This window comes from Salvelinus alpinus, chromosome 9 (genome assembly GCF_045679555.1).
Source record: "Salvelinus alpinus chromosome 9, SLU_Salpinus.1, whole genome shotgun sequence".
Taxonomy (NCBI): Eukaryota; Metazoa; Chordata; class Actinopteri; order Salmoniformes; family Salmonidae; genus Salvelinus; species Salvelinus alpinus.
Window position 1 is genome coordinate 83,026,150 of NC_092094.1, and position 263,386 is coordinate 83,289,535.

The 263,386-nt window shown below is 42.6% G+C and overlaps 8 protein-coding genes, 1 long non-coding RNA gene and 1 pseudogene across 20 annotated transcripts in view; 7 read left to right on the top strand and 3 right to left on the bottom strand.

The window, feature by feature from the left end:
* Window positions 1–42,241: 42,241 nt before the first annotated feature.
* Window positions 42,242–45,880, bottom strand: LOC139530775 (uncharacterized). The gene is made up of 2 exons (XR_011666118.1): window positions 45,691–45,880; window positions 42,242–45,618 (listed from the first exon to the last, which is right to left on the bottom strand). It is a non-coding gene; the product is annotated as an uncharacterized lncRNA (long non-coding RNA).
* Window positions 45,881–74,463: 28,583 nt separating this feature from the next.
* LOC139530776 (thrombospondin-1-like) lies at window positions 74,464–87,094 on the top strand. Its single transcript, XM_071327461.1, has 22 exons — window positions 74,464–74,685; window positions 74,829–74,909; window positions 75,049–75,608; window positions 75,896–75,971; window positions 76,180–76,272; window positions 76,386–76,495; window positions 76,819–76,944; window positions 77,565–77,661; window positions 80,971–81,144; window positions 81,250–81,426; window positions 81,520–81,693; window positions 81,793–82,073; window positions 82,190–82,408; window positions 82,502–82,609; window positions 83,005–83,164; window positions 83,283–83,401; window positions 83,870–84,104; window positions 84,270–84,497; window positions 84,622–84,893; window positions 85,008–85,105; window positions 85,213–85,352; window positions 85,454–87,094. The coding sequence occupies exons 2-22, from the start codon at window positions 74,846–74,848 to the stop codon at window positions 85,459–85,461; spliced, it is 3,519 nt and encodes a 1,172-aa protein (XP_071183562.1). The 5' UTR covers window positions 74,464–74,685; window positions 74,829–74,845; the 3' UTR covers window positions 85,462–87,094.
* Window positions 87,095–96,390: 9,296 nt separating this feature from the next.
* On the bottom strand, window positions 96,391–148,974 carry fsip1 (fibrous sheath interacting protein 1). Of its 2 annotated transcripts, none has more exons than XM_071327463.1 (11): window positions 148,692–148,974; window positions 148,398–148,575; window positions 141,425–141,482; window positions 141,151–141,320; window positions 140,978–141,056; window positions 140,582–140,677; window positions 136,838–136,974; window positions 136,526–136,639; window positions 132,467–132,634; window positions 116,841–116,975; window positions 96,391–98,514 (listed from the first exon to the last, which is right to left on the bottom strand). In XM_071327463.1, exons 2-11 carry the CDS (start codon window positions 148,566–148,568, stop codon window positions 98,272–98,274), a joined length of 1,371 nt encoding a protein of 456 aa, XP_071183564.1. In that variant the 5' UTR covers window positions 148,569–148,575; window positions 148,692–148,974; the 3' UTR covers window positions 96,391–98,271. The 2 variants fall into 2 exon arrangements, with proteins under 2 accessions (XP_071183564.1, XP_071183563.1); XM_071327462.1 differs by having other exon boundaries at window positions 140,978–141,059; window positions 148,692–148,973.
* On the top strand, window positions 142,784–146,506 carry LOC139530778 (myb/SANT-like DNA-binding domain-containing protein 4). Its single transcript, XM_071327464.1, has 11 exons — window positions 142,784–143,158; window positions 143,452–143,522; window positions 143,610–143,786; window positions 143,877–143,938; window positions 144,021–144,107; window positions 144,195–144,236; window positions 144,305–144,478; window positions 144,558–144,593; window positions 144,692–145,246; window positions 145,528–145,639; window positions 145,734–146,506. The coding sequence occupies exons 1-8, from the start codon at window positions 143,001–143,003 to the stop codon at window positions 144,591–144,593; spliced, it is 807 nt and encodes a 268-aa protein (XP_071183565.1). The 5' UTR covers window positions 142,784–143,000; the 3' UTR covers window positions 144,692–145,246; window positions 145,528–145,639; window positions 145,734–146,506.
* Window positions 148,975–157,025: 8,051 nt separating the features above from the next.
* LOC139530779 (zinc finger protein OZF-like) lies at window positions 157,026–165,122 on the top strand. The gene is made up of 2 exons (XM_071327465.1): window positions 157,026–157,453; window positions 163,429–165,122. The coding sequence occupies exons 1-2, from the start codon at window positions 157,288–157,290 to the stop codon at window positions 164,427–164,429; spliced, it is 1,167 nt and encodes a 388-aa protein (XP_071183566.1). The 5' UTR covers window positions 157,026–157,287; the 3' UTR covers window positions 164,430–165,122.
* A 23,681-nt stretch (window positions 165,123–188,803) lies between these two features.
* Window positions 188,804–200,959, top strand: LOC139530780 (uncharacterized). Its single transcript, XM_071327466.1, has 4 exons — window positions 188,804–189,070; window positions 190,081–190,533; window positions 196,718–198,958; window positions 199,098–200,959. Exons 1-4 carry the CDS (start codon window positions 188,905–188,907, stop codon window positions 199,415–199,417), a joined length of 3,180 nt encoding a protein of 1,059 aa, XP_071183567.1. The 5' UTR covers window positions 188,804–188,904; the 3' UTR covers window positions 199,418–200,959.
* Window positions 200,960–220,195: 19,236 nt separating this feature from the next.
* Window positions 220,196–226,724, top strand: LOC139530781 (sushi domain-containing protein 6-like). Of its 4 annotated transcripts, none has more exons than XM_071327471.1 (8): window positions 220,196–220,394; window positions 220,839–220,990; window positions 223,071–223,262; window positions 223,397–223,786; window positions 223,904–224,098; window positions 224,297–224,435; window positions 224,775–225,160; window positions 225,271–226,724. In XM_071327471.1, exons 2-8 carry the CDS (start codon window positions 220,873–220,875, stop codon window positions 225,294–225,296), a joined length of 1,446 nt encoding a protein of 481 aa, XP_071183572.1. In that variant the 5' UTR covers window positions 220,196–220,394; window positions 220,839–220,872; the 3' UTR covers window positions 225,297–226,724. The 4 variants fall into 4 exon arrangements, with proteins under 4 accessions (XP_071183572.1, XP_071183571.1, XP_071183568.1 ...); XM_071327470.1 differs by having other exon boundaries at window positions 220,207–220,398; XM_071327467.1 differs by having other exon boundaries at window positions 220,225–220,398; window positions 223,394–223,786.
* A 2,775-nt stretch (window positions 226,725–229,499) lies between these two features.
* Window positions 229,500–230,024, bottom strand: LOC139584080 (hepatic sodium/bile acid cotransporter-like; annotated as a pseudogene).
* Window positions 230,025–237,803: 7,779 nt separating this feature from the next.
* Window positions 237,804–253,599, top strand: LOC139530783 (protein max-like). 8 transcript variants are annotated; one of them, XM_071327477.1, is made up of 4 exons: window positions 237,804–238,025; window positions 250,453–250,569; window positions 250,895–251,033; window positions 251,251–251,719. In XM_071327477.1, the coding sequence occupies exons 1-4, from the start codon at window positions 237,990–237,992 to the stop codon at window positions 251,436–251,438; spliced, it is 480 nt and encodes a 159-aa protein (XP_071183578.1). In that variant the 5' UTR covers window positions 237,804–237,989; the 3' UTR covers window positions 251,439–251,719. The 8 variants fall into 8 exon arrangements, with proteins under 8 accessions (XP_071183578.1, XP_071183580.1, XP_071183575.1 ...); XM_071327479.1 differs by having other exon boundaries at window positions 237,822–238,025; window positions 250,453–250,560; XM_071327474.1 differs by having other exon boundaries at window positions 237,850–238,025; window positions 250,453–250,560; window positions 250,895–251,078; window positions 251,251–253,599.
* Window positions 253,600–261,288: 7,689 nt separating this feature from the next.
* The window catches only part of LOC139530782 (ras-related protein Rab-15-like), a 9,831-nt gene continuing 7,733 nt past the window's right edge, over window positions 261,289–263,386 (top strand). Inside the window, exon 1 of the mRNA XM_071327472.1 lies at window positions 261,289–261,508. Within this exon, the coding sequence (XP_071183573.1) occupies window positions 261,385–261,508 (124 nt within the window). The 5' untranslated portion in view covers window positions 261,289–261,384. The remainder of the gene's footprint in view (window positions 261,509–263,386) is intronic.

Here is a 263,386-nt window from a genome sequence, read left to right on the forward strand (position 1 = left end):
GTTTGATAACTGTCTGACTGTGGTTGTTGCAGGGTTACCATGGGGATGCCTGTCATGATTTAAGATCACTTCAGAAACTATTGAACTATCGCTCTTGGTATAGAAATGTAAAGGTCGAGAAACGTTCAAAGCATTCTATCTCTCAAAGTTGGAGCTAGAAGAATTGTGTTTTTCCACGAAACTCGCTACCCAGGCATGGAAGGCTGTTTATGTCTTTGATTATCTGCTGAATAAAGTTACTGAAATAGAAGTGAGTCAAAGCTTTTCAGATTAATACAAGTAAAAGGCTGATTTTGATTATACGTTATTGCTCAAATACTATTATTTAATAATTATTCAACTCTTGGCAGTTGACTGGGTGCACTCCCACTATCAGCATCTCTGCCCATTGAACAGTAAACTGATTTGTCATTTTATTGGTTCAAGAACAACAGTTCTCAAAATGAGGCAACTTCCTCTTGCATTTATGGAAACACTCATATGTTTATGGCTGCTTTGTACCAGTGAAAATAATGCATGTTCAAAAATGGAAAATGTTTGCCACGCCATGTGCCCGATTTGCTCACATCACAAGTTGTCATGCTAATACTTGAACATACATTACATGACCAGTCGTATGCGGGCAGCTGCTCGTCGAACATCTCATTCTAAAGTAATAGGCATTAATATGGAGTTGGTATCCCCTTTGCTGCTATAACAGCCTCCTCTCTTCTGGGAAGAACTTGCCACCATTGGACTCTGGAGCAGTGGAAACACGTTCTAGGCTGTCACCATGGTAACTCAATAGCGTATAATCGGTGTGGAAGAACTTGACTGGCCTTCACAGAGCCCTGACCTCAACCTTATCAAACACCTTTGGGATGAATTGGAACGCCGACTGCGAGCCATGCACCCCACCCCAAAACTACTTCCCGCGGCTATGAACCGGGAAATTCTAAATGACCTTGTAGATACTTCCTTTTATATTTTTGATGTCCTTACATCACTCGGTAGTGCACATGTTTGTTTTCCGGGAAACATCCCAGTAGAGTATTGTTACATGGAGCTGCTGGCTTACTAGAATCTCCATCTGAATTATAATCAAAGGCTGAAACTGATATTGCTATTTCAATACACAAAACTCTGTCTGCTGGGGCCAGAATCCTGTTGCCCCACAGTACTGTAATTGGGAGCCAATCTGAAACGTTGCGATTGAATTTGATGTACATCCAACTCCAATGAGCTAATTATGCCCACGGTCTTGTGTTTCCTCTCCACGTTATCTCTTTGTTTGTGTTTGTGTTTTCCCGACCCATGGAAACCAAAAGTCATAAAGGACAATAAATTGTGGTTCTACTGTAAACTCTCCATCTATTTCATAGCCAGGAAGAATAGCTGCTGCTTCAGCAACAGTTAATGGGGATCTGAAATAACCTAAACAAAAGCCAGAGATGAGAACTCCATCATTCTCATGTAATTTGAACAGTTGAGTTCCAAAGCATAACAGCAGACCCATTTAACACTTACAGTAGGAAAGTCTGATAGTGGACTGAATAAACAGCATCAATGGAATTTTAATAGCACTTTTATTGGAATGATTCTACTATGCCACCGACTCAACCCTTTGTCCGTCAACAAACTTCTCAATAATATTATAATATTTTTGCCTTTCGGATGTCAGTTAAAAAAAACGATAAATTAATCTTAAGCAAAGATCGTTTTTTCACATTCTATCTATATCAGTTATGGAAAATAGTTGTGTTGTCTTGCATCCATTGACGAAGCAGTTTTACCCAATAGTTCCAGTGTTTGAATACTTGTTTATTCTTTACAAGATAAGTCATTCTAGTGAAATTTGCCAAGAGAAGTTCAAGTGTTTGGCAATGGGGAGACTGAAGGGTGTCTTTTGCCATTCTTTGATGAATGGAACTGTTTCTCCACCAGCCACGTGATCATTGAGGGGTCCCTGTTTTCTTTTTATGTAATACTGGTTAAAGTTTCCAACTCTGATGACTGAGACGTGACCACTGTAGACATAAACATTGTATACAAAATCTTCCTTCTTCATTCAACTGTTCTATTAAATATGCAAGGAATCCAATATTTTTCTATATTCTATTATTTTTGGGGGGGAGGAAAGGGATACCATTACCACGGTGCTAATGGTTTGAACTCATTAAAGGCCCAGTGCAGTTAAAAACTAGATTTACCTGTGTTTTATGTATATATGTATATTTCCACACTGTGAAGTTGGAATAATACTGTGAAATTGTAAATATTATGATAGTGCCCTTTTGGTGTAAGAGCTGTTTGAAAGGACTGCGTGAAATCTCAGACTGTTTTAGTAGGATGGAGTTTTTCCCTTCCATGGTGACATCACCATGCAGTAAATAATTTAATAGACCAATAAGAAAGAGAGTTCCAAACCTCTATGCCAATTACAGCTAAATTTCAGTTTTCACTTCCCACTCAGACCGTCTTTGCTAAATTCTTGCTTGAAATTTTTGTTTATCCATATTAATTGGTAGGTACTTAATTGTTACCCAGAAATGATTTGATATTGAGATAAAAACGGCTACATTGGACCTTTAAAATTGGGAAATTGCTTAACCTCATGACAACTTTTAATATCAATGTAATATAGTTTGCCAGCCAGTCAACGCAGCAGAGTTAGTCTAGAAGAAAGAGGAGCATTATTCTCCTCTCCAGCTATGTGCTGCACATGCTGGTGAAACGTGTGGCCTTGAGAAGCTTTGCCACAATCTGCAAAGCCTCTCCTACAGCAGTAGAAACCAAAAAAAAGCCATAACTCACTGACTCCCTCAGCTTGAGATATAAAGTATTAGTTCAGAGTACTCTCACAGAAATATATGTATGGTGTGGACCAGTGGTTCACACACCATTATAGTCCCGTACCCCTTCAAACATTCAACCTCCAGCTGCGTACCCCCTCTAGCACCAGGGTCAGCGCACTCTCAAATGTTGTTTTTTGCCACCATTGTAAGCCTGCCACACGCACACTATACGATACATTTATTAAACATAAGAACGAGTGTCACAACCCGGCTCATGGGAAGTGACAAAGAGCTCTTATCGGACCAAGGCACAAATAATAATTTAATAATAATCAATAATTTTGCTCAATATTTAACCATCTTACAAATAAAACCTTATTTGTTCATCAAAAATTGTGATTAACTCACCACAGGTTAATGAGAAGGGTGTACTTGAAAGGATGCATTTAACTCTGCAATGTTGGCTGTAATGGAGAGAGTCTCAGTCTTAAATCATTTCCCACACAGAGTCTCTGCCTGTATTTAGTTTTCATGCTAGTGAGGGCCGAGAATCCACTCTCACATAGGTATGTGGTTGCAAAGGGCATCAGTGTCTTAACAACGCGATTTTCCAAGGCAGGATACTCTGAGCGCTGCCCTATCTAGAAATCTAGCAGTGGCTTTTGATTAAATTCAATTTTCACAGAACCGCTTTTTGCAATTTCGATGAGGCTCTGTTGTTCAGATATCAATAAGTGGACTGGAGGCAGGGCATGAAAGGGATAACGAATCCAGTTGTTTGTGCCATCCGTTTCGGGAAAATACCTGCGTAATTGCGCACCCAACTCACTCAGGTGCTTCACTATATCACATTTGACATTGTCAGTAAGCTTGAGTTCATTGCACACAAAAAATCATACAATGATGGAAAGACCTGTATGTTGTCCTTGTTAATGCAGACAGAGAAGAGCTCCAACTTCTTAATCATAGCCTCAGTTTTGTCCCGCACATTGAATATAGTTGCGGAGAGTCCCTGTAATCCTAGATTCAGATCATTCAGGCAAGAAAAAACATCACCCAGATAGGCCAGTCGTGTGAGAAACTTGTCATCATGCAAGCGGTAAAACAAGTGAAAATTATGGTCAGTAAAGAACACTTTAAACTCATCTCTCAATTTAAAAATATGTGTCAATGCATTGCCCCTTGATAACCAGCGCACTTCTGTATGTTGTAAAAGCGGTACATGGTCGCTGTCCATATCATTGCATAATGTAGAAAATACACGAGAGTTCAGGGGCCTTGCTTTAACAAAGTTAACCATTTTCACTGTAGTGTACAAAACATATTTCAAGCTGTCAGGCATTCCCTTGGCAGCAAGAGCCTCTCAGTGGATGCTGCAGTGTACCTAAGTGGCGTCGGGTGTAACTGCTTGCACGCGCGTTACCACTCCACCATGTCTCCCTGTCATGGCTTTTGCACCATCAGTACAGATACCAACATGAGCAGCAGCTATGTTTGGCTACATACGGACCGTTAGTGGAATTCCCGCGAGAGACTAACGGTTAATGTGATTGAATGTTAATTATTTGACTAGGCTACCTGTATTTTGACATTGTTTTGTTATTTCGCTGAACACTAGATGGTTTAATTTTATTTGTGGCAGTGAAATGAGGCTACTCAGATGAGAAAAAAACCTCACCCATATGTATAGCCCTGTTGGAAAATATAAATGGACTGTGAAAATGTGAAGGAAAAAAAAGTTAAATTAGTGTGAATCACATTTTTATTTGGCGTGCCCCGCCGACGGTATTGCGTGTACCCCTGGGAATACCCGGTGTGGACCATCACGCCTTCAGAGATGCTTAAAACGTGTGAAAAGGAATGGTTAGAAACATACAAATGTTATGGCATGGTGAAATCCCACAGTGTGTTAAATGGCATGTATTCCTTTGCAGACAAAGAAACTGCAGGCAATTGTTTCTGTGAATCAGCGGGGTGTTAGAGGTACTGTATAACCAGTACCAAGTGAAACGTGAAGGAGAATAACAGAACATTTTGACTACGCACTGGGCACTGACATCATTTCAACATCTAATTTTGATTTACATTTGGTTGAGTTGTCAACTAACGTGAATTCAACGTGAATTCAACCAAATTAACCATGTTATTGGACTTAGGTTAAAAGTTGGGTTAAAAAAGGACTAAATTCCCTGAAGTTTACTTTTTGTAAATCCAATCAGTTTCCCACGTTGATTCAATATCATCACATGGAATATTTTGTTGTTGAAATGACTTGGAAACAATGTTGATTCAACCAGTTTTTGCCCAGTGGGTAGTGACCCTACAAGCGGACTGTGACAAAAATGACTTAATAGATACTAAACCTGTGTCATTTAAAACTGAAGAGAGCTGAATTATGTCTGAAAGATTTGTTTATCTTCAGTCTCTCTCTCTCTCTCGCTCTCTCTCTCTCTCTCTCTCGCTCTCTTCTCATAGCTGTGGGTTACCACAGGGCCATTCTTGATGGAATTATGTGTACAGTCATACCTGCAGGAATGTAACAAACCCATTAACAGACATACAGACAATTTTCAATATGTGCAGATGTTTACCATACAGAAAACCTAAGACAGTAGATGTTGACGGTATGTTCCTGTTCAAAAGTTTTAAAAAACATTGCCATTTCATTCTAATATGTGTTTAAATGAGACATACACCGGATAGGTACAGTGAAAGGTGTTGTTTTACAGGGTCAGCCATAGTAGTATGGCACCCCTAGAGCACATTACATTTACATTTACGTCATTTAGCAGACGCTCTTATCCAGAGCGACTTACAAATTGGAAAGTTCATACATATTCATTAGTGTGAAGTGCCTTGCTCAAGGGCTCTTCTTCAGATTTTTCCCCTTGCCGGCCTGAGTATTCGGACCAGCAATCTTTAGAAAACAACTGTACTGTCTCTGCTTGAGCTTTGCCCATTAGAAAATAGAACAAAAACAACAACCTTCATTTTAGAGTCATTTTCCCACCAGAAATTACTCCACATGAGCTGATGAGAAACAGAAGTAATCAGTTGGCCTAGCTAATACAAAAATAGAACGTGACAAATGTATCAGATTTATAGATGAAACATGGACTGATACAGGCTATCAACAGTAATCCTCTGAGGCTAGAGCTTCACCACCTTTCCTTCAGCCCCATGGGTCTAATAGATTTATAGATGTGGAAGATATTATATTACGATTATGGATCCTAGGAGAGTTTATTAAAGGGGAATAAATCCCCTCTGTCAGATGTGTCTGCTGTAAAGATGATGCGGTATTAAAGGCCTGGTGTGTGGTGCACTCATTAATGTCAGGGTGGATATGCAATCCGAAGGCCAACATGCCATTACTGAGCAAATAAAATATATGTCCAAATACAGAAAAGACCAATAAACATTTAATTATTTCAAAAAGTCTCTCTCTCGCGCTCACTCTCTTTCAGACGATTCAGAATTACAGTAAGGGGGACATGTAGAATTACAGTAAGGGGGACATGTTGACAAGTGTTGACATCAACCTAAGTTGCTAAAGTCTGTTTAGACGTTAAGTTTATTTAGTATGCACCTTCTCAGTTACTTCAAACCCATGTCTCTTCTCTACTGTATATTTATTTACCTTTTGTCTGTGTCAGTGGAAAATCAACATTGACATTGAACCTTCTAGCCTATAATGTTTTATTGTTGTATGTAGGCCTAATGATTTTTACAGCACTTAAATCACCACCACAGAGCAGATAGCTCTGGTTTATGCCTTTTGGACTCTCAAACAAATATCTCCTGCAAACAGGAATCTGAATAACACATTCCTGTTAGTTGTTAAATCAATAGCATTAATAAACACTACATTTAATTTCCATGCCTCTGAGCATCTATGACAATCAATAACATTTGATATAGAAAGGACTGTTTTTTGTGTTGAATGGTGAATTGCCCCAAAAAGTATTTGTGACTTTCATTAGCCTTTAAAAGTAGGTATTCGAGGAAGAGTATTGAGTAACGTGTCTCTGAGGTATTTTTACACCCGTAATACAACACCATTATTTTATGTATGCATAATATTTTCTTAGGCTGTCATGATGACAGGTTACAAATTCAGAATTTAATACAACTTTTGAATATACAGTAGTATTTTACTATATATTTCACATGTGATTCAGGCATATATCGTTTCAAAATACAAACACTAGGGTTTATGATTTAAATGTATATTTATGCAAGGTGACAAAATGTTTTACTTTATTTGCTGCATGCAATAATTAAAACAAAAAATACAGCCATTCAATTTCACAGAAGGCAAATACAGAGACTGTTGTGCTTGTCGCTAGTCAATATAGAGAAACATATGGCACATTATTGAGTTCATGCACTCTATATTACTTGATATCTGTCTATTGGCTTTCTGAAAATATGACCACATTAGTATTTCTTCATTTGTGAAATGTATTGCTGATACTGGAAGTCCGAATGTTGAAAGAAATGTTTATTTGAAAAGATTTCAGTTTATCATTGATCAGAAATAAACATTTCTTTCAACATTCGCACCTCGATCTTCTGATATGGAAATACTAAACCTACTATATAATTAGACTTAAAAATGATGTAACTAATTATTATGTTATTACACTGAATCACCTTCATGATTTACAACAATATTGTCTACAGTGCTTTCAGAAAGTATTCATACCCCTTGACACATTTTGTTGTGTTACAGCCTGAATTCAAAATGCAATAAACATATTTTTCTTCACCCATCTACACACAACACCCCATAATTACAAAGTGAAAACATGTTTTTAGAAATGTGTGCCCATTTATTTAAATTTAAATACAGAAATATTTTATTTACATAAGTATTCACACCCCTGAGTCAATACTTTCTAGAAGCACTTATGGCATCAATTCTTATTTTGTATTTGTATTTGTTTTACTTTTATTTAACTAGATTACAGCTGTGAGTCTTCCTGGGTAAGTCTCTAAGAGCTTTCCACACCTGGATTGTGAAACATTTGCCCATTATTCTCTTTCAAATTCTTCAAGCTCTGCCAATTTGTTTGTTGATAATTGCTCGACAACCATTTTCAGGTTTTGCTATAGATTTTCAAGTAGATTTATCAAAGCTGTAACATTCAGGAACATTAACTGTCTTCTTGGTAAGCAACTCCAATGTAGATATGGCCATGTGTTTTAGGTTACTGTCCGACTGAACCAGATTTTCCTCTAGGATTTTGCCTGTGCTTAGCTCCATTCGGTTTCTTTCTTATCCTGAAAAACTCCCCAGTCCTTAACGATTACAAGCATACCCATAACATGATGTAGCCACTACTATGCTTGAAAATATGGAGAGTAACTTTACCATGCTCAAAGGAATTCAATGTCTGCTTTGTAAAAGTTTACCCATCTACCAATAGGTGCCCTTCTTTGCGAGGCATTGGAAAAACCTCCCTGGTCTTTGTGGTTGAATCTGTATTTGTAATTCCCTGCTCGACTGAGGGACCTTACAAATAATTCTATGAGTGGGGTACAGAGATGAGGTAGTCATTCAAAAATCATGTTAAACCCTATTATTTATTATTTATTATAGTCCATGCAACTTATTGGGCCGGTTTCACAGACAAGACTTAAGCCTAGTCCCAGACTAAAATGCCTGTTTGAGCTGTCCTAACTCAAAGCGACTTGCACAGACTTATCTTAAAATAGTCGTAGATTTAGCCTATTCTGGATTAAACAAAGCCGATTGTAAGAGGGAGGATTAGAGGTACTCTAGGACTAAATTGAAGCTTAAATTAATCCTTCAAATAGGCAGGTTTAACTTCTGCTTAGTACTGTTTGTGAGGGACCATGGACTATTTGGAATATCTAAATGAAGACAAACATGCACCACAGAGGCCAGCCAGACAAGTATTTGTGGATAGGAGTAATCCATTAAATTACTTTGATGAAATAGCTTTTCAAGACCGCTTTCATATGTACAAAGAAAATGCATTAGAGATAATATCTTTGCTACAGCCTAGACTTTCCTCTCTGTCTCAAAGAGGAAGGCCTTTACCCAATTCTCTCCAAGTTCTGATCACTTTGAGGTTTTTGGCATCTGGCATCTTTCATTGTGAAACTGTTGATTTGTGTGGTGCCAGTGAAGCAACTGTGTGTAGAATAGTTCACAAAGTCTGCAAGGCCATTTGTGAGCTGAGGAATCTTTACATCAAGTTTCCTGATGCTGCTGGCCAAGCCAACTATGAAGTGCAATTCTATGAATATGGGCACTTCCCAGGAGTGATAGGCTGTATAGAGAGGATGTCATGTGGGGGTGTCTTCCTAATTGCCTATAATTTCCACATTTGGTCTATTCCATTTGCACAACAGCATGTGAAATGTATTGTCAATCAGTGTTGCTTCCTAAGTGGACAGTTTGATTTCACAGAAGTGTGATTGACTTGGAGTTACATTGTGTTGTTTAAGTGTTCCCTTTATTTTTTTGAGCAGTGTACAACCAAGCTCATATCTGCACAAGATATGAGCTTCCGATGGAAGATCAGGATCAAGCAGATGTGCCCATAGCTGAGGCAGGCAATGACGAACGAGAACTTGCTTTCACATTGCAGCACTTTAACTAGGAGATGCATTTAAATATGGATTGTATTCATTATGGCTTATTTCTGCTTTGATCATGTTTGTTCTGTACAAAATTCAAATAGTGTGCAGCAAAATTAAATGAGTGACTAAACCAAGGCTGGTTTAAAATGTAGTTTGTGTTGATTAAAATACTCTCACTCATGAATATCCAAATGACAAATCATTTATTTTTTACATATCATATTGTTCACCAAGGCTGGTAATCACAATTGTCTCATTACTGTATCTTTTTTGGATCATACCTCTCTCTTCCAACTTCATATCCAATTCAACCTGTAGAATTCTCATTTTCATTTCATATTTTTCCTTCAGATATTTCATTTTATGCTCATGAAATTCTCCGGCTAACTTTTCATGCATGGTCATCTTTTGGTTCTCTGCTGAAAGGTGGTGGCAGCACCTTCTCTCAGGGATGCTATAGCAGATGTGGAGAGTACACACTCACTGTGCATTGGCTCTTCCAACCTGTTCTGATTCCTTTCCTCTGGAAAAAGAACACTGTTAGAAGCACAAATAAACTCATATGGTCCTTAGAATGAAAGAAGAATAAAGATTGACACAGACAGTGGAATATATTTACCAAAGGAAGTAACCAATTTACACTCTTTGGTATATGTACCATTTGTGCTCAAGTTATTGTACTCTTCTTGTGGTTACATTTTCATTGAATTCACTGCAAATTGCAGCCTAACCACTCTTTTTAAAAACCTTTAACTAGGCAAGCCAGTTAAGAACAAATTCTTATTTTCAATGATGGCCTGGGAACAGTGGGTTAACTGCCTTGTTCAGGGGCAGAATGACAGATTTTTACCTTGTCAGCTCGGGGATTTGATCTGGGAATCTTTTGGTTATTAAACCAACACTCTAACCACTAGGCTACCTGCCACCCCAGGTAGCCTTTTTCTTTTGCTCAGTAGCAGTAGTATGGTTTTTACTTTCAACAACTGGATGGTTTGACAAAATTTGTTTTAGTAGCGTTTTTTCATACTCACTGAAGTTTTTTGTTGTTTATGAGCACCATTAGACCAACAGCATGTGCTCATACTTAACCTAATCAGGTTTAACCCAGGTGTTCTCATTTAGGCTTACTTACCTTACTCCAGGACTCCATAGTCTCCCGACTAACTAAGCCAAATTGCAGCCACGTTCATGAAAGCTACTTAAATGTCCTAGTTTAACTAGTACACATTAAGGCCTACTCCTAGCTTAATCTAAGCCCTGTCTGTGAAACCGGCCCATTATGTGAATTTTTTCTCCTGAACGTATTTACTCTTTTGCATAACAAAGGATTTGAATATTTATTGACTCAAGACATTTCAGCTTTTTGATTTTTATTAATTTGAGAAAAACAATTGAAAAACATAATTCCACTTTGACATTGTGGGGTATTGTGTATAGGCCAGTGACAAGAAATCTAAATTTAATCCATTTTAAATTCAGGCAGTAACACAACAAAATGTGAGAAAAGTAAAGTGGTGTGATTCGTGTGAATACCTTCTGAAGGCACTGCCTTGCACTTGTAGGTTTATGTATCTGTAGGCTGTTAGGGCGTTATCATATGCTGTATCTTTTAGTGTCTAAATAAACCTAAAAGCATGGTAGTCCCTATAACAGCTGTTATTTTCATCTCCCACTGTCTTCCCATATAAATTTCAGCTCCTCACATGAGCAATGAAGTCCTTGCTATGGATGATTCATAGCTCCAGTCCAAACCAACCCAGGCATGCACATTTAGAGTTAGAGTCATTGTCTCCCAAAGCCACAGTGCTGAATTTCTGGTTCCAGTTGGTACTCGGGACAAGAGACACACAGGCAAGAGAGCAAATCAACTTTGCTGGCACTGCTTGGATACAGGCCAGAGGGATGTCTAAATCAAGGTGTAAATCAAAGAAAACTAGAAAGGGGCTCATCACAGGAAATTAGCATCAAATTAGTAGTGTATCTATCTCACTAATTGAGCAATTGATTTTGATGTTTTCTCCAGAGTTCCTGATCAGTGTAGAGATTTCTACAGCATAGTACAGATGGGCTTTTACTCTGCAATCACTAGCAACACAAAAAATGATTGAATGCAAGTAGGCCTACTGTGGGAGGCCACTATTAGTATGGAGATGTGTTACACATGTGCATACTGTGTTGTTGTTTCCTGTTTCTATGCCTGTGGATTTCCCTGTGTGCCTTATTCAGAAGGATAATGCCTCCTTTCATAGCTAACTGAAATGTTAGCAACAACCCTGTGTGCATGTGGCAGGTTGCCATTTAGATATTTACCAGCGTTACTGTTGTATCCAAGTTCATATGGTCATAATTCAGGAGGTATGGCTCCAGTACAATGGACAGCTGTTAAATGTTGGGTGACCTGGTTTGACTCCAGCCTGCAGCTAAAACAAACTGCTGCAACTTGTCAAGAGTAGGCCTATAACTGCAAGACTGTATACCAGCTAGTAACCTCGTCGAGAACCAGGCTCCAAGAGAGGAGTGACAACAATGTAATTTGGAGGTATGGCTACACGAGACTAACCAGCTAGTTATAGCGTTCGATCACTGTCTTGTCAACACGTGGACTGAACCACGATCATGGCACTTGAATTTCTGAATTGCCTTAAATCAAAGCAACCCAGAACCTCCACCAGTCACTCATCAGTAGAGAAAACAAAGCCAGTTAGCCTGAACATGTTGATTCTGGGAAAGCTGAGGTGATCTGTTTTATACATCCCACTATTCCTGTTCATTTCACATGACTTGTTTTATGAGAGAGTGGCATCAGTCTTTTTTTTAACAGGTGGTTGGTTAAGTGTGAAATATATTCATTCATCACAACCTTATTTGGTCAGCTTTTCCTAGCTCACGGCAGTCTATTAGCCTTGGCAGACAAGATTGTGTGTTCACGTATCTAATTAAGAAACGATTGCTATACTGTGGTGTTTTCAAGCTGTTGACTATTCCATAGCTAAATAAATGAGTGCCACTGTACAGTATAAATGGGTTTTTCAATTTAAATGTGTATATTTGATAGGCATAAATAAACTATCTGTAACGGCAGCCTTCCTCCTCTTCGTCTGAAGAGCCCAGTGTCCTTTACCCTCCAGAATTTCCTCCCATGTCCAGGAGTCCTGCTTGGTCTGAGATTGGTGGGTGGTTCTGTAACGGCAGCCTTCCTCCTCTTCGTCTGAAGAGGAGGTGTAACAGGGATCGGACCAAGATGCAGCGTAGCTCGTGTTCAACATGTTTAATTACAAACGAAACAGTGAACACTTACAACAATACAAAATAACAAAAAATGTGGCAAACCGATACAGCCCTATCCGGTGCAGAGAAAACACAGAGACAGGAAACAACCACCCACAATCCCCAACACAAAACAAGCCACCTATATATGATTCCCAATCAGAGACAACACAAAACATCTGCCTCTGATTGAGAACCATATTAGGCCAAACATAGAAACGGACAAACAAGACACACAACATAGAATGCCCACCCAGCTCACGTCCTGACCAACACTAAAACAAGCAAAACACACAAGAACTATGGTCAGAACGTGACAGTACCCCCCTCCTGAGGTGCGGACTCCGAACGCACCCCCTAAAACTCAAGGGGAGGGTCTAGGTGGGCATCTTTCCGCGGTGGCGGCTCCGGCGCAGGACGAGGCCACCACTCCACCATTGTCTTTGTCCCCCTCCTTAGCGTCCTTTGAGTGGCGACCCTCGCCCCCGAACTTGGCCTAGGAATCTTCACCAAGGTCCCCACTAGATTGAGGAGACAGCTCAGGACAGAGAGGTAGCTCAGGACAGAGAGGTAGCTCCGGACAGAGAGGTAGCTCCGGACTGAAGGGCAGCTCCGGACAGAGAGGCAGCTCTGGACTGAAGGGCAGCTCCGGACTAATGGCAGCTCCGGACTGAGGGGCAGCTCCGGACTGAGGGGCAGCTCCGGGCTGAGGGGCAGCTCCGGGCTGAGGGGCAGCTCCGGGCTGAAGGGCAGCTCATGACTGGAGGGCAGCTCATGACTGGAGGGCAGCTCATGACTGGAGGGCAGCTCATGACTGGAGGGCAGCTCATGACTGGAGGGCAGCTCATGACTGGAAGGCAGCTCATGACTGGAAGGCAGCTCATGACTGGAAGGCAGCTCATGACTGGAGGGCAGCTCATAACTGGCAGGCAGCTCTGGCGGCTCCTGACTGGCGGGCGGCTCTGGCAGCTCCTGACTGGCGGGCGGCTCTGGCAGCTCCTGACTGGCGGGCGGCTCTGGCGGCTCCTGACTGACGGACGGCTCTAGCGGCTCCTGACTGACGGACGGCTCTAATGGCTCGGGACAGACGGGCAGCTCTGACGGCTCGGGACAGACAGGCGGCTCAGATGGCGCTGGGCAGGCAGGCGGCTCAGATGGCGCTGGGCAGGCAGGCAGCTCAGACGGCGCTGGACAGGCAGGCAGCTCAGACGGCGCTGGACAGGGAGGCAGCTCAGATGGCGCTGGACAGGCAGGCAGCTCAGATGGCGCTGGGCAGGCAGGCAGTGCAGGCGGCGTTGGACAGATGGCCGACTCTGACCTGCTGAGGCGCACAGTAGGCCTGGTGCGTGGTGCCCGGAACTGGTGGTACCGGACTGGAGACACGCACCTCAAGGCTAGTGCGTGGAGCAGGAACAGGGCACACTGGACTCTCGAGGCGCACTATAGGCCTGGTGCGTGGTACCGGCACTGGTGGTACCGGGCTGAGGGCACGCACCTCAGGGCGAGTGCGGGGAGAAGGAACAGTGCGTACAGGGCTCTGGATACGCACAGTAGGCTTGGTGCGTGGTGCCGGAACTGGAGGTACTGGGCTGGAGACACGCACCACAGGGAGAGTGCGTGGAGGAGGAACAGGGCTCTGGAGACGCACTGGAAGCCTGGTGCGTGATGTAGGCACTGGTGGTACTGGGCTGGGGCGGGGAGGTGGCGCCGGATAGACCGGACCGTGAAGGCGTACAGGAGCTCTTAAGCACCGAGCCTGCCCAACCTTATCTGGTTTAATGCTCCCCATAGCCCGACCAATGCGGGGAGGTGGAATAACCCGCACTGGGCTGTGTTGGCGAACCGGGGACACCATACGTAAGGCTGGTGCCATGTACACCGGCCCGAGGAGACGCACTGGAGACCAGATGTGTTGAGCCGGCTTCATGGCACCTGGCTCGATGCCCACTCTAGCCCGGCCGATACGTGGAGCTGGAATGTACCGCACCGGGCTAAGCACACGTACAGGAGACGCTTTCCCGCATAACACGGTGTCTGCCCGTACTCTCGCTCTCCACGGTAAGCACAGGAAGTGGGCGCAGGTTTCCTACCTGACTTCGCCACACTCCTCTTTAGCCCCCCCAATACATTTTGGGGGTTTCTTCTCGGGCTTCCAGCCACGCTTCCGTGCTGCCTCCTCATACCACCGCTCCTGGGCTTTAGCTGCCTCCATCTCTACACGAGAGCGGCGATATTCTCCAATGTTAGCCCAGTGTCCTTTACCCTCCAGAATTTCCTCCCATGTCCAGGAGTCCTGTGTAGTGGGCCGCTGCTGCTGCTGTCGCTGCTGCCCGTTGCTACGCTGCTTGGTCTGAGATTGGTGGGTGGTTCTGTAACGGCAGCCTTCCTCCTCTTCGTCTGAAGAGGAGGTGTAACAGGGATCGGACCAAGATGCAGCGTAGCTCGTGTTCAACATGTTTAATTACAAACGAAACAGTGAACACTTACAACAATACAAAATAACAAAAAATGTGGCAAACCGATACAGCCCTATCTGGTGCAGAAAAAACACAGAGACAGGAAACAACCACCCACAATCCCCAACACAAAACAAGCCACCTATATATGATTCCACCTATATATGATTCCCAACACAAAACATCTGCCTCTGATTGAGAACCATATTAGGCCAAACATAGAAACGGACAAACAAGAAACACAACATAGAATGCCCACCCAGCTCACGTCCTGACCAACACTAAAACAAGCAAAACACACAAGAACTATGGTCAGAACGTGACACTATCCCTTATGGAGTCAGAACTAAAGAATAACGTATATTTAAAGTCCTCCAGCGATCTTCAAACTTTTACTGTTGAAAAGCGATATCCCAAGTATAAATACAGTAAAGTACACTAAAGCGTAAAAAAAATATATGTTTTGAGCAAAATTGTGTTTTTTTAGACACTACTGCCAACTTCAAGGAGTAGGGTATTCAAGGAGTTGGTCTGATGGGAGTCCATGATGTCATCGGCCTCCCCTCTTGCTTGAGGAGCAATAGAGGACAAAAAATTCAAAATTCTCTAAAACGACGTTGGATGCGACTTATGGTAGAGAAAGGAAAATGCAATTCTCTAGCAACAGCTCTGGTGGACATTCCTTCAGTCAGCATGCCAGTTGCATGCTCCCTCAAAACTTCAGATATCTGTGTCATTGCGTTGTGTGACAAAACTTTACATTTCAGAAGGGCCTTTTATTGTCCCCAGCACAAGGTGCACATGTGTAACGATCATGCTGTTTAATCAGCTTCTTGATATGCCACACCTGTCAGGTGGATGGATTACCTTGGCAAAGTTGAAATGCTCACTAACAGGGATGTAAATAAATGTGTGCACAACATTTGAGAGAAAATCTTTTGTGCATATGAAACATTTATGGGATCTTTTATTTCAGGTCATAAAACATGGGACCAACACCTTACATGTTGCATACATTTTTTTGTTCAGTATATATAAAACACAGAAAAACACATTTTTGACTGCACTGGGCCTTTAAGTAAATCAGGTGTTAAATGAGGTGAAAAGGAGACTGGAGTGCCACTTTAACTACCCTCTGTGAAATGAAAAAGGCAAATGTGTTTTGGTTGCAGGAGGGAAGTCAAGGAAGACTGCTGACTTTTGGGAAGTGACAAGCGAGTGCCTGGGAGTGCCAGTGTTGTGGGGCGGAATAGACATCATACATTATTATTATATATCATTACATTATTTCATCCTCATATAGGTCTCAGCTGATCCCCTCTGATGAGGACACCTTAATCCTACAGGAAACCCACTTCTGATGTGACAGTCGTCTCCAGACTTTATTGAATTTCCTCCGGAGAAGCTCATTATAAGTCTTCCTCCTACAGCGTGCCAAGGACTTTTGCTCGATAAAATGGGGTGCAATTTAAAAAAAATGCCTCTTTAAGCCATGGAAAATCTCCTGTAAAATGGGAGAGTTAACGGGCTTCTGTAGTTATCATCCTCCCATCTACTACTGTTACCCGTAGAGCCTTTCTGACAGAGAGCAAAGCATCTGGAACGTATTAATAACCAGGAGAGACTATACAGTCTGGGTGTTCAGGGTTGTCCTGTCCCCCCTGACTAAAGAACACACTGTTCCTCCACTTAGAGAAAGACATGAAGTTTACACCTTTACAGTTAACACTAACTGATATACAATAATACACACATTAATGCAGATAACTCTGGAGCATCATCCATTAATTTGTCATTATTAAATTGGTTTCTAAAGGTGTCAAATGTCCCAGAACATTCCTTTTAGGAACAAAGATTTTATAATGATTTATAATGATATTCTGCCTGGCATTTCCTGAACTGCGACACACCCATATCTTTTCTATTCTTATTAATAAACCACAAGCAATCAAGTCCTAAAACATAATCTGAACACAATTACAGTTTGTCATATAGACTTATAAATTAGTTTCAATTCCCTAATATCATTAAAACCAACCAGATTAATTAGTCGTTAACCATCTGCTACAAATAAAGAATTGGCAAATGGGCTAGGCCTATTTCAGGCCTAACCTGAATCTCCATTCATGTTCCATTGTTGGCCCATGTCTGAGCTAAAACACATTTTCTGATGTCTCTTAATCACAGAGTGTCAAGGCTCAGAAGACCCAGATGCAGACAGTTTCAAAGTAACAAAAGTGTATTACAAAGGTAAACGACAGGTCAAGGGCAGGCAGAGGTCAGTAATCCAGAGCAGAGTCCGAAAGGTACAGAACGGCAGGCAGGCTCAGGGTCAGGGCAGGCAGAGGTCAGTAATCCAGGGAGGTGTGACAAGGTACAGAACGGCAGGCAGGGTCAGGGCAGGCAGAATGGTCAAAACCGGGAAAACAGGAACTAGAGAAAAGACAGGAGCAAGGGAAAACCGCTGGTAGGCGGGTATAATGGGGAAGATGGGAAACACCTGGAGGGGGGTGGAGACAAGCACAAGGACAGGTGAAACAGATCAGGGTGTGACACAGAGGTGTTCTTTAAGAAATATGTACAATATTAAGGTATTGTTCTTTTCACATTACCACCTTTAAAATGTCCATATTCATTCCATATTTGATATTCCCCTATTCATTGCATAGTTGAACACCTCTCAACCAAACAGTGAACCAATCCAAATATGGTGTCCTTTATCCAGGCGGTGTTTATATAGAAACCACAAGATGGAAAATAGAGAAGCCAGACAGACCTGGTCTGAGCAGGGCTGATTTCCAGAGGGCTCACAAACAGCTACTATGAAATAGGCTCACTGCCTCAGACATGACGTGTTGTATAGAGAACCCGGCCATAGAGAAGACTTCCAATCTCCTTTGACGAGCTGCCTTGGCGGACTAGAGGAATTTGATGGATGATCGTGAAATGACATAACGTTATATGCTGATGTCTGTCAGGTCACAGGTTTATACTGTTTACACAGCACAGCCAGGAACTCACTTTTGTGAGATCAAACAAAATACTGTAGAGGTTGTGGACAACTTCTGGGATTGATAGGGGAGCAGTTGTCACTCTCACTAAGAGTTTGCTTTCGGTACATACAGTGTCTTCGGAAAGAATTCAGACCCCTTGACTTTTTCCACATTTTGTTAGGTTACATCCTTATTCTAAAATTGATTAAATTGTTATTTTATTTCTCAACAGTCTACACACAATACCCCATAATGACAAAGCAAAAACAGGATTTTACAAATGTTTGCAAAACTGAAATATCACATTTACATAAATATTCAGACCCAGTTTACTCAGTACTTTGTTGAAGCAACTTTTGCAGCGAGTACAGCCTCGAGTCTTCTTGGGTAAGACGCTACAAGCTTGGCACACCTATATTTGGGGAGTATCTCCCATTCTTCTCTGAAGATCCTCTCAAGCTCTGTCAGATTGGATGGGGAGCATTGCTCCACAGCTATTTTCAGGTCTCTCCAGAGATGTTTGATCGGGTTCAAGTCCGGGCTTCGGCTGGGCCACTCAAGGACATTTAGAGACTTGTCGAAGCTACTCCTGCGTTGTCTTGACTGTGTGTTTAGGGTCGTTGTCCTGTTGGAAGATGAACCTTCACCCAAGTCTGAAGTCCTGAGCACTCTGGAGCAGGTTTTCATCAAGGATCTCTCTGTACTTTGCGCCGTTCATCTTTCCCTCGATCCTCACTAGTCTCCCAGTTCCTGCCGCTGAAAAACATCCCCACAGCATGATGCTGCCACCACCATGCTTCACCGTAGGGATGGTGCCAGGTTTCTTCCAGAAGTGACGCTTTGCATTCAGGCCAAAGAGTTTAATCTTGGTTTCATCAGACCAGAGAATCTTGTTTATCATGGTCTGAGAGTCTTTAGGTGCCTTTTGGCAAACTCCAAGCGGGCTGTCATGTGCCTTTTACTGAGGAGTGGCTTCCGTCTTGCCAATCTACCATGAAGGCCTGATTGGTGGAGTGCGCAGAGATGGTTTTCCTTCTGGATGGTTCTCCAATTTCCACAGAGGAACTCTGGAGCTCTGTCAGAGCGACCATCGAGTTCTTGGTCACCTCCCTGACCAAGGCCCTTCTCCCTCGATTGCTCAGTTTGACCGGGCAGCCAGCTCTAGGAAGAGTCTGGGGTTCCAATCTTCCTCCATTTAAAAATGATTGAGCCCACTGTGTTCTTGGGGACTTTCAAAGACGCAAAAAAGTTTTGGTACCCTTCCCCAGATCTGTACACAATCCTGTCTTAGAGCTCTATGGACAATTCCTTCGACCTCATGGCTTGGTTTTTGCTCTGACATGCATTGTCAACTGTGAGACCTTATATAGACAGGTGTGCTCCTTTCCAAATTATGTCCAATCAATTGAATTTACCACAGGTGGACTCCAATCAAGTTGTAGAAACATCTCGAGGATGATCAATGGAAACAGGATGCACCTGAGCACAATTTCGAGTCTCATAGCAAATGGTCTGAATACTTATGTAAATACAGTATTTTTGTTTTATGTTTGTAATACATTTCCAAAAATATCTAAAAACCTGTTTTTGCTTAGTCATTATTGCGTATTGTGTTTAGATTGATGAGGGGGAAAAAATATTATTCTTCCAAGATGGCATAGCAGTCAGACATCCTTTTGTCCTCGTCTTGTCGTGTCCCGTATATATATATATTTACACCTTTCTTCGCGTATCTTTTATATATTTTTATTTTCCAAAAACTCAACTTCAAAACGCTTTCCTGCAACCCACCTCACCAATTACAAAAAAAAGTATTATTTACCTCAAATCTGAAATTCCACAATAGAAGCTAGCCAGAAGCTAACCAGAAGCTAACCAGAAGCTAGCCATAAGCTAACCTGAAGCTACCCAGAAGCTACCCAGAAGCTAGCCAGTTTACTGGCTAACGTTGGTATTTCAGCTAACCACGGTTTGTGGTCATCAGCTATTCCTTTAGCTCGATGATCTATCGCCACTTTTGTACAACGCGACTCGGACCAGAGCATACCGGACCTATTTTTCTCCATATCCCCGGATTTCAACCGCAAGCTCTGGACATTTATACCTTGATTTCACAGCTAGCTAGCTGCTACCTGTGTGACTACTGGCTTGCGTCGATCCCGGAGCAAGCATCAATTATTCCGGAGCTAGCCAGCTGAAGAGTTCCATCAGCCACTCCTGGGCTACAATCATCTATCCGGACCCGTTTTACTGCCAATGCGGAGCCCCGCCGGGCCTTCATGACTGACTACCAACTGGCACCTCCGTCGCGACGTTACCTGAACGCTCATCTGGGGCCCGCTAATCGTTAGCTGTCTTATCGGCTGCTATCTGAATAAGTCTATCGGACAATTTTTCTTGGGTCACTATAACTATATCTATTTTGCCAATTGGATTGATCTACCGACGGAAACGCACGAGGTGGCTAAAACAGACCATCCTATGCTAGCTTGCTACCGATAGACCGGCTAGCTGTCTGAATCGCCATGACCCCAGCCAACCTGGACCCTTATGATCACTCGACTGGGCATGCCTCTCCTTAATGTCAATATGCCTTGTCCATTGCTGTTCTGGTTAGTGTTTATTGGCTTATTTCACTGTAGAGCCTCTAGCCCTGCTCACTATACCTTATCCAACCTTTCAGTTCCACCACCCACATATGCGATGACATCACCTGATTTCAATGATGTTTCTAGAGACAGTGTCTCTCTCTTCATCACTCAATGCCTAGGTTTACCTCCACTGTATTCACATCCTACCATACCTTTGTCTGTACATTATTCCTTGAAGTTATTTTATCACCCCCAAAAACTTCCTTTAACGCTCTGTTCTAGACGTTCTAGACGACCAATTCTCATAGCTTTTAGCCGTACCCTTATCCTACTCCTCCTCTGTTCCTCTGGTGATGTAGAGGTGAATCCAGGCCCTGCAGTGCCTAGCTCCACTCCTATTCCCCAGGCACTCTCTTTTGATGACTTCTGTAACCGTAATAGCCTTGGTTTCATGCATGTTAACATTAGAAGCCTCCTCCCTAAGTATGTTTTATTCACTGCTTTAGCACACTCTGCCAGGATGTCCTAGCCGTGTCTGAATCCTGGCTTAGGAAGACTACCAAGAATTCTGACATTTTCATCCCTAACTACAACATTTTCAGACAAGATAGAACGGCCAAAGGGGGCGGTGTTGCAATCTACTGCAAAGATAGCCTGCAGAGTTCTGTCCTACTATCCAGGTCTGTTCCCAAACAATTTGAACTTTTTCTACTTTTAAAAATCCACCTCTCTAAAAACAAGTCTCTCACTGTTGCCGCCTGCTATAGACCACCCTCTGCCCCCAGCTGTGCTCTGGACACCATATGTGAACTGATTGCCTCCCATCTATCTTCAGAGCTCGTGCTGCTAGGCGACCTAAACAGGAACATGCTTAACACCCCAGCCATCCTACAATCTAAGCTTGATGCCCTCAATCTCACACAAATTATCAATGAACCTACCAGGTACCACCCCAAAGCCGTAAACACGGGCACCCTCATAGATATCATCCTAACCAACTTGCCCTCTAAATACACCTCTGCTGTTTTCAACCAAGATCTCAGCGATCACTGCCTCATTGCCTGCATCCGTAATGGGTCAGCGGTCAAACGACCTCCACTCATCACTGTCAAACGCTCCCTGAAACACTTCAGCGAGCAGGCCTTTCTAATCGACCTGGCCGGGGTATCCTGGAAGGATATTGATCTCATCCCGTCAGTAGAGGATGCCTGGTTATTTTTTTTAAATGCCTTCCTCACCATCTTAAATAAGCATGCCCCATTCAAGAAATTTAGAACCAGGAACAGATATAGCCCTTGGTTCTCTCCAGACCTGACTGCCCTTAACCAACACAAAAACATCCTATGGCGTTCTGCATTAGCATCGAACAGCCCCCGTGATATGCAACTTTTCAGGGAAGCTAGAAACCAATATACACAGGCAGTTAGAAAAGCCAAGGCTAGCTTTTTCAAGCAGAAATTTGCTTCCTGCAACACAAACTCAAAAAAGTTCTGGGACACTGTAAAGTCCATGGAGAATAAGAACATCTCCTCCCAGCTGCCCACTGCACTGAAGAGAGGAAACACTGTCACCACCGACAAATCCACTATAATTGAGAATTTCAATAAGCATTTTTCTACGGCTGGCAATGCTTTCCACCTGGCTACCTCTACCCCGGTCAACAGCACTGCACCCCCCACAGCTACTCGCCCAAGCCTTCCCCATTTCTCCTTCTCCCAAATCCAATCAGCTGATGTTCTGAAAGAGCGGCAAAATCTGGACCCCTACAAATCAGCCGGGCTAGATAATCTGGACCCTTTCTTTCTAGAATTATCTGCTGAAATTGTTGCCACCCCTATTACTAGCCTGTTCAACCTCTCTTTCGTGTCGTCTGAGATTCCCAAAGATTGGAAAGCAGCTGCGGTCATCCCCCTCTTCAAAGGGGGGGACACTCTTGACCCATATCTATCCTACCCTGCCTTTCTAAGGTCTTCGAAAGCCAAGTCAACAAACAGATTACCGACCATTTCGAATCCCACCATACCTTCTCCGCTATGCAATCTGGTTTCAGAGCTGGTCATGGGTGCACCTCAGCCACGCTCAAGGTCCTAAACAATATCTTAACCGCGATCGATAAGAGACAATACTGTGCAGCCGTTTTCATTGACCTGGCCAAGGCTTTCGACTCTGTCAATCACCACATCCTCATCGGCAGACTCGACAGCCTTGGTTTCTCAAATGATTGCCTTGCCTGGTTCACCAACTACTTCTCTGATAGAGTTCAGTGTGTCAAATCGGAGGGTCTGTTGTCCGGGCCTCTGGCAATCTCTATGGGAGTGCCACAGGGTTCAATTCTTGGACCGACTCTCTTCTCTGTATACATCAATGATGTCGCTCTTGCTGCTGGTGAGTCTCTGATCCACCTCTACGCAGACGACACCATTCTGTATACTTCTGGCCCTTCTTTGGACACTGTGTTAACAACCCTCCAGGCGAGCTTCAATGCCATACAACTCTCCTTCCGTGGCCTCCAATTGCTCTTAAATACAAGTAAAACTAAATGCATGCTCTTCAACCGATCGCTGCCTGCACCTGCCCGCCTGTCCAACATCACTACTCTGGACGGCTCTGACTTAGAATATGTTGACAACTACAAATACCTAGGTGTCTGGCTAGACTGTAAACTCTCCTTCCAGACTCACATCAAACATCTCCAAACCAAAGTTAAATCTAGAATTGGCTTCCTATTCTGCAACAAAGCAACCTTCACTCATGCTGCCAAACATACCCTCGTAAAACTGACCATCCTACCAATCCTCGACTTCGGTGATGTCATTTACAAAATAGCCTCCAATACCCTACTCAATAAATTGGATGCAGTCTATCACAGTGCCATCCGTTTTGTCACCAAAGCCCCATATACTACCCACCACTGCGACCTGTACACTCTCGTTGACTGGCCCTCGCTTCATACTCGTCGCAAAACCCACTGGCTCCAGGTCATCTACAAGACCCTGCTAGGTAAAGTCCCCCCTTATCTCAGCTCGCTGGTCACCATAGCAGCACCCACCTGTAGCACGCGCTCCAGCAGGTATATCTCTCTGGTCACCCCCAAAACCAATTCTTCCTTTGGCCGCTTCTCCTTCCAGTTCTCTGCTGCCATTGACTGGAACGAGCTACAAAAATCTTTGAAACTGGAAACACTTATCTCCCTCACTAGCTTTAAGCACCAGCTGTCAGAGCAGCTCATAGATTACTGCACCTGTACATAGCCCATCTATAATTTAGCCCAAACAACTACCTCTTACCCTACTGTATTTATTTATTTATTTTGCTCCTTTGCACCCCATTATTTATATCTCTACTTTGCACATTCTTCCACTGCAAATCAACCATTCCAGTGTTTTACTTGCTATATTGTATTTACTTCGCCACCATGGCCTTTTTTTTGTTGCCTTCACCTCCCTTATCTCACCTCACTTGCTCACATTGTATATAGACTTATTTTTCTACTGTATTATTGACTGTATGTTTGTTTTACTCCATGTGTAACTCTGTGTTGTTGTATGTGTCGAACCGCTTTGCTTTATCTTGGCCAGGTCGCAAATGTAAATGAGAATGTGTTCTCAACTTGCCTACCTGGTTAAATAAAGGTGAAATAAATAAATAAAAATGTCAATCCATTTTAGAATAAGGCTTTAACGTAACAAAATGTGGAAAAGGGAAAGGGGTCGGAATACTTTCTGAATACACTGAATGCCTAAGGAACTTGCCCTTAGGTGTTTGAAGTGTTTGAAATACAACTCAGTGTTCAGGCCAAGGACAAGTTAGAGAGTTAGTATATATGCACAGGACTTGTGGTTTACCTCCCTCTTCATCTTGCCTCTCCAGGGCTAGCTCAACTATCGTTGTACTAAGTGATTTAGCAGAAGGAAGCTGGTTGTCTACAGTGCTAGTCAGAGAGAGAGGTATGCCACTAAAGTTTTCGATCACATGTTCAAATCAAAGTCTCTGCATTGCCATATTTTTTCTACATTTGACACTTTAGTAATTTAGCAGACACTTTTGTCCAGAACAACATACAGTAGTGAGTAAATACATGTTCATACTTTTTATTTGTCCCCCATGGGAATTGAACCCACAACCCTGGCGTTGCAAGCTCCATGCTCTACCAAGTGATTGCCATTCTGTGGTTTTCTCTGGGGGGCTTAAGTGAAGAAATACTTGCAGTGATTTGTGACGAATGCTTGTACTCGTCTCAAGAGAGGATGTTCAGATTGGCCATGGTAGAAAAGTTGAAGAGTTCACTGGCTCCTATCATAACACGTAAGGCCCAGTACATCACTGGGGCCAAGCTTCCTTCCATCCAAGACCTATATACTAGGTGGTGTCAGAGGAAGGCACAAAAAATAGTCAAAGACTCCAGTCATCTAAGTCATAGACTGTTCTCTCTGCTACCGCACGGCAAGTGGTACTGGAGCGCCAAGTCTAGGACCAAAAAGCTCCTTAACAGCTTCTACCCCCAAGCTATAAAACTGCTGAACAAATAATCAAATGGTCATCCGGACTATTTACATTGACACCCCCCTTCGTTTTTACACTGCTGCTACTCGCTGTTTATTTTCTATGCATAGTCACTTTACCCCTACCTACATGTACAAATTACCTCGAATAACCTGTACCCCTGTACATTGTCTCGGTACCGGTACCCCCTGTATATAGCCTCGTTATCGTTATTGTTATTTTATTGTGTTACTCTTCATTCAACTTTAGTTTATTTTGTAAATATTTTCTTAACTCTATTTCTTGAACTGCATTGTTGGTTAAGGGATTGTAAGTAAGCATCTACGCCTGTTGTATTTGGCACATGTGACAAATAACATTTCATTTGATTTGACATGATCTAGAAAAAAACATCTTCTTTGAAGAGCACTGTTAAAGTTTGCTTAACAGTGCTCAGATCTAAAGTGCCCACTGTCCACCCTCCTCAGTTGCTTCCCCATCCAGCAATGTGTTTGGTGCTTCCTAAAGAGGACACATGCTCTTCATATGTGCAGTCCTGTCCACACAGACAGGTAAAGATATGTTCACTGAAGCAAGCCAGGAGTACTGTACACAAGGTTTGTGTGTGAATTTATAGCCACTGCTGTGTTGTGCTTCTGATGGTGAAAAACAGATTACATTCCCCCCAATAGAGAAAGAAAGGATGTCACGGGATTGTAAGTTAATGGAGCACATCCTTAGCGTTTGTCTAAATCAAGATGAATTAGTAGAAATCCTCAAGAAAGTTGTGTGAACTTTTGAGCAGGCTATAGATTTCTATGGCATGCATTCAATGCATTTAGAATGGAAACCTTTCAGAGAGTCAAAGCGTGTTCATCTCATGAAGATCAAAGCAATGAAAACTGTGAGAAAACTGTACAGAGCCTGAGCATTAATCAAACCTAAGATAACTTTCCAGGGGTGTTACCAGTGAATTCGTGTAGATGTAATGGCCAAAGCTGTTGGATCAATGTAGAGGTAGAGGCATGGGCACCATCAGGTTTTCCACGTGGAGAACATTCCAGACCACATCTGTTTGTGATATCTCTAAACAACCAGCTGTTTTAGGCCTTTACTACTGTACCAGTCTTTCACCAATCAATCAAATGTCAATCAAATGTATTTATAAAGCCCTTTTTTCATCAGCAGATGTCACAAAGTGCTTATACAGAAACCCAACCTAAAACCTCAAACAGCAAGCAATGCAGATGTAGAAGCACGGAGGCTAGGAAAAATTCCCTAGAAAGGCAGGAACCTAGGAAGAAATCTTAAGAGGATGACACTGTGGCCCCGTCCGACGATACCTCCGGTCAGAGCCAACCAGGTAGGATACAACCCCATCCACTTTGCTAAAGCACAGCCCCCATACCACTAGAGGGATAACAACAGACCATCAACTTATTACCCTGAGACAAGGCTGAATATATCCCATATATCCACCGAACAAGCCTGAGCTTGCCGAGCAAGCCGAGCAAGACCGGACAGGAAGATCACATCAGTGACTCAAAGTCGAGTATAGCGGAAAAAGCTTAGCACGACGTGCGCACCCCTCCTGGGGACGGCATGGAAGAGCACTAGTAAGCCAGTGACTCAGCCCCGTAATAGGGTTAAAAGCAGAGAATCCCAGTGGAGAGAGGGGAACCGGCCAGGCAGAGACTGCAAGGGCGGTTCGTTGCTCCAGAGCCTTTCCTTTCACCTTCACACTCCTGGGCCAGACTACACTCAATCATATGACCTACTGAAGAGATGAGTCTTCAATAAAGACTTAAAGGTTGAGACCGAGTCTGCGTCTCTCACATGGGTAGGCAGACCATTCCATAAAAATGGAGCTCAATAGAAGAAAGCCCTGCCTCCAGCTGTTTGCTTAGAAATTCGGAAAGAATCGGAAAGATAGGTAGGAGCAAGCCCATGTAATGCTTTGTAGGTTAGCAGTAAAACCTTGAAATCAGCCCTTGCCTTAACAGGAAGCCAGTGTAGGGAGGCTAGCACTGGAGTAATATGGTCAAATTTTTGGGTTCTAGTCAGAATTCTAGCAGCCATATTTAGCACTAACTGAAGTTTATTTAGTGCTTTATCCGGGTAGCCGGAAAGTAGAGCATTGCAGTAGTCTAACCTAGAAGTAACAAAAGCATGTATTAATTTTTCTGCATCATTGTTGGACAGAAAGTTTCAGATTTTTGCTATGTTACGTAGATGGAAAAAAGCTGTCCTTGAAACAGTCTTGATATGTTCGTCAAAAGAGAGATCAAGGTCCAGAGTGACGCCGAGGTCCCTTCACAGTTTTATTTGAGACGACTGTACAACCATCAAAATTAATTGTCAGATTCAACAGAAGATCTCTTTGTTTCTTGGGACCTAGAACAAGCATCTCTGTTTTGTCCGAGTTTAAAAATAGAAAGTTTGCAGCCATCCACTTCCTTATGTCTGAAACACAGGCTTCTAACGAGGGCAATTTTGGGGCTTCACCATGTTTCATTGAAATGTACAGCTGTGTATCATCCGCATAGCAGTGAAAGTTAACATGATGTTTTCGAATGACATCCCCAGGAGGTAAAATATATAGTGAAAACTATAGTGGTCCTAAAACGGAACCTTGAGGAACACCGAAATTTACAGTTGATTTGTCAGAGGACAAACCATTCACAGAGACAAACTGATATCTTTCCGACAGATAAGATCTAAACCAGGCCAGAACTTGTCCGTGTAGACCAATTTGTGTTTCCAATCTCTCCAAAAGAATGTGGCGATCGATGGTATCAAAAGCAGCACTAAGGTCTAGGAGCATGAGGACAGATGCAGAGCCTCGGTCTGACGCCATTAAAAGGTAATTTACCACCTTCACAAGTGCAGTCTCAGTGCTATGAAGGGGTCTAAAACCAGACTGAAGCATTTCGTATACATTGTTTTTTCTTCAGGAAGGCAGTGAGTTGCTGCGCAACAGTTTTTTCAAATTTTTTTGAGAGGAATGGAAGATTCGATATAGGGCGATAGTTTTTTATATTTTCTGGGTCAAGGTTTGGCTTTTTCAAGAAAGGCTTTATTACTGCCACTTTTAGTGAGTTTGGTAAACATCCGGTGGATAGAGAGCCGTTTATTATGTTCAACATAGGAGGGCCAAGCATAGGAAGCAGCTCTTTCAGTAGTTTAGTTGGAATAGGGTCCAGTATGCAGCTTGAAGGTTTAGAGGCCATGATTATTTTCATCATTGTGTCAAGAGATATAGTATTAAAACACTTGAGTGTCTCTCTTGATCCTAGGTCCTGGCAGAGTTGTGCAGACTCAGGACAACTGAGCTTGGAGGAATACGCAGATTTAAAGAGGAGTCCGTAATTTGCCTTCTAATGATCATGATCTTTTCCTCAAAGAAGTTCATGAATTTATCACTGCTGAAGTGAAAGCCATTATCTCTTGGGGATTGGAGCCCTCTGTTGCACAGAGCCCTCTCTCACCGGAGGTGACGCCAGAGTGCCCTGCCTGCTGCCTCGACTCCCAGAGGAACCAACCCGGCACCGAACGGCAGTGTGACCTCTGCGGCCACAGATGGTGCACGAGATGGAACCTCCTCCGGTCTCTCTGAGCGCAGCACCTCCCAGCTCCATGGGCATCGGAGAGGTGGTGCTGGGGGATGGAACCGACAGACCCCGATCTGGACGTCCGTGGGTAGCCAGCAGGTGATCCAGCCGAATGGACAGGTCCACCAGCTGATCGAAGGTAAGGGTGGTGTCCCTGCAGGCCAACTCTCGATGGACGTCCTCGCGCAAACTGCAGCGATAGTGGTCAATCAGGGCCCTGTCGATCCATCCCGCTCCAGAGGCCAGGGTCCGAAAGTCCAAAGCGACCTCCTGTGCTCTCCTCGTCCCCTGCCGCAGGTGGAAGAGACGTTCACCCACCGCTCTACCCTCGGGCGGGTGGTGGAAGACTGCCCGGACGCGGCGAGTGAACTCCTCGAAGTTGTCCAACGCCGTATCTCCTTCTCTCCACACGGCGTTAGCCAACTCCAGAGCTCCTTTCCCGAGGGAGCCGGGTAAACGGTGCCCAGGTATACGTCCAGCTGTAACAGGAAACCCTGGCACCGTGCCGCCGTCCCATCATACTCCCTGGGAAGGGCGAGACGCATCCCACTGGGACCGGGTACAGGAGGGACGAGTAGTGGTAACCCCTGTTGTGCTGGTGGAGGCGCTGGAGGAACTGTCTGTCTCTCCCAGCGGTCCATGGTCTGAATGACGCGGTCCATTGCGACGCCGAGATGGTGGATCATCGCCGCTTGCTCCTGGACGCGCTCCTCTACCCCTATACCAGGGGAATCTGTTCCTGCTGACTCCATTTGGTTGGTGTGGTATTCTGTAAGGGGTGCGTAACTGGTGGCAGGGAAGTCAGACGCAGGAGAGCAGAACTAGGTAATAGCCAAAGCAGTTTAATAGTAAAACCAACGGCATAAGAAATACAAAATATATGCACAATTACCCGACGCGCACCAGTCAAATAAATGTGCACAAGCACTTACAACAAACAATACCGCACAAAGACATGGGGGGAACAGAGGGTTAAATACACAACACTTAATGAGGGAATGAAAACCAGGTGTGTGGGAAAACAAGACAAAACAAATGGAAAATGGATCGGCGATGCCTAGAAGACCGGCGACGTCGACCGCCGGAACGAGAGGCACCGACTTCGGTAGAAGTCGTGACACTGCTACATCCGATGAGTGTCAGAGCCGGTGTAGTAGGATTTAACCTTAGTCCTGTATTGATGCTTTGCCTGTTTGATGGTTTGTCTGAGGGCGTAGCGGGATTTCTACTGTACACATAGTTATACTGTACATAAAATACACTGTCAAAAATATTTTCTGATTGCTTGACCAGCCATTATGGATACATTCTTAAGGTTATGATTTGACTAGCCATAATGGATACATTCTTAAGGTTATGATTTGTCTAGCCATAATAGATACTGTACATTCCTAAGGTGATAACTTGACTAGCCATAATAGATACATTCTTAAGGTTATGATTTGACTGGCCATTATAGATACTGTACATTCTTAAGGTTATGATTTGACTAGCCATAATAGATACATTATTAAGGTTATGATTTGACTGGCCATTATAGATACTGTACATTCCTAAGGTGATAACTTGACTAGCCATAATAGATACATTCTTAAGGTTATGATTTGACTGGCCATTATAGATACTGTACATTCCTAAGGTTATTTACATTTAAGTCATTTAGCAGACGCTCTTATCCAGAGCGACTTACAAATTGGTGCATTCACCTTATGATATCCAGTGGAACAGCCACTTTACAATAGTGCATCTAACTCTTTTAAGGGGGAGGGGGGGGTTAGAAGGATTACTTTATCCTATCCTAGGTATTCCTTAAAGAGGTGGGGTTTCAGGTGTCTCCGGAAGGTGGTGATTGACTCCGCTGACCTGGCGTCGTGAGGGAGTTTGTTCCACCATTGGGGTGCCAGAGCAGCGAACAGTTTTGACTGGGCTGAGCGGGAACTGTACTTCCTCAGAGGTAGGGAGGCGAGCAGGCCAGAGGTGGATGAACGCAGTGCCCTTGTTTGGGTGTAGGGCCTGATCAGAGCCTGAAGGTACGGAGGTGCCGTTCCCCTCACAGCTCCGTAGGCAAGCACCATGGTCTTGTAGCGGATGCGAGCTTCAACTGGAAGCCAGTGGAGAGAGCGGAGGAGCGGGGTGACGTGAGAGAACTTGGGAAGGTTGAACACCAGACGGGCTGCGGCGTTCTGGATGAGTTGTAGGGGTTTAATAGCACAGGCAGGGAGCCCAGCCAACAGCGAGTTGCAGTAGTCCAGACGGGAGATGACAAGTGCCTGGATTAGGACCTGCGCTGCTTCCTGTGTGAGGCAGGGTCGTACTCTGCGAATGTTGTAGAGCATGAACCTACAGGAACGGGTCACCGCCTTGATGTGAGTTGAGAACGACAGGGTGTTGTCCAGGATCACGCCAAGGTTCTTAGCACTGTGGGAGGAGGACACAATGGAGTTGTCAACCGTGATGGCGAGATCATGGAACGGGCAGTCCTTCCCCGGGAGGAAGAGCAGCTCCGTCTTGCCGAGGTTCAGCTTGAGGTGGTGATCCGTCATCCACACTGATATGTCTGCCAGACATGCAGAGATGCGATTCGCCACCTGGTTATCAGAGGGGGGAAAGGAGAAGATTAATTGTGTGTCGTCTGCATAGCAATGATAGGAGAGACCATGTGAGGATATGACAGAGCCAAGTGACTTGGTGTATAGCGAGAATAGGAGAGGACCTAGAACAGAGCCCTGGGGGACACCAGTGGTGAGAGCACGTGGTGCGGAGACAGATTCTCGCCACGCCACCTGGTAGGAGCGACCTGTCAGGTAGGACGCAATCCAAGCGTGGGCCGCGCCGGAGATGCCCAGCTCGGAGAGGGTGGAGAGGAGGATCTGATGGTTCACAGTATCAAAGGCAACCGATAGGTCTAGAAGGATGAGAGCAGAGGAGAGAGAGTTAGCTTTAGCAGTGCGGAGCGCCTCCGTGACACAGAGAAGAGCAGTCTCAGTTGAATGACTAGTCTTGAAACCTGACTGATTTGGATCAAGAAGGTCATTCTGAGAGAGATAGCAGGAGAGCTGGCCAAGGACGGCACGTTCAAGAGTTTTGGAGAGAAAAGAAAGAAGGGATACTGGTCTGTAGTTGTTGACATCGGAGGGATCGAGTGTAGGTTTTTTCAGAAGGGGTGCAACTCTCGCTCTCTTGAAGACGGAAGGGACGTAGCCAGCGGTCAAGGATGAGTTGATGAGCGAGGTGAGGTAAGGGAGAAGGTCTCCGGAAATGGTCTGGAGAAGAGAGGAGGGGATAGGGTCAAGCGGGCAGGTTGTTGGGCGGCCGGCCGTCACAAGACGCGAGATTTCATCTGGAGAGAGAGGGGAGAAAGAGGTCAAAGCACAGGGTAGGGCAGTGTGAGCAGAACCAGCGGTGTCGTTTGACTTAGCAAACGAGGATCGGATGTCGTCGACCTTCTTTTCAAAATGGTTGACGAAGTCATCCGCAGAGAGGGAGGAGGGGGGAGGAGGGGGAGGAGGATTCAGGAGGGAGGAGAAGGTGGCAAAGAGCTTCCTAGGGTTAGAGGCAGATGCTTGGAATTTAGAGTGGTAGAAAGTGGCTTTAGCAGCAGAGACAGAAGAGGAGAATGTAGAGAGGAGGGAGTGAAAGGATGCCAGGTCCGCAGGGAGGCGAGTTTTCCTCCATTTCCGCTCGGCTGCCCGGAGCCGAGCGGAAATGATTTGACTAGCCATAATAGATACATTCTTAAGGTTATGATTTGACTGGCCATTATAGATACTGTACATTCTTAAGGTTATGATTTGACTAGCCATAATAGATACATTCTTAAGGTCCTGTCTCAGCCTCCAGTATTTATGCTGCAGTAGTTTATGTGTCGGGGGGCTAGGGTCAGTCTGTTATATCTGGAGTATTTCTCCTGTCTTCTCCGGTGTCCTGTGTGAATTTAAGTATGCTCTCTCTAATTCTCTCTTTCTTTCTTTCTCTCTCTAGGAGAACCTGAGCCCTAGGACCATGCCTCAGGACTACCTGGCATGATGACTTCTTGCTGTCCCCAGTCCACCTGGCCGTGCTGCTGCTCCAGTTTCAACTGTTCTGCCTGCGGCTATGGAACCCTGACCTGTTCACAGGACGTGCTACCTGTCCCAGAACTGCTGTTTTCAACTCTCTAGAGACAGCAGGAGCGGTAGAGATACTCTCAATGATAGCTATGAAAAGCCAACTGACATTTACTCCTGAGGTGCTGACCTGTTGCACCCTCGACAACTACTGTGATTATTATTATTTGACCATGCTGGTCATTTATGAACATTTGAACATCTTGGCCATGTTCTGTTATAATCTCCACCTGGCACAGCCAGAAGAGGACTGGCCACCCCTCATAGCCTGGTTCCTCTCTAGGTTTCTTCCTAGGTTTTGGCCTTTCTAGGGAGTTTTTCCTAGCCACCGTGCTTCTATACCTGCATTGCTTGCTGTTTGGGGTTTTAGGCTAGGTTTCTCTACAGCACTTTGAGATATCAGCTGATCTAAGAAGGGCTATATAAATACATTTGATTTGATTTGACTTGGCTAGCCACAATAGATACATTCTTAATGTTATGTGCTAACATAAAGTATCCGGCAAAAACAAGCAGGTCTGAAAATGTTTCAAATAAAAGACTGTCCTTCTAACCTCAATTCCAGGTACTGTAAGTGATTTATAAACACATTTAATTTAGCTATTTACTTCCTGCTACAGCTGCTAGGGAAGGAGGCTTTGACATACCACTTGCTGACACAACTTGCCCTATCCATTCGTATTGTAATAAAGAACACATTGACTGTCTACATGTCTACATTCGTCAATAAGTGAAATGCTAGTTTTTTTATCATAGAAATAGACACAGTAAAATGTGCTATACAACACTAATTTATGATACATAAACACAGTGCATATTGAACATATACAAACACATTTCTCCTACTAATCGTGGGTAAAATTGTTTATCATGTTCCTATTATACAACCTGGAATTTAATCTACCCACTTCGCCACAGACAGCAGGTCCCTTCAGTATAGAGGGATTTCCTAACGTGCTCCAAGTGGATTGAGAGAAAGGAAGAACAATTAAGTCCCAACTTAAGGCCTTAGCTCTCTCTGTATCGATCTGTATGCAGTAATAAAGCCAGCACTAAATCAATGTCTACTCCACAGCACTATGCCACACTACTGTCTGTCTGTCTGTCTGTATAGGTGTATTCTGTTGTACAGGCAGTTGTCTGTTAGGCTACATACTAAGTATTTATTACCCAGTATTCATATCTCACAGTCTAGGCTGTACACATCTAGACTCCTCATATCCCCAAGGAGACTTTTCCATGCTAGATCTGCTTACCTCAGTCAATAGAAAAATGCAGTGAGATGAGTATGGGATCATCCACTAGATTCAGCCGCGGACCAATTATTTCTTGAGCTGATGGTCGGGGTGCCGGAACGTAATCACAAATCATTTGTAGACTGCAAATTGACCGCAAGAAGCCCAAATATATATAATATTTGACTAAAACGTAATTATTTCAAACCTTGCTTGCATTTGTATACGATCACATACACTCAGTGTTAAAAATATTAGGAACACGTGCTCTTTCCATGACATAGACTTACCAGGTGAATCCAGGTCAAAGCTATGATCCCTTATATGTCACCTGCTAAATCCACTTCAATCAATCTAGATGAAGGGAAGGAGACGGGTTAAAGAAGGATTTTGAAGCCTTGAGACAATTGAGACATGGATTGTGTATGTGTGACATTCAGAAGGGTGAATGGGTAAGACACAATATTTAAGTGCCTTTGAACGGGGTATGGTAGTAGGTGCCAGGCACACCGGTTTGAGTGTGCCAAAAATTGCAACGCTGCTGAGTTTTTCACGCTCAATAGTTTCCCGTGTGTATCAAGAATGGTCCACCACCCAAAGGACAACCAGCCAGCTAGACACAACTGTGGGAAGGAAGCATTGGAGTCAACATGGGCCAGCATCCCTGTGGAATGCTTTCGACACTGTGGAGTCCATGCCCCAACAAATTAATTCTGTTCTGAGGGCAAAAGGAGGTGCAACTCAATATTAGGAAAGTGTTCTTAATGTTTTGTGCACAGTGTATATCCCAAATAAATATATATATAAAGATCAAATCAATGCAAGTTGGGGAAGCCTGGTATATAGCCTATTTACCAAGTCAGTTAGTTAGAGTTACAGGTTAGCATTTACCACATAATCTCAAACTGTACTGAGCATTGCAGTATAGTCTCTGTCAACGTCATCTGTCAAAACAGAGCTGGTACTATGAAGCTGGCACTACAGTATGTGAAGCTGGTACAACAGTATGTAAAGCTGGTGCTACAGTATATCAAGCTGGTACTACGGTATGTGAAGCTGATACTACTGTATGTGAAGCTGGCGCTACAGTATATGAAGCTGGCGCTATAGTATATGAAGCTGGCGCTACAGTATGTGAAGCTGGTACTACAGTATGTGAAGCTGGCGCTACAGTATATGAAGCTGGTACTACAGTATGTGAAGCTGGTAAAACAGTATGTGAAACTGGTACTACAGTATGTGAAGCTGGCGCTACAGTATGTGAATCTGGTACTCCAGTATATGAAGCTGGTTCGATAGTATATGAAGCTTGTACTACAATAAATGAAGCTGTCACTACAGTATGTGAAGCTGGTGCTACAGTATATGAAGCTGGCACTACAGTATGTGAAGCTGGTACTACAGTATATGAAGCTGGTTCAATAACATATTAAGGTGGCACTACAGTATGTGAATCTGGTACTACAGTATATGAAGCTGGTTTGATAGTATATGAAGCTTGTACTACAGTATATGAAGCTGGCACACCAGTATAAGAAGCTGGCAATACAGTATATGAAGCTGGTACTAGAGTATATGCAGCTGGTACTACAATATATAAAGGTGGCACTACAGTATGTGAAGCTGGTACTACATTATGTGAAGCTGGTACTACAATATATGAAGATGGTACAACAATATATGAATCTGGCACTACAGTATGTCAAGCTGGTTCTACAGTATATGAAGCTGGTACTACAGTATATGAACCGGGCACTATATTATATGAAGCTGGCACTACAGTATGTGAATCTGGTACTACAGTATTTGAAGCTGGTATGATAGTATATAAAGCTGGCACTACAGTATATGAAGCTGGCGCACCAGTATAAGAAGCTGGCAATACAGTATATGAAGCTGGTAGTAGAGTATGTGAAGCTGGTTCTACACTATATGAAGCTGGTTCTACAGTATAAGCAGCTGGTACTACAGTATGTGAAGTTGGTACTACAATTTGTGAAGCTGGTACTACAGTATGTGAAGCTGGTACTACAGTATATGATGCAGGTACTACAGTATATGAAGCTGGTACTACAGTATGTGAAGCTGGTACTACAGTATGTGATGCTGGTACTACAATATATGAATTTGGCACTACAGTATACGATGCAGGTACTACAGTATATGACATCCAGGGCCAACCCTGAGTGGAGTCAAGCAGAGAGAAATTACGTGGAAGCTTAAGCTCACTCATTTCACCACTATCTCCCTTTAAGTTCACTAATTTCACCACATTTCCTTCCTCTTTGGCTAATGTGTCACTTTGTAAGATGTGCATTATCACCTTTATCTTTTCAAAGACTGTCACTGAACTATTTTCCCCCGCCAACCCCAAATAGACCTTGGCAGTCAACCTTGAGAATTTATTTGGAGATAGGATCTGGACTCGACTGACCCTGCTCTCATCTGGACCATGGAACCGTGTCAAGCTGTCAAACCTTTGTCCATTTGACAGTGTATTTTTTATCAAATCTATGACCTTTTCTTTTTTTATCATCTGTGAACAAATGTGACTGTATCGATGTAATGACGAAGTGAAACGTGCTCTGCTGATTATCAAACATTTCAACCTCACCGTGGATTCCTGGGTGCTAATTCACAGTATCAGTCTCGCTCTGCAGGTATATATCCAACTAGCTTTAAGTCAACAGTGCCTTGGATCTGCTTCCACCACTACTTCCAAGGCTAAACTGTTTTGCAGATGAGCAAGACAAAACTGCTTCTTTTGTCAGTAGATATATTTTGTCCGTTGGAGCAGTGTCAGCATTTTCCACTGACAGCCAATTCTCAGAGGTCAAGTTCTGTTGTGTGTTTAGACGTCCTCCAGCTGAATGGTTCAAGCCCCCTAAAGCCCATCAGGCCAACAGCGTGATGCAGCTCTGGCAGATCAGTGTGACGATGGTTAGTAGTCCAGCCATGGAATTTGCCTCTTCTCACTCAACTGTCTTAATTTACGACATAATGCATGCACATTTAAAACTACTTAGAGCTTGATAATAAAAACTCTATGGATAAAGCAGCACCGGGTAGGTCTGCAAGGCACTACGAGCCAGACAATCCTCTGTAAACCTGCCATAATACATTCCCAGCACAATAAATAAATTGATAAAATGCCTCATTGTCACCAAGTAAAACAACTGCACTGCCAATACTTGAACACAACACAAGATCTTTTCACATTGTCTCTTGAAGAAGTACAACATGTATCTAACAATTGTAGAAACAACACAACAATGTATTGGTGGAAGATGAGAAGAATATATTCCCTGCCATGCACTTCCCTTACAAAAAAAACACATGTCAAATGTATGGTTTCACATGTTAAAAACTTTCACATGTAAAAATTTGATTTGCAGTTACACATATGAAAAACTTTCTCATGTGAAAATCTTACGTTCACATGTGGAATTCAAAGTTCACATGTGAAAATCTAATTTGTAGTTTCACATGTAAGAAACATTCACATATGAAAATCTAACTTTCACATGTGGAATTGCAAGTTTAACATGTGGTGGTGAAATAGTGTTATTCTCCTCACATCTGAAAAGGTGGTGTTAACATGTTTACAGTAGTAGCAATGTGTCCACATATAAAATTGCAAATTCTGTAATGCCATTCTGTAAAAAGGTAATTTAGCCTACCTGAGTATAATAATTAAAGTGTGTTAAAAATTATAATTTCTTATATCTGATCTATCCATTCAGAGTGTTACTGCCCTTAAAAAATAAAACATACGTCAAATTTATATTTTCACATGTGAAATCACATTTTCACATATGAACTAGCGGTTTTCACATCTTGAGTTTAAATTTCACACGTAAAACTATATTTCACATGTATTACATTTTGAGTTCACATGTTAACACCACCTTGTCACATGTGAGGAGAATAATATGTTTTCACCTGACGTGAATTGCAGTTGAAAATCGAATATGCGGTTTCACATGTGAAGAACAAGTGAAAATCTCACTTTTATAAGTTCACATGTGAAAATCAATCACATGAATATCAATAACATGTGAAAATCTCACTTTCACATGTGAAAGTGAAAAAGTTTCATGTGTGAAAAACTTCCACATGTATTGTTTTTCACTTGTGAATTTGCAATTTGCAGTTTCACATATTGGAAAATACCAACTTTGAAAATCGAACACAGAGTTACAAATGGGAATAAACAAACGTACAGTCAATAACACAATAGAAAAATCTATATACAGTGTATGAAAATGTATTAAGATATGGAGGTAAGGCAAAAAAATAGGCCATAGTGGCGAAATAATTACATTTTAGCATTAACACTGGAGTGATAGATGTGCAGATGATGATGTGCAAGTAGATATACTGGGGTGCAAAAGAGCAAAAAGATAAATAACAAAAGGAGGATGGGGTAGTTGGATGGGCTATTTACAGATGGGCTGTGTACAGGTACAATGATCGGTAAGCTGCTCTGACAGCTGATGCTTAAAGTTAGTGAGGGAGATATAAGTCTCCAGCTTCAGTGATTTTTGCAATTCGTTCCAGTCATTGGCAGCAGAGAACTGTAAAAAGAGGAGTTGGCTTTGGGGATCACCAGTGAAATATACCTGCTGGAGCTGGTGCTAGGGATGGGTGTTGCTATGGTGACCAGTGAGCTGAGATAAGGCGGGGCTTTACCTATCAAAAACGTATAGATGACCTGGAGCCAGTGGGTTTGGCGACGAATATGAAGCGAGGGCCAGCCAACGAGAGCATACAGGTCGCAGTGGTGGGTAGTATATGGGGCTTTGGTGACAAACGGAAGGCACTGTGATAGACTACATCCAATTTGCTGAGTAAAGTGTTGGAGGCTATTTTTTAAAAGACATCGCCGAAGTCAAGGATCGGTAGGATAGTCAGTTTTACGAGGGTATGTTTGGCAGCATGAGTGAAGGATGCTTTGTTGCAAAATAGGAAGCCGATTCTAGATTTCATTTTGGATTGGAGATGCTTAATGTGAGTCTGGAAGGAGAGTTTGCAGTCTAACCAGCCACCTAGGTATGTGTAGTTGTCCACATATTCTAAGTTAGAGCCATCCAGAGTAGTGATGCTAGTCGGGCGGTCGGGTGCGGGCAGCGATCGGTTGAAGAGCGTGCATTTAGTTTTACTAGCATTTAAGAGCAGTTGGTGGCCACGGAAGGAGTGTTATATGGCATTGAAGCTTGTCTGGGGGTTTGTTAACACAGTGTCATACGAAGGGCCGGAAGTATACAGAATGGTGTTGTCTGCGTAGAGGTGGATCAGAGAATCACCAACAGCAAGAGCGACATCATTGATATGTACAAAGAAAAGAGTCGGCCAAAGAATTGAACCCTGTGGCACCCCCATAGAGACTGCCAGAGGTCCGGAAAACAGGCACTCCGATTTGACACACTGAACTCTGTCTGAGAAGTAGTTGGTGAAATAGGCGAGGCAATCATTTGAGAAATCATGGCTGTTGAGTCTGCCGATAAGAATGAGGTGATTGACAGAGTCGAAAGCCTTGGCCAGGTCAATGAAGATGGCTGCACAGTACTGTCTTTTATCGATGGCGGTTATCATATCGTTTAGGACCTTGAGCGTGGCTGAGGTGCACCCATGACCAGCTCAGAAACAAGATTGCATAGCGGAGAAGGTACGGTGGAATTCGAAATGGTCAGTGATCTGTTTGTTAACTTGGCTTTCGAAGACTTTAGGGGCAGGATAGATATAGGTCTGTAACAGTTTGGGTCTAGAGTGTCTCCCCCTTTGAAGAAGGGGATGACCGCGGCAGCTTTCCAATTTTTAGGGATCTCAGACGATACGAAAGAGAGGTTGAACAGGCTAGTAATAGGGGTTGCAACAATTGCGGCAGATAATTTTAGAAAGAGAGGGTCCAGATTGTCTAGCCCAGTTGATTTGTGGGGGTCCAGATTTTGCAGCTCTTTCAGAACATCAGCTGTCTGGATTTGGGTGAAGGAGAAGCGTGGGGGGCTTGGGCAAGTTGCTGCAGGGGGTGCAGAGCTGTTTGCCGGGGTAGAGGTAGCCAGATGAAAAGCATGGCTAGCCGTAGAAAAATGCTTATTAAAATTCTCGATTATCGTAGATTTATCGGTGGTGACAGTGTTTCCTAGCCTCAGTGCAGTGGGCAGCTAGGAGGAGGTGCTCTTATTCTCCATGGACTTTACAGTGTCCCAAAACCTTTTGGAATTATACATGATTTTTCTGGTGGTTTTTTGTAAGGGTAATGTTTAGAAAATCCATTTTCAATAACTAACCTTTCAACAGTGAGACCATTGTGTCTGCATATATTTAAAATTATGTACTGGAAGGGTCTCTTGAATGATCTCTTGAGCCTAGCTGGTCTAAGACTCGACTCCCCACTGCATCTGCAGTGCACAGCCATGAATACCTGAGCCAAATCACTTATATGTAACAAAGCAGGAAATAGATAAGGATGAAAAAGCCATTTATCTTGTGGACAGGGCAATTCATTTCCCTCAGTGTTTTGAAAGTTCAGCAGACTTCTTCAAACTGCTTGTCTCTAGCCCTATGAAATGATGGACTGTGGTTCAGTTTTCTCTCTGTACCCCAATATCATTAATCGTTATGAGGGTAAAACAACATTGAGAGAAGCACAGGTAGGTAGGTATGTTATTTAGGTCCATAGCAGGCAGTATCCGGTTTCCCTTATGCATACCTCAGATAAAAGCCTGCAGGTAATGAGAGTTAACTTGCCTTTTGACCTGCAGCACTCACAAGTGGGTAAACATGATCCTGAATGATTTTACAGGGCAGATTATGATTTTGTTACAGGTCACTGTTTATTCTTTTGACTCTGTTCCAGTGAATGACATTCCGGCAGGAGGTGATTCAGCTGTCTTAGCTGTGATCCCAAAGTCCAGAATGTCCAGCACGCAGGAAATTCCAGCTCTGTAAAATTCAGCCCGTAGTATCTAAAAGCCAAAACCACCAGGACAAGGAGACAAAAAAATGGCTTAACCAAATGTAAAAAATATCCTCACATATAATATTCAAAAGTGTAATCTTATCATACAAAAATTTGACCACAAACCTAGAAAGATCTTTTAAAAAAATGTATGACATATGTCCATATTTTTTGAGTACATTTTACCCAAAAAGTATGTTTCTGATACTTGTGATTTGCATTCCCTCCATATATACTGGTTCTCACGATGGTTCTTGTTAATACTGTCTGCTTTTGGCAGATAGCTCTGTTTATTTATCATGGCTTCTTAAACGTTTGTCTAGTTTAAACAAAATTCAGAATTCAGATACATCCATCAACTACGACAGTGGTCAGTGAGAGGATAGACCAACATGTTAGAGTAAGGTGAAAGCAAGCACTGTGTGAGGGTTCATCCTAGCAGCTGAGCAGATTTTGAAGCGATTCATAACACAGATTAAGGATGTAAGGTATGTAAAGGACATTCATGAGTCTGCTGTGGCTGGTCTTGATGCTGCTGCACTTCTGGCCTTCTGGCTAACCTGGATAGCTGAGATCCTGTCTGCCTGAAGTGGGATCAGTGGAGGGCTTTGTTCACCTCTTCATACACAGTTCAGTCTCTCTTAGGATCAATAAACTGTTTCTCATTGGTTACTTACTTCACACATAGTTTTCTGTATAGTTACTGTAAACTTGTCAAAGGAAGGATCTCCTTCCCAGGATTAACTTACTGTTCTACTGGAGTACCATCAGAGTGCCACCGTCCAGTTCAGAGGGATCTTCTTGAGAATACTGTTTATTATGTTAACTACTCCATCATGTCAAAAGAGTTAACAAACCACATGTCCAATGTAAGCCATATTTTGTTCAAATTGAGTGCACATTTCACCAAATAACCATACACAGACCCCTGTTTCTCAGACTGTTCAATGTCTCAGACAGACCAGAGCCATGGTGTTAACTCATTATGCTGTGAGCAGTGTGAATGTTATGTATGGAAAGTCCCTAATCATACTGTATGATGACCATTTATCAAGGTCTGGTGTGGTGTGGTACGGATTATTGCTCCGCAATCCTGCCGTCTCAGTTACACTCTGATATTCTGCTGCACATGGTCCTACTGTATACCCCCCCCCCCCCCCCCCACACACACACGCACGAACGTGCAGCTCTGTCTTTCTGTGGTGTTGAAGTGTACAGTAGCAGCAAATACGATCGTCCCTGAGGAGAAGGGGGGGGGTTCTCATAAATCCTTTAGCTGGGGAAAGAGAGGGGAGTTAGGAAGGTCTATCAAATCAATCAAATTAAAGTCTATAAAAACTCCTTTCCTTTAAAAACATACTGCTGTCATGACCCCCCTTTCTAGTTAGCAAAGTAATTGATTTCAAAGTCAGGCTTTTTAGTATTATTGCACTTTTTAGACCAAAGGTGTATGGGTAATTAAAAGGCAATCTAAAATCACTGCTTTTTATATGTCGAATGAATGCATCGTTTTTGATGAAGGCCATGTATGTAATTTCTTGATTGAAATAAACCAAGCAACCAAGCCAACCAATTCCTCTGACTGTAACGTCAGGAGAGAACTGAGGATCCATGGCTATGCCTTTCCTTGATTACACTTGTTGACACTGGAGAAAAAGAGCTGCCTGAAACAAAGGCTGTTATATAACGTTCAACACTCATTCAGCGCATCCTCCAAATTTGTTTATGTTAATAAGCAATCATGTGAGAATCCTGATTAGCCAAATACATTGGCATAAATCCGTTAATCACTTGGGAAGCCAGAGATTTGGTCCCCCAAAAATTCTACGTATATTAGCATTCTACTACTAGAGAATTTAACTGAATATCAATTAATTCACCTGGATAATTCTGTCACGACATGCTTGATCTCACTTAGTGGTTCCCAAACCTTTTTGCGCAGTGACCTGCCATTCAGTTGACTTCCTTCATCTCTGTTTTCATGCCTGTAATATTAGCGAAATGAAAGATGAGATATGGCCATGTCAATTATTTTTCAAAACAGTCAACTAATTTGATTAAACTAATCTCTACAGTGATCACACACAGGAGTGTGTGTCACTATGAAAACCAGTGGTGTAAAGTACTTAAGTGAAAATACTTTAAAGTACTTTTTTCAGTGTATCTGTACTTAACTTTACTGTTTCTATTTTTGACAACTTTTAATTTTACTAAAGAAAATAATGTACTTTTTACTGCATACATTTTCACTGGCACACAAAAGTATTCATTACATATTGAATGCTTAGCAGGACAGGAAAATGGTCCAATCCACGCACTTATCAAGACAACCTCCATGGTCATCCCTACTGCCTCTGATCTGGCGGACTCACTGAACACAAATGCTTCATTTGTAAATGATGTCTGAGTGTTGGAGTGTGCTCCTGGCTATCTGTAAATGATGTCTGAGTGTTGGAGTGTGCTCCTGGCTATCTGTAAATGATGTCTGAGTGTTGGAGCGTGCTCCTGGCTGTCTGTAAATGATGTCTGAGTGTTGGAGTGTGCTCCTGGCTGTCCGTAAAAAAAAGAAGAAAAAAAGAAAGAAAATTGTGCCGTCTGGTTTGCTCAATATAAGGAATTTGAAATTATTTATATTTTTACTTTTGATATTTAAGTATATCTTAGCAATTACATTTACTTTTGATACTTAAGTATATTTAAAACCAAATACTATTAGACTTTTACTCAAGTAGTATTTTATTTTACTGGGTGACTTTCACTTTTACGTTTACATTTTCAATTAAGGTATCTTTACTCTTACACAAGTATGACAATTGGGTACTTTTTCCACCACTGATGAAAACAAGGTAAATGAACTGTGACATGCTATTTATCATGTTGGTTAATTTAGCAACTACAGAAATGGAACCACAAGGATACCATTTAGTTTAGACCCGTATTTATATAATTAAAGTAACAACGCAAACCAGGCTGATTGAGATTATAGACAAAGCCTTTGGAGTTCCTGCTGACATCTCAAATAAACAGCCCTCTGATCTCTGGTTTAACTAGAACAACCAAAGCAAGATTGAGAGCTTTGGATTCTGTTTTGAGTTTGTCCAATATTTCAGATGTCAGCTCAATCTTTTGAAATGTTGAGCTCAGTTTACTTAGTCAGACCGTCTAATCCACAAATGAGTGATATTATTTTCCCTTTCCAATGGCTCTTCCCCACTGTCATGACACAACAGTACTGTCTCTGTTTGTCCGCACTCTTCCCCTGTCAATTTACTGGATTACTATGTCAATGGTTTGCCTCTTGCCAATCTCTCTCCATTGTCAGACTTGATTACATGTTCGTCTCTTTGATGAGGCATGCATTTGGTTAGTATTTATCATTCTTAAGATGACAGAGGCAAGACTGTATGACATGGTTCTCGTAACACATTTACTCATCAGTTTGAAATCTTTAATGGTTCTGCCTGCTAATGGTAGGCTGATGGTACAAATTGGGGAATTGACCACAAGCACCATTAGAAGCAACAGAGCCTTTTAAAAATGTGGACCACATTTCTGTTATATGGACACCAATTTGAGTCTGTTAGCGATCTTGTTTGGATAAACGGGACATCCTTTGGCTATTCATCTTGTCTACTTGACATCAGAGGGTAGTAGATCGTAAGCAGACCACCTCTTCCATCAATGGAGGTCACTAGGTTTGTATGTCAAATCCTTGAGTCTGGCTAGAGGACACCACATAACATTTTGAGATTCATAATGTGCAATAATATATTACTTAAGTTATCAACAGTGACTGGTGTAATTAAGTATTTCAGTTAACTTCTGGAAATGAGCTCGATTTAATTTTTAGCAATCTATTCTAATGAAGGCTTGCCGAGCTATTCGGAACTCGATCTGAAAGATGTAAATGAATGTCACCTGAACTACTATAATATTTTGTTGCAAGTGCTGTTAAAAGAGAAAACAATGATTTAGGAACACACTGGATCCTGAAACCAACTCATGAATGCAATAACGCATCTACCATTTTGTCTCCTTGTATACAGATGCATTTCACAGACTGGAGCTCATCTATTGGGATAGCAGATCAGTCAAAACTAAAACATTACCAATAATTTCTTCACCAGATTCAGCTTGTTTAGTCTCCAGTCCAGATTCCTTCAGGATTAGTAAAACATTCAAATGTTCTATAATGAACAGAATAGAAACTATTTCTTAGATGCTTTTATACTTTTCATACCACTGTCAATGAATGTCTGTTATTGTCGTTAATGTTAACAATCCCCATACAAGAGGTTTGTACTTATGTCCAATTTCCTGCAGGCCCCCTTAGGCCCGTTCACAGCTTCTTTTGGCTCTTCATGTCTCTGGGCTCTGATGAGATCTGGATAACAGATATCCAAGCGAGGGGTTCGAGTAGATGCTGCTGTTCATTGCTGTGGCTCAGCAGGTTACGCACCCCTGTATTATGCCTCCCAATGGGAAAACCACCGGAAAGTGTCACAAGAGTCAGCCATCAACAGAAACCTAGAAAACCAAAAACAGTCGATGTCTGTTTCTCCACTTTCACTGACACAGCACATCTCAGAAGGCACGTACCTGCTGCATGGGACCTCTAGTGTAGATTCAGTACGCTGTGTGAGTGTGCAGGGAGCAGTAGCTAACCCTGTGGGACATGGAAATTAATGGGCAGGTCATTATGTGACCGGCTCTCTCAATGGAACTGCTGTGGCGTTCACCACTTCTGCTATCAGCAGATTACAAAATGGCCTTCCAGGGCCAAGACTCACAAGCCCAGCACAGAACCAGCTACCTGTAAACAAACCAAGTGCAAATATATGGCAAATAGAAATCAAAATTGGATGGGGTTCAGAGATAGATGGGAGAGGTTGAGTGGAGCTGAAGGGTGGGACTAAAAACAAAAAAATAACTAATTTAAAATATGCTGTGTCCAGAAAATGTATATAGGTTCAGAACTTTTGTGAAACAGCACAGTTAAAAATATATGGCAAATAGAAATTAAACTGGATGGTCTTCAGAGATAGACGGGAGGGGTTGAGGGTAGCTGGTTGGGATTAAAGACAAACAAAAGATAACTATTGAAATCCGTGAAATGTATATAAACTCAGCAAAAACGTCATCTCACTGTCAACTGCGTTAACTTTCAGCAAACTTAACGTGTAAATATTTGTATGAACTTAACAAGATTCAACAACTGAAACATACACTGAACAAGGTCCACAGACATGTGACTAACAGAAATTGAATAATGTGTCCCTGAACAAAGAAGGGGGGGGGGGGGGGGGGTCAAAATCAAAAGTAACAGTCAGTGTCTGGTGTGGCCACCAACTGCATTAAAGGTACTGCAGTGCATCTCCTCCTCATGGACTGCACCAGATTTGCCAGTTCTTGCTGTGAGATGTTACCCCACTCTTCCACCAAGGCACCTGCAAGTTCTTGAACATTTCTGGGGGGAAGGGCCCTAGGCCTCACCCTCCGATCCAACAGGTCCCAGACGTGCTCAATGGGATTGAGATCCAGGCTCTTCCCTGACCATGGCAGAACACTGACATTTCTGTCTTGCAGGAAATCACACACAGAACGAGCAGTATGGCTGGTGGCATTGTCATGCTGGAGGGTCATGTCAGGATGAGCCTGTAGGAAGGGTACCACATGAGGGAGGAGGATGTTTTCCCCTTAACGCACAGCGTTGAAATTGCCTGCAATGACAACAAGTTCAGTCCGATGATGCTGTGACACACCGCCGCAGACCATAACGGACCCTCCACCTCCAAATCAATCCCGCTCCAGAGTACAAGCCTCGGTGTAACGCTCATTCCTTCGGCGATAAACGCGAATCCAACCATCAGGCTAAACTGCGACTCGTCAGTGAAGAGCACTTTTTGCCAGTCCTGTCTGGTCCAGTGACGGTGGGTTTGTGCCCATAGGCAACGTTGTTGCCGGTGATGTCTGGTGAGGACCTGCCTTACAACAGGCCTACAAGCCCTCAGTCCAGCCTCTCTCAGGCTATTGCGGACAGTCTGAGCACTGATGGAGGGATTGTGCGTTCCTGGTGTAACTCAGGCAGTTGTTGTTGCCATCCTGTACCTGTCCCACAGGTGTGATGTTCAGATGTGCCGATCCTGTGCAGGTGTTGTTACACGTGGTCTGCCACTGCGAGGACGATCAGATGTCCGTCCTGTCTCCCTGTAGCACTTTCTTAGGCGTCTCACAGTACGGACATTGCAATTTATTGCCCTGGCCACATCTGCAGTCCTCATGCCTCCTTGCAGCATGCCTAAGGCACGTTCACGCAGATGAGCAGGGACCCTGAGCATCTTTCTTTTGGTGTTTTCAGAGTCAGTAGAAAGGCCTCTTTAGTGTCCTAAGTTTTCATAACTGTGACCTTAATTGCCTACCGTCTGTAAGCTGTTAGCGTCTTAATGACCGTTCCACAGGTGCATGTTCATTAATTGTTTATGGTTCATTGAACAAGCATGGGAAACAGTGTATAAATACAATAATGGAAAATGTACAGTACCAGTCAAATGTTTGGACACACCTCATTCAAGGGTTTTTCTTTATTTTTACTATTTTCTACATTGTAGAATAAAAGTGAAGACATCAATACTATGAAATAACACAAAAAAGTGTTAAACAAATCAAAATATATTTTATTTTTGACATTTTTCAAAGTAGCCACCCTTTGCCTTGATGACAGCTTTGCACACTCTTGGCATTATCTCAACCATCTTCATGAGGTAGTCACCTGGAATGCAAATCAATTAACAGGTTTTCTTTTTAAAAGTTAATTTGTGGAATTTCTTTTGAGCCAATTAGTTGTGTTGTGACAAGGTAGGGGGGTAGAAGATAGCCCTATTTGGTAAAAGGCCAAGTCCATATTATGGCAAGAACAGCTCAAATAAGCAAAGAGAAACGACAGTCGATCATTACTTTAAGACATGAAGGTCAGTCAATCCGGAAAATGTCAAGAACTTTGAAAGTTTCTTCAAGTGCAGTCACAAAAACCATCAAGCGCTGTGATGAAACTGGCTCTCATGAGGACCGGCACAGGAAAGGAAGGGCCAGAGTTTCCTCTGCTGCAGAGGAAAAAATCCTTAGAGTTATCAGCCTCAGAAAATGCAGCCCAAATAAACAGACACATCTCAACATCAACTGTTCAGAGAAGACTGTGTAAATCAGGCCTTCATGGTCGAAATGCTGCAAAGAAACCACTACTAGGACACCAATAAGAAGAAGAGATTTGCTTGGGCCAAGAAACACGAGCAATGGACATTAGACCGGTGGAAAGCTATCCTTTGGGCTGATGAGTCTAAATTTGATATTTTTGGTTCCAACCACTGTGTCTTTGTGAGATGTAGAGTAGGTGAACGGATGATCTCTGCATGTGTGGTTCCCTCCGTGAAGCATGGAGGAGGATGTGTGATGGTGTGGGGGTGCTTTGCTGGTGACACTGTCTGTGATTTATTTATAATTCAAGGCACACTTAACCAGCATGGCTACCACAGCATTCTGCAGCGATACGCCATCCCATCTGGTTTGCGCTTAGTGGGACTATCATTTGTTTTTCACAGGACAATGACACAGCACACCTCCTGGCTGTGTAGGGGCTATTTAACTAAGGAGAGTGATGGAGTGTTGCGTCAGATGACCTGGCCTCCACAATCACCCAACCTCAACTCATTTTGGATGGTTTGGGATGAGTTGGACCGCAGAGTGAAGGAAAAGCAGCCAACAAGTGCTCAGCATATGTGGGAACTACTTCAAGACTGTTGGAAAATCATTCCAGGTGAAGCTGCTTGAGAGAATGCCAAGAGTGTGCAAAGCTGTCATCAAGGCAAAGGGTGGCTAATTTGAAGAATCTAAAATCTATTTCGATTTTTTTAACACTTTTTTGCTTACTACGTGATTCCACATGTTGTTTCATAGCTTTGAAGTCTTCACAATTTTTTTACAATGTAGAAAATAGTCAAAATAAAGAAAAACACTTGAATGAGTAGGTGTGTCCAAACTTTTGACTGGTACTGTAGATATTTACAAAAAAATATACACTGCTCAAAAAAATAAAGAGAACACTTAAACAACACAATGTAACTCCAAGTCAATCACACTTCTGTGAAATCAAACTGTCCACTTAGGAAGCAACACTGATTGACAATAAATATCACATGCTGTTGTGCAAATGGAATAGACAACAGGTGGAAATTATAGGCAATTAGCAAGACACCCCCAATAAAGGAGTGGTTCTGCAGGTGGTGACCACAGACCACTTCTCAGTTCCTATGCTTCCTGGCTGATGTTTTGGTCACTTTTGAATGCTGGCGGTGCTTTCACTCTAGTGGTAGCATGAGACTGAGTCTACAACCCACACAGGTGGCTCAGGTAGTGCAGCTCATCCAGGATGGCACATCAATGCGAGCTGTGGCAAGGTTTGCTGTGTCTGTCAGCATAGTGTCCAGAGCATGGAGGCGCTACCAGGAGACAGGCCAGTACATCAGGAGACGTGGAGGAGGCCGTAGGAGGGCAACAACCCAGCAGCAGGACCGCTACCTCCGCCTTTGTGCAAGGAGGAGTAAGAGGAGCACTGCCAGAGCCCTGCAAAATGACCTCCAGCAGGCCACAAATGTGCATGTGTCTGCTCAAACGGTCAGAAACAGACTCCATGAGGGTGGTATGAGGGCCCGACGTCCACAGGTGGGGGTTGTGCTTACAGCCCAACACCGTGCAGGACGTTTGGCATTTGCCAGAGAACACCAAGATTGGCAAATTCGCCACTGGCGCCCTGTGCTCTTCACAGATGAAAGCAGGTTCACACTGAGCACATGAGCACATGTGACAGACGTGCCAGAGTCTGGAGACGCCGTGGAGAACGTTCTGCTGCCTGCAACATCCTCCAGCATGACCGGTTTGGCGGTGGGTCAGTCATGGTGTGGGGTGGCACAGCCCTCCATGTGCTCGCCAGAGGTAGCCTGACTGCCATTAGGTACCGAGATGAGATCCTCAGACCCCTTGTGAGACCATATGCTGGTGCGGTTGGCCCTGGGTTCCTCCTAAAGCAAGACAATGCTAGACCTCATGTGGCTGGAGTGTGTCAGCAGTTCCTGCAAGAGGAAGGCATTGATGCTATGGACTGGCTCGCCCGTTCCCCAGACCTGAATCCAATTGAGCACATCTGGGACATCATGTCTCGGTCCATCCACCAACGCCACGTTGCACCACAGACTGTCCAGGAGTTGGCGGATGCTTTAGTCCAGGTCTGGGAGGAGATCCCTCAGGAGACCATCCGCCACCTCATCAGGAGCATGCCCAGGCGTTGTAGGGAGGCCATACAGGCACGTGGAGGCCACACACACTACTGAGCCTCATTTTGACTTGTTTTAAGGACATTACATCAAAGTTGGATCAGCCTGTAGTGTGGTTTTCCACTTTAATTTTGAGTGTGACTCCAAATCCAGACCTCCATGGGTTGATCAATTTGAATTCCATTGATAATTTTTGTGTGATTTTGTTGTCAGCACATTCAACTATATAAAGAAAAAAGTATTTAATAAGAATATTTCATTCATTCAGATCTAGGATGTGTTATTTTAGTGTTCCCTTTATTTTTTTGAGCAGTGTATATGTGGGATTGGAAATTATACAGACCATTACATTGATGGAAACTACAACCTATCTGCAATATTAAAGCTGATCTAGCCCCCTAAATATATATATATTTTTACAAATAAATACATGGGCACCAGTTACTGAACGACACTGTCAGTTACTTTGCCCCCCTGATCACAGGGTTGGTTCAATTCCCACATTAGAGCCTGTGATGATGAACCTCACGTTACCTCCTGAGCAGTGTAATGGGGACAGTGTATTATCAGTTTTGGGGAAATCTCATGAATAAGTGCTATAGCTGTTCAGGTATTCCATGGCAAATTCTGAGTGCAATCAGTGTAGAGGAAAAAATCTAGAGAAAAAAGGAGACGGATAATGACCGTACAGTATTATTGATTGATTCACCAGCTTGTCTTCATCAGGGATGTTCGTGAAACTTGATGAAAGAGGTTTTGACCTTTGAACACAGCTGATTTGGAACATTAGTCATTTGTTGACATTCGATGGACTCCTTGTTTTTCTACTGCCACGTATCATCTGCTAAAGAAATCCCACCGCAGATATATTGGTCCAAGAGGATGTACCACTGACCTGATTTCAGGAATAAAGCTTCCTGAACAAATGACTCCCCATCGACAGACAGTTAGGGGCCACATCCCTGAGTAGGAAAATGTAATGTTGGCCCATATGATGATTTAATGATCTCATGATCTAGGTCAAGTAACTAAAAGAAACTGGATGGAAGTTAACAGAAATATTCTTTAGGTAGTTCTTTCTTCAACATTGGCTTGAATACTTTTATGTAAAGGAGCAAGAGGTGTGTACTTTAGTATTATGAGCAAGTTGGGCTATGAGAGGACGTTGAGTTGTAGGAGAACTACAGTTGAGGATTACAACATTACGCCCAACATGGAAAGATAAGGCACATGCAACTGATCTAAAAACTCTAGCAGATGTTTGTGTTTCTCTGCACTGTGACATTTTACTTTCTGTTTTTGGATGAAAGAAAAGAGACGAGGTACAAATTTGTTAATTACCACCACATGGTCCTGGTTAATGTCAAGAAACTTCAAAGCAGATTCAACATAAACAAGACTCAAATCTCTAACGAGTGATAGTGTTTGACTACACATGATTTATATCCATATTCTATACATCAGCCCCAGCTACCAACTGGAAAATGTTGCAAGAATGTGTCTGGTGACTGACTGTGTTGTAAATACGCCAGAGAAGTCGCAGACTTTGCTTTGACTGTTAGCATTTTGCTCTTGGCTCGTTATAAGGCAACAAAATTAAGCATTGATTAATTTCTTTATTGGATATATTGCTGCTTTACTTTGGCAAACATGTACAACTTTAGTACAATCTCACACGTCTCTGTAAGTACCCCCAAACAGCAGTGTGAAGATACAGGAAACCTCCTTTAGAAAAGTACCTTACTATACAAACACTGTGGGTGTTTCTCAAAATGCATACTACCGCTCTCCGAGCACGCAAATTGGAGCACAGGAGGGTTGGAGTATGAGTCAAAATCAAAGTATGTGAAACTGTGCACGGAGGCCAGTTCGCAGATGCGTACTCCGTTGGTACATATTTTGAAGAATGCATCAACACAAGCTCCAATGGAAAGGATGCACAGAAATATGACGCAATCAAGTAAAGAAGGACGCAAAATGTATTGAAATCAATGGTGTCCCATATTTGAGCTGAAGCAAGAAACAATGTTGCCCATTCAATCTCATAAGTTGCCTGACTACAATATTATATCTTGATACATTAATAAATACATACTGTGTTAATTTTGGCATGTTTTGGCTGTAATGCGCATACATCCCATAGTAAGTCAATAGGGCTAACTAGCTAGCTACTACTGTCAGCTATCTAGATAGCCACGAAGAATTGGTAGCTAGCTACACACAAAGAATTGACATCTACCTTGCATAACATTCATTTCGGTCATTTTTGCCTGTTAAACTATCTCGTTATCTACAGTAGATTATTCCAATTTACATATAGCTAGCTGATTAGTTATGAAGTAAAACCTTTGATTTGTGTATGTTTAGTCTCTTTTGCCATTGTCCTGTCTGGAAGAAGGTTCAGTGAACGGGTAACGTAAACTCACTCACTTTTGTACATCGCCTTGGTCCGTACAATTGACCTTATTTTTGCACACAAAAAACGTAATACTTCCAGATCAACTGTAATATCAATACCAATGTAAAGCACAATTTCTCCCCTTTCCAACAAAATTAATGACGAGACCTTCATGATGCCCATCTCTGCATAATTCCACAAGGCAATGAGCTTCGTCGGGTCTTTTTAAAAATAGCGGGTGGGGAGCGAAGGCTACGAAGTGATCTTGAAAGGGGGAAATATGTTGTGTGAAGAAAACAGTTTTTTTCACCCGATTTGTCCAACTAATGAACTTTAAAATGTAAATAAAACATAAAGAGTTTATGTAATGTCTCATCACATACCTGTTTGAAGGTTTGTGTCGAATTTGAAGAGGGGTTTTGGGCTGCGCTAACGTTAGCCTCACAAGTGAACTGCAGCTGTTCAGGCTTTTGAGTGTCATGATGGCTCGCAGTAATGACGCGCAAAAAAAGGCAATTGTCACCCTAGTCATGAAATATTAGTTTAATATTAGCAATAATTATATTAATTTAGACAAAAATCATGAATAATGAAGTTTTCTTCCAAGTGTATATGGTTAAGCATGATTTTAATCTGCGAGAGAAGGGCTACCCCTGGTGGAAAGAGGCTGTATGGCACAAAATGAGTTGCAAATGCGCGCTGTACGTTACGTAGTGACACGTCACGATGTAACGTACAGCGTCGGAGGGGTCAGTTTTTTCATCTTTTCTCAAATACTGTTAGTCCATTACCACGTCAATCAACGCTGAATCGAAACGTAGTTTACACCCCGGATTTTGATGCCAACACAGTCACTACAGTCCCATTCGTTTTCATTGCAGCCTCGTTTGAATGTCGCGGTTACGCACATTTGTACGGAATGGGGTGAGTTTACGTTAAGTCCATAGTAAGTCAATAGGGCTAATTGGCTAGCTATCCACAAATAATTAACATCTACCTTCTACCTATTAGTTTTAGCATTTTTTTTCTTCTCAAATGTAATGTTTTCTGCATACTCCACACTCTCATCCTCACAAGAACGTACTCAAGAGAACATCCTCGGAGAATGCACTTGGAGCATGAGAGTGTGGAGCACGGTAGAATGCATATTGAGAAACACCCTGTGTGTGTGTGTGTGAGGGCACTGCAGTGGCACTATGGAGAGATCCCCCAGTTCTCCTCCCCTCATCTGAGAAAGCCTCTTAAGCCTTGGTCACACTGCCTTGGTCACACTCCGCCATTTCCTGGTTACTAAAATTCTAATAGTTAACCTAATTTCAGTTTATGTGACAAAATAAGCAAGTATAGTGTAGAAAATCATTGTACAGTCTAAACCGCTGTGAAATATATTTTCCATAACGCAAAAATATAGTATTTTCAACTGTTTAAAGCTTGTGTACAAAACCAAAAGTAAAAAATGCAAAAACCAAACTTAAGACCGGGAAGCATAGAAATAGCGAATAGTTTTTAATACTGACTGTCCAAACATCAAATTAGAAGTGACCAAATCGGATGTGTGTGGGTTCAGACAGCAGTCCTTTGCTGACATGGCTACACTAGTTGTCATAGTAACGATGGGTGTGCATGCTGTGGTGTACTATAGGCTGATTGGTGGTAGTGCTCCTGCTTCCTATCAATCAGAAGTTATGTAGCAAACTAAAGTGACAACAACGCCTGCCATGGATGTTTCCCATTTGCTTTGAATGTTCAGAATCATAGTGTAATAAAACTTTTAAAGCCTCAAAATATGATGATCCAACTTTCAAAACTAGTCTTTTTTGCTAACCACAGCAGTCACTTAGCTAGCTAGAAAGCTCAACAGCTTTCTAGCACATTCACTCATTTGTTTGTAAACAATTAAAGAAGTTGTTCACTATTTTACAACTTAAAACTAGATGGTAACTCACCCTGAACGTAGTGTATGGACGAGGAGAAGAAAAAAAAGTAATTTAAAAAAAATTAAACAGCCACTACAAAGTTCAGCTAACTTTATCAATCACAAGCTAACAATCAATGGAAGTGATTTTTATTTGTATTTTTTATTGCCAAATCACCTTTTAGTAACATTAAACCAAATATGGCGTTGATTTGAATAGATTTCAGGTGATTAGGACATTCTTTTTTTAAACATGCTCACATGCCCAAATCACTTCCATTGATTGTTAGCTTGTGGTGGCTAAGGTTAGCTGAAGTTTGTCGTGGCTGTTCAAAGAATTACAGTTTATCTTGTTCCATCGACTACTTTCAGGGTGAAGAACCATCTAACATCAAGTTGTAAAATAGTGAACTACTCCTTTGACAAGCTAGTTAGCTACCACATGTTCTTGTCAAACTGTCAACAGAGTAGCTAGCAAGCAACAAAATATGCCAACAGTCTAAAAACCACTTGAGGGCAAATCAGTCAGATTTGACCATTCAGACACAAGTCACATTGCCAGGAATCAGATTTCTATCTGAATTCAAACCACTTACGAAGGTGGTTTGAAATGTGGCTTAAAATATCTGATTCCATGTGCTTTTTGGCTGTTCAAATCTGCAGGAAAAAGAACAGATTCGAATCGGATATGCAGAAAAATTGGATTTGAGTCACCTCAAACTGCCAATGTGAACAAAGCTTTAGTTTGTCTAGCGGAGCCCAGACTGCCTTAAGGGCCCTGGGTTCCAGTCTAGAAGCACGCTTTCCACTGTACCAAGAGGACAGTTTCGGAATTGCAGTTTAACTGAAGTCCGGCTCAGAAAGACAATTCCCATTCGGCCCCATAGAGAAGTATAATGAGAAAATTCCTAATAAGACACTTTATTCATCACCTTTTAGCACAAACATCCATTTAATTATTTAAATAATTGTTTTTGAGGCAGATTGTTTTTCATCACTCTCAGCCGAAGATATAACATTTTTATATTCATCCATTGTCTGTCATGCTTCTGGATGATGTGATGACATACTCGATACTCGCGGAGGGTCCCAGTGCGCACTGAGTGCTAGTGTGCAGGTGTAGACGGCCCAGTAAAACCGGATCTAGAAACATGGCTGCAACCACGAAACGCGAACATGGGTAGATCACGTTGAAAACAATGGTCAGCCATCTTGGACGCAGTCTCCAGTTCTTTTATAGCTCAATGGACTGCCTCACTCAACCGCTTTCCTGCTTGTTCCAATAAATCTAGCGTATGTTCCAGTAAATCTAATGGATAGGCATACGTGTTCGACTGCAGGTTTGAGTTTCATGTGTTATCCTTGGGATCCTCCATGGGATGTGATTCTTACTCCAAATATGGGAAACTATATACAGTATGTGCAGAACACATGGTTTATGTCTTGTTTACATCCTTTGTAGCTTAGGAGTCTTAAGATTCTAATCGCTGCTAAATATGAACAAATACAGACAGACTATTTATGCAGACCAAATATTTATTTAATCTTCCACACACACAAGTGAATAATAGTCGTCATTCTTTTAGAATGGTGACTAAGAACACATACTGTAATCTAACGTCCAATGTGGGAGAGAACAGGGAGTTAATCTAGACATGAGCACATAGCAGGCACGTGTCACTAGATCTTGCAGATAACCTTCACTGTTTTTGTGGCCAACTGTCTGCATACCTACCTCCCATGTTTTGAAATGGTAGATTAGAGAAAAAAACATCTTACCTCGAATTTCAATGTTGACAAGAAAAGGTAGTAAATCACATTCAAGGGCTTCGCATGAAGGGACTAGAGACACAAAATAAGCCTAGTTGCTACGTTGGTCAACACCCCTAGTCTGTGGCTGAGGAGGGTTTTCTGCTCCTGACTATCATAAAACGATGACATTCATAGTCTGCTAATGTGTTCAAACATTCAGTATGAATAACCAGCAATAAATAGTGTGCTGAAATCCTAGTTAGGACCCATCAAATGAACATCTGCTTCTACTGGCCAATTCCCTGTAACAAATGACTGGAAATTATGCACAGTTAGTCTTGGAGAGTTCCATGGCGACCTTGAGCTTTGGCATGAATCACTGGGGAGAGCCTGCCTGTCCTCCAGTCTAATGCCAGGTCTTACTGAACTCTTAACTGGTGTATAAAGTATGACTATATTTTACACTAGAAACGGGCTTATTCTAGTTGAAACTTGAGGTACAATCCATCTACGTCAAGCTATGCCTGTCCATCGGGACATTATTAAAGGTGAATCAACAACATGTTGTTGGTTATAGTACGGAGAAAACGAGAAGCTGAAAAAATCTATTTAGACAGAATCATTGTCGAAATTAAAAAGAGGATGTAATACATACATGATCCAACATCAAAAATCAATCAATCGGGATCTGATGCAATCCAGCCAAGCCAATTCATTTCTCCCTTTCTTTGATGTGCAGGGTTTCAGTGACAGCAAATGTGGCTGTGGTGCTAAAATCTGTAAAATACCTTAAAGGTATAATTCAGTTGTGTAATTCCTCGTCTTTCTTATGAAAACACAGTGTTATTTCGGAATGTGTTCAATTCATGCCTATACCAGACGTCAGTGCTTAGTATCATTTTATTCTGAATGTGAGTGCTTGAGGACAGGTATTGCTTCATTGATCATGAGGTTAAGGTACATTTACTGAGAGGAGACCAAAAAATAAATAATTAAAAGCTGAGCCTGTCTTTAGTGTCCTCTTAGGTAATCAAATCAAAGTGTATTTGTCACGTGCGCTGAATACAACAGGTGTAGTAGACCTTACAGTGAAATGCTTACTAACAAGCCCTAACCAACAGTGCAATTTTTAAGTAAAAAATAGGTATTAGGTAAACAATAGATAAGTAAAGAAATACAAAAAACAGTAAAATGACAGTGAAAATAACAGTAGCGAGGCTGTATACAGGTGGTACCGGTACAGAGTCAATGTGCGGGGGCACTGGTTAGTCGGGCTAATTGAGGTAATATGTACATGAATGTATAGTTAAAGTGACTATGCATAGATGATAAACAGAGAGCAGCAGCAGCGTAAAAGAGAGGGTTGGTGGGTGGCGGGACACAATGCAAATAGTCTGGGTAGCCATTTGATTACCTGTTCAGGAGTCTTATGGCTTGGGGATAAAAGCTGTTGACAAGCCTTTTGGTCCTAGACTTGGCGCTCCGTTACCGCTTGCCATGCGGTATCAGAGAGAACAGCCTATGACAGTCTTTGACAATTTTTAGGGCCTTCCTCTGACATTGCCTGGTGTAGAGGTCCTGGTTGGCAGGCAGCTTAGCCCCAGCAATGTACGGGGCCGTACGCACTACCCTTTATAGTGCCTTGTGGTCAGAGGCCGAGCAGTTGCCCTACCAGGCAGTGACGCAACCAGTCAGGATGCTCTCAATGTTGCAGCTGTGGAACCTTTTGAGGATCTGAGGACCCTTGCCAAATATTTTCAGTCTCCTGAGGGGGAATATGTTTTGTCGTGCCCTCTTCACGACTGTCTTGGCGTGTTTGGACCATTCTAGTTTGTTGGTGGAACTTGAAGCTCTCACCCTGCTCCACTACAGCCCCGTCGATGAGAATGGCGGCATGCTTGGTCCTCCTTTTCCTGTAGTCCACAATCACCTCTTTTGTCTTGATTACGTTGAGAGATAGGTTGTTATTCTAGCACCAGCCGGCCAGGTCTCAGACCTCCTCCCTACAGGCTGTCTCGTCGTTGTCAGTGATCAGGCCTACCACTGTTGTGTCGTCTGCAAATTGAATGATGGTGTTGGAGTCGTGCCTGGCCATGCAGTCGTGGGTGAACAGGGATTACAGGAGGGGACTGAGATCGCACCCCTGAGGGGCTCCAGTGTTGAGGAACAGCGTGGCAGATGTGTTTCTATCTACCCTCACCACCTGCGGGCGGCCCATCAGGAAGTCCAGGATCCAGTTGCAGAGGGAGGTGTTTAGTCCCAGGATCCTTAGCTTAGTGATGAGCTTTGAAGGCACTATGGTGTTGAACGCTGAGCTGTAGTCAATGAATAGCATTCTCACGTAGGTGTTCCTTTTGTCCAGGTGGGAAAGGGCAGTGTGGAGTGCAATAGAGATTGCATCATCTGTGGATCTCTTTGAGCGGTATGCAGATTTGAATGGGTCTAGGGTTTCTGGGATAATGGCGTTAACGTGAGCCTTTTCCAGACTTTCAAAGCACTTCATGGCTGCAGACGAGTGCTATGGTTCTGTAGTCATTTAGGCAGGTTACCTTAGTGTTCTTGGGCACAGGGACTATCGATGCTTGAAACATGCTGGTATTATAGACTCAATCAGGGACATGTTGAAAATGTCAGTGAAGACACCTGCCAGTTGGTCGGCAAATGCCCGGAGCACACGTCCTGGTAATCCGTCTGGCCCAGCGGCCTTGTGAATGTTGACCTGTTTAAAAGGTCTTACTCACGTCGGCTACGGAGAGAGTGATCACACAGTCGTCCGGAACAGCTGATGCTCTCATGCATGCCTCAGTGTCACTTGCCTCGAAGCGAGCATAGAAGTGATTTAGCTCATCTGGTAGGCTCGTTTAACTGGGCAGCTCACAGCTGTGCTTCCCTTTGTAGTCTTTAATAGTTTGCAGGCCATGCAACATCCGACGAGCGTCAGAGCCTGTGTAGTACGATTCAATCTTAGTCCTGTACTGGCGCTTTGCCTGTGTGATGGTTCGTCGCAGGGCATAGCAGGATTTCTTATAAGCTTCCGGGTTAGAGTCCCGCACCTTGAAAGCGGCAGCTCTACCCTTTAGCTTAGTGAGAATGTTGCCTGTAATCCATGGCTTCTGGTTGGGGTATGTACGTACGGACGACGTCCTCGATGCTCTTATTGATAAAGCCAGTGACTGATGTGGTGTACTCCTCAATGCCATCGGAAGAATCCCGGAACATATTCCAGTCTGTGCTAGCAAAACAGTCCTGTAGTTTAGCATCTGCTTCATCTGACCACTTTTTTATAGACTGAGTCACTGGTACTTCCTGCTTTAATTTTAGCTTGTAAGCAGGAATCAGGAGGATAGAATTATGGTCAGATTTGCCAAATGGATGGCGAAGGAGAGCTTTGTACGCGTCTCTGTGTGAGGAGTAAAGGTGATATAGAATGTTATCCCCTCTGGTTGCGCATTTAACATGCTGATAGAAATTAGGTAAAACTGATTTAAGTTTCCCTGCATTAAAGTCCCCGGCCACTAGGAGTGCAGCCTTTGAGTGAGTGGTTTCCTGTTTGCTTATTTCCTTACACAGCTGAGTGCGGTCTTAGTGCCAGCATCCGTCTGTGGTGGTAAATAAACAGCCACGAAAAAAATAGATGAAATGTCTCTTGGCAAATAGTGTGGTCTACAGCTTATCGTGAGATACTCTACTTCAGGCAAGCAAAATCTAGAAACTTCCTTAGATTTCGTGCACCAGCTGTTGTTTACAAATATAGATCCTTACGAGGCACCCCGCCCTGTGTCCTCTATACCTGCGTCTCTTTCTCTTGCCAATGACGGGGATTTCGGCCTTGTCGGGTGTCTGAAGTACATCCTGTGCGTCCTGCTTGTTGAAGAAAAAATCTTTGTCTAATCCGAGGTGAGTGATCGCTGTCCTAATATCCAGAAGCTCTTTTTTGCCGTAAGATACGGTGGCAGAAACATTATGTACAAAATAAGTTACAAATAACACACAAAAACACAAAGTAGCACAATTGGTTGGGTGCCCGTAAAACTGCTGCCATTTCTTTCGGCGTCATCTGCCATGGAACCCAAAAGCCATGGAACCCCCTGCTTTTGGAACCCTTTTTTCTAAGAGTGTACTACCTACCTATCTGCATGGAAACCATATAAACAGTAGGAGATGGACCCAAGTGTAAGCCACAGACTGAAACCAAACAGAAACCCTATTTGGACGGGCGGTTACTTGCTGTTTATGACACCCAGTCAACTTAATCATGAATCAAGATGAAGATAATCAAACCTTCTTCTTACATTTCTGTATTTTTTGTGGCTGGAGCCTTATCCAAAGAGGCCTTACAAATCAAAGTACCTCATGGATACAGAGCTCATCTGCGAAAGAGACTGTGGTTAAATTGTTACAAATGCTCTTGTGGCTGAATGGAAGCAAGTCCCCGCAGCAATGTTCCAACATCTAGTGGAAAGCCTTCCCAGAAGAGTGGAGGCAGCAAAGGGGGGACCAACTCCATATTAATGCCCACGATTTTGGAATGAGATGTTTGACGAGCAGGTGTCCACATACTTTTGGTCATAATGGTGTGTATAGACAGTATGGACAGTATATGAATAGAAAAGGTGTGTACAGCAGTAGTCATATAGGATGACTCTATTTACATTGGGCAGCAATCTTTAAGGTGCAGGGTAGAGTAGTGGGTGGTAGGCGGCAATAACAGTGACTAAGGTTCAGGTCAGGGTATTTGGCGAAGGCTGGCTAGTGGTGACTGTTTAACAGTCTGATGGCCTGGAGACAGAAGCTGTTTTTCAGTCTCTAGGTCCCTGCTTTGATGCACCTGTATTGTCTCCGCCTCATCGATGGAAGCGGGATGAACATGCTGTGGATCGGGTGGCTGAGGACCTTGATGATCTTCTTGGCCTTCCTGTGAACACTGGGCGCTGTAGATGTCCTGGAGGGCAGGCAGTGTGCACCCGGGGATTCGTTGGGCTGACCACACCCCCCTCTGGAGAGCTCTGCGGTTGCAGACGGTGAAATTGCTGTACCAGGCGGTGATACAGCCCAACAGGATGCTCTCAATGGTGCATCTATAGAAGTGTGTGAGGGTCTTAGATGGCAAGCCTTCTTCACCACACTGTGAAGGGACCATTTCAGGTCGTCAGTGATGTGCACGCTGAGGAACTTGAAGTATTTGACCCTCTCCCCGTTGATGTGGATGGGGGCATGCTCTCGCTGCAGTCCACGATCAGCTCCTTAGTTTTGTTGACATTGAGGGAGAGGTGTACTGTGTAGCTCAGTAGGTAGAGCATGGCTGCTTGCAATGCCAGGGTTGTGGGTTCGATTCCCACAGGGACCAGTATGAAATTGTATGTAATCACTACTCTAAGTTTCTCTGGATAAGAGCATCCGCTAAATGATAAGTGTTTTTAAAAATGACTAAATGTACTTTTTCCTGGTACCATTCCGCCAGGGCTCTCACCTCCTCCATGTAGGCTGTCTCGTCGTTGTTGGTAATCAGGCCTACCACTGTTGTGTCATCAGTAAACGTGATTATTGAGTTGTAGATGTGCATGACCATGCAGCCATGGGTGTACAGCAGGGGTGTGCAACTCCAGTCCTCAGGGGCCTGATTGGTGTCACACTTTTTCTCCATCCCTAGCAAACACAGCTGATTAATCAAATTGCATTCTAAACTGAAGATCATGATTAGGTGATTATTGGAGTCAGGTGTGTTAGCTGGGGCTGGGGCAAAACTCTGACACCAATCAGGCCCCCGAGGACTGGAATTGCCCACCCCTGGGGTACAGGAAGGAGCTGAGCACACACCCCTGTGGGGACCCCGTGTTGAGAATCAGTGTGGTGGAGGTGTTGTTGCCTACCTTCACCACCTGGTGTTGGCCCATCAGGAAGTCCAGGACCCAGTAGCACAGGAAGGGGTTCAGACCCTGAGCTTGGAGGGAACTATGGAGATATGCGCCATAAAACTATTCCAATTAGTTACTTCTCTATACAAATAATAATATCTGACATGACACACCGAGAGCTCCCCACAAATAGGAAGGGAGGACAGTACGGCATGCTTTCACAGGTTTACGTGGTCGTTTTCATAGTCCAAAATGACAATACTTTCACAGAAGAAGGGGGTAGTTTTTTACTAGTCTTTTATAAATTGATCAGTCATGTGTCACAAATCACGATAGTAAAACATGGACAGCAGATCTCACTTCCCAGAGTACCTCAGCTATGCAAGAGGGGGAACTCCTAAAGCCCACAATGAGGGATCCCCTCTGATACTCTGACTTACATCGCAAAGAACATATACTTTCTGTAAATGAGCGATGATCTTGTTCTGTTGTTAATTTGCACACTCTTGAAACCTGGGATAAAAGGGATTCCCGAGCCATCAATGTCCGAGGAATTCCCCTTGGTTTTTTCCAGTTGTTTCTAATCAGAGATAGCTTATCCTACTGAACTGTCTGTGACTTGTGCATGGATGTTACTTGTCAACAGAGACTGCCTTGGCTACGTGATATGTATGGATGATGCATCGTAATGCAAGTGAACGTTGTTTTTATTTTCCAAATGATTAATGTTTCCATCGCGTGGCTTTCATTTCACACTTTTTCTCCTATTATGTGCCAGCGCACGGTGTGATATGATCAAGTGATTCGCAACAAGAGCTTTTGATCCAACAATCGAAAGCAGATGTTTTTACAGTATGAGTAGATCATACACGTGGATGGTGATAAGCCTACATTGTTTCATAACCCTACATTGTTAACTACACGTGGATGGTCATAATAACCTTATATTGTTCAGCTACGTAGATCAGTCATCATATTGTATTTATCCAAAGCCTAGTTCATAAGGTTTTTGTGGGATGCAGATAAAAATATTGACTGTAGTAAGACTCAGTTCTTGTGTGCAGTACCTTTGGTTTCCAAACCCACAGACAGAACTAGCCCAATGCCTAAAGCAGTTAAAAGATCAACCTGTGAGCTGTCTGTGCCCTTTTCTTTCCCCACAGAGCACTCTGGCTCTGTAAAGGGCCCAATAAAAAGCACTGGAAGTGTTTACACTCATACTGTAGGAGCATTGAGAGCCAGAGCTCCCCATGGACTCATATCCAGATCTGTTATGTGAACCTCTACATCAGCAGATTACTATGATGTCAGGGGGATGATGTATGCTTGCGCACTGTGGAGGGCTGTGGCCGACTGGCTGTTAATGGGTGCTCAGTGTCTGGGGGGTGGCACAAGGGAGAGGTTTGACTTCAATTCGTTGCCATTATTCAAAGCAGTTTCGATGCATGGGTCTCAACATCGTCCAGCGCCTGAGCAGCTAAAATTGCACAAACGCACATACTATCAGAATGGACAAAAGCAGAGTAGCCACAGCAAATAAAACTGGAAGTATATGTGGGAGGATCAAATGCCATTGTTGACCTTCGATTCATTCTGCAAACCCTCACTGAAGAATTTACTTTCATTCAAATCAGTGTTGGCTAGTGGGAAAGGCAGGCTATGCTGGTGTTCTGTACAGTGAAAGGGCTGTCTGTTTGTGTGTGCATATTTGTTCACTGTGTGCAACACTCTACTAATGCACTCTTACCAACCACTCAATTATTAAGTCATGAACAGCTATGACCAGTCCCTCAGATTACATTCATGCCATATTATTAAACTACGATAGTTTGGCAATGCTCTGAGGTACGGTACCCTGTCAATAAGATTTGAAATGACATAATATTGGTGGTACAGATGTGTTTACATACCGAAAGAGCAAACAAGCACAATAAGATCTTAACTTAATTAATTAAACTTAATTCCATATTCTGTAGTAACAACGATCATGGTATATTCTTGTGTTTTTGCTATTACCCAAAAATGCAATTTTCACTAAGCTTGAAAGGACGTCTCAGAACAATATCATTCGTCATCATATGAGTTACCTTTCCAATAACTTTTCTTCTAAACCTCATCAGTGTCAGCATGAGATTCTCAGAATCATTCTGTTCCACTGGTGCCAGACAGTCAACTGCAGCTTTTCAACCACTGGCGACAGTCTGAAGTAGTGAAATACAGTCGGCATGTCCATGGCACTCAGACAATGTCATCATTATCTACATGTGTGGTCGCCAGGAGGACCTCTAATGTAATGATGTGATGATACACCTTGTTGCTCTGCATATCGTAATGCTTTACGAATAATTTACAAACGGCACACTGTGTTTCAGGGTGACTTTCAAAATATTTTTACATTCCTGGATGCAATGGACTGAGAGTTGAGGGGCTTTATTCACCCATACATTTAGTACAGCACATGGCAAAACACAGTGGGACATACCTATACCCTGAAAGGCAGCTGATCGTCCATTATCACCAACTCTGAGCCAATTAGCTATAATGTTCTGGGCTTGCATCTTTGGCGCACAGGGAGCACTGCGGATGACTTGGCGTCTGTCTATAAACAAGGCCTTTGAGAGAAGTGCATCCAACATATTCACACTATGACCTCACTTACAGGAATCGGACAGAGTCACTGCAACCAATGAATCATCTTCTTCCAAGCATGGATCCAGGAGGACTCCAATGTTAACAATGCTAACACACTGCATTGGAAGTGCTTTCGCTAAGTTACCTCCAAACATGTTGCCTATACTTGTATACATACTTTATACAAGTATAGTGCACATGGATACGCAATGATAAGCTATATCCAGACCAGAACATGCTGTTTGCCAGGCTCTATGGTAGTTTTATGGTGAAAAGAGTGAATAGGCGATCATGACGTTATTTCATAGTACTTCATTTAGATCAAGCCGTGCTAGGCAGTTCCAATGCCATGGTAAAAGCCATACTTCCCTTGTTAGCATTTAGGGATGAAGTGTGGATTACCATCAATGATTTACGACGGCCAGCAGTTCAAGTTCATTTCAGGACATTGGCATGTTCTAGAGAACAAACAAAGAGAACAAACAAACTCCTTCATGTTCACTTGTAAAATATGGTTTGGTTCTTAGACTTCCATAGAAGAATCTGCCTGTTTGATGGAAAGGGGGCTAGAGACTTTTTTGCTTACAACCTTAATTTAATCTCTCCAGCTAGAGCCATGTCACGTGTCCCCCTGTAATTCTTCATTGTGGTCATCTGATGATGGTAACGTGCCATTCAAGGTTGCTTGATCCTCCTGTACATGATCTGCTTGTGTTCTCACAAATGTAAGCACTGGCACTGCTGTCTTTTATTTATTTTTCAGGAGATCGTTTACTGATGATTTACTGAAGCATTTACTCAGTAGATAACATTTGAGCACTCATGTGATAGACTACGCCATCAGAGGGAACCCAAATGTGCCTTAAGCTGAAATGTTAGCCAAAACAAATACATTGACTCCTTCATGGCAGACCTCTTTTCGTAAGGACTTCTCATGGTTGCTGCAGTAAAAACGCATGGCTGCAGGGCACAGAGTGGGAAAGTGTCCAGTCTGGTGGTGGTGGTGGTGAGTGCTAATGTACGTTAACTGTCTCATCATGAGTGGTTGTAGATTCCAGGCCTCAAGGAACAGGGATGAATTTCCTAATCTGCTAGTGTGCTAACGCTAGCCTGCTGGATCACACAGTCTAATAGACCAATGACAGTTTATGTGGTCAAAGAGGTGGGAGTCCTGCAGCTGCAATATCTTAACACTCATCTGTATGGGGTCAGTATATGGGTAGTTAAGAGTGAAACTCATTCAAGGATTTTTATTTATTTTCATTATTTTCTACTTTGTAGAATAGTGAAGACATCAGCACTATGAAATAATGCATATGGAATCATGTAGTAAGCAAAAACTGTTCAACAAATCAAAATATATTTTATATTTGAGGTTCTTCAAAGTAGTCACCCTTTGCCTTGATGACAGCTTTGCACACTCTTGGCATTCTCTCAGCCAGCTTTATGAGGAACGCTTTTCCAACAGTATTGAAGGAGGTCCCACATATGCTGAGCACTTGTTGGCTGCTTTTCCTTCACTCTGCGGTCCAACTCATCCCAAACCATCTCAATTGGGTTGAGGTTGGGTGATTGTGGAGGCCAGGTCATCTAATGCAGCAGTCGCCTGCACTCTCGGCTGCAATGTCGAACAATGACTCTGCACACTACATTTTGTGACTGAGTATGTGATAAACCCAGAACTCCCAAAAACAAATATTTTTTTGCTTGGATATCATAGTGTGGCCATCATTAAATGCATCAACATTATTTTCTCAAACTCTTTAGGGACTATTGTGATGAGTCCAAATACCAAATTTGGAGTGAATCTGACTTTTAGTCCATGAGAAGATTGTATTTGATTATTTTAGCGTTACATAGTCAAACAAAAAATGAATTGTGAGTTTCCTTAATTTTTAAGATATCAATGCCATATCAACTGAGCACGGTTCATCATGGTAATGTCTTTGATGACTCTAAAACGTTTCAAGTTGACATACCAGTGTGAAGTGGATTTACAAAGGATTTAAATGGACATGTAAATTTTCTGATTCATCATTAACTCAGCCACCTCTTAAAGGGGAATATAAAATAATTTTACAATCTCCAGCACCAGCCCAACATCAACATATGTGAAAATGGATTTTCTATGTTTTGTAGTAAAACAGATCGAGCAAGAAAAGTGTTTCCAATGACATCATCAATCAATTTGTAGACAATTAGTAGGCAATGCCTAATCATATTTTGCAAAAATCACACAATGCACACCGACGATGACATTGGAAACACTTATCTTCTATCTTTTTTATTACAAAACCTAGGGTGGTGATGGAGATGATTGTTATGTTTGTTCCTTATAATGACAAACCGGGGCGTAGGTTTAACTACTTTTAATGAACATATACTTCAGCTAGAAAACTCCATGTTTAACCATGCAAGGCATTCTTTTACCATCTCCCGCACCCGCATAGCCTGCTGGGTAACGTAGTCTAAATGTTATTAACACACAACAACACATCTTCTTTCCTTTAAAAGAAAACGACTTTTCTATGTAACTACACATGTCACATCACATTTGTTTACTCAACCTGCATTACATACAATTTTCAATAACACACATTTCTTTCCCTTAAAATTATCCCCCCCCCCCCCAACTAAATATAGTCTATTCAACAATACTCTATTGTGGCTCTATTTCTTTTCACATTAACAAAACATTCAGTCCAGGTAAGTGTCGTGCACTTTTGTCGTGTCGCTGTTTTTGTTTGTTTTTCTGTTTTTCCTTTGCGAGTTTGACTTTGTGAGCACCTCTGGGTGTTAGCAAGTCCTCATGGATGGGTAGGTTGGTTCTGATGCAATGTCCCATCAACATTTGTGCAGGTGAAAGTCTGTTCTGCAGTGGTGCGCTGCGGTAGATCAGAATTTTTAGGAAATCCTCCTTTCCATCGTGTGCCTTTTTCATCAGACCTTTGACAATTTTGTAGTAGGGTCTGTTGGGTACTGGATGAAGCATTAGCGGCTCTGCTTGCTGCTTTGGCCTGTAGGTCAAACACAGTTCACATGAAGCAGTGGTCTGGCTGATTTCCTGGTTCATTCTTGGCCAGTACATTACTTCTCATGCTCGTCGTTTGCATTTTTCCTCACCCAAGTGGCCCTCGTGTATTTTCTGTAGCATTTCTTTGCGTAGTGTCATGGGAATGACAATCTTGTTGCCTTTGAACACTATGTCATCCACAACAGTGAGCTCTGCTCTGCACATCCAGTAATCCTGTATTCTCCTTGGACAGTTGTTTTTCTGTGCAGGCCATCCTATCAGTGTTGTTTCTTTCAACTCTGTCATTGTTTGGTCAGCTGCGGTCTCTCTTTTGATCTGCTCCATTCTCGCAGAAGACACAGGAAGTGATGCTACGATCATGTCGACGTAGGCCTGAATCTCAGTGTTTTTCTGTGTGCCGAAGCTCTCCTTGTTGACTGCTCGAGAAAGTGTCGGCGGCGAACATGAACTTTTCCGGGGTATAGATCATCTTCACATCATACTTTTGCAGTCTGATCAACATTCTCTGGATTCTCATTGGACAATCATTCAGTGGCTTAGACATGATTGACACCAATGGTTTGTGGTCGGTTTCTACTTCGAAGTCTCGTCCGTAGACGTATTGGTGAAACCTTTTGCAAGCGTATGTGCTTGCCAGTAGTTCTTTCTCTATTTGTGCATACCTTGTCTCTGTGCCTGTCAAGGCTCTGGACGAATAAGCGACGGGTTGCCATGTGTCGTCATGCTGTTGCAGAAGAACTGCTCCCAGGCCAAACTGTGACGCGTCTGCAGAAATCCTTGTGCTTTTCTCTGGATCATAGAACCTGAGCACTGGCTCTTCTGTGATTGTCTTCTTTAACTTTTTGAAGCAGTTTTCCTGTTCATGGGACCATTCCCATTCGTTTTTCTGTTCCAGAAGACATCTGAGTGGAGCGGACTGTGCTGACAGTTGAGGTATGAACTTTGCAAGGTAGGTGATCATGCCCATGAAGCATCTCACATCGTCCTTGTTCTTTGGGCGCTCCATGTTGTTGATGGCTGATGTTTTCCTGGGTCTGGTTTGACTCCGTCCTCTGAAAGTACATCTCCCACGAAGGTAAGTGTTTTCACACCAAACTCGCATTTGTCCTTGTTTAGTTTTAGGTTGACTTTCCGTGTCAGGTCCAGCACTTGTCTCACTCTCGCATCGTGTTCTTCTTTTGTGGACCCCCAGACGATGATGTCATCCATCATAGTCTCCACTCCTGGAATGTGTTCGAAGATCATGTGGATTGTCTTGTGGTAGACCTCTGGCGCTGAGAGAATCCCATATGGTAGACGAAGAAATCTGTACCTGCCCTCAGGTGTGTTGAATGTGCATAGCCTTGAGCTTGCATCATCTAGCTTCATTTGCCAGAATCCTGATGAGGCATCAAGCTTACTGAACCACTTTGCTCCAGCAAACTGTGACATTATCTCTTCTCTGGTTGGCAACTTGAAATGCTCTCTCTTGATTGCTTTGTTGAGATCTCTCGGGTCTAGACATATCCTGAGATCACCGTTCTTTTTCAACACAATAACCAGTGAGCTTACCCAGTCTGTAGGTTCATCCATTTTTGTGATGACGTCCATCTTTTCCATGCGTCCGAGTTCCTCTTTGAGCTTTTTCCTCAGTGCAAATGGGACTTTTCTGCATGCATGCACAACTGGAGTCATTTTGTCATCAGTACATATTTTGTGTTCTCCTGGTAAACATCCAAGACCCTCAAACACATCCTCATACTCAGCCAGTAGTGATTATTGGTCATTTTCAGTCTGTGATGTCACTACATACACTCTTTTCAACAAATTGAGCTTTTCACATGCAATGATTCCTAGAATAGGCTGTACACTCTTTTCCACAATCAGCAGCTGTGCTCTGAACTGTTTTATTTTATGCTGTAAAGTTACTATGCAGTATAACCAGTAGCTTTAATTTTCACCGGGTGTATTTTGCTCTTCACCTTCAGTGTTTTGTAGTCATCCAGCGATAACAGGTTTACCTGTGCTCCAGTATCAAGCTTGAATAGTATTATAGTTTCATTCACAGTCAATGGCACAATCCATTCAGCATTTACTGCATTGCATATTTCCACAGAATCAACAAAGAATTCTTCCATCTCCTCGACTGTGTGAACCATTTTCTTTGTAGCCTCAGCTTTGCAGCATTTTGAGAAATGATTATTTTTCCCACAGTTGTCACATGATTTGCCATATGCAGGGCATTTTTTTGGCTTGTGGATAAATCCACATTTTCCACATGTAGTGTTTTGATTTCTCTCTTTTGCTTGTTTTTGTTTTGTAAGGCGTTGTGTGTATTGCTCCTCTCTTTAGCTCTTTAGCTTGTGCTCTGGTGGTTTCAGCTGCTCGACACATATTCACTGCTTTATCCAAAGTTAAATCTTGCTCACGCAGCAATCTCTCCTTGAGTCCATTATCAAGTATGCCACAGACTATCCTGTCTTTCACTAATGAGTCTTTCAGATTTTCAAATTCACACGTTTTGCTCAGTATGTTCAACTCAGCCAAATACTGGTCAAAACTTACACCCTGTTTCTGATCATGAGAGAAAAACTTGTATCTCTCAAACGTGACGTTCTGGCTTGGTACAAAGTACTCCTCAAATTTAGCCATTAGCACAGTCAATGTCAAGTTTGCCTCGTCTTGCTGAAAGCTATTGTAAATGTCCAATGCATCCTCTCCAATAACATGCAGAAATATGGAAGCTTTCAATTTGTCATCATCTCCCCCTGCACCACTGGCTGCTAGGTAGATATTGAATCTCTGCTTGAAACGTTTCCAATTGTCAGCTAAATTGCCTGTTAACTGCATAGGAGTAGGAGGACTAAGCCTATCCATGACGGAGAACAGGAACAAGTGTCAATTTCTCTTACTTCAGTATGTTGCTCATCAACTTGCTCGTCAACAGATTCCAATGCAGCCTCGCTCTCGCTGCTGTCACTCTCGCTACTGCGGCTCGTTGTCGTCGCTCTTGCAAGCTAGCATCTTCGACTACTCACGTCATTTGACTTGTGGTAGAATGTTCAATTTTCGTCGCGGAAATTTGCAGAGTTACTCATTTCTTTTCTCTGTCTCGTCATAGCGACTACCAATCTGACACCATGTTATGTTTGTTCCTTATATAATGACAAACCGGGGCGTAGGTTTAACTACTTTTACTGAACATATACTTCAGCTAGAAAACTCAATATTTAGCCATGCAAGGCATTCTTTAACCATCTCCCGCGCCCGCATAGCCTGCTGGGTAACGTAGTCTAAATGTTATTAACACATAACAACACAATGATGAACATGAAGTTGAACATTTTAGAAATGTCCCTTTAACCAATCCCTTAGTGAAGTTGGTGTTATTTGGATCATGAGATGGTTCATGAGAAGTTTTCAAAGGTTTTCCAAAATGTCCAAGATGGAGGAAAATCTATCTTGACGGACCTTATGGGACATTGAGGTAAATTTGTTCAGCACGAGGAAAGACACATACATACAAAGTTTGAAGTCTAGATCAAATGGGGCGGCGGATTTGAGGGTTTAAGTGAGACTGCTTATAACAGCGCCCCTATAGGCCAATTAGTGTCATTGTTTTTGACCAATTTACTCTTGGCCGCTAGTTTCTGTGTGCAATATGTTTTGTTGTTGTTGTTACCAATCTATGCTTTAGTTATTTGACATGGTAACTGAAGCATAGATTGGTAACGTAAGAAAAAAATACATAATTTTTTTTTTTTTATGACAATAGGTTTCACATTAACCGCTAATTAATATGTGGATTAAAATTCATGGACAATTTTGTAGGGGTTGAAGCCTTTTTAAACCTAAAAATAAACTACAGGTTTTAAATGTCCTGCATTGCAGGAAAGTTATCCTGAAACAGGGTGATCAAATTAAGATCCTACATCAATAAGTGATGATGCGTAGGCGGTAAGGTGCTGTGAGTCCCCTGCTGTTTGTCCAGAGTGTTTCCATCACTGTCATTGTCTCCTCCTAATCTGTGCTCCTCATCCACATCTGGAGGGAAGTTACTATTCCAAGAATTAGCTAACATTGATTTGGGCTAAAATACATAATCTCCTACCAAAAGTGAAATGTGGAACAAGTCTCAATCAGGAAGGGAGGAAGCTGTCATTACGTAGCATGGGTCTAGCGTCTGAGTTGACACCGAAAGAGAGGAGACAGATGCAGTGAAAGGGGCTTTAGAGAGTTTAGGAATGACTCAGAGGCTACTGCATGGCTTTACCTTTCACGTGATCTGTATTTTTTTTACTGTGTTTCTTTATGCAGATCTTAACTTTTTTTTGTACATAATGTCACCGCCATCACCTAACTATGACCGAAAACAGCTTCTGGACATTATAACAGCCATTGCTAACTTCGATTTGGACCAACATTTGCAGGTCTGGATGTTTTGCTTACTCCGGACGAGGCCTTAACCCCGGGACTCGAAAGAGGAAGCGGCGGTGAAAGAGTGCAGGCGAGCCGGCATCCTGATGAAAATACCAAGGCGGGCAAATAGACTCCCATTACACTCTGCTCTACTGGAGAATGTGCAATCACTGGAGAACAAACTGGATGAGTTCCGTTCGAGACTATCCTATCAACTTGACCTGAAAAACATATCCTATATTTCTCAGAGTCATGGGTGAACAAGGACATGGACATACATTTAAATTTTTTACATTTTAGTCATTTAGCAGACGCTCTTATCCAGAGCGACTTACAGTAGAGTGCATACATTTTATTACATTTTTACATACTGAGACAAGGATATCCCTACCGGCCAAGAGCAGACGCTCTTATCCAGAGCGACTTACAGTAGAGTGCATACATTTTATTACATTTTTTTTTACATACTGAGACAAGGATATCCCTACCGGCCAAACCCTCCCTACCGGCCAAACCCTCCCTAACCCGGACGACGCTATGCCAATTGTGCGTCGCCCCACGGATCTCCCGGTTGCGACAGAGCCTGGGCGCGAACCCAGCCCAGCCTGGGCGCGAACCCAGAGACTCTGGTGGCGCAGCTAGCACTGCGATGCAGTGCCCTAGACCACTGCGCCACCCGGGAGACTAACAATACATCTCGCTGTTTTTTATTATTGTTTTTTGTTTAAAGTTTCACAGTAATAAAGATGTGGAACTTCAATCACGTTGGTTTTGGTTGTTTCAGAATATTTTGTGCCCAATAGAAATTATTTGTAAATCATATAGTCTCCTTTTTAAGTCACTTTTATTGTAAATAAGAATATAATATGTTTCTAAACACTTGGTCCGTCTTTAATCACGAGCGTGACATTCTGTTGGTTTTGGTTGTTTCAGAATATTTTGTGCCCAATAGAAATTATTTGTAAATCATATAGTCTCCTTTTTAAGTCACTTTTATTGTAAATAAGAATATAATATGTTTCTAAACACTTCTACATGAATGTGGATGCTACCATGATTATGGATAATCCAGAATGAATCATGAATAAGGATGAGTGAGAAAGTTACAAATGCACAAATATCATACCCACCCCAAAATGGTAAGCTCCCCTGTTATTGTAATTGTGAGAGGATAGCATGTCTTGGGGGTATGATATTTGTGTGTCTATACTTTCTAACTCATCATTATTCAAGATAGGGTCACAAGCTTGATGTAGTCATTGCATGCTATGAATATGGCACCAAATACTTTTGCTCCCCTAAAGTAGGGGGGACTATGTACAAAAAGTTCAGTAATTTCTAAATGGTTCACCCGATATGGATGAAAATATCCTCAAATGAAAGCTGACAGTCTGCACTTTAACCTCATAGTCATTGTTTGATTTCAAGCCTTTTGGAGTATAGAGCCAAAAGAAGAAAGAAGTCTTCACTGTCCCAATAATTACAGAGGGCACTGTATACTGTCATGGAAAGAGCAGGTGTTCTTAATGTTTTGTATACTCTGTGTATGTGTTAGTGAAAAGTCTGACCAACACAAAGGTGTAGCCTAAACTCACAACGGCTCTCGGTGGAGGAACTGTGAATGGCAGGATGAATAGACCAGCAATACACATCCTCTCAAAAAGCAGACATAGGCCTATTCACATACATTGATATGATATATTTTCCATTATAGCTTATTAAAGTTAATGTTTTTCCATTTCTATATTATTCTCTCCATAACATAGGGCCTAACAACTTCACCCATATGTTTTTTTAAGGGGATCTACATGGTTTATTCTGATCCATTTTATATGAAATGTATTAAAAAGCGACAATGAAAATAAAGAGAGAAGCATATTTCACAAATAAGGTAGGCTCCTTTTTACAGGAAATGACGGGTTGCCCCACTTGGCCCCTGTCCATCTATAAAATATTTATCCGCTGATGGAAATCGGCTCTGAAAATATGTCTCGGATATTACGCTCAGCTTCTTGAGGTAATAAGCTCGTCCCTTTTTCCTTCTGCGCTCTGATTGGAGGAAGTGTTGTCTCAGGAATGTCACGAAACTATTTAAATAGCACTTATGTCCACAGTGTTAGTAGAATAGTCTGAGCATCGGAATAAAGACAGAACGAACTTGAGAGTTTTTAGCGAACATTAAGATTAAGACTATTTAACACATGGAATAAATTGGAGAATTAAAGAAGAAATAACGGGACAACGAAGCTCTTCAACTTATCCATCAGTGACTTATTTATTTTATTCAGGTCGGTAAATTCTAATCATAATATTTTCTTCGAATAATATATTATAAGCTTTTTATTACGTTTTTATAATTGGACTGGAATCTTTAGAAGTGTGTAAATGACAATACCTATTTAACTGTGTTTCTACCTTCTGGTTTAAACAGATTTCTGGGGTTTCAAGATGAAGCTGACAGGAGTCTTTCTCCTTTTGGTGCTTTGGAATTGTGAGGGCAGCAGGGTGGCAGGTGAGTTTTTGTAAATGTTTTATTAAATATAGAAATATTCAAATCAACAATGGAATTATTCTGTTAAAAGGTCTGGCAATAGTTTATCTGTGAACTTAAAGTTGCCCATAGAGACTCACTACAGTTTCTCCCTTCACAGAGAGTAGAGATGATAACAGTGTATACGACCTATTCGAGCTTGTGAAAGTGAACAAAAGGCACCAAGGAGTTACCTTGGTAAAAGGCGCAGATCCCTACAGCCCAGCCTATAAGATACTGAACGCAGACCTGATCCCCCCGGTTCCCGAGATCTCCTTCAGGGACCTCATTGATTCGATACAAGCTGAGAGGGGATTCCTTCTCCTGGTCAACTTCAAGCAGTTCAAGAAAACCAGGGGCAGTCTTTTGACTGTGGAGAAGGATGACGGATCAGGACCGATATTCGAAATCATTTCTAATGGCAAGGCGCAAACTCTGGATGTGGTATACTCTACCGGGAACAAGCAACAGGTAGTGTCCATAGAAGATGCGGATCTAGCGACTGGACACTGGAAGAATATCACGCTGTTCATTCAGGAGGATCGTGCCCAGCTGTTCGTCGGGTGTGAAGAGATCAATATATCAGAAATGGATGTGCCCATCCAAAAGGTCCTGACGCATGAGGTTGCCGACATTGCCCGTCTGAGGATCGGAAAAGGAGCTGTGAAAGATAGATTTATGGTAAATATGAATTAATTTATGACTTCATAAATACATTGCTAATAATGTTGTAATTGTATACAAATAAATGTTAGTTATAGCATAGTCTGAGTAAGTCTGTGAACTTACCTTGTCCTGAGGCTATTGCGAGCAGCGCAGCGTTTGGTGCGCGAGGATAGTCACACTCACAGACATGTAGCCTAATGTTTGAAATTAAAATACGCTATTATGATCCTTTAGGAAAAGTATTGAAAAGATGTAAATGTGTGGATATGGACTAACTCCAAATGCAATGTGTACGTCTGCAGGGAGTGCTTCAGAACGTGCGCTTCGTTTTTGGAACCACTTTGGAGGCGATTTTACGCAATAAGGGATGCCAAAACTGTAAGTGTATAAACGTTATTTTTGTATTTAAATGTTGGAATTACTATGTATGGTATATGTTATCCAATGCTTGTTAATTGTACACATCTAAATGCATTCCATTAACAAACATAATTAATAGTAACTCTATTGCTATGGTCATTAAAGCCAATTCACAGTGGGTGTTATTATGCTGTTTGTGGAAACTAATATGTCTGTTCTTCTCCAGCTGCAACTTTGACTGATGTCATGACACTGGACAACCCAGTAAATGGGTCCAGCCCAGCAATAAGGTCTGATTACACTGGCCACAAAACCAAAGGTGAGACCAGACTTCACACTCCATGGACAAAGTAATTTGCTTAATACTGGTCTGTGTACAACTGTTAATGTGAAGGAGGTAGGTAACTAACTGATTGCTTTTCTTCTCTCCAGATATTCAGCAAGTCTGTGGTTTTTCCTGTGAGGATATCACCAGCATGTTCAAGGAGCTCAAGGGCCTTGGTGTGATTGTTAAGCAGCTGTCAAATGAGCTCAACAGAGTGGTAAGCACCGGAAGCAGCTTGGTCTGCGCACTGTCATCCTTTCTCCCTCCCTCTCTAGTCTATCTGTTCCCAGTTAAAACCTCTCCACTGCACAGCCACTTGTCCCTGGAATGGCATTCCCTGCCAGATCCCTAATGACTCCCATATGAGTACACAAATATGTTTGACTGTCATTTAATTTGTATTTACTTCAGTTAAATCAAGCTATGTCTTAATCACAATGTTGGTAGGTGATTCATTTCTACTGGAACCTTGGCTATGTAAAAGTTTCCATCCTCGTGTCTGAAACCATGCTCCTCTCTCTACCTCCCCTCTCTGTGCAGAATAAGGAGAGCACTCTGCTCATGAACCAGATGAACATCCACAGTGGGATCTGTCTTCACAACGGCATTGTGCACAAGGACAAAGAAGAGTGGACTGTGGACGACTGCACAGAGTGTACCTGCCAGGTAGGTGTCATGACACTTGTTGGAATGCAGTTATCCAGTAATCCGGCCAGTAGTAAACTGTGTGAAAACCAGGCAGTAGCTCCTAAACCCCTTCTGTAATAAGGTGCTAATGGGCTCTTATGTTTATAGACTTAACCAAAGCCCCTGTGTGACCAGGCAGTGTCCGTCTGCTATCCATCACCTCACCTCTAATGAGATGTTAGAGAGAATGGCAATAAAGCAGTGTGGGGGGGGGTCTGCCCTGTCAAACCCCTCTCTTTCTCACCTACTCTCTCACTAAGGGTTATCTATTTGGATAGGTATCAAGAATGCGTCTTTAATTAGGACATTTGCTGAGACCCTCTGTTCTGCCTTTCCCACTGCCACTATCCTTCCCCCCAGCACCTTGCTTGCCTGAACCCAGTGCAGGTGCACAGAACTGGGGTGGTAGCATAGCGGTGAACCCCCTGCCCTAGCCAGAGATCATCCCAATGTTCCCAAACATAGCAATTAATCCTGGCAAAGCAGCAAGCGCTTTTGCGTAATGCAAAGTTAATGATCCAGATTATTTTCCTTTGCTGTTGCCGGACAGTCTGCTCTGGAGACAAACCCATTACTAATCCCAGCAATCTTCTCTACAGAACTCTGCCACTGTGTGTCGCAAAATCTCTTGCCCCCTGATGCCCTGTGCCAACGCCACCGTGCCTGATGGAGAGTGCTGCCCACGTTGTGGAAACCGTGAGTATTATTTTTTGTAGTACTTTTTTTTTGTGAGCTGGACTTTGAACTAGAAGTTGAACTTATATATATATATATATATATATATATATATACAGTACCCGTCAAAAGTTTGGACACAACTACTCATTCAAGGGTTTTTCGTTATGTTTACTATTTTCTACATTGTAGAATAATAGTGAAGACATCAAAACTATGAAATAACACATATGGAATCATGTAGTAACCAAAAAAGTGTCAACTTCTCTGGGATATGTGGGACGCTAACGTCCCACTTGACCAAAAGCCAGTAAAAATGCAGAGCGCCAAATTCAAATAAAATTACTATAAAAATCAAACTTTCATGAAATCACACATGAAAGACACCAAATTAAAGCTACACTTGTTGTGAATCCAGCCAACATGTCTGATTTCAAAAAGGATTTACGGCGAAAGCACACCTTGCGATTATGTTAGGTCAGTACATAGCCACAGAAAAACACAGCCATTTTTCCAGTCAAAGAGAGGAGTAACAAAAAGCAGAAATAGAGATAAAATGAATCACTAACCTTTGATGATCTTCATCAGATGACACTCATAGGACTTCATGTTACACAATACATGTATGTTTTGTTCGGTAAAGTTCATATTTATATCCAAAAATCTGAGTTTAGGCGGGACGCTACTGTCTCACTTGGCCAAAAGCCAGAGAAAATGCAGAGCGCCAAATTCAAATAAATTACTATAAAAATCAAACTTTCATTAAATCACACATGAAAGATACCAAATTAAAGCTACACTGGTTGTGAATCCAGCCAACATGTCAGAATTCAAATAGGCTTTTCGGCGAAAGCAAAAGATGCTAATATCTGAGTTAGCACCATAGTAAACAAAGAGAGAGAAGCATATTTCAACCCTGCAGGCGCGACACAAAACGCAGAAATAAAAATATAATTCATGCCTTACCTTTGACGAGCTTCTGTTGTTGGCACTCCAATATGTCCCATAAACATCACAAATGGTACTTTTGTTCGATTAATTCCGTTGATATATATCCAAAATGTCCATTAATTTGGCTCGTTTGATCCAGAAAAACACCGGTTCAAACTTGTGAAACATGACTACAAAATATCTCAAAAGTTACCTGTAAACTTTGCCAAAACATTTCAAACTACTTTTGTAATAGAACTTTAGGTATTTTTTTACGTAAATAATCGATCAAATTGAAGACGGGATGATCTGTGTTCAATACAGGATTAAAACAAACTGTAGCTAGCTTTCTGGTCATGCGCCTCTAACAAACAGGACACTTCGAGTGACCCTCGTTCAAGATGGCCGTACTTCTTCATTACACAAAGGAAAAACCCTCAACCAGTTTTTAAAGACTGTTGACATCCAGTGGAAGCGGTAGGAACTGCAAGAAGGTCAATTAGAAATCTGTATTCCCAATGAAAATCCATAGAAAAGAGAGTGACCTCAAAAAAAACATTCTGAATGGTTTGTCCTCGGGGTTTCGCCTGCTAAATAAGTTCTGTTATACTCACAGACATGATTCAAACAGTTTTAGAATCTTCAGAGTGTTTTCTATCCAAATATACTAATAATATGCATATCTTATCTTCTGGGGATGAGTAGCTGGCAGTTGAATTTGGGTATGCTTTTCATCCAAACGTGAAAATGCTGCCCCCTATCCTAGAGAAGTTAAACAAATCAAAATATATTTTAGATTCTTCAAAGTAGCCACCCTTTGCCTTATCTCCTATATCGACATAACCTGAAAGGCGGCTCAGCAAGGAAGAAGCCACTGCTCCAAAAACGCCATAAAAAAGCCAGACTACGGTTTGCAACTGCACATAGGGACAAAGATTGTACTTTTTGGAGAAATGTCCTCTGGTCTGATGAGACAAAAATAGAACTGTTTGGCCTTAAAGACCATCGTTATGTTTGGAGGAAAAAGGGGGATGCTTGCAAGATGAAGAACACCATCCCAACCGTGAAGCACGCGGGTGGCAGCATCATGTTGAGGGGGTGCTTTGCTGCAGTAGGGACTGGTGCACTTCACAAAATAGATGGCATCATGAGTCAGGAAAATTAGGTGGATATATTCAAGCAACATCTCAAGACATCAGTCAGGAAGTTAAAGCTTGGTTGCAAATGGGTCTTCCAAATGGACAATGACTCCAAGCATACTTCCAAAGTTGTGGACAACAAAGTCAAGGTATTGGAGTGGCCATCACAAAGCCCTGACCTCAATCCTATAGAAAATGTGTGGGCAGAACTGAAAAAGCGTGTGCAAGCAAGGAGGCCTACAAACCTGACTCAGTTACACCAGCTCTATCAGGAGGAATGGGCCAAAATTCACTTAACTTATTGTGGGAAGCTTGTGGAAAGCTACCGAAACGTTTGACCCAAGTCAAACAATTGAAAGGCAATGCTACCAAATACTAATTGAGTGTATGTAAACTTCTGACCCACTGGGAATGTGATGAAAGAAATAAAAGCTGAAATAAATCATTCTCTCTACTATTATTCTGACATTTCACATTCTTAAAATAAAGTGGTGATCCTAACTGACCTAAGACCATTTTTACTAGGATTAAATGTCAGGAATTGTGAAAAACTGAGTTTAAATGTATTTGACTAAGGTGTATGTAAACTTCCGATTTCAACTGTATATCCCCCCCAATTTCGTGATATCTAATTGCGATGCAATTACGATCTTGTCTCATCGCTGCAACTCCCCAACGGGCTCAGGACAGGCGAAGTTCGAGTCATGCATCCTCCGAAACATGACCCGCCTAACTGCGCTTCTAACACCAGCCCCCTTAAACCGGAAGCCAGCTGCACCAATGTGTAGGAGGAAACACAGACGACTGGAGTCAGCCTGCAGGCGCCCGGCTCACTACAAGGAGTCGCTAGAGTGCGATGAGCCAAGTAAAGCCCCCCGGCCAAACCCTCCCCTAACCCGGACGACGCTGGGCCAATTATGTGCCACCCTATGGGACTCCCGGTCACGACACAGCCTGGGATAGAACTCGGGTCTGTAGTGACGCCATGCAGTGCCTTAGACCGCTCCGCCACTTAGGAGGCCCTAGAAGTTAAACTTTTTTGACAACCTGCCTATGAGGTGTATTTTAACTTGCCAAATATCTTCCATTTTACTTTTCATTAACTTTTCTCAGTCCTTCACATTCCCTGACCTTGGAATGCCAAGTCTCAAATCTCCTGGGTTAAACTGATTCTAAAAAGGCACTGTTCTTCACAAATCCTTTGCCCCCCTGGCTGAGCTCTGCTGTGGTAATAGCTCTCTCATTATCTCTCTGCCCCCAGCGAGTGACTATGCTGAGGATGGCTGGTCCCCCTGGTCTGAATGGACCCATTGTTCTGTGTCTTGTGGACGGGGTATCCAGCAGCGAGGTCGCTCCTGCGACCGCATCAACAGCAACTGCGAAGGCACTTCTGTGCAGACCCGCGACTGCTACCCTCAGGAATGTGACAAGCGCTGTGAGTAAACCTACCATTTCTACTCTACAGTCTCTCTCAGTAACATCCTTCTCATATGTACTGTAATAGCACATTAATTAATTATGACATGTCTGTCCTCTACAGTTAAGCAGGATGGTGGCTGGAGCCACTGGTCTCCCTGGTCCTCCTGCTCTGTGACCTGTGGTGAGGGAGTCATCACCCGAATCCGCCTCTGCAACTCCCCCACTCCCCAGATGGGAGGCAGAGACTGCCAAGGACAGGGCCGAGAGACAGAGGTCTGCCAGGAATCACCTTGTCCAAGTATGCAGAAGAGCAGCATCTAAACACATGCACATATCTATCCATCTGTCTGGAGATACAGGTGTAACTCATCTCTCTCTCTCTGTCCTTTAGTTAACGGAGGCTGGGGACCCTGGTCTCTGTGGGACACCTGTTCTGTCACCTGTGGAGGTGGACTCCAGACTCGCCAGCGTCTCTGTAACAACCCCGCCCCCAAGTACAAAGGGAAGGAATGTCAGGGTGACACCAAAACATCCCAATTGTGTGGCAAAGAGGACTGCCCTATCAGTAAGCATTTTTATCAATAGATTATGGCATTTGTTATTTTTACCTAACAGTATACAAATCCAATATTGTTCAGTATTTAAAATATGCTTCTGTCTACAGATGGCTGTCTGTCCAACCCGTGCTTTGCTGGAGCTAAGTGTACCAGCTTTGATGATGGTTCCTGGAAGTGTGGCTCATGCCCAGTGGGCTACACCGGAGACGGCATCAACTGCAAGGACATCGACGAGTGCAAGGAGGTCCCTGATGCGTGCTTCACACTCAACGGAGTCCACCGCTGTGAGAACACTGAGCCTGGCTACAACTGCCTTGCCTGCCCCACTCGCTACTCAGGACCACAGCCCTTCGGGAGGGGAGTGGAGCAGGCCACAGCCAAGAAACAGGTGAGACAGTCTTTGACTACTGCGACAAAATACAAGAATGCGAGGATTCGTTTTTATTCTGATGCTAGGAGCTCAGAAGCACATCTTAACCCTACATATCTCTCCCTTCCCCCTAGGTGTGCACACCCCGTAACCCCTGCCAAGACGGCAGCCATGATTGCAACAAGAATGCTAACTGTATCTACCTGGGTCAGTTCAGCGACACCATGTTCCGCTGTGAGTGCAAACCTGGTTACGCTGGCAATGGCCACATCTGTGGAGATGACACCGACCTGGATGGATGGCCCAACAAAGACCTCCTGTGTGTGGAGAACGCCACCTACCACTGCAAGAAAGTAGGAAGGACCCCACTACACACAGTCTATTCCTAGATTCTAAACTGTGTTATTGTGGTTATGGCTCTCTAACCAACCCTTTTGTTTTTGCAGGACAACTGTCCAAACCTTCCCAACTCTGGGCAGGAGGACCATGACAAAGATGGGCTTGGTGACGCTTGCGATCACGATGATGACAACGATGGGATCCCTGATGATAGGGTGAGACATCAAAACATCCTCTCGCTCAGGACTTTGTTATCCACAGAGAAACTAAACATAGCAATCAGTAAACATTTCTCTTCTAGGCTAGAGAAAGTGGAGGAGTCAGGGAGAAATATGAGACATAATATCATTTTGGGCTTGTGGCCAAAAGTGCAAAACAGCATGGCCTTATGCCCATAATTCATAGTGTGCATACTGTAAATAGGCCAGGGAGAAATTATGTGGTAAGCAAACACTAGGTTTCTCAGAGTTAAATATCAGATTCCAGCACAATAACTTACACATTAGCCAGCTGTAAAGTCAGAGTTTTTCCCATTTCCAATACTATAGACTCTCTAATACTGTATTTTCAATGTACTAATGGTATTCTTTAACAAACATGTTAATAATAGGACAACTGCCCAATGGTCTACAACCCAGCTCAGTATGATGTGGACACAGATGACGTTGGTGATCGCTGTGATAACTGTGTGCATGAGAGCAACCCTGACCAAGTCGACACAGACAACAACGGAGAGGGAGATGCCTGTGCTATTGACATTGACGGTGATGGTAAGAGATCATCATTACTCCAGCACCAGACAATTACATTTCTCAGTGCTTTCAGTCATTATCAAAGTCCTTCTTGAAAGGTATCATAGACTGATGTAAGTGTGTGTTCACTTCACAGGTATTCTAAATGAGAGGGACAACTGCCCCTATGTCTACAATGTGGACCAGAGAGACACTGACGGGGACGGAGTGGGAGACCACTGTGACAACTGCCCTCTTGAGCACAACCCAGACCAGGTAACTGCAGCTTTCATCTTCTAATACATAAGAACCCAATCTTATCAAATATCTTCCTTAGAGGGATGTAGAACTTTCATAGGCCCCCCTGCCTTTTAGGACAGTAGCCACATAATGCATCAGTGGTCAGTTTCAATGAAAGACAGGAATGAGAAAGCTGTGAGAAAAATGAGTGCAATGCTCCTCCTCCCCTTATTCATTCACACTTTTTGAAGAAATGTGCATGTGTGTAGTCTTGCCAAGGTGAAAGGACACAGGATTCTTGTTTGAAGAGGCATTGCTAGAATACCTGAAGACAATGGGGTACATTTAAGATGAGGGAAATAATAGCGCTTCTCATGTTAAGGGAGATGAGTGGTGAAATACATTCATCATGTCTGAGTGCATTGAAGTAGAGAGCAGTTTCTCTTATACAAGTGTGTAAGAATGTGCTTTTGTGAAGACTAAATGAATTGTGTTGTCCTCCAGATTGACTCTGACTCAGATCGTGTGGGAGACAAGTGCGACAACAACCAGGACATTGATGAGGACGGTCATCAGAACAACTTGGACAACTGTCCCTATATCCCCAACGCCAACCAGGCCGACCACGACAAAGATGGCAAGGGTGACGCCTGCGACCACGATGACGACAACGACGGTATCCCTGACGACAAGGACAACTGCAGGCTGGCCTTTAACCCTGACCAGCTGGACTCTGATGGTGAGTCACACTCTCCAGTAGCTCAATTCAACTGACCTATAGAACGATTCATCTAGAAAGATACAGTACTCGCTACAGAAGTGCAGTGTCACAGAGATTAACATAGGCAGCCTGTTGTCTCCATGCCGGAGTGTCAAAGTGTTTGTCTCTGCCTCCTCCTGTCAGGTGATGGTCGTGGAGATGTTTGCAAAGATGACTTTGACCAAGACAACATACTTGATATCTACGATGTGTGCCCTGAGAACTTTGCCATCAGCGAGACGGACTTCCGCAGGTTCCAGATGGTACCGCTGGACCCCAAGGGCACCTCCCAGATCGACCCCAACTGGGTGGTCCGCCACCAGGGCAAAGAGCTGGTGCAGACTGTCAACTGTGACCCTGGCATCGCTGTTGGTATGTACTGCACCAATAATATAACACCTTTGGAACTAAGGAAAACAACTACAAAAAAAACTACCATTTGTAGATCATGGGTTCATTGAGAAAAGTCCTAACCATCGCTCTTTGTTGTCTTTAGGGTTCGATGAGTTTAACGCAGTGGACTTCAGTGGAACGTTCTTCATCAACACAGACAGGGATGATGACTACGCTGGCTTTGTGTTTGGCTACCAGTCCAGCTCCAGGTTCTATGTGGTGATGTGGAAGCAGATCACACAGACCTACTGGTCCCACACCCCGACCAGAGCTCAGGGCTACTCTGGAGTGTCCATTAAAGTAGTCAACTCCACCACAGGACCTGGGGAGCATCTGAGGAACGCCCTTTGGCACACCGGTGACACTGCTGGACAGGTACGCTTAGCATTCCCTTCACATTACGAGCACAGGCCATATCTAAGAGCAGTGAGAGAGAAAACCACTGGGTAGGAAACATTTCTCATGTATTTTTGTTATTCCTCCTCTTAGGTACGTACTCTGTGGCACGACCCCAAGAACATTGGCTGGAAAGACTACACCGCCTACAGATGGCACCTGGTCCACAGGCCCAAGTCTGGACTCATCAGGTGAGCTCAGATTACCTTTAGCTCTGAATGTCCTCCGCCTTTACCAAAGCCACACAAACTCCTGATTTCATGAGCTAATGATCTCATGTCATCTTCCCTCCTTTTAGAGTTGTGATGTATGAAGGCAAGAGAATCATGGCCGATTCTGGAAATATCTACGACAAGACTTATGCTGGTGGCAGACTAGGCATGTATGTCTTCTCTCAGGAGATGACATACTTCTCAGACCTCAAATACGAATGCAGAGGTAAGATGTTTTTTATTAATGTTTTGGCAAACAAAAAACATACTTTGAGTCTGAATTTTTACAGGGATTTAACATATTTTTTTCTTCTCTTTTTCCTCCAGATTCTTAAATTAGACCAGAGAGAGGCTCTTAGAAGAATGTATCTACCTGCTCAAATATACATGTAACGTATGACCTGGGACCATATCTTTATTACTCTTTACTTTGTGACGTGCACATTGGTGGAATGGAGAGCGAGTAGCATTGAGGCAGACTGACCTCAGGACATAGGCCAACTGACTGCCCTGTGATGACTAGACCCCTGCACTAACAGCAGGTTGAGCATAACTTTGCTCAGTGAAGAAATCGGTCTCTCTCCGTCTCTGAAGTTTCTGTTTCTCTAGCTGTACTCAGACCCATATCTCTGCACTTCTGAACTAGTTGGTATCCCTCTCTGGATGGAGGTCCAAAGGGAAGAGTATTTTCTTTATTTTTGAGCATTACTTCAGATCTGCTGTGGACTCAAAAGGACTTGAGTTGTTTCCAAATGAAGAAAGCAGTAGATGTTCTACAAATGGGCCAGAGATACCTGCTGAAGGAACTGTGGAGGCACCATGGACAGTATGGATTGACTGTTACCATCAAAGAGAGTGAATGCTACCCATGAAGAGCTTTGTGATAAAGGCACCTAAGCCAATTGTAGTCAATGCATTAGCAATTTCAAATTCTAGATAACTAGAGTCTAGAAATAGTTATATTCGGTAACTAATTGGCTTTTAGTAGACACTTGAAGTTCAGCTCAGTATGAAGTATGTCCTCAGGGTTTGACCAGGCTTGCCAAGTGGTTTTCAGGAAAGAACTCTAGATGATATATGGAAGGAGCATAGAACCAGGACTTGCACCAAAAGCCAATATAGACTACTAGCGAACAACAACAACACAATTGCTATTTCGCCAGAATTCCAGGAAGATATTTTTTGTTTTCTCTCATCTTAGTATAGACATAAGTGGAGGGACAAAAACCACATGGGTCAGTCTAACCTGCCTTAAAAGGACTATGGTTACTAAGGTTGTATATAACTTATTACATATTTTGTTTGTTACCATTTGAGAGTATTGACACATGATCCTAGAGTTAGGATATCTCTTGTCTTTTTTCATCTCTGTGTCTTATTTTCATAGAAACCTGTTCTAAATAATTGAAATCTTGAAACCGGGATAAATCCCTCTAAAAAGTCCTCTAATAACAGTGTTCAGTACTATCAGTATTATCCCTCACACCAACCTTCCAAAATAGACTAATTAGGTGTCGTTTAAATCTCATTGTTCTTTTGCACAGTATGTCTGACTTGTGTGCTTGAGAATGTGTGTACATTTCTGATGGTAAAAACAAAGGAAAACCTTTATGTACAAATATTACCTCATTCTTTTTTTATTGAAACCAACAAAACATGATAGTACCTTTTTAGCAGCAGAATTTGGTTGGCTGTTTTGTGTGTGTTTCACTGTAGTACAATCATTTGTATGCTGTAAGATATTTTTGTAGCAGAAAATTCCTCAACAAGAAAGCAATTGATAAAAACGTTTTCATAAATATGGTGTGCTTTATGTATGTCCTGTGCATTTGTAATGGATAAATTATTGTTAGGATTGTCTGTTCTATGTTAAGAGGTTATTTCATATGTGTAGATAAATGCTATTTAAATAATTTATCAAGAAACGTGACCTGTGTTTCTGTTTGTATAAACTTGTTTGCACACTGACATGAGGATATCTTTGAATATTGTTTTGTTTTGTATATTTCCTTTCTTTTTTTACTGTTAGTGATGCTCGTCTATAAAAAAAATTACCATAGTTTTACTCCCCAAATGTTGTTTCTACTTCTGTCAGTTATTTTGTAATCTCAACCAAACAATAAATACACAAGGGAAAAAAATTTTTGTTTGAGTGTCCTTTGCTTGCTTGTGGATATATTCTCAGTTTTAATAACTACAGTATTACAAAGTATTACAGGGAAAGATGCCATATTCTGTCAACTGCTGGAATCTATGACTTGATTCCTGGGAGCTCTCTGAGAAAGGGAGTATCCTTGAGAGTCAACAGCATGATAATTTAAATGAACTAAGGCCCAGTTTTAGAACATTAATCACATTCAACAATCACAGGAGCAATGTTCCCTTTAAGCTGCACATGGGCGCACAGCTTCCCTAGGACTACCACACAGAATAAATATGAGCCCCTGCAGAGGAGCACGAGATCAAACTTCCCTCAACTTGACAGTTTTCCCCTTTAGTTAACACTATAAACGTTTCGCTCTACTGTGGGAATTGTGATCGAATCAACACAATATTAGCCACTTTCAATGTAATATACTGAAACAAAACAAACTATGCAAGATTTAGTATGCAAAACTAACTGTGCAAGAGTTTTTCTTGTAGGCACAGCGCATTGGACTAAGATTTTATTGCATGGACAGGCAGTACTCTACACAGACCAGTGCACAATTACCAATCAGAGCTGAAGTACTTACACAAATTGTCCCCATTATGAGAGAGAGTGCAGAGAGAGAAAGAGAGACACAGCTGCATGCGAGCTCTCACATTTTTCAACATGTTTTTGACATGTAGAGATACTCTGAATGATCGGCTATGAAAAGCCAACTGACATTTACTCCTGAGGTGCTGACCTGTTGCACCCTCGACAGCCACTGTCATTATTATTATTTGACCCTGCTGGTAATATATGACCATTTGAACAGCTTGGGCATGTACTGTTATAATCTCCACCCGGCAGAGCCAGAAGAGGACTGGCCACCCCTCATAGCCTGGTTCCTCTCTAGGTTTCTTCCTAGGTTCTGGCCTTACTAGGGAGTTTTTCCTAGCCACCATGCTTCTAGACCTGCATTGCTTGCTGTTTGGGGTTTTTGGTTGGGTTTTTGTACAACACTTTGTGACATCAGCTGATGTAAGAAGGGCTTTATAAATACATTTGATTTATTGAAATTTGATTTTACAAAAGGATAGATTTGGAGTTAGATAAACTTGAATTTTTCGACAAGGACATATGCAGGATGCTACCCTCCACTGCATGGCCTTCGCTCCAGATAAAAACTCCAATCCTACAACCTAATTTTGGACAAAATTAACCAGATAGATTACTGCAACCAAGATTACCTGCTTCCAAGCAATATGGAGGGTGCTCTAGCAAACAAACAGCAGAGACCTGAGGACACCATCCAACCTGGAACTGAGTGAGTAGTGTTTGGTCTGGTGCTATTTTGAAAGAAAAGAAGAAAACATTTAAAATAAATAAATAAAGTACATGACAATGATAGATTTTATTTTATGGGGACTGAATGCTGAGTTAAGGCTGCCAGGCTTGCTAGGACAGACCAGATACAACTTCAATTAGCGCTGAGGTTTGAAGTGAAAGGTGTCGAGGCCTTTGGGCCCAACAAGTGGCAGGAGTCTTTGAAACCCACTCCTATTGTTCAAAGACCATCCACTGGAATTTTCCACAACAAATCTGCCTCCAGAAATAAAAGCTTCTCCCAAGTGGTTGTGACACCTACTCCAATTGCCTGCTGCACTGCTGCTTGGATTCCACCTGGCGATCTGTTCACCATCTGCCCTGTCTCCCTCTGTCTGGTACAGGTACCCCCACCACACTCCCCCCTCTCTCCCGAGCTTTCGCTCACTTCAAGCACACACACACTTTTTTGGCAAGTGACACTGAACTTACAATGGCTAGCCTCAAGTCATTATATATATTTTTTCTTGCGCATTTTGCTATTTTGCTATTTGCCTCATGACTCTTGCATAGTTTGTTGACTACAAACTTTTTTTACCCAACCGTGGGACAGACTATGTTTGTTCCCACACTTGGGACTCTGACGATCTATTGGTTACACAGACTTTTGGCCTCCCATCCTATTCTAACCACCTCTCACCGGCTTTGTATTCAAGTTACCTGATGAAATTGCTATACAATATGATCTTGTTGCCATCTGATGCACATTCAGATGTCATAAATCACCACTGCAGAGTTCTCCCTGTACTATGCCGTGCCTTGATTGTATTACTGTTGATGATATCTGGAAATGTGCAAGTACACCCTGGCTCATCTACTGTTGCTTGCTGCAATTCTGACTTGTGCTCTGATATCTGCTTCACTGATTTCTGCTCTTGTAAAAGCCTGGGTTTTCTGCACGTTAACACTAGAAGCTTATTACCTAAAACGGATCAATTGAAAGTGTGGGTTCACAGCTCCAATCCAGATGTGTTGGTCATTACTGAGACATGGTTAAGAAAAAGTGTTTTGAACACTGATGTTAACCTTTCTGGTTATAACCTTTTTTGGCAAGACAGATCTTCCAAAGGTGGGGGAGTGGCAATCTTTACCAAGGATCACCTTCAGTGCTCAGTTCCCCCCAAAAAATTATTTGCTGGTTTTAAGCATTAAACTTTCAAATAGCTCCTTGTTGACTGTTGCTGGGTGCTATTGTCCTCCATCAGCACCGGCCTGTACCCTACCTGCCTTAAGCGCTCTCCTGGCCCCTTACACTAAGTCTGAATTTGTCCTGCTAGGTGACCTAAATTTGGACATGCTTAAACCACCTGACCAAGTCCTAAAGCAAGATTATTACCAATCCCACAAGGTATGACTCCAGGCACCCAGAAAAGGTTACTCTCCTTGATGTTATCCTCACAAATAATCCTGATAGGTATCCGTCTGTTTTTTTTCTATAATGAATTTAGTGATCACTGTTTTACAGCCTGTGTTCGTAATGGCTGCTCAGTGAAACGACCTGTCCTGATTTGTCATAGACGCTTGCTAAAAAACTTTAATGGGCAAGCCTTCCTTCAAGATCTGGCCTCTGTAAATTGGTATAGAATCAGCTTGATCCTCTCTGTCAAAGACACTTGGACCTTCTTTTTAATATTTTCAGTGGTATTGTTAACAAACACGCCCCCATAAAGAAAATGAGAATTAAAACAGGTTCAGCCCCTGGTTCAACCAGAGTTACTCCACCTCAAGAATTGCATTTGGCGAAAGGCTTGGCACACGCATACTCAAGCTGACTGGCTCTCGTTCAGGCAAATGAGAAATACTTGCACTCAGGGTATCCGGAAGGCCAACGTTAGTTACTTTAAGGGGCAGTTCTCTCACAAGAAGTTCTGGAAACGGTTAAAGACCTGGATAATAAACCCTCATCACAGCTAACCATGTCCCTTCATGTTGATGATGTGGTTGTTACTGACAAGAAGCACATAGCTGAGCTCTTAAGTCATGATTCCTATTTGACTCAGCCATGCCTCCTTGCCCATCCCACATTTCCTCATCTCCCACTCCTTCTGATGCGACTATCCCCGATGCTTCTCCCTCTTTTTCCCCTAACCCGCTACAAAGTTTCTCCCTGCAGGCAGTCACGAGGTGCAAAAGGAGCTCATGAAACTTGACCCCCCCAAAAAACATCTGGGTCAGATATTTTAGACCCTTTCTTCTTTAAGGTTGCTGGCCCTATCATCGCCAAGCCTGTCTCTCCTTTCTGGGGAGGTTCCTATCGCTTGGAAGGCAGCCATGGTTCGTCCTTTATTTAAAGGGGAAGATCAAGCTGATCCTAACTGTTATAGACCTATTTCTATTTTGCCCTGTTCATCAAAAGTGTTGTTAATAATCAACTGACTGGCTTTCTTGATGTCTATTGTATTTTCTCTGGTATGCATTCTGGTTTCCACTCAGGTTATGGATGTGTCACTGCAACCTTAAAGGTCCTTAATGATGTCACCATTGCCATTGATTCTAAGCAATGTTGTGCTGCTATTTTTATTGACTTGGCCAAAGATTTTGATACGATAGACCACGTATTCCCAAACTAAGGTATACAAGCCCCCAGGGGTACGCGCAATGCCATCACCGGTACGCAAAATAAAAATGTGATTCACCATTTTTTTTTTTAAACACAACAGTTTTTTCTTGCCTGAGTAGCCTCGTTTCGCTGCCAAAAATAAAATTAAACCATCTAGTGTTCAGCGAAATAACAAAACAATGTCAAATACAGGTAGCCTAGTCAAATAATTAACATCCAGTCACATTAACCGTTACTCTCTTGCAGGAAACCTTCACTCTTGCGCAGACATTTAGAAACGAAACATGACAATTTGAAAAATAAGCCACGGGAGATTTCTGAGCGAGAATAAAGATGACTTTCGAGTAGTAAGAAGTTATAGCTCATTTCGGGTCAACAATGGGGGAGTGGTTGCTTCCAACAAGAGCACAAAACGTGTCTATTTCTATCCATCTTTGAAAGGCAAATCAGGTAAAGAGCTATTTTATGTCTTAGGGGAAGTGTTGTATTTTGAGACGGTCTTGAATAAGATAAGTAGCCAATAGGGAGTGCGTAGCATAATTTGTCTGATTCTCTGTAATAATGGTATGGGAATAATAATGCATTTATTTTGTAAAGTGGATTATTGCATCAAACATAACATTTTAAGTCACCTCCTAAACAGGTTTATGTCAAGCCCTGGATGTATTTAATTTTTTAAAGTCTCATGGAATGTAGTCATTGAACACCACACATTGGCTGCTACTGTAGGCTGAATGATATAACAGCTATTTCCATGTTAAAATGTTATGGGATGTGTTTTTCTCCATTGTTTTTGATGGTAGGCCACTCTGGTAGGCCTACATTATGATCAAATAGCCACAGCAGCCTACTTGACCACTGCTAAAACTTAAAGCGGGTACAGCCTCAGTGTACTATTACTAATGTAGAGCTATTACACAATATAACCCACATAGCACTGTGTCTATTTTTCTTGGAATTGACCAGTGAATGAAACCTCAAATAGCTTATAGAGTCACACCTATCTGAGGCATTCCACAGACCTACAGCCTTTGCTGTTTGGCTTCTGTAGAAGAGACACTGAGCTTGTACTTTCTACAAACAGAATGTTGATTCAGTCATTTTACAGGGCACATCTCTGACAGTCAATGGCAACACTGCAAGTTCATGCCAAATCCAAATCCAGACAGCCCCAGCTTGCTACTGCTCCCTTTACCTCAGAGTTGACCTCATTGTTATGCAATGAAGGTAAGCAGACCATACCTAGAGGACATCATTGGCTCCTCAAATCACTCTGATTGAACCGTATTATTCTGCCAATAACTGCAATAATAATTTGATAGATTGCAACATCTGTGTCCCTTCAGATACAGTTGAAGTCGGAAGTTTACATACACCTCAGCCAAATACATTAAAACTCAGTTTTTCACAATTCCTGACATTTAATCCTAGTAAATATTCCCTGTCAGTCAGTTAGGATCACCACTTTATTTTAAGAATGTGAAATGTCAGAAGAGTAGTGGAGAAAATGATTTATTTGAGCTTTTATTTCTTTCATCACATTCCCAGTGGGTCAGAAGTTTACATACACTCAATTTGTATTTGGTAGCATTGCCATTAAATTGTTTAACTTGGGTCAAACGTTTTGGGTAGCCTTCCACAACCTTCCCACAATAAGTTGGGTGAATTTTGGCCCACTCCTCCTGACAGAGCTGGTGTAACTGAGTCAGATTTAAAGGCCTCCTTTTTCAGTTCTAACCACAAATGTTCTATAGGATTGAGGTCAGGGCTTTGTGATGGCCACTCCAATAACTTGACTTTGTTGTCCTTAAAACCTCTTGACGCTAGGGATCAGATTATTATTATTTCTTTTATTTTTTTATTTTTTATTTTTTTACCGTTATTTTACCAGGTAAGTTGACTGAGAACACGTTCTCATTTGCAGCAACGACCTGGGGAATAGTTACAGGGGGGAGGAGGGGGATGAAAGAGCCAATTGTAAACTGGGGATTATTAGGTGACCGTGAAGGTTGAGGGCCAGATTGGGAATTTAGCCAGGACACCGGGGTTAACACCCCTACTCTTACGATAAGTGCCATGGGATCTTTAATGACCTCAGAGAGTCAGGACACCCGTTTAACGTCCCATCCGAAAGACGGCACCCTACACAGAGCAGTGTCCCCAATCACTGCCCTGGGGCATTGGGATCTTTGTTTAGACCAGAGGAAAGAGTGCCTCCTACTGGCCCTCCAACACCACTTCCAGCAGCACCTGGTCTCCCATCCAGGGACTGACCAGGACCAACCCTGCTTAGCTTCAGAAGCAAGCCAGCAGTGGTATGCAGGGTGGTATGCTGCTGGGTAAACGGCCCTTTTAAATAACGTTCCCAAGGTAAACGGACTATTTCTCAGGTCCAGATCGTAGAATATGCATATAATTTACAGATTAGGATAAAAAACACTCCAAAGTTTCCAAAACTGTCAAAATATTATCTGTGAGTATAACAAAACTGATTCTGCAGGCAAAAACCTGAGGAAATCTAACCCGGAAGTTATTTATTATATATTTTTTTAAATCTGTGTTTCCTGGCCCGTCTTTCTTCCATTTAAAGGGGTATCAACCAGATTCCTTTTCCAATGGCTTCCTCAGGCTGTGACCAGGCTTTAGACATAGTTTCAGACTTTTATTTTGAAAAATGAGCAAGATTTTTCAAAACTAGTCAGGTGTCCTCTGATTAGTTCCTGCGCGCGAGAGGGGTAGCTCTCCATTTTCTTTCTCTCTTTTATTGAATAGGTTACGGTCCGGTTGAAATATTATCGATTATGTTTGTTAAAAACAACCTGAGGATTGATTATAAAAAACATTTGATATGTTTCTTACGAACATTACGGATACTTTTTAGAATTTTCGTCGAACGGAACGAGGTTTTGGTTTTCTGAACATAACGCACAACCCAAATGGCGTTTTTTTGTTATAAAAGTCATATTTATCGAACAAAAAGAACATTTGTTGTGTAACTGGGAGTCTCGTGAGTGCAAACATCCGAAGATTATCAAGGTAAGCGATTAATTTTATTGCTTTTCTGACTTTCGTGACCATGCTAATTTGGGGCTAGCTGTTGTAGCATTGATGGATACACTCACAAAAGCTTGGATTGCTTTTGCTGCAAAGCATATTTTCAAAATCTGACACGATAGGTGGCTTAACAACAAGCTAAGCTGTGTTTTGGTATATTTCACTTGTGATTGCATGATTATAAATATTGTTAGTAATATTTTGCGCCCTGCAATTCAGCGGTTGTTTAGGAAAATGATCCCGCTAAAGGGATCCGTAGCGCAGAGAAGTTAAGCCATTTTGCCACAACTTTGGAAGTATTCTTGGGGTCATTGTCCATTTGGAAGACCCATTTGTGACCAAGCTTCAACTTCCTGACTGATGTCTTGAGATGTTGCTTCAATATATCCACATAATTTTCCTACCTCATGATGCCATCTATTTTGTGAGGTGCACCAGTCCCTCCTGCAGCAAAGCACCCCCGCAAAATGATGTTGCCACCCCCATCCTTCACGGTTGGGATGGTGTTCTTCGGCTTGCAAACATCCCCCTTTTTCCTCCAATCATAACGATGGTCATTATGGCCAAACAGTTCTACTTTTGTTTCATCAGACCAGAGGACATTTTTCAAAAAAGTACGATCTTTGTCCCTATGTGCAGTTGCAAACCGTAGTCTGGCTTTTTTATGGCGGTTTTGGAGCAGTGGATTCTTCCTTGCTGAGCGGCCTTTCAGGTTATGTCAATATAGAACTCGTTTCACTGTGGATATAGATACTCTTGTACCCGTTTCCTCCAGCATCTTCACAAGGTCCTTTGCTGTTGTTCTGGGATTGATTTGCACTTTTCACACCAAAATTCGTTAATCTCTAGGACACAGAACGCGTCTCCTTCCTGAGTGGTATGACGGCTGCGTGGTCCCATGGTGTTTATACTTGCGTACTATTGTTTGTACAGATGAACGTGGTACCTTCAGGCGTTTGGAAATTGCTCCCAAGGATGAACCAGACATGTGGAGGTCAACAATTTTTTTTCTGAGGTCTTGGCTGATTTCTTTTGATTTTCCCATGATGTCAAGCAAAGAGGCACTGAGTCTGAAGGTAGGCCTTGAAATACATCCACAGGTACACCTCCAATTGACTCAAATGATGTCAATTAGTCTATCAGAAGCTTCTAAAGCCATGACATCATTTTCTGGAACTTTCCAAGCTGTTTAAAAGGCACAGTCAACTTAGTGTATGTAAACTTCTGACCCACTGGAATTGTGATACAGTGAATTATTGTAACGATTCTCGTCTGGTGAAGGAGAAGAGGACCAAAATGCAGCGTGGTAAGTGTTCGTCATAATTTAATTGAAAACTACACAAAATAACAACGAGGAGAAAACGAAACAGTTCTGCAAGGTGAACAGACACTACACAGAAAATAAACACCCACAACCAAAATGGGGAAAACAGGCTACCTAAGTATGATTCTCAATCAGAGACAACGATCGACAGCTGCCTCTGATTGAGAACCATACCAGGCCAAACACAGAAATATAACAACATAGAAAAAGGAACATACCCGCCCCAACTCACACCCTGACCAACCTAACACAAAGACATAAAAAAGGAACTAAGGTCAGAACGTGACAATTATAAGTGAAATAATCTGTCTGTAAACAATTGTTGGAAAAATTACTTGTGTCATCCACAAAGTAGTCCTAACCGACTTGCCAAAACTATAGTTTGTTAACAAGAAATTTGTGGAGTGGTTGAAAAACGAGTTTTAATGACTCCAACCTAAGTGTATGTAAACTTCCGACTTCAACTGCACATATAGATTGACTAAGTGAATTGGAGTGAAACTGTTGTAGTGAAATCATTGGGCAGTTTGGTTCCTGGGGGTCTGTCTGTCCAACAGGCCCACACTCCCACTGCTCACAGCTAAATGATTATGCATGAGGTACATTGTGCGGTCAAATAAATCCGTTGTTAAGTTTAAAGAGACCAGAAACGGTCTGTTCTCATCTACATTAGCAGGGTTAATACAATGGGCTCTCCTACTGTTCTGACTCCTCATTTGGCGCTACAGGAAAGTGTAAATGAATGGAAATACTCAAGTAGAATATACAGACCGAGGGGAGCAATCATTGTAAAAAGGCACAATAGAGCGATAAAAAGATTAGTTACAGGTTTAATAGTTTCATAATGTATCACGCCATTTAGGAAATCAAAAGACATTCTATAAAGCCTTGACAAACATCAAAATTCTTGTATAATATAGTTATTCTTATGATTATACACTACACAGTTTAACAAGACTCAGTGATTCATACAGTCATTGTGTGTTAGTTGGTGTGGGAGAGTCTGTCTGGAAGAAATCCATATTGCTGCCCTTCTGGTGACATGACCGCAGGCCTGGTTGTTAGCACCATATAACCATATACAGCATAATAGGAAAGTATTCAAACCCCTTCCCTTTTTCCACATTTTGTTACGTTATTATTCCTTATTCTTAAATGAATTAAAATGTTGTTTTCCCCCTCGTCAATCTACACACAATAGCCCAATGACAAAGCGAAAACATGTTTTTAGAATAAAATAAAATAAAGAAATATCTTATTTACGTAGATATTCAGACCCTTTGCTATGAGACTCGAAATTGAGCACAGGTGCATCCTGTTTACATTGATCATCCTTCAGAAGTTTCTACAACTTGGAGTCCACCTGTGGTAAATTCAATTGATTGGATATGATTTAGAAAGGCACATACCTGTCTATATAAGGTCCCAAGGTTGACAGTGCAGGTCAGAACAAAGAACAAGCCATGAGGTCGAAGGAATTGTCCGTAGAGCTCCGAGACAGGATTGTGTCGAGGGACAGGTCTAGGGAAGGGTACCAAAATAGTTATGCAGCATTGAAGGTCCCCAAGAACACAGTGGCCTCCATCATTCTTAAATGGAAGACGTTTGGAACCACCAAGACTCTTCCTAGAGCTGTCCGCCCGGTAAAACTGAGCAATCGGGGAGAAGGGCCTTGGTCAGGGAGGTGACCAAGAACCCGATGGTCACTCTGACAGAGCTCCAGAGTTCCTCTGTGGATATGGAAGAACTTTCCATTAGGACAACCATCTCTGCAGCACTCAGGCCTTTATTGTAGAGCGGCCAGACGGAAGCCACGCCTCAGTAAAAGACACATGCCATGATTGGAGTTTGCCAAGAGGCACCTAAAGGACTCTCAGACCATGAGAAACAAGATTCTCTGGTCTGATGATTGAACTCTTTGGCCTGAATGCCAAGCGTCACGTCTGGAGGAAACCTGGCACCATTCCTACGGTGAAGCATGGTGGTGGCAGCATCATGCTGTGGGGATGTTTTTCAGCTGCAGGGACTGGGAGACTAGTCAGGATCGAGGGAAAGATGAAAGGACCAAAGTACAGAGAGATCTTTGATGAAAACCTGCTCCAGAGCACTCCGAACCTCAGACTGGGGCGAAGGTTCACCTTCCAACAGGACAACGACACTAAGCACACAGCCAAGACAACGCAGAAGAGGCTTCGGGACAAGTCTCTGAATGTCCTTAGGTGGTCCAGCCAGAGCCTGGACTTGAACCCGAGCGAACATCTGACCTGAAAATAGCTGTGCAGCAACGTTCCCCATCCAACCTGACAGAGCTTGAGAGGATGTGCAGAGAAGAATAGGATAAACTCCCCAAATACAGGTGTGCCAAACTTGTAGCGTCATACCCAAGAAGACTCAAGGCTGTAATTGCTGCCAAAGGTGCTTCAATAAAGTACTGAGTAAAGGGTCTGCATACTTGTGTTTATTTTTTTTATATATAAATATGGAAAAAAAATCTAAAAACCTGTTTTTGCTTTGTCATTATGGGGTATTGTATGAGATTGATGAGGTAAAACATGTATTTCATCCATTTTAGTATAAGGCAGTAACGTAATCAAATGTGGAAAAAGTCAAGGGGTCTGAATACTTTCTGAATGCACAGTAAATATACACATTTCTATATTTGTCACACCCAACATACAGTATGTGTTAATACTCTATGGTGAACACATAGTGGTGGCTTTGTCCAACTGGCTAAAGCTGGTGGTGTATGCATCTCTAAGCAACTCTGACAGGATATAGTCAGAGAGACGGGGGGTGCTGTCCGGCAGGCTCTCCGTATCAGAGTTGTCCCTGGGTGATGTGTCCCTTGTCCCCAGACCATGTCCCCAGCTCTGTGATATCTCATACTCCTCCAACAGAGTCATCAGCTGCTCCTCCAGTAGTATTGGTTTGTCAAACTAGAAAAAGAGAGGGCAAGAGAGAGAGATAGAGACAGTGACAAAGACAGAGAGACAAAATACTATACTGAACAAGAAACACTGAAGGTGTCTAAGATCACTTCCCAGCAGTATTCCTACTGTAGTCATTGTTCAGTAGGCCGATGATTTGGTTCCGATAAACTCTGATGAAAATGCTCTACCATTGATAGCAGTGGTATTTCAAGATGATTAATGAACCTGCCACAGACGTCCCTGTGCTTGGTGGGACTGCGTCCCACAAAATAGTTGGACAGCCCAACTAAACAAATTTCCAGTTGCCTAAAACACTTCTAGTTGGACGAGAGGTTGTTTTTCTACAGATAAGTAAGGGTCTTCACAGAGCCTTTTGGAAATGCAGGGAGTTCAAGGAGATAGCCAATGCACAGAAATGGCTTACACAAATGACAGAAATCAAATGTCAACTCTTTGGCAACTTCTGTATTATCAAGGCTCTTTTCTTTAACTTAACAATGAGGATTCATTTTCAAAGTGGGGTAAGTTGAGCAAAAGGGGAAAGTTGAGGCAACCTTGTTTCTAGGAAACCATCTTTAAAAATGCATAATTTGACCAAATATTTAGGAAGAGGTCATAATTTTCTGTGAAGGAAGAAAGCACATGGAAAAAGTGGTAAGCAAGTAAGGTCCCAAAAACTGATTTTCACCAGGTCGAATGAATGTATTGTGTTCGACGTATCATACGCATGTACAGTTGAAGTCGGAAGTTTACACTTAGGTTGGAGTCATTAAAACTCGCTTTTCAACCACTCCACACATTTCTTGTTAACAAACTATAGTTCTGAACATCTACTTTGTGCATGACACAAGTAATTTTTCCAACAATTGTTTACAGACAGATTATTTCACTTATAATTCACTGTATCACAATTCCAGTAGGTCAGAAGTTTACATACACTAAGTTGACTGTGCCTTTAAACCGCTTGGAAAATTCCAGAAAATTATGTCATGGCATTAGAAGCGTCTGATAGGCTAATTGACATCATTTGAGTCAATTGGAGGTGTACCTGTGGATGTATTTCAAGGCCTACCTTCAAACTCAGTGCCTCTTTGCTTGACATCATGGGAAAATCAAAAGAAATCAGCCAAGACCTCAAAAAAGAAATTGTAGACCTCCACATGTCTGGTTCATCCTTGGGAGCAATTTCCAAACCCCTGAAGGTACCACATTCATCTGTACAAACAATAGTACGCAAGTATAAACACCGTCATACCGCTCAGGAAAGAGACGCGTTCTGTCTCCTAGAGATGAACGTACTCTGGTGCGATAAGTGCAAATTAATCCCAGAACAACAGAAAGGACCTTGTGAAGATGCTGGAGGAAACAGGTACAAAAGTATCTATATCCACAGTAAAACGAGTCCTATATCGACATAACCTGAAAGGCCGCTCAGCAAGGAAGAAGCCTCTGCTCCAAAACCGTCATAAAAAAGCCAGACTACGGTTTGCAACTGCACATGGGGACAAAGATCATACTTTTTGGAGAAATGTCCTCTGGTCTGATGAAACAAAAATAGAACTGTTTGGCCATAATGACCATCTTTATGTTTGGAGGAAAAAGGGGGAGGCTTGCAAGCCGAAGAACACCATCCCAACCGTGAAGCACGGGGGTGGCAGCATCATGTTGTGGGGGTGCTTTGCTGCAGGAGGGACTGGTGCACTTCACAAAATAGATGGCATCATGAGGTAGGACAATTATGTGGATATATTGAAGCAACATCTCAAGACATCAGTCAGGAAGTTAAAGCTTGGTCGCGATTGGGTCTTCCAAATGGACAATGACCCCAAGCATACTTTCAAAGTTGTGGCAAAATGGCTTAAGGACAACAAAGTCAAGGTATTGGAGTGGCCATCACAAAGCCCTGACCTTAATCCCATAGAAAATTTGTGGGCAGAACTGAAAAAGCTTGTGCGAGCAAGGAGTCCTACAAACCTGACTCATTTACAACAGCTCTGTCAGGAGGGATGGGCCAAAATTCACCCAACTTATTGTGGGAAGCTTGTGGAAGGCTACCGAAACGTTTAACCCAAGTCAAACAATTGAAACCAAATAACCCAAGTCAAACAATTAGTACCAAATACTAATTGAGTGTATGTAAACTTCTGACCCACTGGGAATGTGATGAAAGAAATAAAAGCTGAAATAAATAATAATCTCTACTAATATTTTGACATTTCACATTCTTAAAATAAAGTGGTGATCCTAACGGACCTAAGACAGGGAATTTTTACTAGGATTAAATGTCAGGAATTGTGAAAAACTGTTTAAATGTATTTGGCTAAGGTGTATGTAAACTTCCGACTTCAACTGTACAGCTTGTGAATTGTTTGCATTATTCAAGAGTGTAATATGGTTTGGCTGCATTATTCAATATGTGATATGTTTTGGAAGAAAAGTTTTTGTCATTGTCGAACAGTTTGTGCTTATTGGCAATTCGCTACTGGGATATTTACGTTCAATTTGAGGTGCGGACCAAAAATGACACATTTCCAGCCACAACGATAGGTAAGGCAAGAATGTAATGCGAATTGAAAAGTAGAATTCTCTTTTGCTACCCCGCTCCTTAAACTCTCCTTGATATCTCGTAATGGGAACACGGCCTAATCGCTCATCAATGTCCCTTCTCTTTCCAGCCTTTGAAACTCACCAGCCCCTCATGACCCAGTTGCTTGCTAGATGTCTCTCCCTCAGCTTACCTGTGTATGTTGAAAGTCCTCTAAAATGTATTATAAACCAGGCGGTTAGAGTCCTGAATGCTCATTGGCTAAAAGCGTGGTATATCAGACTTTATAAACTGGGTGTTTCGAGTCCTGAATGCTGATTGGCTGACAGCCGTGGTATATCGTATACCACAGGTATGACAAAACATTTATTTTTAATTGCGTTGGTAACCAGTTGATAATAGCAATAAGGCACCTCAGGGGTTTGTGGTATATAGCCAATATACCATGGCCAAGGGCTGTATCCAGGCACTCCGTGTTTTGCTTTGTGCTTAAGAACAGCCCTTAGGATGTGGTATATTTGCCATATACCATACCTTTTCGTGCCTTAATGCTTAAGTATACCACGGGTATGACAAAAAATTACTATTTACTGATCCAATTACGTTGGTAACCAGTTTTTATAGCAATAAGGCACCTCAGGGGTTTGTGGTATATGGCCAACTCCGCATTGCGTCGTGCATAAGAACAGCCCTTAGCTGTGGTATATTGGCCATGTACCACACCTCCTCAGGCCTTATTGCTTAAATGACACCCTTTAGGCTAGTGGTATTCAAACTTTTTCAGCCAGAACCCCATTTGTTTTTTCACTAGAAATTCTGCCCACCCCACATCTAATGACACAACCTTACAAATCGCCAAATTAAAATTTTCACACCAACAAATAACCTTAAATTCCTTACATTTGAATCTCTCAGATAAAAATTAAGAGAACCAATAAATACATTTACTCAATAAAATATGATTCAAATTATCTTTCTCAAAACGTTTGTATATTGTCCCATAAAATAATCTGTACTCTTCATTTTTTTATTTGGCAACACCACTGCAATTCCCCCACGAGCCCAACTTTCAATACTACTGCTTTAGGCCATTACAGGGTGGGCGGTATTACTAATTTACGACCCCTGCAATTACCCGCACAGCATATCGTCTTTCCCTGCTGACAACGGCCAGAGGTGTACACTCCACGGACACATTCCTGCCCTACCCCATGCATTAAGCACCCCATGCTGCTCCGCCGCTTAACTGTGGACTTGACCTTCAACCCTAGCATGGCCAGGGGGCCCTAAGGAACCCCCTGCACTGAGGGGAGAAGACGCATGGGGCATGTCCTTGGCCCTGGCTTAGGGCCTCTTGATGGTGTGTACAGAATGGTGATAACACTAACCACTAAGTAAAACATTACACACTTAACCTTTCTCTCAACCTGTCTAAACTATAATTTTTTGACTGGTGTGTTTGACTCACACACTAAAAGATAAGGGCCATGAGGTAACGACAGTGACTAGAAATACATGTGCTGGACTGTAAATGAGCCATTACTTCAACTTGAAACCACTGTCATTAAAACACATCGCCATCGGTCAATTACAAGCATGTCAGCATTTGAGTGCTGATGGATGAGGCAATACAACACACTCCATGGTCAGCCTGCAGTAATGGGTACCTCTGGCTCTAGGCTTACCAATACCATGTGCGTTGGACATGGGAAGCACATGTGAGCTTCCCCTATGGAGAGAGAGAAGCCTTAATGGCTATAACAAAGCACTCTGATCAGACGGAGCGGCTGACCCTAGATGCCCCTCTGCAGTGCGTGCCGGGGGTGTTGCTGGGTGACTGATGTATGTTCCCCTGTCCGTCACTGCCCAGTCTCTTTGCCAAGTCTGTACCCAGTCTGTCTCTGCCCAGTGTGTCTCTACCCAGTCTGTCTCTGCCCAGTCTGCTCTCCACAGCACCCACTCGTTAAGGCCTGTGCTGCAGCCGGGGCTTCTGGGATGCTGTCCAGCAGCCCAGAGACCACATTCCAGCAAACAGAGAAAGTGCTGCGTTGACAGGAAAGTGAGGGACCCTATCCAAAAGAAATGAAAAGTGACTTGTTTCAATGAGGTGCTGTGTTTTGGGACTGTACTCTCTCACAGGGTTATCATTGAGTGTGGAATGAGGCCGTCAGGCCTGCTTGGGCACTTGTAATGCAGAGCAACGCGATCAAACGCTGGTGCCGTTGGGAAAAGGACAGCCTGGAGAATGCATGTCTTTGTGAGACAATCCGTTTGAACGCTCTGGGAAACATTTATGGCACAGTATTATGTATGTTGACCAGGCTGTTACAGCTGCAATGCAACTTTGTTGCCTTACAGAAAGCCCTGGTCGGTTTAAAACTTGTACTTAAGGCGGGCAAGACTAAATATATGTTGTTTTCTAATTTCTCACAAACATGTTTCAGATGAACTACATCTTTATTCATTAGATGGTTCTCCCATCAATCGGGTTCACGCCTAGAAATATCTGGGCATTTGGATTGATAAAGACAATGTTCACAAAAAACATATGGATAAGCTAGTTAAAAATCCAAGATTTGAAGGGGGCTTAAAAAAAAAAATAGATATTGTCCCCTCTCCCTAAATAGCAGGAAGCAGATTTTACAGTCAACTTTCCTGCCAGTTCTTGACTATGGTGACACCATGTACCAGAATACAACAGCCACTACTCTTAAACCTTTCGATGGCGTCTACCATAGCACCTTTCTCTTTATCACAGGTGACAGTTTTAATAATTACCACTACATCTTGTATCAAAAGGTTTGTTTAACTCTTGAGTTTCCTCTGGTCTCGACCAATTTAGGTAAATCCCCCTTTAGTTTTATTGCCCTCCATTTTTGGAATAACCTACAAAATTCCTTACATCATGATTCCCTGGTGCCGCTAGAGCAGTTTAGGACTCTGGTGTTGAGTGAGGATTGTAGTTGTTTTGATTGATTGTAATGGTTTCTTTGCTGACATTTTGTTGAGGTTGTGCCTTGTTATTTGTACTCTTCTTGTTTTTTTTTGTAATGCAGATGTTTCTTCCTGTTTGTAAAAAACTGGGCTCAATTGGGCTACCCTGAATAAATAAAAGTTAATAATACATGTTTGCTTTTGACCAACTCTGAGCCAGTCAGGAAGTCGGCAGTTGCGGACCCGTTGTGGTCAGCTTCCTCACAGCGATACAACCTCCACACGGACATGTGAAATATAAGGCAGAGGTGCCAGATTCCTTGATCTAATTTCTGACTGAAGCTGCCTATGGCACAATGAACACAAAGCATGAATTACAACTTTCTGATCAATTTGTAAGTAACACTATGGAAAGGAAATGGCCAAATTCTGATAGTGTATGGGCTATAAAGACATCAACTACAAAGAACAAAAATTATTCTACATAAATGTGATGCTGCCGAGGATCAACTAAATTCTAGAGAAGGGAAGACTTGGAGGTCTGAAGGATTAGAACGAGACAAGGTGTACCACCTCAAGCTGAACCTCGGCAAGACGGAGCTGCTCTTCCTCCCGGGGAAGGACTGCCCGTTCCATGATCTCGCCATCACGGTTGACAACTCCATTGTGTCCTCCTCCCAGAGTGCTAAGAACCTTGGCGTGATCCTGGACAACACCCTGTCGTTCTCAACTAACATCAAGGCGGTGACCCGTTCCCGTAGGTTCATGCTCTACAACATTCGCAGAGTACGACCCTGCCTCACGCAGGAAGCGGCGCAGGTCCTAATCCAGGCACTTGTCATCTCCCGTCTGGATTACTGCAACTCGCTGTTGGCTGGGCTCCCTGCCTGTGCCATTAAACCCCTACAACTCATCCAGAACGCCGCAGCCCGTCTGGTGTTCAACTTTCCCAAGTTCTCTCACGTCACCCCGCTCCTCCGCTCTCTCCACTGGCTTCCAGTTGAAGCTCGCATCCGCTACAAGACCATGGTGCTTGCCTACGGAGCTGTGAGGGGAACGGCACCTCCGTACCTTCAGGCTCTGATCAGGCCCTACACCCAAACAAGGGCACTGCGTTCATCCACCTCTGGCCTGCTCGCCTCCCTACCTCTGAGGAAGTACAGTTCCCGCTCAGCCCAGTCAAAACTGTTCGCTGCTCTGGCACCCCAATGGTGGAACAAACTCCCTCACGACGCCAGGTCAGCGGAGTCAATCACCACCTTCCGGAGACACCTGAAACCCCACCTCTTTAAGGAATACCTAGGATAGGATAAAGTAATCCTTCTAACCCCCCCGCCCCCTTAAAAGAGTTAGATGCACTATTGTAAAGTGGTTGTTCCACTGGATATCATAAGGTGAATGCACCAATTTGTAAGTCGCTCTGGATAAGAGCGTCTGCTAAATGACTTAAATGTGTATTGATCCAAGCCAAATGCCTGGCGGTTGTTACAGAATCCTAATGAGGCTGGGCCAGACAGAGAGACGGACAGACCGACCGACATCTCTCCATTCCCAAACCAGAAACCGTGGTTTGATGGCAGCATTCGCGTGAAACTGAAAGCGCGAACCACTGCTTTTAACCAGGGCAAGGTGACCGGAAACATGACCAAATACAAACAGTGTAGCTATTCCCTCCGCAAGGCAATCAAACAAGCTAAGTGCCAGTATAGAGACAAAGTAGAGTCGCAATTCAACAGCTCAGACACAAGAGGTATGTGGCACGGTCTACAGTCAATCACGGATTACAAAAAGAAAACCAGCCCCGTCGCGGACCAGGATGTCTTGCTCCCAGACAGACTAAATAACTTTTTTGCTCGCTTTGAGGACCATACATTTAAACGTGTTAACCCTCGCAAGGCTGCAGGCCCAGACGGCATTCCCAGCCGCGTCCTCAAAGCATGCGCAGACCAGCTGGCTGGTGTGTTTACGGACATATTCAATCAATCCTTATCCCAGTCTGCTGTTCCCACAAGCTTCAAGAGGGCCACCATTGTTCCTGTTCCCAAGAAAGCTAAGGTAACTGAGCTAAACGACTACCGCCCCGTAGCACTCACTTCCGTCATCATGAAGTGCTTTGAGAGACTAGTCAAGGACCATATCACCTCCACCCTACCTGACACCCTAGACCCACTCCAATTTGCTTACCGACCCAATAGGTCCACAGACGACGCAATCGCAACCACACTGCACACTGCCCTAACCCATCTGGACAAGAGGAATACCTATGTGAGAATGCTGTTCATCGACTACAGCTCAGCATTTAACACCATAGTACCCTCCAAACTCATCATCAAGCTCGAGACCCTGGGTCTCGACCCCGCCCTGTGCAACTGGGTCCTGGACTTCCTGGACCTGGGTAGGTAACAACATCTCCACCCCGCTGATCCTCAACACTGGGGCCCCACAAGGGTGCGTTCTGAGCCCTCTCCTGTACTCCCTGTTCACCCACGACTGCGTGGCCATGCACGCCTCCAACTCAATCATCAAGTTTGCGGACGACACTACAGTGGTAGGCTTGATTACCAACAACGACGAGACGGCCTACAGGGAGGAGGTGAGGGCCCTCGGAGTGTGGTGTCAGTAAAATAACCTCACACTCAACGTCAACAAAACAAAGGAGATGATTGTGGACTTCAGGAAACAGCAGAGGGAGCACCCCCCTATCCACATCGACGGGACAGTAGTGGAGAAGGTGGAAAGTTTTAAGTTCCTCGGTGTACACATCACAGACAAACTGAATTGGTCCACCCACACAGACAGCGTTGTGAAGAAGGCGCAGCAGTGCCTCTTCAACCTCAGGAGGCTGAAGGAATTCGGCTTGTCACCAAAAGCACTCACAAACTTCTACAGATGCACAATCGAGAGCATCCTGTCGGGCTGTATCACCGCCTGGTACGGCAACTGCCCCGCCCACAACCGTAAGGCTCTCCAGAGGGTAGTGAGGTCTGCACAACGCATCACCGGGGGCAAACTACCTGCCCTCCAGGACACCTACACCACCCGATGTCACAGGAAGGCCATAAAGATCATCAAGGACAACAACCACCCGAGCCACTGCCTGTTCACCCCGCTATCATCCAGAAGGCGAGGTCAGTACAGGTGCATCAAAGCAGGGACCGAGAGACTGAAAAACAGCTTCTATCTCAAGGCCATCAGACTGTTAAACAGCCACCACTAACATTTAGTGGCCGCTGCCAACATACTGACTCAACTCCAGCCACTTTAATAATGGGAACTGATGGAAATTATGTAAAAATGTATCACCAGCCACTTTAAACAATGCCACTTAATATAATGTTTACATACCCTACATTACTCATCTCATATGTATATGTATATACTGTACTCTATACCATCTACTGCATCTTGCCTATGCCGTTCTGTACCATCACTCATTCATATATCTTTATGTACATATTATTTATCCCTTTACACTTGTGTGTGTGTATAAGGTAGTAGTTGTGGAATTGTTAGGTTAGATTACTTGTTGGTTATTACTGCATTGTCGGAACTAGAAGCACAAGCATTTCGCTACACTCGCATTAACATCTGCTAACCATGTGTATGTGACAAATAAAATTTGATGTTCCCCACTCTGGTTGCACCACATGCACACCAGACAGACCCATATGGTTAATTTTAGACAGTCAAATATTCTAAACCTTTCAGAATTCATATAACAAAATCCATATAACACCAGCTGAACCTTGGCCATGCATATATTACACTTGCAGGGTAAATGAGGGAAGTGGTAAGTTTGTTTATTGTCAAATTTGAATTGCGGGTAAGAGGAGACCCTGGATTCAGATGATTAGTGACTGCCTCTGCTAATGATATAGGCATTATGATATCTATTTCTATCTCATTAAACATTGTCACAGTGAAATACCATCCGCAACTCTTTTTCTCACACTTTACAAAGCTCTACCTTACAGGGCTAGTTGATACACTGTAAAATCAGTCATCCCCATGTACTTGTATTGTATAGCATTGTAACTCAAAGATCATTGGACAAACAGGACAAATATAAGCACCCACCAATGTGTCATCCGCCATCCAGGTAAGTCAAATTCTTCCTTGAGTTCAAGTTTTTCAAACAAACAACAACGTCAGCTGTCAACAGATCATAGCTTCCCCTTCACACAGGTGGCCCACTGGAGTTGCATGTATCAACACCCTCAAACTCTCCAGCCACCCCCTACCTCCAACCTCACCTAGCCCAGGCCAGCCCACCCCATCCCGGACTACATCACCTCGGAGGGCTCACTGTTGAGATCCTGTACACGCAGGGTTCGGTGCTAGCTTCCCACATTGTGGTCTGCTCAAGTTACAAGGTCACAGGCTTCAGTCACAAACCTTCACTTTTTTTTCTTCAGCCAAAGTAACCTGTGGCCAATGCTACTCTAATAAAGGGAGGGATGTGTGACTCGCTAAAATTAAATGAGGACAAATACTTTACTCAATAAGTTCCCTCCCATATAATTATATGGTCACTCCCACTAAGGCCAACTTAGCCTGAGGATGAGGTTAGGTCTGGGAAATCCTAGCGGATAGCGTTGGGCCAGTAAACGAAAGGTCAACTGGTTAAAATCAAATCAACAAAAAAATTGTCACATGCGCCGAATACAACAGGTGTAGTAGACCTTACAGTGAAATGTTTATTTACAAGCCCTTAACCAACAATGCAGTTTTAAGAAAATACCTAAAAAGAAAAAAAATACAAATAATAATAAAGTAAGAGATAAGAAAAACAAATAATTAAAGAGCAGCAGTAAATAACAATAGCGGGGCTATATACAGGGGGTATCGGTACAGAGTCAATGTGTCAAAGTGCGGGGGCACCGGTGTCGAGGTAATTGAGGTAACTATGTACATGAGGGTAGGGTTATTAAAGTGGCTATGCATAGACAATAACAGAGAGTAGCAGCAGTGTGTGTGTGTGTGTGGGGGGGGGGTGAAAATAGTCTGGGTAGCCATTTGAATCCCCAAACCAACTAGGTGAAAAATCTGTTGATGTGCCCTTGAGCAAGGCACTTAACCCTACTTGCTCCTGTAAGTCCAACAGATAAGATACAACAGGGAGCCCTCTTCTGGTCTTCATCAGTAGAGGGCTGCTGAGGGATAGCAGCCCTCTAATGATGGGGATAGGGATCAAATTTTATTGGTCACATACACATGGTTAGCAGATGTTATTGCGAGTGTAGCGAAATGCTTCAAGTGGGTTTACACCTACAGGTATACATAATGACCAGAAGGACTGTAGAACTGTAGTATTTTGGGTGTGAATACAAGGGGGAGTAAGCCTTATTCACACTCCGGCAGGAGAGTCTTTATGGAAATATGTTTAATTTCTGCTAAATGGTAAAGTGCTCCATTAAATCTTTCATTAGATGTCTCGCCCAGTGGCAGGCAGTGGCCACTTGGCCAGAGCCCAAAACAAACCCACTCTGAGTTAGTCAGAATTAGATTCAGGGAGAATCCTCCCCTCCTACATTTTAGTAATTTAGCAGACGCTCCTATCCAGAGTAACTTACTGGAGCAATTAGGGTTAAGTGCCTTGCTCAAGGGAACATCAACAGAATTATATATATTTTCAGGACCCTGTCTTTCAAAGATAATTCGTAAAAATCCAAATAACTTCACAGATTTTCATTGTAAAGGGTTTAAAACACTGTTTCCCATGCTTGTTCAATGAACCATAAACAATTAATGAACATGCACCTGTGGAACGGTAGTTAAGACACTAACAGCTTACAGACGGTAGGCAATTAAGGTCACAGTTATGAAAACGTAGGACACTAAAGAGGCCTTTCTACTGACTCTGAAAACACCAAAAGAAAGATGCCCAGGGTCCCTGCTCATCTGCGTGAATGTGCCTTAGGCATGCTGCAAGGAGGCATGAGGACTGCAGATGTGGCCAGGGCAATAAATTGCAATGTCCGTACTGTGAGGCGCCTAAGATAGCGCTACAGGAAGACAGGAGGGACAGCTGATCGTCCTCACAGTGGCAGACCACGTGTAACAACACCTGCACAGGATCGGTACATCTGAACATCACACCTACGGAACAGGTACAGGATGGCAACAACTGCCTGAGTTACACCAGGAACGCACAATCCCTCCATCAGTGATCAGACTGTCCGTAATAGGCTGAGAGAGGCTGGAGTGAGGGATTGTAGGCATGTTGTAAGGCAGGTCCTCACCAGACATCACCGGCAACAACGTCGCCTATGGGCACAAACCCACCGTCACTGGACCAGACAGGACTGGCAAAAAGGTGGAGGGGGTGGAGGTGGAGGGTCCGTCATGGTCTGGGGCGGTGTGTCACAGCATCATCGGACTGAGCTTGTTGTCATTGCAGGCAATCTCAACACTGTGCATTAAAGGGAAGACATCCTCCTCCCTCATGCGGTACCCTTCCTGCAGGCTCATCCTGGCATGACCCTCCAGCATGACAATGCCACCAGCCATACTGCTCGTTCTGTGCGTGATTTCCTGCAAGACAGGAATGTCAGTGTTCTGCCATGGCCAGCGAAGAGCCTGGATCTCAATCCCATTGAGCACGTATGGAACCTGTTGGATCGGGGGGTGAGGGCTAGGGCCATTCCCCCCAGAAATGTCCAGGAACTTGCAGGTACCTTGGTGGAAGAGGGGGGTAACATCTCACAGCAAGAACTGGCAAATCTGGTGCAGTCCATGAGGAGGAGATGCACTGCAGTACTTAACGCAGCTGGTGGCCACACCAGATACTGACTGTTACTTTTGATTTTGACCCCCCCTTTGTTCAGGGACACATTATTCCATTTCTGTTAGTCACATGTCTGTGGAACTTGTTCAGTTTGTGTCTCAGTTGTTGAATCTTTTTATGTTCATACAAATATTTACACATGTTAAGTTTGCTGAAAATAAATGCAGTCGACGTTTCTTTTGTTGCTGAGTTTATATATATAAATACATATAATCATTTTTTTTATACTCATCCAGGGTGTGTAGCAGTGCAGTGTGCAGCAGCACCCGTCATTCACATTCCTGTGCTTTCCTCCCCACAGACACAGACAAACAGGCCTTTCTGGAAAGCTTGACCGCTCTTATGTGGAAAACTGTTATGAAACTACCAGATTGTCAGAACAAAGAGCCCATATACTACACCACCTGAATACTGAGCATAACAGGTCTCTGACAGCAGAGCCAGCCTTCCACCCACGATGTGTCAGAGCCATAGCCTCTAGCTACTCCCTCATACCTCCACCTGCCCAGAGCAAACACATTCCACATACGACAGGCTTATTTTCTCATCAGCACAGTCTGAGCCTGTACTAGTCTGTCAACAACTACTGTGTGAAAAATATATCAACTACAACAATACTTCACAGAGATCTAACATCTAATATTTTTGGTCAAAAGTGTAAGTGTGTGTATAAACATGGCCTTTGAATTGTCATTTATAAAATCTGAGACAATGGCTAATGACAGTATTAATGATGTATTAGTGATAAAATGAGGAGTGCCCCATTGGATGTATCCTGTCTTACTGTACATTCTGTGATTGTGCTCCTTCATACTGTTGATATTGGGACAGAGCCAGAAGAGGGTGTGGGAATAACATTTTATCCTGACCTGTTGCAGACAGCTGAAGAGCAGGGTTATCACGTCTCAACAAGTATACTTTTTATGTTTTTGTTACTGTCTAAACTTTTGACTGGTACTGTATATCCACACTATAGGTTGGAATAATACTGTGACATTGTTAAAATTATGATAATGCCCTTTTAGTGTAAGAGCTGAGTGAAAAGACAACCTGAAATTTCTGCCTATTTGGTTGGATGGAGTTTTGGCCTTCCATGGTGACATCACCATGCAATAAATTAGTTAATAGACCAATAAGAAAGAGAGTTCCAAACCTCTCTGCCAATAACAGCAAATTTTCCATTTTCCACTTCCCACTCAGACCACTCCAAGCAAAATTCTTGCTAGAGAAATTGCCCTTTGGTATGAAGCTATTTTTGTTTATTTTTGACCATTTTAATTGAAAACAATCACAGCAAGGTACTTAATTGTTACCCAGAAATGATTTGATATTGAGATAAAAATGGCTGCATTGGACCTTTAATTGTTTAGCATAATAGGGTCTACTGATGCTTTAATTAAGCATGGATAAGTTGAGTTGTGGTTCACCATGGCAAAGTGTACAACCAGTTGGTAAAGTGGAGCCCTAAATTAGATCAAGGCATATTTCATAGACTCCGAAAGTAACACCTACAATAAACATCCATACTACCAAATGGGGATGAGGCAGGTACCCCAGAAAGCCATATTGTGTGGGGTTGTAAAGAGCTGCCACTTTGAAAAATGATATGGCAAAATCACTGAATCGACGGCTGATGCCCTCTTTTGCTACACAATAAATTAAAGTCACAAACGTCAGTGGATGGAGGAAACAAATCCATCACCCTTTGTTGCAGGTACATTCCTGTGTTCACGCGTTTTTGTCCCTAGAAACCAGCATTTTTGCCATTTGTAATAGTTGTGATTGTAACTCTACAGAGTCTCAGAACAAGGCCATGCTCAATTGTTTCCAGGGGACATTGTGGGAATAGAATTTGAGGGAAGAATTGCAGTGAGCAATTAAACATTAAAAAGGAACCTTGGGCACAGACAATCAATTGAATTAACGAGTTCCCAAATGAAGAGTAAAATGTGTTCAGCATTCATAAATAAGGCCGTTAAAGACCTAAAAAGTGATACAGCATTAAAAATAAAGTCATTGGATTTACAGGTAACTGAAAAAATAAAGGAAACACCAACATAAAGTGTTTTAATAGGGTGTTGGGCCACCACGAGCCTCCAGGACAGCTTCAATGCACCTTGGCATAGATTCTACAAGTGTCTGGAACTCTATTGGAGGGCTGCGTCACCATTCTTCCACGAACAATTCCATAATTTTGTGTTTTGTTGATGGTGGTGGAAACCGCTTTCTCAGGCGGCGCTCCAGAATCTCACATAAGCGTTCAATTGGTTTGAAATCTGGTGACTGACACACCCTTTAAACCTCCTATGCTCCTTTGAGACCCCTCTTTCATAGTCACTGAGATGTCTTCTAGCCATGGTAGCCAAACTATTGGGAAAGTGGGCATTTTTATACATGACCCTAAGCATTACTGAGAAACTCAGAGGGGGGGGGGGGGGGGGTTCATCACACAATGGACCAAATAGATGGTCATAATAAATGAGATGATATTTAAAGGTTCATGTATATCAACATGATACAGAGGCATTCCAGCAAGATTGGGGAAAAAAGGTGGGAGAAATGAAAGACTTCGATGAGAGAGGAGTTGGGGGGGGTCAGGAGAATTTGGAACAGGGAAGCTTCACTGACGCCAATAAAGCTATCCTCAGATCTGATTCCAGAAAAATGTAGGAAGCAAAAATATGACATATACAAGTAAATGCCAAAATAATGGAAACACTTGAGTAAATGAGCGATACAAAGTATATTGAAAGCAGGTGCATCCACACAGGTGTGGTTCCTGAGTTAAATCAGCAATTAACATCCTATCATGCTTAGGGTTATCTATAAAAATGCTGGGCAGGGCATTAGTTTGGCCATTATTTTGGCTAACATGGCTATGCCCCAAAAGGATGGCAATGCCCCATCCACAGGGCACGAGTAGTCATTAAATAGTTTTATGAGCATAAAAACGATGTAAACCATATGCCCGTCTCAGTCACCAGATCTCAACCCAATTTAACACTTATGGGAGTAAAAATGGTATTGCTTGCATCCCTCCAATAAAGTTCTAGACACTTGTAGAATCTATGCCAATGTGCATGAAAGCTGTTCTGGCCCAACACCCCATTAAGATACTTTTTGTTGGCGTTTCCTTTATTTTGGCAGTTACCTGTACATAGATAGCACTGTATTGGAGTAAAATGGGTGAATGTGTTTCCATAATCCAAACAGATAAGACTAAATCACCTAAAATTCTGTCAACCACAATGAAATCCATCAAATGTGATGTGACGGGACACAGGTCGTCTCTGGTCATTAATCTGGGAGTTACATCAACAATTTAGTTCACCAAAGCTTTTAAGATTTTCCTCCTCTCCAAAAAGTGCTGAATTCCAGAGACTCGAGACTAAACAATATGAGAGAGCATACCTCTTTTCCTCCCTCTACAAAGTCTTGGGAGAGAAACCACTGCTACTGCTCCAGGTAGTTATAAGCTATTTATTTAGGATCTATTGATCTGGAAGGGAGATATTTTCCCGTTCATTGCAGCATACGCAGAATTATGTTTTTGATTTATCCCAGTTTTTACAGGATCCCTAGTCCCCTAGATTAAGCTTGTGTTGCCTCTCTTTACAGGCTTGTTACTGGCACATTAACCAGGGCAAAAACTGTGCAGAATGGATGGCAAAATAAAGACCTAAGTACAGACAGAATTGGCTGGTACCAAAAGAGCTGTAACCAGGCTGCAGGAACATCAACATGAAGCACTCAGCTGAGTTTGGACCAAGCAAACTCACCATGTCAATGCTGTGAACCTAGTCTCCCTATACGCTTGTTTCTATTTCTGACCAATACAATCAAACTCTAGAACCATACTCTTACAACACCTAAATGAGTGTGTTCTGATTAGTTTAGGGGTAGATCTAGAGGTAGAACACATAAATCTAGTCTGAGAACAGAATCATGTCGTTGTTTAGGTGGTGGTTTTCATAATGAGAGTATCCTCCGGATACTGGTTGAGAGAATACCAAGAGTGTGCAAAGCTGTCATCAAGGCAAAGGATGGCTACTTTGAAGAATCTCAAATATAAAATATATTTTGATTTGTTTAACACTTTGTTGGTTACTACATGATTCCATATGTGTTATTTCCTAGTTTTGATGTCTTCACTATTATTCTACAATGTAGAAAATAGTAAAAATAAAGAAAAACCATGGAATGAGTAGGTGCGTCTAAACTTTTGACTGGTACTGTATATCCACACTATAGGTTGGAATAATACTGTGACATTGTTAAAATTATGATAATGCCCTTTTAGTGTAAGAGCTGAGTGAAAAGACAACCTGAAATTTCTGCCTATTTGGTTGGATGGAGTTTTGGCCTTCCATGGTGACATCACCATGCAATAAATTAGTTAATAGACCAATAAGAAAGAGAGTTCCAAACCTCTCTGCCAATAACAGCAAATTTTCCGTTTTCCACTTCCCACTCAGACCACTCCAAGCAAAATTCTTGCTAGAGAAATTGCCCTTTGGTATGAAGCTATTTTTGTTTATTTTTGACCATTTTAATTGAAAACAATCACAGCAAGGTACTTAATTGTTACCCAGAAATGATTTGATATTGAGATAAAAATGGCTGCATTGGACCTTTAATTGTTTAGCATAATAGGGTCTACTGATGCTTTAATTAAGCATGGATAAGTTGAGTTGTGGTTCACCATGGCAAAGTGTACAACCAGTTGGTAAAGTGGAGCCCTAAATTAGATCAAGGCATATTTCATAGACTCCGAAAGTAACACCTACAATAAACATCCATACTACCAAATGGGGATGAGGCAGGTACCCCAGAAAGCCATATTGTGTGGGGTTGTAAAGAGCTGCCACTTTGAAAAATGATATGATAAAATCACTGAATCGACGGCTGATGCCCTCTTTTGCTACACAATAAATTAAAGTCACAAACGTCAGTGGATGGAGGAAACAAATCCATCACCCTTTGTTGCAGGTACATTCCTGTGTTCACGCGTTTTTGTCCCTAGAAACCAGCATTTTTGACATTTGTAATAGTTGTGATTGTAACTCTACAGAGTCTCAGAACAAGGCCATGCTCAATTGTTTCCAGGGGACATTGTGGGAATAGAATTTGAGGGAAGAATTGCAGTGAGCAATTAAACATTAAAAAGGAACCTTGGGCACAGACAATCAATTGAATTAACGAGTTCCCAAATGAAGAGTAAAATGTGTTCAGCATTCATAAATAAGGCCGTTAAAGACCTAAAAAGTGATACAGCATTAAAAATAAAGTCATTGGATTTACAGGTAACTGAAAAAATAAAGGAAACACCAACATAAAGTGTCTTAATAGGGTGTTGGGCCACCACGAGCCTCCAGGACAGCTTCAATGCACCTTGGCATAGATTCTACAAGTGTCTGGAACTCTATTGGAGGGCTGCGTCACCATTCTTCCACGAACAATTCCATAATTTTGTGTTTTGTTGATGGTGGTGGAAACCGCTTTCTCAGGCGGCGCTCCAGAATCTCACATAAGCGTTCAATTGGTTTGAAATCTGGTGACTGACACACCCTTTAAACCTCCTATGCTCCTTTGAGACCCCTCTTTCATAGTCACTGAGATGTCTTCTAGCCATGGTAGCCAAAATATTGGGAAACTGGGCATTTTTATACATGACCCTAAGCATGATGGGATGTTTTAATTGCTCAGGAGCCACACCTGTGTGGTATCCCTCATTGGCTCAAGTGTTTCCATCATTTTGGCAGCTACCTGTAATTCTAAGCACAGTGCAATAAAATAATGACTTGCTTACAGTATAATGTAATGCATAATCTGACCTAAGGTTAATTGCCCAATGCCCTGTGACATTTTTGCCAGCAGTGATAAGGCTCTTTTCAATTCCCCTACAAACTATATGAATTGTGTCAATGCATGTGCATGCATATCTGTGCATGTGGAATTCCCACTGTGGAGTCAATTGTTCACTTTGATCATATGTGTGTATTAGTGATTGTATATAAATGTGTGTGTGTGCGCTGTGGTGTGCGTGTGTGGCTGCTTTGAACTCACAGTCATTTCTTGGCCCTGGCCCAGCAGCTCTAGCTGCAGCTGGATCTCTTGGAGGCGCCTCTCCTGCCCTCTCTTCTCCCTTATATCCTGCAGGACCTTCTCTCCTGGCAACCTGTCCCAGCCAGCCTCCAGATCCTGACAGACACACAACAGAGAGTAATGTTCTCATGGGGAACACACCACTAATCATCACACATGTAGAAGGAGACATTCACTTGACCATAAAAGCAGAGGGGACTTCCATGAGGCAGAGTTGAAACTGTCACAGAAGAAACAGCCATCAAAAGACTTCCACTTAAACCAATAACTAACTACATTGTATAAAAATGCCATCGTCTAATTAGTCTGTCTGTAGAACATCACTGTAATGATGCACTGTCATCAATACAATACAATGCTATGAATCCCAATGGCAGATTTCTGTACTATGTTTTAGATTTATGGGAAAAAATCTGAGACATAGGAGAGTTGAAACCAAACCGTCGTAAGAGCTGAGGAAACTGAATAACCCCATTCCACTTCTCATGGGGTCCAACATAAATCTCATATTTATGGCATAGACTTGTAAGCTGGGGACACAGACTGCAGTATGCTACATCCAAAGCAAATGTTGAAAATGGGTCAGGAGGAAATGGATGAATCATGCCTGGAGGACTATCCAGGGCTGATGAATGAGAAGGCCTCGAGAGCTTGTCATTTCCATGGGATCTGTTTCATGGGTAGACCATAGGTCTAGGTAGGTCTTGGTTACAGAGGAGAGAAACTCTGAGCAGGCATCATCATGAGGTCTAGACTCCATAGAGACACAGATATCTACCCCAGAAATCCATAGATCACATATGTTTATAATGTTTACATTACGGTGCGTTCTTGTAAATTAAAATTAAGGTGATTCACAGCAATGGGTTCTGACACATTGTACCAAATATTTCAGAAAATACACTTGTACTTAGGTTCCAAAGGGCGTCCTGGAGAGGCCTTTCTTTCCTGCTTTGAGTGACCAATAGATGACCTGTAGTAAGGTCACAATCCAACCTCTAAAATATATGAGTGCACATTTAAGACCTAACTAAGTAAAATAATGGTTGGTTCTAAGAGGATGTAGCCAACCACAGGGTTCTTTTTGTGTGTCTAACCAGTGATATGTGGTTAAAGTCTCCATATCCTCTGGTCAGCTTGACATGCAGCACTATTTATGATCTAATAATGTCAAATTGATGGAAATATGATGAAAAATAGACATTTTGAGTGAGATTCGCTCATTGTGACATTGTAGGTTATGGGAGAGGCCTGTTCTTTGCAAAAAAAAAAAAAAAGTAAATAATTGTTATGACACATTTATGATTTCATATACAAGTTGAGTTCAGAGTTGAGAGCTCAGTAACGACGCATTACACAAATTTTGCAAATTTATGTCTGATATAAGACCTCATAACAACTTCCATAAGTAGTAAACTTAACAGAATAAGTGTCAATCACAATTCTATTGATATCCACGTTTCTGTCCACGAAATCATCAAGCACTATGAGATTATTCGATCAATTTTAGATTTTAACAAAGAAAGGCCCTCTTTAAAACACATGGCATGTGGAGTGTGTGTGGCTTCACCTATAAATGCCCTGTAGTCTCCCTGAGCCTGATGGAAACGATGACAACCTCCATGTGATGTCTCTTTTAAGTGGTTGTTATTAGAGCCCTTCAGACTCACTCACAATGGACTACCACTGTGGGATCAGGTTGCTCTCGTGCACTTGAGTGAGAAACACGCCGACCCAACAAGGCAAAACACAAATTAAAGTCTAGTTTTACTACCTTATTCACACCACTAACTACATGTTTCTGAAAAATGTTTTCTCAAAAATCGTTGGGAAAGACAGACCATTAATTTGGAAAAGACAGCTTATTCTGCCCTACTTTCAAGAAATCACAACCATCGTCAGAAGACTAGATGAGACATACATTTAGGCTTGAAATACCATTGACTTTTTATCACTTATAATAGCCACATAGGCTACATGGGTATCCTGTGCTATTTCTATTGAATGTACTGTAATTAAGGTTAGAGCTATCAATATATACACTATGGAGTCCACAGCAGTGCACATATTTTATCCATTCAACAGCATTTCTACACAGTGGAAAGACAACTTAGCATGTGTCTGATTAAGATATGCCTAACCTGAGCAAGAGATTCCATCTCTCATTTATTAAGTGTTTATATGATTAAGTCAAATTAAATCATTTGAATGATCAGTTTGACTATTTTCAGTTGCAACATAACTCACTGTAGCCCTGTACACTTGTACCCTCATAAGGGTTGAATGGCAGATTTGGGCACTGATAAGTGCCTACATTGGAATACAGTGGCTGTACAGTAACATGCTATACATGACGTCAGAGCTCAGGCTCTACGCTCCACAGCGCTGTATGGGTTTTGACTGTCAGCCGTTCAGAACTTGAGCAACGCAAGCAACAATAAGTTGCCCCCATCCCTCCCACTAATTGGACAACTTTTGCAAATGTTTTGTTGTCTGAGTGAGGGAAATGCTGTAAATTTAGAGGCCTCGATGTATTTTGAAAGATGCGACGTTGAGTATTATAATAAATACCGCTTTGATGTCCTACAAGCAAGCCAAACAACTGTGAGTCCAAATGTGCATATCATAAAACTCATGCCATATACAGTGTCAACGTTTATGACCACTATGTTTGATGTACAGTTAATAGATGACATGGCATTGTTCTGAACAGAATGAGCCTGTTTGTCTATTGTGAATGCACGCACCTGAATCATGACTCCTTTCTATGCGTAACACAATAACGATATGTTTCTCTAAATTGCCTTTTGAAAGCCTAACACTGTAAGATCATATTTTAGAACTTAGCTCGTTATGTTGGTAATAGAACAAGCTTCCAAATGATGCCCACCTGACCCAGATTGCGATTTAAAAATGGGCAATTTTTGAATTGCGTAAACTACAGTAATTGTGTGATGGCTGGGAGGCAGGGTTGTGCTCCAAACCAAACAAATGTTTTGCTCTAGTTCCTCAATGGCACAGCTAGGAGATTAAAAAAACACTTTATAGTTCAGAGCCATTCAACTATATTCTTACGGGGCCAGATATGAAAATGGTTATTTATAGGGGGGCAGACATTTTCTACATGGGATTACTATTCCTAAAACCAGTATAAAAAAAACATTCACAAACACAATTATAATCTTATGAAGCACTTTTATTAAAATGAAATGTTGCTAAAAGTTCATATTAAGTGCGTTAAGATTAGCTTAATTCAGTGCATCAAATTGTTTAAATAATGGAACACATTTGTAACACAGTTCATCTGCATCACATTCATTTTACATCCTGTCCATTTTACATACAGTTGAAGTCGGAAGTTTACATACACCTTAGCCAAATACATTTGAACTCAGTTTTTCACAATTCCTTATTCACATTTAATCCTAGTAAAAATTCCCTGTTTTAGGTCAGTTAGGATCACCACTTTATTTTAAAAACGTGAAATGTCAGAATAATAGTGGAGAGAATGATTTATTTCAGCTTTTATTTCTTTCATCACATTCCCAGTGGGTCAGAAGTTTACATACACTCAATTTGTATTTGGTAGCATTGCCTTTAAATTGTTTAACTTGGGTTAAACGTTTTGGGTAGCCTTCCCACAATAAGTTGGGTGAATTTTGGCCCATTCCTCCTGACAGAGCTGGTGTAACTGAGTCAGGTTTAAAGGCCTCCTTTTTCAGTTCAAACCACACATTTTCTATAGGATTGAGGTCAGAGCTTTGTGATGGCCACTCCAATACCTTGACTTTGTTGTCCTTAAGCCATTTTGTCACAACTTTGGAAGTATGCTTGGGGTCATTGTCCATTTGGAAGACCCATTTGTGACCAAGCTTTAACTTCCTGACTGATGTCTTGAGATGTTGTTTCAATATATCCACATAATTTTCCTGCCTCATGATGCCATCTATTTTGTGAAGTGCACCAGTCCCTCCTGCAGCAAAGCACCCCAAAAACATGATGCTGCCACCCGCGAGCTTCACGGTTGGGATGGTGTTCTTCGGCTTGCAAGCCTCCCCCTTTTTCCTCCAAACATAACGATGGTCATTATGGCCACACAACTATAATTTTGTTTCATCAGACCAGAGGACATTTCTCCAAAAAGTACGATCTTTGTCCCCATGTGCAGTTGCAAACCGTAGTCTGGCTTTTCTATGGCGGTTTTGGAGCAGAGGCTTCTTCCTTGCTGAGTGGCCTTTCAGGTCATGTCGATATAGGACTCGTTTTACTGAGGATATAGATACTTTTGTACCCGTTTCCTCCAGCATCTTCACAAGGTCCTTTGCGGTTGTTATGGGATTGATTTGCTATTTTCGCACGTCTCTAGGAGACAGAACGCGTCTCCTTACTGAGCGGTATGACGGCTGCGTGGTCCCATGGTGTTTATACTTGCGTACTATTGTTTGTACAGATGTACGTGGTACCTTCAGGCATTTGGAAATTGCTCCCAAGGACAAACCAGACTTACATCCACAGGTACACCTCCAATTGACTCAAATTGTGTCAATTAACCTATCAGAAGCTTCTAAAGCCATGACTTCATTTTCTAGAATTTTCCAAGCTGTTTAAAGCCACAGTCAACTTAGTGTATGTAAACTTCAGTGAATTATAAGTGAAAGAATCTGTCTGTAAACAATTGTTGGACAAATTACTTGTGTCATGCACAAAGTAGATGTCCTAACCGACTTGCCAAAACTATAGTTTGTTAACAAGAAAGTTGTGGAGTGGTTGAAAAACGAGTTTCAATAACTCCAACATAAGTGTATGTAAACTTCCGACTTCAACTGTATACAGTGGGGAGAACAAGTATTTGATACACTGCCGATTTTGCAGGTTTTCCTACTTACAAAGCATGTAGAGGTCTGTAATTTTTATCATAGGTACACTTCAACTGTGAGAGACGGAATCTAAAACAAAAATCCAGAAAATCACATTGTATGATTTTTAAATAATTAATTTGCATTTTATTGCATGACATAAGTATTTGATCACCTACCAACCAGTAAGAATTCCGGCTCTCACAGACCTGTTAGTTTTTCTTTAAGAAGCCCTCCTGTTCTCCACTCATTACCTGTATTAACTGCACCTGTTTGAACTCGTTACCTGTATAAAAGACACCTGTCCACACACTCAATCAAACAGATTCCAACCTCTCCACAATGGCCAAGACCAGAGAGCTGTGTAAGGACATCAGGGATAAAATTGTAGACCTGCACAAGGCCGGGATGGGCTACAGGACAATAGGCAAGCAGCTTGGTGAGAAGGAAACAACTGTTGGCGCAATTATTAGAAAATGGAAGAAGTTCAAGATGACGGTCAATCACCCTCGGTCTGGGGCTCCATGCAAGATTTCACCTCGTGGGGCATCAATGATCATGAGGAAGGTGAGGGATCAGCCCAGAACTACACGGCAGGACCTGGTCAATGACCTGAAGAGAGCTGGGACCACAGTCTCAAAGAAAACCATTAGTAACACACTACGCCGTCATGGATTAAAATCCTGCAGCGCACGCAAGGTCCCCCTGCTTAAGCCAGTGCATGTCCAGGCCTGTCTGAAGTTTGCCAATGACCATCTGGATGATCCAGAGGAGGAATGGGAGAAGGTCATGTGGTCTGATGAGACAAAAATAGAGCTTTTTGGTCTAACTCCACTCGCCGTGTTTGGAGGAAGAAGAAGTTTGAGTACAACCCCAAGAACACCATCCCAACCGTGAAGCATGGAGGTTGAAACATCATTCTTTGGGGATGCTTTTCTGCAAAGGGGACAGGACGACTGCACCGTATTGAGGGGAGGATGGATGGGGCCATGTATCGCGAGATCTTGGCCAACAACCTCCTTCCCTCAGTAAGAGCATTGAAGATGGGTCGTGGCTGGGTCTTCCAGCATGACAACGACACGAAACACACAGCCATGGCAACTAAGGAGTGGCTCCGTAAGAAGCATCTCAAGGTCCTGGAGTGGCCTAGCCAGTCTCCAGACCTGAACCCAATAGAAAATCTTTGGAGGGAGCTGAAAGTCCGTATTGCCCAGCGACAGCCCCGAAACCTGAAGGATCTGGAGAAGATCTGTAGGGAGGAGTGGGCCAAAATCCCTGCTGCAGTGTGTGCAAACCTAGTCAAGAACTACAGGAAACGTATGATCTCTGTAATTGCAAACAAAGGTTTCTGTACCAAATATTAAGTTCTGCTTTTCTGATGTATCAAATACTTATGTCATGCAATAAAATGCAAATTAATTACTTAAAAATCATACAATGTAATTTTCTGGATTTTTGTTTTAGATTCCGTCTCTCATAGTTGAAGTGTACCTATGATAAAAATTACAGACCTCTACATGCTTTGTAAGTAGGAAAACCTGCAAAATCGGCAGTGTATCAAATACTTGTTCTCCCCACTGTATGTCCGTTATGTTTATGGGGGGTCAATTAAGGAAGACATCCTTTTCTGCAAACCACTGGAAACCAGGACAACATGAGAGGATATTTTTTAAGTACTGGACAGCTTTGTGACATCAAATGGACTTTGGTGGTCAAGATGTGTTGGTGTCTGTACTGATGGCGCAAAAGCCATGACAGGGTGCCTCCCGGGTGGCGCAGTGGTCTAAGGCCACCAGAGAGGCCACCAGAGACTCTGGGTTCGAGCCCAGGCTCTGGTCGCAGCCGGCAGCGACCGGGAGGTCCATGGGGCGACTGTCAGAGTCGTGTGTATAGGTGGCAGGGAAGTCAGGCGCAGGAGAGTCAAACGGAGTGTAAATGGAGTCTTTTAATATATGTCCACTTAACATGCTCCAAACACGAAAATGTACATACATAAAATAAACATGGGTACGAGGACCCGTCGCGCACCTATACAGCAAGAAACAACACTGACATAAAACAAGGGGGTTAAATACACAAGAGGTAATGGATGGGATTGAAAACAGGTGTGTGGGAAGACAAGACAAAACCAATGGAAAAATGAAAAATGGATCGATGATGGCTAGAAGACCGGTGACGTCGACCGCCGAGCACCGCCCGAACAAGGAGAGGCAACGACTTCGGCAGAAGTCGAGACAGCGACGCACAATTGGCCTAGCGTCGTCCGGGTTAGGGAGGGTTTGGCCGGTAGGGATATCCTTGTCTCATCGCACACTAGCAACTCCTGTGGCGGGCCGGGCGCAGTGAACGCTGTCCAGGTCGCTAGGTGTATGGTGTTTCCTCCGACACATTGGTGCGGCTGGCTTCCGGGTTTTATGCGCGCTGTGCATGGAGCATAGCCAGATAACATAGGGTAGGTTAGGCCAACTCATTTTCTGTTCTTCTGAAACACATTTTCTTCATATCATAATGTTTCTTTAGCCCTGACTAAAATAAATAATGGATATTAAATTGCTGTTCCAAAGGCGTGCATCTGCGGCTTGTACGCATGGAGGCCTGGAGATGCTAAAGGTGTTTCAGTTAATTAACGGTCAATTACAATGAGACCGGCAGACTTTTTCATGACAATAACCGGCTGACAATTTCATGACTGCCACAGCCCTACTCAAGACAAAATTAAAATACACTCAATCAATCAGAGTGGTACGAGTAAAGATAACTCCTGGCATCATATCAGAGGTGAGAACATTTTTCAGGTCCTGTACCTGAACAAGTGACATGTCGTTGCGCAAATGTTTTATTTTTCAGGAGTGAAGAACAGCCACTGAGACTGATACCAATGTGGGTCCCATCTGTCCTGCTGCTTGCCAAGATAGATCAACAGCTGGATCCCTATTGATACAGACACCACTGCATAGCCCACCCACTGCAACAAGACAACTAATTAGGTCACATTTGCACTTACTATCTATCAGCACGTGTATTCTCATAGGAGCCATATATTTATTCTGACAGTCGATACATGGCAGCAGCTTGAAAGCATATTGATGCTAGATTTATTCTTGACTAGAGGAGTCCAGATTCAGGTAAGAATAACAAGAGCCACTGAAACTGCACCATTCCCTTGTCAACAGACTGAAGAGGAGCCAAACAGGGCCTGTGTTTTCCGAACATAGTAGAAAATGAGATAAACAAAGACCTGGCCCGCTGCCCAATAACCAATAGTGCAGCAATAATGCAGCAAGGACCACAGTGCATTCTGATCACTGATAATACTAAAAACAATACTCATGATGCACATTGACATAGGACTAATGCTCTTGCAGGGGCTTAAACTCTCATCCTAGTGCTAACCATGCTCGACCCTGTCTAGCTTGAAAAAGGTTATTCACTGTTTTGCATATCTAATAAATTAACAACATTTTGTTGTCTTGCCGGTGACCTTCTGGCAGGGCTCTTCATTGTAAGCAGTGAAAGATGAACGTGTACTAATGAAAACAGGAACTAGTCCATGACTCATTCAGAGCGGTTGTTTCTTAGAAAAGCATGCTCCCCTCTCAGGCTGGGCTACAGCGGAGCTTCGTATTTGGGCTGTGCCACGTGGACTCTGGCTATCTGCCAAGGCCTTTCCACATGCCTCGCCAAGAGCTCTGCGCTGCGAGAGCTCTGGGGTCTGCCGTGCGGAAGCACCGGCTGAGTTCCTCTCAGTCAGACAGACGCTTTGCCCAGCCATGACCCATAATCCTTCTCCCCGCCTCGCAGACAGAGGTGTGAAATGCAGATGTAGCCTGTCAGCACCACCTGCACAGTGATGCCTGGACATAGAGGTCAATCCAACAGCAACAACCCCTTAACCCCACACTAATCAACCTACAAAGACATACACTGCAGCCCACACTGATCTCTCTCAGAGTCCCTCTAGTTACTAGAGACCTGACTGACATAGAAAAACATATACACTTAATATTTTTTTTTTTTAAGAGGACAATGTCGTTTCATATACTGAGTGAACAAGAATATAAACGCAACATGCAACAATTTCAACGATCTGACTGAGTTAAAGTTCATATAAGGAAATCAGTCAATTGAAATACATTCATTAGGCCCTAATCTATGGATTTCACATGACTGGACAAGAGCCCACCCACTTGGGAGTCAGGCCAAGCCAATCAGAATGAGTTTTTCCCCACAAAAGGGCTTTATTACAAAACAGAAATACTCCTCAGCACCCACTCAAATGATCCCGCAAGTGAAGAAGCCGGATGTGGAGGTCCTGGGCTGGCATGGTTACACGTGGTCTGCGGTTGTGAGACCGGATGGACATACTGCCAAATTCTCTAAAACGACATTGGAGGCGGCTTATGGTAGAGAAATGAACATTACATTCTCTGGCAAAAGCTCTGGTGGACATTACTGCAGTGAGCATGACAATTGCATGCTTCATAAAAATTTGAGACATCTGTGGTATTGTGTTGTGTGACAAAACTTCACATTTTAGAGTGGCCATTTATTGTCCCCAACACAAGGTGCATCTGTGTAATGATAATGCTGTTTAATCAGCTTCTTGATATGCTATACCTATCAGGTGGATGGATTATCATGGCAAATTAGCTTTTTGTGCGTATGGAAAATTTCTGGGATCTTTTATTTCAGCTCATGAAACCAACACTTTACATGTTGCGTTTATATTTTTTGTTCAGTATATATTTACATCTTTCAAATGTCCTAGTTACAATATTAGCTTGTGTCGAAGTTGACCTTTTCCTTCCCTCACACAAGAGTTCAGCTTTTACAACAGCATGCTGGATCATCAGCAGATGACATTCTGATTGCTGGACATTCCTGAAGTATTAGAAGATGTACTCGTGGGTCATCTGGACTTTATAGTTCCTTCCTGGGGGAACTGAGGGTGGTCTGGAGCAATCATTGTTCCGTAGATCAAAACCTCATGGCTTATCTACTACCCAAAAAGAACATGGAATACAATATTGCACAAATATTATGTCTTATAACAGGCATGCAATACAATTAAACCATATGTAAAGCTTGGAGGAAATTATAGTGTGTAATCCTTTTGAAGTCTTGCATGGGTAAAATGTTCTAAACATTTCTCGGCAAAGGAGGACCTATACTAACGTCAGTTGTAATCTATTGCCTCTGTGTTTATGCTATTCTCTCACCAACACATCCCAACCCATCACTTCAGCTAAAGCATAGGGAGACATTGGAGACCACTAACCAACGACAACCCCCCTTTAGACCCTTCAACAATATGAAGTAGAGAACTTTAGCCAAAGAATGACGCACATGAATAAGTTGAGAAACTTATAAGGCACCTCGGAGGTTTGTGGTATATTGCTAATAGGGCTGTTCTTACACAGGACGCAACGAGTGTCTGGATACAGCCCTTTCCCGTCGTATATTGGCCATATACCACCAATCCCTGAGGTACCTTATTGCTATTATAAACTGTTTACCAAAGTAATTATAGCAGTAAAAATTTATATTTTGTCAGCCAATCAGCATTCAGGGCTTAAGAACAGCCCTTAGCAGTGGTATATTGGCCATATACCGCACCCAGTTAGGCCTCATTGCTTAATTATACAATGACGTTTATTAAAGGACACAGATTGCTGAACAGAGAGCAGTGTCAGTAGTTAATGTATAGCTGGCCAGGGCCATACATTCAGACAAGTAGTGACTGCAGGGGAATGTGATCATTTCCTGTCCTACTGCTGAACGAATGGCTATATCTATAATATTATTACAACTGTATCAGGCAAGGCAAGTAACTAGGGAATGGATTCCCATAAAGTATTGCCTGCTTTAGGCTATTAGAAGGCATATTTTAAATAGCTTACAGTGCCTTTGTTTCTTAAATCCATGTATCATTGTATCACTAGTATAGGCCCAGGCCTATATCAATCTTAACATCGGAATAAAAAAGAAAACAAAGTTAACCAAATAAATAAACACCAGTGTTCCTGTGGATAACACCAATGGGAAACTTGTTTATAAAGAGCCTATAAACCTGTTTGATGGTAATTACAGGCTAGGGAAGGGAAGGGTGTGGAGTACAGTCGCTTTACCCAGGCAAGAAACATTAAAGTGCCACCAGATGACATCTCACTGCTCCCAAGGCCAAGCTCTCTTTACCATCCTGTTTTATACTTTATCCTCAAATTAAGGTTGATACCAGACCATAGGTTGACCGCCTCATCTCTTGCCTTGGTCGTGCTAGTCTAAATGGCTTGGTGCTCAACTGTGTCAGATTGGTTTAACAATGTGCAATGTACTACAAGTTGGACTTTAAAACTAAAGCAGATGCCCAGAAACAGAACATACCTTTTGTATTGTTGCCTTTGGTAGTGTTTTTAATATATCAAGGAGGACATTATCTTCTAATATTAAGGCAAAGAATTCTACTCCCATCTTCCTATTGGCAAAGGATTAGAGGAACTGATATTGTTCTGTTGAAATCTCCACCGGCCCCATTTTGTCATATAATTTACTCTAGTCCTATTGAGGGCAAGGCACACAGTGGGTCTTGGGAAAGAAAAACAAACACAAGTGCTCAAAACGTGGAACAAAACACCTCCTCATACAATGTTCTAGGTCATTCTAGGACTAAGGAATATTGGTGATTGCTTGAGAGATGACACTATCTCCAAAGCCTCGGCGGGATTTGTTAGTCCTGTAGCGATGGCATAGCAAGACGGGCTAGTACACATTGCCAAAGCTGCTAATGAGTTTTAAGATATCAAATAAGCTGAGTTTGCAAAGTATAGGCCTAGTAAACACTCTGCTCATGTGGTGGTCAGCAGGGCGTTTTCTGTGTTGGTCTCTGACTCACCATTCAGTGCAGTGAAACCATAGGTTTCTTCAAAACCCACAAAGTGACCTCATAGCCTTATAGCAGAAATAGCCTGCCAGCACACAACAATAGCAATGCTGCAGTTACGAGGCAAACGTTAACAAGGCCTTGATATTCTTGGGGGAAAGATCAGGTGCAATCGCAACGGTCACTAAGGAAACTGTTCCATAGTCAAATCCCACTGCATCTGCTGCCATGGTGACCACCACTTTTGACCAGTACATTCTCTACCAGCCACCTCTTGCAGGAATATCATGTGCTATAAGGATATGTAAAAGCTGCACCACTCAACAGCTGATGCTCATAACTGAGTCCCCACCTCTAGATTTAACATGTGGGTGGTACACACATTCCCACACAAACACACTAAGGGGCGGGTGCATATACAGTAATGATAGACAGCCATGTCCACAGCTTCTTAGGACCACATCCTATTTGCAACAAGGTGAGGTTAACTATATGTTTATAACACAGGTATGAGATTGATATGAAACATGGCCACTTTCTAGAATAAAAAGCAAAAAATGGAAGGGGAAAGAGTTCAGGGCCTCTCTTATGTAAGCCCTCCACCTGAGACAGGAGACACCCCTGCCGTGAAAGGGCCATTTGACGGATGTTTCTTAGAGTCTGGTTCATGAGCCATTTAACAAAATGGATTTTCAGGAATCCATGCATCTTTCATTGAAATCAGTACAATATCCACCAAGGCCTGCATGCCAGTGTTTTACATTAGAGTGGAGGTATGTATAAAAGAGAACTTCAAAATCAAACGTCAGCCTCAAGTAACTCAACTTGGGCTAGGTGCACCACTAAACTAAAGGCTGCATGTCTGACTACAAACCAGGATGTAGATAAGACCACCCTAACTAAGATATGTGTGAGTGGTAGAAGAACAAAAAAAGGCATTTAAAATGTATTTTCTGCCTTGGTCTGAGACACCGGACTCCAAAATAGTAAAAAATATCATAATGATGAGATTAAGAATACAATTAAGGAGACACTATTCCACACCATCTGCATGTAGTATGTTGCAACTGTATGCCCAGATGCCTCTAAATGAAAGGGATAAGGTTGTGCCATGTGTGGGGCTGGCACTTCTCTATGTTGAGCAGCCCTGTCATTAAGCTCTGGGCATGATGGGGTGTAAACTCTTAAACAGTTGCCTCTTCCATGTCAAATGTAGAAGGTCATCGATCTGAAATGAGATTGTTCCAACAGCAATCTGTTCGTTGAAGGTTAACATGTGTTGTTCAAAAAGACACACTATGTTTCATTTTGTATAGTGTGAGCAAGGAAGAACTTTCCAATAAATAACTTTTCCCGATAACTTGGCGGTGTGTGTACAGCACGTAAGCAGGTTACTACAGTGCATCCAAACGGTTTCAATTAGGAGTCAGAATCGTGCAAGCTACTGCCGAGAAGAAAGGCAACCACAAAACAAAAGCATATAATTTTACGACCACCATTGGATTTACCGCCACTGAGGCAGAATGAAGGGCTGGTGTATATAGTGATTTAGAGAGCTTGGGACTATAACATTCTATCTGCCAAAAGATGATTCTGAGATAATTGGCTTTAAAGTTCCGAACCCTCATTAGTTTGAATGGTGTCAGCAATTTTTATATTGTATTCTTTTGAACTTAACATTAATTGGGGTTTTCAGAGTACTATATAGGTAGAGAACATTGAACAGAACATGTCAATAGCAAAAATTGGACAAAAATGCAGACAGAACCTTATAGTCCCAAGCTCTTGATTTATTGACACTGTAGTCCAGCTTTAATGCGCATGCCATAACTGTGACCATAGCTTCAAGTCCCTGCCCCCTCAGACATGGCAATCAAACTGCTAAAAACTATTTTATGGGCACAGCCGCTTGCAACATCACACCGCATATATTATTTTTACCTTTCGAAATCAAACTTTGCACGTCACATTTGGTAACTAATATTCTTTGAATGGTTGAAAAGATCTAGGCCTCTGGTGGGAGCATGATAAAAAGTCAAATCGGACAGGCAGAGATTCATCTACACCTCTCCAGCACAATAAATACTCAGGACATTACAAAATACAACGTGAACTTGACATTGAAAAGCTGGGATTCCATGGCCATTCTTTTTCCAAACTGTGATCCAATCAGTGACAGAATTAAATGATACCCTAGATGCTCAAAATTCTTATCCTAAAACACTTTATGACTTCAAAAACATCTTCCCCAGGAACACAGCCTCAACAGAAGACACTGATGAGGATGCCATTTGGCCTAGTGAATTTAGCAATAAGGTTCTGAGATAATTCTGAGTGAGCTCATGTCTGGGAGAAGTCACTAAAGTGAGGACAAAAGATAATCTGGTGCCAATACAATGAACTTAAATGTCCTCAAAAATTGTATTTACCGATGGGGTATCAATACTGATTATGACTATTGTTGTCTTTTATTGTGTTGATTCCTCTTCTGCAAAGACCCAGTAAACAAGGAGAGCCACATGAGTCATGCCTTGCTCCTCAACAAGCTCAGTCTCATCTACCTAACCTGAAGAAAAAGTACAGCTTCTACTTTCCTAATGTAGAAGCTGAATAAATTAGCCTTATTATTCTGTCATTGAAATTCAAATCTAAGATAAATGATATATTCAGTGATGAAATGGTAAACAGTTTGAGAGTTGACTTTAAAGTCGCTCTGGATAAGAGCGTCTGCTAAATGACTTAAATGTAAATGTAATGAGCAGATAAATGACCATGCCACTCCAGAACAGTACGTTCAAACAGCACACAAGGTGTCACGCCCTGGCCTTAGTTATCTTTGTTTTCTTTATTATTTTAGTTAGGTCAGGGTGTGACATGGGGGATGTAGGTGTTTTTGTCATGTCTAGGGCTTTTTTATGTTTATGGGGCGTTGTCTAGTCTAGGTGTTTGTATGTCTATGGCTGCCTAGATTGGTTCTCAATTAGAGGCAGCTGTTTATCATTGTCTCTGATTGGGAAGCATATTTAGGCAGCCATATTCATTGGGTAGGTCGTGGGTGATTGTCTATGTGTAAGTTGCCTGTGTATGCACTTGTCATTATATAGCTTCACGTTCGTTTGTTGTTTTTGTAAGTCTGTTTAAGTATTCTTTGTTTCGTTATAATAAATAGAAGAATGTATTTATATCACGCTGCGCCTTGGTCCTCCTCTCTTCATCCAAACGACGAACGTGACACAAGGAGATGTTGGAATCCTCATGTGAATCAATGGACACAATGTTCCTCTTCCATTGTGGTAGTTTTATGAAGGGAAATCGTTCCCATCATCCTTTGCCTCAAACCCAGATTTTTTTAGATTTGCATATACTTTGCTGTACTGCATTAGCATGGGTAAGAGCCAGATAGATTTGTGCATGCAACATATGAAAAGTGAATGAATATTTATTGGGCAATTCACAAGCTCAGTCTAGCAGAAACATAAAGTAGCCTACAATTTGCTGATGCTCAGACAAATGTTTTTTTTTTACACTTTACAAGGGGTAAACTATGCAATTCTGTTGCATTTAGCATGGGTGTTGAGGAAATATGACTCAACATGAGAGTACTAAAGTTAGGGTGCAAACTAACAACACAAAATCACAAATTTTCCCATTTTATGAAAGCGGGTCTGCCTGAGGTTCAATGAACAAAGCTTTTACAAGAGTCTGTAGTTGATGTCCCACTGTGTTGACCATGTTATGAGTCTTAATGACCTTGGCTCTTTGCAGGTAGAGATGGTGTTTTGAGTAGTTAATGGCACCTTTGTGAACCCAGACCTATTAGGAGGTAGACATTTGGGCTGTGCAGTACATACCTGGGCCTGGGGCAGACTGTGGTCAGGGTAGGGGCTTCGCACAGACAGGAAGTCTTCAACAGGAAGGAGAAGCTGCAGTCTGGAGTCAATGTGAATTAGCTGGTCTCGTTCTGTTGGTTCGGGGGTGTAACCCTCACCCGCTTGCACTGGAGCAGCCCACATGTCTCCCTAGGAAGAAGACAACATATAGACTGTAGTATATGACAAGCGGTCCCTCCCTCCAAGTAGCAAGGGCACAAAAATGTCCCCCAAATAACAGCAAAAGAAAAAAGGTTGAGCCCAAAAAACAGACTCTCAACAGAGAATTCTGTCAGAAATACTTGGCAAACCCTATATCTTCAAAACTGGACCGAAGCCATGTCCAAGTTAAATCTACCCTCCAGTTATTATTCAAATATAACATTGGACTATTTGACCTCCCATCCAAACTACTGTCACGAATGACACACTCTTTACGAAAGGTACTCTAAATACAACTCTTTCTTGCACCCGGAATTCGCTTTTGGAGAGAAGACAGAATACTGGTCACTGCCCCATGGGTCTTGCCAAGAACTCTCCAAAATGCCAAATATTTAACAATTGCCTCTGCCTCACAATGAGTGACTGTCTCGTAAGGCTTACATTATATCATATGAAACAGCAGGTGGATGGTGAGCTCATTTTGGGCCCAGTAATGAGCTAAGACTTGTCCAGCAGCCCTACTGCTAAGCTCAGAGATCTCAGTAGCGGCTCCACAGAGAGAGCCAAACCCTTTTACGCTATGATCTCAGTGCATGAAGATGAGTGAACAGGAGAATATTTTATCAACAAACAGAGCCATAAAGCTTCCACTACCAACTAGCACAAACAAAAGACTTCAAAATGACCCATCTGAATAACATTATAACCCATTAGTTATATGCCCAGTTACAGTTGTTTTTTGTGTGTGATGACTTCGTGATAAAAAGATGTAGTAATATAGTCGACCAATCGAATGTGAATACAGTAGAATGATAGAATGTGAATGTAAAAAGAGGACAGTCTAATTGCTAGGAGCACAAATTGACACATTAACAGACAAATCAGTCAGCTACTGGATGTGCGGCACAACAGGATTTATCTAGGAGGAGACATGATGAAACAGAGCTATCCAGGGTCCTGGACACACTATTCATTTATTTATACTGTTGAGGCATAGAGAAGTTGTTCTTCAATACCCTGTATCAAAAAGCCTATATACTGTATTACTGTACCTATGATATGTAAGATTAATTTAAGGAAAAACTACAGCCAAATCTGAGGAACATTGTGTCCTGTCCTACACTGAAAACACAGTGGGACCTGAGGTAGGCCTAAGCGATTCACTTTCTAAAGAGAGAAGTCTTCCTGTGTTTATGGAAAGGCAGCCTTTCAAAGAGCACTCAGTGTGATACCATGTTTATCACCCCAGGTTTCTAGTACAATATGCAGTTGAGGATTGTACTAGTAATGGAGGAAAGGCCATCATGAAAGTGTTTCAGGAGGAGAGACACAGACGCAGCGCTATGGCCTGTAACTGATTATGAGTCCTACTTGGCCCTGCCAAGTTCCCTGTCTGGGTGCACTTGCCCACATGGTCACTGTGGATTCCTGACTATCAACATGAAATATGTGCTCCCTATTCAACAGCCATTCATAACAGCACTCCACGCAATAACAGGAAGTCTAATTCTAACCAATAAAAGACCCCAGCATCTACATGTATGCTCCTCTCGGTTAGATATCCGCCACGTAATTACAGCAGTATTGTTCTAAAAAGTAAAGGAAACCATCATAAATACAGCAGCCAGACTTCAAAACGTTGGCAAGATGTTCCAGGGATGCATGGCAGTCCGGGTCAGACTAAATGGTACAGTATGTGAGAGAAGTGCAAGTCTAGGTCCTCTCATCAGACGGGCAACGGGCAAGGTTCATCATAACTGACCTGAAAATGCAGGCTTCGCAGCCACAGCTGCCAGCTAAGCCATTAGGGGAAAATTGCACCTGAAAATCAACCATTTGAAGTTTATAGGGTGTGGGTCAGTGGGTGGCTGCAGAACAGAAAACTGACTGCTCCAGGTGGCAAACACTCTCACAAATGATATTAAACATAGGAATACAGGGGGCTATTCAAATGCACCTGGCACTGCATAAGTACAGATTTTCTGCACATACGAATAAACCATAATACTGAATAAGATTACTGTCTGATATTCAGAAGATGTGGCAATCCCTGTGACCTTTGCATGGCACATGACATCTGGTAAATAACGACTATGGGGAGTCAAAATCAGCTACCGTTGCTGCCAAGTAGTCATTGTTTCAAAACATGCATATGGGCAATTTCATAGTAACAGAGTGATGCAGACTCAGATATTTTACTTTGGCTTGTTTAACTTTGCAACCATTGTGTTTAGTTTGACATACATTTTAAAGTGAAAAATCTGAGTCTCAGCATCACTCTGTTACTGTGGATTTGCCCAAATCTAAACTACACTACCGTTCAAAAGTTTGGGGTCACTTAGAAATGTCCTTGTTTTTGAAAAAAAAGCAATTTTTTTGCCAATTTTTTCAAATTGATCAGAAATACAGTGTAGACATTGTTAATGTTGTAAATGACTATTGTAGCTGGAAATGGAAGATTTTTTATGGAATATCTACATAGGCGTACAGTGGCCCATTATCAGCAACCATCACTCCTGTGTTCCAATGGCACAGTGTGTTAGCTAATCCCAGTTTATCACTTTAAAGGGCTAATTGATCATTAGAAAACAATTTTACAATTATGTTAGCACAGCTGAAAACTGTTGTCCTGATTAAACAAGCAATAAAACGGGCCTTCTTTAGACTAGTTGAGTATCTGGAGCATCAACATTTGTAGGTTCGATTACAGGCTCAAAATGGCCAGAAACAAAGGACTTTCTTCTGAAACTCGTCAGTCTATTCTTGTTCTGAGAAATGAAGGCTATTCGATGCGAGAAATTGCCAAGAAACTGAAGATCTCATACAATGCTGTGTACTACTCCATTCACAGAACAGCGCAAACTGGCACTAACCAGAATAGAAAGAGGAGTGGGAGGCCCCGGTGCACAACTGAGCAAGAGGACAAGTACATTTGAGTGTCTAGTTTGAGAAACAGAAGCCTCACAAATCCTCAACTGGCAGCTACCCTAAACATAGTACCCACAAAACAACAGTCTCAATGTCAACAGTGAAGAGGCGACTCCGGGATGCTGGCCTTCTAGGCAGAGTTCCTCTGTCCAGTGTCTGTGTTCTTTTGCCCATCTTAATCTTTTATTTTTATTGACCAGTCTGAGATATTGCTTTTTCTTTGCAACTCTGCCTACAAGGCCAGCATCCCGGAGACACCTCTTCACTGTTGATGTTGAGAGGTGTTTTACGGGTACTATTTCATGAAGCTGCCAGTGATCAACTTGGATTAGCGAACACAACATGCCATTGGAACACAGGAGTGATGGTTGCTGATAATGGGCCTCTGTACGCCTATGTAGATATTCCATAAAATATTCCAGCTACAATTGTCATTTACAACATTAACAATGTCTACACTGTATTTCTGATCAAATTTTCGTTATTTTAATTGACTTTTTTTTGTTGCTTTTCTTTCAAAAACAAGTGACCCCAAACTTTTGAACTGTAGTGTATATTACAACATATGCTGTAATTGTAAAGTAGGTCAGCGTTTAGGCCAGTTTAGTTAGGCCACTTCGATTTGATTAGCAAATGACTTCAAAACGGTAGATCACTTAAACAGTTTCTCTGTGTACTCATGAGTAATGGCCATAGCAACAACCATAACAGCTATGTGAGTAACACAGTGCTTGAAAGACGTTGCTCAATACATTACAAACTATTCACACCATGATAACTGGCTACTACTACCCTAAACATAATAAGTGAAATGTTTGTGTGTAGACCAAGTGCTGTGCGAGAGAGACAAATGGTGCAGTCTAGATGAACTCTGTTTGCCACATTTAGACACTTGAAAACATGAGTCCTCCTACACCACATGCTCACCATCAGGGCTGTATTTTGGCCTACCTCACAGCCTGCCTTCCCAGCATTGTCCCCTTCCTCCATGTCTCTGAGGAGCTCCTCGAGACGATACTTCTCCTCCTGTGTCATCTGCACTGGGCCTCCAACACCACTCGCCAACTGTCATGTTTGACAAAGTAGTGACAACAATCATTCATCAGATCAGATTGTAGTTACTTTCAAATCAGGCCCCTGAGTCTTTGAGTTGAAGAACTATATATATTTCCCATTGGGGAAAAAATAACATGAGTAATGTGAGACTCCAAAGTCATGTGAGAGTCTGACACTGCACTTTGCCCAACATGAACTTTGACATACCTCAATATTTTTCTTCACAAAGTCTTGTTTATTTTTGCCCCTGGGACCCCCACTCTGGCTGCCTTCTGACTCGTCTGCCCTCTCTTCGTGACCCACTTCAGCCAAGTCTGCTGCTGTGGTGTTGAGGTCCTTTTCACCTGTGTGGGAGTCAGTGGCGGTTGGTACAGTTTTAGGTGAAGGAGGATTTATTTTTTATTTTTTTTATGAGCATGGCCTTATTTCTATTACAACATATTGGATGACTGTCATTCATATTCCATTCACCCAGTGCAATGTAACATTGATAGGCTACTACATGAATGATACTCAAATTTTCCATATACCCATCATGAGGTTGCTACAACCTAGCCTATGAATGAAAGTTTACAATGTAGATGCACACAGGTCGAGAGAACATTTTGCCTGCATCTAGCTGATCTAGGGTGGACAAATTCAAATATGTTTATCCCCGTTTCGTTCCATTTGCATTCTGTTTTAGATTTTTTTTTTTACAGAATCAGCGGAATGAATAGACCCCTGACCACACGTAAACACAGTTCACTTTCATATCAGCCAGGTTGTATTCCTTCTCGCATCTATGCGCTCTCCTCCTCTCACCTTTTCCCTTCGCTTGCGGACTTCAATACACAACACATCAGCTGTATATGACCAGGCAAAAAAAACATTCCAAACCAAACCAAATAACAGCTACAAAGAGCCTACATTGTTGTCACCATATTAGCTAAAGTAACTTCATAGTCAATATAACTAATGCGTTAGTAAACCAGCTACAATCATGTAGTACAGTGTACAGTCAGTAAGCAGTTCTGCAGTTTCACAGTCAGTCCCCGGTGGCAATAAATTAGTAAAACCAAAAGCTTTCCTTGACTTGGAAGAGTTCCAGTGTTGTGTTGGATAGTTATAGCCAGCTAGCTAACATAGCATCCCTTGGTTTCAGCCGGGTGTTTGAGTAGGCTAAACTAGTTAGCTGCATTTGCTAGCTAAGTAAGTGAAAAAAAGAAAGAAATATATCTATGCCCCCTTTCTTTTGCTCCCTCTCGCTTCTCCTTCATTTTTTAAAGAAATTAATTTGTTTAAAACTGTTCAACTATTGTCTTTCTCTCTCTTTCAGTCAACTACGACCACATTTTATACACTGCAGTGCTTGCTAGCCGTAGCTTACGCTTTCAATACTAGATTCCTTCTCTGATCCTTTGATTGGGTGGACATGTCAGTTCATGCTGCAAGAGCTCTGATAGGTTGGAGGCCGTCCTCAGGATGTTGTCATAATTACTGTATAAGTCTATGGAAGGGGGTGAGAACCATGAGCCTACTAGGTTTTGTATTGAAGTCAATGTACCCAGAGGAGGACGGAAGTACACCATGGTGCTACCCTACATAGTGCTATTGAAGCTACTGTTGAACTTCATTGCAAAACAGTGTGCTTCAATCAATTATTTGGTGGTTTATAGTTTATATTAATTATTTGTGGTTATACAGTGCATTCGGAAAGTATTCAGACCCCTTCACTTTTTCCACATTGTTACATTACAGCCTAATTCTCAAACGGATTAAATAAATAAAAAGTCCTCATCAATATACACACAATACCCCATAATGAGAAAGCAAAAACTGTTTTTAATATAAAAAATAAATAAAAACGTATTTACATAAGTATTCAGACCCTTTGCTATGAGACTCGAAAATTGAGCTCAGGTGCATCCTGTTTCAATTGATCATCCTTGAGATGTTTCTACAACTTGATTGGAGTCCACCTGGGGAAAATTCAATTGATTGGACAGGATTTGGAAAGGCACACACCTGTGTATATATAAGGTCCCACAGTTGACAGTGCATGTCAGAGCAAAAACCAAGCCATGAGGTTGAAGGAATTGTCCGTACAGCTCCGAGACCTGATTGTGTCGAGGCACAGATCTGGGGAAGAGTACCAAAACATTTGTGCAGCATTGAATGTCCCCAATAACACAGTGGCCTCCATCATTCTTAAATGGAAGAAGTTTGGAACCACCAAAAATCTTTCTAGAGCTGGCTGCCTGGCCAAACTGAGAAATCAGGGGAGAAGGGCCTTGGTCAGGGAGGTGAGCAAGAACCCGATGGTCACGCTGACAGAGCTCCAGAGTTCCTCTGTGGAGATGGGAGAACCTTCCAGAAGGACAACTATCTCTGCAGCATTCCACCAATCAGGCCTTTATGGTAGAGGGGCCAGACCGAAGCCACTCCTCAGTAAAAGGCACATGACAGCCCGCTTGGAGTTTGCCAAAAGGCCCCTAAAGAACTCTGACCATGAGAAACAAGATTCTCTGGTCTGATGAAACCAAGATTGAACTCTTTGGCCTGGATGCCAAGCGTCACGTCTGGAGGAAATTTGGCACCATTCCTACGGTGAAGCATGGTGGTGGCAGCATCATGCTGTGGGGATGTTTTTCAGTGGCAGGGACTGGGAGACTAGTCAGGATTGAGGGAAAGATGAACGGAATAAAGTACAGAGAGATCCTTGTTGAAAACCTGCTCCAGAGCGCTCAGGACCTCAGACTGGGACAAATGTTCACCTTCCAACAGGAAAACGACACTAAGCGCACAGCCAAGACAACGCAGGAGTGGCTTCGGGACAAGTCTCTGAATGTCCTTGAGTGGCCCAGCCAGCGCCCTTGAACCCAATCAAGCATCTCTGGAGAGATCTGAAAATAGCTGTGCAGTGACGCTCCCCATCCAACCTGACAGAGCTTGAGAGGATCTGCAGAGAATAATGGGAGAAAATCCCCAAATACAGGTGTGCCAAGCTTGTAGCTTCATACCCAAGAAGACTTGAGGCTGTAATCGCTGCCAAAGGTGCTTCAACAAAGTAGTGAGTAAAGGGTCTGAATACTTATGTAAATGTGATATTTCAGTTTATTTTTAATACATTTGCAAACATTTCTAAAAACCTGTTTTTGCTTTGTCATTATGGGGTATTTTGTGTAGATTTACAAGGAGAAATAAACAATCAATTTTAGAATAAGGCTGTAACGTAACAAAATGTGGAAAAAGTCAAGGGGTCTGAATACATTGCGAATGCACTGTATTTCGTAGTTCATCTAAAAAGGATTACTTTTTCAAAATGTTTCACTATTTTTATTTTTATTAAATTTACTGAGGATGGTCCTCCCCTTCCTCCTCTGAGGATACTCCACTGCTGGGAGCCGTTCATGCATTTTTGGATTCCAGCAGGTAAACGTGTAAACTTGGGAGTTTAAGAACCTGCTGGCTCTGTCTAATATCATCCTGAGACGTTCTGGAGAGACATTGTCAACAATCTAAGGAAGTATTCCAAATGACCTTGTATCAATTAAACTTCATGCATGTTATGTTTCTGGACCACTGAAATACATGCAATTGAAAAGGGCCCACTCCACAATGTTCATGGCTCTCAAACTATGACTGAGTGACATGTCATCCAGCAAACAGCAAATTCAAAAGATGGGAAAAGTTGTTCATGGATAGTTTGGAGGGAAAGATGTAGTCTATGTGGTGTTTTCAGGAATGAAAGCACCAAGAAAACTGAATACACAGTGAAACTACAAAATAGTTACATTGTTTCCTAGGGTTATACTGCCATCTAGCGTAAAATAATAAAACTACATTGCAATATAGTCCTAACGTTGTTACAGGACTAGTTACAGTGTACATTGGCCTACATACACATATATGAGCAACTTAATGATGTAAAGTGTATAATTGTGTTCCAGCATATTTAAACAAACTCACTTTCCTCCACTTGTCTGTTGTGTCTTTCATACTCTTTGTCAGGCACTTGAGTCCCAAACACAGGAGCAAAGTCCAATTCTTCACTGGATCCGTGAGCTAGGGTGAATGAAAACTGATTATTACACATAGCCTGTATATTAATAGCAAATTACCATATTCAAATTCTGAGACTGAATCTAAATAACGTTATCAATTTGCTGTGACATATCCCATACAAAAAAAAAGCTGATCGAAAATGGTGATAAAAAAATTAAAAAAAACGTGATTTATACTGTATATCTTGGAATAGTAATTTGGCATATGTGTACATTGTCCTCAAAGCTCCAGTTAATGTGCATTGTAAACAGTATCCACACTGATCTGCGTTCTGGAATTACTGTTTAATATTTCACTTACCACTGGAAGGAGCCAGTGCCAAAAACATCCTTGTATTTTCTGCTTCATCTGCCCATTCTGAAGATCTGTTGGGCTTTATCTGCTGCACAGAAATAGGTAGGGAATACCCTTTAACAGATAGACATTCTTAAAATGTAATTTAATGTGTGTATTCTGCGTATCCCTGTGCTTACCAATAGTTCCTGCCATAGTTTCTGATGGAGCTCCTTTCCTTTTCTCTTGACCTCTTTTTCATTTGAGATCCTTGAAGCCAAGATTTTGTCAAGTATTTTCATTTTCTTGATGGCCTTCTGGAGTTCTGGATCTTCGTTCTCCTCATCAGATACATCTCCAATGGAGTGATCTGGAAATTCATTCAAAGAAATGCATGCATACAAATATGTTCATCCGTTTTCTTTTCAGTATTCTACTTCCTAAAATGTCATAGTGATATGTACTTATGCCTACCTTTCTCAGGAAGACTTTCATCTGGAGACTTGAGGTTTTCATGTGAGTTGCTGTGATCCTAGGAAAGTAATTGTAACATCTATTCAAACCACAGGTTCTAGGCCCATTGATGGGGAAAGTCAAGAGGCAGTCATGTTTACAGTTAAAAACAGTATAATTATTTTAACATTCCATCTTAAGGGCTTTCCAGACAAGAAGCGGAGTCAAAGTTTCCCATGAATTTCGCTTTTGCGCTTTCAACATTGCAGCCGGCTTTAAAGGCGAGTCGAAACTGACGAATCTACAAATCACCTTGCATCATAAATAACTACTCAATATTATTTAAATCTTTCTTGGGCACACCTTGGTGACGCAAATGACGACTTTTCAAATCAGAAAAGTCTACCGATTATGGATATACTGTACCTTCGGAGGTGGGAAAAGTGTTGCCAAACAGGCACGGATCAAGAAATAACCAGCAAGGTGGGTATATGTTACAATAAGAAACCTTAGAGGCAGATATATATACAGTACCAGTCAAAAGTTTGGACACACCTACTCATTCAAGGGTGTTTCTTTATTTTTACTATATTTCTACATTGTAGAATAATAGTGAAGGCATCAAAACTATGAAATAACACATATGGAATCATGTAGTAACCAAAAAAGTGTTAAACAAATCAAAATATATGTAATATTTGAGACTCTTCAAAGTAGCCACCCTTTGCCTTGATGACAGCTTTGCACACTCTTGGCATTCTCTCAACGTTTGAATGGTAGTATATTTAAAGCAACGTTTAGGATAAAGGTTAGGGTTGGCTTGCCTTGTAAGAACTGGGTAACAGTAAAAGACAAAAAGACAAGTTAAGAAAACACACCAAGATGCTCTTAATATTTCTGTATAGTTCAGAAAGGTATCAAAGTTTAGAGTTAGTTAACCGCCTTCTGCCACCATTCATGTTCTACTGGTTGAATATAGGCTACACTGCTCTCAAACTGCTCGGACCCTTGCCTAATAATAAGGGCGGCAGGTAGCCTAGCAGTTAAGAGCATTGGGCCAGTAACTGAAAGGTCGCCTGTTCGAATCCCTGAGCAGGGATTGTGCCCTTGAGCAAGGCACTTAAGCCTAATTGCTCCTGTAAGTTGATCTGGATAAGAGCATTGACTAAAATGTAATAAATCAGACTGTGATACCAATTATTGGTATACAGTCTGAAACAGAGCACTGCAAAAACTTGGAAAGTTTCCATACAAGCCAGAATGAAGAAATCAAATTACATTTGAACTAATCTTGTTCCCAGACACTTCCACCCAAATGTCTGGTGGACCAACGCATCAAACTTGGCCTTTGTTTGCCAAAACAGAAAGACCTGGGGCCTGTTGCACAAAAGTAGAATTAAGACATCCGGGATAAATGACTCAGCTGAGCTCAATGAAGCCAAAACATGTGCGTCCAGGCTTAATTGGTTGCACAAAGACCAAGCCAGGATGAGCAGACACGGATTCATTAAGCCAGGTGAAACCAATCCTGGATAGGTGCGCGCTCACGGCTCACTCAAATAGACCCCGCCACAGATCACAGATTAACTGATTTACCATGGCAACTAGAGCCGCGTACTTTTCCCCGTCGGAAGCACAAATCCTCATGGAGGCATACGAGGAGGTAAAATATATAATTAAGAAGAAAGGCAACACCGCCACAGTGATAAAGCAAAGAGAAAAATCGTGGCAAAGTATTGCAGACCGCCTGAATGCGTAAGTAGTGCACAATTACACACTCACCGCTCCGCTGAAACATCACAATTACAATTCAAATATTTAATTCACATCTCCAAAAATGCAGTTGTACTGTAATTATGAAACGGTTAAATTTTTAATTGAAATGCACTGCAGATATGAGTGAAATTGTGTAAAGTAACTCCATCACACTGTATAAAGCTATGATAAATTTTTTGATATTTTTACTGAAAACAAGACAAAAATACCAAGTAATTTTTTGCAGTGTGACTCCATTAAATGTGTGTGTGTGTGTGTGTGTGTGTGTGTAGATTAAACATGAACGGGCCAAAACGGACATGGCAGCAGGTCAAAATCAAATACAAGAACATTCTGCAGAATGGTATGGTCCCTGACTAATATTTAACAAAGCACAAGCATATATTGTACCCAGAAGGTGCCTGCTCACACATTGTCTGTACTGTTTTAGCAGTGAAAAAGAATACCCACAGACAAGGCACGGGTGGTGGGTCACCAAAGGCTGACCTTACCCCAGCAGAGGACATGGCCTTGGAGCTAAATAAAGGCAGGCCCGTCTTAGAGGGGATCCCTGGGGGGAAAGAGACGAGCATAGGTTCCTCCCAAGATGCCACCCGCTTCATTCAAGGTATGTCCTTCCATCTCTACATGGGATACAACCACATTCATATTGAATCAATTTGGACTGTCTGACTTTGGTTTACCTATTGTCTTGCAGTGTCTGGCAGCACTGTGTTCCTGTTAGAGCCACCAGCACAAGCACCAGACGATGCTGATCCAGTGAGTACTCCATCAAAGGCATACTGTAGGCCTGGCATGTCTTGTCTACTAGCTTCAATATGAATCCGATTAAATGTGATAGGGTGAAGGCCCCAGTGCAGCAGCAACAGCACATGATGGAGACGATGATGAGGAGGAGACCATCTCTCTGGATTCCAGAAGGCATGAGGTATCATGTTAAGACTGTGAAAGTACTATTTACTCTACAATGGTGAGGAGTCCTCATCAAAATCAAAAAATCTAATTTCTTTTACAGGACCCAGATGCTATACAGTGGGAAAACCAGCCTGGCAACATAGTGCGTATTAATAAAAGGACACCACATCCTGCCAAATTCCAGCTGCGCTAATTGTATTGTGTTCACAGAGCTCACAAGCTATCAGAAAGTTGTATGGCAACCACCTCCGGCGCCAAATAGAACTGGCAGACATAGACATTCAGTACAAGAAGAAAAAGATGGAAAATCTTGCACTGGAGTCCGAAATAAAAAAGAGGACAATTAGTAAACTGGACCTTGAAATAAAAAAACTTGAGAGGGAGGTAAGATATGCCTTCAATGTACACTGTATGCTAACTGTAACACAAATGTATTAATCATTATTTTTCTTTCCTCCCCCAGCTCCAAGAAGATGACACAGCTCAAAATAAAAATTAGGTATATTCTCGTAAAGTCAAGTGAGCCATGACATATGAGCTCTTATTGTGAGCACACAGGACGGTGGCATCTTTCTAAGGTTTTTTTTATTTTCCCAGCAATCAGTACAACCAAGTCATCGTTATAAGGCATCGCCCTCTTTTGCCCACCCCCCCAGCACCAGGTGTGGCCACTAGCCTATATGAAGGCCCAAAATTGTGTGTTCCTTTCTGCTCTGACAATGGCATGCCCATTCGTGCGAGATGTGGTGGATGAAGAAGCACTTGTGCTGAGGAGAGCCTTCAGGCGAGAAAGGGTCTTCAGGGACCGGTTGGACCCACTGGCCTTCCCTGATGACCATCTATATGAAAGATACAGGTTTTCTGCAGATGGCATCAGGTATCTATGCAGACTACTGGGTCCCAGGATTAAGCACCGCACTGCACGGAGCCATGCACTGAGTGTGGAGCAAATGGTTTGTGTGGCCTTGCGCTTTTTTGCTAGTGGAGCCTTCCTGTACTCAGTGGGGGATGCAGAACAGCTGAACAAGGCCACAATTTGCCGCACAATAAGGAGTGTGTGTCTGGCTATCAAAGCATTAGCAGATGTCTTCATCTCCTTCCCTGGCCACAGAAGACTCTGTGACATCAAAGAGGAGTTCTATAGGATTGCAGGTAAGAGGATCTACAAATTACAGGACAACTGTTAACACATAGTAGGATACTCATTACTTTGTGTGACAGGTTTCCCCAATGTCATTGGTGCAGTGGACTGCACACACATAAGGATAAAAGCCCCCTCAGGTGCCCATGAGGCCGATTTTGTGAATAGGAAATCCTTTCACAGCATTAATGTTCAGGTGAACATAACTTTTTGATATTGTCCATTGACGAACACTCTGCATTGCCAGTGATGTGCATTGATTGGTGTAATATTCCTCATCTTATGATTTCAGATGGTCTGCAATGCTGACTGTGTGATCAGCAATGTTGTGGCAAAATGGCCTGGCTCAGTCCATGACTCCAGAATCTTTCGGGCCTCTGAAATCTATCAGTGCCTATCACAAGGTAAGCCACACAACCCCTATTTATAACCATCATGGCTGTGTCAAGAATATCACTGTGTTTATGAGGTAGTAATGATGAGATTTTGTGTTGACAGGTGAATTCTCTGGTGTGTTGCTGGGAGACAGGGGGTATGGCTGCCAGCCTTTTCTCCTGACACCTTTCACAGACCCCCAGGAAGCACAGCAGGCCTACAACCATGCCCATGCCAGGACCAGGGCCAGAGTTGAAATGACCTTTGGCCTCCTGAAGGCACGCTTTCACTGCCTTCACAAATTAAGGGTCAGCCCTGTTAGGGCATGTGATATTACTGTGGCTTGTGCTGTCCTCCACAATGTGGCCTGCCTGAGGAAGGAGAGGGCCCCCAGAGTGCCACCAGCCATGGACTGGGACAATCCGGCAATCTTCCCTGATGACGACAGTGGTCGGCTGCTGAGGGACCAATATGTGTTGAATTATTTTAGTTAGTATGTGTGCTTTCAATTTTGGTTAAATATGTCCTGCGGTGGCAGAGGAATTTGGGTTTTTTTGGGTTCGTTTTTTGACGAATTTGGCCTCTTATGATGTTTGTGCGGTATACTGTGTGTAATACAAGGCTGCAGGGAGGCTACTGCATCCATTCATTTGTCTGTTCAGTTGATGTGTATGGATTTGTCCTGCATTTATTTTAGTGTGCAGACATGCAGGGTGTGTTATATACAGACCTTTGAATGTGTATGTATCATTTTGTATAATATGCTTGGATTCTGTGCTTTCCATCTTGTAGAGTCACTGTGACTTCAGTTTCGAAAGGAGCTGATGGTTTACCTGCTTTGTTTTGTCCTTATTCAATAAAGGAACATAATGTTACACATTGTGTTTTTATATTCATATGGAATGTGTATTTGTTTATATGACAGAGTACTAGGGCCACACTGAAGAAAAAGGATAAAGTCATAAATTTATGAGGCTGGTTCTTTCTGCAGAAAAGCTACATATTGTTTTTACAGTTTTGATACTTATGACAATGTGATACTTAATATTCTGGCACATCAGCATGTCTTTGTTTATGAAACCATACTGAAGTACAATTTCACGAAATGCCCCACATCTGTCATTTTAACAACTGTCCTCCTTTAAAACAACTGGTTACAATATTATGACTTGTGTTTTTTTCCCCTCTGTGGCCCTAATATTCTATCATTTTATATATAGCCTTATAGTCTATGGGAAACTGTAAATTATCTAATGATAGCAACATCATCTAAAAATCATTTTTTATCCCAAATCATTGAAATTAATGATCACAAACGTTTAAATAATAACAGTGGGTCTAGTTATATGTGATAACAATGTATAGTGAGCAGTGAAATAACTATTGGTTTCCATTTGTGGTGACTGCTGACTGACATTAGGGATGAGATTAAATAGATCCTGGAATTTAGCCTGGTCTGGAGCAGGCTAGCTCCACAGAATAAATCTCCATGGTAATTTATACCATAACATATCCTCCTGCCCCCTATCCATCTTTAGTGCAACCGGATTACGGATCAATTGAGCCAGGATCACCAAGATATCCTGGCTTAATCCCTTATCCTAGTTTTGTGCAACAGGCCCCTGGACATATTGGCTTTGGCTTAATCTGCCAACCAATCATCTACTACAACACACCTCGCAGCTGTGTGATTCAAATACTTTACTCAGCAGGTCACTTCCATAGACTTCTATGGTCACTCCCACTAAGGCCAACACTGAATCATTGATATACCAGGCTTATAGCCTGGGGATGAGGTTACATTTGAACTTACTCTACCGGTTGTCTGTGTGCGGTTAGTCCTTCAGTGGGTCAACATTTTTGCCAAAATATCCATAGGAAAGTATTATTTAAAGTACTGCTGTTTAAATTTCTATCACATGCGCAAAACCATGTAAAACAGCTGCAAGACTTCAGTTAATATGCATGAATTACATGCATGTGTCTTAGGTCTCGAGCAAACAAATATTCACCACACACTGAGACTTGTGTTGAAGTCGGTTTAATAATACTTTCCTGTGGATATTTTGTCTACCCAGACTCAAAAGCCACCATCAAAGCCTCCAAACACAGTACAAAAGTGTAAGAAACTCCATCACACCAAATTATTATAAGGTCCTCAAATGGTTCTTGAACAAACATGCACAGCAACCACACAACACAGCCTCTACATGGGACCTTCAGGTACAAAGCTCCAACCTGGACAGTTAGCTAACAGAACCAAATATGGTGGTGCTTTTATACACTGAGTATACAAAACATTAAGAATGCCTGCTCTTTCCATGACAAAGGCTGACCAGGTGAATCCAGGTGAAAGCTACAGTATGATCCCTTATTGATGTCACTTGTTACATCGACTTAAAATCAGTGTAGCTGAAGGGGAGGAGATGGCTTGAAAATCGTTCTTTAACCTTTGAGACATGAATTGTGTATGTGTGTCATTCAGAGGGTGAATGGGCAAGACAAAAACTTTAAGTGCCTTTGAACCGGGTATGGTAGTAGGTTTGTGTCAAGAACTGCAATGCTGCTGGGTTTTTCACGCACAACAGTTTCCTGTGTGTATCAAGAATGGTCCATCACCCAAAGGAAATTGTGAAACATTAACCAAATACTATCAGGTTCAAACTGTGTCCCCTTCTTGACACATTATTCCAAATGTGTTTTCTTGACTTGACCCTTGACTTCTTGAGGAGCATATGTTAGGTAATCTTGTTCTACACGCACAAAGTGTGCATGTAAGTACATTACCAGCTTATTGTTAGGGGCATCATCGCTCAGGACCACCAGGGACGTCGGGCTGGGATGAAAAACTCTCCCGACGTCAGGCAGTGACACAGTTGATACACGGCTACCCGGGCGAGAACGCTCGTTGGATGCCGGGCGGGAGATATCATCTAAACTGCCTCTCGTAATATCCATGGGTGCTCTGGTAACGTTAACGTAACCCAATATTAGAATAGAGCATTTTGCAATAATTATATAGGTAAATAAATCAAATGTTCTATTGTATTTTTCGTTAAATTATAAATATAGTCTAGATACCTGATAGCTGTGTAGGCAGGCGTGGTGATGTTTTTCTTTCGGGGTGGTATCTAAGGACGCAAAAGACCCGGAAGTGGTAACTACAAACTTTGAATACTAGCCATATGTATTATTAGTATCGCGGTTGGTGCAATCTGGAATCCTTGGGAAGATGACATTTAAAATGGTAGGGTTAGGTTATAGTTAGGGTATATGGGTTTAGAGTAGGGACGTCCCAAGGATCGCAGATTGCACTAACATTAGCTTCACAGAAGCAACCCGTAGAAGCATCTATCCACATGACTTCCCGTTTTCAGATGTTGCCTTCAAAATACAAGTCCGAGGTAAAACGCTATGTGTATGATACGATATCAATCTTTTTTTCAGCTTTGCATAGTGCGTAATGTAAAAATGTGCTTTTAAAAAAGTATAACCAAATCGGGGAAAATGTTTACGAGCATTTCTACTTCATATAAGATAAATAATATAATAAGGGCTCGAGTGGCGCAGCGGTCTAAGGTACTGCATCTCAGTGCAGTACCTTAGATCTTTTTGGCCTTCCTGTGACATCGGGTGCTGTAGGTGTCCTGGAAGGCAGGCAGTCTGCCCCCGGTGATGCGTTGGGCAGACCGCACCACCCTCTGGAGAGCCCTGCGGTTGCGGACGGTGCAGTTGCCATACCAGGCAGTGATGCAGCCCGACAGGATACTTTCAATTCTACCTTGTTGCGCATTCTTCACCACACTGTCTGTGTGGGTGGACCATTTCAGATTGTCATTTATGTGTACGCAGAGGAACTTGAAGCTTTTAACCTTCTCCACTGCGGTCCTGTCAATGTGAATAGGGCCATGCTCTCTCTGTTGTCTTCTGAAGTCGACACAACCTTCCTGGGACGGCAATTGCTCGGCCTCTGACTGCAAGGCACTACAGAGGGTAGTGCGTACGGCGCAGTACATCACTGGGGCTAAGCTGCCTGCCATCCAGGCCCTCTACACCAGGCGGTGTCAGAGGAAGGCCCTAAAAATTGTCAAAGACCCCAGCCACCCCAGTCATAGACTGTTCTCTCTACTACCGCATGGCAAGCGGTACCGGAGTGCCAAGTGCAGGACAAAAGGCTTCTCAACAGTTTTAACCCCCAAGCCATAAGAGTCCTGAACAGGTAATCAAATGGCTAACCGGACTATTTGCATTGTGTGCACCCCCAAACCCTCTTTTTACGCTGCTGCTACTCTCTGTTTATCATATATGCATAGTCACTTTAACTATACATTCATGTACATACTACCTCAATTGGGCCGACCAACCAGTGCTCCCGCACATTGGCTAACCGGGCTATCTGCATTGTGTCCCACCCACCACTTGCCAAACCCTATTTTACGCTACTGCTACTCTCTGTTCATCATATATGCATAGTCACTTTAACCATATCTACATGTACATACTACCTCAATCAGCCTGACTAAACGGTGTCTGTATGTAGCCTCACTACTTCTATAGCCTCGCTACTGTATATAGCCTGTCTTTTTTACTGTTATTTTATTTCTTTACCTACCTATTGTTCACCTAATACCTTTTTTGCACTATTGGTTAGAGCCTGTAAGTAAGCATTTCACTGTAAGGTCTACACCTGTTGTATTCAGCGCACGTGACAAATAAACTTTGATTTGAAATCCACGAAAAGCTCCTTCGTTTTGTTGAGGTTATTTTCCTGGCACCACTCCGCCAGGCCCCTCACCTCCTCCCTGTAATCTGTGTCGTCATTGTTGGTGATCAGGCCTACTACTGTTGTGTAATCTACAAACTTGATGATTGAGTTGGAGGCGTGCGTGGCCACACAGTCATGGGTGAACAGGAGGGGGATGAGCACGCACCCTTGTGGGGCCCCAGTGTTGAGGATCAGCGAAGTGGTGTTGTTTCCTACCTTCACCACCTGGGGGCAGCCCATCAGGAAGTCCAGCACCCAGTTGCACAGGGCGGGGTTCAGACCCAGGGCCCCAAGCATAATGATGAGCTTGGAGGGTACTATGGTGTTGAAGGCTGAGCTCTAGTCAATGAACAGCATTCTTACATAGGTATTCCTCTTGTCCAGATGGGATAGGGCTATTGCATCATCTGTGGATCTATTGGGGCGGTATACACATTGATGTGGGTCTAGGGTATCAGGTAAGGTGGAGGTGATATGATCCTTAACTAGCCTCTCAAAGCACTTCATGATGACAGAAGTGAGTGCTACGGGGTGATAGTCATTTAGATCAGTTACCTTTGCTTTCTTGGGTACAGGAACAATGGTGGACATCTTGAAGCAAGTGGGGACGGCAGACTGGGCTAGGGAGATATTGAATATGTCAGTAAACAAACAGCACAGGAATGAAATCATCAATATGCATTGATCACATCTTTACTAATGCTGCAGAAATGTGCTTGAAAGCAGTATCCAGATCCCTCGGATGTAGTGATCATAATATAGTAGCGACATCTAGGAAAACCAAAGTTCCAAAGGCTGGGCCTAATATAATGTATAAGAGGTCATACAATACGTTTTGTAGTGATGCTGTTGAATATCTTTTGGTCCGTGGTGTTTAATGAGGAGCAAACAGACACTACACTTGACACATTTATGAAATTGCTTATTCCAGTTGCTAATAAGCATGCACCCATTAATAAAATGACTGTAAAAACTGTTAAATCCCCATGGATTGATGTGGAATTGAACATTTTTATGGTTGAGAGGGATGAGGCAAAAGGAATGGCAAATATGTCTGGCTGCACAACCGATTGGAAAATGTATTGCAAATTGAGAAATCATGTGACTAAACTGAATAAACAGAAGGAAAAAAATCCTATGAAACCAAGATAAATGAAATAAAGAATGATAGTAAAAAGCTTTGGAGCACCTTAAAACTTCTTATGGCTGCAATCCCGTTAACGGGATAATATGACAACAGCCAGTGAAAGTGCAGGGCGCCAAATTCAAACAGAAATCTCATAATTCAAATTCCCCAAACATACATGTATCTTATACCATTTTAAAGGTAAAGGTACCTTGTTGTTAATCCCATCAAAGTGTCCGATTTCAAATAGGGTTTACAGCGAAAGCACACCAAACGATTATGTTAGGTCACCGCAAAATCACAGAAAAACACAGTCATTTTCCCTGCCAAAGACAGGAGTCACAAACAGCAGAAATAGAGATAAAATGAATCACTAACCTTTGATGATCTTCATCAGATGACACTCATAGGACTTCATGTTACACAATACATATATGTTTTGTTCGATAAAGTTCATATTTATATCCAAAAACCTGTTTACATTGGCGCCATGTTCAGAAATGGCTCCAAAATATCCGGAAAATTGCAGAGAACCATGTCAAATAACATAAATACTCATCATAAACTTTGATGAAAGATACATGTTTTCCATAGAATTAAAGATACACTTGTTCTTAATGCAACCGCTGTGTCAGATTTCAAAAAGCTTTACGGCAAAAGCACAATATTCAATAATCTGAGAACAGCGTTCAGCCACAAAAGGAAGCCATACAGTTACCCGCCAAATTGTGCAGTCAACAAAACTCATAAAAAGCATTATAAATCTTCACTTACCTTTGCTGATCTTCGTCGGAATGCACTCCCAGGACTCCCACTTCCACAAGAAATGTTTGTTTTGTTCGGTAATGTCCATCATTTATGTCCAAATAGCTATTTTTGTTAGCGTGTTTGGTAAACAAATCCAAAGTCAGGAAGCGCGTTCACTAAAAGCAGACGAAAAGTCAAAAAGTTCCGTAACAGTCAGTAGAAACATGTCAAATGATGTATTGAATCAATCTTTAGAATGTTTTTAACATAAATCTTCAGTAACGTTCCAACCGGAGAATTACATTGACTTCAGATGTGCGATGGAACAGAGCTCCCCCCTCTCATGTGAACGCGCATGGTCAGAGCATGGTCAGGTCATGATAGACCTGACTAATTCCTGTCTCCTTCGGCTCCACTTCACAGTAGAGGCATCAGACAAGGTTCTACAGACTGTTGACATCTAGTGGAAGCCGTAGGAAGTGCAAACTCATCCATATCCCACTGTCTATTCAATAGTGGCTTGGTTGAAAATCGACCCACCTCAGAATTCGCTCTTCCTGTTTGGATTTTTTCTCAGGTTTTTGCCTGCCATATGAGTTCTGTTATACTCACAGACATCATTCAAACAGTTTTAGAAACTTCAGAGTGTTTTCTATCCAATACTAATAATAATATGCATATATTAGCAACTCGGACTGAGGAGCAGGCAGTTTACTATGGGCACCTCTGTGCACCTTTCATCCAAGCTACTCAATACTGTCCCTGCAGCCATAAGAAGTTAAATGAAATTCTGGTCAAAATTCATTCATCACAAAACCAACTGATATTGCCAACTACTTTAATGATTTTTTCATTGGCAAGATTAGCAAATTTAAGCATAACATGCCAGCAACAAATGCTGACACTACACATCCAAGTATAACTGAATAAATTATAAAAGACAAGCATTGTAATTTTACATTCCATAAAGTTAGTGTGGAAGGGGTGAAAAAATTATTGTTGTCTATCAACAATGACAAGCCACCGGGGTCTGACAACTTGGATGGAAAATTACTGAGGATAATAGCGGACGATATTGCCACATCTTCAATTTAAGCCAACTAGAAAGTGTGTGCCCTCAGGCTTGGGGGGAAGCAAAAGTCATTCCGCCACCTAAGACTAGTAAAAGCCCCTTTCCTGGATCAAATAGCCTACCAATCAACCTGTTACCAACCCTTAGTAAACTTCTGGAAAGAAATTGTGCTTGACCAGATACAATGCTATTTTACAGTAAACAAATTGACAGCAAACTTTCAACATGCTTATAGAGAAGGACATTCAACAAGCACAGCACATACACAAATGACTGATGATTGGCTGAGAGAAATTGATGACAAAAAGATTGTGGGGGCTGTTTTGTTAGACTTCAGTGCGGCCTTTGACATTATCGATCATAGTCTGCTGCTGGCAAAACTTATGTGTTATGGCTTTACACCACCTGCTATATTGTGGATAAAGCGTTACCTGTCAAACAGAACACAGAGGGTGTTCTTTTAATGGAAGCCTCTCCAACATAATCCAGGTAGAATCAGGAAATCCCTAAGGCAGCTGTCTAGGCCCTTTACTTTTTCAATCTTTACTAATGAATTTCCACTGGCTTTGAGGAAAGCCAGAGTGTCTATGTATACAGATGACTCAACACTATACATGTCAGCTACTACAGCGACTGAAATGACTGCAACGTTTAACAAAGAGTTGCAGTTAGTTTCAGAGTGGGTGGCAAGGAATAAGTTTGTCCTAAATATTTCTAAAACTAAAAGCATTGTATTTGGGACAAATCATTCACTAAACCCTAAACCTCAACTAAATCTTGTAATAAATAATCTGGAAATTGAGCAAGTTGAGGTGACTAAACTGCTTGGAGTTACCCTGGATTGTAAACTGTCATGGTCAAAACTTATTGATACAACAGTAGCTAAGATGTGGAGAAGTATGTCCATGACAAAGCGCTGCTCTACCTTCTTGACAGCACTGTCAACAAGGCAGGTCCTACCTACCCTAGTTTTGTCACACCTGGACTACTGTTCAGTCGTGTGGTCAGGTGCCACAAAAAAGGACTTAGGAAAATTGCAATTGGTTCAGAACAGGGCAGCACGGCTGGCCCTGGATGTACACAGAACGCTAATGTTAATAATATGCATGTCAATCTCTCCTGGCTCAAAGTGGAGGAGAGATTGACTTCATCACTGCTTGTATTTATGAGAGGTATTGACATGTTGAATGCACCGTGGTGTCTGTTTGAACTGCTGGCGCACAGCTTGGACACCCATGCATACCCCACAAGACATGTCACAAGAGGTTGCTTCAGTCCCAAAGTCCAGAATGGACTATGGAAGGTGCACAGTACTAAATATGAACCGTCCAGAGTAGTGATTGCTAATCAGGCGGGCAGGTGCGGGCAGCGATCGGTTGAAGAGCATGCATTTAGTTTTACTAGCATTTAAGAGCAGTTGGAGGCCACGGAAGGAGAGTTGGATGGCATTGAAGCTCGTCTGGAGGTTTGTTAACAGTGTACAAAGAAGGGCCAGAAGTATACAGAATGGTGTCGTCTGCGTAGAGGTGGATCAGAGAATCACCAGCAGCAAGAGCGACATCATTGATGTATACAGAGAAGAGAGTCGGCCCAAGAATTGAACCATGTGGCAGTCCCATAGAGACTGCCAGAAGTCTGGACAACAGGCCCTCCGATTTGAAACACTGAACTCTGTCTGAGAAGTAGTTGGTGAACCAGGCAAGGCAGTCATTTGAGAAACCAAGGCTGTTGAGTCTGCCGATAAGAATGCGGTGATTGACAGAGTCGAAAGCCTTGGCCAGGTCGATGAATACGGCTGCACAGTAATGTCTTTTATCATTGGCTGTGATATCGTTAAGGATCTTGAGCGTGGCTGAGCTGCACCCATGACCAGCTCGGAAACCAGATTGCATAGCGGAGAAAGTACGGTGGGATTCGAAATGGTTGGTGATCTGTTTGTTAACTTGGCTTTCAAAGACCTTGGGAAGGCAGGGTAGGATAGATATAGGTCTGGAACAGTTTGAGTCTAGAGTGTCTCCCCCTTTGAAGAGGGGGATGACCGTGGCAGCTTTCCAATCTTTGGGGATCTCAGACGATACGAAAGAGAGGTTGAACAGACTAGTAATAGGGGTTGCCACAATTGCGGTGGATAATTTTAGAAAGAGCAGGTCCAGATTGTCTAGCCCAGCTGATTTGTAAGGTTCCAGATTTTGCAGCTCTTTCAGAACATCAGCTATCTGGATTTGGGTGAAGGAGAAATGGGGGAGGCTTGGGCAAGTTGCTGTGGGGGGTACAGAGCTGTTGACCGGGGTAGGGGTAGCCAGGTGGAAAGCATGGCCAGACGTAGAAAAATGCTTATTGAAATTCTCAATTATTGTGGATTTATCGGTGGTGACAGTGTTTCCTAGCCTCAGTGCAGTGGGCAGCTGGGAGGAGGTGCTCTTATTCTCCATGGACTTTACAGTGTCCCAGAACTTTTTAGAGTTTGTGCTACAGGATGCAAATTTCTCTTTGAAAAAGCTAGCCTTTGCTTTCCTAACTGCCTGTGTATATTGGTTCCTAACTTCCCTGAAAAGTTGCATATCGCGGGGGGTATTCGATGCTAATGCAGTGCACCACAGGATGTTGTGCTGGTCAAGGGCAGTCAGGTCTGGAGTGAACCAAGGGCTATATCTGTTCTTAGTTCTACATTTTTTGAATGGGGCATGCTTATTTAAGATGGTGAGGAAGGCACTTTTAAAGAATAACCAGGCATCCTCTACTGACGGAATGAGGTCAATATCCTTCCAGGATACCCGGACAAGGTCGATTAGAAAGGCCTGCTCGCTGAAGTGTTTTTGGGAGCGTTTGACAGTGATGAGGGGTGGTCGTTTGACAGCGGACCCATTACGGACACAAGCAATGAGGCAGTGATCGCTGAGATCCTGGTTGAAGGATATCCGGTGATATGGTAGAGAGAAGCAGTCCGATATGCTCTGGGTTGATATCGCGCTGTGCAGACTGGCAGGTAATTGTCCGAGCTAAGGCTGGCTGATGCCGGGGGAAAAGGTGAGGACCGCTAGCAGTGGCTAACAAAGACTAGCAGCTGGTTAGCTGGTTAGCTCCTGATGGAAGTTCCAGTTATAAAGAATAAAAATAGCAGATCCGTACCACATTGGGTGAGGTGGGTTACAGGAAAGTATATTTAGTTCGTAGATAGAGAGATTAAGATATAAGAAAAAGACCTGCTATTTACATGGGATAAGACACGGGATAAGACATGGCTACTTCGCTGCCATCTTGTATAGAGTAATGACATACAGTCGACTCCTGATGAAGAATTAATTCTCCCAGATCATCCTATACTTATGATAACCACTGGTTGTCTACATGAAGTAATCGTTTCCCTTTACTACTGGTCTGTAGGCTGCCTTGTAGCGTAGTAAACCTCCCATCCGGATGGCGGGGCTGTTGTACATTTCGGGGCTCGCCACCCACTAGAAAAAAGGAACGTTATCAAATTCCTTGACTAGAACACGGAAGTAGGATTGGAGACGACTTTGTTAAGACAAACCAGTACATAGAGAACCAGTTTTAGCCTGTCTTCATTAAGAGAAATCCCCGATCACATTTGTTGGCGACGATGGCAAGCTAAGGTCATGCGTAGAATTACGTCATCGGGTCGTATTTTGCCGAACTGCGCATGCGCAAGCTTTAAATCAAAGGCAATCCTTCGATATTAAGTTGTTTTTGACCTAAATGAAAACGTGTCACTTTCACGAGGTTGAAGTAATTACATGTTCAACTGCTTAAAACATTGACTCGAATCTAGGTTGTACCTCTAGATTTCGAGAATTTTATTCAACCAAGGAATCATTTTTACCCTCAATCATTGACTTGTCAAACCACGGCTTGGTCTGTTTCGCAAGTCTCGCGACCGTTGGTTGGAGTAAACAAAGACACACTACTGACTGAACTGAATAGGTTACCGAACTCTCAATCGACCGAAATGTCTCAACTTCAAATGTTGCGTGTATTTTTAAATGAGCGTTTAATGGCGGCTGCTGTGGAGATTTTCGGGGCAGTTGAGAAAACGGTAGTGGAGTACGAGGAGGAGAATGATCGGCTACGGAGACTTCTGCGGGTTACACCGGAGATAACACTATGCAGAAAAGGTTCGTATGTAACTTAGCTATGTAGATTCACTGATAGCTAGCTATAGTTCTACCGAATTAACTGTTTAAGCTAACAGGAATCAAACATTTTCATAGATTTTTAACCCCTAGGCAACCCTGGTCCTGGAGTGCCGCAGGCACTTCATGTTTTTGATCTAACCGACCTGGAAGACCAGATGTTTTGAATTTAGGCAACCATTGAACTGATCATTTAGTTCAGTTGGTCAGGTGTGGTGGCTAGTTGGAACAAAATCCTGCGGCACTCCAGGAACAGGGTTGCCTACCCTAAACAGTTACCAACATATTTTTGACCCCAAGAAGAAATTTATTGGAAAAAGCAACAATCATAGTTTGAGTTTATTTAATCTTGCTCACAGATAAAACTGAAGAAATGCAGAATTTACATTACTAATAATTGCAAAACACTAATTTAAAATACAATAACACATAATACGTGACAAATAGAATACTGAACACTTGAAACATTAACAGGACATTTTTCATGATGGAAATTGAAATATTAATGTGATTTTTAAAACATAGTTTTGGGAAAACCATTTAAGAGCTATAGTTATTAAACAGTCTGATAGCAGTGGGTAGAGTGGCGTTTCGCAGGCGGTTCGTACGGGCAGTTATACAGGACAGTTATACAGGACAGTTCGTGGCTGTTTCTCAGGAGCCTGGTGGCGGAGTTACCTTTTGGAGGGAGCAGGTCATTCAGCAGGCCACCACCCTTTGCCTTCTTCCGGTGGTGTAGATGTGGAGCCAGGATAGTAACCTTGGACACAGGAGCTTTGCGTGATCATCTTGATCAAAGGCTTTGGACATATCAGCAAGTTACATCCTCACCATTGTTGGTTTTCTGGAGTCTGTAGCTGTCAGCCAGGAGTGTGTGGCTTTCACAAGGGCGGTAGTAGTGCTAGACTTGATAGGTAGGTATACTGATTCATGCACTCCTATAAAACTGTTGGCATTAGTTGTTTTTTTATGATGAGTCTCTCCTAGATTTTTCCAAGGCATGAAGTTAGAGAGATGAGCCTCCAGTCACTCATTGTACATGGGTTTGACACTTTAGATATGGGACATACATTGGCAATCTTCCAGGCAGCAGGAATAGTCCCCTGCCAATAGGAGGTGTTAACTATGTGTGTGACGACAGGGGCTAGATCTTCTGCTCTTTTAGTAGCCAGGCTGGAATGCCATCAGGACCACACGCTTTATGTGAGCTGACTCTGGTCAGAGCTTTCTCAATCTGGCCAATGCTGCACAGCTCAACCTGCCTTGTAGGCATGGACAGGGGGATAATGCCAAGATGGTGGTGCTTGTCCACGCCTTAGCAAAAAATAAATACATTACAAACATCAGCCACGTCATCGTCTTCAATTCCCCCGACCTGTATTCTCCCTCCTGCTGTTGTTTTTCATCCCAGTCCTTTGTTTAACGAAGTCCCATCATTCCTTAGGGTTTTACTTCTTTACGTCCTGTGTTTCAATTTTGTAGTAGTTTGTCTTTGCTTCCTTGATAAGCATTTGTGCTGTGTTTCTGTATTTTCTCAATTTCATTGTTTTTCCCCATCTTTTGAAAATGTGTCTTTTCCTGATGGCAGCCTTTATTCGTTCAGTCATCCAGGGCTTGTCCAGTGTTTCTTATTGGCATGCATACATCAAGTGCAGTTTGAATGCAGGAGTTGAACGTCTCCACCTTTGCATCGATGCTCTCCACCTCATATATGGCATCGTGCCAAGGCCTCCTGTCTGTTCTGTGTTACCAGACATCCTTTTTTCCCGCTGCACCTCGCTTCTCCCTCCTGATGTTGTGTTTGGGGAGAACAGCAGACATTTGTGATCACTGGATCCGAGAGGAGCAAGTACAGTGGGGGTGTTGCAGTGATTCTTCATATTTGTAAGGATCAGATCTAGGATGGTGTCCCCTCTGGTCTTGTCATTTGTTTCATGTCTGGATGGGAGTTTGTCAGCATCTTGATAGGCAGGTGATTAAAGTCTCCACACAGGATGAGACCCATTTGGGGAGAGGACATCCTGATCACATCGACAGTGTTTATGAGATAACACTTCAGCAGAACACTGTGGATTTTCTCATTTGCCCATGGTGGATGGTAGAGTACTCCCACTTCCAGAGTTGAAACTGAGCTGCAGAGTCGTTTAGGACGGAGCTGAAGCCACATACACTCAAATTCCTATTTCTCTAGGTCAGTTCTTCTCTTTGCCTGCATACTGTGATTCACATACATTGCCACGCCCCGTCCTCTCATCCCCTCTCTGGACCTGTCATTTCTGAACAGCTGATAGTCTTGTATGAAAAGAGATTCATCTATGATATTTTCGTGGGCCCAAGTTTCAGTGACACATCCAATGTCTGCATTTACTGATTGAAGAAGCAGTTCAAATTCATCCACTTTGTTTATCAATGATCTTGAATTACAAACAACCACATTCGGAGTCTCTGGGGCTTTTTTGGACATATTTGCGACATTGTATAATACATTTAGAACTCTGCAGTCAAGTGAGTGATTGTGTTGTTGATGTATTTTAGATTTGTTACCTTCTATTGTCAGTATTTTCCTCAATCTGCCCTTACCAGCTGTATTCCCTCTCACCCGGCTTCTTGTGCGCATTATCCCGAGCACTGAAGTTTATCTTAGTTATGCGGTGCCAGTGGAGATGCATGTTTTTTGTAAATCCGTAAAAAATGTGTGGAGTATTCCACAAGGTTTGTACAATCCATCGTTGTCAAAGCCATGCTTACTCCATTAAAAGAGCAAGGGAAAGTATGCAGCGTGACAAAAAAAAGAATTTCGAACATTGTAACACGTTACTCTCGAGCAGCTGCCTGGAAGCCCCAACCTGCTTTGTGCGCCTGCTACATTAGCAAAATATCAACTTATTTCTTACATGTACTAATTACTATTATCTGAAAGAAAAGTTGAAGATAAGACTAATTTTAGCATATTCTGTAAAACAAAAATATAAATGTTTCCTTTATGGCCAACTAATCAACCTATTCCGCCCCAGCCATTACCATAAGCCCGTCCTCCTCAATTAAGGTGCCACCAACCTCCTGTTTTCTGAATGTAAATCCGAGACTGTGGAATTAGTATACCTTTTGAATGGTGTGTATTCAGTTGTGGATCTCCAGCATCCATTTCGTATGATGCTGTATGTTACAAGTTACAATTTACAATTCCTATGATATGCTACAAATTGCTATTTGTACAATATGTTCTGAATTGCAATTCCTACAATATGAAATTGCAAAACGTACAATATTTTGCTAATTTGCTAAACGTATGATATTGTATGTTATGAAATCAAATGTGTTTTTGCTAACGTTAGCTAGCACTAGGGGTTAAGGTTAGGAGTTAGGTTAGGGGAAGGGTTAGCTAACATGCTAAGTAGTTGCTAAAATGCTAAAGCAGCTGCAATCCACATTAGTACTAAAAAGCTGATTTACCATTATTTGATTAAAGTATCATCTAGTTTTCACAATGTTGAAATAAAATAAATATTTGTTGTAAACAATTGCCATTTAAAGTTTTATTGACAAAAAGTGATTAATCTATTGATCCAGAGAGACGTTGAGTTTTATTTATTTAGCAACGCTGTAAGTGAAACAATGGAAGTGGTAGCTGCTATGGTAGCTCTTAAACTCTAGGCTGCATTTAACTCAGGTGTAGGCCAGTGACAATCTCAATTTCATACATTTTTAATTCTGGCTGTAACACAACAAAATGTGGATAAAGTCAAGGGGTGTGAATACTTTCTGAAGAAACTGTGTGTGTATATATATAAGTGTGGACACCTACTCATTCCAGGGTTTTTATTTTATTTTAACAATTTTCTACATTGTAGGATAATAGTGAAGAGCCACCGTGCTTCTACACCTGCATTGCTTGCTGTTTGGGGTTTTAGGCTGGGTTTCTGTACAGCACTTTGATATATCAGCGGATGTAAGAAGGGCTATATAAATAAATAAATACATTTGATGACATCAAAACGGTGAAATAATACACATGGAATCATGTAGTAACCAAAAAAAAAATATTTGAGATTCTTCAAAAGTAGCCACCCTTTGCCTTGATGACAGCTGTGCACACTCTTGGCATTTTCTCAACCAGTTTCACGAGGAATGCTTTTCCAACAGTCTTGAAGGAGTTCCCACATATGCTGAGCACTTGTTGGCAACTTTTCCTTCACTCTGCGGTCCAATTCATCCCAAACCATTTCAATTGGGTTGACGTCAGGTGATTGTGGAGGCCAGGTCATCTGATGACCCACTCCATCACTCTCCTTCTTGGTCAAAAAGCCCTTACACAGCCTGGAGGTGTGTTTTGGGTCATTGTCATGTTGAAAAACAAATGATAGTCCCACTAAGCGCAAACCAGATGGGATGGCGTAACGCTGCAAAATGCTGTGGTAGCTATGCTGGTTAAGTGTGCCTTGAATTCTAAATAAATCAGACAGTGTCACCAGCAAAGAACCATCACACCTCCTCCATGCTTCACGGTGGGAACCACACATGTGGAGATCATCCATTCACCTACTCTGCGTCTCACAAAGATGCGGCGGTTGGAACCAAAAATCTCAAATTTGGACTCAAAGGACTGTCGATTCTCTTTGCTTAATTCCGCTGTTCTTGCCATAATATAAACAGGGTCTTTTACCAAAAAGGGCAATCTTCTGTATACCAGCCCTGCCTGGTCACAACACAACTCAAACTGCTCAAACGCATTAAGAAGGAAAGAAATCCCACTATTTAACTTTTATCAAGGCACACCTGTTAATTGAAATGCATTCCAGGTGACTACCTCATGAAGCTGGTTGAGAGAATGCCAAGAGAGTGCAAAGCTGTCATCAAGGCAAAGGGTGGCTACTTATAAAATAAAAAATATATTTTGATTTGTTTAACAATTTTTTGGGGGGTTACTACATGATTCCATATGTGTGTTTTCATAGTTTTGATGTCTTCTCTATTATTCTACAATGTAGAAAATTGTAAAAATAAACAAAGACCCTTGAGTAGGTGTGTCCAAAATGTTGACTGGTACTGTAAATATACACACGCATACAGTACTGTTCAAAAGTTTGGGGTCACTTAGAAATGTCCATGTTTTTGAAAGAAAAGCACTTTTTTTGGTCCATTTTAAAATAACATCAAATTGATCAGAAATACAGTGTAGACATTGTTAATGTTGTAAATGACTATTGTAGCTGGCAAACAGCTGATTTTTAATGGAATATCTACATTGGCGTACAGAGGCCCATTATCAGCAACCATCAAGTTGATTGACAAAGTCATGATAAATTGGAAGAATTTAATAAACCACCTTTTGGACTTTGAAATATTATTCTGGGTCAAAATGACTGATTTATAATACATAGTTTGCATCACCAAATGGTGCCCAGGAAATAATTCAATCTAATTGTTACCACTCCCCCTCCAATTCAAAACCAAACATGGATGTCAATGTTTGCTCGCACATGCTTCGGTCTACTTCCTGACTGCAGCAACATGATGCCTGTATTGCGAGGCTGATTAGCTAGGACAGACAGGTGTGTGTGTGCAAAGTGATAACAACATACGATCCATGTTTGGTTTTGATTTGTACGGGGATTGTAGCATCTAATATATGGATTTAATTATTTCCTGTGACCCACTTTGTGACGCAAAAGACCCATTCCTTATCAGAACCGTCCACCGACGACAGATATACCCTCCTAAAAGCGTCGCCAAACCGGCACATGCACAGGTTGTTAAATAAGTTGCACGGTTGGCCGTGTTATAGCCTACTGCTAGATACAATCTCGGTCTAGAAGCTGAGCCTAGCTCTCTGCACTCGGGCACATCTAACGGCTGTATAGATCATAGAAGTCTATAATTCACCTTTATGATTCAAGTGTTCTATATTAATTTTGTGGTATATAGATAACCTCTGCTCCTCCTCTCCTTCCCTCCAGACTCCCTGAAGCTCTCTCTCGCTGTCTCTGAAGAGGAGGTTCCCTCTGAGCAGCAGCACTGTGAGCAGGAGTGGAGCCACAGTCAGGGGCAAGAGGATCTAGAGCCCACACAGATTAAAGAGAGAAATGAGGAACTCAGGACCAGTCAGGAGGAAGAGCAGCTTCAAGGGCTGGAGCCTGATATCATAGAGTTCAAATTCACTCCTTCCTGTGTGAAAAGTGAACGTGATCAGGAAGACCCACTTTGGTCCTTGACTCTGTCCCAAACAGTGGAGAACAGAGAGTGTGACTCTAAACTAGTGGATCCTAAACCTTTTGGCACTGTGACCCACCTAAAGGGTTATGAAATGCTCTGTGACCCTACAGATAATCAAAACATTGTCTACAGCCACAGCTCAGCCTTAAGCAGCAACCCAGTAGGACTTGACAGAAGCCAACCATTGGATCCAAACCCACCAATGGAGCAACACTGTTCCAAACCCAGCACCACATCTATAAAAACTCATCGCTGCTGTGACTGTGGCAAAATGTTTCCTCTCACAGCTGACCTGCAGAGGCATGTGACTCTCGCCAAGAAGAGACTCAGCGAATGTCACTTCTGCAAAAAACAGTACATTTCCACCTGTAAACTGAAGGCCCATGTCCGACTCTGTCACAGTGGGAAACCCTGCACCTGCCCCTTTTGTGGCAAGACCTTCAAACAAAAGGGAAATCTGTCCATGCACATGAGGATTCACACAGGAGAGAAACCATTTAGCTGTGGTTACTGTGGGAAAAGCTTCAATCACAAGGGAGACCTAAGAAGACATATACTGACTCACACAGGAGAGAAACCATTTAGCTGTAATTTTTGCTGTAAGTCCTTCAATCAGAAGGGGGACCTAAGGAGGCATATACTGACTCACACAGGAGAGAAACCATTTAGCTGTGTTGAATGCGGTAAAGGCTTCATACGCAAGGAGCACTTAACTGCACATATACGGATTCACACAGCAGAGTAATCATTTATCTGTGGTGACTGGGAAAAGCGTAAATCATAAGGGGAAGCTGAATATGTATATACGGACTCACACAGGGGAGATATAATTTAGCTGTGATGACTGCGGGGAAAGCTTCACTCAGAAGACTAACCTAACTGACCATATATGGACTCAGACAGGAGAGAAACTATTTAGCTGTGGGAAAAGCTTCAATAAGAAGGTGGACCTAAATGAGAATAAACTGATTCACACAGGAGAGAAATCACATGGGTAAATCACTGTGGTAAAAGATTCAAGAATAATCTTCCGACACGTAAAAAAACATCCACAAAGAAAGAAAACAGGATGAAAACAAAGAAAATCAGGAGAAATATATCTTCTGTCAGCAGATGGGTATAAAAAGGCAGGTTGTGGACAACTCTTAGAAAAGAAACAATCATTCATGCACTGGGTTTCAGAGAAATAGATACATGATGGATTTACTTTTGTAAAATGCTCTATGTAAATAAAGTTTGATTTAAATAATGAGGATATTAACAAACAGTAGTGCATGTATTATGGGAATATCGCAGATCTGCTGTTCAAAGTCGGTTGATGTTTTCACGTCATTAGAAATAAGACTTTCTGGTTTGTTTTGGAATGTCTCTCAGGGTGATGAGAAAATGGTCTGACTAATGTTATTGATTTATAAAAATGTATACTTTCCTGAAAATATCTCCTTCAATCCCAAGAGAGTTTTTCATGCAGTTTTGACATAATGCAGCTCAATCATGATATTGGTTTGAAATGTAATGATATACAGTCGACTCCTCACGAGTGCAGTTTGTATAAGTGCAAACTCTGTTTTAAGTGTACTACAGTGTTTTTCCTGTCCCAATTCAACAACATCTACAACGCACCAGCCGGTTTATTAGGTACGCCCATCTAGTACCGGTTCAGACCCCCCTTTGCCTCCAGAACAGCCTGAGCTCTTAGCACCCTGAGCTAGGGTGCTTTAGGTGCCAATGATTCAGACATGTTGCAGCATTGTCTAGAAGGGAGATCCCACAATGTGATAAATGTGCAGGGGGCATAGTCCGAGGGAGTGTAAATTTGGGATTGAGAAAGCAGTGTGCTAACTGTAGGTGTACCCAGGCAGCTGGGGATCCGAAGTGCCCTGTGAGAGAGAAGGGGTTGAGATTGCCAGAGTTCGAGTGAGGCAGAACGTTTCTTATGCTGAGGCAGGGAAGAGTGTAGAGGATAGCCCAAGGGTGAGTGATTTGACTGGGAGCCCCGCAGTGAATAGACCTGAAGAGAGAGATCCAGAGAGGGTAAGCGTTAGGATTTCTTGTGTTTTATTGCTATGGTTATTGTACTGCACTGATTGAGAATGAATCCCCAAAAAATAGATGTGGCAGTGAAATGTTGGGGTGTAAGAGATTTTAGCGCAGAAGATTTACAAGGGGTTTTAAGAGCAGGGATTCCATCCTCCCAGGCTGGTAGGGTAAAGTAGTAGGATAGGGATGGTGAGTTTTTTATGGGTATGGTGTGTATGTGTAGGGTTAGATGGTAGTGCAAATTATTTTTTTCCCTTTCTTGTGACAAAATGTGCAATTCACACTCCGACCTGTGAAAGGCAGCAATACGCAACACAGCGTCTAGTCTGCCGGAAACTCACATGAAGAAGCGGAAGAAGAAATTAAGCAACTTAACAGGAGAGGATCCACTCCCATCAAAATCTGTCTGCCTGCCTTCCCGACTTTTGGGACAATGACTTCCATTGTTAGGGCGGAGACAAGACCAACTCGTCATTATATATAGTATCTCTGATATAACCAACAATGGTGGATAAATTAAGATGGTTCACTCAGGCTGTTTACCATTGGAAAAAAATGTCAGTTCTGGTCTGCTTGAACCCCTTATACTTGTGGGAATTGGCCTACTGTATATGGATAGGGCTAAATGTTTCTTACAGAAGAAATATAGAAAGCATATGGATAACCATGATACCAATTTAAAGGGAACAGTTTGAAGGTTATGGGGAAATGATTAGACTAAAGGTGAGGACACAACAGTTAATCTGACACAACTGATTCCAAACATTACACTTGATTTTATCTGCATTTAACATTTTCTGTACTTTTCGCAAAGTAACTCTGGATACATCCAGTAATATAATAAGAATATTCTTGGAAAATTTGGGGTAGGTGCAACGTAAGACCAAAAACATAGTGAGAGGTCTAAGTAGTGTTTCCAAGTGACCACACACCTTTCCAAAGTGTGCACAGTTCCTAAGTAATTTCAATGCACTTTAATGACTCAAAGATGAGTATTTGGCTATAAGGTGCTTTTTCGAGCTCTCTTACCTGTGCCGTTGAGGAATTAGAGCAAGCACACCTTTATTTGTTTTGTTTGCAACACAGCGCTGAATCAACGCCTTTACACAATTACTGTTGCTGTTTATGCAATCCTCAAAAATGGTCCATTTATAAATCACAATTTGGGTCAGGTGAAAGCTTGTTCTATTGGCAACATGACTAGTGGCAGGTAGGCTAGTGGTTAGAGCGTTGGACTAGTAACCGAAAGGTTGCAAGATCAACTCCCCGAGCTGACAAAGTAAAAATCTGTCGTTCTGCATTTGACTAAAGTAGGTAACCCACCGTTCATAGGCCGTCATTGAAAATAAGAATGTGTTCTTAACTGACTTGCCTAGTTAAATAACGGTAAAAATAAAAGTGAAAGATAGGGGTAGGTTTACTTGTGGTCATCCAGAGAGGCAGAAATGTAGACCAGACGGGAGACTGGTCCAACAGAAGGCCTGTCTTTTGGTGCACCTGACCGCCCCGTCACAAAGGTGCTTGAGGTCACCAGACCAGGGTGAGTAATACTGTGGGGGAGCCAGTGCAGGCTGTGAAGCAGTTCTGGAAGAGGGGAGCCAACAAGATGCGGTGGTGGATCCGGTGGTGGCTGCCCCCTCCGCCCAGGAACAGGCAGTAGGAGTACCTCAACGGTGAGGGCTTGTAAGACCCCCAGGGGAAGAGCAGGAGTCAGTGACCCAGAGGACACCAGGAATGGAGGCCACAGCGGCAGAGCACTACGAGGGTCTCAGGAGTGGAGACTGCAGGGCTGCAGCAGCAGAGCTCGATGAGGACCCTGGGACTGGATACTTAGGCTGCTGGAGCCACGAAGCAGCAACGTGCGGTGGCCACCGGACAGGTCGGACGCAGGCAGAGGGACCAGGTGAGGACCCACGGATCAGGTCTTATCTCAGCTCACTGGTCACCATAGCAACACCCACCCGTAGCACGCGCTCCAGCAGGTATATTTCACTGGTCATCCCGAAAGCCAACACTTACTTTGGCCGTGTTTCCTTACAGTTCTCTGCTGCCAATGACTGGAACGAATTGCAAAAATCACTGAAGCTGGAGACTTATATCTCCCTCTCTAACTTTAAGCATCAGCTGTTAGAGCAGCTTACTGATCACTGTACCTGTACACAGCCCATCTGTAAATAGCACACCCAACTACCTCATCCTCATATTGTTATTTATCTTTTTGCTCTTTTACACCCCAGTATCTCTACTTGCACATCATCATCTGCACATCTATCACTCCAGTGTTAATGCTAAATTGTAATTGTTTTGCCTCTATGGCCTATTTATTGCCTTACCTCCCTAATCTTCTACATTTGCACACACTGTACATACATTTTTCTATTGTGCTACTGACTGTACGTTTGTTTATCTCATGTGTAACTCTGTGTTGTTTTTGTCGCACTGCTATGCTTTATCTTGGCCAGGTCGCAGTTGTAAATGAGAACTTGTTCTCAACTGGCCTACCTGGTTAAATAAAGGTGAAATAAAAAAATAAATAAAAGGTTGGGCCGCAGCAGAAGAGCTTGATGATGGTCTCAGCATGGCAGAGGAAGGAGGTTCAGCCACAGGTCTCGACGAAGCTCTCAGGACTTGAGACCACAGGTCCGCAGCAGCAGAGCTCGATGAGGGTCTCCGGACTGCAGATGGCAAAGCTGCCCCATTGGCAACAGGAGAGGCCCCAGGGACAGGAGTTGGGGTTGGCTGGATCTCCACAGCAGCGATGGGTGGAGATCTCAGGACAATAGACGGCCGGACCACCACATCAATGAAAGGAGAGGGCTCTGGGACCGGAGCTGAGATCAGCTGAATCCCCACAACAGCAACAGGCGAAGATCTCAGGAGAGGAGACCGCCGCACACCTGAAAGATAGGGATAAAAAATACCCAAAGACAGGAAAGAGTTGGACCTTGGGTCCAGGAGAAACTGAGTGCCCAGAGCTGTTGACTTGGGGCCTGACTGGGCTACAGACTGTGAGCTAGGGGATGTTAGATCTAGATCTGGGATAGGAAACTGGGGACCCAGTTTAGCAGCAAACTGTGAAGCCACTAGGTGATCAGGAAATCAAGATACTCTGGACCTACTGGGGCTATAGACTGAGTACCTAGTAGGGCAGAAGGTGAGGTGTCTCCTACGACAGGACACTGAACATCTTGGTCAAGAGGGTCCCCCGCGGGAACGTCAGGAGGGTCTCCCAAGGCTGGAACTAGCGGGAAACCGTTTGGAGGGGCTAGCAAGAACCCCAGGGCTGAGACCGGCAGGTTCCACCGGGCAGGGACTCACAGGGCCTGGACAGTGGACAGAGCCACTGCAGCAGAGACTGGATGGGGCTCCCAGGGAGGAGCAGGGAGATGTCTTTGGACAGCAGTAGGCTGGACAACAAAGGTAGGACTAGGCAGATCCCAACAGACCACAAAACTTAGCTCCATATAATGACACAAATCTCAAGGCACTTACGATTAGATGCACACACAACTAAACATCAGACATACAGGGATGCAGTCCACAGGAGCCAAAGTTCAGCAGGAGGGAAACTGGAAGTGCTCATCAGGCTGGGGAAACCACGTTTCGGACCACACAGCGTGCTGGGGTCATAGACTAACTGAAACTGAAGTCCTGGGAATTAAGGCCACTGATAGGCTGAAGGAGATGTGATAATAATAATTTGACGTGATCTAGACCAATAAGACACTAACAAAAGTGTGGGTCCTCTAAATGGGAGACTAAGCTGCCCGACTAGAACTAACCAGAAAGGATGGCTAGAATCAGCTTAAGGAAGCTGGCGATTTTAACAACTATCTAAATGATAAAATATGACCTTAGTGTTAGGCTTTCACAAGGCAATTCAGAGAAGCAGATTGTAATTTTGGTGCGCTAGAATGGAGTCATGAGTGCATTCAGATGCGTGGTCCACAGCAAACGTTCTTCGCAATACAACAAATGGGGGCTCATTCTAGAGGTCGACCGATTATGATTTTTCAATGATTATTGGACGACAAAAAATAGCCAATGCCGATTAAAAAAATATATATAATAATAATAAAAAATAAATGTATTTGTATTAATGACAATTACAACAATACTGAATGAACACTTATTTTAACTTAATATAATACATCAATAAAATCAATTTAGACTCAAATAAATAATGAAACCTGTTCAATTTGGTTTAAATAATGCAAAAACAAAGTGTTGGAGAAGAAAGTAAGAGTGCAATATGTGCCATGTAAAAAAGCTAACGTTTAAGTTCCTTGCTCAGAACATGAGAACATATGAAAGCTGGTGGTTCCTTTTAACATGAGTCTTCAATATTCCCAGGTAAGAAGTTTTAGGTTGTAGTTATTATAGGACTATTTCTCTCTATACCATTTGTATTTCATATACCTTTGACTATTGGATGTTCTTATAGGCACTTTAGTATTGCCAGTGTAACAGTATAGCTTCCATCCCTCTCCTCGCCGCTACCTGGGCTCGAAACAGGAACACATCGACAACAGCCACCCTCGAAGCAGCGTTACCCATGCAGAGCAAGGGGAACAACTACTCCAAGTCTCAGAGCGAGTGACGTTTGATAAACGCTATTAGAGCGCACCCCGCTAACTAGCTAGCCATTTCACATCGGTTACACCAGCCTAATCTCGGGAGTTGATAGGCTTGAAGTCATAAACAGCGCAATGCTTGAAGCATTGCGAAGAGCTGCTGGCAGAACGCACGAAAGTGCTGTTTGAATGAATGCTTACGAGCCTGCTGGTGCCTACCATCGCTCAGTCAGACTGCTCTATCAAATCATAGACTTAATTATAACATAATAACACACAGAAATACGAGCCTAAGGTCATTAATATGGTCGAATCCGGAAACTATCATCTTGAAAACAAAACGTTTATTCTTTCATTGAAATACGGAACCGTTCCGTATTTTATCTAACGGGTGGCATCCATAAGTCTAAATATTCCTGTTACATTGCACAACCTTCAATGTTATGTCATAATTACGTAAAATCCTGGCAAATTAGTTCGCAATGAGCCAGGCGGCCCAAACTGTTGCATATACCCTGACTCTGCGTGCAATGAACGCAAGAGAAGTGACACAATTTCACCTGGTTAATATTGCCTGCTAACCTGGATTTCTTTTAGCTAAATATGCAGATATACTTCTGTGTATTGATTTTAAGAAAGGCATTGATGTTTATGGTTAGGTACACGTTGGAGCAACGACAGTCCTTTTTCGCGAATGCGCACCGCATCGATTATATGCAATGCAAGACACGCTAGATAAACTAGTAATAAATAAATAAACTAGTGTAAAAAAAAAAACATCGGCGTCCAAAATTACCGATTTCCGATTGTTAGGAAAACTTGAAATCGGCCCTAATTAATCGGCCATTCCGATTAATCGGTCAACCTCTAGCTCATTCAGTTCAGGACAACCCAGGGTATAACGCGCCATGTCATCTTGTAACTGTACATCAAACATAGTGATCAGAGACGTTTACACTGTATATTACATGAGTTTTATGATATGGAAATGTGAAGTGCACATTTGTACTCATGGGTGTTTGGCTTGCTTGTATGACATCAAAGCGGTATTTATTATAATCATCGACGTCTCATCTTTTCAAAATACATAGAGTCCTCGTAATTTACAGAATTTCCCTCACTCCGACAACAACAAATGTGGAAAAGTTGTGAAAGTGAGCGCCACACAGTAAGAGGTGGACCCATAGAGTTGCTAGTAAAAGGTAGATGGAACAACTGACCTAGGTCCCCCGTTAGAGAGATGATGACTCAGTAGGAGGCGGGTAAAAAACACAGGTTTATTGCCAGCTTCAACACACACCAGCATTACAAGAGAATAGGAGTGATAGTGATAAATGTCAGATGTGTGGTATCTACGAGAGAAGAGATTAATGGGAATATATTACACAATGGTACAGCTATGCAGTGGTCACCAACATTTTCTGAGTCAAGATCACTTTCGCAGTCAAAAAGCAAGCCGAGATCTACCGCTCAGATGTTTTTTTTTAACATTACTTAAAAAATGTAACTTTAACCTAATAAAAACAGTTCCGTGAATGAGATTTGTGCAGTAGCCCTAGTACCCTACATTATCACAGCATGTTGGCTATATGCCTGGCCTGACGATATTGTTCTTCTCAGACCATATTACAAAATAGATCAGTTGGTGTAGCACTTGCGAGGCACAGCTGAGCATAAATTGAAATAATTTGCGCTTTTATTTTACTGTACTGACGGTACCTGCATCTGATGGTCATGGTTCTTTCAAGACAACTGGGAACGGGGAAAAGGGAGGTAAAATCATGACGTCAGTGATCCTCAGATCGGAAAATGGGAGCTCCAGAAAGATGCCCGAGTTTTCTACTTGGAATTCCGAGTTGGATGACCGTTCAAAAATATTTTTGTCAGTCGGATCTAGTTTTTTTCCCCCGAGTTCCCAGTTGTCTTGAATACACTGAAGTCGGAGAGAGGGAGCTGAGGGAGGGAGAGAGCAGCAGAGGGTCCGCCTCTCACCTTCCTTTCCTCCAGTGAGACTGACAAGAGAGGGGACGTCTTCCAACTGAAAATGGGGATTGACAAACACAGATAGAAGGAATGGATATGACTTCAGAGAAGGATGCCCAAACACAATGGGAAGACCCATCTCTAAGTGATCACAGCTCAGGTGATCATGTAAAGCCCACTACCCGTGAGGCAGGGACACAGTGCCCAGCAGGACCTCTCTACAAAACCGTGCCGAGGAACAAAGCACTCTGTCGACTGCATAAAGGCTTGTCTTGCTGCCTTTTCTACCCTGGCGGAACATCTTCTACTCCTCTACAAAGGCAGCTTTCAGTTAGACCTGACATACTAACTCCTGATGACACTGATGAAGCTGAAGCTCAACTTGCTGCAGCAGTACCTAGCAGAAAGGTTTGGTGTTTCCCAGAGTATTGTCAGTTGAGTGATTTAGTTATTGGGTCGACATGATGGAAGAGAATCTGAGGGACTGCATTCCACGGCTGCCAAGGGAGACCATCCGTGCTACAATGCCACAATGTTTTAAATACCACTACCCAGGAACAACCTGCATTATTGACTGCTCAGAAACTGTTTTATAGAAGTGCAAGAATCTGAATTCAAAGGAGGAGTCATTCAGCCATTACTACGCCCAGAACACTATCAAGTACCTGGTGTCCATTGCACCTTGTGGTCTAGTGATGTTTATCTCCTCAGCATATGGAGGTAGATGTAGCAACAAATGTATAACATCGGATTCTGGGTTCCTGGAGTACCTCTGTCCAGGTGATGAGGTCATGGCTGACCGGGGCTTCACAATCTGTGATCTGCTACACGAGAGGAAGGTCAAATTAACAATTCCATCCTTCACAAAAAGAGGCGCACAGCTGTCAGAGGAGGACACCACATGTACAAGACGGATAGCTAACGTGAGGGTTCATGTGGAACGCGTAATTCAAATGCTCAAAAGGTTTAGAATCATCTCACAGACAGTGCCAATCAACCTCTCATCTAAAATGGACAAAATACTTTGAATCTGTGCTGCCCTGTGTAACCTGCGTGTCGATATCATTCATGAAGATGCTGAATCAACTGACCAGTCAAATGCCATTCACAGGGTCGATTTCCAAATATGAATTAAAGTTCTGTCAAAAGTTACATGAAGTTTCATTTCAATTCATTCTATAACAACTCAACTTAATTATTTGTTTTACATACTGATTCATATTAATAAAAAAACAAAGCCATAAAAAACGTTTCCACAGTACTGTGACTGTTGATGCATTAAGTCAGGCTTTTTAATTGAAAAACAATGTGTAGTAACTGCAAACAGGAAAGACATCTGACTACATACTTCTACAGAACTGCATATATTTGTCACTCGGTGACAATCTGCCTGCCTGATGATCCTCAACAATAAAATGGCAGCATGTGTGTTGAGTAGAATGCCTTCAACCTCAGGACAGCCTCTGCACAGGACTGTGCATCATAGGGAACAGGGATGACAACTTGCTGGGACGGAGTCCAGATGAGCACCTTACTTTCTCTGTCCTGTGCTAAACATACCAATTTGCGCACCTGCATGTAATAGCCACGTGGTCCATGTGGTTGCAGTTGGGGTGTGCCCTCCACCACCTTCACATCATAGGCTTTCCCATTGAAGACATCCAGAGAATCAAAGCCCTTCCCCATGACCGGACACTTGATCTCCAACAGCTCCTTGGAGTTCAGCACTCCATCAGGGCTTGCTGGTAGCCATGGCTCTTCAACACTGACAACAGTGCCTCTGTGGTCAACAGAGTATTCACAGTCTTCCAGCCACTGGGTGGCCATCAGCACATTATCTTTCCCGTAGCATGTGGCTGCATTCCCTTGGAACCTGGGATACAGATGCTCCTGGAGAAACTTACCAGGGTTAGTGGATTCCCTGACAGACCTTCTTTGGCTGAGCTTGCAGTAACTCAAAGCTTCCTTGAGTCATGCCACAAGTGTGAGGCACTGTGCTCCTTTGTGATCTGTTCCTAAGCAGTCGACTGGGTTGGGTCAAGTTTCACAAATTCATTGTAGAAGGACAGGCACTTCTGGCAGTTGTAATTGACATGCTCTCCATGTGGCTCTGAAAGAGTAGAGAATCTATATTAAGTTATTATATGGAGTTAGAAAGCATTGAGCAGAAGAGATACACATCAGTTCAAATACATTAAAATGGTACAGCCACAAATAAATATTCCTTTCAGTCCAATTTTACCTGGGATGCTACTGGCTGTGATATTATTGTCAGTTCAGCATTAACACACATATAGAGCAGACTCCCCACAGGCAGATTCAGGTATCTCAGGCTCCTATTCAATTTCTCATGTGAGTGGGAGGCAGGAGTGGGGGGCAGGGGTGGACATTCTGGATGCTTTTCTGCATATTGGTCACTGGCCTTATGGTGTGTGAAGTCAATGCTGTTTAACCACTGTGGCTCAAGGTTCCTCCCAAGTCCCTGCATTCCATTGTCACTGCTCATCTGTGCAGGCTATGCCAGTTATTCCACTGGACACTGCATTCTGCACCTGTGATAGAATGTATGTTACAAAACAAGACATTCAGAGAAAATCCCATTATTAACAATTGTGTGACTGAGGACTATGTGGTCAACTTAATCAAAACACATGCGAGTTACATCATAAACTTACCTTGCTATTGTTCCCAATGAGATGAGACCACTTAAACTTACCATACTTTAGGCATTGCCCCCAACGACAAGGATATTTTACAAACCTTATTCACCCAGAAAAACAATAACACTAAAGAAATACATGTGATGCTGACATGTTAAAATATATTGTATATCCTACTCACCTGGACTCCATAAACCTACCTTGCCTCACCAACATGATTTGATAGGATACTTACAGATTCCCCACATTAATACAGCAGTTCTGTTGATCCACAAATACATGTTAACATAACCAATAAATCATAACATGGAGTAGGGTTGAGCTGAGCGTTCTGACCTCATAACGGCCGTCAAGCACCCAAGCTAACTGGCTAAAGTTAGCCAGCTTGATAGCTACTTCCAGACATAAATGAGAGAACATCTCACTCTGACCATTTTACTCGCCCTAGCAGAGCTGGTTAGGCTGTTTTCATGTTATCTGGCTCTCCAGTGTCACGCTCGTCGTCCTCCTCGTCTGAGGAGGAGTAGTTGGAAGGATCGGAGGACCAAAATGCAGCGTGGTGTGTGTTCATCATGAATTTAATAAACAGAGAACACTGAACAAACTATACGAACAACGAACGTGAAGCTATATAAGAAATGTGCTGACACAAGCAACTAACATAGACAATCACCCACAACCCACAATGACAAAACAGGCTATGGTTCCCAATCAGAGACAACGACTAACACCTGCCTCTGATTGAGAACCATATCAGGCCAAACACAGAAACAGACAAACTAGACAACATAGAATGCCCACTCAGATCACACCCTGACCAAACAAAACATAGAAACATACAAAGCAAACTATGGTCAGGGCGTGACATCCAGATTGAATTTAAGAACACACCCGAAGTCGTAAAATGTCTAGCTAGTAATTTGTTATGCTAACAAGAGGTTGCATAGCAACAGCATCAACTTCCGGTAGACAAGCGAAGAGCTAGTACGCTCAACTGAAAGGATACCATTAATTTACAGTATGCATTAAGTATATTGTACACAGTATGTTGGTATGGGTATTCGAACACAGCTAAAGAGCGATCATTTGAAACGGCTTAATTTGGCGAGTTGAAATAAAAAAAACATTCAGGGTTACAAAATAAAATCTGTCTTATTTTCTATATACAGACGTTAGATTAAGCAATAAAACCCGAGGAGGTGTGGTATATGACCAACGCGGAGTGCCTGGATACAGCCCTTAGCCGTGGTATATTGGCCATATACCACAATACCCAGAGATGCCTTATTGCTATTATAAACTGGTTACCAACGTAATTAGAGCAGTAAAAATAAATCCTTTGTCATACCTTTGGTATACAGTCTGATATACGATGGCTGTCAGCCAATCAGCATTCAGGGCTTGAACCACCCACTTTATAATTTAATTTATTCTGCCTGTTATTTGGAAATTTCCAAATGGATGAATAATTCCACATTTAACACTGCATGGTAATGAATTACGGCCATGACATCTGTTTGGTGAGTAGGCCTAGGCTTAATGATTCTGATGAAAATACGGTCTTTGTCTTTACAAGGGTACTAATCTTTTTGCGTATTTTCAGTGTGGAACCTGTCTATGTTTGGAGGGGTTATAGCCTATGCTAACCAATTCTAAATAGCACTAGCTGTTCACAAAGTAGCCTAAGCAGAAAATAGATGGGACACAATTATTCCAAAACTGCAGCTCTTTGTTAGAACAAATATTTTCCTACTTCAATCAACCAGTCCATTTAGAAGTTGTGATAAAACTGTTGTCATTTACCAAGAAATATAGCTTGTGTATCCCATCAGTTAGATCTGTTTTTATAGGCATTTATTTCTGTAAGCCTAAAGAGAGCTTGTGTGTATTGAGTGGTCAGATCGCAATTGAGTGAATGAGACATTTAGGGAGAAGAATTGTGTAATGCTTGGCTTGGTTTCTTTTTTGTTGTGGCCCCAAAATTCACATGTACAAATGGAAAACTAGAGTCAAAGCAAATGAAAGTTGTCTTCAAGGCAAAATTGAAAATGTCTTTTTGACAAATTTTTACATACAGTCAGTCGTGGCCAAAAGTTTTGAGAATGACACAAATATAAATTTTCACAAAGTTTGCTGCTTCAGTGTCTTTATGTTACTATGGAATACTGAAGTATAATTACAAACATTTCATAAGTGTCAAAGGCTTTTATTGACAATTACATTAAGTTAATGCAGAGTCAATATTTGAGGTGTTGACCCTTCTTTTTCAAGACCTCTGCAATCCGCCCTGGCATGCTGTCAATTCACTTCTGGGCCACATCCTGACTGATGGCAACCCATTCTTGCATAATCAATGCTTGGAGTTTGTCAGAATTTGTGTGTTTTTGTTTGTCCACCCGCCTCTTGAGGATTGACCACAAGTTCTCAATGGGATTAAGATTTGGGGAGTTTCATTACATACATTTACATTTAAGTCATTTAGCAGACGCTCTTATCCAGAGCGACTTACAAATTGGTGCATTCACCTTATGATATCCAGTGGAACAACCACTTTACAATAGTGCATCTAACTCTTTTAAGGGGGGGGGGGTTAGAAGGATTACTTTATCCTATCCTAGGTATTCCTTAAAGAGGTGGGGTTTCAGGTGTCTCCGGAAGGTGGTGATTGACTCCGCTGACCTGGCGTCGTGAGGGAGTTTGTTCCACCATTGGGGTGCCAGAGCAGCGAACAGTTTTGACTGGGCTGAGCGGGAACTGTACTTCCTCAGAGGTAGGGAGGCGAGCAGGCCAGAGGTGGATGAACGCAGTGCCCTTGTTTGGGTGTAGGGCCTGATCAGAGCCTGAAGGTACGGAGGTGCCGTTCCCCTCACAGCTCCGTAGGCAAGCACCATGGTCTTGTAGCGGATGCGAGCTTCAACTGGAAGCCAGTGGAGAGAGCGGAGGAGCGGGGTGACGTGAGAGAACTTGGGAAAGTTGAACACCAGACGGGCTGCGGCGTTCTGGATGAGTTGTAGGGGTTTAATGGCACAGGCAGGGAGCCCAGCCAACAGCGAGTTGCAGTAATCCAGACGGGAGATGACAAGTGCCTGGATTAGGACCTGCGCCGCTTCCTGCGTGAGGCAGGGTCGTACTCTGCGAATGTTGTAGAGCATGAACCTACAGGAACGGGTCACCGCCTTGATGTTAGTTGAGAACGACAGGGTGTTGTCCAGGATCACGCCAAGGTTCTTAGCACTCTGGGAGGAGGACACAATGGAGTTGTCAACCGTGATGGCGAGATCATGGAACGGGCAGTCCTTCCCCGGGAGGAAGAGCAGCTCCGTCTTGCCGAGGTTCAGCTTGAGGTGGTGATCCGTCATCCACACTGATATGTCTGCCAGACATGCAGAGATGCGATTCACCACCTGGTTATCAGAGGGGGGAAAGGAGAAGATTAATCCTGGCCATGGACCCAAAATATTGATGTTTGTTCCCCGAGCCCCTTAGTTATCACTTTTGCCTTATGGAAAGGTGCTCCATCATGCTGGAAAAGGCATTGTTCGTCACCAAAGTGTTGGTTGGGAGAAATTGCTCTCTGAGGATGTGTTGGTACCATTCTTTATTCAATGCTGTGTTCTTAGGCAAAATTGTGAGTGAGCCCACTCCCTTGGCTGAGAAGCAACCCCACACATGAATGGTCTCAGGATGCTTTACTGTTGGCATGACACAGGACTGATGGTAGCGCTCACCTTGTCTTCTCCGGACAAGCTTTTTTCCGGATGCACCAAACAATCGGAAAGGGGATTCATCAGAGAAAATGACTTTACCCCAGTCCTCAGCAGTCCAATCCCTGTACCTTTTGCAGAATATCAGTCTGTCCCTGATGTTTTTCCTGGAGAGAAGTGGCTTCTTTGCTGCCCTTCTTGACACCAGGCAATCCTCCAAAAGTATTTGCCTCACTGTGCGTGCAGATGCACTCACACCTGCCAGCTGCCATTCCTGAGCAAGCTCTGTACTGGTGGTGCCCTGATCCCGCAGCTGAATCAACTTCTGGAGACGGTCCTGGCGCTTGCTGGACTTTCTTGGGCGCCCTGAAGCCTTCTTCACAACAATTGAACCGCTCTCCTTGAAGTTCTTGATGATCCGATAAATGGTTGATTTACGTGCAATCTTACTGGCAGCAATATCCTTGCATGTGAAGCCCTTTTTGTGCAAAGCAATGATGACGGCACGTGTTTCCTTGCAGGTAACCATGTTTGAAAGAGGAAGAACAATGATTCCAAGCACCACCCTCCTTTTGAAGCTTCCAGTCTGTTATTTGAACTCAATCAGCATGACAGAGTGATCTCCAGCCTTGTCCTCGTCAACACTCACACCTGTGTTAACGAGAGAATCACAGACATGATGTCAGTTGGTCCTTTTGTGGCAGGGCTGAAATGTAGTGGGAAATGTTTTGGGGGGATTCAGTTCATTTGCATGGCAAAGAGGGACTTTGCAATTAATTGCAATTCATCTGATCACTCTTCATAACATTCTGGAGTATATGCAAATTGCCATCATACAAACTGAGGCAGCAGACTTTGTGAAAATGAATATATGTGTCATTCTCAAAACTTTTGCCACGACTGTACATTCCACCAAATAGTTTTACAGTATTTTTATTTATTTTTTAGCTCTGGTTAATGATTGAGCTTTGACGTCCGTTCGAGTACTCAAGTACTTGATTACTCATGCCTATCCCTATAATAAGCTAGTGAGAAAGTGATGTAATCTAACAGCATAAGTTAACATACTGTAGTAAACAGTATAGCACCATACATAGTAATCAAAAGTTAGCCATAATGCTCATTGACTGGACATTCCAAATTGCCATGGTATTATTATGCATCACATAATGCATAATTGTATTATTATTATTATTATTATTCATATATTCATATGCAAGATGCCGCAATCCACGGTGTACAAGGGACAGTATCCTATCAACTGCACTGCTGCGCTTTTAGCAGCTTATGGGCCAGTGTGTAAAATCTTCACAGGCAGATCTCATGACCTGCTGCCCTGTTTTCCCCAACTCAAACTAACCCTCAAATCCTTTCAAATTAAGGTGTAAAATAAAGCAGGCTTCCCAATGAGTCAAACAAGCAATAGGCCTAAAACATAGGCGACAAACATATCAAACATACTGGAGTATCTCTAAGATATGCCTATAACCTAGTCTATATAAAGGCAACATCATTGAGTAGTATGCTGCAAAGTTTTGTATTATTTTTTATTTACTGTTAGATTAATTCCACAGCAAACTGGCAGTACATAGAGATCTAGCTATTGGGTTTTGAATGATATTTTAAATTCTGAGCCCTATTTATAGGAACAATAGCCTAATTGTCAACCCAAAATTCGTTCCAATCACTGATTTGTGTTGCACATCAAAATATCTTTATCGTGCATTCCTGCTTGCACTTGTAAAATGAAACGGCTTATTTCTTGAAATATACCATCTCAATAGCTCTGACAATAACATTATCCTCATGTTTTCTATTGCCTGGTTCCCTCCTATAGGCTACTGTTTTTATATGGATTACATGGTGTGTAAACATTACTCCAAAATGTTCTGTTTTGCATTGAAAACAAGTGTTTCTATTGGACAGATTCAGGTAGATTCCTCCCTGTTTGCTGAACCTGTCCAATAGAAACACTAGTTTATGTTTCACCACGCTCCCCACCAGGTCTGCGTCGCACCAAACGGCAGGCATCGCACAGTTATATCGCACAGAGCCACAACATCCAGGCTGTATCACAACCGGCCGTGACTGGGAGTCCCATAGGGTGGCGCACAATTGGCCCAGAGTCGTCCGGGTTTGGCCGGTGTAGGCCTTCATTGCAAATAAGAATTTGTTCTTAACTGACTTGCCTAGTTAAATAAAGGTTCAATTAAAAATAATATATACAAATTCTTATTCGGTGAGGTTTAATGGCGGTTGGCATCCAATATGTTGCATTACTGCCCCCAACTGAACTATAGTATAAATCCATTGCACTTTGTGATAGGAAATGGGAAAATAAAAAAACTAATATATTTTAATAAGCCTACCAACTAAACCTACACTCATTAAAAACCCACCACCTTATTCCACTACTTTAAACCCATCTGATCCTACCCCAAGCCAATGACCTGAGAGGACTGGTCACTACTACACACCCTGTAACTCTTCTGAAGTCAAATCTCGTCCCCCGAAGTACTTCTCTGCAGTTGCCGCCACAACATCAATTTTCTGTGACTTATGTTCCATATCTGCAGTACAATTGATAACCATTGCTATGAACGCTAAGAAGCCAACCTTACTGAAACATACAGTATATCACTCATTGGCCTATCCCTCTGTTCTGGCAGAGATCTACTATTCACAGGGATCCTCTCAGAATCCCTCACCCTTGATCCACCCGCCTCTACTTTCTTTACTGCCTCAGCATATGACATCTTCTGCTCTACTCTGACCCTGGCCACCTCAACCTGCCTCTCTCGCACCGGACACCTCCGATCCCCAGCAACATTGGCACCCCTACAGTTGACACACACAACTTTTCCCACCGAAACAACACATTCCTATGCCCCATGTTTTCCTGCACAGTCCCCACATCTTGGAATCTCCCTCCTACACACTGCTGCAACATGAACATAAACGTGACACCTAGAACACTGCAGTGTATTTGGCACAAAAGCTCTAACAACATAACTCATATATCCTAACATTACTTTGTCAGGTAAAGACTGAATCAGAGCTCAAAGAACAGACTGTGTCACCTCTGTTTCACCACGCTACCCACTAGGTCTGCGTCGCACCAAACGGCAGGCATCGCAAACACAAGGAATCTTCAACTTAAATTGCTCCACCTCCACACTTTTTGCTACCCCAGAAATCACTCCTTTCAATGATGACCTGTACATAAGCTCAAAGCAAGATACAGGCCTTTCCCCAAGTTACATCGCCTGCTCCGTCCGATCTAAAGAAACACAAAGAAACATCAGAAGTCGACTTCGGTTTACCTTCACGACTCAACAGCACCCACCATCTTTTCCACCCAACCTGAAACCACCCATGGATCAGCCAAAAGGCCTGGTTCCACTCCTTTCATTTCACCTTCAGAACTCGAACTAGCATCCGGCTCATTCTGTTTGAATTTGGCACCAATCTTCCTCAACATACCCTTTCCCTTGTTATTGCTAACCTCAACAGATTCAAGCCCATACTCTGCCTCCCTCAGTCTTTTCAACCTCTCTCTTTCCCTCAAATCCTCCTCCCTTATTAACCAATTACCCGACTCCTGAAAATATTATTTTCCAAGTCAAAATCTCTTTTTAACGTCCTCGTGCTAAGCCCTGTACTCCTTCCACTTCAAACTTGAGGACTTATCCAAATCTATCCCTCGACAGCAATCGCTAGTTTTGTTGCAAAACGTTTGGAGTAATGATTACACTGTCGTGTCTTTGGCTATGCCGGATTAAGTGATATGAAATGCTATTCTATAAAATCCTGTCACGTTCTGACCATAGTTCTTTTGGTTTTTCTTTGTTTTAGTATGGTCAGGGCGTGAGTTGGGGTGGGCAGTCTATGTTTTCTGTTTCTATGTGGGTTTCTTGTTTGGCCTGATATGGTTCTCAATCAGAGGCAGGTGTTAGTCATTGTCTCTGATTGGGAACCATATTTAGGTAGCCTGTTTTGTAGTGTGTTTTGTGGGTGATTGTTCCTGTTCGTGTGTTCCTGTTCGTGTGTTCCTGGTTTTTTCTGTGTTCACTAGTTCGGGACTGTAGCGTCTTCATTGGTTTTCGTCAGTTTATTCTTTTTGTTCATTCTTGAAAAGTATTCTAATAAACATGGATACGTACCACGCTGCGCATTGGTCTTCCGATCCTTCCTACTACTCCTCGTCAGAGGAGGAAGACGAAAGCCGTTACAAATCCTTTCTCTGTAATTAATATTACCTGATTGAGCTAATCATGTAAATGTAATTAACTAGAAAGTTGGGGCACCACGCATCTTCCGAATAAACTCTTAAAGACCTAGTAATATTTTGCATCAATAGCAGTCAATATTAATCGTCACCTTATTTCAGTCTCATCTGAAAGTTGTAAATTCTTGGTTATCTTCACGAACCCTGGCTAACAAGTTGAATCAGTAATACAAAATTGGGTATAATTATTTATTTACTAAATACCTAACTAATCACACATAATTAATCATACCTTGATTACAAATTATGTCATAAAGGAAAACGTCCCTAGCGGACGGAACATATATGACAGCTGGTTACCCAAAGAAAAGGGGGTTGGGTTTGAGTGAAAGAGCGGGAAGACTGAAGAACAAAGGGAGAAGCAATGTCTCTATCGTAAAAACAGGATCTTATGCATTCTAAATTACCGCCCATTTGGAAAAGGAAAATGCAATGAATATTTACTCTGAGCTGCGCTTCAATAGGTAGGTGGTAGATGGAAGGCCGAGTTGCCCAATAGTTCTTCCATCCTTTGAAGAGCGTCTCTGGTGGTAAATTTGATACGTTGTAGTAACGTGGTTGACGGGATACTCTGTCTGTCCTCTCCTAGCCCAGTTTACAGCGGCCGCTGCTAACTCAAAGGCTAGGAGGTATCACTTCTGTAGCGAATAAGAGTTCAAAGTTCATACCATTTCCAACCAAAGCTCACCCTGAGGTTGGCTTCGTTCTGTAGTTATTATCTGAACCCTTCTGACATCGGATCGTCATCCTAATGTACCCGGAAGAGAAGGTTACATTTTCGTCAAGGGCTTATATAGTGATGGGAGAAGGGTGTGTTTTCATAGTTTTATAACCCATGTCTCTTCACAGGGGCGGGCCACTGATTGAGCAGAGCCCTAAACTTATGAAAACCCAAATCTCTCATTTGGAAGCTAAAATTACATTTAATCTTTTCACCAATAATTGTATATTTAAACATTTGAATTGCACAACAATTCCATGTGAATCTGATAACTATAATGTGTAGACTTTCCACTGTACCGTTTATGTCATCCTATCATTGATGAGAATGTCTCAGATGACAACCGAACTGACATCATATTCATTAAGTACCAACGCATATGTTCAACTGGTTGGATTACCAAAATATGGTTAATTTCCCCCCACCTTCTGATGTTCCCAGAATCTCTATGTTAACCAAGGGATTTTCAATAGTCACATCAGTAGGGTAAGAGAGGAAAAAAGGGGGGAGAGGTATTTATGACTGTCATAAACCTACCCCCAGGCCAGCGTCATGACAACACCCATGGATTCATGGGAAGTCAATCAAAACATTACATTTTAAAGAGAAAGCAACTGCTATGATCCCACAGGAAATAAACCTATGTGAGTTTTTTAAATGCTCTGGAGTTGAGAATATTGGTATATTCAGAGACCAAAAAGTTGAGGAGGGAATTGGAGGTGGGAATTGCATTGAATTAAATAATTCATTTCCAATTATTTACTGCCTGGTACCACAGGAAAGTGTTATTAACCCGACTTTCAGTATGCTGGTCTGTATACCAATTTGTATTTCCAGTTTTGTATTTTCAATACTGACACAATTCGCACAACACAAACACTTGCACAATATGTAAACAATGGCCAAACTTAACCGATCCGGAACCACAGACCGAATGTTGTTCCATGCAATCAGCTGGCAAATTTCACATCCCTTTTAGTTGATTGCAAGGGAACGTGTTTGGTTACATTCGGCTATTGTTTATATATTGTGCATCATCTGCAATGCATCAGGAGATTGAAAATACAAGCGACAGAACCTGCCTGCACCGTAAAAAGTCAGGTAAACAATAATTTCCTGTAGATATTTTATCTCCATTTCCTACTGTCAAAAGGACCAACAGCCTGAACAACCAGCAAAGTAAGTGTACATTTCATTTTATTCAATATTCTGGCTTGTAGAGACTCTTGCATCTTTTTTAGGAACTTCTTTAAAACTGAATGTCCATGGGGTAACCATGGTAACACTGATGTTTAGGCAAGATTACTGTGTTCTCTGCAGTGAGTTCAGTTCACTTGAACATTTGCTACATTGCCGAATGGTTTGTACTGAACGACACGTTTTCCCAAAACGTTCTTGAACAGACTTTAATGGTACCTATGTTTGGTGGGTGTGCCAGGGTGTGGCTTGAAGCGATGAGTCTATTTTTAACCCACAACCCAACCCCTCAGTGTTTTCAACTGGTCATTCAGTACAGCAGTTTGTTCAATTGAACGTTATGTTTTTATGTACTGAACGCAGCCCCAGTTTAGTTACAGTATCTCTGGTCCGTACCTTGTAGTAAAAACCCATACACATTGTGCCGCTGTGTTGTGTTTATGGGCTCCCCACCCGCTAATAAAATACAAGAAGAAGACAATGCGGAAGTGAATTTGCGAGCGGGTTTGTTTTATTAGCGTCCCGGCAGCAGCATTAAGACTTCCGGTTTTCCGATTTTGCCTTCACAATAAAGGTCTGGGGTAAAATGCTATGTGTATGATACGAAATCAATATTATATAATCAAATGTGTTGCTGAACTTTTACTGTGGTCAAAAAGCTTAAAATTGGGTGCCTGGACACTATACGGTTCAAATATAGCACCGTGTCATAGGACGCATATACAGTGCCTTCGAAAAGTATTCAGACCGCTTGACTTTTTCCACATTTTGTTACATTACAGCCTTATTCTAAAATGTATTAAATATTTTTTTACCCATAGTGACAAAGCAAAAACAGGTTTTTAGAAATGTTTGCTAATTTCTACAAAAATGTAGAACTGAAATATCAAATTTACATAAGTATTCAGACCCTTTACTCAGTACTTTGTTGAAGCACCTTTGGACGTGATTACAGCATCGATTCTTCTTGGGTATGACGCTACAAGCTTGGCACAACTGTATTTGGGGAGTTTCTCGTATTCTTCTCTGCAGATCCTCTCAAGTTCTGTCAGGTTGGATGGGGAGTGTTGCTGCACAGCTATTTTCAGGTCTCTCCAGAGATGTTTGATCAGGTTCAAGTCCAGGCTCTGGCTAGGCCACTCAAGGATATTCAGAGACTTGTCCCAAAGCCACTCCCGCATTGTCTTGGCTGTGTGCTTAGTGTCGTTGTCCTGTTGGAAGGTGAACCTTCGCCCTAGTCTGAGGTCCTGAGGTCACTCTGGAGCAGGGTTTCATAAAGGATCTCTCTGTACTTTGCTCCGTTCAACTTTGCCTCGATCCTGACTAGTCTCCCTGCCGCTGAAAAACATCTCCAAAGCATGATGCTGCCACCACCATCTTTCACTGTAGGGATGGTGCCAGGTTTCCTCCAGATGTGGTGCTTGGCATTCAGGCCAAAGAGTTTAATCTTGGTTTCATCAGACCAGAGAATCTTGTTTCTCATACTCTGAGTATTTAGGTGCCTTTTGGCAAACTCCAAGCGGGCTGTCATGTGCCTTTTACTGAGGAGTTGCTTCCGTCTGGCCATCCTACCAGAAAGGCCTGATTGGTGGAGTGCTGCAGAGATGGTTGTCCTTCTGGAAGTTTCTCCCATCTCCACAGAGGAACTCTAGAGCTCTGTCAAAGTGACCATTGGGTTCTTGGTCACCTCCATGACCAAGGCCCTTCTTCCCTGATTGTTCAGATTTGGCCAGGCGGCCAGCTCTAGGAAGAGTCTTGGTGGTTCCAAACTTCTTCCATTTAAGAATGACTGAGGCATCTGTGTTCTTGGGGACCTTCAATGCGGCAGAATTTATTTGGTAGCCTTTCCCAGATCTGTGTCTCGACATAATCCTATCTCAGAGCTCTACGGACAATTCATTTGACCTCAAGGCTTGGTTTTTGCTCTGACATGCACTGTCAACTGTGGGACCTTATATAGACAGATGTGTGCCTTTCCAAATCATGTCCAATCAATTGAATTTACCACAGATGGACTCCAATCAAGTTGTAGAAACATCTGAAGGATGGCCAATGGAAACAGGATGCATCTGAGCTCAATTTTGAGTTTCATAGCAAAGGGTCTCAATACTTATGTAAATAAGGTATTTCTGTTTTTTTTTTTTTTATACATTTGCTAAAAATTTATAAAAAACGGTTTTATTTTTGTTATTATGGGGTATTGTGTGTAAATTGCTTAGTGTTTTATTTAATACATTTTAGAATAAGGCTGTAACATAACAAAATGTGTAAAAAGTCAAGGCGTCTGAATACTTTCCGAAGGCACGGTATTGTCATATCAAAATTCCTTCTGGTGGATACTTAAAAATACAACAACAATATGTTTATTCAAAAAGTTAAGAAAGATGTAAGTACATTTAGTCCAAAAAAGCATACTTTATTCATAACAAATATCACAATGAAGTTAATTATTCATATTGATCATCAACAGTTACACAGAAGTTTTACATTTGTTTCAAGTTTTATTGTCATATGCACAAGTACAGTGAAATGCTTACTTGCTAGCTCTTTCCCAACAATGCAGTATTCAATATCAAAATGTATAAAGTAGATTTGTTATTTTTTTAAACGCACAGGAAATAAGAATAACACGAGAAAGTAAGCTATATACATTTAGTAATTGCAGATGGACCATGGGTTAGGGTGGGCATCCATTGCCTAGCTGTTTAAATGTCTCAGTGCCTGGAGTCTTTGGTTGTTCAAAAGTCTCAGAGCTAGGGGATAGAAGCCTGTTGGTCCGAGACCCAATGCTCCGGTACCACCTGCAGGAGAACAGTTCACGGCTGGGGTGGCTGGAATCTTTGGACATTTTTCGGGCCTTCCTCAGACACAGCCTGGTATGTACTGTATGTCCTGGGTGGCCTTATATGCAAGATCAGGGTTCAGGATATCAGCTCCTGAAATACACCAAATAATCTGAGAACCATAGTACATATGCAAGTTACACCACTTCATCACATCATTGCAGATTGATCTTCTTTTGACAATTATAGCATTATTTCATGGCGTTCACCATTATTCTCAATGAATCTGATATACATGTTCTTGCATAACCCCTTCTGTACTCGTGCCAACACCTTCCCTATTTTCTTGGCAACAGAAATGTGTACATGGGGGTTTGACTTGTGTAATGCTGAAAACCTCCAGTAAATTGGACACTTTAATGTTTCCTGCAATTAGGCCTAACCATAAGAACTTTTTGAAATACCTACCACTTCTCTCCGAATGGTCCTTCTCCCATTCATCACAAGTCAATGTAAGCATACCATTATTTGGAGTGGTATGCCTGAACCCTACAAAATTAGCCTCATCTGACAAAACACATTTCTGTGTATCCTCGCTTATTTTGACGTCTCCAGTTACATGCTGCACATTTGATTCAGTTTTCATAGAGCTTACTATTTCCTCAGCTGATCAACCTCTACCACAACTTTCTGTCTCTAAGTGGTAGTATTCATTCCCAATATCTTGGGTGTCTGAGAATAGTTTTTGCTTCATAAGTAAGCCAAAATGTATTCCGCATACAGTGATTCACATTGTGACCAATGGAATGGGTGGACTCAAAGGCCAGCAACACTCCTTATTAATCCAGTAAGACTCCGTATTATTCAGTGCCCCATGAAATGACACCATATATACATTCTACAAAGCCTACTGAGTATTGCCTACAATACGTTTACTGCGCCACCTAGAATAATTTATGCTCTATAAGCCAATATGTATTTCAGTGTTTTACATTTGGGGCATTTATTTGACATTAAAACATGTTTGAAACCTCAAATGTAATGCAAATGTTACTTAAATGAATCATTGTTACTGTTTAGACAAATATTTTTCATATATAATAAATAAATATAGGTTATTCAACACGTTTCAACTATTACGTAGGGACTTTTATTTAGACCCGGAAGTACTTCTTTAGTGTTGCCGACGAGACGCTGATTTTTATGGCCACTTTCCTCGTGGATTAAGCTTCACTCGTTGAAAAAGACCTAACTCTCAGTCTACTGAAACATGTATAAACTAAAGTCGTTTCGTGTATTTTTAAATGAGCGTTTAACGGTGGCTGCTGTGGAGATTTTCGGGGCAGCTGAGAAAACGGTAGTGGAGTACCAGGAGGAGAATGATCGTCTACGGAGACTGCTGCGGATTACACCGGAGATAAAACTATATAGAATAGGTTAGTATACGGTAGAGCTACTGGCTAGCTATAGTTCTACTCAATTGATAAACTGTTTAGGCAAACGGTGATCACCACTTCATCAATTTTTAAAGAAGTTATCTACCTTAACTTTTACCATACATTATTACATTGTTTTGTCACGAAAAGCTGATTTTAAATAACGTACAGTTGCATTCAGGCATGTTTAAAGGCTGCTTAGATCATAACTAGATCTGCAATGGTCGATATGGAATTTAATCTGGGGTGCTTTCATTACGACAGAACATTGTACAACGTTGAATACAACTGAAACAATACGGTATTTGGGCGTAATATTTAGTCCAAACAGTTGCAAAACGCAACGAAAACGAAAGTCTCAATTGGACAAATTCAGGTAGGTCCCGCCCAGTTTCGTTACGTTTGCTTCCGTTTATGAAACGTTCTGCAACAGAATTGGCGTAATGACACCCGAGTTGAACTGTGATTATAGTGGCCCTGAGGGCGATTGTGTATGGTGTGTTGCACGAGTTTTGAGATTTCAAATGGTCACACCCATATTGATCAGTCCACACCTTGCCGCCCCATGGGAGCAAACATACCTCAAAGGTTGTTAAAGAATGGTGCTCACCGTTTTGGGGAAACGTGTTGCTCAGTACAAACGTAGTCCAGGTGCGACAAATCTAGGGCCTTTAGGACCTGTCTGGTTGACTGAGATGTCAAGAAGGCAGAGCAGCGCACTATCATGGACAGACCTCTTCCCATTTTCGCAACCATTGAGTCTATGTTTTGAGCATGACAGCTTGCTATCTAGGGTTACACCCAGGAGTTTAGTCTCCTCAAGTTGCTCAATCGCCATATTATTCAATAGTAGATCTAAATGAGGTTGAGCGAGTGATTTGTCCAATTTGTGATTTGTTCGAGGCCACTTTGCTGTATAGGTCATAGAGCTATAATTCACATGTATAATTGTTCTATTTAATTCTGTGGTATATAGCTTAAACCTCTTCTCACCCTCTCCTTCCCTCCAGACCTGCAGCTCTCTCTTGCTGTCTCTGAAGAGGAGGTTCCCTCTGAGCAGCAGCACTGTGAGCAGGAGTGGAGCCCCAGTCAGGGGCAGCAGGATCCAGAGCACACACAGATTAAAGAGGAACAGGAGGAACTCCGGACCAGTCAGGAGGAAGAGCAGCTTAAAGGGCTCTTTGATACGAAAGATTCCATATTCACTCCTCCTTATGTGAAAAGTGAACTTGATCAGGAGGAACCACTTCACAAAGCCATACTAGCTGAATACCCAACTCTCAGTCGACTGAAAATGTCTAAACTAGAGTCGTTTCGTGTGTTTTTAAATGAGCGTTTAAAGGCATCTGCTGCTGTGGAGATTTTCAGGGCATTTGAGAAAATGATTGCGGAGTACCTGGAGGAGAATGATCGTCTACGGAGACTGCTGCGAATCACACCGGAGATAAAACTATGTAGAATAGGTACGTATATATACCTACTAATATCTAACTACAGTTCTACTTAATTGATAAACTGTTTAGGCTTTCAGTGATCACCATTTCAAAAATGTTAAACACCCACACCAGTAGAAATCCACTTTTTCAATCTGAAAGACGATCGCCAAAGCTTACCCATGATGTTATGCTATTGATTTAAGTCAATAAGTCATCGTATGATATACAGTGCCTTCAGAAAGTATTCGCACCCCTTTACTTTTTCCACGTTGTTGTGTTACAGCCTGAATTATAAATGGATTAAATTGAGATTGTCACTGGCCTTGACACAATAACCCATAATGTCAAAGTGGATTTATGTATAGACATTTTTACAAATTAATAAAAAATGAATAGCTGAAATGTCTTGAGTCAATAAGTATTCAACCCCTTTCTTATGGCAAGCCTAAATAAGTTCAGGACTAAAACAAATCCCACACTGAACAAGTCACATAAGTTGCATGGACTCTCTTTGTGCAATAATATTTTTTAACGTGATTTTCGATCCACTACCTCATCTCTGTATCCCAGACATACAATTAACTGTAAGGTCCCTCAGTCGAGCAGTGAATTTCAGACACTGATTCCACTACAATGACCAAGGAAGCTTTCCAATGCCTCGCAAAGAAGGGCACCTATTGGTAGATGGGTAAAAAAAACACACATTGAATATCCCTTTGAGCATGGTGAGGTTATTGATTACATTTTGGATGTTGTATTAATACACCCAGTCACTGCAAAGATACAGGTGTCCTTCATAACTCAGTTGCCATAGAGGAAGGAAACCGCTCAGGTATTTCGCCATGAGGCCAATGGTGACTTTAAACCGTTAGAGTTGAATGGCCGTGATAGGAGAACTGAGGATGTATCAACAACATTGTAGGTACTATACAATACTAGCCTAAATGAGAGCGAAAATAAGGAAACCTGTACAGAATAAAAAATATTCCAAAACGTGGATCCTGTTTGCAATAAGGCACTAAAGTAAAACTGCAAAAAATGGAGCAAAGAAATGACCTTTGTCCTAAATAAAAAGCGTTATGTTTAGGGAAAACACAACACATCACTGAGTACCACTCTTCATATTTTCAAGCATGATGGTGGCTGCATCATGTTATGGGTATGCTTGTCATCGGCAAGGACTAGGGAGCTAAGCCTGGCAAAATCCTAGAGGAAAACCTGGTTCAGTCTGCTTTCCAACAGACACTTGGGGACAAATTCACCTTTCAGCAGGACAATAACCTAAAACACAATGTCAAATATACACTGGTTGCTTACCAAGATGACATTGAATGTTCCTGAGTGGCCTAGTTTTGACTTAAATCGGCTTGAAAACCTATGGCAAGACCTGAAAATGGTTGTATGTCAGTGATCACCAATCAATTTGACAGAGCTTGAAGAATTTTTCGAAGAATAATGGGCTATCCAGGTGTGCAAAACTTTGAGACTTACTCAGAAAGACTCACCACTGTAATCGTTGCCAAAGGTGATTCTAACATATATTGACTCTGATTGTCGTGAATACTTATTAAATTAGATATTGGATATATCAACTTGTTTTCACTTTGTCATTATGGGGTATTGTGTGTGTGTGTTTAGAGGGGTGAAGAAAATAAATACATTGAATCAATTTTCAATTCCGGCTGTAACACAACAACATGTGGAATAAGTCAACGGGTAGGAATACTTTCTGAAGGCACTGTACTAGGGTTTAAAGTCACATCCGAACTACCCTCTTTGTGCAAATCCATGTGAATGCAGTGTCTTTTCCTATGATATGATGTAAAACATTTCAGCCTACTTTTCGTTTCAGGACTGGGTTTATTTCGATTTTAGTCATTTAGCAGACGCTCTTATCCAGAGTGACTTACAGTTACAGCATGCGTCTTAAGATGGCTAGGTGGGACAACCACATATCACAGGTATAGTAAGTAAGGGGGGAGTCCACATCCAAGCTGAGATATCTGGCAGGCATGCCGAGATGCGTTTCACCACCTGGGTGTCAGAAGGGGGAAGGAGAAAAGTGGTTGAGTGTCATTTGCATAGCAATGATAGGAGAGACCATGTGAGGATATGATGGAGCTGAGTGGCTTGGTGTATAGAGAGAAGAGGAGAGGGTGAAGAGCCTGAGACGCCCAGCGTGGAGAGGAGGATCTGATGGTTCACGGTGTCGAAGGCAGTGGATAGATCTAGGAGGTTGAGAACAGAGGAGAGAAAGTCAGCGTTGGCAGTGCGGAGAGCCTCTGACACAGAGAAGAGCGGTCTCGGTTGAGTGACCCATCTTGAAGCCTGACTTGTTATGGTCAAGAAGATCGTTATGAAAGAGAACTAGAGTTGATCAGAGGCATCACGCTCAAGTGTTTTGGAAAAGAAAGGAGGGATACAGGTCTCTAGTTTTTGACGTCAGATGAGTCAAGTTTTGGTTTCTTGAGGGGAGGGACTCAGGCGATTTGAAGTCAGAGGGGTGGTCAGTGGTCAGGAATGAGGGAATTGAGGAATGGGAGTAGGTCTCCAGAGATGGGGCGTCAGGGTCGACTGGGCAGGTTGTCGGGCGGTCAGACCTCACTACTTGCAGGATTTTATTTGGAGAGGGAGGTGAGAAAGAGGTCAAGGCATAGTGTAGTTCTGTGTGAGTGGGACCAGTGGACTCAATAGGCTGAGTGAATGACGAGCGGATGTCGTCAACTTTCTTTTCAGCAGGACATGTTTTTGCACCTCCAAAATAATCATAATCGATTGGATCAATTTTCAATTATTTTTTTTAGCTGGTCTGTATTAAAAATAAATGTGATTAATTTTATGAATGGTATAATTGTGTTATATGCTCCCCAAGATGAATGTTTTTGACCACTCAAGTTTTGCTTCACTACACGTTCTACAGCTTTCCAGGAACTTAGTTACATGTCATTTGCAGCATGCAGGCTACAATGACTTTGCTCATGATCATATCATATCACTTCCCCTGTGAGAACCATGAGCACAGGTTGACTTGGATTTGCTGTGCCGAAGCCTGCCAGTAGCCTACCTACCAACGGTTGCACCGTGTCCATCACAATGTAGAAAAACGGCTTCTTTCAATAGTTATCGATATTTTTATATATACAGTACCAGTCAAAAGTTTGGACACACTTACTCATTCAAGAGTTTTTCTTTATTTTACTATTTTTTACATTGTTGAATAAGTGAAGACATCAAAACTATGAAATAACACACATGGAATCATGTAGTCACCAAAAGTGTTAAACAAATCAAAATATATTTAATATTTTAGATTCTTCAAAGTAGCCACCCTTTGCCTTGATGACAGCTTTGCACACACTTGGCATTATCTCAACCAGCTTCATGAGGTAGTCACCTGGAATGCATTTCAATTAACAGCTGTGCCTTGTTAATTTGTGGAATTTCTTTCCTTCTTAATGCGTTTGAGCCAATCAGTTGTGTAACAAGGTAGGGGGGGTATACAGAGGGTAGCCCCATTTGGTAAAAGACCAAGTCCATATTATGGCAAGAACAGGTCAAATAAGCAAAGAGAAATGACAGTCCATCATTACCTTTTAAGACATGAAGGTCAGTCAAAACTGCAGTCACAAAAACCATCAAGTGCTATGATGAAACTGGCTCTCATGAGGAATGCCACATCAAAGGAAGACCCAGAGTTACCTCTGCTGCAGAGGATAAGTTCATTAGAGTTACCAGCCCCAGAAATTGCAGCCCAAATAAATGCTTCGGCGTTCAAGTAACACACATCTCAACATCAACTGTTCAGGGGAGAGTACTTGAATCAGGCCTTCACGGTTGAATTGCTCCAAAGAAACCACTACTAAAGGACACCAATAATACAAATAGACTTGCTTGAGCCAAGAAACACCAGCAATGAACATTAGACCGATGGAAATCTGTCCTTTGAGATTTTTGACTCCAACCGCCGAGTCTTTGTAAGACAGAGAGTAGGTGAACGGATGATCTCCGCATGTGTGGTTCCCAACGTGAAGCATGGAGGAGGAGGTATGATTGAGCTTTGCTGGTGACACTGTCTGTCATTTATTTAGAATTCAAGGCACACTTAACCAGCATGGCTACCACAGCATTATGCAGCGTTACGCCATCCCATCTGGTTTGCGCTTAGTGGGACTATCATTTGTTTTTCAACATGACAAATGTTGACAAACACACCTCCAGGCTGTGTAAAGGCTATTTGACCAAGAAGGACAGTGATGGAGTGCTGCATCAGATGACCTGGCCTCAACAATCAACTAACCTCATCCAAATTGAGATGGTTTGGGATGAGTTGGACTGTAGAGTGAAGGAAAAGCAGCCAACGAGTGCTCAGCATATGTGGGAACTTCTTCAAGACTGTTGGAAAAGTATTCCAGGTGAAGCTGGTTGAAAATGCCAATAGTGTACAAAGCTGTCATCAAGGCAAAGTGTGGCTACTTTTGAAGAATCTCCAACATAAAATATATTTTGATTGTTTAACACTTTTTTGGTGACTACATGATTTCATATGTTATTTCATAGTTTTGTTGTCTTCACTATTATTCTACAATGTAGAAAATAGTAAAAAATAATTAAGAAAAACCCTTGAATGAGTAGGTGTCCAAACCTTTAACTGGTTCTATATATACACTACCGTTCAAAAGTTTGGGGTCACTTAGAAATGTCCTTGTTTTTGAAAGATAAGCAAAAAAAATAAAAATTGGTCCATTTAAAATAACATCAAATTGATCAGAAATACGGTGTAGACATTGTTAATGTTGTAAATGACTATTGTAGCTGGAAATGGCAGATTTTTTATGGAATATCTACATAGTCGTACATAGGCCCATTATCAGCAACCATCACTCCTGTGTTCCAATGGCACGTTGCGTTAGCTAATCCAAGTTGATCATTTTTAAAAGGCTAATTGATCATTAGAAAACCCATTTGCAATTATGTTAGCACATCTGAAAACTGTTGTTCTGATTTAAAGAAGCAATAAAACTGGCCTTCTTTAGACTAGTTGAGTATCTGGAGCATCAGCATTTGTGGGTTCGATTACAGGCTCAAAATGGCCAGAAACAAATAACTTTCTTCTGAAACTTGTCAGTCTATTCTTGTTCTGAGAAATGAAGGCTATTCCATGCGAGAAATTGCCAAGAAACTGAAGATCTGGTACAACGCTGTGTACTACTCCCTTCACAGAACAGCGCAAACTGGCACTAACCAGAATAGAAAGAGGAGTGGGAGGCCCCGGTGCACAACTGAGCAAGAGGACAAGTACATTAAAGTGTCTAGTTTGAGAAACCGATGCCTCACAAGTCCTCAACTGGCAGCTTCATTAAATAGTACCCGCATAACACCAGTCTCAACGTCAACAGTGAAGAGGCGACTCCGGGATGCTGGCCCTTTTGTTGATGTTTATCAACTCTGCTTGGAAATTCCCAACCACAATTTGTGAATATGTATAACTACCCATCCTTCTCTCTAAGACAGGAAATTACGTTGAAATAGTGCCTACAACTTCCTCTGGGCAGGTCTTTTTAAGAAGTTATTTTTTAACTTTCACCGTGAATAGATAAAAGTAGCACGAACGTGCCAGTACTTTCTCTTGTTTGGACATCAGTGTCACACATTTTTTCTTTTGACGAATGTTGCATAATATTCTATTAGAACTTCCTCTGACGATTCTCCGGATAGTTGGTCCTTATGATGCCGTCCAGACTCAAATGCTACATTGGAGCCATAAAGGTCCCTTTTGACTAGCTGAGGATGGTGATTTGGTCAAGTGTGAAACGCTCTATCTAGAAACAATTGATTGTGTGTACAACAGCGCATTGCCAATATACAGCAACTTCGCCAAGCTATTGAAGAGGAGGGGGACAACATTCCACAGACCACAATAAACAGCCTGGCCAGCTGTATGCAAAGGAAATGTTTCACTCTGCATGAGGCTAATGGTGGTCACACCAAATACTTACTGGTTTTCTGATCCACGCCCCTACTTTTGAAAAATAGCGTATCTGTGACCAACAGATGCATATCTCTATTCCCAGTCATGTGAAATCCATAGATTAGGGCCTAATTTATTTATTTCAATTGACTGATTTCTTAGAAATTAGAAGTTGTTGCATATTGCGTTTTTATATTTTTGTTCGGTATAGATAACTTCTGCTCTTCCTCTCCTTTCCTCCAGACTCCCTGAAGCTCTCTCTTGCTGTCTCTGAAGAGGAGGTTCCCCCTGAGCAGCAGCGCTGTGAGCAGCAGTGGATCCCCAGTCTGCAGCAGGAGGACCCAGAGCCCACACAGATTAAAAAGGAACAGGAGGAATTGGGGACCAATCAGGAGAAAGAGCAGCTCTTTGATGCCGAAGACTCCATATTCCCTCCTTCCTGTGTGAAAAGTGAATGTGATCAGGAGGATCCACTTCAGTGCTTGACTCTTCCCCAAACCCAGACTGTGGAAAACAGAGAGAGTGACACTAAATCAGTGGATCTCACACCTTTTGTAACCGTGACTCACATAAAGGATTTCAAAATTCCCTGTGACCCTCCAGATTATCAAAACAATGCCTCCAGCCACAGCTCAGCCGAAAACAGCGACCCAGTAGGACTTGACAGCAGCCCACAATTGCATCCTAGCCCACTATTGGATCCAAACCTATCAATGGGGGAACATTATTCCAAACTTAGCAACATGTCTAGAAAAACTCACCGCTGCCGTGACTGTGGTAAAAAGTTTGCTCTGAAACCTGACTTGCAGAATCATTTGACTCTTGCGAAGAAGAGACTCAGCGAATGTCAGTTTTGCAAAAAACGCTTCAACTCCACTTGTGAACTGAAGACCCATGTCCGACTCTGTCAAGGTGGCAAACCTTGCACCTGCCCTGTTTGTGGCAAGACCTTCAAAGAAACAAAATTTCTGTCCAGGCACATGAGGATTCACACTGGAGAGAAACCATTTAGCTGTGTTGACTGCGGTAAAAGCATCACTCTCAAGCAACTCACAAATGTGGAAATTCTGGAGATTTTTGTAAATTCTGACAATGAGTCTGAGTATGAAACGGAGGAATCAGATTCTGACAGTGACTGTAAGGAGCTGCCGCCAAACCTCATGGGCATTGAGAACCCTGAATCTGAGGACCCCTTGACCACCGACAAAGTCCCAGGTCCCTCTGAAGATGCTGGTGGTGATGGAGGCACACCAACAGTGGGTGAAGTACTGGAGGTCTGCGGTAGCTGGAAGGCCACCAGCCATTTCACCCCTCCTGGCCTTGCTGTTGGCTTTGATGAGTCCCAGTCTGGAGTAAAAAGCCCCTTTTCATCTCCCTCTGCAGCAGAGTGCTTCAAGCTGTTTCTGACAGAGAAGCTGATGGGAGACATAGTGGAGGAGACTAATCGCTATGCCTTGGAGCTACTGGAGAGGAGAGAGCCAGGAGTGAGGGGGAAGCTTGCTAAATGGGTGACAACCACAATTAGTGAAATGTATACCTTCCTAGTGACAGTCCTTCTCATGGGAATAGTGAAGAAGAACTCTCTAAGGGAATACTGGAGCACGGATCCTATGTTTGCAACTCCATTCTTTGCCACTCTCTTTTCCCAAGATCGCTTCCTAGTCCTGCTGCGATGCCTGCATTTCGTCAACAATGCTACTGCCAACCTAAATGACCCCTTACACAAAATAAGAAATGTTCTTACCAGCCTGACATCAGCATTCGGTCAGGTCTTTATGCCATACAAGGACTTATGCATTGACGAGTACTTGATGTTATGGAAGGGTAGGCTGGCATTCCGTCAATACATTCCCTCCAAAAGGCACAGGTTTGGGGTGAAGTTCTTTTTTTTGTGCGACGTGAAGACAGGATTTGTCCAGGACATTATAGTTTACACAGGGTCCACCACTGACATCCAACATTATGAAGGGCTTGGGGTGTCCGGGTCCGTGGTGATGACCATGCTGGCTCCTCATCTCGGGAGGGGCCACACTTTGTATGTGGACAATTGGTACAGCAGTCCCACACTCTTCCAGCATCTGTTCTCCAACAGCACAGGGGCCTGTGGCACAGTCCAATCAAACAGGAAGGGGATGCCGTCATTTGGAAGCAGGAAGATGCAGAGGGGAGAGGTGGAGTTCAAGGAGAACGGTCAACAGCTGGCAGTAAAGTGGCATGACAAACGAGACGTACATGTTCTTTCTACTGTCCATACAGCAACCATGTCACCCACAGGGAAGGTTGACCACCTGACAGGTGAGCGGAAGATCAAACCAGACTGTGTGCTTGACTATAACCGCAAAATGGGGGCAGTGAATAAGGCAGACATGATAAACCGCTTTGTGGCATGCGCCTGGAAAACCACCAAGTGGTATAAGAAGATATTTTTCCATCTGATCGACACTGCTGTCCTCAATGGCCACATAGTTCACCGCCAGCTATCAGGTGAGACAATTAATGAACAAGGTTTTTTGAAATTTTACATACAGTTCACATACAAATCACATTGTTCCATTATGCAATTATATTGACAATATCTCTCACCTACCCACTCCTTCATTCTCCCTCTTTATCGCCCCCATAGGTGAGGTGATTACCTACCAAAAGTACAGAGAGAACCTCATGAGAGAGCTGCTGGAGGAGCACCACACCCCTCGGCGTCCACCCACTGGGGGCCGTCCTGCTGCAGACAATCCCTTACGCCTCAATGCACGGCATTTTCCCTCAAAAGTCCCTCAAACTGCTGCACAAGGTAGTCGCACACGGAGGCACTGCAAAGTCTGCCTTTCCAGCACCAGGAGAAGGAAGCAGAGGAAGTTGACAAAGTACATGTGTGTACCTTGCGACATACCCCTGTGTGTTGCGCCGTGCTTTGGGGAGTACCATACGCTCAAGCACTATTGAGCACATCTGCAGAAATTACTGACTGACTGAATTGGAAGGTGACCTGCCATGATACAATGACTTTAGGGGTGGGGATGCAGTTTTTGTTCAACCGCTACATGAATATTGAAATATGGGCTAGGCATGTTTGTAATGAAATGACAGTTGTCATTGTCTTTTCTTTTAAAAAATTCCTCCAGTAAAACTGTATAGAAGTGTACGTTCAAAGAGTATGTTGTTAGAATACAAAAGCTGGCCTCAATCTTCGGAAACAGATGTCAGCAACTCCAGTTCCAGTTATGATGTTGGCAAATTACGTTCAATATTGTTTGTTTCTGAAAGTAAAAAATATAGATGAGTGATTGGTAATTACAATAGAATAACAGGAATTAGCAATAAAACAACATTACAATGAAGTGACATTACACTGCTATAAGAATATTAAGTTGCATTTACAACATGACATGTATAAATGCACCAGTAACTGAATAGCTCCACAAGGGGGCAGGGCAGAGCTATGTTTAACAGGCTAAATAAATACACAGGCCTGATCATGAGGGCAGCTTCAAAAGGATACAACACAAGCTTATACTTCTCTGACATGATTAGCAGTTTTTTACAGAACTAATGGAAGAATGTACATAAGCACAATTCAGTATAACACCATAAAGGTTATGCAATTAGTACCTCGCATGTCTGCAGTTATAAAGGAATAGACAGAATACATATTGCTCCATACATGCATATCTTGTGCTACAGTTGAAATTAGTTAAAACGATAATACAGAAACTATTATGCTAAGGTAAATAACGCACACGTGTACAAAGTAATTATTATTAAGGAAAACAACATCGAAGGCAATGCGGGCGCCAGGGGTAAAACATTTGGGCAGGTTTTGTTCTGACTGGAGATGCACAAATGTCTGCATTCTTGACCTGGGCAAACCCTGGGGGACTGCTTGGGCTCTCATCCAAGAGAGAAGTTGTCTGGCTCATTTAAACTTTAGCATAGCATGTCTCAAATGTAAATTTCCCGCGACAGTGAAATGGGCTAGCAACTTCTGTGTAATAATGAGGCGGAATGCACCTAATTTCAGAGTGACATTTGAAGATAATTTGAAATTGACAAATTGAAACAGCCTATAGATCATTAGCACGCAGTGTGCTGTGCTTTGAAGGCAGCAGGGGTTAACTGTCCTGTTGTGTAACAATCACATTTTGGTACAGAGAGCGCATTCTGACATCACAAGCATAAAAACAGACATTTGGAACTCCCGTGTGAAAAGGTAAAACATTTATACTTTCCAGAAAATCTATCCTTCTGTCAAAGAGTATTTTTCATCCATTTTGACCCTATGGTACTCATTCATGATATTGTTTGAAATTGAACCTTTTGGGAAGTGATTATATACAGTGGAGTCGTAAGTGCAAACTGTTTAATGAGATATTCCAGAGGCTTGAAAACGATCTCGTTATTTATTTATTTTTTCAACCTCCCGTTTTGGACTTGACGTGTCAATGTATGGCTCATACATGCATAATAAACTATCTACAGTCTACCTGACATTTAGTGCTTGTACCTGGCATGTAGTGAATGTGTGCGCTCTGAAGTCACAGGGCTGCATGGGTTTACCATTAGTTATCTTAATAACAGCGAAAATACACTGAACAAAAAATAGAAACGTAACATGTAAAGTGTTGGTCCCGTGTTCATGAGCTGAAATAAAAGATCCCAGAAATGTTACATTCACACAAAAAACGTATTTCTCTAAAATCTAAAATCTCAAATATATTTTGATTTGTTTAACCCTTTTCTGTTTACTACATGATTCCATATGTGTTATTTCATAGTTTTGATGTCTTCACTATTATTTTACAATGTAGAAAATAGTACAAATAAAGAAAAACCCTGGAATTAGTAGGTGTGTCCAATCAGTTACACATACATGTCAGTACATATACACAACAACTAGGTCACATGGGGGAGAGACGTTGTGCAGGTTTTCTGTTCACTAGCACTATATAAGATGGAAGGGAGTTCTGTGCCCTCATGGCTCTGTATAATAGTGTATGTTTCCTTGAATTTGTCCGTGACCTAGGGACTGTGAAAAGACCCCTGGTGGCATGTCTGGTGGGGTAAGTGTGTGTGTAAGTTTACAATGCAAACAATATGACGCAGTTAGTTTTTCCTCAACTCTCAGCTAAGAGAGACTGGCATGCATAGTATTAATATTAGCCCCCTGATTACAATGAAGAGCAAGACGTGTCGCTCTGTTCTGGGCCAGCTGCAGCTTAACTAGGTCTTTCTTTGCAGCACTTGACCATATGAGTGGACAATAATCAAGATAAGATAAAACTAGAGCCTGCAGGACTTGTGGAGTGTGGTGTCAAAAAAAGCATATCTTTATTACAGACAGACCTCTGCCCATCTTTACAACCACTGAATCTATATGTTTTTACCATGACAGTTGTGGTGGCATATTTCTGCTTTACCAAATGAGGAGAGGTACAAACTACACACCAGTCAGAGTTACACTTAAACTACATCTTTAATAATAATAATAAGCTTTAGCATTTGACTTTCAACAACCCGATGGTCACTCTGACAGAGCTCTAGAGTTCCTATGTGGAGATGGGAGAACCTTCCAGAAGGACAACCATCTCTGCAGCACTTTATGGTAGAGTGGCCAGACGGAAGCCACTCCTCAGTAAAAGGCACATGGCAATCCGCTTGGAGTTTGCCAAAATGCACCTAAAGGACTCTCAGACCATTAGAAACAAGATTTTCTGGTCTGATGAAACCAAGATTGAATTCTTTGGTCTGAATGCCAAGCTTCACGCCTGGAGGAAACCTGGCACCATCCCTACAGTGGAGCATGGTGGTGGCAGCATTATGCTGTGCAGAGGTTTTTCAGCTGCAGGGACTGCAGGGACTGGGAGACTAGTCACGATCGACGTAAAGATGAACGAAGCAAAGTACAGAGAGATCCTTGATGAAAACCTTCTCCAGAGCGCTTAGGACCTCAGACTGGGGCGAAGGTTCACCTTCCAACAGGATAACGACACTAAGCAGACAGCACAGACAATGGAGGAGTGGCTTCGGGACAAAACTCTGAATTTCCTTGAGTGGCCCAGCCAGAGCCCGGACTTGAACCCGATCAAACAACTCTGGAGAGACCTGAAAATAGCTGTGCATCAAACCTGACAGCGCTTGAGAGGATCTGCAGAAAAGACTGGGAGAAACTCCCCAAATACAGGTGTGCCACGCTTGTAGCGTCATACCCAAGACTCGGGGCTGTAATTATGTACATGTGATATTTCAGTCTTTTAGCTTTGTCATTATGGGGTATTGTGTGTAGATTGATGAGTGGAAAAGACAATTTAATGAATTTTAGAATAAGGCTGTAAAGTAACAAAATGTGGAAAAAGTCAAGGGGTCTGAAAACTTTCCGAATGCACTGTTTGCTGATGCTTCAACCATATACACATCAGCAATCATAGCTAATGAAGTCACTGCAGTCGGTTTTGGAATGGGTGGCCTGTAATAAACTGGTCCTGAACATCTCTGAATTTGGTAATGAATGGTGTGGCTGTTTAACAAGTTGAGGTGACTAAATTACTTGGTGTTACCTTAGATTGCAAACTGTGTGGCGGATGAATCACAAGTTTCAACTGAGGGGGCTAAGCTCTCTTTTGCCCCCTCGTGGATCCTGCCCAGAGCATACCCACTTAGCCATGTTGGTAATAATGTGGCCAGTTCCTGCCCATGAGCGTCATTGCATGCCTTAACAGCTAGCTCTAAATGTGATTTCTACAGAGAAAAACATTCCTTATCTTTGCCATCTCCATGAAAACTAGGGGGGAGTTCAACTCTATAGTGGATTACCAGGTTGGTATTGTCAAAGACGGTACAATATGAAGAAAGGCAGAAACTGCTTCTCCAATATAAATCTCTTATCACACTTGTAGGCGATGTCATGGCAACGTTGGCCAGCTAAGCTCATGTACAGAAACACGTCAGTGCAAGATGACTGGTCTAACAGTCGTCCTGCGCCAAACTGGCACTCCTTCAATATAAAGTCATTTTTTATGGAAATGAAAACGTGTCAGTTTGTCACTTTCATGAGGTTGGAGCAATAACATGTTCAACTACATTGGCTCGAATTATGTTGTGCTTTTAGATTTTTATAAAATTAACAACTAAGTAAGAATTTTTCACTTCTCTCATTGACTTCTCAAACCCCAAACCCCGGCCTGGTCTGGTCTGCTTGGTTTGGTAATTGGATACTGCTCTAACTTGAATACTCTGTTAACAGTCAGTTTGTAATCCCCACAGACTCGCACAGTGTTGTCAGGTTTTAAAACATGCACTATGGGAGTTGCCCATTCTGAGAATTTGACTGGTTCCATAATGTCCTCTTTGAAAAGACGGTCAATCTCTGCCTCTGGCTTCATGGCATAAGACACGGGTCTTGGTTTATAAAACCTTGGTATGTCCACCTTGTCTATATAGATTTTAGCTGGGGGCCTTTCAATGTTCCAAGTTCCTCCTTGAACACATTCTCATGTTTTGTCAACACATCTTACAATGTCCACTGTTGACCTTTATCAATCTGATTTACTGTTCCCCAGTCTAACTTCAGTTCTTTTATCTAGGCCTGACTTAGCAGGTTTGGTCCGGTGCCTGATACGACCACTACAGGTAGCTGTGGCACTGTGTCTCTGTGCTTTACAGTTACATTAGCTGCACCTAATGTGTCTAGTCTCTCGCCTGTGTTCGGTTTCAGATGCAGAGAAGAAGTCTTTAAGTCTGGAACTGTCCCACAACTCTGAGTAAGAACTCTGACCTGTTCATTGTGGTTACATTGCACCTTGTATCCACTTGCTTAGCTTGTGCACACTTCCCTGGCCTGTCTCTTGCTTCCAAATCATATTAGCAATGTCCACACATTATCTCTGGATTTCTTTTACATCCTTGTTGGCAGTCTCCATTGCTTGAGCAAGGACCAATGCTTTATCAAAAGTAAGTCCAGTCTCGGATAATAACTTCAGTTGGATCCGGTCATGATTTGTGCCGCAGACCAGCACTTCCGTCAGATTGTCTCCATAATTGTAATCTTGTGCCAGTTTACGCAACACAGCTACATAGTCCACAACACTCTCATCCCCATTTCTGTTCCTTGAAATAAACCTTTGCACAATCTCACTCGGCTTCGGGTTGAAATGTGCTTTTAGCAACTAGCTCCTCAAAGTGTTTATCTCCTGGCTTACAAAGACTAACCAGATTTCTCATAAGACTGTAGCAGGTTTGGCTTCCCACTGAACTCAACAGAATGGCTGTTTTCTTGTCATCATCTTTTATTTCGTTTGCCTCGAAAAAGGGCCAAGTACGTCACAGTATTCCACCCAAGATTGAGTCTGATGATCAAAGGGAGATACCAATCCTACAGTGGCAGCCATATCTCTGTTAGCAACTACACTACATGACCAAAAGTATGTGGACACCTGCTCGTCAAACATCTCATTCCAAAATCATGGGCATTAATATGGAGTTGGTCCACCCTTTGCTGTTATAACAGCCTCCACTCTTCCTGGAAGGCTTTCCACTAGATGTTGGAACATTGCTGCTGGAACTTTCTTCCAATGAGCCACAAGGCATCAGTGAGGTTGGGCACTGATGTTGGGGAATTAGGCCTGGCTCGCAATCGGCGCTCCAATTCATCCCAAAGGTGCTCGATGGGGTTGAGGTCAGGGGTCTGTGCAGGCCAGTCAAGTTCTTCCACACCGATCTCGACAAACCATTTATGTGATTTTGTTTGAAGAAGAATCTTTAACCTGACAAAGTAATGTTAGAATATGTCAGTTATCCCGTGAGAGCTTTTGTGCCCAACCCACTATGATGTTTCAGGTCCCAAGCTTATGGTCATGTTGCAGCAGTATGTAGGAGGGAGATTCTGAGATGTGAGAAGTGTGCAGGGGGGCATGGGACAAAGAAATGTGTAGTATCATGAAAGAAGCAGTATGTGTTAACTGTAGGGGTGCCCATGTTGCTGGGGATCAGATGTGTCCATGCGAGAGAGGCAGGTTAAGTTTGCCAGAGTCAGAATTGTATAGAAGGTGTTGTATGCTGAGGCAGTGAAGAAAGTAGAGGGAGATGTGTCAAGGGTGATGGATCCTAAGTCCCGGTACTTTACCGGTACAGAGCGATAGGCCTACGAATGAGATTTGCTTCAGTAAGGTTGTCTTTTTAGCGTTCATTACCATGGTTATCAAATGTACTGCAGGAATGGAACGTAAGTCATAGAAAATAGGTGTTGTGGTGGCAGCTGCAGAAAAGTACTTGGGATTACAAGATTTTACTGCAGAAGAGTTGCAGGGTGTGTTGAATGGAAATGTCCTGTCCTCACAGGCCTAGTTGGGTGAAGATGAGAGCACGGAGAGTGTGAATGAGTGGGTTACAGTGGCAAGAAAGAAAGGAAACGAGAAGTAAAGTTGTGGTGGAAAATAGGAAACCCCTAGACTCGTTTTAAATCGGAGTGAGGGTTTTGAGCCAATGTAACCTGGGAGATCCTTTTGAAGTCTTGATAAATGTCATGAATGCATTGGGTGAAGTGGCGTCAGTGAGGGTCACAAGAAGTGGGCTTATTTAGACTTTTTTTGTGTCCATGGAGCAGAAGAAGCATGCATTGGGCCTTAAGAAGATATATGAGTGGAATTTTTTGTGTATGGATCTTCAAAGCAGAGTACCTATAAAGGGGGTTATCTTTAGGGTGGCGCATACCGTGCGTGCAGATGTAATACTTGAGGAAGTAGGTGGAGTGGTTGGTTTACGTCAACTGACCCGTAGGAGACAGTAGATGGAGTGAAGAAATTCACTTCATCCATACTTTCGTTTTTTGATGAAGAGTCTCTCCCTTCTCATGAGTAAGAGCTTTTGTGCACAAACCCCTATAGTGTCATAAATGCAAAAGATTTGGACTTGTCAAGTGTATGCAGACGGGAAGAGGAACGAATGCCAGTGGAGGTTAGATGTTGCAATTGTGGTGGCGAACATGCGCCCGAATTCCCCTGTTAGGGTGAAGGAGACAGAGATGGCAAGAGTAAGGGCTGTCCAATATGTCTCCTACCTGAAAGCGGTGAAAAGAGTTGAAGGAGCGAGTAGAGCTGAAGAAGAAATGGTAGTAGAGCCTACACCAGTGATTGTTTCTCAGCAACTGAGTGGTCCTAATATATTGAATGTTAAAAAGATGGACTTTGTAGCATTTATTGCAATGTTAATAAACTGAACAGCACAAACGGAGAAGAAACCAGAGAACATTTGAATCATTGTGAGTGCAGTAGAACACTTTTTGGGCCTCCTGTCAAAGGATGTTCTGCCCTCAGACTGTGTAGGGATGTGACTTGAATTGGAATGTAACTAAAGAAGTGAGATGGGTTTTTTAATGTGTCTATATTTTCTATTTTTGATAATGTGGGTTTTTTCCTCCCTTTTTAAAAATATTTTTTTCCTATATATAGTTTACCACCCGTACAGTAGGTGGCGGCATGCACCTCTAACGATTGTTTGCAGACCGCCATAATACCATTGAAGAAGAAAAAGACGAAGGTGGAGAAGGACGGACTTTTGCCCAGATATTGAACTTTGATTCGGGAAGGATACGGAGGAAGCATGGAGAAGTCAGAGATAGCCAGACTTGTAAAGTGGGCTAAGGAACAGAAGTTGGGTTTTGGGGAAACACCATCAGTGCTCTGCAAGCAATGCAGCGGATGAAGGTGCGGCAAGAGCGTGGTGAACAGATAGACGTGGCTATGGACAGCGAGGAAGAAGACGTGTAGTGGGAAGACGCGTGTTGAGGAAGAATGGCGTCACACATGATAAAGAAGAATCTGGACCAATAGGAGTGAAATATTTTGAGAAAGTGGACCCTTGCCTTTTGGAAGATCCATTTGTGGTTTCAGGGTGGGTGAAAAAGGAGTTGGGTGCAGTTGAATCAGTGAAGGTAACCTGTAGTGGACTTGTGATATTGTTTGTGTTTCTTCTGACCAGAGGGAGAAGGTGCTGCATGGCATGCAACTTGGGTCGAGATCTGTTTCTTGCTTTGCTCTTAGGAACAGGGCACCATTGAAAGGAGTGATTTCTGGGGTAGCGTTAAGTGTGGAGGTGGCGCAATTGAAGTTGAAAATTCCTGGTGTTTGTGATGCCTGCCATTTGGTGTGAGGCAGTCATTGTCAGGCCTTTTGAGTTTTGAGTCTCAACCAGACAAAGTCATGTTAAGATATCCTGTTAGAGCTTTTGTGCAGAATCCACTGTGTTGTTTCAGGTGCAACGTTTATGTTCATGTTGCAGCAGTGTGGAGGAGGGAGATTCCAAGATGTGGGAAGTGTGCAGGAGGGCATGGGACAGAGGAATGTGTAGTTTCGGTGGATGAAGTTGTGTGTGCTAATTGTAGGGGGTGCTCATGTTGCTTGGGATTGGAAGTGTCCGGTGCGAAAGAGGCAGATTGAAGTGGCAAGAGTCAGAGTAGTACAGCGGGTGTCGTATTCTGAAGCAGTGAGGAGAATGGGTCGAGGGTGAGGGATCCTAAGAGGATCCCAGTGAGTAGTATCAACTGTACCAGGGAAATGGAACGTAAATCACCAAAAATAGATGTTGTGGTGGCAGCAGCAGAGAAGTATTTGGGTATACGAAATTTTACTTCAGAAGAGTTACAGGCTGTGTTGAGAGGTGGTGTCTTGTCCTCCCAGGCTGTTGGCATGGGCAGGAACAGATAGTCAAAGTAGTGGAATGAGGTAAGTGGGTTTTTAATGAGTGTAGGTATTTGTATTTGTATTTATTATGGATCCCCATTAGCTGCTTCCAAGGCAGCAGGTATTCTTCCTGCGGTCCAGCAAATTTAAGGCAGTTTATACAATTGTAAAAACATTACAAAACATTCACAGTTAACTGTGAACACTGTGTGCCCTCAGGCCCCTACCCCACTGCTACCACATATCTACAATACTAAATCCATGTTTATGTGTGTGTATAATGTGTGTGTGTGTGTGTGTGTGTGTGTGTGTGTGTGTGTGTGTGTGTGTGTGTGTGTGTGTGTGTGTGTGTGTGTGTGTGTGTGTGTGTGTGTGTGTGTGTGTGTGTGTGTGTGTGTGTGTGTGTGTCTATGTTTGTGTTGCTTCACAGTCCTCGCTGTTCCATAAGGTGTTTTTTAATCTAATTTTACTGCTTGCATCAGTTACTTGATGTGGAATAGAGTTCCATATAGTCATGGCTCTATGTGGTACTGTGCGCCTCCCATAGTCTGTTCTGGTGTCTGAGCTGTGTGCCGGTAGTTTAGACAGACAGCTCGGTGCATTGAACATGTCAATACCTCTCATAAATATAAGTAGTGATGAAGTCAATCTCTCCTCCACGTTGAGCCAGGAGAGATTGACATGCATATTATTAATATTAGCTCTCTGTGTACATCCAGGGACAGCCGTGCTGCCCTGTTCTGAGCCAATTGCAATTTTCCTAAGTCCTTTTTTGTGGCACCTGACCACACGACTGAACAGTAGTCAAGGTGCGACAAAACTAGGGCCTGTAGGACCTGCCTGGTTGATAGTGTTGTTAAGAAGGCTGAGCATCGCTTTATTATGTACAGATTCCTCCCCATCTTAGCTACTATTGTATCAATATGTTTTGACCATGACAGTTTACAATCTAGGGTTACTCCAAGCAGTTTAGTCATCTAAACTTGCTCAATTTCCACATTATTTATTACAAGATTTAGTTGAGGTTTAGGGTTTAGTGAATGATTTGCCCCAAATACAATGCATTTTGTTTTAGAAATATTTAGGGCTAACTTATTCCTTGCCACCCACTCTGAAACTAACTGCAGCTCTTTGTTTCGTGTTGCAGTCATTTCAGTCGCTGTAGTGGCTGACGTTTACAGTGTTGAGTCGTCCGCGTACATAGGCACTCTGGATTTACTCAAAGTCAGTGACATGTCGAATTCCTGATTCTACCTGGATTATGTTTGAGAGGCTTCCATTGAAGAATAACCTCTGTGTTCTGTTAGACAAGTAGCTGTTTGTCCACATTATAGTAGGGGATGTAAAGCCATAACACATATGTTTTTCCAGCAGCAGACTATGATCGAAAATGTCAAAAGCTGCACTGATGTCTAACAAGACAGCCCCCACAATAATTTTATCATGAATTTCTCTCAGCCAATCATCAGTCATTTTTGTAAGTGCTGTGCTTGTTGAATGTCCTTCCCTATAAGTGTGCTGAAAGTCTGTTGTCAATTTGTTTACTGTGAAATAGCATTGTATCTGGTCAAACACAATTTTTTAGGTTTTAAGGGTTGGTAACAAGCTGATTAATCGGCTATTTGAGCCAATAAAGGAAGCTTTACTATTCTTGGGTAGCGGAATGACTTTAGCTTCCCTCCAAGCCTGAGGACACACACTTTCTAGTAGGCTTAAATTGAAGATATGGCAAATAGGAGTGGCAATATCGTCTGCTATTATCCTCAGTAATTTCCCATCCAGATTGTCAGAACCCGGTGGCTTGTCATTGTTGAAAGACAATAATAATTTTTTCACCTCTTCCACACTGACGGAATTCAAAAGTACAATTGCTGTCTTTCAAAATGTGGTCCGATATACTTGGATGTGTAGTGTCAGCGTTTGCTGCTGGCATGTCATCCCTAAGTTCGCTTATCTTGCAAATGAAAAAGTCATTAAAGTAGTTGGCAATATCAGTGAGCTTTGTGATGAATAAGCCATCTGATTCAATGAATGGAGCCGAGTTGGCTTTTTTCCCCCAAAAATGTAATGTAAGGCGCCCCAAAGCTTTTTACTATCATTCTTTATACAATTGATCTGTTTCATAGTATAGTCTCTTTTTATTTTTATTTAGTTTAGTCACATGATTTCTTAATTTGCAGTACGTTTGCCATCAGTTGGGCTGCCAGACTTATTTGCCATACCTTTTGCCTCATCCCTCTCAACCATACAATTTTTCAATTCCTCATCAATCCAAATCAAATCAAATCAAATAAAATTTTATTAGTCACATACACATGGTTAGCAGATGTTAATGCGAGTGTAGCGAAATGCTTGTGCTTCTAGTTCCGACAATGCAGTAATAACCAACAAGTAATCTAACCTAACAATTCCACAACTACTACCTTATACACACACACAAGTGTAAAGGGATAAAGAATATGTACATAAAGATATATGAATGAGTGGTGGTACAGAACGGCATGGCAAGATGCAGTAGATGGTATAGAGTACGGTATATACATATGAGATGAGTACTGTAGGGTATGTAAACATAAAGTGGCATAGTTTAAAGTGGCTAGTGGTACATGTATTACATAAAGATGGCAAGATGCAGTAGATGATATAGAGTACAGTATATACATATGAGATGGGTAATGTAGGGTATGTAAACATTATATTAAGTGGCATTGTTTAAAGTGGCTAGTGGTACATTTTTACATAATTTCCATCAATTCCCATTTTTAAAGTGGCTGGAGTTGAGTCAGTATGTTGGCAGCGGCCGCTAAATGTTAGTGGTGGCTGTTTAACAGTCTGATGGCCTTGAGATAGAAGCTGTTTTTCAGTCTCTCGGTCCCTGCTTTGATGCACCTGTACTGACCTCGCCTTCTGGATGATAGCGGGGTGAACAGGCAGTGGCTTGGGTGGTTGTTGTCCTTGATGATCTTTATGGCCTTCCTGTGACATCGGGTGGTGTAGGTGTCCTGGAGGGCAGGTAGTTTGCCCCCGGTGATGCGTTCTGCAGACCTCACTACCCTCTGGAGAGCCTTACGGTTGTGGGCGGAGCAGTTGCCGTACCAGGCGGTGATACAGCCCGACAGGATGCTCTCGATTGTGCATCTGTAGAAGTTTGTGAGTGCTTTTGGTGACAAGCCGAATTTCTTCAGCCTCCTGAGGTTGAAGAGGCGCTGCTGCGCCTTCTTCACAACGCTGTCTGTGTGGGTGGACCAATTCAGTTTGTCCGTGATGTGTACACCGAGGAACTTAAAACTTTCCACCTTCTCCACTACTGACCCGTCGATGTGGATAGGGGGGTGCTCCCTCTGCTGTTTCCTGAAGTCCACAATCATCTCCTTTGTTTTGTTGACGTTGAGTGTGAGGTTATTTTCCTGACACCACACTCCGAGGGCCCTCACCTCCTCCCTGTAGGCCGTCTCGTCGTTGTTGGTAATCAAGCCTACCACTGTAGTGTCATCCGCAAACTTGATGATTGAGTTGGAGGCGTGCATGGCCACGCAGTCGTGGGTGAACAGGGAGTACAGGAGAGGGCTCAGAACGCACCCTTGTGGGGCCCCAGTGTTGAGGATCAGCGGGGTGGAGATGTTGTTACCTACCCTCACCACCTGGGGGCGGCCCGTCAGGAAGTCCAGGACCCAGTTGCACAGGGCGGGGTCGAGACCCAGGGTCTCGAGCTTGATGACGAGTTTGGAGGGTACTATGGTGTTAAATGCTGAGCTGTAATCGATGAACAGCATTCTCACATGGGTATTCCTCTTGTCCAGATGGGTTAGGGCAGTGTGCAGTGTGGTTGCGATTGCGTCGTCTGTGGACCTATTGGGTCGGTAAGCAAATTGGAGTGGGTCTAGGGTGTCCGGTAGGGTGGAGGTGATATGGTCCTTGACTAGTCTCTCAAAGCACTTCATGATGACGGAAGTGAGTGCTACGGGGCGGTAGTCGTTTAGCTCAGTTACCTTAGCTTTCTTGGGAACAGGAACAATGGTGGCCCTCTTGAAGCATGTGGGAACAGCAGACTGGGATAAGGATTGATTGAATATGTCCGTAAACACACCAGCCAGCTGGTCTGCGCATGCTCTGAGGACGCGGCTGGGAATGCCGTCTGGGCCTGCAGCCTTGCGAGGGTTAACACGTTTAAATGTTTTACTCACCTCGGCTGCAGTGAAGGAGAGCCCGCAGGTTTTGGTAGGGGGCCGTGTCAGTGGCACTGTATTGTCCTCAAAGCGGGCAAAAAAGTTGTTTAGCCTGTCTGCGAGCAAGACATCCTGGTCCGCGACGGGGCTGGTTTTCTTTTTGTAATCCGTGATTGACTGTAGACCCTGCCACATACCTCTTGTGTCTGAGCTGTTGAATTGCGACTCGATTTTGTCTCTGTACTGGGACTTAGCCTGTTTGATTGCCTTGCGGAGAGAATAGCTACACTGTTTGTATTCGGTCATGCTTCCGGTCACCTTGCCCTGGTTAAAAGCAGTGGTTCGCGCTTTCAGTTTCACGCGAATGCTGCCGTCAATCCACGGTTTCTGGTTTGGGAATGTTTTAATCGTTGCTGTGGGTACGACATCGTCAATGCACTTCCTAATGAACTCGCTCACCGAATCAGCATATTCGTCAATATTGTTGTTGGACGCAATGCGGAACATATTCCAATCCGCGTGATCGAAGCAGTCTTGAAGCGTGGATTCAGATTGGTCGGACCAGCGTTGAACAGACCTGAGCGCGGGAGCTTGTTGTTTGAGTTTCTGTTTGTAGGCTGGAATCAACAAAATGGAGTCGTGGTCAGCTTTTCCGAAAGGGGGGCGGGGGAGGGCCTTATATGCGTCGCGGAAATTAGTATAACAATGATCTAGGGTTTTTCCAGCCCTGGTAGCACAATCGATATGCTGATAGAATTTAGGGAGTTTTGTTTTTAGATTAGCCTTGTTAAAATCCCCAGCTACGATGAATGCAGCCTCAGGGTGTGTGGTTTCCAGTTTACAAAGAGTCAGATAAAGTTCGTTCAGGGCCATCGATGTGTCTGCTTGGGGGGGAATATATACGGCTGTGATTATGATTGAAGAGAATTCCCTTGGTAGATAATGCGGTCGACATTTGATTGTGAGGAGTTCTAGATCAGGTGAACAGAATGACTTGAGTTCCTGTGTGTTGTTATGATGATCACACCACGTCTCGTTAATCATAAGGCATACCCCCCCGCCCCTCTTCTTACCGGAAAGATGTTTGTTTCTGTCGGCGCGATGCATGAAGAAACCAGCTGGCTGCACCGACTCCGTTAGCGTCTCTTGAGTTAGCCATGTTTCCGTGAAGCAGAGCACGTTGCAATCCCTGATGTCTCTCTGGAATGCTACCCGTGCTCGGAATTCCTCAACCTTATTGTCAAGAGACTGGACATTGGCGAGTAGTATGCTAGGGAGTGGAGCGCGATGTGCCCGTCTCCGAAGCCTGACCACGAGACCGCCTCGTTTGCCCCTTTTTCGGCGTCGCACAGGGTCGCCGGCTGGGATCAGATCCATTGTATTGGGTGGAAGGCAAAACACTGGATCCGTTTCGGGAAAGTCATATTCCTGGTAGGAACGATGATGAGTTGACGTTAATCGTATATTCAGTAGTTCCTCCCGACTGTATGTAATGAAACCTAAGATTACCTGGGGTACCGATGTAAGAAATAACACATAAAAAAACAAAATACTGCATATTTTCCAAGGAACGCGAAGCGAGGCGGCCATCTCTTTTCGGCGCCGGAAGTTGATCCACAGAGATTTAACAGTTTTTACAGTCATGTTCTTAATGGGTGTGTGCTTATTAGTAACTGGAATAAGCTATTTCATAAATGTGTCAAGTGCAGCTTCTGGTTGCTCCTCATTACACACCACAGACCAGCAAATATTCTTTACATCATCAACATATGAATCACTACAAAACGTCTTGTATGACCTCTTAAACACTATATTAGGTCCGGCCTTTGGAACTGGTTTTCCCTGATATGGCTATTATATTGTGATCACTACATCCTATGGATTTGGATACTGCTTTAAAGCAAATTTCTGCAGCATTAGTAAAGATGTGATCAATAAATGTTGATGATTTAATTGCTGTGCTGTTTGTAACTACCCTGGTAGGTTGTGTAACAATGTGCGCTGGGAGTCAGGAAGCAAGTTCAGGGAGTGAGTGTTTTAATATAATAAACAGAACATAATCCAAAACAAGAAACACTAACAGAACACAGCCATGAAACGGAAACAGAGACAATAACGCCCGGGGAAGGAACCAAAGGGAGTGACATATAAAGGGAAGGTAATCAGAGAAGTGATGGAGTCCAGGTGAGTCTGATGACATGCAGGTGTGGGTAACGATGGTGACAGGTGTGCGCCATTAGGAGCAGCTTGGTGACCTAGAGAACGGAGAGGGAGCACACGTGACAGGTTGACTGACAACCTGAACCAGGTTGCAGGCACTGGTTACAGTTTTTTTTTTATTATTGAGTGGGCAGCTTGTCAATATTTAAATTACCCAGAAAATATACTTCTTTGTTGATATCACATACATTATCAAGCATTTCACACATATTATCTAGATACTGACTGTTAGCACTTGGTGGTCTATAGCAGCTTCCGTGTTTAGGTGAGGCAGATGAACCTGTAGCCATATTACTTCAACAGTATTTAACATTAGATCGTCTCTAAGCTTTACAGGAATGTGGTTCTGAATATAGACTGCAACATCGCCCCCGTTGGCATTTCTGTTTTTTCGGTAGATGTTATAACCATGTATTGCTACCACTGTATCATCAAAGGTATCTAAGTGAGTTTCAGAGATAGTCAGAATATGAATGTCATCTGTTACAAGCAAGTTATTGACTTCATGGACCTTGTTTCTTAGGCTACATATATATGGGCTATTTTAGCACTTTCCTGGGGTGCTAGATTGTTTTTAATGCTTTACTGGGAAGCTGGGTAGCTTATCAGAAGTAGACTTACTCATGTTATTTACATTGGAGCTGATAGAGCAGGGTGAGCTTCACGAAGTGGTCTTCCTACTAGGGCACACCACCTCAGGACTAACAGTGCAACTCTGGTTCATAGGCTCATGATTACTGCATACAATAGCTGTAGGATAAACAGAAGTATTCGGTGCAATTAGGGGTACATAAATTAAATTACTTATATTGTGTTTGCCAATACCCCTAGGATCATGTACATTTGATGCAGCATTATGACGACTCATTGTCACAATGGCAGGGATTAACTGAGCTGGTCTTGGATCATTGACCAGTCATTGTTTCAATGCAGCCTTGAAATGCGTGGACAGAGTCCAGGAGCCAAGATGATTTGGATGGACTCCGTTATTCCTGTAGAGTATCTTCTGTTTCCAGAAGGTGTCAAAGTTATCTATAAAAGTGACTCCAGCAGAGCTACAGTAGTCTTTTAGCCAGATGTATAATGCCAGCAGTCTGCTGAATCGTTCACACCTGCGGCCCTACGATGGTACTGGATCTGAAATCGATTGGCCTTTTTTTGGACTCTTTTAATGCTAAAATCAGATCTTTAAAATCAATTTTCAAATGTTCCCGAGCTAGCCCTCCTGATGTCGTTTGACCCCACATGGACTACGACAGTGTCAGCTCCAGGCATCTGTGGTAGAACAGTCGGAAGCAGCCTTGTTATGTCCTGTACTCGTGCTCCTGGGTAGCACAGGATTTTAGCCTTGGGAACCGAGATGTTTCTCACCATAAAGCTGCCTATGATGACAGCTGGTGAGGTTGAATGGGCCGGTCTCTCAGGCAGCCTCACGGTCTGATGAGGGTGGAAGCTCTGAGGATCTGAACCCGAGGTAGAAACCACCAGAGAGGGAGACAGAACTGAGGACGAAGACGCATGTACCTCTGGATCCGATCTTGAATGGTAAGCCCCCAATGAAGAAGGCGCCTGAACCTCTGGATCCAGGGCGGCAAAGCTGTTTCTGGTCTGTGTCAGATCCGGGCTCCACATCTCCATGGAAACCCCTGTTGCCAGAGGACGCTTTTGTTGACTTCCACGGCGAGTGACGTACCTCCATGGCTGGTTGGTTGGGACGAGAACAGCTCCATTCTCCAGGGAAGGGGAGATCCCTTCGGGGACGGAACCCTGCCGAGCACCGGCCAGTTGGCTGTGGAGAGCCGATACGGTGGCGAAACTTCCACCAGACCAGAGCTGCGTCTGGCTACTGGGGTGGAAGAAAATAAAAAAGTGGGCGGGTGTGGGTTCTCCAGTAGCTTGTGTAGGTTTGCTACTTTCTTGCTAAGCGTTGCTACTTCGCTCCTGTACAGTGCCTTGCAAAGGTATTCATCCACCTTGGTGTTTTTCCTATTTTGTTGCATTACAACCTGTAATTTAAATGAATTTTTATTTGGATTTCATGTAATGGACATACACAAAATAGTTCAAATTGGTGAAGTGAAATGAAAAAAATTACTTGTTTCCAAAAATTCAAAAAATAAAAAACGGAAAAGTGGTGCGTGCATATGTATTCACCCCCTTTGCTATGAAGCCCCTAAATTAGATCTGGTGCAACCAATTACCTTCAGAAGTCACATAATTAGTTAAATAAAGCCCACCTGTGTGCAATCTAAGTGTCACATGATCTGTCACATGATTTCAGTATATATACACCTGTTCTGAAAGGCCCCAGAGTTTGCAACACCACTAAGCAAGTGGCACCACCAAGCAAGTGGCACCATGAAGACCAAGGAGCTCTCCAAACAGGTCAGGGACAGATTTTTGGAGAAGTACAGATCAGGGTTGGGTTATAAAAAAATATCCGAAACTTTGAACATCCCACAGAGAACCATTAAGTCCATTATTAGAAAATGGAAAGAATATGGCACCACAACAAACCTGCCAAGAGAGGGCAGCCCACCAAAACTCACGGACCAGGCAAGGAGGGCATTAATCAGAGAGGCAACAAAGAGACCAAAGATAAACCTGAAGGAGCTGCAAAGCTCCACAGCGGAGATTGGAGTATCTGTCCATAGAACCACTTTAAGCCGTACACTCCACAGAGCTGGGCTTTACGGAAGAGTGGCCAGAAAAAAGCCATTGCTTAAAGAAAAAAATAAGAAAACACATTTGGTGTTCACCAAAAGGCATGTGGGAGACTCCCCAAACATTTGGAAGAAGGTACTCTGGTCAGATGAGACTAAAATTGAGCTTTTTGGCCATCACGGAAAACGCTATGTCTGGCGCAAACCCAACACCTCTCATCACCCCGAGAACATCATCCCCACAGTGAAGCATGGTGGTGGCAGCATCATGCTGTGGGGATGATTTTAATCGGCAGGGACTGGGAAACTGGTCAGAACTGAAGGAATGATGGATGGCACTAAATACAGGGAAATTCTTGGGGGAAACCTGTTTCAGTCTTCCAGAGATTTGAGACTGGGACGGAGGTTCACCTTCCAGCAGGACAATGACCCTAAGCATACTGCTAAAGCAACAATCGAGTGGTTTAAAGGGAAACAGTTAAATGTCTTGGAATGGCCTAGTCAAAGCCCAGACCTCAATCCAATTAAGAATCTGTGGTATGACTTAAAGATTGCTGTACACTAGCGGAACCCATCCAACTTGAAGGAGCTGGAGCAGTTTTGCCTTGAAGAATGGGCGAAAATCCCAGTGGCTAGATGTGCCAAGTTTATAGAGACATACCCCAAGAGACGTGCAGCTGTAATTGCTGCAAAAGGTGGCTCTACAAAGTATTGACTTTGGAGGGGTGAATAGATATGCACGCTCAAGTTTGTTTCACAAAGAAAATATTTAGCATCTTCAAAGTGGTAGGCATGTTGTGTAAATCAAATGATACAAACCCACCAAAAATCTATTTTAATTCCAGGTTGTAAGGCAATAAAATAGAAAAATGCCAAGGGGGTTGAATACTTTCGCAAGCCACTGTAGTCCTCCGCAAGCAAGCAATTGCTACATTGAAAGTCAGCGCGTTTCACATTGTCCCGGAACAAAGCAAAGTAAACACAGCTCTTGCAGCGCTGGAAACGTTCAATAGTGGCCTCCATCTGAGACCCGCCGTGCCAACTAGGAGGCTATCTGGGCTTTCGTGTCTCTCCCCCTATGTGGAATCTAGCAGGATCCCGGGACAGACTGCAGCACTCACAGCAATTTAGCCCAACAGAGCCACATTCATTCCACAACTTCAGAGAAGTACCTGGGTGTATGAGATTTTACTGCAGAAGAGTTAATGGGGTGGTAATTTACTGTAGGTGTAGGGTTAGTTGGATTATAGTGGTGAATGCAAAAGGAAATAAGAGAAGTAAAGTGATTGTGGAAACAAATAAATCCAAACCTAGTTCTGAATATTTGTTGGTTGGAATAAGGGTTTTGGATCGATATTGTTATCTGGGAGATCCGTTTGAAGTTTCTATTAAAATTGTGGATGCGTTGGATGAGATGCTGTCGATGAGAATAACGAGAAGTGGGCTTATTTTGTTTTTCTATGGAAGAGAAGGAGCGCCTCAAGAAGATGTCGGATTGGAATGTGTCGTGTGTGGATCTTCCAAACAGGGCGCCTATCAAGGGTGTTATCTCTGGGGTGGCGCTAGAAGTAAATGCAAAGGATATACGTGAAGAATTGGATCAAGTGGTTGGTGAACAACGACTGATCCGCATGCTAGATGGAGTGCGGAAGCCCACTCCATCCATTCTATTGTTTTTGATGAAGAGTCTCTCCCTTCTCACGTGTATTTGGATTATATGATATTCCCTGTGAGAGCCTTCGTGCCCAAACCCATGCAGTGTGATAAATGTAAATGATTTGGTCATGTGTCAAGTGAATGTAGAAGGGAGGAGTATTATATGCCAGCTGAGCTTAAATGCTGCAATTGTGTTGGTGAACATCCACCCAAATTTCTGAAGTGTTCTGCTAAGGTGAAGGAGATGGAGGAGGCAAGAATAAGGGCTGTCCAGAATGTTTCCTGTCCGGAGTATTGACAAGAGTGTAGTTGAAGAAGTAATGGTAGTAGGAGTAAAGACACAAGATGATGTCCAATGTCAACAGAGGGATCCTGACATTTTACATGTTAAGAAGGTGGACTTTGTAGCGTTTATTACTTTGGTTATCAATGGATTTGGCCGGTGTAGGCCGTCATTGTAAATAAGAATTTGTTCTTAACTGACTTGCCTAGTTAAATAAAGGTTAAATAATACACACATATATTTAAATAGCAACTGCACAATGCAAGCAGAGAGGAAATTTGAATAAAACAGGCATTATCATTTTCTGCAGAGGCATTACAAGGAATCCTGTCGATGAATGCTCCGTCCTCACAGGCACCTGAGCCTTGGTAGGGATGTGATTTCAGTGGTGTAAAGTACTTAAGTAAAAAATCCTTTAAAGTACTACTTAAGTAATTTTTGGGGGTATCTGTACTTTACTATTTATATTTTTGCAAACTTTTACTTCACTACATTCCGAAATAAAATAATGTACTTTTTACTCCATACATTTTCCCTGACACCCAAAAGTAATTGTTACATTTTGACAAGACAATGGTCCAATTCACACACTTAAAGAGAACATCCCTGGTCATCCCTACTGCCTCTGATCTGACGGACTCACTAAACACAAATGCTTTGTAAATATGTCTGAGTGTTGGAGTGTGCCCCTGGTTATCCGTCAATAAAACGTTTTTTGAAAATTGTGCCGTCTGGTTTGCTTAATATAAGGAATTTGAAATGGTTTATACTTTTACTTTTGATACGTAAGTAGATTTAAAACCAAATACTTTTAGACTTTTACTCAAGTAGTATTTTACTGTGCGACTTTTGCTTGAGTTATTTTCTATTAAGGCATCTTTACTTTTACTCAAGTATGACAATTGAGTACTTTTTCCACCACTGTGTGATTTGAATGTGACTGAAGGAGTGGGAATATACAGTTTTTGTTTTGTTTCAATATTCTATACAGTAGGTGGCGGCAATACATCAATAGGTGTAGTCTGCCATAAAACGTAAAAGAAGAAGAACCCAGTCCAGAAGAAGAACTCAGCCTACCCGTCGCCAAACTAGTCTAGCGGGGGACGATTTCCAGTCTCCCCTGACCGCGCATAGTTGATGCATCTGGCGAAGTACAGTTGCCTTTTATCTTTGTATTTCGACAGAGACTGATATTATTATCCAGATGTATCCACAGTAAGCGAGGAAGAGGGTGGAGGAGGATCTGACTGGCTGAATTGTTGTGTGGGTAAGCTTGCAACGCGACACGTTAGTTAAGTATAGTATAGCAGACGTTGCTAGCCACAAGCAGAGCTAACGCTAGTTCGTTAGCTATGCAGCTACTGTCGATAGCTAAGGGTTTTGTTGTTAGCATAGCTAGTTCTAGCTGGAGCTACTTGATTCGCAGTTAGCTATTATGCTGACGTCTGGCGATAAATAACGTTAGCTAGTACCGCTGCTAGCCAGGTTTTGTGGTGTAACTATGTAGCTAGGGATAGCTAACAACCGAGAGAGGAAGACAACTGGCTCAAGTTAGCTAACTTAAAACCAAATGGACCTGGGTACAGTATGACCTAACAGAACGTAACAAGCTGGCTAGCTAGCTATCAAATTTAATGTTAGTATTGACTCAGTCAAATGTGGCTAGCATAACTAGAGCTGGGACGGGGTTCCTCTTCTATCCCCTAGGTTGAGCTGACTACCTCTGCAGCTGAAGTAAAAGATGTGCAATGGAATGTTAGAGTCCACGTCAAAAGCCCTTGGGCTGCCCACATCAGCAGACAAGCAGTCACTTTCTCTGTTGCTCTTCCTGACTGTGCTATCCACTGGACAAGGGTCAGGTAAGAGGTCGCTCATCTTCAGCAAAAGGCTCCCTCACACAGCTTCATTCCTCCTTTCCGTACACTACTGCTGCTTTTACCCTGCTAAGATTCAGCTCCTCTCTTTAAGTCTAATAATGCTAGATGTACATTGCTCTATGTGGTCAATTGTAACATCGGAATTGGGTTTATTTGAGCAAACAACTGGCCCACATCTGCCACATGTAATATCAATATTAAGGTGTCAAGTCCCCACATCCTCTCCTTCCCATAGCTGATTAGTAAAATATGCTGGATGGGGTCTTGAAACTGTTGCTAGAGATCCTCTCTTGCCTTGCGCCAACTCGGCTCCCACTGCCTTCATGACTCATTGATATTATACAGTGGGGAGAACAAGTATTTGATACACTGCCGATTTTGCAGGTTTTCCTACTTACAAAGCATGTAGAGGTCTGTAATTTTTATCATAGGTACACTTCAACTATGAGAGACGGAATCTAAAACAAAAATCCAGAAAATCACATTGTATGATTTTTAAGTAATTAATTTGCATTTTATTGCATGACATAAGTATTTGATACATCAGAAAAGCAGAACTTAATATTTGGTACAGAAACCTTTGTTTGCAATTACAGAGATCATACGTTTCCTGTAGTTCTTGACTAGGTTTGCACACACTGCAGCAGGGATTTTGGCCCACTCCTCCCTACAGATCTTCTCCAGATCCTTCAGGTTTCGGGGCTGTCGCTGGGCAATACGGACTTTCAGCTCCATCCAAAGATTTTCTATTGGGTTCAGGTCTGGAGACTGGCTAGGCCACTCCAGGACCTTGAGATGCTTCTTACGGAGCCACTCCTTAGTTGCCATGGCTGTGTGCTTCGTGTCGTTGTCATGCTGGAAGACCCAGCCACGACCCATCTTCAATGCTCTTACTGAGGGAAGGAGGTTGTTGGCCAAGATCTCGCGATACATGGCCCCATCCATCCTCCCCTCAATACGGTGCAGTCGTCCTGTCCCCTTTGCAGAAAAGCATCCCCAAAGAATGATGTTTCCACCTCCATGCTTCACGGTTGGGATGGTGTTCTTGGGGTTGTACTCATACTTCTTCTTCCTCCAAACACGGCGAGTGGAGTTAGACCAAAAAGCTCTATTTTTGTCTCATCAGACCACATGACCTTCTCCCATTCCTCCTCTGGATCATCCAGATGGTCATTGGCAAACTTCAGACAGGCCTGGACATGCACTGGCTTAAGCAGGGGGACCTTGCGTGCGCTGCAGGATTTTAATCCATGACGGCGTAGTGTGTTACTAATGGTTTTCTTTGAGACTGTGGTCCCAGCTCTCTTCAGGTCATTGACCAGGTCCTGCCGTGTAGTTCTGGGCTGATCCCTCACCTTCCTCATGATCATTGATGCCCCACGAGGTGAAATCTTGCATGGAGCCCCAGACCGAGGGTGATTGACCGTCATCTTGAACTTCTTCCATTTTCTAATAATTGCGCCAACAGTTGTTTCCTTCTCACCAAGCTGCTTGCCTATTGTCCTGTAGCCCATCCCAGCCTTGTGCAGGTCTACAATTTTATCCCTGATGTCCTTACACAGCTCTCTGGTCTCGGCCATTGTGGAGAGGTTGGAATCTGTTTGATTGTGTGTGGACAGGTGTCTTTTATACAGGTAACGAGTTCAAACAGGTGCAGTTAATACAGGTAATGAGTGGAGAACAGGGGGGCTTCTTAAAGAAAAACTAACAGGTCTGTGAGAGCCGGAATTCTTACTGGTTGGTAGGTGATCAAATACTTATGTCATGCAATAAAATGCAAATTAATTATGTAAAAATCATACAATGTGATTTTCTGGATTTTTGTTTTAGATTCCGTCTCTCACAGTTGAAGTGTACCTATGATAAAAATTACAGACCTCTACATGCTTTGTAAGTAGGAAAACCTGCAAAATCGGCAGTGTATCAAATACTTGTTCTCCCCACTGTATAAGCATCAGAAAACCCACTCGCATAGAAATACTTTTTAACAACATTGTTTCAAATAGAGCATTAACATCAGAATATTCTAGCATCAATTATATGCCCTTTCTTCCCTCCTCAGGATGTGTGAGGCCGTTCATGGTGCAGAACAGCCTGGTCAACCTGACAGAGACCAACAGGGGTTCCTTCCCTGTGGGCACAGTGCTCCAGTACAGCTGTGACCCAGGCTACCTGGCTGATGGGCCCAGCATCATCACCTGCACCCCTCTTAACCTCTGGTCCTCAGAGGTACCCCGCTGCATACAGAGTGATGGTGAGTGGCACTCTCCACAATGTGGCCACCACTATGACTCATTGTGAAGAGTATAATTTCTCTCCAGTTGAAATCAAAATGTAGTTAATGTAGGATTATAACTATAACATGATTGTGTTGTTTCTGACCAGCAGTGTGCCGGCCTCCGTCTGAGCTCGAGAATGGAAGGTACATCTGCCACCCCTCTCCCTGCCACCGGCTAGGCCAGGGCACTGTGATTGAGTACTTCTGTGATGAAGGCTACATCCTGAGGGGAGACTACAAATACAAATATCTTACCTGTCAGGAAGGGGAGTGGGATGGCCCCATGCAGATTAGCTGTGTCAACCAAGGATGTGTGAGGCCATTCATGGTCCAGCATGGGTCAGTCAATCTGACAGAGACCAACAGAGGTTCCTTCCCCGTGGGCACGGTGCTCCAGTACAGCTGTGACCCAGGCTTCCTGGAGGACGGGCCCAACATCATCACCTGCACCCCCCTGGGCTGCTGGTCCTCAGACCCACCCCGCTGCATACGCAGTGATGGTACCAATGGCTTTACTAAATACTCTGAATTCATTCCAAACACACTAACATATTTTTAAGTCTAAAATTTGGTTTGTGCGCTCACTGATAATGGTTCTCTTTTTTTCTTGTCAACAGTGTGTCTGCCTCCATTTGAGCCAGAGAATGGGGGCTACACCTGCCACCCGTCCCCCTGCCATAGACTAAACCATCACACTGTGATCGAGTACTTCTGTGATGAAGGCTACATCCTGAAGGGAGACTATAAATACCTGACCTGTCAGGATGGGGAGTGGGATGGCTCCATGCAGATTAGCTGTCTCCTGGACCAAGGTTGGTGACCATATTGTGATTACACGGTCTTATTCTCCAGAGTTCAGTGTTAGGTAGCTTGAGCTATTTGTTTTATTGTTGTATCAACCTGCAAGATGAAGTTATACTATGCTACGTTTTGAAGCCTCAGGCAGGACTGTCTGTCCTTTAATGGACAGTGTTTGAGTGTGGTCTCATTGCCTGCTTCCCCTCTTCCAGACAGAGACCCTACCCCTGTGTTTGGCATACCCACCCTATCCATTGTGGCCTCCACTGCCAGCTCTGTAGCCCTCATCCTGCTGCTAGTGGTCCTGTTTGTCCTGCTGCAGCCTAAACTCAAGTCCTTCAACCACAGCCGGTGAGTGGCCTGAAACCACAGACATGCTTATTCAGTATCAGCTGTAGTAGGCTAATCCTACTAAAGCTGTGTGTACTCCAGGGGTGTGCATGTCTCATAACTGTTCAAGCAGGCAGAAATAGTTCATATGATGCAAAACTTCTCATTCCGGCTGTATTCATATCTGCTTGAACGATGAATAGCTCAGATACACATGAAAACATGATATGACCCTGGGGATCGATAGTACATCGCTCAGAAACGTACAAATACGATAACTTTCTAAATGGGTGAATCTTTCCTTTTTAAGAGTCTAAAGTAATTAGGTATTAAGACTGCTCCACTCCTCTGCTCCCCCAGCCGTGAGCAGGGGGTGTCAGGCCAGCCCGTGTCCATCATGGTGGAGGGGGTACAGGTGGCCCTGCCATCCTATGAGGAGGCGGTGTGTGGCGAAGGGGCTCTGAGTCTCAGCTCTGAGTCCCGGGTCCAGATAGTGCTGTCAGAGGGCCAGCAAGCTGCAGGGACGACAGAACCTCTTATTGCCCAGGCCAGGCCCTCCACCCTCCCCCAGCTCTCAGAGATGGCAGTGGTTCACCCAGTACCACCATCCTTCGCCTCTTCCTCCTCTCTCTCATCCTGCTGGGGCCTGGAGCAGGCTGCTGCTGCAGCACCTTCACAGCGGAGGGACTCCACGTGCAGTGAGCAGCACAGCCTGCCCCTCAACTCTGAGATGGACTACTCTGACGGTGGGACGTCAATTTATGTCTCTCCAAACAGGCCTCTCTTCATGCATGTATTGGTTGATAATGCACGTATATGCATATAGTGTATTGATGTATCTCGTTTCGTCCTGCAGATATGCCTTTGTTGAAGGAGGCCTGAAGCATGCTGCAGACGCTTGGGTGTATGTTACGGAAACACCCAGAGTTGCTGACAGGGTTGCTGTTGACCTGCTGTGTTGAGCCGGAGGCCTGTCTGGAGCTCCCCACTGCAGCAGCTGCCAACACAACAGACTATCCACCCACCTCCTCTTGGGGCACTAAGTGAGGCCGTGTCATTCTCAGCAGAATGTTACCTCTTCCCCCATCCAGAGAAGGGCACAGAGGGATTTCACATGTACATACATGCTTAGCAATTTTATAGGACTTCTTACACTATGTCCAGTGTCTGACACGTGCTCTTTTAACCATTGGCTTAGTGCAGAGACATAAAACTAAGAGAGAGAGCACCCAGTATGTTGGAAGGTTTTTTTGAAAGGCTCAATATGCCTTTTGAAAATTCTTTACTTGTAATCCATATGTATTTTTTTTTTTTTTGATGGTTAATGCTGCAAACACATTTTGAGAATCATTGCACCCATCACCAATTTGTACCATGTCAACCTGTTTTTACATGATCACTGCAGCACAACAGGCATGATGCATGATGAAGGCCACTGCAACTTATATTGAACCAGTCATTCTCACACATACACAGATTTTACAATTACTCTTAACATTTTAATGATAAGAACGTATGATTTTAACTTTTCATATTCTCATTGGGGTTCTTTATGGCACAACTATTTGATGTCACATCCTTTCTGATCATGGTTTTGAACTCAATGTTTTTCCCACGCACTTATTTGAAGATTTTGCTAAAGGCAAGTGTTCCCAAGGTTGAGGCACAACTTTTCTCAGCTCATTGACATTGGGCTTAGCATTCATATTCTCTCATTCATGTCAGTACACTCTTTCTCTAATGGCCTTAGATCTCCACTTCTATGCACAAACACCATCTGTATTGGGTTTCATTCCTAAAAATTATTTTAAAATGAATGTACATTTTCAGTCGCCACAGCTTAGTGATGTAACAAATTGGAGCATAGTTGGTGTTTCTTGGACACCTAATACTTACTATTTATTTGTGGGTTGTTTTGAAATTGTTTTAATTAAGTCTAGATAGGGAAACTTAATTGAGTATTTAATATATTAATGTTCAGAATGCTGTTGATCAGCCATGGTTCCTTTGACGCTTCCGCAATTCTTGGGAAATTATATTAAGACGGGTCTTTTAACTTTGCCACCTTGGTGGACTCATAAGGACATAATGTGAGACTAAAGTTAATTGGGTTAACCATAATTAATGAAAAACAGGTCATTGTTATGTACAGAAGCTTAGTGTCATGCCTATTCAAATGGTTTCAGTTGCTGGTTTCAGTTGCTTTGGATTTCCTTTGGGACTAAGCAATGCAATTGGTGTGAAGATAGTTAATTTTACTCTGTATATACCCTGTGATAATTTTGATTAAATATAATTTGAGCTGTGCAACATTTTGTTCTTGTCAACCAATCCCGAACTCTTTCACTGAATAGTTTTATAGCTATGGTTACTTGTACTTTCTTTCAGCACCAGGTGGCATTGTGAATTACTTTATTCATAGTATTGACTTCTAAAACCTACTTTTTGAAAATTAATTAGCAGAAAATTAGGTTTGTGTAATTACAAGCATCACACAATTTCCCATTAAACTGCCACAAGAACACTGATGGATTTTTGGCTACTCCATACTATCAGCAAAAGGAACAAATATGCTGCTTTTATGTCGTACAGAAATGACATTTAGTATTTGGTTCAAACCTTAATCTACATTATAACTTTTTTAGATTTACACACTAAGTATAACATACCTGGGCATTCCCTGTTGTGTCAAAATACTCTAGGGTCAACCATACATGATAGTATCTAGTTCCACCTACAGTATACAGTTGCATTTGTAAAATTGTGTTGCACATCCCAAACAAGCTATGTTGCCCTAAAATGCCATACATGGCTGTGGTGGTTCCTGTCCTGGACCTGTTCAATTTGGTCTGGTGTCCTCCTGTGCCCTCTCCATCTCTATGGGCTTCTCCCTTCTGGGACCTATAGCAAATTTACTCTACTTTACTACTTTCTACACTTTACCAGCCACTGCCAGGTATACAGGCTTTGCTATGGGAGAGAAAGAAGAGATTATTTTAGAAGAAAGACTGCCTTTATTTTGTCAAACAGTCTGGCACACTAACGACAGCGTGGTTCGGCTACATTAAGTTCTGTGAGCCACACCTACTTTAGTGTTATCCAGACAGCTGTGACACTTACCCTAAGCTGGTGGCTTGAAGATTTGGTAACAGCTGAAGAGGATGATGAAAAGCAGTGCCTCGCCTCGCCTCCCTGGAATATGATGTAGATCAGTGGGAACAGATAAAGGGGGCCAATGATCTCCGGGTGAAAGGCCACCTTCAAGATGGTGGAACACAGCTGGATGTTCTGACAGCCTGTCTCCATAGAACTAGTCCTGCATCTGAGAAAATATTTGTTACATGGTTCACTCAACTGTATATTATTATTGATAGCTATGAATGGATACATGCCCCTTAGCCCCATCCTTGAACAGATGAATACAGCAGTGCACTTACTGATGATTGACTTTGAAGATGGTGGACATGATGTATCCCAGCAGGTAGCCTGTCAGGGGCATCAGTGCAACCATGAGTTGGGGTGAGAAAACCACCCACACTGTTCCCCCAATGGAGATGCCTGACATGACGCCAATGCCCATGTAGGCAATCAGTAAGATGCTTAGACCAACCTGTGGAGTAAAAGCTCTGCCAAATCAGGCATGCTTTTACAGAGGCTATCCATTCATGTCCTTTAGTAATTAGAACATGCTGTATAAATGCATTAGAAACAAAATGTTATAAAAAGGTACACTCTTATACACTGTGTGTACAAAACATTAGTAGGTGCCAGGCGGTTTGAGTGTGTCAAGAACTGCAAACGCTGCTGGGTTTTTCACGCTCAACAGTTTCCCGTGTGTATCAAGAATGGTCCACCACCCAAAGGACATCCAGCCAACTTGACACAAATGTGGGAAGTATTAGAGTCAACATGGGCCAGCATCCCTGTGTAACGCTTAACACCTTGTAGAGTCCATGCCCTGACGAATTGAAGGCTGTTCTGAGGGCAAAAGGGGGTGCAACTCAATATTAGGAAGGTGTTCCTAATGTTTTGTCCACTCAGTGTATCTCTCCAGACATGTCACTTTTTTGGTCAAAAATACAAGACCTGGGACCAGATTCACAAAACCTTCTTAAGAAGAAATGTATTCTTAACTGACATTTTTTTATTAACTATAGACATATGAAGAAAGTTAAGCAAAGTTGCTATTCCTCAAAAAGGTTATTGGAAATGTTCTTGCGCTATTTCTTATGTTTCTCCTTAAGCAAAAAGTTAAGAAGTTAGATTATTTAAAATAACATTTTTGGATTTGTTCTTAATTCTAAAATAGCTAAACCCTCTTAAACTCAGGGTAGTGAGAGAATACGCTCATAAAGCAATTGAACATGTTTCATTCACTCACAAACTTCATCTGAGTTTCAGTATTGATTATTTTAAACCCAAGAACATGTTTTAGAACAGTAATCTCAGTAGGAAATATGCTAACATGATTGTCATTGCTAGATAGATAGCTAGCTAAATCGGTTGCCTAGCAACAAACATTTTAAGATTGTAATAATATATTTGAGAAGTTTTTGAGAAAATCATTCAATCTTAAGATATTGTTGAGGAATTGAACTTATGAACTATATTATGAACTTCTTATTTTCTTTCTGAAGAAGCTTAAGTTTTTGTGTAAGAACTGTGAATCTGGGCCCTGTATTTCAGTTTACCTTGATGATGATCTGAGCGTACTGTGGTACACAATGGTTGATGGCTATGCCAATGGCACAGGGCACTAGTGTCATGATGAGAGCTATGGTGATGCCGGTGTAAGGCACAGCATTTTCCAAGTTATTGAAGCCATGGCAATATAGGAAGAGCAGCAGAAGCATCATACCCACGGCCAAAACAGTAGAACATGTGGTCATTACAATGCTGTAGGATACAAAGAGAGGGGGGAATTAAACTTTTTATAATTTCCATTCCATATTTTATTAACTGAGTTTGTGTGATTTTTTTTGTTTAGCATTCATGCCATGTGCAAAATTATTTCAACATTTGTATTTTTCTATTGTGAAACAAATTTACTTTCAAGAAGTTACCATTTAGGTTTTGTCCGACATGTTAATAGCCTCTGTGGCCTGACGTAAATATGCTGAAAACCCTCAGCAGCCTGATGAAGCAGACTGCTGTAATCTCCTCACAACAGACATATCAATGAGTTTCACCTGAGGTTCATGTCACCCTTCAGGGCCAGGGCGAAGATGTTGGAGAGTTTCCCCCCCGGACAGCAGCCACAGATCAGCATGGTCACACCCTCTATGGGGCCCAGCTGGAAGATTTTGGCCAGGCTGAAGGCAGTGAAAGGCATAATACCAAACTGGGCCACCACTGCAATGGCCACCGCTTTAGGCTTCAGGATATGGGCCTTGATCTTGGAGATCTCCATGGTGCAGCCCAGGGACACCATGGTGATGAAGAGGATGATGATGGTGATGCCACTGATGGCCTTGTCCATGACCAGGGGGGATGAGGGGACTGGAAGACAGCGGTTACATTGAGAAGTGTGATGTTGTAGGTGTTGCTGCCATTCCAAACGTCATAGTTGTCTCTGTGCTGCCCCTCTGTCTGGTTCATGGTGCCATTCATCCCAAAGTTGTTCATTTACTTTATATTTATTATACCTTGAGACACAGAAAGTAAAAATCAAACAGACAAAATATATCCTATGTCAATGGAGAGCAAAGGGTTCTTTGTTGTCTCGTGGACTTCGTGTCTTCGTGTCTCGTGGATCAACTGCAGTTAAAACTCATCCTGTTTACTCTATTACACTTCAACGTTGTGATCAAACTTTGAATCCACTTCCACGAGTATTACTATTTTCACAATAAGACCGTTTAGTACTTGAAATTGCTACAAAAACAGAGTTTTTAAAACATACCGTACCTTTTCTATGACATTTCCATGCTCTTTCCATGACATAGACTGACCAGGTCAATCCAGGTGAAAGTTATGATCCCTTATTGATGTCACTTGTTCAATTACTTGTTCAATCACTGTAGATGAAGGGGAGAAGACATGTTGAAGAAGGATTTTCAAGCTTTGAGACAATTGAGACATGGATTGTGTATGTGTGGGCAAGACAAAAGATTGCGTCAAGAACTACAACGCTGCTGGGTTGGGGGGGTACAACTCAATATTAGGAAGGTGTTCCTAATGTTTGGTATACTCAGTGTATAATGTATCACTCAATTCAAACGTACAATTCATATACAAGATGAAACTTGAACAACACTATTATTTCATGTATTTTGCTACCAGGTGACATTTCACATCAAAATATGATTAAAATATGTCCTGTAATGTTGAATGACTCTGTAGCAATGCAGATTATGTCTCACCAGTCCAGAGAGTTAGTAGACTACTCTATAAATGCATGCCATTGTCACTCAGTTCTGACCATGCAGCGGTTAGTATTACCCTTTGGCATTTCTTAGAGCGCTCTAAGATATTCTCCTTCTCCACAAAGCATATTGTATGTAACAAGCAGTTACATGACCTACAGCATGGTCAAGCAAGTTAATGTTTCCGACATTTTCAGACTACTAAACAACTATTGATTTTGAACCACGCAGAGTTACCTACCGCATGTCGCAAAGAAAACAGTTACTGCCTCCACTATTCCAGCACCATTTCAACTTCAACAACATCAAATCACCTATCCTTAGTCTAGTACAGTGACAACTAAAAAAATACCAAAAACAGTTTAGTCCAATCAAAATAAGCTAAATATGATGTGGCTGTCAATGGTTCTGATTTGTGTGTGTGCGTTTGTGCAAATAGAAAAAACATATTGACTCACCCTACTTGTAGAGAAATGGTAATGGAATCCTCCTGTCTTTCATGCAGTGGTGTGTATTCATGGATGCCTAGGCAACACAGGCTTTCCCAAGAAAAAAATACGAAAACATACAAAATTACTTATCTTTCGACTCTCTCTGTGTTTCATAAATTTCCTTCAATTCGATTGTATCTCACCAGAGAAAGCATCCCAGCAAACGAAACAATATGTGTAGCCTGTCTCAATATGTGTAGCATATCTATCTGATGCTGTTTGGTCAAAAATAGAATGACATTGTTGCTGCACGTAGTATTGAATGCAAGGGAAGCCAGCAAGTATTTGGCCTCCCTTGATATACACTAGAAGCTTATTACCCTAAACACTAGAAGCTTATTACCTAAAATCGATCAATTGAAAGTGTGGGTTCACAGCTCCATTCCAGACGTGTTGGTCATTACTGAGACATGGTTAAGAAAGAGTGTTTTGAACACTGATGTTAACCTTTCTGGTTATAACCTTTTTTCAGCAAGACAGATATTCCAAAGGTGGTGGAGTGGCAATCTTTACCAAGGAACACCTTTAGTGCTCGGTTGTCTCCACCAAGTTTGTCCCCGAACATTTTGATTTGCTGGTTTTGAGCATTAAACTTTCAAATAGCTATTTGTTGACTGTTGCTGGGTGTTATCGTCCACCATCAGCGCCGGCCTGTATCCTAAATGCCCTAAGATCTCTCCTGGCCCCTTACACTAAGTCTAAATTTGTCCTGCTAGGTGACCTAAACTGGGACATGCTTAAACCACCTGACCAAGTCCTAAAGCAATGGCACTCCCTAAATCTTTCTCAGATTATCACCAATCCCACAAGGTATGACTCCAAACACCCAGAAAAGGCTACTTTCCTTGATGTCATCCTCACAAATATATCAGTATCAGTCTGGTGTTTTCTGTAATGACCTTAGAGATCACTGTTTTACAGCCTGTCTTCGTAATGGCTGCTCAGTGAAACGACCTGTCCAGATTTGTCAAACGCTTGCGAAAAAACTTTAATGAGCAAGCCTTCCTTCATGAACTGGCCTCTGTAAAATGGTATAGAATCAGCTTGATCCCCTCTGTCGAAGACAGTTGGACCTTCTTTTTTAATATTTTCAGTGGTATTGTTAACAAACACGGCCCATAAAGAAAATGAGAATTAAAATCAGGTTCAGCCCCTGGTTCAACCGTGATCTGGCAGAGTTACTCCACCTCAAAAATTCCATTTGGCAAAAGGCTCGGCACACGCATACTCAGGCTATCCGGCATTCAGACTATCCGGAAGGCCAAAGTTAGTCACTTTAAGGGGCAGTTCTCTCTCTCTGGATCTAACCCCAAGAAGTTCTGGAAAATGGTTAAAGATCTGGAGAATAAACCCTCCTCCTCACAGCTGCCCATGTCTCTTAATGTTGATGATGTGGTTGTTACTGACAAGATGCACATGGCTGAGCTCTTTAAATCACCACTTCATTAAGTCAGGATTCCTATTTGACTCAGCCATGCCTCCTTGCCCATCCAACATTTCCTCATCTCCCACCCCTTCTAAAGCGACTAGCCACAACGCTCCTCCCACTTTTTCCCCTGCCACACTACAAAGTTTCTCCCTGCAGGCGGTCACTAAGTCCGAGGTGCTAAAGGAGCTCCTTAAACTTGACACCAAAAAAACATTAAGGTCAGATGGTTTAGACCCTTTCTTCTTTAAAGTTGCTGCCCCTATCATCGCCAAGCCTTTCTCTGACCTTTTTAGTCTGTCTCTCCTCTCTGGGGAAGTTCCCATTGCTTGGAAGGCAGCCACGGTATGTCCATTATTTAAAGGGGGAGATCAAGCTGATCCTAACTGTTATATCGCAATTTCTATTTTGCCCTGTTAATCAAAAGTGTTGGAAAAACTTGTCAATAATCAACTGATTTGGTTTCTTGATGTCTATAGTATTCTCTCTGGTATGAAATCTGGTTTCCGCTCAGGTTATGGATGTGTCACTGCAACCTTAAAGGTCCTATATGATGTCACCATTGCCCTTGATTCTAAGCAATGTTGTGCTGCTATTTTTATTGACTTGGCCAAAGCTTTTTATATGGTAGACCAGGGGTGGGCAACTCCAGTCCTTCAGGGCCTGATTGGTGTCACACTTTGTCTCCATCCCTAGCAACCACAGCTGATTAATCAAATTGATCATGATTAGGTGATTATTGGAGTCAGGTGTGTTAGCTTGGGCTGGGGAAAAACTGTGACACCAATCAGGCCCTCGAGGACTGGAATTGCCCAACCCTGCAGTAGACCATTTCATTCTTGTGGGCTGGCTAAGGAGTATTGGTGTCTCTGAGGGGTCTTTAGCCTGGTTTGCTAACTTCCTCTCTCAAAGCGTGCGGTGTATAAAATCAGAACATCTTCTGTCTCAGCCACTGCCTGTCACCAAGGGAGTGCCCCAAGGCTCGATCCTAGGCCCCACACTCTTCTCAATTTACATCAACAACACATAGCTCAGGCAGTAGGAAGCTCGCTCATCGATTTATATGCAGATGATACAGTCTTATACTCAGCTGGCCCCTCCCTGAATTTTGTGTTAAACGCTCTACAACAAAGCTTTCTTAGTGTCCAAAAATCTTTCTCTGCCCTTAACCTTGTTCTGAACACCTCAAAAACAAAAGTAATGTGGTTTGGTAAGAAGAATGCTCCTCTCCCCACCGGTGTGATTATTACCTCTGAGGGTTACAAGTACTTGGGACTATGGCTACACTGTCCTTCTCTCAGCACATATCAAAAATGCAGGTTAAATCTAGACTTGGTTTCCTCTATCATAATCGCTCCTCCTTCACCCCAGCTGGCAAACTAACCCTGATTCAGATGAGCATCCTACCCATGCTAGATTACGGAGACGTAATTTATAGATCAGCAGGTAAGGGTGCTCTTGAGCGGCTAGATGTGCTTTACCATTCGGCCATCAGATTTGCCACCAATGCTCCGTATAGGACACATCACTGCACTCTATACTCCTCTGTAAACTGGTCATCTCTGTATACCTGTCGCATGACCCACTGGTTGAAGGTTATTTATAAAACCCTCTTAGGCCTCACTCCCCCCATCTGAGATATCTACTACAGCCCTCATCCTCCATATACAACACCCATTCTGACACCTGTCGCACGACCCACTGTCACATTATGTTAAAGGTCCCCAAAGTGCACACATCCCTGGGTTGCTCCTCTTTTCAGTTTTCTGGAACGAGCTGAAAAAAAACCTCAAACTGGACCGTTTTATCTCTTCATTCAAAGACTCAATCGTAGACACTTACTGACAGTTGTGGCTGTATCGGGTGTTGTATTGTTGTCTCTACCTTCTTGCCCTTTTTGCTGTTGTCTGTGCCTAATACTGTTTGTATGATGTTTTGTGCTGCTGCCATGTTGTGTTGCTACAATGTTGTTGTCATGTGTTGCTGCCATGCTATGTAGTTGTCTTAGGTCTCACTTCATGTCGTGTTGAGTGTTTTGTCCCATATTTTTATTTATTTTTAATCCCAGACCCGTACACGCAGGAGGCCTTTTGGTAGGCCATCATTGTAATTAAGAATTTGCTCTTAACTGACATGCCTAGTTAAATAAAGGTTAAATAAAATAAAAACGTTACCCATGAATGGAAGTTAGGCTAGCGAGCAAGCATTTTAGCCAGGTACCCTAGGACAACAAAAAATAAAAGTGTGTATTGTATGACAGTCATAGACCACACAGAGAATTAAGTAAAACCACAAGTCCAAATCCCTATCTCCATCCTTGAGTAATTTAGGAATGGTACAATTTATACCTAGCTAGCTAGCCACCAGAGGACAACAACACAACAAGATGCAACAATTCAAGTTGTTTCTGTCAATGATGTAAATCCAAACTGGCTTCTCTTGACACTTTTTTTTTGGTTCGCCAGGACCATTCACAGTTGAACTCAACACTGATTGGCTATCATTTATATATTTTTTTTATGAAGTGAGGCCAAATGCTAGCTTGCTTCCCTTGTATTCAATGCTATGAGCAGAACCAATGTCATACTCTTTTTGACCAGGCAGCATGAGAGAGATGGCCTACACACAAAGTGACAGAGGGGCGCTGCTTCGCTCACTTGGATGCTTTCTCCAGTGAGATACAAATCAAATCAAATTGTATTTGTCACATGCGCATGATACAACAGGTGTAGCCCTTGCCGTGAAATGCTTACTTACAAGCCCTTAACCAAGCAGTTAATTGGTTAGAGCCTGTAAGTAAGCATTTCACTGTAAGGTCTACTACACCTGTTGTATCCAGCGCACGTGACAAATAAACTTTGATTTGAAAATATTTACTAAATAAACTAAAAAGTAACACAATAAAATAACAATAACGAGGTTATATACAGGGGGTACCGAGTCAATGTGCGGGGGTACAGGTTAGTCGAGGTAATTTGTTCATGTAGGTGGGGTAAAGTGACTATGCATAGATAATAAACAGTGAGTAGCAGCAGTGTAAAAACAAAGGGGGGTGGGGTCAATGTAAATAGTCCAGGTGGCCATTTGATTAATTGTTCAGCAGTCTTATGGCTTGGGGGTAGAAGCTGTTGAGAAGCCTTTTGGACCTAGACTTGGCGCTCCGGTACCGCTTGCCGTGCAGTAGCAGAGAGAACAGTCTATGACTTGGGTGACTGGAGTCTTTGACAATTTTTTGGGCCTTCCTCTGACACCGTAAATTGAAGGAAAATTATGTAACACAGAGACGTAAGATAACTTATTTACGTTTTATTTTGTATTATTTTGTGTGGGGGGGGGGGGCTGGCTTCTCTTGGTATCCATGAATACAAACCACTGACCAGGTGAATTCAGGTGAAAGCTATGATCCCTTATTGATGTCCCTTTTTAAATCCACTTCAATCAGTGTAGATGAAGGGGAGGAAACAGTCAAATAAGGATTTTTAAGCCTTGAGACAATTGAGACATGGATTGTGTATGTGTACCATTCAGAGGATGAATGGAGATGAGAAAATATTTAAGTGCTTTTGAACAGGGTATGGTAGTAGATGCGTTTGTGTCAAGACCTGCAATGCTGCTGTGTTTTTCATGCTCAACAGTTTCCCGTGTGTATCAAGAACGGTCCACCACCCAAAGGACATCCAGCCAACTTGACACAACTGTGGGAAGCATTGGAATCAACATGGGCCAACATCTTGAACGCTTTCGACACCTTGTAGAGTCCATGCCCCCACGAATTGAGGCTCAATATTAGGAAGGTGTTCTTAATGTTTGGTATACTCAGTGTATAACTTCACATTTCAAAGGATTCTTTGGAGGAGAGGCAGCAAGCTGGCAATGGCTGTATGTTGGCCATTTGTTCATGGAAACGACAGTGAGGGTTGAGGGTAGCATATGGTGTGGGTGGTGATGAATATGGCGTTGGAAAGAGCTGGTTGTTCTATGAACATTGATTCAGTTGATGTAAGTTGTCTAGTTGGGCTCGGTCTGGCTCATCTGACAAAGTCGAGCCTACTTAGGTTTATCATTTGATAGTGTCATTCTCTTTACTGCTAAAGAATCAGTGTCAAACATAACTAATACAAGAAGCACTCTTTAGTGTTTATTTTCAGAATATATCTACTGTAAGATCATCCATTAACTATCAGAGGATCATATGGCATAATTGCAGAATGTCAGGTTGGATAATTTATGTTTATTTATCTGATTGATTAGGTGAACACCAAACATAATCCCACTATGAATACTATAGGTGGCCTGTTTTTTTGGGGGGTATTACAAGTACAAAAAAGTATATATCTAAAAAGTGCAGTTATTTCCTTGATTATCAAATATCATACCCATTTGTGAGACGATAAAATGTTTTACTTGTTCTGCCAATGTTGCATACCATCAGACTGCAGCCAGGGGAATGTTCAGGTGCTGGTAGGGAAACAATGGCTATATGCAGGTCCTATGGAGAGAAGTGTATGCTCGGGGTGGGGAGTGGGGGAGGGCTGCTGAAGCTGAGCTGCCATCTGGCTTATAATCACAGGCTGCAGACGGAGATGCCTGGTTATCATCGCCACCTGCCTACACCCCTATTATTCTTGTGATCAATGGCCTCTGCAAACAAGAATGGTAACCATGCATGCTTAAACAGGAAAAATGTAGATTGTACATACATACGCCTAATTCTGAATAATAATCAGGTAAAGACAGCTATGATGATATTACCAAAGATATTGTTAGGTTTCCCCCCTTTCATCTGTGATATTACTGTGAGCTCTCATCTGTATGTAGTTTGATAATTCCATCAGAATCCCTCCTTAATCAAGGGTAAAAAATGAACACAATTTACAATTTATCAATGTGAATTTACTGATCAGAATCTGTCTGTCTTTCTATGTATCTGTAGAAGTCACTGAATTAGGATCAGCTGCCTATTCACCACAAGGTGTACGGTAAAATTATAAAGCAGATATTGTAATGCTATTTTAAAACTTTGTCAGGAATAATACAGTCCAATTACAAAATGGTGACATGATGGTACGCGTTTAATTAATGAGTCACTCCAAGGACACCAATACCCATAAAACATTTCGTCTTCGCACATGCGCTTTACAGGCTGTTGTGTCCATGTGTAGGCGAATCACGTGGAGAGAATCCGTTGATCGTCTTGTCCCTGCTGTAAGAGTTGCTCCGTTCTTGATTTCATTTTGGTTGCTACCTCGCTTTGTTTTTAACACTCCCCCCCTCTCATACATTTCACCGAAGAATGAGCGACAACGAAGATATCGATGTTGACAGTGACGTAAGTTAATGTGCTCGCTCGAGCCTTTGAGGGAAACGCGTGCTTGTTGTACTAGCTAGCTAGTGTAGCTGAACTGGCAGATCAGAAATATTTGACCCAGTAACCTGCAAACCCAGTTAGCTCAAACATTCTCTCAACAAACGATATTTTATGTATAAAAAAAAAATAAATGTCCATCTATGATAATGTCAAACGTTTGACTTACTAGCTAATGTTAGTTAGCGTTACCAGTTTTTGTAGAATGTAGTTAACGTTAGCTAGCGTTAGCCAACACGGAGCTTGCTTGCCTGTTCTATTTGAAGTTAACTGAATGAAAATCGCTTGCTACCTAGCTAACTTGGCTAGACCCTTGGGCATCAACAAACAGCGATGCCTGCGACGCAAAATCCAGCTGTATGATTTGTATATCTTGTAAAATGATAACCCCACCATTACGCTGCTTTGTACTGGGATTTTCTATCTTGCAAGAAGATAACCCCAAAATTATGCTCAGATGCACTGGTGTCGGAACGCAAACATGGTTACATTAAGACACCTGGAGCTGGTGCCAGATATGGGTCTGAAATCGTACCTCAATGCAGGAATGGGATTAGCTCATGTCCCATTACATTACACATGCATCATTGGATGAAGGCGTCTTTTGTACGGGGAGTTTTAAAAGCCGTGACACTTGGTCTCAACATTAACGTGCAACATCACTTGCAGTCGAGTTTTGGGAGGATAAGAAGCTTCTATTTCATATCAGGGGAAAATACATTTAATACTATGTTCAATTGATACCTTTTTTATAGGGTTAGTGTTCCCACACTGCCATATCTTCACGAACAGCGCGTGTTGACAGAGGGACCACCTGTGCTAATTCGCTATCTAGCATGGTCCGAACACCTGTGTGCAAAGGCGTCAGCATGCTTCCGTTCGGCTGGCATATGCGAGAAAAAAATATAGTACTGTTTGTCCATTACCTCAAGTTATCTGTCATTAATTTTGACATTTTTGTAGAGGAGATCATAGTTGCGCATTTTGCTTCTGACTAGGATGTTTGGTGCAGTATTTCAAGTGAAAAAATGTGAATGAGGACGAGTCGTCTCTCCTTGAATGACAACGTGCACTTCATTGAATAATCCCTACTGTTGACCAATCGCCGACGAGGAGGGCGTAGACTTCGGCTACCAACTTCTGCTTGCCTCGAGGAAAAAAAGTGTTCTCGAACAACCTGTGCTAATTATCTATCTAGCATCCGCCGAACACCCGCCGGCACCTTAAATTGGGGAGGATGGGCTCGTGGTAATGTCTGGAGTGGAATAGTATCAGTATTCCATTTACTCCGTTCCAGCCATTATTAGGAGCCGTTTTCCCCAAGCTGACCTGTTTGTACACTAATGTGGGAGAAAGTGTAGTTTGTCAACTGGAGGCACACACAGCATATAGATCTGTACAAAACTCCCACAGTAAGTCTTTTTTATTTGAAATATAATTTATTGCTGACATGAAAGATAAGGAGCATGCAGTGTGTTCTGAAAATATTCAGACCCCTTGACTTTTTCCACATTGTTACGTTACAGCCTTATTTTAAAATTGATTAAAATGTTTTTTTCCCTCGTCAATCTGCATACAATATCTCAATAATGACAAAGCAAAAACAGGCTTTTAGAAATGTTTGCTAATGCATAAACTGATACCACATTTACATAAGTATTTAGACCCTTTGCTATGAGACTTGAAATTGAGCTCAGGTGCATCCTGTTTCCATTGCTCATCCTTGAGATGTTTCTACAACTTTGATTGGAGTCCACCTGTGGTAAATTCAATTGATTGGACATGATTTGGAAAGGCACACACCTGTCTATAAGGTCCCACAGTTGACAGTGCATGCCAGAGCAAAAACCTAGACATTAGGTCGACGGAATTGTCCATAGAGCGCCGAAACAGGATTGTGTCGAGGCACAGCTCTGGGGAAGGGTACCAAAACATTTCTGAGGGCCAAACTTTTTCAGCCTCCTGAGGGGGAACAGGCACTGTCGGGCCTTCTTCGTGACTGTGCGTGTGTGTTCTTGACTTTGAGGGTGAAGTTCTTGCTCCGGCCCCACACTGCCAGGTCACTGACCTCCTTCCTGTAGGCTGACTCTTGTCGCCGGTGATCAGGTCTGCCACTGTCGTGTCGTCAGCGGACTTGATAATGGCGTTGGAGTCCATACAGTTGTGGGTGAACATGGAGTACAGGAGGGGACTAAGCACACACCCCTGTGGGGCCACTGTGTTAAGGGTCAGTGTGGTTGAAGGGATGTTGCCTACCCTCACCACATGGGGTTGGCCCATCAGAAAGTCCAGGATCCAGTTGCAGAGGGAGGGGTTCAGACCCAGAGTCCTAAGCTTGGTGACGAGCTTGGAGGGGATAAGGGTGTTGAACGCTGAGCTGTAGTCAATGAACAGCATTCTCACATAGGTGTTCCTCTTTTCTAAGTGGGTGAGAGTAGTTGAGAGAATTTGAGATTGCATCGTCTATGGATCTTTTTGGGCAGTATGCACATTTTTATTAGTATTTTTTTAAAATTTTAATTTCACCTTTATTTAACCAGGTAAGCTAGTTGAGAACAAGTTCATATTTACAACTGCGACCTGGCCAAGATAAAGCAAAGCAGTGCGACAGAAACAACAACAGAGTTACACATGGAATAAACAAGCGTACAGTCAATAACACAATAGGAAAAAAAGAAAGTCTATATACAGTGTGTGCAAATGGCATGAGGAGGTATGGCAATAAATAGGCCATACTAGCAAAGTAATTACAATTTAGCACATTAACACTAGAATTGGAGTGGGTCTAGAGTAGCGGAGTTAATGTGTGCCATAACCAGCCTCTCAAAGAACTTCATGATTACAGAAGTGACTGTTACAGGGCAGTAATCATTGTGGCATGAAGCCTTAGTTCTTAGGAACAGGAATGATTGTGACTACAAACTGGGACAAGGAGAGGTTGAAAATTGAATGTGAATATGTCTGCTTTTTAGTTTAGCGCCAACCTTGGTGTTAATCCAGGGCTTTTGATTGGGGAAGCAGCAAACCCTCACCGTGGATACCATGTCGCCAATGCATTTTCTAATGAAGCCGGTGGCGGGTGGTTAGCTCATCTATGTTATCGGCAGAGTCTTTAAACATATTCCTATCAGCGCTAGTAAAGTAGTCCTGTAGCTTAACCTCTGATTCTGGAGAGCATTTTTCAACAGAGTGAATCACGGGTACTTCCGGTTTCAGCTTCTGCTTGTAAAACAGGAAGCACGAGTACAGAGGCCTGATGTGATTTGCTATATATTTTTTTTGTTTTTAACCTTTTATTTAACTAGGCAGGTCAGTTAAGAACAAATTCTTATTTTCAATGACGGCCTAGGAACATTGGGTTAAACACTTCTTATGGGCAGGTGGGACGGTAGCGTCCCACCTGGCCAACATCCGGTGAAATTGCAGAGCGCAAAATTCAAACTACAGTGTTATAAATATTTAACTTTCATAAAATCACAAGTGTAATACATCAAAATAAAGCTTAACTTCTTGTTAATCCAGCCGCTGTATCAGATGTCAAAAAGGCTTTACGGCGAAAGCACACCATGCAATTATCTGAGGACAGCGCCCTGCATGCAAACACATGAAAAACATATTTCAAACAGGCAGGTGCGACACGAAAGCCAGAAATAACGATATAAAAATACCTTTGATGATCTTCTGTTGGCACTCCAGGGTCCCAGTTACATCACAAATGGTCCTTTTGTTCGATAATGTCCTTTATATCCATAAAAACTCAGTTTAGCTGGCGCGCTTCAGTCAATAATCCACCCAGTTTCCCTCCATCAAAATGCATACAAAATAAATCCCAAACGTTACTAATAAACTTTTCCAAACAAATAAAACAACGTTAATAATCAAACCTTAAGTACCCTAATACGTAAATAAACTATACAATTTAGGACGGAGAATCGTTGTCTTTACCGGAGAAAAATACCAAAGAACGCGCGCTCTCTTCCACGCTCTTGAAAACACTACAGCCAAAATGGGAGCCACCTAGAAAAACTACAATTTCTGGCTCATTTTTCCAAAAACCAGCCTGAAACTTTCTAAAGACTTGACATCTAGTGGAAGCCCTAGGAACTGCAATCTGGGAGGACTTGGCCTTTATAATAAAAGTGATAGCCATTGAAAATAGTGGGAGGCTGAAATTTATTTTTGGGGGGATGGTTTGTCCTCGGGGTTTCGCCTGCCATATCAGTTTTGTTATACTCACAGACAATTTTAACAGTTTTAGAAACTTTAGTGTTTTCTATCCAAATATACCAATTATATGCATATCCTAGCTTCTGGGCCTGAGTAACAGGCAGTTTACTTTGGGCATGCTTTTCATCCAGACGTCAAAATACTGCCCCCTACCCAAGAGAGGTTAACTGCCTTGTTCAGAGGCAGAACGACAGATTCTTACCTTGTCAGCTCGGGGATTCGATCTTGCAACCTTTCGGTTACTAGTCCAACGCTCTAACCACTAGGCTACCTGCCGATTAGCGGACGAGGGATGGCCTTGTATGCTTGCTTGTGGGTAGAATATCAGTGGTCTAGGACTGTATCCCCCCCTAGTGGTGTTGGAGACGTGTTGATGGAAGTTGGGCATAGCATGTCTTGGTGACGCCAAATAAAATCTCAGGCAACCAGAAAGGCAGCCTCTGGGTGTAGGGTTTCCTGCTTGTTTATAGCCTTGTACAGTTCGTTAAGGGCCGGCTTGTTATTTTTATTTTCCTGAGGTGGAATGTATACAGCAAGGAACAATAACAGCGGAAAAATCCCTAGGGAGGTAGAGTTGGCATTTGACCATCGGGTATACCAAGACTGGTGAACAGTGGGTCGACACTTCCACCACGTTGGAATTTACCCCTCTTTTGTTGTTAAACGCGACCTACCATTCCATAATGGCTGCTGTGGCTACTGCTAGCTAGCATGAGGACTTGTGACAACGTTTGATTTCAAAACAAGCAGTATTTAAATCTTCTTGGAGTAGGCTTTTGAAACATATGGCCTTTATCTTTCACCAGCGAGAAATACTCCTTAAAAAAGGATACTTACTTTGCACACATCCATACAGCTATGGGTGCCTACAGCCAACAAAACTACACTTTTGCTACACTTCTCGAGTTACGCTGACACACAGGTGTTCAGAGCACGCTAGATAGCTAATTAGCACAGGTGGTCGCCTCTGTCTGTTTTCCGTTAAAAAGCACTGTAACATGGAGATATGGCCTTCTGGTAACCCTATAAAAGGTGTGTAGTAATTTAGAGGTCGGCCGATTATGATTTTCCAACCCCAATACCGATTATTGTAGGACCAAAAAAATGCCGATACCGATTAAATCAGCCGTTTTCAATTTTATTTATTTATTAATCATTATTTTTGTATATATATATATTTGTAATAATGGCAATTACAACAATACTGAATGAACAATAAACACTTCATATAATATAACACTTCATATAATACATATAAAATCGATTTAGTCTCAAATAAATAATGAAACATGTTTAAACACAGTGTTGGAGAAGAAAGTAAAAGTGCAATATGTGCCATGTAAAAAAGCTAACGTTTAAGTTCCTTGCTCAGAACATGAGAACATATGAAAGCTTGTGGTTCAATATTCCTAGTTATTCAATATTCCCAGTTAAGACGTTTTAGGTTGTAGTTATTATAGGAATTATGACGTGACGACTATTTCTCTTTACTATTTGTATTTCATATACCTTTGCCTATTAGAACATCCAATAGTCACTTCAGTATTGCCAGCCTAATCTCAGGAGTTGATAGGCTTGAAGTAATAAACAGCTCTGTGAAGCAAGCATTGGTAAGAGCTGCTGGCAAACACAGTAAAGTTTGAATGAATGCTTACGAGCGTTCTGCCGCCTACCACTGCTCAGTCAGACTGCTCTATCAAATCATAGACTTAATTATAATATAATAAACACAGAAATACGAGCCGTTGGTCATTAAGTAAAAGCCTTGGTTTCATTCATGTTAACATTAGAAGCCTCCTCCCTAAGTTTTTTTATTCACTGCTTTAGCACACTGCCAACCCGGATGTCCTAGCCGTGTCTGAATCCTGGCTTAGGCCACCAAAACCCCTGAAATTTCCATCCCTAACTATAACATTTTCCGACAAGATAGAACTGCCAAAGGGGGCGGTGTTGCAATCTACTGCAGAGATAGCCTGCAGAGTTCTGTCTTACTATCCAGGTCTGTGCCCAAACAATTTGAACTTCTACTTTTAAAAATCCACCTTTCTAGAAACAAGTCTCTCATCGTTGCCGCTTGCTATAGACCGCCGCACCCTCATAGATATCTTCCTAACCAACCGGCCCTCCAAATACACCTTTGCTGTCTTCAACCAGGATCTCAGCGATCACTGCCTCATTGCTTGTGTCCGTAATGGGTCTGCGGTCAAATGACCACCCCTCATCACTGTCAAACGCTCTCTAAAACACTTCAGCAAGCAGACCTTTCTAATCGACCTGGCCCGCGTATCCTGGAAAAATATTGACCTCATTCCGTCAGTAGAAGATGCCTGGTTATTCTTTAAAAGTGCATTCCTCACGATCTTAAATAAGCATGCCCCATTCAAAACATTTTGAACCAGGAACAGATATAGCCCGTGGTTCACTCCAGACCTGACTGCCCTTGACCAGCACAAAAACATCCTGTGGCGTACGGCATTAGCATTGAATAGCACCCACGATATGCAACTTTTCAGGGATGTTAGGAACCAATATACACAGGCAGTTAGGAAAGCTAAGGCTATCTTTTAACAGAAATTTGCATCCTGCAGCACAAATTCCAAAAAGTTCTGTGGCACTGTAAAGTCCATTGCGAATAAGCGCACCTCTTCACAGCTGCCCACTGCACTGAGGCTAGGAAACACTGTCGCCACCGATAAATCCATGATAATTGAGAATTTCAATAAGCATTTTTCTACAGCTGGCCATGCTTTCCACCTGGCCACCCCTTCCCTGGTCAACAGCCCTGCACCCCCCACAGCAACTTGCCCAAGCCTCCCACATTTCTTCTTCACCCAAATCCAGATAGCTGATGTTCTGAAAGAGCTGCAAAATCTGGACCCCTACAAATCAGCAGGGCTAGACAGTCTGGACCCTCTTTCTAAAAATGATTAGCTGAAATTTTTGCAACCCCTATTACTAGCCTGTTCAACCTTTTTCGAATCGTCTGAGATCCCCATAGATTGGAAAGCTGCCGCGGTCATCCCCCTTTTCAAAGGGGGAGACACTCTAGACCCAAACTGCTACAGACCTATATCTATCCTACCCTGCCTTTCTAAGGTCTTTGAAAGCCAAGTTAACAAAACAGATCACAGACCATTTCGAATCCCACCGCACCTTCTCCGCTATGCAATCTGGTTTCTGAGCTGGCCATGGGTGCACCTCAGCCACGCTCAAGATCCTAAACGATATCATAACCACCATCGATAAAAGACAATACTGTGCAGAAGTCTTCATCGACCTGGCCAAGGCTTTCGACTCTGTCAATCACCACATTCTTATCAGCAGACTCAACAGCCTTGGTTTCGCAAATGACGGCCTTGCCTGGTTCACCAACTACTTTGCAGACAGAGTAGTGCTCTTAAATGCAAGTAAAACTAAATGCATGTACTTCAACCGATCGCTGCCCGCCCGTCCAGCATCACTACTCTGGATGGTTCTGACTGAGAATGTGGACAACTACAAATACCTAGGTGTGTGGTTAGACTGTAACCTCTCCTTCCAGACTCACATTAAGCATCTCCAATCCAAAATGAAATCTAGAATCGGCTTCCTATTTCACAACAAAGCATCCTTCAATCATGCTGCCAAACATACCCTCGTAAAACTGACTGTCCTGCCAATCCTTGACTTCGGCGATGTCATTTACAAAATGGCCTCCAACACTACTCGGCAAACTGAATGTCGTCCATCACAGAGCCATCCGTTTTGTCACCAAAGCCCCATATACTACCCACCACTGCGACCTGTATGCTCTCGTTGGCTGGCCCTCGCTTCATATTCATCGCCAAACCCACTGGCTCCAGGTCATCTATAAGTCTTTGCTAGCTAAAGCCCTGCTTATCTCAGCTCACTGGTCACCATTGCAGCACCCACCCGTAGGATGCGCTCCAGCAGGTGTATTTCACTGGTCACCCCCAAAGCCAATTCCTCCTTTGGCTGCCTTTCCTTCCAGGTCTCTGCTGCCAACGACTGGAACAAATTGCAAAAATCACTGAAGCTGGAGACTCATATCTCCCTCACTAACTTTAAGCACCAGCTGTCAGAGCAGCTCACATATCACTGCACCTGTACATAGCCCATCCAACTACCTCATCCCCATACTGTTATTTTTTTGTTTGTTGCTCCTTTGCACCCCAGTATCTCTACTTGCACATCTCACTCGTGTTTAAATTGCTATATTGTTATTATTTTGCCACTATGGCCTATTTATTTCCTTATCTTACCATTTGCACATACTGTATATAGACTTTCTATTGTGTTATTGACTGTATGTTTGTTTATTCCATGTGTAACTCTGTTGTTTGTCGCACTGCTTTATCTTGGCCAGGTCGCAGTTGTAAATGAGAACTTGTTCTCAAGTAGCCTACCTGGTTAAATAAAGGTGAAATAAAAATGAATATGGTCAATCCGGAAACTATCATTTTGAAAACAAAACGTTTATATACTTTCAGTGAAATATGGAACCGTTCTGTATTTTATAGAACGGGCGGCAACCCTAAGTCTAAATATTGCTCTTATATTGAACAACCTTTAATGTTATGTCATTATTATGTAAAAGTCTGGCAAGTTAGTTCTCAACGTGCCAGGCGGCCCAAACTGTTGCATGTACCCTGACTCTGCGTGCAATGAACGCAAGAGAAGTGACACAATTTCCCTAGTTAATATTGCCTGCTAAATATGCAGGTTTAAAAATATATACATACTTCTGTGTATTGATTTTAAGAAAGGCATTGATGTTCATTGGTGTAACGATTGTGCTTTTTTTGCAAATGCGCTTTTGTTAAATCATCCCCCGTTTGGCGAAGTAGGCTGTGATTCGATGATAAATTAACAGGCACCGCATTGATTATATGCAACGCAGGACAAGCTAGTTAACCTATTAATATCATCAACCATGTGTAGGTAACTAGTGATTATGTGAAGATTGATTGTTTTTTATAAGATTAGTTTAATGCTAGCTAGCAACTTACCTTGCTGCACTCGCGTAACAGGTGGTCTGCCTGCCACACAGTTTCCTCGTGGATTGCAATGTAATCGGCCATAATCGGTGTCCAAAAATGCAGATTACCGATTGTTATGAACTTGAAAATCGGCCCTAATTAATCGGTCGACCTCTATTTATGTTTATGTTTCCAAAAACCTTAAGAGAAGCGTTTATGTTCAGAACGAGAGTTCTTTTACGCATTTTTTTCCTCCCCAATTTCGTGATATCCAATTGGTAGTTAGTCTTGTCCCATCGCTGCAACTCCCAATTCCCATGAGCCATGCGTCCTCTGAAACACGAACCTGCCAAGCCGCACTGCATCTTGACCCACTGCTCGCTTAACCCGGAAGCCAGCCGCAACAATGTTTCGGGGGAAACACGGTACAACTGGCAACCGAAGTCAGCGTGCATGAGCCCAGCTAGAGCGCGATGGGACATCCCTGCCGGACAAACCCTCCTCTAACCCGGACAACACTGGGCCAATTGTGCTCTGCCTCATGGGTCTCTGGGTCACGGCCGGCAGCGACACAGCCCGGGTTTGAACCTGGGTCTGTAGTAACGCCTCAATCACTGCGATGCAGTGCTTTAGACTGCTGCGCCACTCGGGAGAAGTGTTGGGACTCTTAACAAACCTCCCCTGGCCAGAATATACTATCAATGTGTGCTATAGGTAGTTTGTGTCTATGAATGGGTCAATGGGTGCTAAAGGTTAATATTACCCCATCAACACGGTTGCGAGGTCAGCTAAGCTCGTGCAGAGAAGTGTACAAGGGCAGTGCCATTTTTCCAAAGTTAGCTAGGTACCTCTTTTAGAGGTAATCTTATCTAGCTACATGTATCTATGAGGCTTATGAAAGGGTAATTCCATCATATGCCTAAACACATCCTATATTTAGCTAGCTAGCAGTACGAAATTACCCATTCCTTTAGTTTGTTTTCTTGCAAGAAACTTGTAAACCTTGCGGCTTAACATAAACATGTCTGATGGGTAAACTCCGTATCAAACTAGTATCACTCTATGCAGAGGATGCCATTCAAAAGTCATGTCATTTTTGGCTGTGTACTATGCACCCCCATGAGAGGGAATAATATACATTGTGTCCCTTCATCACAATTACACATTGATTTAGTCTTTTGACAGGTTGTTCACACTTCATCAATAGGTGAAAAGACAATGCATTCATTGCATTTGCAGCTGTTTGTTTCTGTTAAAGCCCAGAAAGCAGCATACAGTGCTTTTGGAAAGTATTCAGACCCCTTGACTTTTTCCACATTTTGTTACCTTACAGCCTTGTTCTAAAATTGATTCAATAATTTTTATCAGCAATCTACATACAATACCCCATCATGACAAAGCAAAAACATGTTTAGAAAATGTAGCAAATTAATAAAATAAGAAAAAACGGAAATTGCATTTACCTACGTATTCAGACCCTTTTACTCAGTACTTTGTTAAAGCACCTTTGGCAGCGATTACAGCCTCAAGTCTTCTTGGGTATGACACTACAAGCTTGGCACACCTGTATTTGGGGAGTTTCTCCCATTCTCTGCAGATCCTCTCAAGCTCTGTCAGGTTGGATGGGGGAGCGTCGCTGCAAAGCTATTTTCAGGTCTCTCCAGATGTTCGATCGGGTTCAAGTCCGGGCTCTGGCTGGGCCACTCAAGGACATTCAGAGTCTTGTCCTGAAGCCACTAGCGCATTGTCTTAGGGGCCTTTTGGCAAACTCCAAGCGGGCTGTCATGTGCCTTTTACTGAGGCGTGGCTTCGGTCTGGCCACTCTACCATAAAGGCTTGATTGGAATGCTGCAGAGATAGTTGTCCTTCTGGAAGGTTCTCCCATCTCCACAGAGGAACTCTGGAGCTCTGTCAGAGTGACCATCGGGTTCTTGGTCACCTACCTGACCAAGGCCCTTCTCCCCCGATTTGTTCAGTTTGGCCAGGCAGCCAGCTCTAGGAAGAGTCTTGGTGGTTCCAAACGTCTTCCATTTAAGAATGATGGAGGCCACTGTGTTCTTGGGGACCTTCAATGCTGCAGAATTTTTTTTGGTACCCTTCCCCAGATCTGTGCCTTGACACAATCCTGTCTCTGAGCTCTACGGACAATTCCTTCGACCTCAAGGCTTAGTTTTTGCTCTGACATGCACTCTCAACTGTGGGACCTGATATAGACAATTGAATTTACCACAGGTCGAATCCAATCAAGTTGTAGAAATATCTCAAGGATGATCAATGGAAACAGGATGCACCTGAGCTCAATTTCGATTCTTAGCAAATGGTCTGAATACTTATGTAAATAAGGTCATTCTGTTTTGGATTTTTTATTTTATTTTTATTTTTATCTGTTTTCACTTTGTCATTATGTGGTACAAAACCGAATGTTAGAATTAAGAACTGGAAGTATAGAAATAGTGCACATAGAACAGATTTACACTTCTTAGACTTGCTTTCAATGAAAATGACAGATCTATAACTTACATTTTTATGTGAATTTGGTCAGTTGCCAAAAATGTTACATATTGTAGCTTTTAAAGGGATAGTTCACCCAAATTACACATTGGTTTCCTTACCCTGTAAGCAGTCTATGGACAAGGTATGACAGCAATCCATGCTTTGGTTTAGTTTCCCTTGTACTGTTTCCACATGCTAATGTTCTAGCATTTATGGCATAAATCCCATTTGTCATGGGACCAATATTAGCATTTTTCGCACATGTCCAAATCTTTAAAAATCTCAAATGTATTGTGAAGCTCAAGTCACTTAGATGTTTTGAACATGTGTGAAAAATGCTAATATTGGTCCCATGACTTTAATGGGTTTTGTGCCACCAATACCTGGTCTATAGACTACTTACAGGGTAAGGAAACCAATGTAATTTTGTAGTTTGGGTGAAATATCCCTTTAAATCGTCCATCAGTCTATATTTATCCTTACTGTTACTAGGATCAACTCATTAGCAATGTGTTAAATCATTGAGTTCAGATTCTAAATGGGGATTCAAATGGACAGCCTATGTTTAAAAAATAACTTCAACATTGGAGGAAGAAGCCAACTTTAAAATGTTTGCTTTAACATTTGGCCACCTATTAGGCCTATTGCTAGTTTGGGTTGACATTGATTCCTCTGTGAATCTCTTTTTGCAGGCTGACAAACGAGCACATCACAATGCGCTGGAGCGCAAACGTAGGGACCACATTAAAGACAGCTTCAGCAGTTTACGGGACTCTGTGCCGGTGTTACAAGGGGAGAAGGTTAGTGAAGTTAGTAATCGCTATTTTCTACTTTCCAGCTCTGTCGGACTGTAAAACAAATGCAATATGAAGTTAGTTTGTATGAATGTCCAAATGTATTAATGCTAAATGTACTACTGTAGCAATGATGATCAAATAAGCCTCACCTATTATTTTGAATGGTTTATTTTCCATGAGTTAAATCAGCTTGGAATGATACTTGGTTCCAATAAGCTAATGGTATTTAGCCTAATCTTGAATAACTAGGCCCCAGCAGTGCGTGTCATCTGTAATGCTCTGATAAGGACAAATGAAACATTGCCTCATGGCTGAGTTTTTAATTTGCTGCTGACAGCAATCTGTCAAACAGGCTTCCCGAGCTCAGATCCTAGACAAAGCCACAGACTACATCCAGTACATGAGACGGAAAAACCACACACACCAGCAGGACATTGACGACCTGAAGAAGCAGAATGCAATGCTAGAGCAGCAGGGTGAGTGTGGGCTCAAGGCCCAGGGACAACTGCAGGTGCAGGAGGGTGAGTCATGGTGTGTCTTGGTCATGGGCACTACTAATCAGAACCATACTTGCACTACGTACGCTCTGCTTCTGATGGCCTTTATTGCATTATCCCAGTGAACAATGTTTCATGGTGGAGAAGGGAGAGACATACTTATCCTATTGTTCTGTGTTTCTCTGGTTGATTTTAGTCCGTGCACTGGAGAAGGCCAAAGGGAACACTACTCTCCAGGCCAACTACTCTTCCTCTGACAGCAGCTGGTACACCAACCCCAAGGGGAGCACAGTGTCTGCCTTCGATGGAGGCTCCGACTCCAGCTCTGAATCAGAGACAGAGGAGCCGGCCAATAGAAAGAAGCTGCGTGTGGAGCCCATCTAGACTCCATCCAGTGTTATCACCAGAGAGACTCTTATCCACCAGCCCCCTCCTCCTCCTGTTCAGTCTGTTTCCATCTTTCTCATGCCAGTCCAGGAGACAGAGGGAAGACCATGTGAGAAAGGTGTGATCATGGCTTTTCCAACATTTTGTTACATTACAGCCTTATTCTAAAATGGATTATAATGTTTTTTAAATGTATGCGCATTACCCCATAATGACAAAGCAAAAACTGTTTTTTAGACATTGTTGCACATTCATTAAAAATAAACATATCACATTTACACAAGTATTCAGACCCTTTACTCAGTACTTTGTTGAAGCACCTTTGGCAGCGATTACAGCCTCGAGTCTTGTGTATGACGCTACAAGCTTGGCACACCTGTATTTGAGGAGTTTCTCCCATTCTCTGCAGATCCTCAAGCTCTTGTCAGGTTGGATTTGGAACATCGCTGCATAGCTATTTTCAGGTCTCTCCAGAGATGTTCGATTGGGTTCAAGTCTGTGCTCTGGCTGGGCCCTTCAAGGACATTGAGGCTTGTCCTGAAGCCACTGGTGCATTGTCTTTGTCCTGTAGGTAGGTAAGCTATCAACCCCAGTCTGGTCCTGAGGTCCTGAGCAGGTTTTCATCAAGGATCTCTGTACTTTGCTTCGTTCATCTTTCCCTCGATCGTGACTAGTCTCCCAGTCCCTGCCGATGAAAAACATCCACACAGCATGATGCTGCCACCACCATGCTTCACCGTAGGTATTGTACCAGGTTTCCTCCAGATGTGACACTTGGCATTCAGGCCAAAGAGTTCAATCTTGGTTTCATCAGACCAGAGAATCTTGTTTCTACATGGTCTGAGAGTCCTTTAGGTGCCTTTTGGCAAACTCCAATTTCTCTGTCATGTGCTTTTTACTGAGGAGTGGCTTCTGTCTGGCCACTCTACCATTAAGGCCTGATTGGTGGAGTGTTGCAGAGATGGTTGTCCTTCTGGAAGGTTCTCATATCTCCACAGAGGAACTCTGGCGCTCTGTCAGAATGACCATTATTTACAATGACGGTTAACAGTGGGTTAACTGAATTGTTCAGGGGCAGAATGACAGATTTTTACCTTGTCAGCTTGAGAATTCGATCTTGAAACCTTTTGGTTACTGGCCCAACGCTCTAACCACAAGGCTCCCTGCTGCCCCTTTGACCTCATGGCTTGGTTTTTGCTCTGACATCCACTGTCAACTGTGGGACATTATATAGACAGGTGTGTGCCTTTCCAAATCATGTCCAATCAATTGAATTCACCACAAGTGGACTCCAATCAAGTTGTTGGAACATCTCAAGGATGATCAATGGAAACAGGATGCACCTGACCTCCATAACTAAGAACCTGTTTTCACTTTGTCATTATGGGTTATTGTGTGTAGATTGAGGAAATGTTTTTATCCATTTTAGAATACGGCTGTAATGTAACAATGTGAAAAAAGTCAAGGGGTCTGAATACTTTCCGAATGCAGTGTATGTACAACTCTTCAACCTTTCTCCTCCTTTGCCAGTGTATTGTCACGCCTCATGGTGCACCAACATCTCTCAACACCCCCAAAGTGAGACAGCGCTGCAGTTTGAAGGACATAATGCTTTTAAAACATCATTATTCAGAATCGGATATGAAGGTGAGCAGGTGAACAGCTTTAGTCTAGCTACAACAAATACTCCCATGTCTCGTTTTGGATCACCTCAATGAACCTGTTCGAAGAGTTGAAACTTACACAGACCTTTAAGAAAATGTCCGTAGGAATAGTTTACCTTTTTAATATTTGTACTTTTCCACAAAAGAATGTGAAGTTGCTTTGAAAAAAATGTATGTAATGCAATCTTCTGGAATCAGGGTGGATGGCTGAAGTCTTTAAATATAGGGATTTGATTACACATATTTCAAAGTGATATGTTGAAATTGATTTCTTATCCCATATTGTACATTTTTTGTTCAACTTTACCACATGTCAATGGAGATTCTTCATCAGTGTTGGCATCATTTAATATATTCTCACCTCACAGGTTCAGCAATGTTTTTATTTTGTTATTCTCAAGAAAATGGAGACTACATTTTAATTTTTTCAAACTGGATAAATACTTTATTTTAAAAAGGTAACCTTTTTATTTGTATTAAAGGAAAAGGCCATATCAGTGTAGTGCATATTACTGTATACTTGTAAATATTGTCCATTCTACAAAGAAAAACCTTTAGAAATATTTGCCTGTCCTGGGAATGTTAGTCATTTAGATTTTTTATTTTACAGATAGTGTAAGAATCTAGATTTCTTTTAAATTCTATTGATATAACAGTTGTAAGTACTGCCAACAATTCCTGCAAGTTGAGGCATACCTTTGCTGAGGAACTATTATAAATGAAACAACTATTTTATCCAGTGCTGTGTTTAGTGACAGGATGCATTTATTTTGAACGGTAAACTCTTGGTCTGATAGGGTGTTGTGATAGCGTAGCATACTTTTAGATGAACAGTCAACTAGATTACCCTTGTTTGACAAGACATGTTTGAAAACCTAGATAGACTATGCTTCAATGTGGTCTTGCTTACAATCTTCCAGCTTTTGTTATGACATTTGTTTGTGGGGGACTACAATACAGACGTAAAATGGTTCTGTACCAAGTCTACCTTATCCAGGAAGTACCATGCGGTCAGAATACCTATTTTACAAGGGAGACATGACCTAGATGGCAGCTTAAAATATATGTCAAAGAATGCCTTACTGTATGGTGAGTTTTCTTGGTACTTCGTTCTTACCAGCACCATTAGTGTCAATGTTTGTCCCACATTTTAAACCCTACATGCTCTAAGCACGGAGTTGCATGGTGATGGCTGGCCGGCCTATTGCCACTGCCAATTTGAAGTGAGCACTGAGCTCAGATTATCCACATACCTGACACACACCTCATGCAGGCATTTTAAAGGAGCCATCTTTATCAGGCTAGTACCTGTTCTGTTTAATCAAATCAAATGTTATTTGTTACATACACATGGTTAGCAGATGTTAATGCGAGTGTAGCGAAATGCTTGTGCTTCTAGTTCCGACCATGCAGTAATATCTAACAAGTAATCTAACAATTTCACAACAACTACCTTATAAACACAAGTGTAAAGGAATGAATAAGAATATGTACATAAAAATATGGATGAGCGATGGCCGAACGGCATAGGCAAGATGCAGTAGATGTTATAGAGTACAGTATATACATAGGAGATGAGTAATGTAGGTATGTAAACATGATATAAAGTGGCTAGTGATACATTTATTACATCCAATTTTTCATTATTAAAGTGGCTAGAGATGAGTTAGTATGTTGGCAGAAGCCACTCAATGTTAGTGATTAACAGTCCGATAGCCTTGAGACAGAAGCTGTTTCTCAGTCTCGGTCCCAGCTTTGATGCACCTGTACTGAGCTCGCCTCCTGAATGATAGCGGGGTGAACAGGCAGTGGCTCGGGTGGTTGTTGTCCTTGATGATCTTTTTGGCCTTCCTGTGACATCGGGTGGTGTAGGTGTCCTGGAGGGCAGGTAGTTTGCCCCCGGTGATGCGTTGTGCAGACCTCACTACCCTCTGGAGAGCCTTACGGTTGTGTGCGGAGTAGTTGCCGTACCAGGCGGTGATACAGCCCGACAGGATGCTCTCGATTGTGCATCTGTAAAAGTTTGAGTGTTTTTGGTGACAAGACAAATTTCTTCAGCCTCCTGAGGTTGAATAGGAGCTGCTGCGCCTTCTTCACCACGCTGTCTGTGTGGGTGAACCATTTCAGATGTGTACGCCGAGGAACTTAACTTTGCACCTTCACTACTGTCCCGTCGATGTGGATAAGGGGCTGCTCCCTCTGCTGTTTCCTGAAGTCCACGATCATCTCCTTTGTTTTGTTGACACCACACTCCGAGGGCCCTCACCTCCTCCCAGTAGGTCGTCTCATCGTGTCATCTGCAAACTTGATGATTGAGTTGGAGGCGTGCTTGGCCACGCAGTCATCAGTGAACAGGGAGTACAGGAGAGGGCTGAGAACGCACCCTTGTGGGGCCCCAGTGTTGAGGATCAGCGGGGTGGAGATGTTGTTTCCTACCCTCACCACCTGGGGGCGGTCCGTCAGGAGTCCAGGACCCAGTTACACAGGGCGGGGTCGAGACCCAGGGTTAATGACGAGTTGAGGGTACTATGGTGTTGAATGCTGAGCTGTAGTCGATGAACAGCATTCGTACATAGGTATTCCTCTTGTCCGGATGGGTTAGGGCAGTGTGATTGCGATTGTGTTGTCTGTGGACCTATTGGGCCGGTAAGCAAATTGGAGTGGGTCTAGGGTGTCAGGTAGGGTGGAGGTGATATGGTCCTTGACTAGTCTCTCAAAGCACTTCATGATGAAGGAAGTGAGTGCTACGGGGCGATAGTCATTTAGCTCAGTTACCTTAGATTTCATGATAACAGGAACAATGGTGGCCCTCTTGAAGCATGTGGGAACAGCAGACTGGGATAAGGATTGATTGAATATGTCTGTAAACACACCAGCAAGCTGGTCTGCGCATACTCTGAGGAAGCGGCTAGGGATGCCGTCTGGGCCGGCAGTCTTGCGAGGGTTAACACGTTTAAATGTTTTACTCACGTTGGCTGCAGTGAAGGAGAGGCCGCAGTGTCGGTGGCGCTATATTGTCCTCAACGCGAGCAAAGTTGTTTAGTTTGTCTGGGAGCAAGACATCGTGGTCCGCGATGGGGCTGGTTTTCTTCTTGTAGTCCGTGATTGACTGTAGACCCTGCCACATACCTCTCGTGTCTGTGCTGTTAAGTTGTGACTACTTTGTCTCTATACTGACGCTTAGGTAGTTTGATTGCCTTGTGAAGGAAATAGCTACACTGTTTGTATTCAGTCATGTTTCCGGTCGTCTTGCCCTGATTAAAAGCAGTAGTTTGCGCTTTCAGTTTTGCGCGAATGCTGCCATCAGTCCACGGTTTCTGGTTGGGAAGGTTTTAATAGTCGCTGTGGGTACAACATCACTGATGCACTTGCTAATAAACTCGCTCACCGAATCAGCCTATTCATCAATGTTATTGTCCGACGCTATGCGGAACATATCCCAGTCCACGTGATCGAAGCAATCTTGAAGCGTGGAATCCGATTGGTCGGACCAGCGTTGAACAGACCTGAGCACGGGCGTTTCCTGTTTTAGTTTCTGTCTATAGGCTGGGAGCAACAAAATGGAGTCGTGGTCAGATTTTCCAAAAGGAGGGAGGGGGAGGGCTTGTATGCGTCGCGGAAGTTAGAATAACAACGATCCAGTGTTTTGCCAGCCCGGGTCATGCATTAGATATGCTGATTGAATTTAGGGAGCCTTGTTTTCAGATTAGCCTTGTTAAAATCCCCAGCTACAATAAATGCAGCCTCAGGATGTGGTTTCCAGTTTACATAGAGTCCAATGAAGTTCTTTCAGGGCCGTCGATGTGTCTGCTTGGGGGGGATATACACGACTGTGATAATAATAGAAGAGAATTCTCTTGGTAAATAATGCGGCCGGCATTTGATTCTAAGGAATTCTAGGTCAGGTGAACAAAAGGACTTGAGTTCCTGTATGTTGTTATGATCACACCACGTCTCGTTAATCATAAGGCATACACCTCCGCCCTTCTTACCAGAGAGATGTTTGTTTCTGTCGGCGTGATGCGTGAAGAAACCAGGTGGCTGTACCGACATATCGTATCCTTAGTGAGCCTCGTTTCCGTGAAACAAAGAACGTTACAATCTCTGTCTCTCTGGAAGGCAACCCTTGCTCTGATTTCGTCTACCTTGTCGTCAAGAGACTGGACACTGGCGAGTAGTATACAGTCGTGGCCAAAAGTTGAATGACAAATATTAATTTCCACAAAGTTTGCTGCTTCAGTGTCTTTAGATTTGTCAGCTGTTACTATGGAATAGTGAAGTATAATTACAAGATTTTCATAAGTGTCAAAGGCTTTTATTGACAATTACAGGAAATTGATGCAAAGAGTCAATATTTGCAGTGTTGACCCTTCTTTTTCAAGACCTCTGCAATCCGCCCTGGCATGATGTCAATTAACTTCTGGGCCACATCCTGACTGATGGCAGCCCATTCTTGCATAATCAATGCTTGGCGTTTGTCCGAATGTGTGTTTGTTTGTCCATCCGCCTCTTGAGGATTGACCACAAGTTCTCAATGGGATTAAGGTCTGGGGAGTTTCCTGGCCATGGACCCAAAATATCAATGTTTTGTTCCCCGAGACACTTATTTATCACTTTTGCTTTATGGCCAGGTGCTCTGTCATGCTGAAAAAAGCATTGTTCGTCACCAAACTGTTCCTGGATGGTTGGGAGAAGTTGCTCTCAGAGGATGTGTTGGTACCATTCTTTATTCATGGCTGTGTTCTTAGGCAAAATTGTGAGTGAGCCCACTCCCTTGGCTGAGAAGCAACCCCACACATGAATGGTCTCAGGATGCTTTACTGTTGGCATGACACAGGACTGATGCTAGCGCTCACCTTGTCTTATCCGGACAAGCTTTTTTCCGGATGCCCCAAACAATCGGAAAGGATTCATCCGAGAAAATGACTTTACCCCAGTCCTCAGCAGTCCAATCCCTGTACCTTTTGCAGAATATCAGTCTGTCCCTGATGTTTCCTGGAGAGAAGTGGCTTCTTTGCTGCCCTTCTTGACACCTGGCCATCCTCCAAAAGTCTTCGCCTCACTGTGCGTGCAGATGCACTCACACCTGCCTGCTGCCATTCCTGAGCAAGCTCTGTACTGATGTTGCCCCGATCCCGCAGCTGAATCAACTCAACTTAAAGGAGATGGTCCTGACGCTTGCTGGACTTTCTTGGGTGCCCTGAAGCCTTCTTCACAACAATTGAACCGCTCTCCTTGGAAGTTCTTGATGGGCCGATAAATAGTTGATTTAGGTGCAATCTTACTGGCAGTAATATCCTTGCATGTGAAGCCCTTTTTTGTGCAAAGCAATGATGACGGCACGTGTTTCCTTGCAAGTAACCATGGTTGACAGAGGAAGAACAATGATTCCAAGCACCACCCTCCTTTTGAAGCTTCCAGTCTGTTATTCAAACTCAATCAGCATGACAGAGTGATCTCCGTCCTCGTCAACACTCACACCTGTGTTAACGAGAGAATCACTGACATGTCAGCTGGTCCTTTTGTGGCAGGGCTGAAATGCAGTGGAAATGTGTTTTTGGGATTCAGTTCATTTGCATGGTAAAGAGGGACTTTGCAATTAATTGCAATTCATCTGATCACTCTTCATAACATTCTGGAGTATATGCAAGTTGCCATCATACAAACTGAGGCAGCAGACTTTGAAAATTAATATTTGTGTCATTCTCAACTTTTGGCCACTACTGTACTCGGGAGCGGTGCGTGATGTGCCCGTCTACGGAGCCTGACCAGAAGACCGCTCCATCTGCGGCGCCGTTGTTTTGGGTCGCCGGCTGGGATCCATCCATTGTCCTGGGTGGTTGACCAGAGGATCCGCTTCGGGAAAGTTTTATTCCTGGTCGTAATGTTGGTGAGTTGACGTTGCTCTTATATCCAATAGTTCCTCCCGGCTGTATGTAATAAAACCTGGGGTAACAATGTAAGAAATAATACATAAAAACAAAATTCTGCATCGTTTCCTAGGAACGCAAAGCGAGGCGGCCATCTCTGTCTGCGCCGGACAGTGAAGAGAGTAAAGGAATGACATAACACATCCACATCAACACTAGGATATCAAAGACTGATGTTTGTCAAAGGTTGAAAACATGTTAGCAATTCAAAGAAGTTCGAAATTATGCTTTCAGTATGTACACTTCACTGGCTTTCAGTTTTGGGTAAATGAGCCTCATGAAAATTGAAAGATTAGTGGAATCTGTGTAGGTAGCTGGACAGGTAGGATGACTGACAGTGAAGGTGAACAGGTGGTCAGGTGACAGAGGAATGGATGAGACTGAGGCAGGAATTCCTTTAACCATAAAGTGGTATATTTACTGAGTAGTCTGTGCTGCATAACAAAGGAAACAATAACATGTATGCAATCAAATTCATAATCACAAAGATCAAGTCATTATTAACATAATTAGGGAATTCAACAATCCAGTTCATTAAGTCAATAGTAATCATCCGTGAGTCATTTAGGCTCGTAACTATTTATCATAAATCATGAAAGAATACAAACAGTGACTGGTTATTCAATCTATAATCCCCATTAGTTTGATATCAAAGTCGATCAGTTAGCAAACAATGACGTTTCTCATTTCTCCCTTTCAATTGTCTTCATGTGTACATGTAATTAATTTCATTACATATTAACCATATCGATTGCATAATTGGCCTATGATGATCGGTAGGGCCGTGATCATTGACCATTCACATTACACAATATGTTTGAAGCGTGCGCTTCGCGACAATAACTACAAACAATAGCTGATGGCCCACTCTCCCGATCGCAACAGATAGTTCAGGTGAAAGGTAACAGAGTCGGTGGACTTACGTGGATACATGGACGCACAGAACTTCTGGATCAGACTGAGTTAAGGAAGAGAAAGCAGCGAGATCAAGCGATGGCGTTTTCCTCTTATGGGGATGAGATCCGTCGGTCATTTCCACCTGACCTAATTAAAGCTTCCTGGCCCAGTTGAGTAAGTGGCCATCAATTAAAGGATTATTCCACCAACTCCATGCATGGGCCTTTTCTACAAAAATATTCTCAGAGGATGGATGTTAGACTGGTATGTCCATGTACGCCACACTATCTGCTACAATAGCCTATCAACACCAAGATGTGCTTATATTGCTAAAGTGCTTCTGAAATTATGCCTGTGCAGGCATCAAACCTTAACAGGAGGAAATAATTCCAGTATTTGTGATGAGAAATAGAACAGCACTAACATCTGGTAGATAAGGGTAATAAGTAGCAATACTTTCTTCAGAAAATCAGTATGTGCAGGTCAACGTGAATAAAACATTTTTCCAACTGCTACCATTTGACACTAAATTTAAATATGAAATACTGCTTGTATTTTGTTTTTAAACTTTTTACAGAGATGAAACAAATATGTAGTTTGATTCATTTGTGAAAGAGATGGGCTATTTTGTAACCACTTTATTTTCGTGGTGCGCTCATCGCTTCTCCAAGCCTTTGATCTAACCGCCCTTTTGAAAGCATGTTCGATCCTTCCCTCTGTCAGATCGGGTTGCAAATGATAGAGCCACCCACATGCATATGAGTTCTCGCCATAGAGATCATGACTAGGAAATAACCAATTTTTGCATGGACATTGCCAGTAGGAAAAGTAAACGGGTTGGAGCCATCAGCTAATGATCAGAGAGCATTGTCTTCTTAAAATTGGTTTGCGTAGTTTGTAAATGGCTTTAAGATATGACCGCCATCTAGTGGCCACAAATTAAATACAATATTTGGTTCAACATTCCAGCATCGCAGGTGCATCAAACTAAGAAGAAACTACTACTTTAAATTAAAGATACCCTCAATGACGCTGCCCATGCTGTCACATACGCGATAATGGCACGTGTAGACCTACAACGTTGCGATTTCTATACTTATCTATGGTTCTCACTAATGGGGAATAAGGGGAAAACTCAGGGAAACAGGTGTATTCATTATGTCTTGCAACGGAAACCATTTATCGTTTAAGAACCAAATGGTACGAAACAGCGTGGGACCTACCTGAATTTGTCCAATATAAACTCGTTTGTCAAAGCTTTTCCGTTTGGACTAAACGGTTTCTGTTGCAAAACATTTAGCAGCAGACGAAACGTTTTGCAACAGAATAGGCGTAATAAATACACTCCATGAATACCTACAAGGAATGCAACTAATTTCCTCATCAGTAACTATGCTATATCCTTGGAATATGCGACAGGCATTTTTGATTTCATAGTTTGTTTTGTCCAGCATGGCAAAGCAGTACGACGTTTTGCTCAGGTTGCTGGTTTTAGGAGATTCCGGTGTTGGGAAAACGTGTTTGTTGTGCAGGTTCACGGATAACGAGTTTAATTCATCGCATATCTCTACTATTGGTAAGCTGTTGTTGATTGCAATCGGTTAGTTAGTTTGACAATTGATTCATGCAAGTTTGCCGCAAAATATGCGGCTCCCACAATAAGTGATTAATAGCAAGTAATTCTATACGAAAAGATGGAATGGACTTTCTTGTAGATTTATCATGCGATGCTTCACAAATCTTTGTTGAGGGACATGTTTCTGAAACGCTACTACGCCGTAGTCCTAACTGTATCAAAGGTTGTCTTTTAGTGCTACAAACTTAAACAGAGAATGTTTCACCGAGTGAGAACCTACTACAAATCTTTGAACCTGGTGATTGTTTTCTCAGTTTCCATGTTCAACATGTAATTCCCCCTGGGCCCTGGCTATGGACAGTTTGTTTAGACACCCCAGTGAGCCCACTGTGGACAGTGGAAGGGCTTAAAATGAGTAGGGCCTTGGTCACCATTTTTTCAGAATCTGAGCGTGAAATACGTACACACTGGTCAATAACATGTAGTCTCAGCAGTCCCATTACAAGACAGCATGTTGAACGAACTCATTTTCAACTTAGTTTATCTGTTGTCCGCGGATTTTGTCCTTATGTCGGAGGTAATCTGATACAAAATGTCAGTGTTATCAACCCGACCTAAAGTATTCTTGTCTATATTTCTGGTTTTAATTTTCAATACTGATGCAATTCGCACATGACAAAACACTTTCGCAATATAGCCTTTACTGAATAGCAAACACGTCCAGCTAATTGCGAGGATAAACGTGCTTCAGTCCACTATACACGGTTAGTGTGTTGTGAATCACATGCAATGCTTCAACAGATTGAAAATATGAGCGAGAGGCTAGCGCCGCCTCAAAGTCGGGTAAACAACACTTTCCTGTGGATACCCTATATCCACCTAACCACCAAAAGGACCAGTAGCATGTACAATAGTGATCGGTCATTGGCAACAAACATATCTTTTTGAACGGATTTGTTTAGTGAAGGTCGTTAATAGGGGTGAAACGGTTACCGGTTTCACGGTTTTAGTATTACCGTTTTAATTATCATTAAAACCGTTTTTGATTACCGTGGTTTGAAAAAACTCAACCAAAGTTAACCTACGCCTGCTTCAGACTGTTGCTTTGTGGGTTTTGTTTTGTGTAAAAACATTGCGGAAGGCAGTGACAGTGCTGGGGAGATTTTTCTGCCTTCTAAGAGGACCAACTCTGAAGTGTGGTCGTACTTTGGGTTTTATGAGAGTGCTGAGGGAAACTCAATCGAAGATGGTCACCCTTTCTGCAGGACCTGCAACAACAAAAATTCGCTGCGAAAGGGGGCAACACTTCAAATCTCTTGTCATCTTTGTGACCCCCACCCGCTACTGTGACACTACAGTTGTTCTGCTGCTGTATGCATTGTGTGTCTACAGACTCTATTCGCCCATTGCACACGATAACACGTTATGTGGTTCAGTCACCCAACCAACATATTTTGTTCATTTAAAATCCGTCAGTCGTCGAATTGGTTGTAAAAGTGTTCCAACAGGAGAAACACGATAGACTCCTATACAAGACTCCTGTATTTATGTCAATTGTTGGGCTCATTGCATTTACTATCACTGTCTAAAGATGCATTTGTTTTTGTCAATTGTACATGGGGTCATTGCATATACTCAAATGCAACACAGAAGATGGACTGTATGTACAGTCGTGGCCAAAAGTTGAGAATGACAAATATTAATTTTCACAGTTTGCTGCTTCAGTGTCTTTAGATATTTTTGTCTGATGTTACTATGGAATACTGAAGTATAATTACAAGCATTACAAGTGTCAAAGGCTTTTATTGACAATTACAGGAAGTTGATGCAAAGAGTCAATATTTGCAGTTTGACCCTTCTTTTTCAAGACCTCTGCAT

Coding starts and splice junctions, on each gene's coding strand:
- LOC139530776 (XM_071327461.1), top strand. CDS start 74,846: ATGAAGCTGACAGGAGTCTTTCTCCTTTTGGTGCTTTGGAATTGTGAG. Junction 84,105..84,269: donor TGACCAGCTGGACTCTGATG/GTGAGTCACACT, acceptor TCCTCCTGTCAG/GTGATGGTCGTGGAGATGTT. Junction 84,498..84,621: donor TGACCCTGGCATCGCTGTTG/GTATGTACTGCA, acceptor TGTTGTCTTTAG/GGTTCGATGAGTTTAACGCA.
- LOC139530778 (XM_071327464.1), top strand. CDS start 143,001: ATGGCAACTAGAGCCGCGTACTTTTCCCCGTCGGAAGCACAAATCCTC. Junction 143,159..143,451: donor ATTGCAGACCGCCTGAATGC/GTAAGTAGTGCA, acceptor GTGTGTGTGTAG/ATTAAACATGAACGGGCCAA. Junction 144,108..144,194: donor TGGATTCCAGAAGGCATGAG/GTATCATGTTAA, acceptor TTTCTTTTACAG/GACCCAGATGCTATACAGTG.
- fsip1 (XM_071327462.1), bottom strand. CDS start 148,568: ATGGATATTACGAGAGGCAGTTTAGATGATATCTCCCGCCCGGCATCC. Junction 141,483..148,397: donor ATGCCCCTAACAATAAGCTG/GTAATGTACTTA, acceptor TTACTTTCCTAG/GATCACAGCAACTCACATGA. Junction 136,975..140,581: donor CAACAGACAAGTGGAGGAAA/GTGAGTTTGTTT, acceptor ACTCCCACACAG/GTGAAAAGGACCTCAACACC.
- LOC139530779 (XM_071327465.1), top strand. CDS start 157,288: ATGTCTCAACTTCAAATGTTGCGTGTATTTTTAAATGAGCGTTTAATG. Junction 157,454..163,428: donor GATAACACTATGCAGAAAAG/GTTCGTATGTAA, acceptor CCTTCCCTCCAG/ACTCCCTGAAGCTCTCTCTC.
- LOC139530780 (XM_071327466.1), top strand. CDS start 188,905: ATGTATAAACTAAAGTCGTTTCGTGTATTTTTAAATGAGCGTTTAACG. Junction 189,071..190,080: donor GATAAAACTATATAGAATAG/GTTAGTATACGG, acceptor CCTTCCCTCCAG/ACCTGCAGCTCTCTCTTGCT. Junction 190,534..196,717: donor GATAAAACTATGTAGAATAG/GTACGTATATAT, acceptor CCTTTCCTCCAG/ACTCCCTGAAGCTCTCTCTT.
- LOC139530781 (XM_071327467.1), top strand. CDS start 220,873: ATGTGCAATGGAATGTTAGAGTCCACGTCAAAAGCCCTTGGGCTGCCC. Junction 224,099..224,296: donor TAGCTGTCTCCTGGACCAAG/GTTGGTGACCAT, acceptor CCCCTCTTCCAG/ACAGAGACCCTACCCCTGTG. Junction 224,436..224,774: donor AAGTCCTTCAACCACAGCCG/GTGAGTGGCCTG, acceptor CTGCTCCCCCAG/CCGTGAGCAGGGGGTGTCAG.
- LOC139530783 (XM_071327473.1), top strand. CDS start 237,990: ATGAGCGACAACGAAGATATCGATGTTGACAGTGAC. Junction 238,026..250,452: donor ATATCGATGTTGACAGTGAC/GTAAGTTAATGT, acceptor CTCTTTTTGCAG/GCTGACAAACGAGCACATCA. Junction 251,079..251,250: donor ACAACTGCAGGTGCAGGAGG/GTGAGTCATGGT, acceptor GGTTGATTTTAG/TCCGTGCACTGGAGAAGGCC.